Below are 288,358 nucleotides of genomic sequence, written 5' to 3'. Positions count from 1 at the left end.
ACAGATAAGCTGTCCATGCTGTGCCCACTGTTCCTACAGCAGCCCTCTCCCCCGCCCGCATGCTCCAAAGATTTCCCATGGAATGGGTCATGTACCAGTCCCTTGTGATGACTCACCAACCTCTGAGTGGCTCCTTTTCTCAGTTGTCTGTGGCCCCTTCTCTCTCCTGTGTGGTTCTCCGGGAACCCTGTTAGTGGTCTAGCTGACCTGGGGGCCACCAAGGCCCTCTTCTCCCCTGCAGCCTCCAAGCAACTTCATATGAAGGGCACAGCAGCAGCTTTTGCCAGCTCTTGCTCCATGTGCTCACAAGGGCCAGCCTTGAAGTGTTAGCAGCTAGAAACGGTTGGAGTGGTGCTTTCTTTCTCTCATTGTGGCTTCTCCTGCCTTCATGAACTCTGTATATCTCTCCTCCTCTTCTCCTAAGCTCTAGTGGCCCCATCTTGGCAGTCGTTGCTTTTCAATACTTGTTAATTGGTTGATTGTGGGAGAGAGTGATGCTGGGGACTGTCTATCCTGCCATCTTGATTGTAAGTCCTACTTTTCTGATAAATACTTTTTTATAGACTCTATCACAAATATAAACTCTGAGAATTATATAATATGATTTGGCTTGTATTTCATATCTTCAGCAGGTGGGAAATTTTAAAGGAAATATTTGTGAATATATTTTTAACTGTCCGTTGATTTGAGTTGTATGGACTGAGAGAAATACACTGGGTTCAAATTAAAGCAAACCATGTAAAGTGGTGCCTTAAAACTATTCCTTTAGCTTTGATATTTCTAGCAACATAAAATATAGAGAGGAAAGTTAGAAATTTAAAACAAAATCTTGTTATAATTTAATAAGGATAGTTGAGTTGGCATCAAAATTTAATCTAGTTTGGATATGAGGAGCACGTCCTTTATATCAAGATTAAGACATATGATATGACCAAAGGATTGCCTGCTGTGCAGTTATGAGGATACTTCAAAAAGTTCATGGAAAAATAGAATTAAAAGATAATACAAATCTTTCCATGAACTTTTTGGAGTACCCTCGTATGTTCATATATGAAAAAAAAATACAGAAAATGTATTTACTGGTATGTAAATTTCTTCAGAACCTAGATCTATTGTTTCTAGTTGTATAATGTACTGAGTGATACCAATCTATAGGGAAACAATATCAAACAATATCAAACCAAAAAGCAAAAACAAAAGCAATGTACTAATGGATGCTAAAGATTGGGGGTGGTGAGATAGCTTAGGAGCAGTGCACAATTCAGATGTATTTGACTTCCTCCTCAAGTCTCAGTATCTTCATACAAATGTGTGTTCACATATCCAAGCCTAAAGTTATAACTCTATGTAGAACTTGAAGCTTTGTTTTTGATATGTAAAAAGAAAAATTTAAATTTTTGACTGGTTTATTGAGATATTACTCATATTTTATATAACTCAGCCATTTAAAGGGTACAGATCAATGTTTTTTATTGTATTCACAGAGTTATGCTAATGTTAAAGAAAAAAAAATTACTCAGTGACACTTGTTAAAGCATAGATAGGTACAGGGACCACTGCAGTGAGAGAGAGAGATTTGGCCCAACTCAATACAGCATGGGCAAGTAGGAACTTATAGCCAAGAAGAAGGGTGGGGATCAGTGGATGGGAAATTGCTAAGAGGAAACATTAGAGGTAAGAAGAATTCTGGCTAAACCAACCGAAAAGATTCTTGCTGAAGACAGGCCAGAGTGATCAGATAACATCTGGAGTATGGTGAAGGATGAAGATCCTGATAAGATTTTGAGGATGGGGGGTTCTTGCAAAAGTGACTTACCAGGGTTCTTTGCTAAAACTTGATTTGATAAGAAAGTACACAGTTGAGCCTAGCGGAAGGTTCAGGAGCCTGACTAAAGTTTGGTCAGGCAAAGAATCTTTGTCACTACCAGCATCATAGTCAATTTTAGAACATTGTCATTAGCCCACAAAGAAACTCTGTACCAAGTAGCATTCTTTTCCCATCCTCCATCCAACACCCCAGGAGCCCCTTTAACTACTTTCTGTCCATACAGATTTCGAACTTTGGAAATATCATAAATTATATTATGCAATATGTGGTATTTTCTGACTTGCTTCATTCATTTAGCATAATTTTTTAAAGCTCATCAATTTTGGAGCATTTATCAATATTCCATTTATTTTTATTGTGAAATAGTCTAGTGTATAAATGTACCAGATTTTATTTATCCTTTCAGAGGCTGATGAACATTTGAGTCATTTTCAAGTTTTGGCTATTATGCATAATGCCACCATGAACTTTCATGTGCATATGTTTTTGTTTAACTTGAGCATATATCTAGAAATAAAATTTCTGGGTCATACGGTTATTCCAGATTTAACGTTTGATGAACTGCCAGTCTTCTTTCTAAAGAAGCTGCTCACTTTTACGTTCCCATCAGCAATTTATGAAGCTTCCAATTTCTGCATATTCTCACCAATGCTTATTATCTTCTTTTTGGTTGTATCCAATCACGTGTGAAGTATCTCATTTTGTTTTGCAGTTCCCTAGTGGCTAATGATGTTGGGCATCTTTTCATGTCTTATTGGCCAGAGATGGGAGAAAAACTTTTGTTTGATTGCCAGTAAGAAAAACTTTTGTTTGATTGCCACTCCTGCTTTATCAGTGGGATGCTGGTCAGATGAGAGAGCCTCTGGTCATTTTGGTTTGCCTCTCTTAGTGTGGAACTTCCACCTTGTGAGTGAGGCAAGGGGTACTGGGGTCGAGTATTCTCAGAAGAATTTCTGCCCTGTGAATTGAGGGTGGGCTAAAGAAGTTCAAGACTTTTCAGCATTTCTTGCTTGGGTAGATCTAGTTCCTGCAAGATGGAGTTAGGGTTTGAGATATGGTGGCAGCTTGCTCCCCCTGGAGAAGATTTCATAGCCCTGAACTGGGGTCTGGGAGAGAGGAAACCTGTGTTTTCCAGCTGCTTCTTCCAGGAGTACAGCATCTGTCTCACATCTGGGAATGGGGGAAGGGAGTGGATTACTACTCAAATGTCATGACTTTTGCTGTTCTTATCAAGATTTAGTAGGTTTTCTTGAATAATTGTCTTTGCATTTGCTGTATGCCCTTATGACCATTTCAAGAAATGTTAAATGATTAGTTATAAAAAAAAAAATGAAACAGTTATAGTTATTCTACTAGGAAAAGTATCTCAGAACTCCTCATTCTGCCATTCCAAATTTCTACTTTTCAAAGATTTTGAAAATTGAAAGCTCTCTTCTGCCTTGAAAAAGATTGTCTTTCAAAGTGATTTCCTAAAATAAAGGTCCGATTTGGGATACAATCTTATGCAATGAATCCTACTCTCAACTCTACTCATCTTCTTCCTGAAATAATAAGTGAAAATTATATAATAGTAGGGGAAAGCCAAGGATTAAGAGGTGAAAATATCCCCTATGATTAGTAAAGTTTTCTTCATTGTTCTCTCAGAATATAAAATTGTTCTCATAATTTAATCTATTATGTGTGATTATTTTATCCTGAAGTTCCTCCATTATCTTTGTTACACTATTCTGTGGCATCTTCCTTCCCCTAATAATTCCCATTCTGGAGCCCTTTTTCCTCTTGTTCCAGTCTAGACTATTTGATCTCTAAATTTACTATGTAACTATTATCCAAAATATAACTTCCAGGTTTTTAGTTTGGTTCCAATGCTTCCTGGGTCCAATGTCTTTCTTTCTTGATAAATGTCATCTCTTAGCCAGAGAAATTCTTAAGATACTTAATACAAAATTGTGTCTATAGCTTTCCATTATTGAACATGCCTTTATTTTGTCCTTATTTTGATTAATAGAGTAAATAGATTGAAAGCAAATTTTCTCCAGTGTGCTGATAAGTGTATTGCCAGTATAATTTGGCTCTTTTGAATACAACATATTTTTCTCTTCCATCACTGGAATATTTTTGTACATTTTAAAATTGTTTTATATGATTTAGAAACTCTCCTTGCTTATCTCAGGTCTTACTGGAGAGTCTTCACTCTCCACACCATCTTCTCACTTTCTATCCTGTTTATAAATTCCTAGTTACATAAAATATTCCTTTCTAAACTCCTTTTACCCTCTTCTTTAAGCTTATGATCTCTCAATGCTCATCAATTTCTAACTGCTAATTTTGTTTCCTGATATAATTTATTAAACTATTTGTTAATTACTAAGCAATGCTATTAGGAAATAAACCTCATAGGAATCTACTGTTTCTGAAACCTATCCCTATACCTCTACCATACTATTATGGTCACTGAAAGGTGGGGCCTTGAAGAGGTGATTAGATTGTGAGGATCATACCATAGTGAGTTGTTTAATAGTGTTCATGGGCATGGTTCTGAGGGCTTTAAAAGGAGAGCACATGAGGAGCTATCTTTCTTTCTCTGCTCCACTTTTCTGCCCTGTGAGACCACTACATCACTGTCACCATAGACAGATGTGTTCTGTGGACTTTGGACTTCTCAGCCTCTGAAACTGTAAGCAATACATTTCATTTTCTTATAAATTACCCAGTTCTGGGCATTTTGTTATAAGCAGTAGAAATGGAAGAATACAGAAAATTGGAACCAGAGAAGTGGGATGGTATATTAATTAGTACTTGAACATGTGGAAGTAGCTTTGGAACTGGCTGTTGGGCAAAGGTTGAAAGAGTCTGGAGGACTTAGATAAAGACAAGGGAAAGTTTGGAATTTCTTAGAGACTGGTTAAATAGTGGTGACCAGAATGTTCTCAGAAATATGGACTGTAAAGACTATTCTAAGGAGGTCTCAGATAGAAATATGAAGTTTATTGGAAACTGGGGCAAAGATCACCCTTGCTATGAACTGGCAAGAAACTTAGCAGCATTCTGTTCAAGCCCAAAAGTTTTACTGAATGTAGAATTTAAAGGTGCTGAATCAGGATATTTGGAGAAAGAAATTTCTAAACAGCAAAACATTCAAGAAGCTGCATGCTACTTGCAACAGCCTATGTTGATTTTAGGCAAAAAAAGGCATTATATAAAGCCAGAATATGTAATTAAAAGGGAAATAGAGCATCAAGATTTAGAAAATTTGCAGCCTGGCCACGTGGTAGAGAAGCAGAGAGCATTTTCAGGAGAAAAATGCAGTGGTACGGTACAATGACTGTTTGTTAAAGAGATTAGCACAAAAGAAGGGGATTATTAAGAGAAGTAAAAAAAGGCCCTGAAGGCATTACAGAAGCTTCTGGGGTCAGCCCTTCCATTACAGGCCCAGATGTCTAGGGAGAAAGAATAGTCTCAGGGAACAGGCCTGAGGCACCTTCCGCTGGCTCACTGCCCAAAGCCACCTCAGGAAGCTGCTCTCATTACTAGCACACTGCTGGTTTTAAATGTTCCAGCTGTGGCTAAATTGGCCTTACGTGTATCTTTACCCACAGCTTTGGAAAATACAAGCCAGGATAACTTGATAGCATCCACATAGTGTTAGGTCTACAGGTTCACAGAATGTTAGAGGTGTGGAAGCTTGGGAGCTCCCACCGTGATTTCAAAGGATGTATGGAAAAGCCTGGTGGCCCAGGGAAAAATCTGTTGCAGGGGTGGAGTCATCACACAGAACCTTCACTAGAGCAATGCTAAGCAGAAATGTGGAGTCAAAGTTGCAGCAGAAAAACCCACCAAGGCCATGCCTACTCAAGCCATGGGAGTGGGACTGCCATAAAGACCCCAGACTTGTGGACCTACCAACATGCACACCCAGCCTAGGAGAGTTGAACTGTGGCCTGAGACCAGAACAGCCATAGGGGAAGAGGTGCCCAAGGACTTGAGAACTCAACCCCTGCTCCAGAATGCAAATGATGTCAAACATAGAGTCAAGGTACATGATTTGCCAACTTTAAGATTTGATGCCTGCCCTGTTGGGTTTTGGACTTGCTTAGGACCCGTTATCTTTCTTTTGGCCTTTTTCTCTCTTTTGGAATGGGAGTACCTTATGCTTGTCCCACTATTGTAACTTGGAAGTAGACAACTGTTTTTGATTTCACAGATGGGACCTTTGGACTTTGGGCCTTTTGAGTTGAAACAAGTTAAGACTTCGGGGATGGAATGAATGCCTTTACCTGTGAGAAGGACATAACTTTAGGGGCCAGGCACAGAATGACAAGGATTGAATTGTGTCCCCCAAGTTTTACATATTAGAAGCTTGATCTCCACTGTGACTTTTGGGAGGGTGGGAAATCCTATTATGGTAATTGAAGAGGTGATTAGATTGTGAGGACCCTGCCATAGAGAATGGTTTAATGGAGGTCATAGGTGTGGTTCTGAGGGCTTTAAGAGGGGAACACATGAGGAGCTATCTCTCTCTGCTCTGCCATTTCTGGCAGGTGAGACCTCTGTGTCACTGTCTACACTCACAAAGCCTTTACCAGGTGTGTTTCCTGGACTTTTGACTTCCCAGCCTCCAAAATTGTCAGAAATAAATTTCATTTTCTTATAAATTACCCAGTTCCAGGCATTTTGTTATGTGCAACAGGAAGACTAATACAGCCTCGTTTACCTTTTAGCCTGCCTGCTTCCCTGTGTTCAATCCCCAGCAACTGCACAGATCAAGCCATTTAGCCAATTTATGTATACTTAACTTGGCCTTAAACTCTGGGATCAATCAAGATCTTCATAGTTAGCAGTAATCAATAGAACTCACATCAGTAGTTTGGTGGTTCACAATCAGGTTGGTCTTCTAGGTGTCCTTGGAGACTCATTGTGAGCTTGTAACCAAATGTTAGCAAATGAAAACATCCTTTCCATCTTGTTATCAAGCTCTTACTTTATACTACAATTATTCTAACTCTTATTCTCCCACCTTAGCACCCTAATCAGGGCTCCCATAACATTTCCAGTGCTCCCTAGGTGTAAAGAACTAACCTGAAACTTATCCTTTGAAAGAGTTCTCAATATTTATTTCCAAAACTGTCAACACTTTTTTATTTTCAGAAATACTAATGGTCCCTGAAAGACAAACTTACATTTGAATTGACAAGATATGTATATGATCTATGTGAGACAATTAAAGAACAATCAACTTCAAAAGTTGTGTTAACTTGTTTTCTCTCAGTTTAAAGAAGTTCATTTAAAAAAAAAAAGATTTGAACAAGGATTGCTTCATTCATTGTAGGAGCTAGAACTTGAGTTAGATCTAAATAGCTACCATTTATCAAAAACCTACAGTTTTTAGCTTTCTTATTTGTAATTGTGCAACCTTTTTCTAAGATATTAATTTTTCTTATTTTATGGAGCAGAATATCAAGTTTTAGAAATAAGTTACTGTCCAAATTTACCTGGCTGTTATTCACAGTGTTCAATCAGGATGCAAATTCAGGCCTGCATTATTCTAAAGCCAATGGCATTTCACTGGGCTACTGTGCCTTTAAGAAAGAGTGGGCTTTAGACTGTAAGATAAGGCTTAAGTGGAAAAAACAACAAGAACACAAAGCAAAGGAGCATGCATTAACATGCCATGCAGAAGTCAGGTTATGCTAGGCTGGACAGTCTACAGGCTTTGGGCATTACCAAAGAGGCGGTAATGAGAGGGTCTATTCCAGAGTGTTCAAAAGTTCTTAAGACATGGTCTTCTGACAGTGGAATGAAAGCAACAGCAGAAGTGGCGGCAGCAGCAGCAGCACTGTGATAATAGCAATTTATGATCCTATTGTGCATACAGAGGGTGCAACTAAGTGTTATCTCTTCTGAGCTAATCTCACTTCCAGGTGCCCTAAAACTATGAAGGTAAGTTTCTGCTCCTAAAGGCAAGTTTCCGGGTTTCTATAATATCACAGCAGCACTGTATCGATTACCTCTGCTTCATCAAGCCATACACACTTAGCTGATGCATGAAATTCCTAAAGCAGAACACAAAGGCTTTTATTCTATTATTTCAAACACAAATTTAAAATGCATATACTACTATGAGAGATAATTAGTGTAAAATTAATGACAGATGTTTTCCTGTTTTGAAAAAGAATATAGAAGAGAACAGCACTAGGTACTTTAGTAGGGAAAGGGGTTAGCAATAAGAAGCCAGGAATGTTTACCTGAAAGTCAGCCCTACTTTCTATTTGGCCTTATACCAAATTTACATTATTTGTCCTTAGTTAAGTTGTGAAATAACTATGTACCTTTGACCAAGTACCTTGATGCAGGTACCACTCTCTGAAGGTGCATTTTCATTTTTTCTCACCACACCGCACACATATATTTTGCTGCTATAATCGTCATTTGGGTAACTCCAAAGGAATTACGTTAACTTTTTAATTCAACGATGACAGCAAATGACATCATCTAAGAAAAATTGACATATATTATAGAAGGTTAATATATTATAACAATTTATGTATACTTCTGTATACTAAAAACTTTACAAAATATAATCATGGTAAAGTTTAGTTATTAATTTATAATATTTCTTTCCTGAAGGAAATGGTGAAGCACCGAGCCAAGCATTGTTAATGACAATGTGCCTAATTTTAATCTCTTAAATTGCATCATCCACTGTTCCACATGGCCACAAGGATGACGTTTCTGGGGAGCCAGAATATTACTTAATGCTCTGAGCATTTCCTTGTGTTTAGTTTGATGCATTAATTGCAGTGAATCTTCAGTCATTGTATGCATTTGTTAAAAAATTCAGACTTTAAGTAGAGGTTTGATCAATTTTACTGTTTAAATACCTGTGTTATAAAATGTATTACACTGATTTCAATTGTTTGTTAATATATTTGCTCCCCTATTATATTATTGATGGGCAACTTTCCTTTGTGGACTGTTTTTTTTCCCAGCTATTTCTCAGGAATATATTTGCATAGAGAAAATTTGAGGAATGAGGTAACGTTTCACTCTGGAACAAAGGGCAAGTCTGAATATTGCCTGCTATAAAACAGTGGTTCCCTCAAGTTGTGTTCCTCTGCTGTGATATGAACCTTCTATGCACACCATCTGGGCACCTGCACATCACCACCATGGCTTTCATGGGCAGGAGAACTGACACAAATATGAGTCCCATGCTACCTGTTTTGCTGTGAATAATAAAGTCTCTCTGCTTCTGTCTTCTCTCATACCCCATGAAACAGTAATAGACTGACTTATTAGCCTGTAAATAGGGTAAAATCGAATCCTACAGTCTTATACTTATCATCCCTCTAAAGGGATTCATTTCTATTTCTACAGTTCCTTTAAAGTTTCCTGGCATGTAAAGATGTTTAAATACTTTTTTAAAAAATGATGAATGAGTTTTGCTGTTATAGCATTAATAAATAGTTTCTGTAAATTGAGACGTTATTGATCCTTGCAACTTTGAAACTCAAGTTCATTATCTTACAATACCGTGTTGACAAATTTGATATGCTATGGCTCAGCATAATGATTCTCTCTGTCAGTGCAGTGATAAATAAATAAATAAATACCTGTATGTGTATATATGTATATGTGTATCTATATGCATAGTAATGATGACTTCACCTTTGGTGAAAAAAAAAAAAAAGAACTTCCTGGTTATTACTACCTAAGAAAGTCTCCAGTGAATACTTCCGAAGTCTCATTTTCAATCATCTCATGTCTACCATGACCTCTAATGGAAGGGTGGGATAGGGGTATAATTACTTCCCTCTTATACATGATTAAATAAAGACAATTATCCAAAGAAACTTTGTTCTTTTGTGTTTTTGCCCATATGTAACATGATTGAACTTGGGCATTAAAGATGCCTTCCTTTTTTTTGCTCATGTCAAGATAATAAAATGTTGCATCTCCATCTTCGGTTCTCTAACGTTAAGTTATCCTAAACATTGGGTGCCCCATTGTGCCAGCCAGATCCCCCTCAAGACTGAGGCACTCCAGTTGCATGGATTGCTGACTGCTGACAGCTAACAGCTCAGTTTGCCTCCAGAAATTCCACTAACCAAAGGTAACTGCCTCAGCCAAAGTACTTGTCCCCTCCCTGGGACAGCTGACACCTAATAGCTGATTGATTCAAGAGTAAAAGATCTGGCCTCCTTGCCTCAACTCAAAATATTTAAAAATGGCCATCCTAGCTTCAAAGCTTCAAGTGGAATTGGCATTGTAGTCAAACTTCTCACTTTGTCAAATCCTATTTATCTCCTACCTGCAAGTCTCTCTCAGATTCTGTTTCTGTTAAACCTAAATTATGGTATTTGATGCTAGGAGAGTTCCTAAGCATGGTCCCCTAAGTAGATTTTGAGTAGAAGACTGATAGCCCCTGACATAACTATAGCAATATAGTTATTAAAAGTTTTAATAACTCAATGGTAAACTGGATAGAATACCAGTGGAACAGAATTCACTGACTGATGCAGTATTTTTTTTTTTTGGCTTTTGACAGTTTCAAAAAATGCACAAATTATAAGGACACTGGAGTCAGCTGTTATTTCTGGTTGTTATAAAGGCATGGAGAAAAGTCACAGAAAGCCTGGGGTGATTATTCAACAATTTGCGGCAGAATGGAAAAGTCAGTGGGCCTCCTCTATAGTATGTAAAGAGAACTTTAACTCCTGCAAGGTGAGGGCAGTAAAATCAAAGAAACAAGAAGAAACAGTTTTAAGAGCAGCAGAACTTCTTCTTTTTCCTTTTAACATTCATTTGTACATAATCATGGGGTGCAGTGTGTTGTTTCAATGCACAGATATACTGTATACTGATTCACTTAGGGTGGATAGCATAGCTTTGTTCCTGGCCATCCACCATTTCCTGTTATCTGCTTCAACCCCTCCCCCTTCTCCTCTCCTGGCCTTTGGTAACCACTGTTCTACTCTCTAATTCTATGAGAACTGCTTTTCTTTAGCTTCCACATATGAGAGAGATCATGTATATACCACATTTTTATTATACAGTCAGTCATCCATTGATGGACATCTATGTTGATTCCACATCTTGGCTATTGTAAATAGAGCCCTATGAATGTGGGAGTGCAGGTACCCTTCAACATGATGATTTCCATTCCTTTGGGTATATATCCAGCAGTGGGATCGCTGGATCAAATGATAATTCCATCTGTAGTTGTTTGAGAGATCTTCATACTGTTTTCCATAATGGCTGTACTACTTTACAGTCTCACCATTAGTGTAGAAGAGTTCCCTTTTCTGCACATTCTTGCCAGAATTTGTTATTCCCTGTCTTTTTGATTATAGCTAGTCTAACTGGGGTGAGATGATATCTCAATGTGGTTTTGATTTGCATTTCTGTGCTGATGTTGAGTTTGGGTAGTGTGCACATTTTCACATTCATTCTTCCAATCCGTGAACAAGGAATGTCTTTCCATATTTTGGTGTCCTCTTTCTTTCAACAGTGATTTGTAATTCTTTCTGTAGAGATCTTTCACCTCCTTGGCTAAATTTTTTCCAAGGTAGTTTATTTTTTTGGTGGCTATTGTAAATGAGCTTTCTTTCTTTTTCTGCTAGTTCATTATTGAAGTATAAAAACATTACTGATTTTTGCATGTTGATTTTGTATCATGCAACTTTACTGCATTCATTTATCAGCTCTAAGACATTTTTGTAGAGCCTTTAGGTTTTTCTACACATAGGACCATGCTATCTGCAAAAAGGACAGCTTGACTTCTTCATCTTTTCCAATTTGGATGTCCTTTATTTCTTTATCTTGCTTTCTTGCTCTGGCTAGAACTTGCAATACTATGTTCAGTTGAAGTGGTGAGAGTGGGCATCCCTGCCTTGTTCTTGTTCAGGATGATCTTGGTGATGGGTTTGTCATATATGGTTTTTATTCTGTTGGGATAATTTCCTTCTATACCTAATTTGTTCAGAGTCTTTATTGTGAAGAGATGTTGAATTATGCAAACGTATTTTTTGTATCTATTGAGATAACCATATGATTTTGGTCCTTGAGATTGTTGATGTGGGGTATCACATTTATTGATATGCATATGTTGTACCATCCTTGTATCCCTGGGATGAATCCTAGTTGATTATGATGGATAATGTCTGTCATATGCTCTTGTATTCTATATGTTTATATTTTATTAAGGATTTTAGCATCTATATTCATTAAGGATATTGGCCTGTAGTTTGTTGTTGTTGTTGTTGTTGTTATATCTCCAGTGGTGTGGTTGCTAATGGCAGTCATCCTAATAAATATTCTGTATGGAAATATCCTTCTTGGAACCTGTTGCTAGGAAACCAACTTCCTCCTGCTTCACTAGAATTTTACTTCTTCTTACACTATAGGAAAGTTTCCCACTTACCATCATAAAGTCATGGGCAGCCAATTCCAAGATACCACCCAGCACCACTACAGACATCTACTATTTACTGAGCTCTCACCTATTTATTGCCCTCATGTAACTGTTCATAGTATTTTTGCTGTAGATTGGGTGCCTCCCACCCCCAACCTCACTGAAGCTTAATTCCCATAGTAATTATTGAGGGTGGGAAATCCTATTATGGTAGTTGAGAGGTGGAGCTTTGAAGAGATGATTAGATTCTAGGACAGTGCCATAGTGAATTGACTAATAATGGTGGTCAGGGATATGGTTCTGAGGGCTTTAAAAGGAGAGTGAATGAGGAGGTTAGTCTATCTCTGTGCTCCACCATTTTTGCAATGTGGTTCTTTGCCATCACTGTCACCACCACCAAAGCCCTCACCAGATATGTTCCCTGGACCTTGGACTTCCAAGCCTTAGAAACTATAAGCAATACATTTCATTTTCTTATAAATTACTCAGTTCTGTGTATTTTGTTATAAGCAACAGAAATGAACTAATAGAGAAAGTTGGTACCAGAGAAGTGGGGTGTTGCTTATAACAAATACTCAGAAATGTGGAAGCAGTTTTAGAACTGGGTATTGAGGAGAAGCTGGAGGAATTTGAAGGAACAGGCTAGAAAAGACTAGATGCTGGAGAAAGTTTAGACAAAAAACCAGGGAAAGTTTTGAATGTTTTTGAAACTGGTTAAATGGTGGTGACCAGAATGCTTATGAAAATATAGCTTATAAAGACCATTCTAAAGAGATCTCAGGTAGAAATAAGAAGGAGTTTTTAGGAAACTGGAGCAAAGATCAACCTTGCTATGAGCTAGCAAGTAACTTGGCTTCATTGTGTCTATGCCCTAGGACTTTGGGGAAGTTAGAACTTAAGAGTTGTGAACCACAGTATTTGGTGGGAGAAATTTATAAGCAGCAAAGCATTAAGGAAGCTGCATGGCTACTTGCAACAGCCTATGCTGAGTTATGACAGAAATGGCATGATGTAAAGCTAGAATTTAAAAGGAAAATGGCATAAAGTTTTGGGAAGTTTGCAGCCTAGCCATTTGGTAGAGAAGCAGAGAGCATTTTCAGAAGAACAATGCAATGGTGATTAGAAGATTAGTACAAAAGAAAGAGATTATCAAGAGAAGGGGGGAAAGGCCCTGAAGGCATTACAAAAGCCTCTGGGGCCAGTTCTCCCATTAGAAGCCCAAAGGCCTAAGGATATAGAATGGTCTTGGGCAACAGGCCTGAGGCACCCTCCATAGGCTTGCTGCCAGGGCCACCTTGGGAAAGCTGCTCCCCATATGAGCACCCTGGCTGCACTGGCTATTCTAGCTATGGCTAAATTGGCCCTAGGGGTAGCTAGACCCACAGCTTTGGAAAATACAAGCCAGAAGCGTTGGTGGTATCCAAGAGGTGTTAAGTTTGCAGGCCCAAAGAATGCCAGAGCTGTGGAAGCTTGGGACCCTCCACCCAAATTTTAAAGTGTATATGAAAAAGCCTGGGGCCTAGAAAGAGATTTGTCACAGGGGCAGATTCTCTGCATAGAGTCTTCGGTAGAGCAATACCAAGCAGAAATGTGGAGTTGGAGTTGCAGTGGATAAACTCTATCAGTGCCATGCCTAGTGAAGCCATGAGCATGAGACCAGCATGGATACCCCAGACTTGTGGAGCTACCAGCATGCAACCCCAGCCTGGAAGAGCCAAAATGCGGCCTGAGACCAGGGAAGCCATAAGAGTAGAGTTGTCTGAGGACTTGGGAACTGTGGAATATACTATAAAGCATATGTACTTCACAGACCCTGGTTTTCCAAAGCCTTGCAGTTCCAAATATTGAACTTGCAGAGGACTGGAACTTTTCCTCAGGCTATAAAGTCTCTGGTATAAGATAAAGACTTATGACATGGCAAGGCTTCTGGCTCAAAGACAGACTAGTTACTGATTGCTATGTAAAGATACTGAGAAATTGCTGTAAGACAGGAATGTTTGCTAAGATCAAACATTTGTTGGTGGATCACTTAATTGTCTAATGGAATGTCATCTGGCTTGTTTCACTGAAAGTTACCAGCCTATATTGTTAAACTATAACCCCACCTATGTTCTCTTCCTGTAACTTCCTGGTCTGGAAAATAAATGCGGGAAGAAAATCCCAATTCAGGGTTAATTTCCCAAGGAAGGGATGCCTCTTGCTTGAGGGTTCTGGTGGGAGATTAACCACTTCGGGGTATCACACTGCTCAGAAGAGATGGGCATTGAGTAATCCTTTGCATCTCCATCACCCAGAGGAAGTGGGGTGACAAATCTGTGGGGGGTGAAGCAACGAAGCAAAAGGGACCCCAACTCCACACCAGTGTACAGAGGACTTTGAACATGGAGTTCGAACATGATTTGCCAGATTTGAGATTTAATGCCTGCCTTGCTGAATGTCAGACTTGTTTGGGACCTATTACATCTTTCTTTTGGCCTATTGCTTCCTTTTTGAATGGGAATACATACCCTATATTTGTCCCACAATTGTGTCTTGGAAGTAGATAACTTGTTTTGGATTTCACAGATGGGACTTTGAACTTTGGACTTTTGAGTTGTAACAAGTTAAGACTTTGGGGACAAAATGAATGTATTTGTGTGTGAAAAGGACAGGAGTTTGGGGTTCAGGGACAGAATGCTATAGACTAGATGCCCTCCAACCTCATCGAGGCTAATCCCCACTGTAACTGTTGAGGGTGGGAAATCCTATTATGGTAATTGAAAGGTGGGGCCTTGAAGAGGTGATTAGATTTTTGGGACCATGCCATAGTGAATGAATTAATAATGGTTATTAGGGGTGTTTTTCTGAGGGCTTTAAAAGGAGAGTGAATGAGGAGGTTAGTCTCCCTCTGTGCTCCACCATTTTTGCAATGTGGTACTTTGCCGTCACTGTCATACCACCAAGACTCTCACCAGATGTGTTCCCTGGACTATGGACTTTGCAGCCTCAGAGACTGAAAGCAAAAAATTTCATTTCCTTATATGTATATCCCAGTCCTGTGTATTTTGTTACAAGCAGCAGAAACAAACTAATGAGATTTTCTTTCCCTGTAACCTCTTTTTCTCATTCCTGCTTCTTCAGATACCAATTTTACTTCAAGGATGTTTTTTAGTCTTAACTCTGTAATGACTACTTTTGTTATCCAAGCAATGCTTCCTCTCTACACTGTTAAAAATAGTTGTACCATGAATATAACCATTAACATATTCTATTTTGTATCATTTCTGTTGTGTCTACATATTGAGTTGTGGGAGCACTGCTGTGTTGAAGAACTCTGGTGAATATTATGAAAGTGTAAATTACTACTACATAAAAGTAAATAAATCACGTGTGGGATGTAACTTAAAAATAGGTCTTAGAGTCAGAAAGACCAAACTTTGAATTAAAAATCTTCCACTTCTATTGAGCAAATTATTTAACCTCTTCATTCCCAAATTTCCCCCATAATCTGTAAATGCAATACCTTATTTTAGCGCATCATTATAAACATTAACTAAAATAATTTACTGAAAGAGCTTAGCATAGATCCTAGCAGGTGAATTCAGTAAGTGGTGAATGTTTTTATTAACAAAGGTGCTATGGGTCACATGTCCCCCAAAAGTTCATGTTTTAGAAACTTGATCCCCATCGTAACAGTGTTAAAAGAGTGGGAAATTTGATTATTGTATTTGAACGGTGGGGCCTTTGAAATGTGACTAGATTGTGAGGACTCTGTCCTCATGTATAGGTAAATCCATTCATGGATTAATGGTTTAACGATTTGGTGGGCTATCGTAAATGTGAGTGATGACTTCTTAAGGAGAACACATGAAAAACCTCTTGACATACTCACCATATGATTTCCTATGATGCTACGGGACACTGTAGGGAGTTTCCACGCAGAAAACGGCCACAACCTGATGTGCATCCTGGACCATGGACTTCCCAGCCTTCAAAACTGTAAGAAATGAACCTCTTTTCTTTATACATTACCCAGTATTCTGTTCTAAATTACATGAAACGGACAAATACAGAATATTCGGGTATTCTGTTCTAAGCCATGGGAAAATGATAAACACAGAAAATTGGTACCATCATGGGTACCAGTGGGGTGTTGCTAATAATGAACACCTGAGAATGGGGAAGCAGCTTTGGAATTGGGTGATGGGAGGAGCCTGGAAGAATTTGGAAGAGCAGGTTAGATAAAGCCAAGATTTTGGCAAAGGGTTAGAAGACAAGAAGACCAAGGAAAGTTTGGAAGGTCTTAGAGACTGGTTAAGTGGTGATGACCAGACGCTGATAAAAATATGGGTAGTAATGGCCATTCAGGGAGGTCTTAGATGTAAATGAGAAGGAGCTTATTAGAAACTTAGGCAAAGATCACCCTTGTTATGAACTAGCAAAGAACTTAGCTAAATTATGTCCATGCTAGAGGACTTTATGGAATGTGGAACTTCAAAGTGATACACCGACATGTTTGGTGTATCACCAACGCTTCTAAGAAGCAAAGCATTAGGTAGCTGTGTGGATGCTCCTAACAGCCTACAATGAGTTATGGCAGTAAAAGCATGACATAAAGGCAGAATTTATAAATAAATAGGAAGCAGAGCATAAAAAATTGGAAAACCCTCAGCCTGGCCGTGTAAAGAATGAAAAAGTATGTTCAGGAGAGAAAACTAAGGGTATAGCTCAGGAACCATCTTCAAGGAGATGAGGACAGGAGGCAAGAATCATCAAGAGAATAGAGAAAGAGACCTTGAAGGCATTTGAGAGATCTTCACAGCTGCCCCTCCCTTCACAGGCCCAGAGGCCTAGGGAGAGAGAAGGATTTGGGGAATCAGGCCCAAGGCACCCTCCTTGCTTCCCAGAGCCAACTTGGGAAGCTGCTTCTCGCACCAGTACCCAGTTGCCTTAGCTAAATTGGCTCCAGGTGTTTCTGGGCCTGCTGACTTAGAAGACACAAGCCAGAAGCCTTGGAAGCATCCATGTGGTGTTAAGTCATCAGGCCTGAAGAATGCCAGAGCTATGGAGACATGGCTGCTTCCATTCAGGTTTCAAGAGATGTATGGAAAAGACTGATGCCCAGGAAGAGATTTGTCACAGCGGTGTAATCACCTCACAGACACTCCACTAGAGCAATGCTGAGCAGAAATGTTGGGTCAGAGTTGCAGAAGAGAACTCCCACCAAGGCCATGCCTAGTGGAGCCACGGCAGTGGGGCAACCACTAAGAGCCCAGAATTGTAGTGATACCAACATAGAATGCTAACCAGGGAAAACTGAAACATGGGCTGAGCCCTGGAAAGCCACAGGGGTAGGACTTACCAAGGACTCAGAGGTCCAACCATTGGACCAGTGTGCAGAGGATGCTGAACATTGAGTCCAGGGAGATTATACTCCATCTTTAAGATCTGATGCCTGCCCTGCTGGGTTTTGGACATGCTTAGGACTGGTTATCCCTTTCTTTTGGCCTATTTCTCCCTTTTTGAATGGCAATATGTACCCTATGCTTGTCCCACCATTGTATCTTGGAAGTAGATAACTTGTTTGATTTCACAGATGAGACTTTGGACTTTTGAGTTAAAACACATTAAAACTTTGGGATGTGATGAATTTGACCTGTGAGAAGGACACAAACTTTGGGGACTGGAGGTCAAATGTGTCCTGCAAAAGTTCATGTATTGGAAAATTGATCCCCATTGTAACAGTGTTAGGAGGGTGGAAATCCAATTATGGTATTTGAAAGGTGGGATCTTTGAGAGGTGATTGGATTGGAGGACTCTGTCCTCACAAATAGATTAATCCTTCATAGATTAATGGGTTATTGGTTTAGTATGTTATTATGGATGGTGAGTAGTGGCTTTATAAGGAGAGCACACAACAGAGCTCTTGCGATCCTTGTCATGTGACAACCTGCATTGTCATGGGACCCTGTAGATAGTGCCCACCCAGAAGAATGCCCTCACTAGATGCACACCCTAGACTGTGGACTGCTCAGCCTCCAAAACTGTAGGAAATCAACCTCTTTTCTTTATACATTACCCAGTTTCAGGTATTCTGTTATCAGTGACAGAAAACAGACTAATATAGAAGGAATATATTTTATCTCCTTGTGTCCATAAGCATGATCATTGAATAAGGTAGGTGTTCATTGTATGTTTTTGATGTGACTTATAATGAATATTCTCCAATATTTTTCATAAAGAAAACAGAATAGTAATATCAAATTTCTAAAATGAGATCAAATTTTAAAACTTTGAAGAAAAGGTGTGATCTTGGTGTTTTTCATCAGCAACTGCCTTAGAAATGTAAAGTCTGGAAATATAAGGATCTCCACGCTCTGATCATGGAATGATACTTATATTACCTCAATGTAAACTTGCTTCATGTCTGCAGGTGATTTTTAAACTTATATTAAGCCAAACAACTTCTATGAAAAACTGTCCTCTCAACTTTATTTCATTGAAAAACTGCCCCAAAATATGTTATTTTTCTTAAGAAAAAAGAAAGTTCACATGGAAACATGTAATCTTCTTATTATTTCAATATTAGTGTAGTGCTTACAAAGGACCGTGTCTAATTCTGGACAGTGTTAATAAAACACACCATAAATAACTTGGAAAGGTTTCAAGAGGAGAACACAAATTATCTAATACAATTCATGTGGAAAATGGTATATCTTAGAAAACTTTGGAAGTGTGTGCTAATTTAGATAAAAAACCTGCTAATAAGAAACTTTAAGCATATGAAAATTGGAAATAAACCAGGTATTGCTTTTATAATTACAAATATAATGTCATTATGAAACAAATACAGAAATATTTACATTAAATAATAAAAGCCTCTTTTTATTTCTCAATCTTCTCCCCACAAGGGATTGAAAAAAAGTATATATTTTAAATCTTTCCTATACCTTTAATATAGCCATGTTAAATGTATATGATTCATTTTTATATAGGACTTGATAAACATCTTTATTTCTATTGAGAAATAAAGTTTCAAGTGAAAGCATGTAGACAAATGTTTCCTGATTTTGAATTCCTTCCTAGGATCTCAAATTGTTTCAACTAGGGTTTCTAGGAACCTGAGGAAGGAAGGCAGGTGTCTATAAATCAGAACTCTCTTTCCAGCTTAGTTTTCACAGGGTGTTATCATCACTACTTAAGTCTGTCATCTCCTAGTCTTTTTAATTTTGACAGAGTTTTGAGATAAAACGTAAATTTTCCTTTCCAAAAGTTTAAAGATCTATGTTCTTCTTTAGAATTACACAGTTGTAATCTGTATCTTGATTATGGAAAGCACTTCTTATGGGTCTCTCAAAGTTCTTTGCAAATTCTAATGTTGTATAATTCTGTGCTTCTTTAAAAGTAAAAAATGTATATAAAACAGCATCATTAATAACAACAGCAACAAAAACTCTTCTAGTTAGTCCCATTTCTGTTGTCATCCTATTTCTTTCTTAGCCATTGCTGTCAATCAAGCATGATTGTGAAATTGCCTCCTAGATGGATATAAATTGAGACTAGTTTGAAATTCATTTTATCCTTTAGCCCAGTTTGATAACTCAACTCCATGCCATTTCCTGGACATACAATAGATAACAACCCTTTATTTAAAAGACATCTGGTCATCAATCTAATCTGGTCCTCATCTACAGGAGGCTGTGTGTGTGTGAGTGTGTGTGTGTGTGTGTGTTCAGATTAATTTTGAAGACTGAAGCATATAAATGATCATCAGCAAGAACAGTAAGGGAAGTTTAATGAGGAGACTATAATCAGAAAATGCAATAATGGAAAACTTGCTTAATGAGGACACTGGTGCCAAGCTACATTATTCATAGGGCATTCTGATTAGAGACAAATGCAAAATGAGACATACATTCCTTGGTGGAAGTCTTCATTTACATTTCAAATAAATACTATTACTCTAACCTTTGGCTGAGAAAATGAGCTTTCATACTGAATAACTAAAGACTCCCCCAAAGATAATGGTGTAACAAATAGATTGTTAAAGGATAAATTGAAAATTAAAGTATGTTTTCCTGATTTTAAGCTATGTTTCATTTTAGACCAACGGCAAGACACATTTTTCATCCCGATAATAAATCTTCTAAACTCAGGATCTTTGTACCTGGAATAAAACCTGGCTATAAATGGATTTACATATTTCCTCAATATATTATATCTTAATAGCTTCCATTCACCTTTTAAGAGTCAATCAGCTCAACTGATTAAAGCAAAGTGATAATGAGACCTGGATTATGAATCACAGCTTTTCTCACTAGATTTCTTGGCCATGAAATGGAATCTTATCCTTAGCTAGCCATGTCACAAATACTACAAAGTATTTGTAGGTTGGAAATCTTGATTCTCATTTGATGTTTAGAATAGGATTTTTTAGGTAAATACATATTGGGGCAAAAGCCTTGGAGTAGGAGGCAATGGCCTATAGCCAGAGGGCAAAAGCCCATCTAATCAACTCTAATCACTGCTTAGGTATGGGATTGTATACTTTAATGATTTTAGAGCTAACAGGTGGTTGTCATACCGATACTGTTAAGAGATTTTAAGAACTGCCAAGGAAAAGGTGTGAAAAAATATATTTGCTAGGGGCAAGCTGTCTGTGGGAGAAACTTTATAGATAATCGTACTTAGATTTTATCATACAAATATAACTTTTGCTTAAGGAGAGGTTATACTTTAGATAATGAGCTAGTTTGACCAACTTGGCTTTTCACTTATTGGACTTTGGAATGTCACATTGTTAATTTTACTGATGTTACCGGTTTCCATTGCTTAAGCTAGATTTTAGATAACTTTTGTAAAACTGCCCATGTCCTTGTGTCCTTTGTAATGATTTAATCAACTGAATTTTCTTGTGAAACTTCCTTGTCTTTACAACAAAAAAGAGAAGCTAGCTTTGAATGGGGGCCGTTCCCATTTTCTGTGGGATACAGACCCTCTCATCTTCTCTACACATTGATGTTGCTTTGAGTAATCTTTTTGGGTCTCCGTTACACAGAGAGAAGTGTAACACAAAGTGGAGTTGAATCATCTCAGAACCATTATTAATGAGTGTGTGTGTTTGTGTAGGTGCATGTGTATAAAGTGGTAAGCATATCACAATCACCTATGGAAATTTTGTGTGTAACAGAGTCTCCTTTGGAGGTGAAATATGAACTGGGGTTGTTACTGTGGGTTGAGAGCCTTTGGCATGAATTCTTTCAATCCAGAATTTAGAACCACTAGAAAAGTGTCATAGTAAAACTCCAAGCAATAATTATTCTTTTATACAATCTTACCACTAAGAGAATCCATAAAGGGAGGAGATACTTTTTTTTTTGTTTGAATGAAGCATAAACTGATAAATGAACTTTTGAGTGAAGAGTGATTAACTTGCTTTGTGTGGGGTAAAAGTAAGGACCAGAACTCATTCTTTGGATGGGACACAGAAAATGTAACACATAAAATAAATTTTAAAGTTAAAGAAGAAAAAATAGACTCTGTTAATTTAAATTCCTCAGTACTTGATTTTTTTTTTTTTTTTAGCTTAACTGTAACCTTTATAAAACTCTCTCCAGGAGAGAAAAAGATATATTACTTTGAGGGAAAACACCTTAAGGAATTTATAAATAACTACCAATGGTCAGTGATACTGACACTAGTCATTGAGAGAAAAAAAAAAAAAAAAAGTCTTATGGGAATTTGGGCTCGTGGTTTATCCTAAAAGACTAAGTGGTTACATAAGACAAACATATGAGCACATTTTGAAAAACATGTCAATGCCATTCTTGCCCTCTACTTAATTCTTGATCTGTGCAGAGAGAGATTTAGATGTAGGTGAGGTAATGCATAGGTTAGTATCCACACAAATCCCATACCTTACACAGTATTACACTTCACTAAATATGCACACAATCAGGAGGTGCAGATAAACAGCAATATGTATAGAGCACCATACGTGACTCTTTGAGTTCTTCTTTCCTGCAAAGGTCTTGTACTTTCTAAGTGAACATAGATTGGGTTGCTAAAGAAGAATGTAGGATAGTTCATATAGCTGTTGGGATAAATTTAGGTTATAAAATCCTTCATTTCATATCCCATAGATTTGTATAGCTTGCATAATATTACACAGAGTCATGCTTCATAAATTCATAGATCATATATTGGTTTATTGTAGGGAATCCTAAACCAGCATTCCATATATCAGGATTCTCCTAGCCAATATCATTAGTCTATATGCCTGGAAGTCAGTTACCAGCAAGTTTACAAGGATATTAGTCCAGTTATCTGTTTTCTTTCTTCCCACAGGAACACATCCCCAGTAACAAGGAGAGTCATGTTTCACAGGAAAACTAATTCTTTGCTCTGTAATAGGCTAATATTTCAGTGAATTCATTTTGGTTTAAATGATGGAATAAAGGATATATTAGCATTCTCCACCCTACTGTACCATTAAGCCTGTTTTATATTGTGGCATGTTACATACCTTCATACTTTAAAACTCAGAAAGACTCAGATATCACTGGAATATTGTAAGACAGTTGAGATGTTTCCAAAAAGACAACTAATTGATGCCCTTCTGAGTTTGAAGTAGGTAGAAAGGTGCAAATGGTACTTAGATACCTCATAGACACTATAGGCAGCAGAATTAGGTATCTTCTGGCCCTCTTTGATGCTTTCAATTCTGCAGCATATTTTTGGTGGTAAGAGTAAATAAAGCTAAACATAACCTTGGATTGAAGAGTGCAAAATTTGTTTATAGAAATAAATATATCATTTCTTCCTGCCCCACCATCAAAACATACCTGTTTTGTGTCTCACATCCTTATACTCAGGGGCTCCCATAACAACATAATTTGGTTTATTAATATGTTATTGACTGAAGTAGTGCAATGTACATCTCCCAGACAGCAATTTGGATAACTTAAGTAATGTTTGGTTCAGAGAGTTTATATATATATTTTTATCCAATAGTCTATTTTAAGTGACTACAAATAGCATTTATCTGTCAGTAAATAAATATTAAATGTTTTCTTGACAAAACAAGCTATAAAAAAATGAAGCATTTGTCCTCATCTATGCAAATTTAGTTTTTCTTTAAAAAAATCATTTCTTTTCTCAATCATCCAGTCAATGAGAAAGCTGCTTTCTTTTATTACAGCTACATTGAGAATGACGTATGTATTTTACGCAAATTACATTTTAATACTTCAGAGCAAGATATAAATGGAATTGAAATGAACATTTATTCCTCCAGTCATTTTTAAGATGCACAATACCCACAGCCATAACTTGATATGAATAATGGTGATATTAATTATTAGTTCTATTGTTTTAATTGAGTACAGAGTATGATGGCATTTATTCAAATATTCATCAACTGCACATAATAACTGTTTGGCAACATGTTATAATAAGTGACACAATTACTATTACTTACTTTGGTACTAATTGTTAAAATATGAATCATACTAAAATATTATTCCACAGGAATCCTATTGTAATTTGCCAGAGCATTAATTAATACTACTGTGCAAATATGAGCAGACAAGTAACATAGAGAAATGAAGCCAGGAAAGCCATAAATTTTAAGTTCCAAATTATACCATGTTCAATTTTGATGATTATTAGGTTTTATTTATGGGAAATAGCCACCAAATATAGGAGGTGGCCCAATAAATTAAGCCACACCTATGGCAACCATGGGTTACTGAAGAATCTTAAACTTAGGGACACCAAAATTAATGCTAATTTCAGGAAGTTCATCTTGTCAGGAGGTCCTTGTCTCACCAACTTTCACAGGTCTTCTGTGTTTGAAATACCTTAGGGAAATAGCCATCCTTGCAGTTCCCCATCTATAAGGAGGAGACCCTTGAGGACAGGAGTCACTGATATCAAGTGACCGCAATCAACTAGGTATATTGTGAGAACATATAACTAGTATTAAGATATGCAATTATAACTACATAAAGAGGACAATGTCTAGTTCAGGATGTATGCTCTATCGAGTTCAGGAAGGTGTTGCAGAGTTACAAAAGATTTCTGTGGACCTGACTTCCCCATCTGCTGGCTACATGAGGTTAGGCAATTTGTTTAACATTTCTATCACTCATACATACACTATATACAAATGTAATACATACCCGTACATGTCACACTCACACATAGTACACACACACACATACACTCACATACACTATACTCCCCTGCACATACTAAACTCTTTTTTCTGCATCTATCTTTTCTTGGCTTCTGATACTGTCATTTACTCTTACCGCCATTTCCTTCCTAATAATCATCAATTGAAGTTTCAGTCCTTGCCTTTCTGCTTTCTCCCTCCTCAATTAGTCAGAAACTAGGTGGAAAAAGATTATTTATTGAAGTCCCTCAAAAACACAGTGAATAATATGACCTGAGAACACCTATTTGTCACAGAAACTTAGTCACTGCTTTTCCATTCTCATCACTAATGCCCTCATTTGCACTGCCATTTCTTCATGCGTGGAACACTGAAATTATTTCAACACCTCAAGGCCTTTAGTTAGTTCATCTTCTCTCAGTCTTTTTATATTTATTCATTGCTTACATCTTTTCTTTCCTTCTCCCCTTTGCTTTCTGCCTCATTCTCTTCCTCACACAAACCATCGCCCCAAACCTAAAAGTCTAGTGTGTATCCTCCATACTTTTTACCATGATTGTAATTCACATAAAAACACAATTATAAAAAGCTGGCTGGTCAGTTCAGTTGATTAACAACAAGGTCAATGGTTTGGATCCCCAGTTACCAATAATTAATTAATTAATTAATTAATTGGTAGACTGAAATATAATAAAAGTACAGGACTTGAGCACCCCTTTCAACACTGGACAGATTATCTAGGCAAAAAATCAACAGAGAAACACAAGATCTAAACAAAATTTTAGCCCAGTTAGACTTGGCAGACTTCTAAAGAACATTTCATCCAATAACCACAGAATATACATTCTTCTCATCAGCACATGGAACATTATCTAGGACAGACTATATGTTAGGTTACAAATCAAGTCTCAACAAATTAAAATATTTTGAAATTATTTCATGTATTTTTTCAGACCGCAATGAATTAAAAGTACAAATGAATGACAAATGAAATTCTGGAAACTATACAAATACATGGAAATTAAATAACATTTTAATGAAGGACATATAGGTCCAAGAAGAAATTAAACAGCAAATCAAAAAATTTCTTGAAACTAAATAATGACACATCATACCAAAACATGTGGGATACTGCAAAACCAGTAATAAGAGGGGAGATTATTGCAACAAACACATCAGAAGAATAGAAAGATTGTGAATAAACAATCTAATGCTTCACTTCAAAGAACTAGAAAAACAAGAACAATCCAATCCCAATGTCTATAAATGGAAAGAAATAATTGAGATCAGAGCAGAACTAAATGAAAAAGAAACCCATAGAACTATACAGAATATTAATGAAACAAAAAGTTAGTTTTTGAGAAGATAATTGAAATAGGCAAGCCATTAGCTAGGTTATCTAAAAAAGGGAGAGAGGTAAGCCCCAAATAACAAAAAATAGAAACGAAAAAGGAGACATTATAACTGAAATACAAAGAATCATTAGAGGCTATTACAAACAACTATACACCAACAAATTTGAAAACCTGGAGGAAATGGACAAATTTCTGGACACATACAAACTACCAAGACTAAACTAAGAGAACATATAAAACCTGAACAGACCAATAATAATCAAAGAGATTGAAGCTGTGATCAGCAGTCTTCCAACAAAGAAAAGCCCAAGACCAGATGGCTTCACTGCTGAATTCTACCAAACTTTTAAGGAATTAATACCAATTCTCTTCAAACTATTCAAAAAGATTGAACTACAGCCCATTCTCCCAAACTCATTCTATGAGGCAAACATAACCTTGATACTAAAACCAGACTAAGGCACAACAACAACAAAAAAAGAAAACTGAAGGAAAGTATCTTTGATGAATAAAGATGCAAAATTCCTCAATAAAATATTAGGATACAGAAAACAGCAACACATCTGAGAAATCATACACCACAGTCAAGTGGGATTCATCCCAGGGATGCAAGGATGGTTCAACATATGCAAATTAATAAATATGATACACCACATCAACAAAATCAAAGACAAAAACCATGTGATTATCTCAATAGATGCTGAAAATGCATTTGACAAAATTCAACATTCCTTCATGATAAAGACTCTCAAAAAATTAAGTATAGAAGGAAAATATCTGAACACATTAAAATGATATATGACAAACCCACTGCCAATATCATCCTGAATTGGGAAAATTTGAAAGCTTTTTCCTTAAGAGTGGGAACAAGACTAGTATGCCCACTCTTACCACTCATATTCAACATAGTATTGGAAGTTCTAGTTATAGCAATCAGGGAAAAGAAAGAAATAAGGGGCATCCAGATTGGAAAAGATAAAGTCAAATTGTCCATTTGCAGATGACATCGTCCTATATATTGAGAAGCCTAAAGACTCTACACAAAGAACTCTTAGAGTTGATAAATGATTTCAACAAAGGATCAGCATACAAAATCAACATGCAAAAATTAGAAGCATTTTAATACTCCAACAATGAACTAGCAGAAAAAGAAATCAAGAAAGCTAGCACATTTACAATAGTCACCAAGAAAATAAAATATCTAGAAATAAAGTTAACCCAGGATGTGAAAGATCCCTATGATGAGAACTACAAATCACTGTTGAGAGAAATTAAAGAGGACACAAGAAAATGGAAAGATATTCCATGCTCTTGGGTTGGAAAAATTAATATTGTGAAAATGTCCATACTACCTGTATTAGTCTGTTTTGTGTTGCTATAACAGAATACCTAAGACTGGGTAATTTATAAATTACAGAGGTTTATTTGGCTTGTGATTCTGAGACAGCTGCATCCGGCATGGGCCTCAGGCTGCTTCTACTCATGGCAGAAAGCAGCAGGCAGCCAGCAGGTACAAGCAGACCACATGGCAAGAGGAAAAAAGAGAGAGAAGAAGGTGCCAGGGTATTTTAAGCAACCAGCTCTTGTGGGAACTAATAGAGTAAGAACTCGCTCATTACCCCCCACCTAGGGAGATCATTAATCCATTCATGAGGGATCTGTCCTCATGACTCAAACAGCTCCCAACACTGCCATATTCGGAATCAGATTTCCACATGAGGTTTGGGGGGGACAACACAGCCAAACTTTATCACTACCCAAAGTGATCTACAGATTTAATGCAATCCCCATCAAAATACCAATGATATTCTTCACAGAAATGGAAAAAAAACCCCTAATGTTCATATAGAACAACAAAACACCTGTAATAGTCACAGCAATTCTGAGAAAAAAAAAAAAGCCAGAGGCATAACACTATCTGACTTCAAATTATACTACAAAGCTGTAGTAACCAAAACAGCATGGTACTGACATGAAAACAGACACTTGGATCAATGGAACAGAATAGAGATCTCAGAAATTAGTTCATATACCTGCAGACATCTGATCTTCCACAAAAGAACCAAGAACATACACTGGGGAAAAGTCTGCCTCTTCAATAAATGGTGCAGGGAAAATTGGGCATCCATGTATAAAAGAATGAAACTAGACCTGTATTCTCACTATATACCAAAATCAACTCAAAATAGATTAAAGAATTAAATATATTTCCTGAAACTATATAACTCCTAAAAGAAAACATAGGGGAGAAACTTCAGGAAGTAGGATGGGCACAGACTTCATGAATACGACCCAAAAAGAACAGATGACAAAAGGAAAAATAAACAAATGGGATTATATCAAATTTAAAAGCCTTCTGCACAGCAAAATAAACAAATAATAGAGTGAAAAGACAACCAACAGGATGGGAGAAAATATTTGCGAAATATGCCTCTGGAAAAGGTTTCATATCCAGAGTACATAAGGAACTCAAACAAACAACTTAACATTAAAAAAATAAGTCACCCAATTAAAAAATGGTCAAAGGAACTGAATAGACATTTCTCAAAGGAAGATACAAGAATGGCCAACAGACACATGAAAAAACGCAAATCAAATGCAAATCCGGAAATGCAGATGAAAACCACATTCATATATCATCTCACTCCAGTTAGGCCTACTGTTATCAAAAAGACAGAGAACAACAAATGCTGGTGAGAATCTGGAGAAAGAGAAACCCTCTTAGACTATTGGTAGGAGTGTAAAATGGTGCAGCCATTATGGAAAATGGTATGGAGGTCCCTCAGACAACTACAGATAGAACTGACATATGACCCAGCTGTCCCACTTCTTGGGATATAGCCAAAGGAATGGAAATCATCATGTTGAAGGGACACCTGTGCTCTCATGTTTATTACAGCTCTGATTACAATAGCCAAGAATTGGAACCAGTCTAAATGCCCATCATCAAATGAGTGGATAAGGAAAATGTGGTATATTTGTACAATGGAGTAATACTCTGCTATAAAAAAGAATGAAATGCTGCTATTTGTAGCAACATGGAGGAAGTTAGAGAAAATTATGAAAGTGAAATAAGCCAGGCACAGAAAAAGAAATACCGCATGTTCTCACTTATATGTGGTAGCTAATATAAATAAGTAAGTAAATTAATTAATTAATTAATTAATTAACAAAACAAGAAAAGTTACAATAATTTGTTGAACTTTTTAAATAAAGAGAACAGAACCAACATTACAGGCATGGAGGAGAGGGAGGTGGAAAAGGGAAGAATTGAAAAGAGCCGTAAAACTTGATTTATTTGTATAATGATAAATGGAAAAAAAGCAAAGAAGGAAAAATTAAAGATGATGTCATAGAGCATGTCAAAACAAAAATAAATACATAAGTAAAATTTAAAAAGCATAAAGAAAATTCAAATAAACCATAATTCTAAAACCTATAAATAATTACTAACGTTTTGGCTTTGAACTTTTCCTGTGTATATACATGCACACACAAGTATGAGCGTTTTTTAGTAAGACTACTACATTTGCAGTGTTGTAACTTGTTTTTTTCATTATATGTATCACAGCCATTTTCTATGTCAGCAAAATACACTTCTCATAGCTGCAAGTATGCCATTAATCATTAGCTGATTTATTATGAAAGAACATTTGTTTCCAAATTTTCACCTTTTTAATATGAAAAATACCATAAAATAGTCAGACAAAAAAATGTAAAAAATACCTGCAGCACATAAAAATAAGATAATTTCTCTTTTTAAATAAAGAACTTCTATCAATCCATAATACACGGAATACAAAAGAAAAATATTGGGCATCACAGAAAAAATGACTTTTAAATATATGAGAAAAATATTTTAAATATATGGTCAACTTTTCACAATAAAAGGAATGCAACTTAAAAATAAACAAATAACATGCTACTATACAAACACACAGAGAAATTGTGTTTAGGTTTTAAAAATGAGAACATATTATACCATTTTGCATGTTAACGTTTTCATCCAACAATAGGACACGTGAGTATAAGTCACTGTAAGAACTTTGAAAGAGTAATTTTAATGACTATATAATTAACCATGATATGGATGCACCATAGATTATTCAAACCATTCTCCTGACAATGGACATTCAATCTGTTGTCATCTTTTGACCACCATGCACACTTCTACAATGTATTTACTTATAAGAGAATATTTTATTTTTTATTTTTATTTTATTTTTACTTAACAGATAGCCATGGGACTGGAATCACTGAATGAATGATGAATATATATATATGAATTATTTTAATAGATGTATTGTGTAACAATTTACGTTCCTTTCAGTGATGTGTGAGAGTTTCCTAAATTCTTGCTGGCACAAGATGTTATCATATTTTTCCTTTGCCAAGATAATGGTTATAAAGTGATATCTCCTTCTTATTCTAGTTTTTATGACTGTCTACCTAATGAGTTTAAGCAGATATTTATGTAGTTGTTAAATTTGTGGGTCATGAATTAATTATTCCTATCCTTTGCCCATTTTGCATTGAATTGTCTGGCCTTTTCTTATCTATTTTTAGGGGCTTTTTTATTTCTATATAAAGTAATTTTATTTGTCATTGGCTTTTCAATTTATCCTTTATCTGTTAGATTTGCTCTTGGTTGTAGTGCCTATAATCATTAGAAAGTATTATTTATAAATAATTTGTTTCATATTAATTTTTTTCTAGTCTCTTTGATCCTTTGTCAAAAATGGCAGCTAGTTTTTGTCTTTGACACCTCATGATTATTTTCTAGTTTAAATTTTGACATAATAAATTATAATGATACATTTTATAATATTCAAACACTACTGCATTTCTAGAATAAATACCAAATGATCTTGTGTATTTTTACTACTAACATATTAGTAATATGAAATTAATTTATACATATACAAATTAGGTTTGCTAATATTTTGGAGGGTAGTTTTAGCATGGTATTTAAAATTAAGGTTGGCCCATTGTTTATTCCAGAACTCTTTTCACCTTGCATAACTGAAACTCTATACACATCAAAGAACAATTCCCGGGCCAGCCCCATGGCTCACTCGGGAGAATGCGGTGCTGATAGCACCAAGGCCGAGGGTTCGGATCCTACATAAGGATGTCTGGTGTGCTTACTGGCTGAGCGTGGTATGGACCACACTGTGCTAAGGGTTGTGATCCCCTTACCAGTCAAAAAACAAAACAAAACAAAAAGAACAATTCCCTATTTCCCACTCATTCCAACCCTTTTCAGTCACTACTCTACCTTCTTTCTATAAATTTGACAATGATAGGTAAGTCATATAAGTGGAATTAAACAGCTTTTTTAAAAAAATTCTTATTTCATTTAGCATAATATCCTCAAGTTTCTTGTTATAGCATGTGCCAGAATGTCCCTCCTTTTAACGGTTGAGAAATATTCTATTGAATGTTATTCTATGTTTTGTTTATCTGTTCACCTGTAGATAGACATTTGGGTTGCTCCATCTTTGGCTAATTTAAATAATGCTACTGTGCACATGGGTATACAAATGTCTCTTCACGACCCTGCTCTGAATTTTGGGGGTGTACACCCAGAAGTGGATCCTATGATAATTCTATTTTTTAATATTTGGAGAAACTAGTATATTGTTTTCCGTAACAGCTGCTTCATTTTCATTCCCACCTACCATGTATAATAGTTCCAGTTTCTCCATATCCTCACAAACACTTGTTGTTTCTCTTTGTTTATTTTTGATAAAAGCCATCCTAATGCGTGTGAAGTTGTAGTAACTCTTGTGGTTTTGATTTACAGATCACTAACGACTAGTAGTGTTGAACATCTTTTCATGTGCTATTTTTTTAAAAGTTTCCAGTTTCTAACCAGTTTAATTCACTGCAGTAAAGCACCCCATGACAAATCATTCAGAAATTAAACAGAAATTTATTTTTCAACTCCTTATATGTGAAAACACTTAATACAGCTTTGAACAAAATAGTAAAAAATAATCTTTTAAAAACCACTGTGAAACAGTTGCTTAAGAAGTTCCTACATTAGAAAATAGTTCATTTACTGGGATTAATCAACTCATGATTCATCATTTTATTCTTTTTATTTATGTATATTTATGGGGTACAGAGTTGACTATCAGTATTTATGTACAGTATGTGATTATCAAATGAATATTATTAGCATGTTCATAATGACAAATCATAATTACTTATTGTGCTCCTTATCCAAGTACTCCCTAACTTCCCTTCCCCTACCCCCTTCTCTCCTTTAGTAACTATACATCTGTTCTCTCTTTCTGAAAGTTCAACATTTTATTATGTCTTTCATTCTTTCTTTGTTTATTAGCTTCCACTTACAGGTGAGGACATGTAGTATTTCTCATTCTGTATCTGGTTAATTTTACTTAACATAATTTTCTCTAAGCCTATCCACATTGTTGTGAATGACAGAATTTCACTCTTTTTTATGGCTGAGTAGTATTCCATTGCATATATATAACAAATTTTCTTTATCCAGCTGTCTGTTGTTGAAGATTTAGGTTGGTTCCATATTTTAGCTATTGTAAGTAGGGCTGAAATGAACATGGGAGTGCAGGTATCCCTTTGACATGATGATTTCCATTCCTTTTGTATATACCCAGAAGTGGGATTGCTAGATCACATGGTAGTTCTAAATGTAGTTATTTGAGAAACCTGCATACTGTTTTCTGTAATTTACAGTCCCACCAACAGTGTAGGAGAGTTCCCTTTTCTCCACATCCTCTCCAGCATTTGTTATTCTGTCTTTTTGATAATAACTAGAATGAAATGATATCTCAATATGGTTTTGATTTGCATTTCTCTGATGAGTAGTGATGTTGAGCATTTCTTCAAGTACTGGTATTTTTAGGTCTTCCTTTGAAAACTGTCTATTCAGCTCCTTTGCCCATTTTTAATTGGATTATATGGATTTTGTTTTGTTTTGTTCTATTTTGGTTTTTATTGTGAAGTTGTTTGATTTCCTTGTGTATCCTGTATATTAATCCCTTGTCAGATGTATGGTTTGCAAATATATTCTCCCATTCAGTAGGCTGTCTTTTCACTCTATCGATTGTTTCTTTTGCTGTACAGAAGCTTTTTAGTTTGATATAATCCCATGTGTTTATTTTTTCTTTTGTTGCTTGTGCTTTCAGGGTCTTATTCATAAAGTCTTTGCCCAGTCCTACATCCTGAAGTGTTCACCCTGTGCTTTCTTCTAGGAGTTTTACAGTTTGAGGTCTTATACTTAAGCCAAATTCACTAAAGTTGCAGAATATAAAATCAATACAGAAAAATCAGTAGTTTTTTGTATGTTTTTTTTTTTTTTGTGACCGGTAAGGGGATCGCAACCCTTGGCTTGGTGTCTTCCGCACCGCACTCAGCCAGTGAGAACACTGGCCATTCCTATATAGGATCCGAACCCATGTCAGGAGCGCCACTGCGCTCCAAAGCGCTGCACTCTCCCGAGTGCGCCATGGGGCTGGCCCCAAAATCAGTAGTGTTCTTATACACCAACAATGAAGGAGCAGAAAAAGAAATCAAGGGGCTTGTTAGCCCATTTACAGTAGCTACCAAAAGAATAAAATACCTAGGAATAAATTTAACCAAAGAGTGAACTACAAAATTCTGCTGAAAGAAATTAAAAAGAACACCAAAAGATAGAAAGACATTCCTTGTTCATGGATTGGAAGAATTAATGTGGTGAAAATATCCATACTAATGCTACCCAAAGCAATCTACAGATTCAATGCAATCCCCATCAAAATACCTACAACATTCTTCACAGAAATAGAAAAAAATAATCCTAAAATTTATATGGAAAAACAAAAGACCTGAACAGCCAAAGCAATCCTGAAAAAATAAAAATAAAAAAAAAAATAAAACCAGAAGCATCACACTATCTGACTTCAAATTATACTACAAAGCTATACTTACCAAAACAGCCTGGTACTGGCATAAAAACAGAGAAACTGGAGCAGTGGAACACAATAGAGAACCCAGAAATCAACCCAAATACTTACAGCCAACAGATTTTTGACAAAGGCACCAAGAACTTATATTGGGGAACAGACAGCCTCTTCAGTAAATAGTGCTGGAAAAACTGAATTTCCATATGTTGAAGAATGAAACTAGACCCATACCTCTCACCATATACCAAAATCAACTCAAAATGGATTAAAGACTTAAGGTCTTTTCATATGTTTATTGATTATTTGTTTCTCTGGAGAACTGTCTATGCCCTCTGCTCAGTTTTAAAAATTGGGTTGTTTAGGGTTTTTTCTTTTTTTGTTGTTGAATTGTAGGTGTTCTTCTTATAGTCTGAATATTAGCCCTTATTAGATACATGATTTTCAATAATTTTTTCCTATATGTAGGTTGTCTTTTCACTCTGTTGCTTGTGTCCTTTAATGCATGGAAGTATTTGATGTTGACATAGTCTGATTTATCTATTTTTTTTCTTTTGTTACCTGTACCTCCAAAGTCAAGAGGGTTTTCTCCTGTTTTTCTTCTAAACTGTTTTTCATTTCAGCTATTACAACTAGGTCTTTGATCCACTTTGAGTTAATTTTTGTGTATGGTGTTAAGATTTCAACTTCATTCTTTTGCATGTAAATATCCAGTTTCCTAGCACCATTTGCCAAAAACACTGTTCATTCCTCATGGAATGGTCTTGGCACCCTTGTTGAAAATCATTTCACCATATGTATAAGAATTTACTGATGGGCTCTCTATTCTATTCCATTGATTTATATGTTTGTCTTCACACCATTATCACACTATTTGGATTACTGTGGCTTTGTAGTAAGTTTTAAAATTAGAAAGCATAAGTCCTCCAGCTTTGTTCTCCCTTTTTAAGATTGTTTTTTTATTCAGGGTCCTATGAATTCGATGTAAATATTAGGATAAATTTTTCTATTTCCCAAAAAATGCCATTGGGATTTTGGTAGGGATTGTGTTGAGTCTGTAGAGTGTATTGAGTAGTACTGACATCTTAACAATATTCAATTTTTTAAATTGTTGCTTGTTAGTATACAGAAACACAACTAATTTTTGTGTTTTGATTTTATATCCAGCAACCTTTCTGAATTCATTTGTTACTTCTAGTAGTCTTTTGTATGTGTGTGTGAACAGACATAGAGTTTTCTACATATGAGGGTTCTTCAAAAAGTTCGTGAAAAGACTCATTATCATTGAATTCTATTTTTATTTTTATTTTTTATTTTATTTTATCAATATACAATGTGGTTGATTATTGTGGCCCATTACCAAAACCTCCCTCCTTCTTCCCTCTCCCCCCTCCCTCCCAACAACCACATATCTGTTCGCTTGTTATATCAACTTGAATTCTATTTTTTCCACACACTTTTTGAATTACCCTCATATAAGACCATGTCATCTGCAAACAAATGTAATTTTACTTTTTTCTTCCCAATTCAGAGGACTCATTTCTTTTCCTTGCCTAATTTCTTTGGCTAACAGTGCTAGTATCACCTTAAATAGAAGTGGTACAAGTGAGAATCCTTGTTTCATACTTTATCTTGGAGGAAAAACTTTCTGATTTTCCCCAATGAGTTTAATGTTTGGAGTTGATTGTAAACTTATGTTGAATTCAGAAAAAATAATTTTAAAGTTCTCCATTTTTTCAACTATCTGGAATTTTTTTTTTAGAAATGATGCAGAATTCAACTTTGAAATACTCTAGCTGTGGTTACTTTTTCATTGGCAGGTACTTTATTACATTTTCTGTCTTATAATAGTTGGTATACTGGAATTTTTCACTTCATTTTGATTAATTTTGGTATTGTATTAAGCAAGTATGTGTCTGTTTCCACTAGGTTTTCAATTTATTTTTATAGAGTTTATACATTTCCTCATAATTAATTTGATCACATTTTATGTTTGCCTTTGTCTTATATCTCATTCTTAATATCATGTACTTTCGTCATTTACTTTTCTGTAATCATGCTCATATGATGTTCATATATCTAAATATCTTTAACATGTTATTTATCTTTCTTCTAATGTTTGTATCTTAATTTCAGCTTAAAACTGATACATTTTCACTTTTTTCTTTTTTTGGGGGGGGTTTAATTTCTTAACATTAGTTCAAAATTCTTGCTATTGTTCCTCTTCATAGTTAAATCATTTATGGATACAAGTATCTTCTGAGTTTAGCTTCTATAAGCTGTATTGCCATATAAGTTTTGTCTTAAAATGTTCTACTTTGCATTGTTTTCCATATAGCTGATAATGCCAGTATTGCTTTTTTTAAATATATGCTCCAAAGTGTGTAGAAGTGTTTATTTCTAAATAGTTAAGATTTGATGGAAGTAAATCACCATGTTATTACCTATACCTAAATTTATTGGTTTAAGATTAAATATTGATAAGATCACTTATTCTGAGTTTAAGGTTTTCCATGGGACCAAGTATGTAGTCAGTATTTTTTTGTAATGCTCAGGGCTTTTTAAAAGTAATTTATAAAAGGGGTATTAAGTGTAATTTAAGAATCTATATATCAATATACTGTTTGTTGATTGACTTAAATGTTCTACATTTTTTTCTACAAAAGCTATTAGATTTTCAGAGGCATATTGAAATATCCCATTAATATTTTATAATAAATCAGGTTTGTATTTTTTTTCTTTTTTGCAATTCTAATTGCTTAGAGTTTACATTTTTATCAACGACAGGCATGTACAGGTTAATGACTGTAGCAGGATCTTGATCTCACTTGTTTATAATTTCCATGAAAAGCTCTGCTCTTGTCTGTAGCTGATCTAGGAGCATCATTTTTGGCACCCATAGAGTGGAAAGTGTGCTCAACTTTAATTTTTAATCAAAATTGTGTAAACTAAACCAACTGAGATGTCTATGGTGTTGGCTATTGTTTCTGCTGTTAACTGTCAGTCTTCTCAATTAGGGCACAAACAAGACTAATTTTTTCTTTGCAAATTGAAAAGGATTATCTAAAACTGCAAGCTTTATTTTCAATATTGCCTCATCCCTTCTTAAAATAAATCATACATTTGTATACTGCTGATTTTGTTGGGGTATTGTCTCATAAACTTTTTGTAAAGCATCAGTGATCTCACCATTCTTTCACCCAACTTTTATCATAAATTTGATGTTTGTTCTTGAATCAATTTTAACAGAATTCATGTTGCTCTGATAGGAGCTCTTTTCAAACTGATGTCTTATCCTTCTTAGTGCCTCAAATTATACCATGTTCAGAAATATAACAAGTTAATATGAATTTATTCTGGTGCCAAAAATGTTTGCAATCCGTGCATAGTTTTTTCATAACATGCATTTTCATGAACATTTGGAAGACTTCTTGTATTGTTTTAGTGTCTTATAAATGTTTTTCTGCTTTCTATTGTCAAAATAGTGTGTCACAAAAAATCATAGTAATGCAGTGTTTTACAACAATAATTATTTATTTATAGCTCACTAATTGTGTGCAGGATTCAGTGTTCTGGCCTATGGTTAGCTGACCTCAGCTGGATTTGTTTATGTGTCTAGAGTCACTTGCACATGAGTGGGAGTTCTTCAGATTTTGGTCGTTTCTCTTATTTACCTGCTGTCTGTTAGCTGGTAACTATAGAATGGTCTATATCGGTACAACTTGGGGCAACATAATTTGTGTCATGTATCTTGTCCTCTAGCAGACTATCCCAAGCATGTTGCCTTGGCCAAAGCAGAGGAACAATAGCAATTCTGGGGTAGCATGCAATGCCTTTTGAGACCTAGCCTCAGACCTGTGTACGCTGGTACTTCTAAATCAATTTATAGTTTCAAGCAGTGGGAAAGTGACTCTGCCCCTTTAGAAAGAGAAACTGTAGTAATTCAACAAAAAGTATGGATTCAGGATAAATCAAAGAATCTGAATCAATTTTACAATGTACAGCAAATATATAATTTTGCATTTTAACTGAATTTGATAAGCTATTTATTTTAATAAAAAAATAAGTTTTATTTTATTTTTTCAATTTATTTGCAAAATTTGTTTTATTTATTTTCTGATATGCAAACAGTGATATTGTTATTTACTTTCCACTTTATAATTTTTAAATTTTGCTGTGTTTTTCTATTGTGTTAGTTTTACTGTCCCTATAGTGGTGCTCATAATGAATTACTTGTCTTTATATTTTCTGTGAAAATAAAATACTATTTTCCCTACCCAAACATTCTGTTTCCCCAATACTTTCCCATCCCATTCCACTTACACTTCTTGTACCATCTTGCTGCCCACCTTTTCCTTTCTTTTTTATATTAACTGATTTAGTTTACAAATTTCACTTCTGACCCTTAGAATTTTTTTGCATCTTGGTCTTTCAGTTTCAAAACGTGCATTGACACATTCTATTCAGCATATAATTATAGAAAAGAGTATTGGCAAAAGGTGGAGGAGCAACACTGGAAGGATGTTTGAGCTAAGTTTCCTGGCACATTCTTGTTTTCTCTCCTTTTCTGCTTTATCTTATGATCTCTTCTCTGATTCATTTGTTGTCTGATTTGCAAACTTTGGAGAGTTTACTTTTCTTAGTTGTTAATTTATTTTTTATTTCATGCATAGCTGCTTATAATTTCTTTGATTGTTGAATGATATTATTCTTGGCTTGATATCCTCTCTTGGTAATCTATAGATATTATCTCACCACCTTTCAGCCTAAATAGCTGCAGATGGAACATCTATGCTGACCTAACTTTTTCTCAGATTAAGTAATTTTTATTTTAGTTTAGAGCTTGTAAGATTTTTTTTTTCCTGGTTTTGCAGTTCAGGAATTTACTACTAAATGCTTAATAGTGTGTTTTCCCATCAATACCTACGAAACTTACTAAGGCCATTCAGTCTGCAGATTGAGTTCTTTCTTTAGTTTAGGGTGGAGTTTTTCACTGTTTGCTCCTTTAAACTGATACTCCAAGCCACTGACTCGAATCTCAATGATGATCTTCTTCTCTTTCAATTTTCTACTAAAATGTTTAGCGTGAAAATCTCTTTTGGTTCTACAAAATTTTTTTTTTTTTTTCTTGTGAGTGCTACACTTAAATCTCCTTAAATGCTATTACCATTTTTGTTATTTAGATTTGCAAATGCCCCTTCCAACAGGTCTACTTTGGAGGGAACAGTTCTATTTTTTTTTTGGTTCTCCCTCTCTCTGCCTTCTGGGTTCCATTCTTTCCGTTGTTATTTCTCTCTAGTTCAATAAGTCTCAGATCTAGTTACTAGGGAACATTAAATAAAATCTCTTTCAAGGATGGGGGAGCCAGGCCGGCCTACATTATTGTAGGCTGGTGGTATAACAGCAGGTAATCATTAGACCCCTGTTCAGATACCAGAAAGAGGCTTCTGGGTTTTTTTAGACTAAAGGGTAAAAAAGACTAAAATCACCCATTCTGACTCCCCTTAATTCCCTGGGAAGTGAAGAATGAGCACAGGGAGAGTCTCATTAAGATGGTCTATATCAGCCTTTCTTTGGAGTGTTCCATGGTGTCCCTTGGTCAAAGTTTCACCATAATTTATCCCAGGCAGTTTCTTGCCCTTGAGTTCTCTTGCACTGGTTTCCAGAGACTCAGATGTCTCAGAGTAGAGAAAACCTGTAATCACTGTCTCAATTGTACCATTTTTATCCTAGCTGCCTGCCTGTCCCAGTGCCTGTTTGGCTTACAAGGGGAAACTAGCTTACAGCTGAAATAGTGGAAGAGAAAAAAAGATGCCTTTAGGTGTCTCCTTATAATCTCCTTCACTGAAGCCAATTTCCTGCTGTAATAATTCCAAAAATTTTGCATGTCACACAATAAAAATGGAATCTCCCCAGTCTGGCATTCAAGTACTTTGAATTCCTGATTTTCCTTTAACTTTATTCAAATGTATCTATCTATTCCCTTTTCCTATGAGACCAAGTTTCTATAAGACAGAGCTTTGCCTTAAGTTATCATGATATGTTCCAGCCCTGTATAGTATTCCTTTAGTCCTGAAATATTCAATATGTAATTTCGGAAAAAACAAATGAATGAGGTAATAAATAAATACACTACTTTGAGTTCTTGCTTTTTTGCTTGCAGTAGCAATTAAACATATATTGCCCTGTTGGAGACTATAAGTAAGGCATTCACTCTTGCTTTATTTCACCAATTAGATGGATGCTCTTGCATGTCAATCATCATGACTTGGCTATTTTGGTTACCTGCTTCACAACACTAAGAACATATTGCTAATCACTAAATACTTGTCTAATGACTTACCTTATGAAAATAAGCATGAGAGAACATTCGTGATACCTATTGGCAAGAAGTATTTGAAAAGAATCCTGAGAATTCAACTTAGTGGTTCTGCCTGCCTGCTTTCAAATTCTGGTCCTACTCATTTTGAGTTCCACAGTACTTTAGCATAATCCAATAATACATACTCCACAGAAAGGTTGTGAGAATTAATCATGCAAGTAAAATTCTCGCATCAACCCCTGACATGAAATAAGTATTTAAAAAAGTTATTGTCATTATTATTATTATTTTATTGACCCAAAATATTATACCCTAAGAGGTCACTGAATCAACACAAATATTAAACACTATTCTTTCTGTGATTTCTGTACAAAACATGTATATGAACAAAATAAAAGTTATCTAAAGTTCAGCAGTGAATAGAGTTAGGGGGAAAGTATATTCTGCATTCAAGTAGTTATCACAATTATATGACTTTAAAGTCATGTTCATAGTCACCTTAACTAAAAGATAATGGCTATTGTCTGATTTTCCTATAGACAGTAATATACTATAAAAGTGTTATAAGAGCTAAAAACTGTTAAGTGTTGTAGATTACTTGTGAGATGACCACAAGTAAGCATAGTTGGATGTCATCGCTGGTACATTCACACACACACACAAAAACACACCCCACCAATAATGCCCAGAATTGTAATGGGTAGTAGATAGGTAGTAAAACCATTCCCTGAGGTCCAAAGCAACATTAGCAGTGAAATCTTGATTTGAATTTTTTAAGTACAGCCTTAAAATTCTATTAACTTTCATTTCTAATATCAAATTTTTAAGGAAGAAAAGAAAAGAGCAGCTGAGTGTAAAAAAGGTCAAATGAAGAATTATCTTAAAATGACATTTTTATGATTATGGCCATGTTTAATAACTTCAAATGAAGAATTATTCCCCATTTGATGTTTTTAAGACTGAGACCATGTAAAAACGTCATTTTAAAATGACATTTTTACAATCAAAGCAATCTGTAAAAATGTCAGGTGAACAACTCAATGAATTAAATGTTTCTAAGGATATAAAATAAGTTAAAATGTCCAGTGGAGCATTTCATTGACATTTGATTATTTTTTTCAGGAAATATTGATCATAAAAATGCAGTACTTAGTATGTTACTGTCTTTAATTCTTTTTTAGTTGTCTCATCTGTAGAATGATTAATAAGTAGATGTCCTTCAGATTTAACATTAAAATGATAGATGAAAATTGACCAGCATTTAAATATTAAAATGTATGGAATGTTTTAAAATTACTTTTGTAAAACAGAATTAAATGCCAAAAACAAGATATATATGAATATGTCATTTTTCAATTTAAAATATATTTTATCATTTTTATATGCTTTTATATACCCAAGAATAAAGAATGAGGTAGATATTATCACATCTTTCTGACAGAAAATCAAACTTCACAAATTCCCAGTGGAGTGAAAAATTATATACAGAACTTCATCTTTTCTTAAAACTTGAAGGTTTACTGAGTATATGAAAATGGAATAAAACTTTCTGGATGTTGGCCCAATTTCATTTCAAATACCTGTCTATAGCAGTGTTCTTTAGTAAACCTTATGGCAATGATGGAAATTTCTACGTTTGCACTCTCCAGTGTAACTACTAACCTCACGTGGCCACTAAGCATGGGAAATGTGCCTTGTATGACTGAGAAACTAAATTTTAAATTAAATTAAATTAATTCTGATTTACATTTAAATATCCATGTGCAGATTTATAGAGATTAATTTTTAGTCTGTTAGATTATGTTAATTTGAGATATAGTCCAATTCTAAACTCAAACTTTCTGATTATGGAGTCTCTAGAGATGTGCTAGATCAGGGCAAACTCCTACTGTGTGAAAATAGCAAATGTTATTTTCCAAGCAATATACAGCTTGATATAAAATTAGGGCCATTAAAGTAAATTTAATGCCCCAACAATGACTGTCAGGATTAAACCTGTACAACACAGTGCTTTCCAAAATGGTTTTAACACATATTCATCCATTTTTAGTAGATAAAAACGACTCTATGGATTTACTTGCTGTGTCAAGAAAACAAACTTTAAACTTATCATAAATGGCCCTAGCCAGATATTTCAATGGGCAAACATTTGCATACATGCACACACACATACAAGTACATACATACATAATAAAAGTTGCACCTTCTCTATTAGAAAAAATTTTTAACTCTGGGCCGGCCCCGTGGCTCACTTGGGAGAGTGCGGCGCTGGTAGTGCCGAGGCCGTGGTTTCGGATCCTATATAGGGACTGCCAGTGCGCTCGCTAGCTGAGCGTGGTGCAGACAACACCGTGCCATGGGTCGCGATCCCCTTACCGTTCAAAAAAGAAAGAAAAAATAAAAAAATGATCACTCAAGATAGTTCTTTATTTGCTCAATATTTAAGAGATATCCATTAAAATCTTGATGTAACTAGCAATGTTCAATTATATAAAATACTTCAGATTTTAGAAAACATCTCTTTATGCTTCATTGCTTTTGACATTTTGAGAAAATGCAAAGGACAGATTTTACAACTCTATTCTTTTTTTTTTTTTCCACATGAAGACCTCAAGCCTTGAAGAAATTAAGGCATAGATACCAAAGAGAAAAATCACATCTAATGCTCATGCTGTCGCATGAGATTGAGGTCTCGATCACTACTCCCAGGTAAGAGACAGACACACTCTGGCCATAGTCACTTCTACTTGAAGTCACTAGAAGCCAGAACACTTAACGTCCTGCCTGGTGGTGCTTCGAAGAACCGTACAGAGATCATATGGTGATATGCAGTGCTAGAAAATAATAAAACATGTTTTGCTGATTGATAGCAAATGAGTTGCAAAGGATTTCTATAAATCAAATATGACTGAAAGATCAATGCTTTGAAAAGTGGAAGAGATGAGAGGAGTGTCAGTGATAATACAAAATTTAGCACAGGGGAGCACTTACAGAGCATATGAGAATTCTGCCTATGTCATCTGGAACTGTAGTTACGCCAAGTCATGTGTTTTTTTATGTCCTATCACAGCATTGTGACCCTTATTCTGTCCACCTTGTAGCAGCTGGACAATCATAGAAAACTGAGCCATCTTTTGCCTTATGCTGGCATTTTTTGCTTTCTCCTCTCCCCTGTCTGTTCTCTCTTATATCCCTCCTTTATTATTCTTCTCTCACTTTGTAGGCCAGCTGCTATTTTTTTCTTTTGAGTTCTTACTACCCACCAGGCATTGTGTCTCAAGCACTTTATATTCACTATTTAATTTACTCCTTTCAACAATGCTGTAAATAAAATTTTATTACTCACATTATACAGATGAATAAACTAAGGTGAGGAATATAAATGAGATATTTACCCAGAGATAACTAAATAGTGAGTTTTGAAATCAGAAAGCGAACATAGATATGTCTATCTACAAAGTCCCTGCCTATAAGAATTATGTTCTAAGTGGCACGATGTTAAGCTATTGCACCTTGATGCTCCCTTATTTCTTTCCATTTGCTTTATACATCTCTGAGATAGACTCAGTAGAAATCAATCAGATTAATAAAAAATAATAAAGTGTAAATAATTGATAAAAAGCTCTGCTAGTGGCTTGAATATGAGAGTCTAGTCAGGAATTTTCTAACAGGTTGACACATATCCACTGCAGAAGTTTCACTGAAAATAAATAAGCATTAGATAATCATAACCTACATAGAAGAAAATGTCCTTTCCTTCCTACCATTTTCTGCACGTGCTAATTAGAACCTGCTCCCCTACTCATGTGCTTCCCAAAACATGGGAGAGGATCTGCACAGAAAATCCTCTTTAAGTTTACTTTTGATGGAAAAAATTATATTACCACCCAGTTCCATTAAAGCAGATTTTTTTTTTAACTTTTGTGGTGCAAGAAGTCATGATTAATGGTCAGTTACGCTGGAATGGATGACAAGTGCTGTATTCACAGCAACATTTTGACAGATTATACAAAGATTTAGAATTTGTGGAATTTATGAAAGAACAAATGAATTTGAAACTTGGGGTAAAAATCAGTGGGTACTACTAATCGCCACATTTATTTCACTGGGTTAATCAATCAGAATAAGCTTGAGATGTCTTTATTTTTCAGTAATAATTGATATTGTTGAATAAAACAGTTAACATTTATTGAGCAATTAGTGAGCCAAAGAGAGTTCTATGTAATCTATACTCAGGTATGATGTCTTAAGTCTCACATTATTATTAGGTAATTTTTATTAGTGTTCCCATTTAACAGATGAGAGAATTAAGGTTTAGTAACTTTAAAATTTTCCTAAGTCAAAAAGTTTATAAGCGATAAAGCTAGAATTTGTCTCTATCAACTTTGTTCCAAACCAGCATTTTTAAATACTGGAAAATCAGCTGTCTAAATCATGAACTAGACTGGATATTCTAACTGACTTCATGCATAAGATGTGTGGAAGTATCATTTTCTATAAGGATGCAAGAAACAGTGTTCAGTGATAGGTAAATGTTTCTCTCCATTCTTATATTTTCCCTATTCACTAATTAAAAGTTAGTGCCATCTGCTCATATATCACAAGTATATTGGAAAATAGAACAAATAGTTTGCTATTTATTTATTTAAACTCATAAGAATAATTCAAACAGGCAATATTTTAAGTTAAAACGGACACGTTCAGAATGACAGCACAAAAACTTGTGGGATCAATTTTAATTTGCCTAACAAAATATAAAAGAAATACTATATTTTTTTTTTAGAAAAAGAAAAATAAGTTGTTTCTCTAGCACCTTTTGAAACTGCAGTTTTGGGCTCAGACCAGAAGTCAGTACATAAAATAGTGAAATCTGATTGTATTTACAAATTACCTATGGCTGCATTAAAGCCAGATATTTATAGATTAAGAAAGCATTATAAAAATGAAGTTCACAGCAACAGAATAAAAGTCAGCAAAAGTACTATGTTTGAGGTAGTTCTTAATTTGGAAATAACTTCTCAGCCATATAGAAGATTAATAATAAGGTTTCCTCAATGCAAAATATATTGTGGACAAACATTGGGTGGGCATTTGTATGGCATAGTGAAGCAGTAAACTATAAAATGAATTGGTCTCCAAATTTGGAAAAGGGAAGGCAATTGTATAATGGCAACTCATTCTTATATTACTAACATATTCACTTAAATTTATTTTTATCATTTAGAAACTTTAGAGACAAAAAGGACTGGGAATGTAATCTGTACTAACATATTCTTTTTAAAGATTAAATTATTAAAACTTAGAGGGGTCAAATGATAAGGCTTTGCCACATATTCCCATAGTGAGAGTTGAGATTAGAACCTACATCTTCTAGGTACTGGCCCATCATTCTTTCTTCACATGTATTTTGAGATTCGGCTGAAAATTAATTAGAAATATCTAAAGTCAAAATCCAGTATTTGCCATGTTTCAGGCAAAGAGTCTTGAGAGGAAAAATAGAGATGAACAAAAACCCTTATCTAATTCTGCCTAATCTCCACTTCACACTGACAAGAAATACTGCAGCAGTAAAGATCTCCAACTGGTTTGGAAAATAAAATATTGTTTTAATTTTAAAATAGCTTGTTTGTGTTTAATCCCTTAAAAAATCTTTGTTGACTAGCTCCAGAATTTTTTTAAAAATTCACTTTGCACGTTAATGGGTAAGTTGGCCAATCCACAGAAATACTGGTAATCTTTTCATTAGTGAGGCTGGCAGTTTAGGTGATCCCTAGCTTAAATCTACATGAGAAACAATATAATTGATTCAAATTTTGGCAATGAAATGAGTAGATAACTAAGATGTGGTGTTCCTTCTTTCCTTTTCACATACTTTTCCTTCTTCACTTCACCCACCCCCAAAATAAGACTTTACGAGTAGACATTGTGGTTCTCTCTTTCCACCAGGATGGAGTAACAGTGACCAGATTTACCCTTTTACCAAAAACAACTGTAAAAGTAGACACAATACGTGAAAAAAAAAAAAAAAAAAAATTTCAGGACACCAAATATCAGGCAAGAAAAAACAGTATTTGCTGAGAAACAGAAAACAAATGAGGTAAGTTTTATGATTGTCTGAACTTCTAGAGTTAGAAGGATTTACAGTCTCATCACAAAGAGTATGAGCCCAAATAGAGCCCAGCAGACTCCCTTCTTTGAGGCGATGGAGCAGAGTGTCAGGGGAGACCAACAAAACTAAAGTTTATAGGACAGAATACCAGGAAGGAGAAAACTGTGGCACAAGAACCCCTGATATCAGCAGAAGATACCCCCAGTGGATTCAGCAGAGTACATATTAGCACATGCTTATGAGGAAACTATCTGAAATAGGGGAAATAACCAGATGAAAAATTAAGAGATAACAATACCCAGACCTTATACAGGGCTAGGAATATAACCCATTTCCACCAGCCAGGTTGGAAAATCTCATAATTCATGGGCATTGGGTAGGTTATTCAGAAGGTACTTGCCTCAATAGTGGGAAAAAATTATCCCTAGATGAACTGCTGCTCTGTCACAGTTAATAAAAGCAAGACCTGAAGGATCTATGTTTCCTACAACTTAACTGAAGTGTAGAAAAAATTTTTTAAAATAATTACAATACAAAAAATATCCAGCACCCAGTAACGTACAATTCCCAATGTCTGGCATCTGATCTAGATTACCAGCATGCACAGAAGCAAGATAATTTAGGTATTAATCAGGAGAAAAATTAATCAATCAAAATTGACCTGGCTCTGACTCAGTTGTTAAATTAACAGACAAAGGCATTGAACCAGTTACTAGAATTTGGATTTTACAAACTAAAAAAGTTAAAGAGATTTGGATATATAAGAATTGTTATAAATTAATAGATGAAAACTACAATGTTTGAAATGAAATACATACTGAGACAAATAACAGCAGATTAGACAGTAAAAATAAAATAATTAGAAAACTTCAAGACATAGCAGTATTTACTAACAAAATGAAACATACAAACAAGAATAAAAATAAATTAATTAAAAGGGCCATCTGTGAGTGGTGAGACAACTTCGTGTGGTTTAACATATTTATAATGGGAGTTACAAAAAGGGAGGATAGGAAATATCTAAAAATTATTTGAAGAAATTATAACAGAAAAATGCTCAAATTTGGTGAAATCTATAAACACTCAGGTCCAAGAAGGAAAATAAACCTTATGCACAAATAAAATAAAGAAAAGCATACTAAGACACATCACAGTCAAACTGCCTTTTGGTAGGAGTAAATAAAAATCTTAGAGGCATCCAGGGAAAATAGCATTCACAGTACTTAGAAAATAACCAATATTAGGATAACAAAAGATTTCTTGGATAAAACAATACAAACATAAAGAACACCGTCTTTAAAACGCCAAAAAAAAAAAGTCCTAGAATTGTACAATTTGTAAAAATATTCCTCAAAAATGAATGCAAGAGAATACTACCAAAATGGTGGAGTAGAAGTTTTGAAAATCCACTTCTTTATAAAGGCAGAGAACACAGCAAAAAACCACAAAAAATCAACTTGTTTTAAAGTCTGAAAATTAACCATAGGTTTGAACAATCTGAGGAGCATTTATTCAGAAAAGATGGCTCAATCTTGGTAAGAACAGAGAGTTTTGTGGTGTTTTAAATTGCCATATTCTCACAATTCTTTCTACAGCTATGAAGTAGCCTTGAAAACTTGCAGCTCACAACCTCACCACAGTAACTGTGAAGATTATCACAGCAGCCTAGGGGATACTGAAGGAAAACAAAATGGGTTTCAAGGTCACCTAAAAGACTCATTCCCAGAGAAATGTCAGTATTTTAACTGTTGGTGGTTCTTTTGAAATGCCCCATTTACAGACTGTGTCTGTAAACCTGATTCAGCTCTTGCTCAATGAGAAAAGAACTATGGCAGTAATCAATAACTATTGGCCATAATTGTTTAACATTGCAGCTGCCTGAAGGAGGAACATCATTTGGGGCACAAAAGAGGATGGCCAAAAAACTTATATAGAAAATATCTGAAATGGTATGTCTGTAGGAGGATTTGAAAAGGTACAACATATGAAGGTACTTCAAAAAGTTCATGGAAAAATAGAATTAAAAGAGAATACAAATCTTCCATTAACTTTTTGAAGACCCACTCACACTTGTATGTATGGTGATCTAGAAGATTGAAAACATGTAAAAGGCTGTGAGCAAACCCAAAAGAAAGACCTGAGGAGTCTCTAATTGCTCACCTCTGGATGATCTTGAGGTTCCACACAGTAGAAAATGAAGGCTAAGACAGAATTGTAATTGCCACCACATGTACCAAGAATCCCTGGACAAAAGGCAAGAGAATTATTAGCTTAAGGAACCCAAGCAAATTTCCATTGGAACATTCTGTGACCACTGAGACAATTGTATTCAGTAGCTACACGTGAAAAAGAATAAAGACTTAGAATTAGTCCAGTCTAATTCTAATCAGAGTAAAGTATAACCAGTTTAGAAAAGTTAAAACTAAACAAACAAAACAAAAACAAACAGCAGCAACAATCACTATAACAAGAACAAACAACAAGAAATACTGGGGGTGGGGGTGGGGACAGATTTTATTCCCGGAATATGAACATTATACTATATAAATGTTAATTTTAAAGAATAATAACAAGGCATTCAAAGAAATATACAGGTATGATCCATAGACATTAAAAAAGAAGCAGTCAATAAAAACTATCCCTGAGGAAGCCTGGGTGTTGAACTTACTAGATAGTTGTTATTTATTTATTTTTTTTTTAATTTCCCAAATTTGATGCAAAATATTAACATACACATACAAAGAGCTCAATAAATTACAAGTAGAATAACACAGAGCTTCACACCTAGGCACATCGAAATCAAAATATCAAGAGCAACAAAAAAATGACAGAAGAGAAAAGATCCTCAATATTAACAGATGACTTTTCATTAGTATTCAAGGCCAGAAGGCATAAGATAATATATTCCAAGTATTTAAAGGAACGATTGTCAACCAGGATTTCTATATCCAGAAAAGCTATTCTTCCAAAAATAAAGAAAAAAATAAAGTCTTTCTCAGATTAATCAATAAAATTCTGAGAGACTTAATCCTAATAAGGAAGTATTTAAAGAAGTATCAAAGGGAGTTCATCAAATGAAAATAAAGGACACTGCCTAGTAACTCAGATTCACGTGAAGAAGGAAAGAACTTCATTAAAGTTTACCACATAGATAGATTTTAAAAAGACAGTATAAATATTGTTAAAATATTCTTGTAACAGTCTCTTTAAATAATTACAAAAAGGTATCTATATGACTATAATATAGAAAGATTTAACATATATGTCAATAATAACAAATACAGTGGGAGGAGGAAACACAGTTATATTGCAGCAAAATTTTTGTATACTGTTGAAATTAAGTTAATATTAATCCAATTAGTGTATTTTAAGATAAGAAGTTAATTTTATTTTTCATGGCAACCACTATAAAAATAGCTTTAAAATTAGTTAAAGAAAGGGGGGGGAATTTAAAATCAAAAATGGAAGGCTATAAAAATTTTAACACAAAAGAAGGCAATAATTAAGGTATAGGAAAACAAAAAGACATGCCATAAGATAAATAGAAAAACAGGAATATGACAGATGTAAATCCTACTTTACCCACAATACATTAAACACATACAGATTATACACTCCAATCAAAATGCAGAGATTAAAAGAATGAATATGAAAAGACTGATCGAACCACATGGTGTCTACAAGAGACCTATTTTAAATTCAAAGACACAAATTGGTTGAACAGTAACCAAAAGAGAGCTGGACTGGCAATACTATTATCAGAATCTAAAAAACACTTTAAGGAAAATATTGAAATTACAGAAAAATAAGTACATTTTATAATGATGAAAGTGTAAATTAATAAAGCACATATAAAATTATAAATATCGCCCAACTATAGAACTCCAAAATACATGAAGAATAACTGACAGAACTAAAAATAGACAATTCAACAAAAATAGTCAAGGATTTTAATATGTCACCTTTAGTTGTGGACAGAATAATAAATCAGGAGATCAGCAATTATATAGAAGACTTGAACAACACTATAATTTGAAGTCTGCCAAAAAAACATCTATGGAACACTCCACCCATCAGCAGCAGAATACAAGGATACTTCAAAAAGTTTGTGGAAAAATAGAATCAAAAGATAATACAAATCTTTCCATGAACTTTTTGAAGAATGCGTGTACGCATTTTTTCTCAAGTAGACTTGAAAAGTTATCTGGGATAGATCATATGGTATATTTGCTAGAATATAAAAAGGCACAATAAATGTTAGGTTGAAATCATCCACAGTATATTCCTGATTACAGTGGAATTAAATTAGAAAGCAATAACAGAAGAAAATTTGAGAAATTCACAAATATTTGGAAAATAAATAACACTCTACTTTTTGACATATAGGCCAAAGAAGAAATCACAAAAGAAATTACAAAATACTCTCTGATAAATGAAAACAAAACACAACATACTAAAACATACATATGCAATAAAATCATGCTCAGATAGAAATTTATAAATGTAAATGTCTATATTAAAAAAGAAGAAATATCTCAATTCTATAATTTAAAATTCCACCTCAAGAAACTAAATGAAAACAAAAGCTGAACACAGAGGATGCAGAAGGAAGGCAAACATAATAGCGGATATAAATAAGACAGGAGAGGAAAACAATAGAGAATATATTTTTAAAAAATTTATTCTTTGAAGGGATCAACAAAATTATAATTACCTTCAGCTAGACTGAATAAAATCATGAGAGAATATTCAAATTATTTAAATCAAGAATGAAAAAAGAATCATCACTACTGCTTTTACAGAAATGAGATGGATTATAAGAGAATAGAGTAAAAGATTGTATGCCAACAGATGAAATAATCTAGATAAAATTATCAAGGTCCTACAAAGATACAAACCACAGGCACTGACTGACACAAATAGAAGGGGAATCTAAAGAGACTTGTAAGGCTAGAGAGGTTGCATTAGTATTCAATATACTTCCCACCTTGTAAAGCTCAGGCCTCAATCATTTCACTTGTAAATTCTAGAAAAGACTTAAAGAAGAATTAATGGTAAACTTTAATAAACTTTAAAAAACTGAGAGAATGAAACAAACCCAACTCACTATATAAAACCAGTTTAAAGACACAAACTGCCAAAACTTATCCAAAAATATATAAATAAGCTTAATGGATTTATATCTTTTAAATAAATTAAATTTGTAGAAAGAAAAAAGTAACTTCTCACAAAAAATCCTCAGGCCGAGATGGTTTTATTGGTGACTTATACAAGTAATTTCAACGCTACACAAACTCTTCCTGAAAATAAAGAGCAGAAAATACTTCCTGTATTAGCCCATTTCTACCACTTATAACAAAATGTTAGAGATGACTATTTTATAAAGAAAACAAAATTTATTGCTTACAGTTTCAGAGACTGGGAAGTCCAAAGTCCAGGGAACACATTTGGTTTAAGCCTCAGTGGGGGCTTACAGATATGCAGGGGTCTCACATGGTGAGAATGAAGGAGCAGAGAGCAGAGAGACTAACCTCCTCATACAATCTCCTTTTAAAGCCCTCCAAACTACACCCATGACCACCATTTTTTTTTTTTTTGACCAGTAAGGGGATTGCAACCCTTGGCACTGTGTCGTCCGCACCATGCTCAGCCAGTGAGCGCACCGGCCGTCCCTATATAGGATCTGAACCCACAGCCTGGGTGCTACCAGCGCTACACTCTCCTGAGTGAGCCACGAGGCCGACCCACATGACCACCATTTTTAATCCATTCATTGGATTAAGTCTAATCACCTCTTCAAGTCCTCAACTTTTAATTAGTATGATAGAATTTTTCACCCTCAAGAGTTATAGTGGTGATTAAGCCTCAGTGAGGTCGAGGGGCATCCACTCTACAGTACCTTCTAATTCATTCTATGCAAGAACTATCTATTTTATTCCATCACTATAATAATACAAAAAACCTAAAACATTGCAAAGAAAGAAAATTGCAGAGCAATAACCTTCATAAAAAATAGATACAAAACTTTTAACAAAATTTACTAAATTAAAACTAAATATAAAAAGGATAATACATAATGACCAAATGGAATTTATCTCAGGAACTCAAGGTTGGTTTAACATTCAAAAGTCAATTCATGTAATTCACTATATTAAAAAAAAAAACCCAAAACCAACCAAACAAAAAACATGATTATCTTTCTCAATAGATGCAAAAAAACCTTTGTCAAAGTCCAATATTCATTCCACATAAATGCTAAGAGTAGATGGCACTTTCTCAACCTAATCATTGGCATATATGATAAATCTACAGTTAACATTAAAATATTTTATGAGATGCTTCACCAGAAAAGTTAACCAAATGGCAAATAGCTCATGGAAAAATGCTCAACATTATTAGCCATGACAGAAATGTAAAGTACCACAATAAAATACCACCACATATTGATTAGAATGACTAATATTAAAAAGACTGACCACACCAAGTGTTGGAAAGGATGTGAAAGAAATAGAAATCACATATAATTTTGCTCAGACTGTAAAATGGTGCAATCACTTTGGAAAAAATATTTGCCTGTATTTTAAAAATGTAAATGTATCTTTATCATATAATCCAGCCATCTCAATCCTAGGTATATACTCAGAAGAAAAAAAATCATGTGTCCATCACACTAGTAAACACATATTCATAGCAGCTTTATCTGTAATAGATAAAAAGTAGAAACAACACAAATGCCCTACCAATAGGAAATGTAAAAACATGTTGTGGTATATCCATACAATGGAACACTACTGAGCAATAAAATGATCAAACCATTGATACACATAACATGTATTAATCTCAAAATAATTATGTAAATGAAAGAAGCCAGATACAGTAGACATTTTACCATTCCATTTACACTTGACTGCATAGAAAATGTAAACTAATCTATACTGTCAGAAAGCAGAGCAGTGGTTTCTAGGGATACGCTGGAGGATTTCAGGAAAGGGGAAGAGGAAGGGATTATAAAAAGATGTAGAAATTCTGGGGACTATGGGATATATTTTCTGTCTTGATTGTGGTGCTATTACATGGATGAATACATATTTCAAAACATACAAAATTGAACATTGTATATATGTGCAATTTATTATACAAAAATTACATCTCAAGAAAAACATTAAAATCATATGAGGATACTTCAAAAAGTTCATGGGAAAATAAAATTAAAAAATAATATAACTCTTTCCATGAACTTTTTGAAGTATCTTTGTATGTGCTCTGATCTCATTAGAGGCTATTCTTATGGCAATTACGTCAAATCTTTCAGTAGATCAAAATCAATCAAATGCACATAATCATAAAAGTTTTTTTCCTGAGAAAACATGAACCTGAAAGATGCACAGCTTTTGGAGGAGAGGAAAAAATTTCTGTAAGGCTTAACTACCTAAATACAGATTAAAGCTTTGAAAGGATGGGATTTCGAGTTTTTTCCTAACAACAAAAATATTGGTTTTCATGATAACTATCAGTGAATATTTACCTTATGTTTACAAAAGTGAATAAAGTCTGTTGCTTACAAATTCTATTAAAAAATTTTTTAAATAAAGAAAAAGCTACTTAGTTTTTGAATATATTTTTGTCCTCAGAATTCTCTGAAATTTTTTTCTAATCATAATATTGGAGGTATTTGCCATCTGTGGCTATGCATAGAAAAGGTGTGAGTACATTTTGTCTTCCTCTATGTCTCTGGTTCCCTTCCCTCAGAAGACCAGAAGATGTTGCATATTCCAAGGAGACAAATCAAGTCATAAGAGATTGTTTCTAGAAGGGTTCTCCACCAAAGGAAGAATACCTAAAATTGCATCCCTCATTGCAATAGAACTACATTAAACATAAACTCTGATGAGTTAAAACAGCAGGATTGCACTTACATTGTTTAATCGCTACACAAAAGGCCAATTATCACTTTGTTCAAAAGGGATAATGCAGCATAACCTGAGTAGTAGTTTAAGCAATTATCCAGTAGAACAGTTAATCATCACCCTCAGCTCACAGTCTTTTGTTTCTCAGAAATACTCATGTCAGATTGTAATTAAATGCACTCACACTGTTCAGGGCAGAGTGAGCATCCTGGGTTGAAATGTTGGAATCAAACTGAAAAGCACAATGCAGAGAAGTTTAGACACAGCTTTCTGACTGTGTCTTCTTGGTATGGGGTCTTGGTTGACAAATTGGCTTTATAAGGGTGAAATCAAACTGGAGTAAATTATTTATAGAAAAGAATAATTTATGCCCATAGAAAGTTACACTTATAGAGTTTACAAATTTTCTGAACATTGACTTTCTGTATGAATTATCTGCTAAGAATAAACTTTTTAAAATCAGATTTATAGGAAAAGAGAGTTTTAGGTGCACTGGCTTGTTCAAACTGTTTGATGATGAAGGCTTTAGAAATTTAGGAAATGGGGCCGAGCCCGTGGCGCACTTGGTAGAGTGCTGCGCTGGGAGCGTGGCAACGCTCCCGCCGCGGGTTCGGATCCTATATAGGACTGACCAGTGCACTCACTGGCTGAGTGCCGGTCACGAAAAAACGACAAAAAAAAAAAAAAAAAAAAAAAAAAGAAATTTAGGAAATGTATCCGTATCTGTACACCTTCCCTTTCATTTCTAATAAATAATACTATGCGGTTGCCATTTTGCAGTTACAGTAGCAAAACATGCTTTAATATAGTGAGTCATATATTGTGGGGTCAGAAACACAATAAACAAAAAAAAAGATTATACTCATTTTTGTTGAAATTGACTTCTTATAACTTTACAGTTTTTAATAGGCAATTAAGAGTTATAAATATTGAAGGGGCCAGCCTGTGGCTCACTTGGGAGTGTGTGGTGCTGATAACACCAAGGCCATGGGTTTGGATTCCTATATAGGGATGGCCAGTTCGCTCACTTGGGAGAGCGTGGTGCTGACAACAACAAGTCAAGGGTTAAGATCCCCTTACCAGTCATCAAAAAAAAAAAGGTATAAATATTGAAAATAAAAATGTTCAGAATGAAATGCAATCTATCACTGCAATGGAGTAGATGGCCAACTTTTCATTCCTCGAAGACACACAGAATTTCATCGTTACTTAATGGTTTTATTTATAATGTGCTATTGACTTCCATGTCCCTAACTCTGACTCGAACTTTCATACTGAGCTCTGGACCTACACACATAAAAATCTATCAGAGCAGTACCTCCCAAACTTTAATGTGCATACAAATTACCTGAATCTCTTTCTAAATATGCAAATTTTGACAGAAATTCTGGTATGAGGGCCGATAATTTACATTTTTAACAAGCCTGCAAGTGATCCTGATACTGCTGGGTCACACTTTGCTCCAAGACCCTGGGTAAGTCCTACTTATATTTGACAAGTATTTTAAACTCAAAGGACAGAAAAATGAATGAATCTTATTTTTATCAGAAACTATTTTAAATTTATACTATTATAATATAGTAAAATATAGAAAAGTTACTTTTATATAGCTCTATTACCTCTTCTTTTTTCTACTATTGTTGTTGTAAATAGTGCATTTATGTATGTTTCAGACTGTATTAGTCTGTTTTTGTTGCTTATAAAAAAATAATTGGAACTGGGTAATTTATAAAGAAATGAAATATATGGCTTACAGCTTCTGAGACTGGGAAGTACAAAGTCCATCCGGTGGTGGCAACAGTGACTCAAGGGTCTCACATTGCAAGATGGTGGAAGCAGAGAGAGCAGAGAGAGCAAAAAAAAGCACTCTCCTCTTCTTTAAAAGCCCTCAGAGCCATGCAGGTGACCACCATCTTTAATCCATTCACTATGGCATGGTCTTACAGTCCAATCACCTATTTAAGGCTCCACTTTTCAATTACCATAATAGGATCTCCCAGCCTCTTAACAGTCACAGTGGGAGCTAAGATTCTAATACATAAACTTAGGGGACACAATTCAAGCTTCAGTGAGTTTTGGGGGGAAATAATTCAGTCCACACAGACCCAACAATATGATGCTATAATTATTCCTTTAAAAGCCCTACATCCTTTGAAGAAGTTGAGTGAAAAACGGGGAGAAAATTTTTTTTTACAGTTTGACATATTAATCTTATTATTTACCATTACTGGTCATTCTTAATTTTTCATGTGTACCCAACATTACCATCTGGTATCATTTCCTTACTCCCATCATGCTTCCACCCATCAAATATATTATATTTGTCAAATATATTATATCTATATATGCTATAGACACCAAGACACAAGTATATACATACTGTCCTATTCAATTGCTTTTAAAATCTTTTAAGAGAATAGAAAATGTTCATTTATGCTGTCTTTTATAATTACCTTTACTATTTCTTTGTTTTTTCATGTCTTGTGTCACTTTCCATCAGCCCAGAGAAGTTCATTTAGTATTTTCTGTAACTTGGTTCGGCCAGCAATGAATTCTTTCAGTTTTTGTTTATCAGGATAATCCCAATTTACCTCTCTCTCTCTCTCTCTCTTTATGTATGTATGTATGTATGTATGTATGTATGTATGTATGTATGTATGTATGTATGTATGTATGTATGTTTTTTAAAAAATGGCCGGTAAGGGGATCTTAACCCTTGACTTGGTGTTGTCAGCTCCACACTCTACGAAGTGAGCCACGGGCCAGCTCCTGGTCTTTATTTTTGAAAGATAGCTTTGAGAGGTATAAGATTCTTGGTTAATACTCCCCTTCCCTATTTCTGCTCTTTGAATATGACATTACTATGCCTTCTGTCCTCCATTGTTTCACATGAGAAGTCAGATGTTAAACTTTTTAGAATTTGTCTACAATGTGTGATTTTTCTATTGCTGCTTTCAAGATTCATCTTTGTCTCTGTTTTTCAGAATATTTGCTGTGATGTGTATGGGTGTGGATTTCTTTATGTGTGTTTGTCCTTCTTGGATTTTGTTGATCTTTATGGATATGCAGATCAAATGTAGGAAGTTTTCAGTCATTAATTCTTCAAATATTTTTTCCTCCTTTCATTTTCTCCTCCTTTTTTGGTAATGCCATTACACATATTTTGATGTGGTTAATGGTGCTCCATATTTCTTTACAGGGCTGTCCATATTTTTTAACTGTCTTCACCCTGCTCTTCCTTCAGATTGCATAATTTCTGTTGATTTATCTTTCTTTTTCTTCCACCAGATAAAATCTGCTGTGAGCCAGTTTAGTGAGTATTTTCTATCCAGCTGTTTTGTGTCCATTAACCAATCTCTCATTATCCCCACCTCCCTTTCCCAGTCTAGTAACCACAGTTCAAATTCCTTCCTTCCTTCCTTCCTTCCTTCCTTCCTTCCTTCCTTCCTTCCTTCCTTCCTTCCTTCCTTCCTTCCTTCCTTCCTTCCTTCCTTCCTTCCTTCCTTCCTTCCTTCCTTCCATTTCTTTCTTTTCTCCCACTTATGAGAGAGAACATATGGTATTTCACTTTCTAGAACTGACTCATTTCCCTTAACATAATTTTCTCTAAGCTTATCCATGCTGCATGGTGCTGATAATTGCAGAATTTCATTCTTTCGTATGGCTAAGTAGTATTCCATTGTGTATATATAGCTCATTATCTTCGTGAAATCAAATGTCGATGGACATTGGATTGATTCCATATCTTGGCTATTGCGAGTAGAGCTTCAATAAACATGGGAATTCAGGTGTCCCTTTGACATGACGATTTTCATTCCTTTTGGTATATATTTAGTAATGTGATTGCTGGATTATATGATAGTTATTTCTAGGTTTTTTTGAGAGATCTCCATACTGTTTTCTATAGTGGCTGTACTAATTTACAGTCCCATCAGCAGTGCAGAGGGGTTCCACTTTCTCTGCATCCTCACCAGAATTTGTTATTCTCTGTCTTTTTGATAATACACAGTCTAACTGGGATGAGATGATATTTCAATGTAGTTTTGATTTGCATTTCTCTGAAGGTTAGTAACGGTGAGCATTTTCCTATACCTGTTGTCAATTGTATGTCTTTTTCAGAATTGTTTGTTCAGATCCTTTGTCCATTTTCAATCAGATTGTTACTATTATTTCTTTTTACTATTAAGTTGTTTGCATTCCTTGTATATTCTGGATATTAATCTCTTGTTGGATGAATAGTTTGCAAATGCTTTCTCCAATTCTGTAGATTGTCTTTTTGTTCTGTTAACTGTTTCCTTTGCTGTGAAGAACCTTCTTAGTTTGATATGGTCCAGTTTGTTTAATTTTTCTTTTGTTGTCTGTGTTTTTGAGGTCTTATTCATATAGTCTTTGTTCAGTCCTACATTTTGAAGTGTTTTCTCTGTGTTTTCTTCTCAGTTTTATAGTTTCAGTTCTTATATATAAGTTTTAAATCCATTTTGAGTTGATTTTGGTACATGTTGAAAGATAGGGGTCTAGCGTCATTCTTCTGCACATGGATATCAAATTGTCCCAGCACCATTTATTGAAGACACTGTCCTTTCCCCAGTGTATATTCTTGGTACCTTTGTTGAAATCAGTTGGCTATAAAAATGTGGAATAATTTCTGGGTTCTCTATGCCGTTTCATTGGTCCATGTGTCTGATTTTATGCCAGTTCCATGCCATTTTAGTTACTATAGGTTTTAGTATATTTTGAAGTCAGATAATGCAATGCCTTTGGCTTTCTTTTGCTCAGGGTTGCTTTGGCTATTAGGGGTCTTTTGCTGTTCCATATGAATGTTAGGATTGTTTTTTCTATTTCTGTGAAGAATAGCATTTGTATTTTGATGGGGATTGCATCAAATCTGTAGATAACTTTGGATAGTGTGGACATTTTCACAACATTAATTCTTTCAGTCCATAAACATGGAATGTTTCAATTTATTTCTGTGCCCTCTTTAATTTCTGTCATTAGTGTTATGTAGTTTTCATTACAGAGATGTTTCACCTCCTCGTTTAAATTTATTCCAAGGTATTTTTGTGGAAGCTACTGTAAATGGGTTTCTCGATTTCTGTGTCTGCTAGCTATTGTTTGTATAACAATTGTCAGTGTATAGAAACACTACTAATTTTTGTATATTGATTTTGTATCCTGTGACATTACTGAACTTGTTTATAAACTTTAAGAGTTCTTTGATCAAGTCTAGGTTTTCCTATATATAAGATCTAGTCATCTGCAAAAAGGGACATTTTAGCTCCATTTCCAATTTGGATGCCCTTTATTTCTTTCTCTTGCCTGAATGCTCTGACTAGAACTTCTAACTCTATGTTAAACAAGAGTGGTAAAAGTATGCATTCTTGTCTTTTCCCTGTTTGTAAAGGAAAAGTTGAAAGTATTTCTTAACATCAGGATGATGATAGCTGTGAGTGTGTCATATATGACTTTCATTGTGTTGAGGTACTTTCCTTCTATACCTAATTTGTTGAGTCTTTATCATGAAGGGATGTTGAATTTTGCAAATGTGTTTCTGTCTTTTGAGATGATTGAATGGTTTTAGTCTTTCATTTTGTTGATGTGGTGCATCACATTTATTGATTTGCATATGTTGTGAACCATCCTTTCATCCCTCAAATGAATCCCACTTGATCATGATGTATAATCTTTTTGATGTGCTTTTGAATTCTATTTGCTAGTATTTGGCTGAGAATTTCTACATCTATGTTCATCATGGATATTGGCCTGTAGTTTCATTTTTCATTGTGTTTTTATTTGATTTTAGAATCAGGGTGACGCTAACCTCATAGAATAGGATAATATAGTTTAGGATAATGGCCTCTGTTTCAATTTTTAAAAATAGCTTGAAAGTAATTAATTCTTCTGTAAAAGTTTGGTAAAATTTAGCCATGAAGCAATGGGCTTTTCTTTGTTGGTACAGTGCTGATTACTGGTTCAATCTCATTGCTAATTATTCATATGTTGAGGTTTTATATTTCTTCTTGGTTTAGTCTTGGTAGGTCGTATATGTCCAGAAATGCATTCATTTTCTCCAGATCATCAAATTTATTAGCATAGAGTTTTTCATAATAGTCTCAAATTATTCTTTGCATTTCTGTGGTATCTATTGTAATGCCTCCTTTTTCATTTCTGATTTTTGTTATTTGGGTCTTCTCTCTTCTTTTCTCAGTCTAGCTAATCATTGGTCAATTTTATTTATCTTGTCAAAAAAAGCATAGCATTTTGTTTCATTAATCTTTTATATCATATTTTCTCTCTGTTTTATTTATTTCTGCTCTAATCTATTATTTTTTTCCATCTACTAATTTTGGCATTTGATTGCTCTTGTTTTTTCAGTTCCTTGAGATGTAACATTTGGTTGTTTATTTGGAGTCTTTCTATTCTTTTGAGGTAAGCACTTATTGCAATAAACTTCCATTTTATTACTGCCTTTGTAATATTCCATAGGTTTTAGTATGATACACTTTTATTTCCAGTTGTTTAAAAAAATTTTTTTTGATTTCCTGCTTAATTTCTCCTTTGATCTGTAAGTCATTCAGGACCATGTTGTTTACATTCCATGTATTTTTATAGTTTCTGATGTTTTGCTTGTTATTGACTTCTAGTTTTATTCTGTTGTGGTGTGAAGATACTTGAAATGATTTCAATTTTTAAAAATTTACTGAGACTTGATTTGTGGCCTAAAATGCGGTCTATCCTGGAGAATGTTTATGCGCTTATGAGAGGAATGTATATTCTGTAGTTTTAGCTGAAATGTTCTGTAGATTTCTGTCAAGTCCAACTGGTCTAAAGTATAATTTAAATCCAATGTTTGTTTACTCTACAATATTATTGTATTGGAGTCTACCTCTCTTTGTGCAAACAGTAATATTTTCTTTTTATATATGTGCACCATATGTATGATTGCTGTAACCTTTTGCTTTATTGATCTCTTTATCATTATATAATAACCTTGTTTGTCTTTTTCTTATGGTTTTTGGCTTAAAGGTTTTTCTAATCCAATGTAAATATAGTTACTCCTGTTCATTTGTGTTTTACATTTGTGTGATACATCTTCTTCTATTTCTTCATTATTAGTCTCTGTGTGTCTTGACAGGTGAAGTGAATTTTCTGTAGGTAGCATACAGTTGGGTCTAGTTTTTAAATCTCTTTAGGCAGTCTATATCTTTTAAGTGGAGAATTCAATCCATATACATTCAGGGTTCTAATCTAAAGGTATTGCCTCACTCCTGCCATTTTATTGACCTTTTCTTTTTTCTTTTTTCTTTTTTTTTTTTTTTGGTTATTTTATATATCATTTGCTCCCTTCTTTTCTTATATTTTTTGTCTTTGGTGTTTCCTTTTTTTTTCATGCAGTGTTAAGATGTAGTTTCTTTTTCTTTCTCATTTATGAATCTGCTCTACCAGTGGGTGTTATTCTTTCTTGTGATTATCATTCTTTGGATTCCACATGTAAGATTCTCTTGTAGATTCCTTATATGGCCAGTCTTGTGGTGGTAAATTCCCAGTTTTTGTTTGTCAGGGAAGAACACTATTTCTCCTTCATTTCTGAAGGATGGCTATGCTGAGTATAGGATTCTTGGTGAGCAAGTTTTTTCTTTCAGTACTTCAAATATATCATCCCATTTTCCTGGCCTGCTGAGAAATCTGGTGTTAGTCTGGTGGGGATTCCCTTACAGGTGACTTGACACTTTTCTCTTCATGTTTTTAGAATTCTTTCTTTGTCTTTGACTTTTGACAATGCGACTAAGAAGTGTTTCAGAAAAGACTTTTTTGGGCTAAATCTGTTCGGAAATCTTTGAGCCTCTTAAATTTGTGAGACTGTATCTCTCCCAATACTTGGGAATTTTTCAACTATTATTCCATTAAATAGCTTTTCTATTTCTTTTCCTTTCTCCACCCCTTCTGGAACACCCATAATTTGAATGTTTGTATGTATCAGGTTGTTCTACAGATCTCATAGACTTTCTCACTTTTTAAAGCTCTTTTTTTCTTTTATATTTGTCTGCCTTGGTTATTTCAAAACATCTGTATTTGAGTCCAGAAATTCTTTCTGTTGCTTGATCTAGTCTATTGTTTAAGCTCTTGGCTATATTTTTTATTTTGTTGAATGAATTCTTCAGTTCCAACAGTTCTACATGGTTCTTTTTCAGGATAGGTATCTCTTTGTTCAATTTCTCCCTAAGGTCCTGGATTGTTTTTTCTCATTTTGTTGTGTTGTCTATATGAATATTCTTGCATCTTATTGAATTTCTTTAAGATTATTGTTTGGAATTCCTTTCCAGGTGTATCATAGGTTTCCTGTTCTTTGGGATCTGGCACTAGAGAACTATTATATTCCTTTTGTGATGTCATATATTCTTATTTTTTCATATTCTAGTATCCTTATGTTTATGTCTGGGCATCTGGTGGAGCTGTTGCTTCTTATAATACTCTGGAGTAGTTTTTGAGGTGAGAGATTCCCTCCTGTAGATGTACTCTATAGTGACAGTTGTATAGGGTATTTTAAGTTTGGTTCCAGGTAGATGCAGTAGTTTAGTCTCTATTCAATTACTTCTACTGTGTTCAACTTTGGAGTTGTTTGTTAGTGCCTACAAGGCCTAGGTCCTGAAGTGCTTGGCAGTTCCTTGCTGAAGTGAGTGACACTGGGCTGAGTCATTGGGGTTGTGGGCAAGATCTCAAACTTCTAGGAGAAATACTGGGGTGCCCTGTCTTTTCTCAGTTGAGATGGATGACCCTGGGTGGGTTGCTGGCACTCTGGCCAGGATCCCATGATCCTGATAGATCTACTAGGGTGCTGAAAAGCTCCTCACCTTAGTTGGTCAACCCTGGGTGGGGTTTCTGGGGTTGCAGATTAGGACCTTGGACTGTGAGGGAGACAATGAAGTGCTCAGTAGCTCTTCAGCTAGAGTGGTAGACTCAGTAGATTCACTAGGGCTCCGGGCTGGGCCTTGCATCCCCGCAGGAGGCATTGGGGTACTCTGAATCTCCACATCTGGAATGGGAAATAGTGGGTGAGGACACTGGGGCCATGAGTAGGACCGTGTGCCCCCAAGAGAGATACTAGGGTACTTCATAGTTTCACTGTTGAAGTGGGACACTCTGGGTAAGGTCAGTGGGTTTATAGGTGGGGCCTTGCACCTTCAAAAGGGATTGCTATATAGCACCATGACTGGACTGTGCCCCTCTCAGCAAGGTGGGAGCAGTTTTGGGTGGGCCCCTTCACCCCAATAGAGATGCTGGGGCCCTCTGTGGTTGTTCAGCTGGAGTGGCCACTCTGAACAAGGCTGCTGTAGTCATGGTTGGGATTCTGTGCTCTCAAAAGAGACGTTGGGTCTCTCTGCATCTCCTCAGCCAGAGTGGGCCACTATGGGTAAGGCTGAGGTTGCTGGGGTTTTGTTCAGGACTCTGCACCCTAAAGAAAGATGCTCAGTCTGACGTGGGCTACTCTGGCTGAGGCTCTGCAGTTATGAGCAGGCCCATTGACTACAAGGGAGGCACTGGACCATTTTGGAGCTTCTCAGCTGGGGTGGTCTGCCCTGCACAAGGTCACTGGGACTGGGGGTGAGATGCTGTGTCCCCAAAAGAGATGGTGCTTTCCTCTTCCCCCTTGTCGCTGCAGACAGGCCTGGGAGGTCTCACTGGTGCTTCAGGCAGGGGTTTGTGCCTCTGAGATAGTTGTGCAGTGTTCCACTGCCTCCCCACTGGGGTGCACAATCTGTGCCTGTCTGCTGGGGCCATGGAGCAACTCCTTGTGGCTGTGAGAATTGCAAGGGTGTTTCACTAAAGAGACTGGGGCCAAGAGCAGTGACCATAAATCCTAATTAGGTGGCTTTCTGGTCCAGAAAGTGCATGCATTGACCACCACTGTCCTGAGGGTGGCCACCTCACTGCACTGGACCACCTGTTTCCAGGGTGCAGGACACCACATTGAGCTGGGTATAGGCAACCCAACACAATGATGGGACCTAAGGGCTGTGGAACTGCTAGGACTATTGGGCCACAGTGCAAAGTGTGCACGGATGTTGGTTTTGATTCTAAAGTGGGGACCACTGCAATAGCCTGGGACCTGGCAGTGGGGATAGCTCCCCATGAACTCCCTCCCCAGATCAATGCAGTTGCATGGGTTATGAGCAATTCCCCACACTGGGCATGCAGCCACAAGGGCAGCACAATTCCCCTTTGATTTGAGCCACTGGACACATGGTGCCACCCTTACTCACCTCTCTCCTGCAGGCAAAAATTTCTCCTGGGTCCTTGCTGCTCCTGACTGGGGGATGGAAGCCAGGAATTTTCTTACATTCTTTATGTAGCTATCCTGAGATTCTGCCCTCACCAGTGTCTGCTACTTCTCTGATGTGTTCCAGCTCTTTCTTTTAGCTATTTTTGTCCAGGTGTAGTTGTGTATGAGATATATTCTCCCTCTTCGTGGGAGAGATGAGTAGAGCAGTGGATCCTTCCAGTCAGCCACCTTGTTCCACCCCCCTCTCTGAATTCAGTGAATGCTAAATTTTAATTATTGTGCTTTATCAGCTTTTGACATATTTGGTTCTTTTTATCATTTCTAGCTCTTTATTGACATTCTCTATTTCATGAAACTTTGTCATCAGGCCTTCCATTACTTCTTTAAGCATGGTTTCCTTTAGTTCTTTGAACATATTTATAATGACCACTTTGAGGTTTGTGTCAGTTAAATCTGATATCTGGACCCTCTTACAGGCATTTTCTATTTTTGCGTGTAAGTGTGTGTACATACATACATGTATATATCTAGGTGTATATATGTGTGTGTACACATACATGTACCTATACATATATGGTATGAGGGGTCTTCAGAAAGTTCATGGAAAGATTCATGTTATCTTTTTATTTATTTACTTATTTTTGAAGCATAATTGATTGTACATATTTGTGTGGTACAGTGTTGGATATCAATACCTGTGTGCAATATGTGATCCTAAAATCAGCATAATCACTATATTTATCATGACACAATGTAATCATTTTTCGTAGCCCGTTACCAATTTCTGTTGTCTGCTTTTATTCCAGTGTATTGGGTCATATTTTCCTGGGTTTTGTTTGTTTGATTTCTGCATATCTCACAGTTTTTTCAAAAATTGGCATTTTTAGATAACTTATTGTAACAAGTTCAGATACTAATCCCTCCCCCTCCAAGCTAATTTTTGTTGTCATTTTCTTGTTTTTTGTTTGTTTGTTTGTTTATTGACTTGGCTGGGTATTTCAGTGAAGTATAGTTTCTTCATTGTGTGATGACTGATGTCATTCCTCAGATGACACAGCCTTGAACATGCTCACAGTCACTCTGAGATAACATTGACTTTAAGGTTGTCTTTGACTATATTTTTCTCTGAGATCTTTGTTATGCTGTATTTCTCTGTTTTTATTTTATGAAGCTGTTAGGATCCAATAATTGCTTGTTTGTTGTGGTATTACTGTTGTGAATGCCCTGGACACAAATTGCTCCTTCATCTGATCCAATTAAATTTGGGCCTTATTTAAGGGATATTTTTCTTAGGACAGTCTTTGAGGTTATTCTGACCCCAGAAAGATTCTTATTAGATTTCTTTTTCTTCCAGGTTCGCTACGGTAAACTAACAGGCCCACAATTTAGCTTGTTACTCTCATGGAGCTGCCATACTTTTAACTGCTAAGCACTAAAATCCCCATTATTTATGAGAATGCTCTTATGCTTGAATTTCTGTATACTAAATTTCAAATAAGGTCAGTTCCTTTAAAAAGAGCTTCAGAGCTCTCTGTTTTTACAGTCTGCATATCCCCCTGGAAAAACTCTGAGACAGTGCTCCAGAGGTGGGAGTAAGAACAGTGGCCTATGATTCTTGATGTGACATCCATGCTTTATGAGTAGTGTTATGGGAGGGATGGGGACCACTGATTCCCTTGATTTGCTTCTTCTAGTGTGGAACCTCTACCCAATAAACAATTTGGGGTAAGGGCATTCAGTGCCCTTTATATTTTCAACCTGCCATGCTGAAGATAGAACCTCCGCTCTAGCAATGGGTGTTTGGTAGAAGAAGGGAACTCCCAAACTCCTAGTAGCACTCACCTGAAACTTAGCTTCTGCAAAAAGTAGCTTCAAGAGAGAAGATGAGGAATAGTGGTGGCCTGCCACTCCCAGTGAGAGAATACAGTCCTTGGCTGAGAGATGGTGAGAAAGGGAGCCTCATCTCCTTGGACACACACCTGCTTGCAGTGGAGCTTCCATAAATGCTCAGCATAATTCCCATGTATTCTGCAAGAAGCATAGTGCATGCAGGCACTTAATAAGCATTTACTAAATAGATAATTAAAACTCAGGGTAGAAACAAGATAATAAATAAACTGTTTATATATTTATGATAATGTATTATTATCCCATTTTCAAGAATTGTAAAATTTCAAGAATGGAAGTGTCCTCAAATATAAAGCAGGCTATAATCAGTTTAATAAAAATTCCTGCTTAGCAATCGTACTGAGTTTACACAATGAGAAACTTATTTCCACTAACAAGGGGCATTCAAGATTTTGTAATTCTACCTATTCAGAAGTTCTGGTGTTAAATCATTATCTGTCTTTATATGGTTACATTGTATTGATCTTTGTTCCACTTATTGGAACCTTTAGAATATGCATAATCTCTACTTCTAAATTTCAGATGAAGAGTTGCCATGTCTCTCTTTAGTTTCTTCTCTCCAGACAAATATTCCGATTGCATTCATCTGCTCTACATATAACAAAATCTTGCTAAGTTTTTCTGTAATACATGACATACTATTTTTCTAAGGCTGCTGAACAAATAACCATAAACCAGGTGATTTAAAACAACAAAAATTTATTGTCTAAAAGTTTTGGAGGCTTAAAGTCTAAAATCAAGGTGTTGGCAGATCCATCCTGTTCTTTAAAGCTTTAGGGCAGGATTCTTACTTGCTTCCTGTTCTGGTGATTGCTGGAAATCTTGGGTGTTTCTTGGCTTGCAGATGTACCACTCTAATTACAGCCTCCATCTTCACATGGGATTGTCCTCTCTGTATCCATGTTACTGTATGTCTTTACATGGCACTCTGTCTGTGTCTTTGTCCACTTTCCCTCATTTTAAAAGAACACCATTCATTGGATTGGGGCCCACCCTAATTCAATATGACTTCATTTTAACTTGGTTATATCTGCAAAGACTCAATTTCCAAATAAAGTCATCTGCACAGATACCCAGTATTACAATTTGAGCATAACTTTTTGGAAAACACAATTCAAAAAGCAGCCCGTGCCAATCTGAGTTTATATTCCTTAAATTTGAGCATTTCCAGTATAGCTTGGCTCCTGAGGATCACTGGAGAACCATCACTTCTCCCATGAACGCAAGCAAAAATTTCAGAGAGTCTTCATATGCATCCAGAGAGGAAAACACACATACACACACACACACACACACACACACACACACACACACACACACACACACACACACCACACACACACAGTGGTGTTTTTCCCTACACTGCTCTTCAGTGACAGCACAAAAGATTATTGTGACCAAATGTGAGGTATTTCTCCCCACCAGCAAGCAAGCAAACAATGATCCAGTGGAAACCAGTGGGTGCCCTATAATTTAATCCCAACACTATCTCCTTGGAGATAGCATCAGATCCTACAGGTTGAGGATGCCAGTCACAAGCACAGGCCTCTGAAACTTCTCACCAACCAACTATAAATCAGGGTTACCACAACCTATTCCTAGAGTTCAATTAGTTTGCTAGAGCAGCTCACAGAACTCAGAGAAACACTTACGTTTACCAGTTTATAACAAAGGATATTTTAAAGGATACAAAGAAACAGTCAGTTACATAGGGTGAGGTCTGGTAGTGTCCTGAGTGCAGGAGCTTCTGTTCCTGAGAGGTTGGGGTGATCCCGCATGCTGATAAGTTCAGCTTTTATGGTGACTTCATTGGATAGGTATGGTTGAAGTTTGAACAGCCATGTAGAAATGTGATGGAACAAAAAGGGTTGGATCTAACACAGACTGCGTGGGGGAACCCATCAAGGCCTGCCTGTTCAGATTCTTCCTGGACTCTCTGTGCAGCATTCCTTCCTCCTTAGCAAGGGCCAAGACCCCTTCTGGAACTGGAGTCTAATGATGTACAGTCAAACAAGGAAGGTCAGAGAATTTCTTTATGGTCAGCTCCAAAACAGAAAGGGCTTTACAGCTGGCTTTCAGGCTGGTTTCTATAATGTGCCTTGTGGAAGAGAGATTCTACTTTCTATGGCTTTTCCCAGGAACTCAAAGGAGCAGATGAAAGGAGGCAGAAGAAGGTCTGAGAGAAAGATTTGGTTGTCTGACATCTTCTTCTTGGCCTGAAGTGCCCCAATATTATAACAAAAGAACAAGAGTTATTGGAGATGTGAACCAGAAACTGTGGATGAAAACCAATATACACATCATAATATCATACATACATACCAAAATACTTTATGTTTGATTTGGCCCACTCCAGTTTGCCATTCAATTTAGCAACTATACACTTAGCTTATGTCTTCCATAAATTTAACTCACCTATCTTCATTTAACATGTTCACAAAAATTTTTGAGTCAAGGGAAGAGATTATAGAGATTATGAACATAATACTAAAAATTTACTTAAAAATTATTTGTTTAAAAAATATTCTACTACTCTGCTATAAAAAATGATGAAATACTGCCATTTGCAGCAGCATGGATGGACCCAGAGAGAATTATATTGAGTGAAACGAGTCAGGCACAGAAAGAGAAATATCACATGTTCTCACTTATTTGTGGGAGCTAAAAATAAATAAATAAATGTACAAATAAACTGGGGGGGGTGGAGGGAAGAAGACACAACAATTACAATTCCTTGAAGTTGATATGACAAGCGAACAGAAAGGAGATTGTTGGGAGGTAGGGTGGAGAGGAAGGTGGGAGGGAGGTTTTGGTAATGGGCCACAATAAGCAACCACATTGTATATTGACAAAATAAAATTTTTAAAAAAGTATATGTGTGTCTATTTTTTAAAAAGTTTCCTAACCTTTTATATTGAAAGAAATATTACCCTAGAATAGTCTCAAATATACTATATACTATTAGCTTGTAAGTCTATACATTTGAATATAATAAAATAAGTTTTTATTTAACTTTATTTAAAATTATACTTCTTGCCTATTTAAACCAATCCAGAAGTACCTAATATAGTTGAAGTCTTATTATTTATAATTTTGGTGCAAAATTAAAACTAAAAAAATTATAATGTCATAAAATTTTTATAGTATGTGTATAATTTATTGAGATAAGTGGGAAAATAGAATAAATACTTTAGACAGACTAAAATTTAAAAATATGTTGAAATGGAAACTTTCCCATTCTGACCACATTGCATAGAATTTTGAGTTGGAATGACCAATAAAAACCACTTTGATATAGTCAACTGATCGTTGATAAAGGAGCAAAAGAAATGCAATGGTAAAAACTAGTATTTTCAACAAATTGTGTCGGAACATCTGGAGACACACACACACAAATCTAAGTGCAAACTTTACACTCTCCACAAAAATTAACTCAAGATGGATCATAGACCTAAACATAAAATGTGTTATTACAACTGTTATCTAAACTATACAAAGAATTCCTAAAACTTAACAATAAAATGAAGAACTTGATTAAAAAAATGGGCAAAATATCTAAATATACACCTGACCAAAAATGATAAAGAAGATGGCAAATAGCATTTGAAAAGATGATCAAATTCATATGTCATCTGGGAAATACAAATTAAAACAACAATGACCACCACAGGCTTATTAGAATGACTAAAATTCATAACATTGATAACTCCAAATGTTGAAAAGGAATGGAGTGACATAAACTCTCATTTATTGCTGGTTGGAATACAAAATGGTATGGCCACTATAGAAGACAGTTTGGCAGCTCTTACAACATTCACATATTCTTACCACGTGATAACATCAATTGCGCTTTTTGGTATTGACCCAAATGAGTTGAAAACTTAAGTCCACACAAAAACTTGCACATGGATTTTTATAGCAGCTTTATTCATAATTGTCCAACTTGGAAGAACACAAGATGTCCTTCTGTAGGTGAATGGATAGATTAATTGGGGTGTATCCACACAATGGAATATTATTCAGCACTAAAATGATGTGAAAGAACTTTAAATGCATATTACTAAGTGAAAGAATCTAATCTGAAAATGCTACATCCTGCATGATGCCAACTATATAACATTCTGGAAAAGTTAAAACAATAGAGAAAATAAAAACATCCATGCTTCTCAGAGGTTTAAGGAGAGGGAAGGATGAATAGGCAGAGCACAGGGGATTTTTAGAGCAGATAAATTATTCTGTATGATACTATAAGGATGAAAACATGTCATTATAAATTTGTCAAACCCATAAAATGTACAACACTGAGAATGAATCCTAATGTAAACTATTACCTTTATTTGATAATAACGTGTCAATGTTAGTCCATCTATTTTAACAAATGTACCACTGTGGTGCATGATGCTGTGGTGGGGAGGCTGTAGGTTTATGTATAATAAAGTTTATTAAAAAGAAAACCCACTTTGAGGTAAGAAAAGTAATGCATATAGATGGTAGTGATTTTGTTTGTTTTAAAATTGTATGTAACTGACTCAGAGACAGATTCCAGATAAAGAATCAATAACATTTTTATTTTATTTTTTGTTTATTTATTCTCATTTATTGAAACATAATTGATTGTACATATCTGTGGGGTACAGCATTGAATATCAATACCTGTGTGCAATATGAGATGCTCAAATCAGAATAATTAGTACATTGAACATTACATTTTAAGTTTCTTGAGCTTCTCAATACACTTTCACTTTATGTTTGTCATAATTGTCTACTCTAATTTTCTTTAAATTTTGCTACTGTAATATTTATATTGCTCCTGAAATTCTATATCCTTAATGAAGACTTTTTCTAAAAGTAAAAGTGAAATTGTAATTGTAATTTAAAAATTATTGGGTAAAAGTTCTGAAACATATTTTTTAATTTTTATTTTTCTAGGAATGCATAATAAACTAGCATCAAACCAAAAATTTTGTGTATGACGAGTGTACCTAACACCTACTTTCGTCTGTTTAATATATTAACTGATTATAATTTCATATTCTTTAATTTTTGGCTGTTCACAAATAAATTCTTAGATTGTTAGTGCCTCAATGTCTTGCAGTCCAATCTCTTTTTTTGCAGTGCTAAATTTCGATAGCATAAAACAAGATGGGATCACATTTCATTGCTGCTCTACCACCAAACATAAAGTCAGGGCAAATAATGTCACCTTGTTATAACATTTGTTTTCCATCTTTCTCTCTTTTGAGAGGTATTGAGAACTATCACATATCAGAAATGTTTATCCACTATTAATAATTTTAATTTACCTCTTAGCTCAGTGTAGAAGTCTTAGATTAGCCATTGCCATATTTCAATGCATTCCATACCAGTTTTAGAGAAGTTCACACTATCTGCTGGAGCAATCTGGAAAAAAAATAAAACTGAAAAACAGTAGTAATAACAACAAGAACATTCAAAAATATATAGATGTAAACTACAATTTTATAGTGATGAGACTTCTCTATTTAGCTATTTGCAAAATCATTGATTAAACTTTCACTAAAAATAATTTAATGAATTCATTCTTGCAACAGAAACACAACCTCTTCTAAAGATAGAACAAATTATTCTGAAGATAGTGGGTGTTAAATAAGACTTACACAAGAGAGCTGTGAGAGTTGTTAGTGTAATTTATTCAGGTGATAAACAGCAGGCCAGTCTTTATGAAGGTTTCTCTGCCCTTGGAATAGACTTCATATGATGTTAATTCTGAGACAGCTAAGACTACATAGAAAATATACATACATATAGGTATATATGAATATATTTCTCTCTATATAGTATATTGTATATGTATTATATGTATATATGTATTATATGCATATGTGTATTATATGTGTGTATATATTATACATACATATATATTATTTATATACACATATAAAATTTATGCATTTTTGTATATTTTACAAGAGGACCAGAATATACCTCTTTCAAAATATTTGACATATCTGGTGTCCAACGTTACCATGTGTAAAAGACACACAGGCAAATCAAACTTATGCCTTGATGCTCTTGACAATTAAAGAGAAGCACTGATTAGAAATCCAGCACTCCATTATAGAATAGGTTGGAAATGGAAAATAATTTTAACCTGAAAAATTAATTTGGATCTATTGTATATTTTAATGAATATAAGGCACAATATAGTTGAGCACCTTTTTTCCTTAATTATTGTATTTGTCAGTGTTCTCCAGAGAAACAGAACCATTAGAAAGAGAGAGAAAGATTGAGAGATTGATTATAAGGTATCAGCTTGCATGATTACAGAAGCTGGGAAGTCTAAAATCTGCAGGATAAACTAGCAGGCTGGAGACCCAGGCTCCAATGATGCAGATGAAGTCCTAAGACTATCTGCTGGGCAATTTCCTCTTGCTTGGGGAGGTGATCCTTTTGTTCTATTCAGGCCTTCAAATGATCTGATGAGGCTTACTCACATTTCAGAGGGCAATCTGCGTTCCCCAAAGTTCACTGATTTAACTGTTAATCTCAACCATCCCCCAGTTGGCACATAAAATTAACCATCACAATTATATAAATAAAAGGCAAGATTCAGGGTCAATACTCAAGTTTTTCTTTCTTGCCACCATCAAATTAAAGAACAAATCACTCCTGTTTTAGGTAAATCCTATGGGAGATAAACAAACACTTAACAGCCATGCATAAATGACAGAATGTCATGTAGATTTCTACCCTCTGTCCTCAAAACATGGTCATGGTCCTAAGCTGGGGAAAATAGGCATCAAAGAAAACAATCATCATTAGGGGAAAACCACATTTTTAAAGAGCTTGCGTAGAACTATGAATACAATAGTGGGTGTTAGAATAAGACTGACACAAGACAGTTATGAGAGTTGTCAGTGTTTTGTAATTTATTCGGTTGATAAATATTTTCTCCCCAAACCCAAATGAGTAGAGTTCCAAGAGTTAGTCCTAAAGATTAGGGGTGTTTGTAAGATGAAAACACTCACATTTGAGTTTATCCAGTCCTCTTTTCTACCTCCAGCACAACTGAATATGTGAAAAGAAAGTTCTCTGGAGATTGTTCTGGGAGCCTAAAAAATTAACGTGTTTATTTTCACTCCTACTCCTCAAATATGGAGATAAAAGGATGCATATTTAACATTTTTCCTCTAAAATTTGAGGGCATATCTGAATAGAGAATTGAACTTGCCTCTAGTATTTGGGTAGCTGAAGGTAAGGAATCTGCAGAGTAGCTGATCCTGGCAGGACCTGAAGAGACTATGTAGTAGCATACCTGGAACATGATCTGGGTAGCCACCATTTTATTCCACAACTTTGCAGACCTACAAGGTGGCAGAAGAGGACACCAGAGGTTCTAGTGGTTCCACAAGAATGAATGTGTAGGGTAGAAAAGAGGCTGGATACATTGTGCTTGCAGATGGCTTTTGAGTCGAGAGGACTAAGGAAACCTACAAGGGGTGGGGCCATCTACTTCTGGCAGGATCAGGGCAAAGTATGGTGCCTCACTGGAAAGCGTTTCTTATGTGCAGACAGAGCTGAAGTGTGCTGAATACGGCCTAGCAAAAAACCACGTGCATGATTTACCTGGAACTACCAAATTAGCAGAGGCTCACAGCACCAGGGAAAAAAAAAAAAAATAGACTGAACCAGAACAAGACCAACAATGCATCCCCCAGTGGCAAGTGGGCAGCCTGTTTCATCCTTCTTTCATAATCCCTAGGGATAATACACTTAGAAAAAAATTGGGTAGGGGGATATGTCTTAGAGCAAGACCATGACATCTCTAATCCAAGCAACAGTTGTTGAATGTAGAACAATTTTATATTGAGTTTGAAGCTGAAACATTAAAACAAATTATAATTAATTTCAATGAATGGAATGAGATTGCATTAATCATTTAACATTTGTGAAAACTTTGTAGTTACATCCAGACCCAGAGGAAAAGTGAGATCTAATATATTGGAAAATAGAGATTGGAGTCAAGTGGTGAATAAGACTTAAACTGTCTACTGTGTTATGGTGCTTGCAATTTAGTTGATAAGACAGGTGTTATACAAAACAATTACATATAATTTAGGAGGGAGTTAGGTTCTTTACAGAAAACTAATAGGCAGAATAATAAGGAATGTGAATAGGTCCTACCAGGAGATTTTTTATGAGTTGGAATACATAAAACCTAATCAAAAACTCCAGAAACCTAACAAATTCAAGCCACACAATGATTTTAGGATTTCCTTTTGGCTTTTTTTTCAGGAGCAACACCTTAACCTGTCCTATAGGAGTAGAGGAGTGGTTCTCCGTGGCCAGGGGTCAGAGACAGAGGATATGTGGTCCCTAAGGGATGTTTGGTAGTATCTAGAGACATTCATGGTTCACACAACAGGCCTGGGAGGGGGAAGAGTGCTACTGGCATCAAATAAGTAGAGGATCAGGATGCTGCTAAATATCCTACAGTGTGAAAGACAGCCCCCACAACTAAGAATAACCTGATTCAAATGTCAACAGTGCCAAGGTGGATAAACTCTGGATGAAAGCACATAACACACAAACACATAACAGCCAGCATTACAGGGGATGGGCATTCTTTTTTAAAATGTTGCTTAAGACAGGGGTTTCTCTTTCTTAAATTTGCCTATACCATTTCCCACCAGCCCCTCAGCTGGAGGTGGTAAATAATTGGGAATTGCTACACAACTGAAAATTTCCTTCTGTTGGGCCCATTTTTAGGAGCAAACGTTATCTGTGAGCCTCATGGTGCCTATGGGTGGGGGATGAAGATGGCGCCCACGGGAAGTAGGGGTCGCATAACCCAAGATAGCTCCAAAAGGTTTTTATTGGTCCTCCAGTATTTCCGCACTCGTCAACCCTATGTGATCGCTATGCTCAACATGCTAGTACAAAATGCATGCCCGTGAGATCCTTTAATTGATTGGTTAGTTCATGGAAAGCCCCTACTTGCTTGCTTATATAAATTGCAGTGCAACAGCAATAAAATGGAACTGCCCTGACAGAAAAAAAAAAAAAAAAAAAAGAATGTTTACTCAGACCCATGAGAGTGATGCACCAGCAATATAAGAACTGGTGAGCCTTATGAGTTGGGTGCATTGGGGGATGATTCATTTGCCATTCCCAAATAGACATTCCAATTAGAAGAAAGTTGTTGATATGTTCTACTGTGAACCTTAATAATCAATACAAATCTATTGATTTATCTATTTATCTATTTCCAGCAGACACTGACAAAGATCTTTGATGAATTTAATTCACCTAGGTTCATGATAGCCCTGGAGAACCACGGACACCACACACAAACCGCTCTGACCATTTGGACATATGTTTTCTCTTAATTCTTTGTAAATCGATTTTTTAAAGTTTGCACTTTTTAGAAGTACTTATTTAACAATTTTTTTGAAAATCATTTATGCGCTAGGCTTTAAGCAACACATTAAGCTCACAAAAACAAACCCAAAAAATGGTTTCTGTTTTCAAGAAGCTTAGAGATCAGGATTGTCTGAAAAAAATAAACAAGAAAAAACAGTATTACTCTCTGTTTACTTTTAATTTCTTGTTTTTTGGAATACAGAATACATTCCTTAGGTGAAACCAGATTGTAACTATAAGTACCAGATAAAAAATTATTTTAATTTGATTGAGAATATTGGACAATTTTGTAGGAAAGCAGGAACATATGTAAAAAGCCATATATTTACAATAATAATTCTATAACTTCCTTGGAAATAGCATATAATTAAGACAATTCAATCTGTTCTAATTCTAAACATCCTTAATGCATTTATTGTCACTTTTTAATATGAAATATATTATTGTATAATGAAAGTCAGTGATTAAATGATATTAAACTTTGTTTTTCTGAATGCCATTTTCTCCTAATGTACATCATAATTTGGAGAGGTTATCTTTAGAGATCTAAAGATAAAAGAAAAATTGTATAGATTTGGAAACTGAGCATTAAACAGCAAACAAACAAATATGCTAGGTAAAAGTTAACTCAAATCATTTACTTCCAATTATAAGCATATCAAATTTGTCATGAAAGCAATCAAATAATATTCTTTTTTTAAAAAAATTAAAAGTTAAAAATAGCTATAGCAGAAAAACCACCACCAATTTTATTTTCTGTATCTCTTTGTCTATCGTGTGTACACGTATATTGTTATTCTTAAATTTTCAGCACCATTAGTAGTTTACTTACTGTTTTCTGCTATAATTACATATCACAATATCACAATTTCTTCCATGTTAAAAAGAGAATTTTCCCCTCAGTTATTAACAAGACTGTAAAATTTTATGCAAATGTTACAAGAAAAAAATCAGAAACACTATAACACACTTTTGATTATAGTCATATAAACTGAATTTAAAAGTACATAATTTTATATATCTAAATTCACTCTGGGATACAAAAATACTCCCTGCGTAATTTATATTGTGCAATACATGGATGTAGAAGCATGAAACCTATAAACCACATATTTCCAAATAATGTATTTACCCAAATATGCAGCTTCCATTTTATTTATTTTCAATTTATATATTAAGAATTTTAAGTCATTTTGAAAAACTTTAATTACACTCCAATTTTCAAAGTGTGCTTGAGATTTCTGTGGTAATCCATGAGAAAATTTCTTAATTATACAATTATAGAGAAAATTGAGGAAGCCAGGAATGGCCTGCTTGGAAATGTTGTGTCTGCTCTAATGACAAGTGAGGGTTAACAGGAAGATGTAAAATGAATGTACAGGAACCTTTCCTCAGTATCAAGTCTTTATGAATTTTCTATGTACATTGTTTATTTTTTCCAAGCAGGATAAAATATTGTTTTTGTCATCTCTTTCTCTGATGTTTTGGTGTAGATTCACATTCTGTATTTGTTTACAAATGCGTACATAAATGTTTTGCAAAATTAATATTTTAACTCTGTCTATATGCATGTGTTTGTCAAGTTAGACTATAACTGTATGTGTATCTCTAGTTGCATACACATGTATATTTATATATTTAGATACTCTGGAGACTGTATCTCCAAATAGGTAGCACAGGACATTCAGGAAATACAGACTTGCAATACACGTTAACATTAAAAAATATACTTCTTTTATGTATTAAAGTATACCACAGTTGACAACCTTTCAGAGAATTCGATGTTTTTAAAATGTGACGAAAATAAAAAGGGGCATTAGCAGCAATACTATATCTAAGGGTGAAAACAATCAGGAAAAAGCAGTAAAGGCAGTTCAGGTTTACATGGGTCTTTTTAGCAGCTGCATACCAGCAATTAATTTGATCTGCAGTCTAAGAAGCATTTTATAATTAATTTCTCAGCATTTACCACATACCAGCCATCACTTTAAAGTGCTATGTCATTAACGAAATCCCATTTTTTTTCCCATAAAGAATAGACATACTGATCTACATTTTTCCATGCTGCCAAGGCAGAATGGACTCGAGGGATATTATCTTATTCAGAAAGAACCTTTCAAGGTTGAATAAAAGAAACGGTGCAGGGTCCCTGGGAGAGGGAAGTGATCATCGTTTTCACCTTCAACTCCTCTTTGATGTGGCAGAGTCAATTTTTAATCAGCAGCCATCAGACTGGGCTTCATTTCGCCTTACAAAGTCCTATTACTCTGCCACTTTCTGGAGGGAGGTGATAAGGACAATGCGCCTCTTTCTCTCTTCATAGAACCCTGCATATGAGGAGTCCCTTTGGAGAGGTTTGATAAAAATAAATAAATAAATAAATAAATAAAATGAAATAAAATAAAAACAGAGTATGTAGGGATAAAGGTCACCTCTCTGTCAAAATCAACTCTTCAAGACAACAAACTTTGATTTTCCTGTTTGTTTTAAGAACCCTCCTATTGTCTTTGGAGGCAATGGCGGTTATAAGCGGAAGAAAGAGGATAAAACGCACACGTCTTTTGATGAAAATGATATTTAGGCCTTTTAGGCTTCTTTGGGTTAACAGCATAGTGGATATAATGCCAATGAATATTATAGACATTAGTGACATGCAGGAAAAGCACACAATTAAAATCTACTTTCTTTAGAACACCTCAAAGAAATTATTCATCATCAGAGTGTGTGTAAGTGCCATACAGACACAGTAAGTGAAAATCGCTTCTATGCATTCAGCTAAATTGAAAAATGAAAAGAAAAAAAAATCCACACCATTCCCCTCTGGAAGTGTTTTTTATGTTAAGTAAACCTAAATTATTTTTTAAACTATGCACTCATGCAGAAAAACCTCTACAATCTCTTAGTATCATTTATTGTAGTCAGTAGTCTTAATTGCCTCACTGAAACAGATCAGAGTACTGGGAATTACCCAGTAAAATGATGTTACTACTCTCCAGCCCTCATATTCTTTGATATAATCTCATTAAAAATATCAGGCCTCTAGGTGAGGGAATATATATGGATAGTAAATGCATGTTAAGCAGGAGCACCCAAAATGATGACCTAGTTATTACAGAATGGAGCAGCAGACATGAATTTTAATTTTGAAGTACAGCAATTTCTTTCTTGGTTAATACCATAATTATTAACATATTTTTGGAATGAATCTGCTTATTACCCTTGAAAAAGATAATAATATTGAACCAACCAAAATACTGAAATGACATTTTTTGGAATAAAATAAACTCTTATTTTCCAGAGGACCACACACGTGAAAAAACACACGTAGTTTCATTAACTGTAATTACTGAAAGGAGATAGGAAAAGACATGTGCCAAATCACTTTTTGTGTGTGTGTTCTAAAAATGTAGTTAGGTTGAAAAAATATAAATCTCTAGAGGAGATACACGCATCACCCAGCCAAATAAAGGGGGAAGGAGTGGAGGGGAAAGTCATGCTGAGTCCACCATATGAAATAATTAGATTTTTATAGAATTGGATTTCCTGTTGTAAATTGGAAAGTATAGTTCTGCAAAGACTAACCATATAGAGCATTAAAACTATCCTGTGCTGTGCAGTCCAATGCGTTGCCATAATAAACCATTCTCTCTCTGGCAGTGAATAATGTGGCAGAGAGAAATAGCATTGTATAGACAAAGATAGTTTTTGTTTAGTATTTAAAATAAAACTTACATATTTTATTACCAATATTTCATCATTTCAAAAATGCAGAAAGCTCACGTATCCAAGTTGTCAATGGATTTGAATAAAATGGGTTATTTATATACTAAATGTTGCTGGTAGATACAGTTATAAAACGATGTTGCAATGATGTTATAGATATTCTCCTCCAAACTTTGGAAAGATTTTTGGTGTGAAGGCCAAGCTGCTTTTTTCTCTCTCTTTCTTTTTCTCTTTCTCTCTTTCTTTCTTTCTCTTTCTTTCTTTCTCTCTCTCTCTCTCTCTCTCTCTCTCTCTCTCTCTCTCTCTCTCTCTCTCTTTCTCTCTCTCTTTTTATTTTTTTTGATTATATGGGAAACTTGATCCTTATTATTTCTTTTTATTTTCTTGCTTTCTGTGTTCTTACTCCAGGCATTATTTCACTATATTAACGTTTGCCTTGGGGTAAAGTTTAGGAAATAATATGTGGCAATATTCTTAATCTAACAGATTGGTCAAAAATTGATTGCTTAGTAAAAAAAAGTTCAAGAAATTCATCTGGCAATATGCAGGTTATTATGTTCCAATGTAATGCTAATGGGCAAAATTAGAAAACAGTATTATTTGGTTAAAACTTAGTAAAATATAGTGCTTGATTTGTTTATGTCACACCATTTTCTAGAGATGAACAGCAGATATTATAGCCGTGCCAGTCATTTCTGTTTTTGGCAGAGACCGAATTATTTTAAAAGGTAGGATTTATTAAGTAAAAATAAAAGGCCAGCACTGTTTTATGGTCAAAGATATAAAGGTAAGATGGGAGTAGAGAATGTGGGAAGAGAAGATTCCATTAGAACACTTATTTCTGTCAAGCCAGCATTTTAATGCATGCACTTACAAAATATGGGGTCAAATACAACTTACTCCCATCAGAACATGGTGCATCCCTGCCCTGACTTCTACACATCCTTCCTCATTCCTTGAAATTTACCACATAACCATTGTTCAAGCCCTATGTTAAACATAAGTCTCCCAATGTTACCTGTCTTCTTTCCCTCCTTTCCTACACCTAAACCTCTGTCTTCTTGCTCCCAGCATCTACTCATTCTTCCCCTGGTAATCCTACTCTGTTACCCCTCGAGGCTCCACCTTCTGTCATTGCCAATGTGCTTTCCTGGCACATGATGAACGCACAGCTGAAGAACCCAGAAACCTTGAGAACTCTGGGTTTCATGAACATCTACAATAAATTTCTTCTTCACATTCAAATTTTATTTCTTTGATTTATGAACAATTCTAGGATGTAGATTAGAATTTTGTGAGGCCATTTTTTCTCATTCATTGCATCTGTTCTGAAAGGAAGATGCATATTGCCAAGGTTATAAATGTCAAATTAATTTGGCAAACAGGTGAAAACAGAGAGTCCTAATTGTTCCATAATAATTTATTTTAAATATTTTATAGACTAATGATGTTTATCAAGGTGGCAAATTTTGAATGGAGTCAATATATCTAAACAGACCAGTGCTAGAGTATATTGAAGACAAATAAGACTCTAAAAAAAAAATAAAATAAACAGGACAATCAGAAGATCATTTAAATAGTATGTGTGATATAGATATTTGGTAAAGATATTAGAGCTTTTCTTCACTCCTTCTAAATCCTCCCCTTTTATTTTCCCCCAATAAAAGTAAATTGGCAAATAATTTCATCCTCATGTTGCCATAAACTCAACATACACACAGGCGGAGTCACTAATTTGAGACAAATTACCATTCTATATACTAAATGTATGTGTTTATATATTAGTATATAACCTATATACTAAAACTAGGGCCTGTGGTGGTGAAGGAAGAACAGGGATTTTCAGTAGGACCATTTGGCTGAGGTCTCAAGACCAAGCGTTCTTCAAATTTTGTGGGATTTCAGGAGGAAATTCTAAAGGCAGACAGAATAAGGCATTATTATAATGAAAGTTTAACCTAATTGTAATCTAGTGATCCCTAATACTGGGTGCTGTGGGTCAAATGTGTCTCCCAAAAGTTCATGTATTGAAAACTTGATCTGCATTATAGCAATGTTAAGGGGTGGGAAATCCAGTTACGGTATTTGACAGCTAGAGCCTTTAAGAGTTGATTAGATTGTGAGGACTGTGCCCTTGTGAATGGATAGATTCATTCAAGGAACAATGGACATGGTTCTGGTGGCTTTATAAGGAGAGTGAGTGAGAAGATTAACTCAATCTTGCTCAGCCCATTCCCACTATGTGATACCCTGTTCACCACAAGACCCTGTAGATAGTTCCTACCTGGAAGAAGGTCCTCACTAGATGTGTTCCCTGGACTTTGGAATTCCCAGCCTCTGAAACTGTAAAAAATTTCTTTTATCTATTAACCAGTTTTGGGTGTTCTGTTATAAGCAGCGGAAATGGATTAATACACTGGGCAAGTCCGAAGATAGGCTTGATCCAAAAGGTGAACAGGACTGAGGGAGGCTCCTGGGCCCACGTCTGGCTCATTCTCCTCTTTGGCCAGAGTATTACACACCTCACACGTCTCATGTGCTTTACAGCCAGTGTACATTTACATACAACGTTAGTCCTTCCTGGGATGACCTTCTCGCAATTCCTCTACTTGGCAAGCACTTATTCATTTTTTAAGCACAAAATAATATGCTACCTCTCTTGCATTTCCTTCCTGACCCCCATAATTCCTTCTCTCTGCTTTGAACAGATATATATCTCCTTGTTTTGAAAGTGGTGTTCTTCCCTGTTAGATATATTAAAAACTGAATTTTGGTTGTCTCTGAATTGCTATCATGTAGCACAGTTCTCCATAGCAAAGCATTTTGATAACAACTGTGTAACTCATCTTTCTATACTTGTGGATCTTATTTATTCTAATGTTGGTAAAAAGAATAAGAGGGAGAAGGAAGAGAAGGAGGAGAGACAGCAGATGAGAAACAGGAAAGGTACTTGTGGCTGGGGAGAGATTGGTAAGGATGGTAGGATGCTGTCCTAGGGTGCTGCCAGTATGTAACAGCTCAGCTCGCCCACTTCAGTTTTGCTTGAGACCAAGTACCAAATGGTCACCATTAGCATCTCACTGTAATACTTATATTTTGAAAGTGAGTCTGTGATAGGCACCACATAGTCTTATTGCTTATACATAGACTTTTATGTATAACACATTTAGTCCTTCATTCTGTAGTCTCAGATTTAGGAAAATAAAAATTCTCTAAGCTTAATAGCCACTGAATAAAATATAATTTCATTATATGAAGAATTTTGTCCTTTCCTTAGCTGCTTGTTACACAGTAGTCATTCTCATTTGGTTTTGAGAAATGTTTTTACATTAAATTATGTGATTTAGTTGATCAAAATGCATCATTTCTGTATTTATCATACTTCTCCAACTCAATAATTTTAACCTGTTTTTAGTACTCTATTGAATATTAGAGCAAATATTCAAAGAGGTCAATACAATAGATCTTTCTATTTTCTACTCAAGGTTATCTTCTGTTATACTAGCAAATCTTTTCTTTGTAATATTGGTTTTTATCTTCTCTAAGTAAAAACCTGAAAAATAAAGTTAGTTACAGATTTTTTTTTTAATGCAAAGTAAGAACATTTGTGAACTTAGCTTTCTAGCCAATATCCCTCATGCTTTTAGGCTATCACCTAATAAAATACTATACATACACAATGGAATCTTTGTGACTTTGCATAGCCTTTAAACAGTTGTAGAACATAATCTTTAAGATCTTTTGGTTTGATTAAAAGGCACTGTTATATTTTTTAACCACAAAAGTGCACAAGTATATTATAAATATTCAGAGTATTTCAATCACTATGTAAAGTCATATTTAATGTCAATTCAATTGAGGATTATTTCAAGTAATAGTAAAATGATCTTTGAATTGGGAGGAGTGTAATGGTAAATAATCCTTCCTGTGTGAATAGTTCCAGCAGCATTAGTTTTCATGACAAACAGAAAATAGTTTTCTGTATAGTTGGCTATGCAGAGAAATAAAAACTTTTTTGATATAGGTATATTTTTATATCATAGAAGGAGAAAGTCATATTCAATTAAATTATTTACGACTGGGCAAAACTCTCCTAAGAAAAATACACAATTATATGATTTTTTTTTTTTAACCAAAGCATATGCTGTTTTTGGAAAACCAATCTAGGCCTACACTTTTTATATTTATTTTTCAGTATTTTGAGAATTTTCTCTTCTACAACCAATAATTATGAACATTTATTGTACATTTACTATGTGGCAGGTACTTTCCTAAGTAATTTTTCTGCTTTATCTCATTTGTTCCATGCAACTTTGTGAGGTGTCATTTATCCCTGTTATATATCTGAGTGAAATATGGCTTAGAGAAAATAAATGATGCACCCTTATCAAACAATGAATAGATGGGATGATTTTTACTTGGGTAGTCAGACCCTATAGCCTGAACTCTTCCTAACTAACCATGAAATAAGTGCTCAAAAATTTTCTGGGATGAAAGAAAGAAAAAGAAATGAAGGAAGAATGATCAAGTGGGGTGAGAAAATGTTCTTTTTTGTATAATAATTTTCATGAATTAAAATATGAAAGGATTTATCTCTAAATGTTTATATATACTGTATACATTACCTCACTAAGTCTACAAGAAGCATAATTAATTTTCCCATCCATTTTACTCTACATCATTTTATATAAAATATTATTAGTATTCTAAATAAAAATTTTGAATAAATGAAGTGGTCAATTGCATAACTGGCCTCAATTTTTCACTCCTCCCTGCAGCCACACCTTCACTATAGACTTACCATGAGTGCAGTCTACTTCCCTGTCCGTTGATATTCAGTTTGATCGTATAAATTGCTATGGTCAATGACATATGTATGGCATGAATCACATTATTATTATGAATGACATCATGTAAGAGGGTAGTCAACTTCAAGAACAAACTATACATTTTACTCCTAAGTCTATTTACTTGCTATGTAACTTTAGCAAACTCTTTTCACCTTTCAAATCTTTAGTTTTGTTATGGAAAATTAAGAATTCAAAATAGTTGTGTGCGTGTGTGTGTGTGTGTGTGTGTGTGTGTGTGTATCTATATATACACACATATACACAAACATATGTTTTTTATATATATGTTATATATACACACACATGTTATATAGACACATTTTATATATATATATATATATGTATGTGAGTGTGTGTGTATATATACATATATATGTAATCCCATTCATACTTTTTACACTCCATAGGTCTTGGCACAAGTAGATTCTTCTCTCCCTCTCTCCATTTCATAAATATGTATAAAAATAACTATATTTAATAAAGCAGGTGGCAGAACTGATGTATTATGAGCCCTGCAGACAGATCTTTCTTAATTTAGATTATCTTTAGGCAGGACTAATACTCTCCCAATTGATGTTAATTTCCTCTATTACCTATTCAACTTCTGTTGTCCTACGCTATACAGTTATGTTATCTCCCAGGCACTAAATAAATTTGTAATTGCCACTCTTGGATTTAAAATTACTGCTGTCAGTGTCTACTTCACGATTGAAAGTGTATTTTTCTCATTTAATTTTCTTCACCCCATTTTATGGCTTTTTTTTTTCTATAATATTGATAAATTGTTCTTCCAAAAATATTGCTTTATTCATGTAATTCTTTTGCTTAAGTTCCTATGGTGTCTTCATATTCATCTTTTTTACAGCATACATATCATCCAGACTGGTGTTCAAGTTCTTTCATAATCTTTCTCCCTCTCTCTCTCTCTCTCTCTCTCTCTCTCTCTCTCTCTCTCTCTTTGTCACACACACACACACACACACACACACACACACACACACACACACACACACACACACACACACACACACACACACACACAGACTTCTTTCATCATCCAAGACTCTTGTCTTGGAGCACTCTGTCTAGTTCCATTCTCCTTGGAAGAGATAAAGGATAAAGGATTCTTAGGGGATGCTAGCTATCCAAAGGGATTCATTTCTGTAATTCTAGCTGCTCCTTCATCCAGTATTTCTAAAGCAGATTTCCAGTCCCAGGTGAGAATCTCTTTACCTATCTCTCCAATTCTTCACTCTCTATCGCAGATTACAAAACTAAAGCTATGGCCTCTGGAGCAACTTGGGTGTGGTGCAAGTTGCAGTGTTTATTATCTTCTGAAGTGTAATCTCCTCAATACTTCTGAACTATGGTATAGTTTACAAATGGTATTCTTTAGCCTATTAATGCTAAGGACTACTACTTTTGCTAGAGTAAGATTAGAAATGGGTAGGACAGAGGATACTACTTCCTGAATCCCCATAAATCCTTTGAGTTTCAAGATTATCCTACAATTTGCCTGAATCTGCTGCACATCAAACTGAAAAAAAGTAGGCCTTTTTTTGTTTTTTAACTATAAAATGGAGTGAATGTTACATAAAACTCAGCAGTCACTCCACAAGTTTTAGATTTAGCTCAAATAATGTTTACTAGGTTTACTAGATTTGGGGCTTCACAAGTTACTCAACACATAGAAGCCATCCTAGACCTCATCTTTTCCATTTTCTGCCACATTTAAATCTGTGCCAAACCCTATAGATTAGATTTTTCAAAACATATTTTTCCTTTTCTCTTGCACCTGTCACCACCAACACTAGCTTAAATTCAAGAACTGGTCAGATTGACTACTTTAATAATATTTTAATTGTTTTTTTTCTATTTCCATTCCCATTACTCTGTTTCTCTTCATACACTATTAGAGTTAACTTTATTAAAGGCAAATATGATCATGCTTCTTTTGTGCTGAGTCTTATTCTGTTGATTTTTTTTTTGATTCCAGGATAGTGATTAACTTCTGTGGCATAGTCTATAGTGCTGGTATAACCCTGTTCAAAAGCCTTGCCCTTTGCCTTACCTTGCCACCTTCTCCTCCATTTCTTCTCCTATTATTTCTCCTATTATTTTATGATCCAGCAATTTTGAATTTCTCAGAATTTTCTGAATACACTAGGCTGTTACTCACTTTCTGTCTTAGCACACTCTGTCTTCTCTGCTGAGAATACCTTATCGAGTCCCTCTCCCCTTTCTTACCAACACTAATTCATTATCCAATTAAAATAATAAATGTAGATGATTAGCATATACTATATACTCATAGCGATGGGCATAGTGATATGTACACATAGCAATAATGGTAACAATCATTTTATTTTAATATGATACTCCTAAATACATCAAGGTGATCAATGCTTTCATCAAAAGTAAGTAAGGAATTTTATATCATTTTGGTGGTTGTAGACATTTGTCCAGTCGAAGGAAATTTACCCAGCTTACCCTGAACCACTTAATTTATTTAAGAGGACCATTATGGAATGCTTTTGTCTAGATTTGGGAATTGTTAATCTCTGCTTATGCCAAACCTTAAAGATCATGTAAATGATCATTTAGATAGCTCATCCTTGTTACTTCTATTCATGACCTAAAGGTATCTCAACTATCCCAGTTGTAATGTCTCCCAAATTAGCAAGGAATGGTGGCAAAAGTCTAAATCAGTTTCAATACAGTCCTTGGCTATTTTTTATTCCCAGGAGGTTTCCTAATCATATGTGTTCTAGATTCAGCATGCTTTTATAGTGCTCTTATGATTTCCTCTGTAAGCCCTTGTTTTTTCATAGAAAGTAGAGCATCACATGCTCTCTTATTATCATATGCTAAATATCATCTAGTTTATTCCTGTGTACCATGTTTTCTATTTTCCCTTATTCATGATGCATTCACATATATGCATATATGTACTTGGTGTGTGTTTTCATATTTTTCTTAACTCCATTGACTTCTCAAGCAAATTAATTTTCACTGTGTCATTTTATAAGGAATCCTGATTTAAGAAATTTAAAACAAAGATTTTTTGAGACTTAGGTTATTCTCTGAATCTATGCTGCCTTGTAGACTTGAATTTTTTTGCTTGTGTCACATTAACTGACACATCTAAATGTAACTATTGTCATCAAAGTCCTCAAAACGTGTTTCTAAATGAAAAGACGACTATTGTATTTGATTTTGACTTGAGAAATTTACCCCTCTTGGAGTACAATGCTCAAAAGTGCACAGATTTTCTTCATGAAAAATAATTATGAGTTTTCAGATTTCTCTCTTTTGTCATGCAAATGGTATGGAATTCATAATTATTCAAATAATGTTTTATAAGTCGAATTGTACATTTAGCATCAAAACTTTAATGAGAGACAGAGCCATAGGTGTAAGGGTTACTGAGAATTGATCTACTTAATTCTAAATTTGCCAAGACCATAGTCCTAGCTATGTCATAGCTCTTTTTCGGTCTACTCATGAGTCCGATTAAGCCACCTTAAAACCAAAAAAAAAAAAAAAAAGAATAAGAAAAAGTAAGATGAAGAGTGGATATACCAGGCAGTAGTTTTTTTGTGTGTGCTTTGTGCTGTGCTAATTCATATTATAATTTTAAAGCTGATGAGTACTACGTTGAAGCCTAGAAACAAGAAGGTATGCTGAATAAAGCATTCTTGCTTAGAAATCATGTAAAATTTTCAAATATTATGTAAACTACGAAAAGGAGATAGATTACCTATTGCTTTTAAACATCAACTGACACTATAAGAAGCAAGTTGTGTAAGAAATGGCCATTTTTAATCAGTGGAAAGTAATCTAGTAATCTGCTAAATTGATATGCAGGAAAAGAAAATGTTGCAGTATTCTATCGTCAATGTCAATAAAACAATTAAATGCAGTGCCATGACTCATAACCTGAGAATGAATGAATCATGGAAATAGCTTCTTTTTTTTAAGTAAAATGTTGCCATCCTCTCCTCCTGCAAAAATTAGTTAAATATAAATGCATATTTTCATCACACCGAAAGTGAATGCCACAACCTCAAGATGGAGTGTAATAACCTGATTGAAGGCTGCTGCATAAAGTGGTAAGACTTAATCAGTTATGATACCTGGTCATATTAGCTCCCATCCACTAGAATAACGTGTGATTTAAATGTGTGTGTTTGTGTGCGTGTGAGAGAGAGAGAGAGAGTAAAATATTGGTGGTAATGAACTTTACATCACACATACACATACATACACATATAAGATCTCCAGACTGTTTGATTCTGTCTTTTGTGCTTCACAAATTTGGACTAATAGTGTAAAGCTTTAATGCCTAGAAAAAACAATCAAAATTTATGAAACAGACTTACAGAAAGAGAAATTAAAATGTAGATAATACAGGCCTGGTGACGAAGGGGAAGCCAGCGCCATTTGCCGACTGGGCCCTGAAGACAAGGGTGGAACCTGAGCCCCAGCCCCGCCCACCACCACCTCCAAGCAACCAGGCCGACCAAGGAGCCTGAACCTAAAGCCCCTGAATCAAAAGCCTCTGAGACCTGGGCCAGGGGCCTAATCCCCCCCTCTTTTCCCACCTTCTCCCTCCCCCACAACATCATCTTAGCCTGTGCTTATTAGACACAAGTGTTTCTATGGGTTGTGTAACTTATCTGCTCATATCCTTCACCAAGTTTCTGCTTAGATTTTTCTGATTCATTTTTAAGAACTATTTTTTTTATTAAGGATGATAATCGTTGTGTTAAATTTGTTCCTTATCAATTGACATTAAAATTAATTTTAAAAATTAATTTAAAATATTTAGACAATGTATTTTCTAAAGAACCAAATACAAAGTTATCAGCAGCCTTCCACAAAAAAACGCTAGGGGAGTGATTATCAAAAGCAAGTCAACAAGGTGGACAGAAGACAAGATAAGCTTGAAGTCATTTTGTATTAGTTCAGTCTATTCTGTTTGGTGGAGCACAGACCATATTTTTATAACACACTAGACTCAATATGGTACCTTGCTGTACTTACTGAAATTTTACACAGTCTTGAAATAAAATGAAAAAAAGTGTAGAGATTTTTTCAGTAACTATGTTATAATATGCTCACATTTTAAAAACTATAGGTCATTATCAAAAACAATTAAAAATGTTTTTTACAACAAATATCCTTTCATTAGCACAGAAAAGTATATTTCCTATTATAAAACATTTACCGAAGAGTAAGATTAATTACCTAAAATGAAATGAGCTACAAATGCTTAATTAGTTACGACAGTGCTTTGATGGTCTCATATTTCATCATAATTCACCCATTTAAGTAGCACAAAAGGGAAGGTTTGTTTAATGTTGAAAAGTATGTTAATTTGAATTTCTTTGTCCACATGTAAAATTATAATATATGTGTGATTTCTAATTTTTAGTAGACATGTCATGATCTGCAGGCATGATCAACATGAAAGAACACTTAGCCCTTTTTGTTTATGAGAACATAGAATCCTTGGCTATGGGCGACAGCTAATGTCCTCTAGCCTCCTGCCCTGCAGCTATGAAAGCATGCTGATCTTCAAGTATTATTGGAAAAAAATTAGGCATAAACATAAAAAGAACAACTACAACAAAAAGCTATCAATTTTAGGCCAATTAAAGCAAAAGAATTAGAAGTGCACTTCTGCTATTGAAGAAAAAGAGCATAATGGTGGCCTAACCATCTTGTATGAAAAACAGACTGTCGCACACACCCAAAAATGTGTTATAAAGTACAGATGTTCTCTCAGATTAGAAAAATAAAGTTTGCTTTTAGCATATGTAAGCATACCATATGGAATTCATTTTCATCACTTCAATGCTTTTAAAAAATATTTCTTGAACAAATACTTTGGGAGTTTGATATGGAGATGTAAAAACCTTTAATGTGTGTTTTTATTCTTTAGTATTAGAAGAGTTCAAGGCAATAATTTAGGAACTTAATACTGAATAGTACAGTTAGAAGCTAAAATGATGTAATATATAAATTTTCCCCATTTTTTTCAGGGATATATGTCCTTTTATAATTCTTTTTTTTTTTTATGTAAAACCTCACGTGTATATATATTAACTTTCACATTTTAGTTGATACATTCTTTTCCTTGATTATTTTTAGTCCATTCATATAACTTTGAAATCTCCTCAAATCCTCATAGCCCACCATCAGGCTTCTTTCCCATTTCATAAAATTTTCTTTTTTACTTTTTCATTTTATAATCTCAATGGCAGTATTCCCTCAAATATACGTGAAAAAAAAATGTGTAAGCCAAAAAGTGCAATGTAGTAGAGAAATATTAACGTGTTAACATTTGTTCTTATTTTTTCTATCTTTGTTGTATTCTCTATAACAGTATAGTTAGAAAGTATATTGCTACTGTTTTATTTGTTAAAATAATTTTAATTTTTTATACATTAGAAATTTAGTTAAAATCTTTCCATTTATTTCATCAAATTTTATTATTTTTTAAATGCTTTAATTCTTTCACCTAATTACTTTTCCTTTGCCGTATTCCCATGGAAGCCTTCAGTGAGTCATTTCTCCCCATTCTAGGGAGCTTTTCTAGCATTTCACACAATGAAAAAAGATCCACAATAATTGGTGGAAAATATTCTTTATTTTTACATTAACAGAGAAAATAACCTCTTTCTATGCTTTATTTGAAAAATGTCTTCTCTGTGTTAGATATGTGTCAAGCCCTTGAAACTGGATGATTGGCTTAAAGTTTCTCAACTTTTTTTTTTTTAACATAAAAATCATCTGAGTACCTTGTTAAAAATGTTTCGAGATTACTCCTTGAAGATTTTGATTTAATAGAATGGAATGGGACCAATGAGCCTTCATTTTTAAACAGTGCATATGTGATCAAGATAGATGTCCCTTGAGCTGCAGTGTGAGACATGCTGAAGTCGAAAGAAGATTACACTGTTAAACTTACATTTTTTATAGGCAGTGTTCTTTAGACCTGAGTTCTCAAGTGAATTTTCCTCCTTTCCTGGCTTTTCCTCATATGTACCTCAGTAGTTTCATTGAATCATAAGACAATGACCTTAAAAGGTAAGTCAATATATAATTTAATTTATGTTACACCTATGTAGATAATACTGAGATATTTATATACACTGATATGTGTACCTATATAGAAATGACTTATTTCTTCTAATTGTACAGTGATTTTTTTACAGTTACACTCTAGTGTGATGAAAATTTCACTAAAGCTTAAGCCATATAGTTAAGTTTTAGTAATGAATTTGTTTTCATCGAGTATTCCCAATTGAACTATGAAGGAATTACCACCTTTATTCATAAAAATAAATAACTTTAAAATAGTTAACGTTGGAAAAACAAGTTCATATGTGGGGAAGATCAATTGCCCCATCAGCTTTTGCTCTGTTTCCTCAGAAATTTAGCTTCCCTTTAGGGTTTTCTTGATTGGATTATTGTGACCACCGAAGACCAAATCCCCTGGACTCACAGCTTCTTATTCCAAAGAGCTAGCTAAGTAGAGATTTTAGAAAAGGAGAAATATAAAGCAAATAAATATCACAAAATAACCTAGATTACAACCTGGATTATTTCTGATGCAAACAATGCCAACTCTTGTCTGTGGTAGAATATTGATCTCTCTCATAGGTTGAAATCTAAAACACATTTGCCTATAACACTCCTGATTTACACCAGTGTGATTAATAATGGTGTTTCCTTTCATCTCAGTGTCCTTGTTAGGATAATCAATTACATAGTTTGTCTACCTATGCACTCTTCGAACCCATTTCCTCTTTTATATCTCCTAGTAAGTTCTTATCTCGCAGTAGCCCTATGTGCAGAAGGAAAAACTTTATTCCCACAGCTAATAGAATATAGACCCTTATAAAGTTATAGTCCCTTTGAAACCAAGACTAAGAGAACACCTTAGACTCTGTGACAATCCTAATATCTTGTCCATGCTGTTCCAATTTCTCTTATACAATAAAATAATAAACCTGATGATTGCCTTTAGAAAGTGACTTTGTTTGTAAGTTAGCCAGTAGAAAATGAATGCCTTGTTTATACAATAAACAAAATATCTGCATAATATAAGGCCAAAGTGGCTGAAGCATAATGGCCAATAGAAAAAAGAGAAGAGGAGGTTAGAGATGGGGTGGAGCCAGAGCATAGAGGGTCTTTAAGTTTAGTGAGTTGGGTTTTATTGCAATGGAAATCCATTGGAGGAACTGTGGGTTGAATGTCCCCCAAAACACAATGAAACTTAATCTCCACTGTAACTGATAAGAGGGTGGGAAATCCTATTATGGTAATTGAAAGATGGCACCTTAAAGAAGTGATTAGGTTGTAAGAACTGTACCTTCCTGAATGGATTGATTCATTCACAGAATAATGGGTGTGGTTCTGATTGCTTTAAAAGGAGAGCAAGTGAGGAGGTTAATTCCCTCTCTTTTGCTCAGCCATTTCACCACGTGATACCCGGTATTGCTATAGTCACCACCAAGAACAAGAAAGCCATCACCAGATGTGTTCCCTGGACTTTGGACTTCCCAGCCTTCGAAACTGCAAAAAATACATTCTATTTCTTCATAAATTACCCCAGTTCCAGGTATTTCTGTTATAAGCAACAGAGACAGACTAATTCAAGGACTTAGGGGAATAATACGATCTCATTATATTTTATTCAAGAGAATGGATTGTAGAGGAAGAGATTAAATGGAAGCTAGTTGCACTAAATTTATGCCATAGAAAATGGTGGCTTAAACTATTTGGTAATAGTGGAAATAAGGAGACGTTAATGAATTCCTAACATTTTGAATACAGAGTTATTGAGATTTGTAGAGGAGTGAATATAGGAAAAACATGGAAAGAGAAGAATCAAAAGGAGTCTTTGATGGTAGGATGGGATAGAGGAGAAATTAAAAGTTCTGTTTTTATATCATTTGTTTTGATATATGTATTAAAATCATGTGGAGAGAATGTCAAAGATATGGTTGAATATAGTATAGGAATCTGATGTTCTAGAGATAGATTAGAGCTAAGAGAAAAAGACTTGCATGTCATTAGTATATCAATGATTCTTCTCGGGAATCTGTTCCTGCATTGGCCCTGCTATTATTTAGTCATTAAATATTGTGCAGATAGTGTCCATGGTTCTTAAATATTCTTTTCCTACTCTCCATTTCTTCAAACTCAGCTATGTTATGGTCCACTCTCCTGAGGTTCTGTTTTGCTAATAAACTGAATGAAAAGAAACACCATGCCAAGTAATACAGATGTGCATGCTAAATAAGTAGATGGTCTTTTAACTAAGCCTCCTTGTAACAGACTCACCAGATCATCAAGATTTCTCTGCTATGTCTTTGTCATGCTGACTGATGGTCTTGGCATGCTTCATGCTCTTGACACACTGGCTACTTTCTTGTTTGCCCAGGTAACCTAAAACTCAATGCTTACTAAAAGTTGATTGTGTTCATTATATTTCTTATGGAAGTTTTACTATTTATCTGGTTGTATAATTTAATTGTATGATTTCATTAAATGTTCTGATAATATACAAATATGCAAATAGAGTTGAATGCTTGAAGCTTATGTGTACTGATTTGAAATGATTTGAAAAAAATTAGTAACTCAAAAATTATTACTATCAAGTAGATATGGACTAAAATACCAATAAAATAATAAATATTTTATAAAATGCTAAAATTATTCTGCATTCAGAATGTTTTATATATGACTAAATTCCTCTTCCTTTTTAAAGAAACTGATGCTCATAGACAATATATTATTGGTGGTTTATGTAAGAGCAACAGCTCAGAAATGATAATAAGTGGAACTATATTAAAAAGCTGGTCTTATATCAAAGATTGAAAAATCAATAATATTTACATGCTTTAAATTAATACAACCTGTTTAATGTATGTATGTATCATTTTTATGATTTGCTGCTTCAATTTAGTTTTTTTTTTTTTTAACTTACTCGTTGCTGCTCCAATAACATCGGATAACAGAGCTTTTACTGTACTTCAAGAGTTGTTTAGATGGCGCTGCTAATCGCTAAAATTTAAGAGAATTTTAAAAAGCTATAAGGAAAAAAAATGTTTTAAAAGATAGGCCTTCCAAACATCCTAATATATATATATATATTATATTATATTATTTGAGATATATATATATCAAATATCATTATCTATTTAGTACTGAGTGTCTAATCTACCCGTCCTACATTTGGTCACATTTGTCCACATTTGCTGACTCTGTGCCATCCTCTCCCACTCCCTGCCAAACCCACTGGAATCCAGCAGCTATGGGCATTGCTCTTGTCGAGGATACCAACATCGTTCACGTGAGATTGTGGCAATTCTTTTTTTTTAAACACACTCTGTCTTTGATTTCAGTGACGATTCTCACTTCTACGATTTCTCACTTCTACTCCTCTATTCAGCATGGCTACACATTGTGGATTTTCTTCCAACTTCTTAAGGGTAGGTAAACAAGATGTTTTTATAGTAGACCCTCCTGTTTCTGTTCCCTTTCCATTTACCTCACCCTTTTAGTCTCATGGTTTAACTGAACTCTGTATATTGATGTCTCCTACTCTACACAAGGCTGGATTAACTTTCTGAGCAATAGCCTTGACCATCCCACTGCCTAATTAACATGGTATACAGATGTCCTATGGGTACCTGAAATGCAAAGAAAAACAAACAAACAAACAAAAAACTACAGTTAGTGTCCAAAAATGAATATGGCCAAGAATAGCCAAAACACTCCTAAAGAACACAAAATTAAGATGTCATATTTTCTACCTATCATAATGTATTTTAATGATAGAGCAACTAGAAGAGAATGGCATTATTTAAAAGGTAGAGAGATAGGTTAGTGACGCAGAATAGAGTGCAAAAACAGAGACACACACATATGGACATCTGATTTATGAAAAAGGTAACACTCAGAAGATTTTCACAACAGTTTCTTCTGAGCTTATTGAATGTCTGTGTGGAAAAAATAAACTTGATCTCTACATCACAGCAAAGAAAAAGTAACTCCAGGTGCACTTTGGATTTGAAATAAAAAATAAAAATACATAAACATGTAAAATAAAAATTAAAGTTTCCAGAGTAAATAATAGTAGCAAATCTTTGCAACTTTAAGATAAGCAAGGTTGTTATAAGCAGGACACAAAATGTTAACCATAAAGAGTAAAATGGCTGAAAGCCTTTATAAAGGCTCAGTAGTTTTCAATCAACTAGTTTGCAAAATAAAGTTATCTACTGGGAAATGTGATCTAATTGGATCTAATCTAATTCATTTAACAAATATTTATTGAGGACATGTCTCATATCAGGCACTATTCTATGTAATAAGAATAGAGAATAAAACAGACAAAAGTCTCTTTCTGTTCTAATATAACTTAGATCTTATGTGAAAAAACTGAATAAAAAAGATAAAAAATTATAAATGTGATATATACATTGTATTAGTCTTTTAAATTGCTTATGACAAAATATTTGAAACTGGGTTATTTATAAAGAAAGCAAAATATATTGCTCACAGTTTCTGAGGCTGGGAAGTAAAGTCCATCTGGTAGTGGTAACAGTAACCCAGAGGTCTCACATTGCAAGATAGTGGAAACAGACGGAAAAGAGAGACAGACTCCTTTCCTCGTAAAGCACTTAGAACCACACACCCGACCACCATTTTTAATCCATTCACTATTATACGGTCCTACAATCCAATCACCTCTTTGAGGCTCCACATTTCAATTACCATAATAAGATTTCCCACCCCCTTAACAGTCACAGTGGGGGCTAAGTTTCTAATACATAAAACTTAGGGGACACAATTCAAGCTTCAATGAGTTTTAGGGGAACATAATTCAATCCACTACATACATATATCATATTATATGTTATACAATAGCTCTAATATATATAAATGTGTGTGTGTGTGTATATATATGAAAACACACACACACACACTCACACACACACACACACACACATACACATACATACTGTTGAGCTATGAGGCATCCTGGAGAAGAGAGAGAGATGAAATTTCAATAGGGTGCTATTAGGGACTGAACGTTTGTGTCCACTCAACATTCATATGTTGAAACCCTTACCCCCATTGCAATGGTATTTGGAGGTGGTATCTTTGAGAGGTATTTATATTTAGATTAGATTATGAGTGTAGGGCCCCCATGATAGTATGATTGCTCTTATAATAACAGAAATAGAGAGCAGAGATCTCTCTCTTTCTACCATGTGAGGATACATCAAGGAAGTATCCATCTGCAAATCAGAAGAGGGCCTTCACCAAGAACTAAATCTGCCAGCACCTTGATCTTGGACTTCCTGGATCTGTAGGAAGTAAAACTATTCCAGGCAGAGAGGATAGAAAATCCAAAGTTCCTGAGGCTGCTGTTTGATAGACATGTTCAAAAATTTACCAGGAACCCGGGGCAACTAGAGGAAGTGGGCAAAGGTAAAAATAGTGTGATACCAGGTCCCAGAGGTAACTGAGTGGGTAGATCATGTAGAGTCTTATAGGCCCTTGTAAATACATCAAGCACTAGAGGATTCCAATGGGAGGAATGACAATTTTTATAAAAAACTTATTTTAACAGGATTGTTCTGACAGCTGCGTGGAGAATAGGCTAAGGGGTGGCAATCACAAAATCAGGAAGGACAATCAGAAAGCAGTTATAAAACTCCAGGCAGGAGATAATGGTGGTATGGAGCAGAGTGATAGCCATGGAGATGGTTTGAAGTAGTCAGTTTATGAATATATTTTGAAGGTAGATCTCTGGTATTGTTCATGGATAGTATGAAGAGTAGGAGAAAATGAGGGGTTTATCATGATTCTTAAAATTAGGTGCATGAATATTTGGAAGAATGGTGTTTTTCCTGTGATGGGAGAAGGTAAGAAAAGCAAGGTTTTTCATGGGTGGTTAAGAAGAAAACCAAGAGTTCAGTCTTGCGATGTTCAGTTTGAGATGCTTATCTGACATTAAGATAAACAAATATAGAGTTCACACAAGAGATTGGGTCTGAAGATAAAATTTGGAAATTGTATGCCCAAGCAATTTTTAAATTTATGACACTGTGTGAGATCCACAAAAGAATGGATGTGGATAGAAAAATAGAAGAGATCTAAGCATCGAGCCATTGGGCACAACCTGCAGTGGTCAGGATGAGGAAGAAACAGCAAAGGAAAAGAGTGTCCAGATTGGCCAAAGAGTAAAGAAAAAATTTAAAAAGCAAAGCCCAATAAGGAAGTGTGTCAAGAAAGAGTGGGTGACCAACTAGATCAAAAAATGTTAATTAAATAAGGATTGAGAATCTATCATTGGACTAATTGGTGTGGAATTTACTGGTGACCTTGTTAATGACCAGTGGATTGCTGAGGATGAGAGTTTCACTGGAGTGGGCTCAAGAAAATGGAAGAAGAAGCTTCAGAGATAACAATTATTGACAACTTTAAGGATGTTTTCTGTAAAAAACTTTTAATAAAAGAGAGAGAGATGGAGGGGTAGCTGTTAAGACAGGCAAGAAAGAAATAAGAGCAGTAGCAGGATAAGAGGAATAGCAAAATAGAGTGGTAGAGAGGAAAACTTGATGGGTATGAGAATAAATGCTTAGATATTTGGGGGTACAACAGGTTTGAGGTAGGTTTGATGAAGCTAAAATGTTGCTGCTCGTGCAGTCTCATAAATAAGAAGCACGTGCGAACTCACTGAAATTGTTGCTGGGATTTACAATCTTATATTTTAAAAATAATAACTCCAAGCAAAACAGAGGATCAACTCATGTTTGAGGTTTGGGAATATAAATGCATTGACATTGTATATCAACTTTAAGCTTAGTTGTTTAATTTTTGAATAAGTGTGTTTTCTATGATGTTTGAAAACCACATTTGCAATTCTCATCTGTCTCCACACACTATGAATCCCTCCCACATGCAGAGCTTCCATTGACTTCAAAGGAAACATTTCACGTGAAAGCAATAGGACTGGGTTAAGAACTGAAACCAAAGAAAATGCACATACTGCAGATATATTGAGAGGTGGCAGACCATATATTTAGCGGACTTTTGCAAATGTACAGGAAGTCCATTCTGAAAATGTATCCTTTTATAAACAAGTCAAAATTGTTATTGCAAATTTCATAAAAATGCATTCTGCATTTTTTATTTTTACAACAAGCCAATACACCTGTCATTTGATATAAAGCAAAATCAGAATCATACTTTATCCTTACTTACTTGTAGAAACATACTAAGATTTTAACATGTTTAAAGTTTACAAAAATCATTTAAAAAAACAGAAATTAATTTTGCCAGATTTCTGTGTATATGCAACAGTCAGATGTATTACAAATGATTTTCAAATTTAAGCCAGTTTAGTTATTTACAATAATTTTAACTCTTTGACCTATTACATATTCAATTCAACAAATATATTTTCAATTATTTTATTATTACAGAACACAAGGCAATTTACCAGAGACTAGGGAACTTCACCTGTAAACATGACAACAAGTAGGGCAGAAAGGTACTTATAGAGGAGAGTTATGTAGTATTAGAACATGTACATACATGATTATGTGAATACTTGTACATGAAAAACTGTATATAAACAAGTTTGGGAATTGGAAAAAATAAGATACAGCATTTATAATTCCTTTACTAATACTTAAAGTTTTTGCTAGAAAGACGTATTAAAATTTGAGAACTAATAGGAGTTCTCTAGTTCCATCATAAGACTCACAACAAAATATATCACAAACATGGAATTATATCACAAAATAGCAATCCGTTTACTCTTACCACTCATTTTATAGCTTACTGTACAATTTTAATCTATATTTACTACAGGTTCCTTATGTAAAAAACACATACCACTTAGAAGGACAAGTAATAACTTAAAACAATAAACCAGCTAGTTTTCTTGTATTTATTAACGATTTGACTCTCAGATTTAAAAAATAAAATTCAAATGTTCATGTTCTTCATAATTTATTCTTTTCTCTCTCTTTGTCTCTGTCTTTCTCTCTTACCTTAGCTCTGTTAACTTAACTGCCAAGGCAATTAAAAAAAAATTAAACCATAGTACCACGGCTTTATACCAAAATTATATTGCTGGGCATTCGATTGCAATATTCCTCCTGAAAAAACTTTATTTTCACAAAGAATATGTTATGCAAAATTATAGGAAACATACTGCGAATAATGTCTTACACATGAAAACCTTGGTGGTGTTACCGAAACATTGGTTTTGTGTATGAAAATGGAAATAGTGATAAAGAAACAAAAACTTAACAGTTTGTGGATATATCAAATATATTTCAGTTGTGAGCACCTTATCAATTGTTACAGTTAATTTTCCTTAAAAATTTAAGATTGTACTTTTAGTAATATGAGAAAAACTTATGGATTATATTATCCAGAGTCAAAAATATTAAAAGGTGAACTTTAATTAGTACACATGTAATTTTTAGTGTTTACTTCTAAGTAGCATAAAGTTATTTATCTGAAAGTTATGCCAATTTCTTAACGTAATAGCTATGTTACATAATGAATACATAGGAAAAATATCCCTTTCCAGTGTAGAATAGTGACCTATAATATATTATTCATTCACACATATTTTTAAAAAGGATTTCACTCATCTTCATTTACTTTTAATGCATCTACATGACAGAAAAAAAAAAGAACAACCCTCAAATTATTAGACGTTCTTTATTAAATCCTCCGTTAGTTTACTTTGCTTCTCATTTAAAAAAGTCAATTGCTTGCAAATTTATACTACTTTTGGCCAACTGGAAAAAGTAAAAAAAACTATATGCAGTAATACTTTTCGAATTTATATATATCTCTAGTAATATAAATGATGTAAAATTATTTTTAAAATTTTTGTGAGATTAATAGTAATGAGTAATTTTTTTGTCAAGGTCTGGTGTGGGTGGGATGGACAATGTTTAAAAGCCAAGTAAAGAAGAGAGGATTCTTTAAAGATGGTAGAATAGGAAGCCACAGGAAACTCTCTTCCTCTCTGGACATTAATAAGAATTGCAACTTCCAGCAGCTTGGGTGGTAAATTGCTGGTGATTTTAGTTAATTTCAGCTCTCAGCACAATAGCAGGTACTCATCCCCCTCTCAGTCTTGAAGTAGGCAGTTGGGCAGGTGTTCCTGAAGCATACTTAATATAGCTTGTGAGAGCCAGAGTAGGAAGTAGGACCCTGCCCTCCAATTATTGGGGACTGTGTCCTGATTACCGATTGCTGTTTTTATCAGAAAGATGCAGACACAGAGGCAGGTGGCCACTGTTGTTGGACCTCCCCCCTTTGGTGCAGGCCCCTCCCTCTCAGGCTGATGTGACTGCCAGTGAATTTGAACGGTCAGCTACTTTCCCTCTCTGCTTCATTTTTTTCTTTTTCCATTTTTGGGAGCCAGAAATTAAAAATTAGGACACTCAAAACCAACTGCATATATGGAAAAAATTAGAAAGTGGTTTATTATGTTATTAAGTTTTATTTATTGTTTATTATTATTATTATTTGATCTTTGGCATGGTGATGGTCTATAATAGTAGTAGTAGTAGTAGTAGTAGTAGTAGTAGTAGTAATAATAATAATAATAATAATAATAATAATAATAATAATAATAAACAATTAATAAAACTTAATAACATAAATAAACTTCTAAGGAAGGGGGGAATCTGAACTTCAGAGTTACCAAATTATTAAATTCAAATGTCCAGTTTTCAAACCCAAATCACAAGAGATACAAAGAAGCAGGAAAGTATGGCCCATTAAAATAGTAATAATAATAATAATAATTAATCAACAGAAACTGTTTCTGAATAATACCTGATGACATATCTACTAGACAAAGACTTTAAAACAACTTAAACAGCTAAAAGAACTAAAGGAAGATGTGGAGAAAAATAAAAACCAATATACAAACAAAATGTAAATATCAGTAAATATATAGAAACCTAGAAACCTAAAAAGGAACCAAAAAGAAATTCTGGAGCTTAAAAGTACAATAACTAAGACAAGAAAAATCACTAAAGGAATTCAAAGACAGATTTGAACAGACAGAAGAAAGAATCAGTGAAACTGAAGATAGGACAATGAAAATTATTAAGCTTAGGAAACAGAAAAAACATTCACAAAAAGTGAACACAGCGTAAGAAACCAGTGGGACACCATGAAGTGGACTAAAATATGCCTTGTAGAAGTCTCAAAAGAAGAAGAGAGATAAAGGGGAAGAGAGAATATTTGAGGAAATAATAGCTGAAAACTTCCCAAACATGATGAATGTTACAACTATTAATATTCAAGAAGCTCAATGAGCTCCAGGTAAGATAAGCTACGAGAGACCCACACTGAGACACATTATATTCAAACTTTCGAAAGACAAACAAAATTCTGAAAAAAAAATAAGAGAAGCAACTCATCACATATAAGGAATCTTCAATAAGATTATCAGCAGATATCTAAACAGAAACTTTGGAGGTGAGAAGTCAGTGGGCCAATATATTCAAAGTGCTAAAAGAAAAAAAAACACAAAAAACTGTCAGCCAAGAATCCTTTATATGGCAAAATTGTCCTTCAAAAGTGAGGGAGAAATTAAGACATTCACAGATAAACAAAAGCTGTTACCACTAGACCTGTTCTGTAAGATATATTCAAGGGAGTCCTATGGAGTAAAATGAAATGACACTAGGCGGTATCTGGAAGCCATATAAAAAAATAAACACTTCAGTAAGGGTAAAAACATGGGCCATTACAAAAGATCGTATTATTGTAAAAGTGTATATATTTATTTATTTATTTATTTATTCTCATTGGTTGTGAATATTCATGAGATACAAAGCTGATTGTCACCCCTCGTGCCCATGATGGGGGCCAGATTCCTACTGTCTGTATAAAAATTACCACAAGTTGGCATTTGTACCCTGTGTCCCCCACCCAATTATCCCTATCCTACCCCTCTCCCTCCTTCCCTCTGACTCCACTTTGTAGCCCATAGAATGTTTTCTACCACTGCAAGTCCAGTGCACTACTGTGGTCTTTCTTTCCTTCCTTCTTTCTCTCTTAGCTCCCACATGTGAGTGAATACATGTGGTATTTATCCCTATGTGCTTTGCTTATTTCACTCAACATAAGTTTCTCCAGGTTCATCCATGTTGTTGAAAATGGGAATATTTCATTCTTTTTTATGGCAGAGTAGTATTCCGTAGTGTGTATATACCACAGTTTCCTTATCCAATCATCCATCGATGGACATTTAGGTTGTTTCCATGTCTTGGCTATCATAAACAGAGCTTCAGTGAACATGGGAGTGCAGGTATCCCTTCAACATGATGATTTCCATAACTCTGGGTATATACCCAGAAATGGGATTGGGGATCATATGGAAGATCTATCCGTAGTTGTTTGAGAAACCTCCATACTGTTTTCCATAGTGGTTGTACTAATTTACAGTCCCAGCAACAGTTCAAAAGTGTTCCCTTCTCCCCACACCCTCACCAGAATTTGCTATTCACTGTCTTTTTTATTATAGCCAGTATAAAAGGGGTGAGGTGGTATCTCAATGTAGTTTTAATTTGCATTTCCCTGATGACTAGTGACGATGAGCATTTTTTCATGTATCTGTTGCCCATTCGTATGTCTTCCTTTGAAAAATTTCTATTCAGTACCTTTACCCATTTTTTAATTGGGTTATTTGTTTTTTTACTATACAGTTGTTTGAGTTCCTTGTATATTATGGATTTAATCCCTTGTCAGATGCATAGTTAGCAAAAATTTTCTCACACTCTGTAGGTTATTGATTCACTCTGTTGATTGTTTCCTTTGCTGTGCAATAACTTTTTAGTCTGATATAGTCCCATTTCATTTGTTTATTTTTTTCTTTTGCTGCTTGTGCTTTCTGACTCATGTTCAAAAAGCTGTGCTCAGACCTAATTGCTGAACTGTTTCACCTTTATTTTCCCCTAGAAATTTTACAGTTTTGGGACTTACACTTATGTCTTTAATCTATTTTGAGTTGATTTTAGTGTATGATGAGAGATGCGTATGTAGTTTCATTCTTCTGCATATGGATATCCAATTTTCCCAGCACCACTTGTTGAAGAAGCAATCTTTTCCCCAATGTATATTTTTGTTGCCTTTGTCCAATATCAGATGGCTATAAGCCTGATGAGTGATTTCTGGGTTCTCCATTCTACTCCACTTGTCTGAATGTCTATTTTTATACCAGTACCATGCTGTTTTTGTTACAATAGCTTTGTAGTATATTTTGAAGTCAGGTAGTGTTATACCTCCAGCTTTAATTTTTTTTGCTCAGGATTGCTTTGGCTTCAGGGTATTTTTTTGTTCCATATGAAAGGGAAGATTGTTTTTTTTCCATTTCTGTGAAGAATGTCATTGGTATTTTGATGTGGATTGCATTGAATCTGTAAATCACTTTGGGTAGTATAACCATTTTCACAATGTTAATTCTTCCAATCCAGGAGCATGGAATATCTTTCCATCTTTTCATGTCTTCTTTAATTTCTTTCAGAAGTGGTTTGTAGTTCTCATCAGAGGTCTTTGACCTCCTTGTTTAAATTGATTTCTAGGTATTTTATTTTTTTGTGACAGTTGTAAATTGGCTTACTTTCTTTATTTCTCTTTCTGTTAGTTCATTATTTGAGTATTATAAATGCAACTGATTTGGGGGCATTTATTTTGTATCCTGCAACATTGCTGAAGTTATTAACCAGCTGTAGGTAATTTTTGATAGAGTCTTTAGGTTTTTCTATATATAGTATTCTATCACCTGCAAATAGAGACAGTTTGACTTTGTTTTTTACAATGTGGATTCCCTTTATTTCTTTTTCTTGCCTGATTTCTCTGGCTAGTACCTCCATGTTATGTTAAATAGTAGTGGAGAGAGTTTGTATCCTCGTCTTCTTCCTGCTCTTAAGGGAAAAGACCTCAGTTTTTCCCCATTTAGGATGATACTGCTGGTGGGCTTGTCATAATGGCTTTTACTGTGTTGAGTTACTTTTCTTCTATACCTAATTTGCTGAGAGTCTTTATCATAAAGAGATGTTGAATTTTGTCAAATGCTTTTTCAGCATCTATTGAGATAATCATTTGGTCTTTGTCCTTGAGTTTGTTGATGTGATTTATCACATTCATTGACTCTTATATGTTGAACCATCCTTGCATCCCTGGGATGAATTCTACTTGATCATAGTGTATAATTTTTTTAATGTATAGCTACACATTCTGATTGCTAATATTTTTTTGAGGATTTTTTTCATTTATAGTCACCAAGGACATTGGTCTGTAATTTTCTTTTTTTGTTGGGTCTTTATCTGTTCTTGGTTATCAGAGTTATGTTGGCCTCATATAATGAGTCTGGGAGAGCAGTTTCTTATTCAATTGTTTGGAATAGTTTAAGGAGAACTGGAAGTAACTCCTCTTTAAAAGTTTGGTAGAATTCAGCTGTAAAGCTATTCAGACCTGTACTTTTTGTTGGAAGATTGCTAATTAACTCTTCAATCTCCTTGCTTGTTATTGGTCTGTTCAGGTTTTCTGTCTCTTCTTGGTTCAGTTTTGGTAGTTTGCAGGTGTCAAGAAACTCATCTATATCTTCCAGATTTTCATACTTGTTGTCATACAGTTGTTTATAATACTCTCTAATGATTTTTTGTATTTCTGTGGTATAGTTTGTATGTCTCCCTTTCCATTTCTGGCCTGTAGGGTTTCAGTTGAGATGTCTGTTATTTGGGTCTTCTCTTTTCTGTTTTTTTTTTTTTTTTTTTTTGTTAACTTAACTAATGGTTTGTCTATTTTATTTATCTTCTTGGAAAATCAGCTTTTTGTTTTGTTGATGTTTTCTATTGTTTTTTGGGTCTCTATTTCATTAAGTTCTGCTTTGATCTTAATTATTTCTTTCCATCTACTACCTTTAGGTTTGGGTTGTTGTTGTTTTTCAAGCTCTTTGAGGCATAGTGCTAGATCATTTATTTGAAGTCTTTCCATGTTTTGATGTAAGCATTTATTGCAATAAATTTGCCTCTTAGTACTGCTTTTGCAGTATCCCACAGGTTTTGGTTTGATGTATCTTTATTTTCATTAGTTTCTAGAAATTTTTTGATTTCCTGTCTAATTTCTTCTTGGACCCATAGGTCATTCAGGAACCTATTATTTAGTTTCTATGTATTTGTATAGTTTCCAGAGTTTCTGTTATTATTATTTTCCATTTTTAGTCCATTGTGGTCTGAGAAGACACTTGGAATGATTTCAGTTTTTTAAAATTTGCTCAGACTAGTTTTTTGACCTAATATTTGGGCTATCCTGGAGAATGTTCTATGAGCTGATGAGAAGAAAGTATATTCTTCAACTGTTGGCTGAATGTTCTGTATATATCTGCCAGGTCCAGTTGGTTTAAGATGTAGATAAAATCCTGTGTTCTTGGCTGACTTATTGCCTGGAAGATCTGTCCCATACTGAGAGAGGGGTGTTCAGATCACTCACTATTAATGTATTAGGGCCTATTTATTTCTTTAGATCTAAGAGTGTTTGCTTTATATATCTGGGTGCTCCAGTACTGGGTGCATATAAGTTTATAACTGTTATGTCTTCTAGCTGGATAGATCCTTTTAACATTATATAGGGGCCTTCTTTTTCTCTTTTTATGTTTTTTGGTTTAAAGTCTATTTTCTCTGATATAAGAATAGCTACTCCTGCTCACTTTTGGTTTCCATTTGCATGGTATACCTTTTTCCAGCCAGTCACTTTTTGTCTGTGTGTTTCTCTATAGGCGAGGTGGGTATCTTGAACACAGCACATACTTGGGTCTAGCTTTTTATCCAATCAGTCAGCCTGTGTCTTTTGACTAGGGAGTTTAGTCCATTCACATTTATGGTAGTTATTGATGTGTTGCTTAATTCCTGTCATTTAATTGTTTCTTGTTTACATGGTTTAATTATCTTTTGATTATTACTTCTCCTTTTAACTCTCTTCTTTATGTTAGTTGGGGATTTAAGGTGGGATGATTTTGTTTCTTTTTCTTTATTGCTGGCAGTTTTGTTTTAATGGTAGCTTTTGCTCTTTCTTGTATATTTGTGATGGTGGTCTTTATTATTCAGATTCCAGATGAATGACTCCCTTGAGAATTTCTCACAGGGCTGGTCATGTGGTGGTGAACTCCCACAACTTTTGTTTGTCTTGTAAATATGCTATTTCTCCCTCATTTCTAAAGGAGAACTTTGCTGAGTAAAGATTTCTTGGCTGGCAATTTTTTTCTTTTTGTATTTTGAATATATCATTCCACTTTCTTCTGGCCTGTAGGGTTTCAGTTGAGAAGTCTGCTGTTAGTTTGATGTGGGTACCCCTATAAATGACCTGATGCTTTTCTCTTGCTACTTGTAAAATTCTCTCTTTGCCTTTGAGCTTTGCAAATCTAACTATAATGTGTCTTGGGGAGGATCATTTTGGATTGAATCTGTTTAGGGACCTTTGAGCTTCCTGGATCTGAATGACTTTATCTCACCTTACACTTGGGAAGTGTTCTGTTACTATTTCTTTGAATAGATTTTCAACATCTTTTCCTTTGTCCCTCCCTTTCTGGAATACCAACAGTTCGGATGTTGGAGCACTTGAGGTTGTCTGCTCTCTCTCTTAGATTTTCCTCACTCATTAGTTCTTTTGCCCCACCCCACCCCCTTTTTTTTGGTCTGCTTGAGTTATTTCAAAATGACCATCTTCAAGATCTGAAATTCTTTCTTCTGCTTGCTCTATCCTGCTGCTCAAGCTCTCAGTTGTGTTTTTTATTTCATTGAATAAATCTTTCATTTCTAGAATTTCTGCAACACTGTTTTTTAAGGTATTAATCTCTTTGTAGATTTCCTTCTTCATATTCTGGATATTTTTTCTTGTTTCATTGTGTACTCTAATGGAGTCTTCCTTTATTTCTTCAAGTTTTCTTAAGATAATTGCTTGAAATTCTTTTTTAGACATTTCAAGGATTCCCTTTTCCATGGAGTCTGACACTGTAGCATTACTGTTTTCTTTCAGTGGTGTAATTTCTTCCTGTTTATTTGTAGTTGTAGTATTTTTTGTTGATGTTTGGTCACTTGGTAGAGGGTTTACTTCTTCTATTAAACTGAGGTTGGCTGTGGAGTGGCCCTGGCTGATACTGTGGTGGTGAATTGTTTTTGCTTGACAGTAGGTGTGGTGATGGTTATGTTAAACCACTTCAGGTCCTGTTCCAGAATCTGTGGTTGTAGATTGAGCCCCAGCTGGCTCAACTCCACAGGTCAGGTAGTGGGAGCTGACACTTCCCTCTGGGTCCAAGGAGTGGGGAGGTCTCCCCAGTGCTGCGTGGGTCTGCTGGGCTTGCCTCTTGGCAGTTTGGGTGGCAGTCTTGTACATTTTCAAACACCATATGTATAAAATAATTTATTTTTAAAATAACACTAAATTAGGATTAAAAAATTCTTAAATAATAGATATTCCTCCTTCTATTTTGACAAATGTACCTCCGTAAAAACCTGGAGCATCATATTAAATTAAGAACTTCTGGACACCTTGCAGTATCAAGCAGGAATGTGCCTGGGTAGTGAGAGCTATCCTTTGCCCCAGATTTTATGCCTACAGCCCACCTTCTTTTTTCCCTACTCCTTTCTCAGACTTGCACTGTGAGGGACCTCATCCTCCTGCTAATGAATGAGAGAGTCTGCCTGTCTAATTGCTGTTCACACCTCAAATCCAGCCATACCTTGTCTATCACTCAGTCCATGTGTGCACATTCCTGTGTTGGGGTAGGTTATACTTGTGATATGGGATGCCTTCTGGAGGAGAGATCTGGGGAATAGGTCTAAGCCAGATAAGAAACTCCAGATCTAGATATGCAGAACATAGTCTAGAAGAGGTGAGTACACCAGGGACTCTTGAAGAAGTGTGTGACCAGAGGAAGGTCAGACGGGAGCTCTCTCAAATACAGAACCCAGACTAGGTGCCCTATTTGTTCAGACCTGAGTGACAACTTTAATACATAAAAATGCTCATTGAGTTTGAAAAACAGCAAAATGCCTAGTATAGGTGAAACAGAGTAAGTGAGGAGGAGAGTGAGAAAAGCCAAAATTGAACAGCTTGCTAGAAGACTGATCTTGTAGGACCTCAGAAACAGTGGTCAGGAGCTTAGGTTTTATTTTTGGTATAACGAGAAGCCACTGAAACTTTTGAAGAAAGAAGCAGCATGTTTACTTTCTTATGTTCTGAAAGATCATCTTACTGTTCTATGGAGAATATGTAATTGGCCACCAATAAAGGAGGCCTGGAGGCCAGTAAGACTGCTGCCTAACCAGGGATGACATAATGCGGCTTGGACAACTTTGGTTAACCGGTTGCATTTTGGATTTATTTTGAAAGTAGAGCTGATGCAATTTGCAGATGATGTGGACTGGGAGGGAAAAAAAATCAGTGATGGTCATAGGGTTTTTGGCCTTAATAAGTGAGCCAATGATGATGCCATTGGCTAAAATGGAGAAGGGAGGGAAAAGAAAAAACCATGATGTTTCATTTATGTGAAGTTTAAGATTCCTATTAAATATCCAGATAGAAATACTTTGAACAACTCATAGGATATATTTGGCCAAAGCTCAGGGGAGAGGTGGCAAAAACTATGAGAATCACCAAGTGGTGGTAGAAAGGCATAACTAGAGGTAAACTAAAACCCAAGTAAATACAGTGTCCTGAAAGTTAAGCAGAGAAACGTTTTGAGAAAGAAAGTGACCCACCTTCTTATTCTTTTTCTACTGCTGCAGAAGTGAGATGAATACTGAGACTAAAATATTGGAATTGGCAAGATGGAGGTTGTTGTTGGCAAAGATGACAAGAGTGGTTTCAGTGGTTGGGAAGAGAGTGGGAGGTAAAAGAATGAGCATTTCAGCTTAAGCAATACGTTAACCCATATCAACATGAATATTGTGAGAGTGAGTTACCATTTCCTTCCTCCCCCACAGACATTCTGTGCTTTCTGGTATCAAAGCCACATAGCTGTCTCAGAGATAATTATTCCCTCTCTTTTACATTACTCTCTGCACACTGTTGGAGCATGTTGCTGATGCACCAGCAACTGGAGTTCGACAAAATAGATCTTTGGGATATTATTTTTCTCCTTTCCTGTTCTCATTTTTCTTCTCATCTATGCTCCTTCTCCCTACCTTTTTCTTCCATTTTCTTCCTTTTCCTTTTTCTCTTCCTGAGGATAAAGGCATATGTTAAGGACAACTGTATTTAACAGAATCTAATCTGTAATCGGGACACTACTTTTTATTACAAGTATAACTTCATTATTCATTCATACCATCATTCTGTCTTCCTGTAGTAAGTTTTTCTTCCTGGGGGGCTCTGATCACCCATTTTGAATTGACTTGTGCTAGGCCAGTTCCACCAATTCCTTCCCAATGACTGAATCAGCTTGAATAAACACTAGAAGGAGACATTGCTCATCTGTGACTAAAATGTGATTTATTAACTATCCTCAGTCTTAACATTTCATTATCTTTTTGATGTTTATGAGATCAATAGTAATAGCTCCTCCTCCTTTGTATCTGATATTAGTAATTTGGGTCTTGTCCCTCTTTTGTCAGTCAGCCCAGCTAGAGAATCATCAATTTTATTGATCTTTTCAAAGAACCAGATTTTAGTTTTTTCTTTTCCTTTTTTCTTGTTTTCAATTTTATTAATTTCTGCTATAAATTTTATTATTTATTTTCTTCTGTTTGCTTTAGGCTTACATTGCTGTTATTTTTCTAGTTTCCCAAAGTGGAAGGTTAGGTTTTAATTTTAAATCATTTTATCTTTTCTAATATATTCCTGCAATGCTCTAAATTCACCTCTAAGCGCTGATTTTGCTATTCTACAACTTTTATTAAGCTTCATTTTCATTTTCATTTAGTTCAAAATAGTTTTTATTTACTCTTAAGACTTATTCTTTGTTCCATGATTATTTACTTGTGTTGTTTGATTTCTAAATATTTGAGGATTTTATAGCTATCTTTCCTTTATTAATTTGTAGTTTAATTCCATTGTGATCTCAGAACATATTTTATGTGATTTGTATTATTTTAAATTAGTTTAAGTGTGTTTATATCCAATATGAGATCTATATTGGTGACTGTACCATGTGAGCTTGAAAACAATAATATTCTGCTATTGCTAGATTGAGTAGTCTATAAAGGTCATTTAGATCATGTTAATAGCACTGTTCAGGTCAAGTATCCTCACTGATATTCTGCTTGCTTCATCTGTTAATTATTAAATAGGGTGCTAAAGTCTCCAACTAAAGCACTGGATTTTTCTCTTTCTCCTTTCAGTTCTATCAGTTTGTGCATCACACATTCCAACATTGCTATTAGGAACATATACATTTAGGATTGTTGTGTCTTTTTAGAGAATTGATCCCTTTATCATTATGTAAAGCCCCTCTTTATCCCTGGTTATTTTCTTTGTTTTGAAGTCTGCCTTGCCTGAAGTTAAGATAGCTACTCTACTTCTTTTCATTAGTGTTACCATGATCTTTACCCATCTTTAACATCATTTTTACATTATAAGTTGATTTCTTGACATATTGTTGTGTCTTGTTTTTTTAATCTGTCTAGTTGATTTCTTTTTAATTAATTTTCTCTCTTAACCTCTAATTTTTCTCAGTTGATATATTTAGATCATTCACATTTAAAGTGATTATTGATATAGTTGTCTTAATATACACCATGTCTGTAACTGTTTTCTCTTGATTATGTCACTATTATTTTTTTATTTTCCCACTTTTTCTGTTTCCATGTTTTCAATGAGCATTTATGGTTCCTTTTATCTCCTCTCTTAGCATCACAAATTTTTTTTAGATTTTTACCTATAGTTTCAATAAACATTTTTAACTACTATAAGTTCACCTTCAAATAATGATATACTTCTTCATGTATAGTGCAGGAACCTCACTATTCCCAATTACTCCCTTCTATCCTTTATAATGTTGCTGTTTTTCATTTCACATATCCATATACATCGGATGCTTTAAGATCAATTATGAAGAAAACAAACATTTTTTCAGCTTTGTTTTGTCCTTTTCCAGCACTCTCCTTTTCTTTATGTAGTCATGAGTTTCTGACCTCCTTTATTTTCCTTTCCTTTAAGAACTTCTTTTAACATTTCTTGCAAGGCTGGTCTGCTGCCAATGAAGTCTCTATCTTTGTGAGGAAAACATTTTTTTCTTTTACCTTTAAAGAATAACCTTATTGGAAGTAGAAGTCTAGGTTGTTTTTCTTCTTTCAACACTTTCACTATTTCAATCTACTCTATTCCTGTTCTCCTGCCCACTGATAAGAATTATACTGCAATTCCTATCCCTGTTGTTCTACAAGTAAGGTTTTTTTTTTCTCTTCACCCCACAGATTCTTTCAAGATTTCTTCTTTGTTTTTGGTTTTCTGCAGGTTGAATATATATACAACTGTAGTTATACTTGGTGTTTATACTGATTAGTGTCCTTTTACTTTCCTGGATCTGTGGTTTTGTGTCTGTCATTAATTTGGGGAAATTCTAGGGCATTATTACTACAAGTATATCTTCTCCTCTCTTCCTTCTTTCTTGTCTTATGATATTCCAATTATGCATGTGTTACATATTTTGGAATTACCCCCATAGTTGTTGCATGTCCTGTTCTGCTTCTTTTTTGTTGTCTCCTTTGAATTTTAGTTTGGGAAATTTATATTGACCTATTTTTAATGTAACTTATTCTTTCTTCTGCTGTGTCCAGTTTACATATGATTCCACAAGAAGAATTCTTTGTTTCTGTAATAGTATTTTTTATTCCTAGCATGTCCTTTTGATTCTTTCTTAATATTTCCCTCTCTGCTTATATTTCCCATGTGCTTGTGCTTATTGTCTACTTCTTCCATTAGAGTCCTTAACATATTAATCACAGTTATTTTAAATTTCCTGTCCAAAAATTCCAACATATGTGTTATATCTGAATCTGGTTCTGATGCTTGTTTACTCTTCACCTTTTTTTTCCCCCCTTTTAGAATGCCTGTAATTTTTTGTTTAAATCAGGACTTGTTTCAGATATTAGAAATTGAGGTAAATCAGCCTTTAGTGTGGGGATTTATGCTAATCCTGCTAGGAGTGGGCTGTGTTTCATGTCTACTATAGATGTAGATGCCAAAGGCTTTAAATTCCTCTAGTGTCTTTGTTTTTTTCTCCCCTCTTGATCTAGGCTTTGCTGGAATATGACATATATATATACCATAAAGTTACTAACTTATACATATATATATGTATAAGCATATTGCTGGTCTCATAACAAAAAGATGAAACTGGCAGGTGCACAAAATCAGGAGAAAACTCAACCCTAAAGGAGTTGATGCCAAAACAAGTCATGGGAGCTGCAAGACCAGATGTACCTATATCTGGAATTCTAATGTCTAGACAAAGACAGAAGTAGAATCTCTATGCTACAATAATAAGAAAAAGATCTTCTCCTCACATAGAGCTATGTCTTGCAGCTATTTAAGTTGTAGCCTGTATCTTGCATACCAGAGTCCTGTGGGACAGTGGTAGGGTGTGGGGAGGGAGAAAGATCTATAATCTTAAAATTATATTTCAGTATTTTATTGGGCCTGTGTCTCTGGACATTGACATTCACAAATGTTTCTCCATTTCCACAGTCCTTTGGAGAGACAGAAAGCAGGTGAAGCTGGAGTTCGAACAGTGCCCTTCTGCGAGTGAAGATAAGGTGTTGGTATGGTTTTATTCCCCCTTGGACAGCAAGATTTTCTTTTGGAGAATGTTCTGGTTGTATTACATAACGATTAGTCTTTGTTCCAAGCTAGAACCACAAAGAGATTTTTCTTGGATCTTTACTGTAGCAACCTGGTGGGGCTGGTGTAGATAAACCCCACAAAACTGTCTGGATCTCCATTAGACTATAGCCTCCATGAATGTCTCACCATTCTGCTCGTCCACACCCAGCCTCTACCGTGGCATCAATATTACTATTCAAACATTTTTATTAGATTATGACTCCAGTGGCTTCTCCTTCGTGTGTGTAGAGGTCAGTTGTGACTTGCTGGATTCACATGCTTTCTTAGATTTGGGGGAGGCAGTTTTCCCTGCAACCTGAGTTTTCTGAAGGATCCAAGAAAAGCTATTGCTTTTTAGTTTTTCATTTTTATCTTTTTAGAATGGTAGAGATGACATCAGCACTCTTTACTTGGATGTCCCCGCTTAAAGTTTTAAATATTTTAAAATAGCAAAACAAAAGTTATTTTATGAATCTCTGGGATAGATTCCATTCACGATGAATAGCATTGGTTTTACTATTTGTGTATTTTCAGTATTTCCAAGTAAGTTTTATGAAATGTTGTTTATATTTTACTAACTCATTTGCATAAGCTAAATAAATGCAACCATAGCATATCATCTTGAAATTAACATTTTCCAACTCTAACTCATGTAGCTCAACAGGCCACATTCTAAGGCTATAAGCATCAATATGCACAATATTGGACCACTGTAAATAGCAGAGAAGTTCAGGTATTAGGTACTATATAGATAAAATTGTCAAACTAAAAGTAAGTGATGATATACCATTGTCCCAAGAAATCTCACAGAGCTGGAATTTCCTGTCTATTTGTATAGTTTATATAATCCTTTTAAATTGGAAATTTTGGGTTCTAGCTGAATTCTATTACTGTGTATATTTATGACATCCGTTCATCATATTTATAAATGCATAGTCATTGCATAACTCTTTAGGTATGTGCACATAAAATAAATGAAAACAAATGCTTTCATTAACACAGCTGCTCTATGATATTTAGTTCAAATAATTCTATACTTGCTTCTCACAGACAAGAGACTAGGGAAAGAAGGAGAAAGTGAATGTTAAAATACGAAAATATCTCTCCTTTTAGTCAAAAAATCAAAAGTAAGGGAGCTAATACTCGTGCTCTAAGAGTACAAAAAGAGTAGATACTAAAGACACCAATAGCATAAATGTAAGGGCTAAAATTTTCACTGTTACAGTGCTGTCCAAACATGTGCCACAGTCCTTTTGAGAGTTGCAAGGTTCATCAACTAAGGGCATTTTTTTTAAGACTTTGAGCTGTACCTTTGCAAAATATGCTTCAAGTTTGTTTGAAGACATTAAGAAAATTAAGACATTTCATTGCAAAGGAAATCATTTTAGCTCACAAAGAGAAAAAAATTTTAAGAGAGTATTCTTTTATTTCCATCTAAGAAAAGATTAAGCCACATTTATATGTTAAAAGTGCAATGTATCTAGTCCTTTGCCTGTAAGGTAAGACCTTTTTAAAAAAAATTGGGGATGTCCAGCCAGGATACATGATTAATGGACAAGGCAGAGGGTGCTGACAGAAGGTTTGCTTGTAATTCACAATCCAGCATACCAACACATAGATGTCCTGAATAGAGTATGACAATGAAAAAGATAGATATATTGCTGGTCTCAAAACAAAGATGAAACTGGCAGATGCCATAAACTCAAATCTAAAGCAGTGAGAGTGAATTGAAGTTGAAACAACTCATAGAAGATGCATGATCACATATGTTTATATTTGGACTATGAATGTCCAAAGTCAGGAGTAGAAATCAATCTACTGTAGTAGGCACGATCTCTACTCCCAAAATAAAACCAGGAGCCAGAAGAGAACTATCTTTTCTAGACATTTTTGTTTACTGTACTAATTTGGTAGGGCTTCCATAACAAATTACCATAAAGTTACTAACTTGAAACTACAGAAATTTATTATCTCGCAGTTATGGAGGCTAGAAGTCTAAAATCAAGGTGTTAACTCCTTGCTCCTTCCTCTTTCTAGCTTCTGGTGCATCCCAGCAATTCCAGGCATTCCCTTGGCTTGTAGCCACATCATTTCTATCCCTGAATGCATACATCTTACAGGGCTTCCATCTTCATGTGTGTCTCTCTGTGTCCTGTCCACCTCCTTTAAGGCCATTAGTCATTGAATTTAGGGTCCATCCTAAATCTAGCATGATTTTATCTTAAGATCCTTAGCTAATTGCATATGTAAAAACTTTACTTCCAAATAAAATCACATTCTATGTTTCTGGGTTGACATTAATTCTTGAGGGACTCTCTTCAGCCTATAATATTCACTATGCCAAAAATTTGTGTTAAAGTGGGACAGTCACCCTGGTTATGGTTTCAAAGCGAGCTACCAATGAGAAATTGTAAAACCAAGTCTGGCATAAAATCTTCTTCACCTTGTCAGATACAAGGGAGGCTTCCACAAATCATGGCCCATGGAAGATTCTGAACTAATCTAAATTTATTTATTGATGATCACTAAAGCTTTCCAAAGGCTGTATCAATTAGTTTGTCTTTGCATGTTTCATTAGCTTCTTAAATCTTCTCATGTCTTCTTATTTGTGCATAGAAGGCAAAGGATATGAGCAATGGACCAGGAGTGAAATTGTTTTGGCTCTTAACTTAGCTTTGACAATAACCAGGTAATTGACTTCTTAGAACTTCAGTTTCCTCACCAATAAAATGAAGATTACCATAAACCCTCTGCTTATAATACAGATTATTGTGAGGACAACATGAAGCAATGAATTTGAAAGCATTTTGAAAACTGGAAGATGTTATACAGACAAATGCAAGGGATTAAGAGGCTTCCAAAAATATCTATCATGAGTGCAAAATAAGTCTGTATAGCCAAAGTCAAAAGGTTAATAGAGCCAAAAAAATTGAAGTCTAAGTAGAAAAACCCTAAAGGTAGCCAAATAGTTTTTCAAAGTAACAAAGAATTTTAATCAAGTTTTTCTACATAAATTTTGTGATTTCAAATGATGAAAGTAAAATTAGAAAAATAAAGAAATTGAGCATGTTCTCTGTAAGGTGAGCTAACTAGGCTCAACTATTAATAAGCTTCAGACTGTGCTTAAAGATTTATGTCCTGGTTTATCCTTAGCTTTGAGGCTGTCTGCAGTGAATTTCTATGCTGGCTTCCTAGGTAGTTTCACTGGCAATTCCTAGAAGTTACACTTAGCAAAAGACAACATGTATTTTGAGATCCTAGAGAAAAAGAAAAAGACTGCTTGTGAGCTCAGTTCACAGAGTTTATTTGGTGCAACAAAACATTGCCCACTATATCCCGCATGCCAAAATATTGCTAGTAGAATGTTATTTTCTTAGTGGTATTAAAATAAAAAATTAGGAGGCTGCTTCTATGCTGTGCAATCTTGTTTTGCTCTTGATGTTACCTTGAACACAAAAGGCTAAAGAAGTTCAAGAAGTGAAAACAGTAGCTTTCTAATGTAGGAGAAATCCCATGCTTGTTTTATGCACACAATGCAGAGGCAGAAATCAACCATAAATTGACTGAGTTGTACTAACCACCAGGACTGTAGCTCTCAATACCTGGTTTAGACAGCCTACTGAGTCATTCCACTTGACTATTTAATTCCTTAGTCGTTCTCTCCCATCAGGAGTAGATCCAACAGGTCTTCCTGGGAGTGGTTAGAATGATGTGTGTCTTTTGTTACATCTTTCTCACATCTTATCAATGGAGAAAATGATACCACCTTTAGTATATTATCAAAAGTGCATACTGGCCCTCACATTCTTTTTGTCCAGCCCATAAATCATTGAGCAAGATTGCCTTTTCTATTGAACATACTTTAGTGAAAATTGAGTATACCAGGAAAATTCACTTCAGGAAATATCTGTGATGTCAGGTTATTGGAGCTCCTTCTCTGATACAATAAGAAGAGGCAACTTCCCAATGGAAATCATTTGTGGACATATTCCCAGCTTAGGTTCCTTTTGTTAATTTCCACTCTAGACCTCCATTTCTGGCTCTGCTTTCCCCATTTTTTCTTCCCATTGCTTTATATTTCCCATCTGCCAAACTCTTTCAAACAAGGAAATCTGCTAGGCCTTGATGTTGAATCACCCTAAAATCTATCTCTTTTATCTTCCTCCTCTTGTTCATGAATTTTACACTTAAGACTACTTCTGTGCAGCAGACAAGTCTGAGTATCAGGGACACTCGAACTGAGCTGGAATTTCCCACTCCAGACTCTCTTTTGATAAGAAACTTGCTGTATGTCAGGCAGTGTACAAGGCTTAAAGATTAAAATAGTAGAGGGATTATTCCTGCTTGGATAAGTTTTCAGTAATGTGCACTTGATTTCAGTAGAAACATGAGAACGTATAACTCTAATCGTAAGTGGTAGAATGGTGGTGTTTCCTGAGACCTGTGAGAATAGAGATACTGAAAATATTTTGTTTTAGATGAGTGAAACGCTGGATAAATGAGATCACTTTTTCTTTTAGCAGTATGTAGTATGTAGGGGACCCCATGGTGGAAAGGCAATAAGTTCAGATTTAGGTATAGTAAGGAAAAGAATGGCATCATTATATGAGGCAGACAAAAACAGAGAACTAAGATCGGCAGCTGGGCGGTATGGGGATCCGAACCCATGACCTTGGGTTATAAGGCTGTGCTCTAACCAGCCAGCCCCAGAAGATTAAGATATTGTGGGAAAGAGGGAATAATACAATCACTAGTGGGACCTTGAATAGTGTTGCTTTACCACACAATTAGAAAACAGGGACTGTAATTTAAAACCAAATTTGCAATTAAACGTTTTATGTCTTCCCCTATACTATAGCACAGTGGATTTGGAAAGTAATTCTTAAATTTCATAAATTTCTGTGCTACCTTCAAACTGTAATATTTTTTGATTGCCTGTATTGTTGTTTGTTTAGTTTTTAAAATTACATACTTTTCAGGGGAGGGGGGCTAACTTAGCCTAGCTGTAAGCAGTATTAACTGTAAAGTCATGAATTTGATGTGCTATTAAAATAAATATACAAGTACTACAATACAGTAAAAATGTTATGGATAACCCAACTATAAATAATCTTGTATACTTTGGAACTCAAATCACAGTTAGGAAGTTTATGGCCTATAAGTCTACAAAGGCTGAAACTGTCTCAAAATGGACACAAACAAAAGTTCACTCCTACTGAGATTATCATTTTGATCATTTTGACCTTCTATTTAAAGGGTACTGAGAGTTAAGAACTTAAGTTTGAATATTGGACATACTGTTTACCAGTGAGTAGCTTCAGGCAATCTTCTCAGCCTCTGTGAGTCTCTGTTTTCTCCTCCTTAAGTAGGAAACAATACCTACTTCTCAGTTATTCTTAGGGTTAAATGAGACAACGTCCTTTAAGCCTTAGGCACGGTACTTGGAACACTCTAAACAAACCATAAACAATATGATTTTACTATGTTTTCATTATCTAACAAAGTGAGAGAATTATCTCTAGAAAACAGCTATTATATTTCATTTGGATTACCTGGAAAGCATATTCAAACCGTTTTCTATTAATCGATTAGTTTGAAGCAGGATAGAGGGGTGCTTTGGGTAAATGGTAAGTTTATGAAAATTGTGAGGACTAGTAAAAATTCATGACCAAAAACTTCTCTGAGTGGCAGGGAACCACATAAAAGTATGAGAATGCAATAGCAGACTTAGATGATTTCTCACAGTAGCTGTCATTTAGTGAGCTTTTACTAGGTCCCGAATGTGTTAACCCTCTCAATAATTACAAGCTATGTAACTTAATGGGTGAGGAAACTGAGGCTCAGATTGTTTAAGTAACTTTCCAAAATAAAAGATAAAAGGCAGAAGCAGATAATGATCTGATCACAGTGCACGTGGTGGCTGTTGTCCTGCCTTCGAAGGAGATTCAGGACTCACCATGAGAGAAGAGAAGTAAAGGCAAACTTTGTTTCCTGGACAGTTATGTTCAGGGATATTATGGAGTAAAATTTCAAGTAATATATTCTATTAGGAAGGAAGGGAGAGCTGAGGCAATTTGTGAGGAGCAAAAAGCCTATTAGGAAAAACTAATCTCTTTTTCCTTGCACGTATTTTCAAAGCAGTGCTATAGGCATGTCAACTTAAATGGAGTAATTAGTGTAAGAGCTTCAACATTAGATGCAACATGATGGTGAGATTAATCTTGGGTATTTAATGAAATACCATCTCCTCTTTAACCAAAAAACTGACAGCCTCATGACAGTACGTATCTGTTCCACAGGCCATTTAATTAAGAACTAACACTGTAGAAACCTATTCTGGTCACCAAATAAAAAGATTCTTATTGAAATCAAGATGTTTACATGGTAGGCTCTTGAAGTCAAGAATATTGTGTGCTATACTTGAAAACAGTCTTTTCAGATTGGATTATAATTAAGGTACCCCCAATTTCTCATTTAAAACTTCCATGATTATCTTACTTTAATCTTAGGTATTGTTCATTTTGATTCATTTAAAAGGTTTATCTCCACCGATGGAAAAACAAATGTGTTTTTTGCAATATGCAAGCAAATGATACTATTATGGAACATCTAGTGTTTCTGTTTACATTATTCAAATCAGCCATGGTTGTTTTAGTAAAAGTTAAGTAACTGTATATTTTGAATTTTTAATAAGAACACGTGGCACATAGAGTTTTATAATAATGGGAGGAAGATTAGGTTAAAAAGTATTAATTTGTTTGGCATTGGATTTCTTTTCTTTGGAGTCTTTGAGACATGCATGACCCATAATTTCTGAAGCAAGAAAGTTTCCATTTTATGTAATGATGTCTGGTTATTTCCTTTCAAACTACAGTTTTTGGAATCATTTGAGAAAAATTAAAACATTCTATACATATTATAATTTTACTCTGGAAGAAAGCAGAAGGCAAAAAGGAAAAGAGAAAAATGGAAACTCAATATTTATGATATTTACATTATAATCATTTAGCATTAAAGATGTTTAAACATGAAATGCAGTTTAATTACCTCTTTTTCTTATCATCGATGGAGTCCGATTCATATCCAGTCTGTCTATAAGGAACATCAACTTTGCACTGATAATATTTTCAAATTAATAATTTTATTTTCAGTATACTGCAGTCTTTAAATTCTTTAAATTACAGTCTTTAAAACCTTTTCATAGTTGCTATATCATTTTAATCCTCATCTATCCAGTGAAGAAAGCATAAGCACTAATGCATCACTAATTTTCTGAAGTAATAAATGGAACACCAAGAATCTGTGGGACCAGTTAAGGTGCTATGGTGACAGTCTAGCATGACCTCTGGGAGGGGAGAGGCCTTCTTAGGCCTTGAAGCTGCACTGTGCAGTCACCATTTCAAACCCATTTTTAAAAATAGCAACTAATCCTCAAATAATATATTTGATTTGTCATAGAAATGTATATATATGAAGTTTTTATTTGCAAAACATTTTATTCTAAGCAAATAAATCAACTTAGAATCCTTATAGATATTTCTTAAGAAGCCTGAAAAATGACTTCCTCATAAAGAATAATGCAGTGAAGTATATATAATGTTCCCATTTCATAGGTAGCAAACTGATGACCTAAAATGTCAAAAAAGCGGTTGCAGAATCTAAAATGACTTTGCATTTTGTTTTCAGCTCTCTTAAAATTCTCCTTTCAGAATTTTTAAATTTTTTAAGTTATTAATATCTGATATTAAAAATACGTTATTCTCTATTTATTTCCAACATTTTGAATATCCTTTTCTCTATATATCATATAGTTAAATTGAAAACCTTTTAGCTCTAGGAACATATTTTAATGCTGAAGTGTATGTTTTTGTGTCCAAATCTTGTAAAGCTGGACTTGTACATCATATTCATGTAGAAATAATTATCTTTTTTTAAAATGAGTAGGCTTTCTACTGTGTGCTTCCCACCACAGTTTTAACAAGCATATAGACACTTTAAGAGATCATACTTTTTCACTGACTTTTTGAAACCAAACCACATAATTTCTCAATAGTAGCCAATCCAGCAATAGTAGTCTGGTTTAGCAGGTAAGATGAAGAATAATATCCAATCCATTCCCAGTGTGTAAATGGTGAATTCAATGATTACAACTTTCTCATTAAGAATATGTTCAATTATGCCACAGATAGAACACCATTTGGTTTAATGAGGAATTAAAATGAATGGAATTAGATTTGAACTAAAATCCCATGAGCGTTTATAGAGTGATTAAAATGGGTGCAGGATTTTTTTTTTTATTATTTATTTCTACTTTCAGTCAAGAAGCTTCATTCTTAGGAAATCTTAGGAAAAATTAAATCATATAGACTTTTTAAAAACTGAAGTCGCTAGTTGCATCAACTTCTTTCTCCTCTTTGACTGACAAAATAATATGTTTAACTAAAATATTTAGAGTAATATTACATTTAACTCACTGTTAAAATATTACATTGCTCATTGTTTAATGTTCTAATTTTAAAAACCCTCAAACATATTGTAAATGTTTATTGGATGCTTATTTTGATCTAGATAATAAGTTATATGCTTTCATATATTACCTCTCAGGAACTTTCACAACCATCCTATAAAATAAGAATTCCCATTATACTTACAGAGAAATCAGCTTTGACAAGTTAAATGGCTTGCACAGACTTATAGAGTGTGACAGGCAGAATTTTAATATGACCTCCAAGATCCCCATCTCTTGGTATATATACCCTGTGTAATCACTGGATCTGTGAATATGACAGATTTCACTCTTGAGAGTGGGTTATTTAAAACAGTTGATTTTAATAAGTATAGATTATCTTTAGCAGAATTGACCTAATCAAGCGAGCCCTTAAAAGAAACTGGAATTTTCTGAAGCCAAAGATTTAAAGTCAGAAATTAACCTCATTCGATAAGAGAAAAGATTCTTCTTTGTTTATTTTGACGATGGAGGCTGTCATGTGGCAAGAATGGTCGAGTGGCCTCTATGAACATAGCAGAAAGCCCACAAATGAATGGTGATCTCAGTCCTACAACTATAAGAAACCAAATTTGCTAATAACCTGAAAAAAAAAAAAAAAACAGAAGTGGATTCTTCCTAAAAGCCTCCCAGAAAAAACAAACAAACAACAACAACAACAAAAAACTAAAAACAACAAAAAACTGAGACAAGCTAGCACCTTGATATTATGCTTGAAAACTAAGCAGAGAATGTGGTCACTATGTGCCTAGACTTCTGACTTACAGAACTTAAGCTAATTGATGAATGTTATTTTAAGCCAATATATTTGTGGTAATTTGCTACACAACATAGAAAAGTAGTACATAGAATAAGTCAGAATTTACATGGATAAAGTCTGATTATATTATCTCTGTCTCTCCACCCTACTCTTCCAAGCAGTCTGGACACTGTTTCATGGAAATACATATGTATTTATTACTCTTGGTTGAGCATGTCTTTCCATAATCCTATGTGAGTCCACATAACTTAATGGACAGAGAACTGGATTTGGAGTCAATAATCTTTATCTCATAAATATAAATCATGCTTTAATTTATTCATTCATTTATTTATTAAAAAAAAACATTTTGGAAACAACCTGGCATATACTATGTGTTCAATAATTTAGTTTTCCATCTTTCTTATAATTGGTACCCAAATGATAAGACATGAAATTTGCCAAAATTATACTAGTCATACGTAAAAAGTTGGTTTCATTTGTGATACTTCCCCTGGCTTAACATAGTCCTCTATGAAGATAAAATTCCTTGCCACTATTCAAAATTTACTACACTTTTGAGTACTTTCCTGATCTTCCAGACAGAAGAGAAAAGGTTTTTAGTGGATTCTGATTTTACTTTATACTCTATACATACACAAATAGACTGTTATTTTTCATAAGTTTGATGTCATGTATATTACAAGCTCATAGCACAGGAGTATGTATATAATATACGCAATAAATATTGGCCAAATAAAAAGAAGTGAACTGAGGAAGATGGGCAACTTAGAAGAAATGCTCTTCTCAAAATCTATTCAGATAAGTTATAAGCTTTCTACTGAGGAAGGTTTATCTTTGGTAAATCTTTTCATAGAGACCTTAGAATAAACATTTTTAGTATCAAATGCATTCTTTAATATTTCCCTCACTGGTCGAACAAGAATAAATATCTCTTTTATTCAACAGAGTGAAGCACTGGTTTATAGATAGAATGAGCAAGGATTTTTTTTTTTTTTTTTTTATAGAATTTATTTTAGGGAAGCCATGAAGAAAGTGCAGATTGGAAGATGCGTTTTCCAAATAAAACCTACTCGAGCCCTGTGATGTGTGAGTTTCTGTCTTAATTCAAACCTAAGTTTACAGTTTATTTTCATTTTGGAAGATACACCATCCTGTTTCTAAGAAAAAAAAAATATCTGGAAAAGCTTCGATACTTATTGTACATAAAATCGTTCCTATGAAAGATCAGCTTTGATGAGACTAGTGAGTTGAATTATAGGAAGATAGACATACCCATTTCATTTTATTAGGATTGCCATGAAAATTACATATGTATACATTACAAGTCCATCAATACCATTCTATACTTATTGCTTTGAGCAGTTGTTTTTTTTAATCTGGTTGGAGAAGAAAAGAGTTATGAACAAAAAATACATTTAGGCTGGCTGGTTAGTTCAGCTGGTGAGAGCATGGTGCTGATAACACCAGGGTCCAGGGTTTGATCCCTGCACCAGCCAGCCACCAAAAAATTAAAACAAAATAAAGCAAAACAAAAATTTTTATACACAGAATATAGACCAGAAGAGGTAAGTGCACCAGGGACTCCTGTCTTTGGCATTTGCCAATTTAAGTGTGTTAAGGCTAGGGTTGATATCCTTGTATCTTTTTCTACTTTGGGTTTGTTGAGTTTAAGGGATGTGTAGATTAAGGTTTTTCTTCAAATTTGGGGATTTTGGGGACATTATATGTTAAATATAGTCAACTCTCCATATCCATGGGTTCTATAAGTGTGAATTCAACCAAACATGGATCGAAAATATTCAGAAAAAAAAAAAAATTCCACAGAGTTCCAGAAAGCAAAACTTGAATTTGCTGCATGCTGAGTACTATGTTGTATCCACTAGAATGAAGTGATATGAAGCATTGTATTAGGTATTATAATACAGAGGTGATTTTAAGTGTATAGGAGGATGTGCATGGGTTATATGTAAAAATTACACCATTTGTGATGTGAGCATCCTTGGATTTTGGAATCAATCCCCCACAGACACGGAGGGATGACTTATCCTTCCTGCCTTTTTTCCTCTCCTCCTTCAGACACTCCTATTATTTGAATGTTGGTGTGAAGCTTTTTTCGTTTTTCCTTATTTTTTTTTTCCTGTTCTTCAGACTGGATAATCTCGGTTGACTTACCTTGAAGTTTGTTTATTCTTTCTTTTACTAAATCAAATCAGCTTTTGAGATCTTCAGGTAATTTTTAAATTTCAGTTATTATATTTGCAACTATATTTCTGTTTGGCTCTTGTATAAAATGTCTATCCTTGTACTGATATTCTTGATTTAGTGAGACATCATTACTATACTTTTCATTAATTCTTTGGGGATGGTTTTCTTTAAGTCTTTGAGTTTATTTTTAATAGATGATATAAATTCTTTGTCTAGTAAGTCCAACATCTATGCCGTCAGGATCAGTTTCTATTGACAATAACGTGGCAACTCTGGAAATCATATATTCTCCATCCTCGGGGTTTATTGGTATTGGTATTTTTTTTCAAGGACTTTGCTGAACTAACCAGGCAATTTCTGTAAACTGGTATAACATGCTAGAAATTGGAGGCATTGTCTGCAGGATATTTGATTATTAACTCCCCTAACTTGTCAACTCATTCAAAAGTAAACTTTCAAAAGAATAACAGATAAAAAATAATACTTTATTTATATATAAAAAAGCAGTAGTGTAATTATAAAATTTAATCTGCATAAAAGGGTGATTAAAGGTCATTTCTATAAATACAGTCACTTTGAGTAATTACAATGAAGCATTTACAAAGAAAGCCTCAACTTAATAAAGTTGTTATTATAAACTCTCTGACCAGTCTGACTGATTTCTTCTGCAATTTTATATTTATATAAGGCAGATAAATGAATCTTAGTTTATCATAATCTGTATATTTAACTGGATATCATGCACAGAATTTTGAAAAATCTTGTGAAGAAGAAACACAAAAATAAGACACAGATGCTATTTTGAAAGCATTTAGAAAAAAACATATAATACGCTCTTAAGAGATATTTGACTTAATGGGATAGGATCTGGGTGTTTACATTCTTAAATTTTAGTGCTAATAACTAGTAAACATGATCAAAAATGTCAGACAAACTTAAAATGATAGTCGTAATTCAGAAGAGACACAGCAAATATTCTGAGTGACATATCTGGAAAAAAAAAAACTGGCAGGAATTTTTCATGTGGAGCCCATGCATGTACCTTAATGACTCAATAAATTTCAATGAAACCTTGAAATGCATGCAAAATGTAGTGTGTAGTTGCTTTTTTTTTTCTAGTATGAAACCAGTGGCTTTATATTCTCACAGAGAGCAGTAAGCTAGACAGTTCTTTTCATTTGGATTAAAGAGGTGAACTTTTAACTTACTTTCTTTCCTAAGATCCATGCCACGTTGCACATTAGAATGCCCCCGTGACCATCCCAGAACATAAGAGATCTTTCTCTTCATTTCTCTCTCTCTGTTTATATTTTGTCTCATAAGATCATATGCACTTAGAGAATAACAACCCTTTCTCTACTGTAGGGTCTGAATATTTGTCCCCTTTAAAGTTCATGTGGAAGCTCGATCCCCACTATGGCAGTGTTGAGACGGAACGTTTGGGAGGTGATTGAACCATCAAGGCTATGTCCACATGAATGGATTAACAGATTAATGGTTCAGAGATGAATAGGTTACCATGAGAGGGTCACTGGTGGCTTTATAAGGAGAGCAAGTGTGGACACTTTCACTTTTGTTCCCCTCACCATGTGATAGATAACCTGTACTGCCTCAGGATTCTGCAAAGTTCCAACCAGAAAGACAGCCCTCATCAGATGTGACCCCTGATAGAACACAAGGAAACATTTCTCTCATCTTTATAGTAAGAACCTAGCAGGGCTCTTGGAGAAAATTCAGGAAAATGTGGCAGTCTCCCTAAGACTAGGCCCCCTCAGAGTTTTTAACTCTCATTTCATCCACACTGAGTGGTTCCTAAAGATAACCACTCTAGCAGTGGGATTCTGCTACTGGAAAACAGCGATTCTCTCTGTGTGCCTATCTGTCTCTCCCGTTTATGTGGCAGAAGCTTGCTCTGTGACCTCAAGTCTCTGACGAATCTAGCAAGAGCTGCAGATTTTCAGTTGAAGTGTTTTTGTAAGGATAGTAGTGGCAACTTTCAACCTCTTTACCTGTGGGACGGCAAACCGGAAATCTAGAAGCTCATCTGAAACTGCTAAAAAGCTTATAAATTACAAATTCACATCTGTATTTTAGGATTATGGAGCTGATGCATAGAGAGATTAATTCATCCAATCACCTTTCCATAGTGAAGATGACAGAGCTGGGATTAGGTTCCAGATGCTCTTCAACATCATCCTGTTCTACCTCTCCTTGCTGTGATTAGTAAGATTGCAAAAAATACAGTTTCACATATTTTAAATGAAAATAAAGTTTAAGGATGGGGAGACTATATTGTTCACCTACACAGAATCTGGGTTAATGATCCATTGTGACTGTCTAACTGCATCTGGTATAAGCAGACAGAAGCTCAGAAGCAAAAGCAGGCTCCTATAATTAAGAATAAAATTTTGGACATAAATCTCTGTAACTAGCACATTCTTAATTGGAAGCGGGAGAAAAAACCTCATTTGTCCACAGTCCTAAACCGTCTTCTCTTCTGCCCTACAGGTAGAGTGGTGTAATTTGAAAGCTCTACCATCTATTCTGGCCTTAAATTCTTATTATTTCAACTGTGAAATATGTCATTTCAAAGCTGGTTTGAAGTTCTTAGCTTTTCAGATTTTTATGAGTATCTTGTCAAACCACCTTGCATTTCCTCCAAAATCCATCATTTTCCCCATAAATTCAGGGAAAGAGCACAAGTTTTGCCCCCAAATTATATCTACTAACCCTTTAAAAAGTCTCTTTATTTCTTTAATTTTCTAATTTATAGACTGTTTCCACTAGTACAACATATCTTAATAAAAAGAACAAGGCTCTATATTTTCAGTGTTTTAACTAAACAGCAGTGAACGTCTGCATTTGGGGAAATATTCATAAAATTTTCTCTCTAGAGTTAATCAAGTTGAATTTTCCAATTTTACCCTGTTGTTTAGTGTGAGTTTGCAACAAACCAGATCCTAACAAAAATCTTAAAATGGAAAAAGCAATATTAAAGAGGATATAAAAATAGGTAACATAATATGTTTTGCAGTACAGTAAATAAGAGACTTCAGGAAATGATTCACAAGAAGTTTCAGCATTAATTATGTATTGTTTAGTTGATAGACCATAACAACTTTCTCTGGAAAATTTGTGTCTGATGTAAGTTCTGTTAAAAACATTTTTGTTGCAAAAAATATCTCAAAAGTCCTTTTTGGTACTGTATTGGCAGCAGTCTATGGAAAACAACATCCCATTATATTTCTTACTATAACTGTTTCTGGCCTGTCTCATTATTCCTATAGCCTAATTTTACACTATATTTAGTAACATGCTTTGCTGATATACCTCAAGTGAAGTTAACAAGTACACTTTTGTAACATTTAGTATGCCATCGACTGTGCAATTAATAAAATAATCAAAAGAGGCACTTCTCTCTTTTTTATTAACAAATATAATTCATTTTTGTATGTTATTCAATACTATCTCCCTAAAAGCATTACTTAAAAAGTGAAGTAGATTTACTCTGTGAGTTATAAATTCAGGAAGTTCACTTGACATAGTGTATCAGGTGCTTCCCAGGTAAACGGGTAGTGAACAATGTCTACCGATGATGATTCACATTTTTGAGGACTTATTTGTTCATCTCAGAAACACTAAACAATAGATATGATCATTTTCTCATTATCTCTATTTTACAGAGAAGGGAATTGAAGCACAGATAAAGTAATTTCCCCCTATCACATGGCTAATAACTGTTGGGGGTCAAGATTCCAACACAGATATTTGAACTCTAAGAACCCAAGCTCCTTACTACTCCGATAATGGAAGGAAAATGGAGGGTGTGGCAATTTCTCCTTAATGAGACTTAAACCACTAAATAATTTTGGATTAAATTTGAATCCTAAGCACAATGGGATTTCAGGCAGTTTCCCTACTTCAGCAGAGTGACATCATTTTTTTTTCTTTTTTCTTTTCCATTAGCTACTTATACTATTAAACACTCCCTGAAGTCATTGTGTTTCAAATCACCACGCAATTCTAAGAGATTTGGGGAAATACCACTAGGTTTCTAGAAGAACTTTCCTCTTCTGTTCTCCCTCTGTCACCACCAACAGCAATGAGATTATGAGCAGGAAGCCACTTGCCAAAGCCTGATCCATGCCCTGCAGCAACTCTCCACTGGTTACACCATTTTTTTTTTTTTTCAGGGTAATAGCTAATCATTTATTCTCGTAATCATATATCACATCTACAGCTCTACCTCCTTGTCTTTAATGTCTTCTTTGACAAAGAGTACATTGCCCACAGATTATGTTCGTAGTAGCCTTGAATCCTGTCAGGGCTAAACTGATGTTAAATTGTGTTTAATATAATTTGCGTGTAGTTGTATTTCTCTTTGCCACACTAGCTAGTCATTTTCTATCATTACCCCACTTAGTTCTGAAAATACAGTCATCCCTCAGTATCCTTGGGGGATTGCTTTCAGGACTCCCACCCCCATACCAAAGTCTGGGGATGCTCAAGCTCCCTATATAAAATGGCTTAATATTTGCATATAATCCATACACATTCTCTTGTATACTTTAAATCATCTCTAGATTACTTATAATACCAAATGCAATGCAAGTAGCTATAATAATATGTTGTTTTAAATTTGTATTATTTTTTATTGTTGATTGTTATTTTTGTTGTTTTTTTCTGGATATTTTCCATTTGTGGTTGGTTGAATCTGCTGGTGCAGAACCCCTGGATACAGAGGGCTGACTGTAGTTGTTTTAAAACATTAAGTCATTCTGCTATTCAATGAAATTCAGTATTCTATATTAAGTTTCTATTTTATTCTTAGTAAAAAGTAATTCTTTGACCTCAATAATTATTAATCCATGTCAATGGTATTGTAAATATTATTGACTTTTTTTCAGGTTTTAACATGCATATTTTACTATTGCAATTTTATTCCCAGTTATGACTATTTTTAATATAATTATCAGAAAATATAAAAATATATTTCTTTATTATTTAGTATAAAACGTTAGCAAATAAGTTGTTGGAATTACCTTTAAATTTATACTTGATTACTGGACTCATTATTTCAAACATCAATATCAGTAATGATTCATTCTTTTGATTAAGAAGTGACTCTGTCTGTAGATGTCAGATAATTACCAAGATGACCTATAATGAGAACATTTCACAACTCTCTGACTTAAGTTTCTTATTCCCTCAACAGCATAATGACTTCCTCCTAGATCTTTTTATAGTGTCTCTATGCTCCTGGGGTTTCTTTTCATGATCAGTCACTATCAACGGTTGCTCCTATCGTCTGCTTTTAGACAAAGAAATGTTGTGGTTCTATACAATAAAAACTGTGTTTTGTCTAGATATTTTAGAATTCTGGCATATTTCCTCATTTTTTCTTTTTAAAGAAAAGTTTGCCCTACACATCTGTATATAAATTGCATATAACCACAATAGTAAAAGATGATACAAGATACCTTTTATTAGTCTGTTAAGTGCTCTAAGGGGAATTAATGTAGTTTCTTTTCTATAAAATATTAAGATTAGAAATGCAAGATGTTCTTATGAACCTGCCCCTTAGGAATATGGTATTTAAAAGTAAGTAAGGAAAAATGATCACATGTTGATGACATTCAGTATGAATCTTAAAATGCATAGCAATACCAATATACAAAGAGCACTTTGTAGATGAGATCATAAATTTGTTCTTAAATCACTTGATTCTTTCTTAAGCAATTTCTAGGGAATAGAATATTGCACCAACATTGTAATCCTCCTTTAGGATTCATAACATATTTAAAAAATTTAGAAACAGTCACTAATGTTAAAAATTTCTTACATGTTAGGAAAACACGTGGCCTTTAAACTGATAGATTTTCCGTAGCTGTCAGCTTTGTGGTTTAGTTCTTCCCTAGTTAATGTCTGGTGAAAACAAAGAAAGTGACCTTGTTTCAATTCTCTGTCTTTGTTAAAGCAACATAGATGGAAGTCTAATGCTTATATATGTTAAGCATATCTGAGATTGTTTTTGTCTCTTAAAAAACAGTTTTATTTTCTAAGACAAACTTTGATGAGGAATGTAGTCCCTATTGACCAGTACGTTCTCTCCTAAGTACTGAAACCTCAAACTGGTTAATTGGAAGCCTTTATTGTTCCTATAATATTTGCATATATGTTAAGTTCAGAAGTTGCTTAAGGAATTAGAAATTTAGAAATGGCGATGACTTAGATAACATGGCCATACTTATTTTCCAGAACCTACAAAGCAAAGAAGATAATGTTTCCCTTGTTTAATAATACTATGATGTTGTGGGGGAAAGTGCGATACTAAAACAAAAACAAACAAAACATCACAAAATGATACAGGCACATTTTCATTAAAACATCTCATTTTTTTCTAATTTGTAAATAATATTCCTCTTAATCTCAAATCTTACATTAAAATTATATTCCTAAATACTAACAAATAAAATTCAGACAACTTGAGAGGTTTGCATCTTCTGGATATAAAAATTAATCAAAACAGTAATGTGTAATATAAACAGAATGAGAATCATGGTGATACATAAATATAACTGAGTGCCTCCTTTATGCTCAACACTAGAATTATTTATGAGATGAGAATTCAAAACTATATATTGCCCCAAAAGAGTACGACTAGTTTTTTTGTGTGTGTTTCTAATTCCTTCTTCGTCATTCCTCCAGTAGATGGCAAGGCAGTGCACCATGGGAAACCCAAACTTTATCTCTGCAGCTGATTTGGTAACTATTAGTTTTCTAGGGTTGCCATAACAAATTATCACAAACTGAATATCTTAAAACAACAGAAATTTATATTCGCAGAGTTCTGGAGGCTAGAAATTTGAAATCGTGTGTCAGTAGTGTCAGCTCCTTCTGGAGTCTCTGAGCAAGATTCTGTTTCATGCATCTCTCATTTCTTCTGGTGGCTGCTGAAAATTCTGAGTGTTTCATAACTTGTGTGCTCCTCACTGGAATCTCCACTTCCATCTTCACGTGGTGCTCTCTCCTGTGTGTGTGTGTGTGTGTGTGTGTGTGTGTGTGTGTGTGTGTGTGTGTGTATGTTTCTCATATGGACACCACTGGTATTGAATCAGAGCCTACCCTAATTCAGAATAACCATATTTTAACTTGATCACCTTTACAAAGACCCTGTTTTCAGATAAGGTTATATTCACAAGTACCAGAAATTAGAATTTCAACATATCTTTCTTGGAAGATGCAATTTGACCCTCAACAGTAACCAGTCCAACTCTGAGCCCTAGTTGCCTCATCAATTAACAATGGAATCAGAAAAGTATCTACATTTCAAGAATAAATGAGAGAATATTTATAAAAATATTTAAAAACTTTATTATGAAAACATTAATAAAGAACATGGTGTCTGGAACAAGAAAATATGTAGTCAGATAAGAGAAAACAATAATACAGAGTGTGGAGGCTACAACTTTATTTTTTGATGACCAATTTCAAAGCTCTTTAAGGATGTTTTATAAATTAGAGAATATATAAAATTTATAGACATTTATGGTGCACCTCCTTACTTTACCATGAAGGAAAGTGACTTCAAAGTTGCATACATCTCTATAATTGGTAGTCAAGTTGTGATGAAAATCCAAATGTCATTATTTCTAGGCCTGCTCTGTCAAATATATTCCCCACAGCTCACAATTCGCTTTTTAGACCTGCTTATGACTTTGCAATCTATCTTCCTCCCCTATCCGAAGTCTGTGATCACACCTTTCACACATACAAAGGCAGGAAGTTTATCCAAGAATTTGGTAGGAAAATGAGGAAGTAGAGTCATAATTATTTTGATGTTTAATTACTTAAGAAATTATTTGGAATCATATGATAAAGTGGCCGGTTAGACAAACTCACCTTTTTCATGCTTATCATAGGCAAATACTTCATGCTAGACAACTCGGATGACACTGCAATCTGTCTGTTGTGGGGTCTTAATTTAGAGTCCATTTCCATGAAATCATAGAGTTGAAGGAAAGCTGAGAATTTTGAATTTATATTTCCATGTACAAGTTTGCTTTTTTATGTTAAAAACTTGTATAGAGGAGATGTCAAGGCGGTTTCAGTAGTTTATTCTATTTAAATATTAAAATCATAGTTTCCATTCCTCTGGACATTTTGATCTACTCTGGTCAATTTTGCTGTTGCTCTACCATGCACTGCACAAAGGTGACCTCATGAGTACAAGTGTAAGGTGGCCGAATAAAGGTAGCACAGGAGAGTTAACGCTCTCGCCTGGGAGTTAGTTTAGTTCACGGGGGGTGGGGTGGGGAAAGAAAGGCTCCTTTTGCAATGTCTAGAAGGGGATGAAATCATGTTCCCACTTGCTCAAGGGCTTTTGGCTGGTGAGTGCTGTGATCAAATAGGGGACTTGAGGGATTTTTGCCTACTCATGTGCACCTACTGAGAAATGGTTTCTCTCTCAGGGACCACGCTCCAGACTTAGGTTCTCCCTCTGCTGGCACCTCAGCTTCTCAAGGTTAGCTGTCCCCCTGTGGAACTCCAAACCAAAACCTCAATTTCTTCTTGGTGGAATGTAATTATTAATGGAAAATGTAAAATTTGTTCCTCAAAAGTTGAATTGCCATATTTCATTTATAAATATAGGACAAATACCCAACCCCCAGAATGGAAAGAAGGAAAGAACAGAGAAAGAACACAGTGGGAAGACAGAAACGAGAGAGGAATAGGAGGCGAGCCCCTGCAAGTATCTTTTCATGCAAAGTCAAGGAAGAAAAGGAGTCACAACGAGTTGAATGTTCTTATTAAAACAAACAAACAAACAAACAAAAACTTCCTATCTATTACTTAATACTGGTGATAAAAATTCTTTAGGCTTTTCTTTGTTTTGCAACCATTAAAATGGAGAAGATATTAGCCATTGACCTAAAATGAACTATTTATAGAGTTATGAAGTTACTCCTCATTTTCCTCATCTCTGATTAATAAACATCTACTCTCCTAATTTTTCCCCATAGATATTCTTTGCAATATTGTAATAATTTTTAAATTTGAATCTGATGATTTGAGTACTTTTCAAATTTTTATTTCCTTTCTGTGAAAGTAAAATTTGAATAGTTATCCACTGCTGTGTGTCTATGTGAAACAGATAGGAAGAGAGAAGCAAGAGAGGGAGAGAGAAGAAAGAGAGAAAAAAATAAACAAAGAAACAGAGGAAAAAAGGGAAATTAGTAATGCTCATAAAAAAGCATAGTTGCATATTTGGGCTGCTTTTATCTCTTATCAGACTTCATTTTTATTTTATTTATTTATTTATTTATTTATTTATTTTTTAGTGTAAAGATGGAACTTAATGTTTTGATCTTTCTTTCTTTTGCAACTTCACTACTCCATGTGGACCTCCAAACAAAAACCTCAATTTCTTATTGGTCAACTATTATTATTATTAATGAATTCACGCATTAATGATATCACATACACACATACGCTTTTCTCTCTCTCTCTCTCTCTCTCTCTCTCTCTTCAATTTAGATTGTGTATTAGTCCATTTTTGTGTTGCTATAACACAATACCTGAGACTGGGTAATAAAGAACAGAGGTTTATTTGGCTCATGATTCTGGGACTGCTGCATCTGGTGTGGGCCTCAGGCTGCTTCTACTCATGAAGGAAAACAGCAGGCAGCTGGAGGGTACAAGCAGATCACACAGCCAGATTAAGTGAGAAAGAGAAAGAGGCGGGGGAGGTGCCAGGGTCCTATAAAAGATCAGCTGTCACAGGAACGAATAAAGCAAGAACTCACTCATTCTTACTCATTACCCCCAACCCCAGGGAGAGCATTAATCCGTTTATGAGGGATCCAACCCCATCAATCAAACAGCTCCCAACACTGCCACATTGGGGATCAGATTTCCACATGAGTTTTGGGGGGATGATAACATTCAAACTATCAGATTGTAAAGTCTGAGAGGAAAGAGACCAGATATACAAATGCATACAAACCTTTCTATAAAGCTCCAAGTAATGTATCATGTGACATTAGTCGCATAAAATTGAAATTGAGAAATACGTGTTTTTGGTTTTTAAAGATAGAAGTATTAGTTTATATTACTTAAATAAATTTTGTTTTACTTATGGTCCTAACATGCTTTGCTGTTTTGTTCTTATGTCAGTCTCAGTCAAATTTTGACTAAGAAAATAGGAGAGCTAAATGCCAATATATTAAAATAAAGGGCTGTGTTATTCCATTTCATTTCATGCTTCCAACTGTGACAGACTCAAGAGAGGGCTCTAGGAAGCCAGGAGTTCTATCACGCATACTACGTCCTCCAGCAGACTTCCAGCACCAGTGTTGGAAAGATAAGCTGGCATACGAAAGAAACCTGCATGGGAGCTTTTGCTCCTAAGGGATCATGGGGACCCACTGATCCCCTTTAATAACCTTGCATTCAGTACAGCCATTTTGGGAACAAAAGAGGCAACACTTGCCTGTTTTCCATCCAAATGTTTGGACTTTAATAAGAACTTTATTGTTTTCTATGGGAAACTATAAAATCTGAAGTATTCCTCAAAACTTCACACGTGGGTAACTCTACTGCCTCTCATCAAGAGTTCTATGGTCTCTTAGGGCATATTTCTATTTCACTAGGCTTAGCACACTTTTAGGATACGGCCCAACAATGAGCAAAAGAAAAATATATTTCCTCCATGCTAGACTAATTGTTGCTTGTCTTCTTTTCATTTTTTTTGTTTAGTCTCCATATAATTCTCCAGTTGCTCATTCAAAAAAAGTGTTATGGGAAATTTGCTATGCTGTATGGTAAGGGGTCAGATATTACTAACTAACTAGTTATGTAGTCATCGTGGGTGGTCAAGAATATTGTGGGCTGGGAAAATTTCTTTCAAAACCTCCTGGTATTAAAAACACCTGTATTGAATCCATGTTACTCTTCATTAGTATTTCTAGGTCAGAAATATTTCACACATTAACATAAAATTTTGAAATTAAATGATGTTGTTGTGTTCCAGTGGATACATAGGCTTAGTTAAAATGTTATCAGGTAAGCATGTTAATTTTTACACAATGACAAAGGAAGCATCCTCCCTGAAGCATGTATATGTGTACCCTGAAAACTTTGGGTGAGTATTTAAACTCTTTCTTACTGTAGAATATTCTTAGCCTTGTTTTTACACAGAAAAACTCATAACTTTTACACAAAGGAAGTAAACAATGCCAAAGCATTTTCATCTTTCATTATGTACCAACACAGCTAAGCTTACTTAATTTGAGAATTATGTTCATAAAATGATTCAGAATACCCATTTTTTGTTTCACAGGTAAGTGTGCTTTATTACTTACTTAAATAAACAGAAAGGAAAATACTTGCATTTTGCCATTTAGAGGTGAATATTTTTGAACCATATTAAATAGCAATGATTCCTTTTAACATTGCTGCTGCTTTTGTTTGGGGAGATATATTGTTTATAAGTATTTTAAAATTTTTCCATTATTTTACTTTCTTTAGGAATAAATGTGATAATTTTAATGAATGTGACAGTTGTTAGGTGGTGTGTGTGTGTGTGTGTGTGTGTGTGTGTGTGTTCATACAGCTTACTGTCATTATTTGTGGATTCTGTATTTGCAAATATGCTTACTTGTTAAACTTCATTTCTGATCCCCAAATCAAACAAAAATCAATACAGAATCAATACACGGTGCTTCCATGGTCATGCAAGGCAAAAAATTTGAATTGCTCTACGCACACATTTCCAGCTGAGGTCAATCAAGTAGGTGCTCTGTCTTCTTGTCTCAACTCTTTTATTATAAACAAGTGTTTTTTTCATGGTCTGTTTAGTGCCACATTTTTTGCATTTTTGTGCTTTTTGTCTCTGATTTCACTGTTTAAAATGGTCCCTAGCATAGTGCTGAAGTGCTATCTGGTGTCTCTAAGCACAGGAAAGCTGTGATGTGCCTTATGGATCAAATACATTTGTTAGATCTATGTTTTGCTCGGTCATGAGTTATATTGCTGTTGGTCGTGGTGTCAATGTTGATGAATCAACAATATGTATTGCATAAGATGTCTTGCACAGCAACATATATATAAAACTATTGATCAGTTGATGAAAATGTTGTGACCAGAGATGCTTGCAAGAACCTAACCCTGTTTTTATCTTAGGATCAATGATTCATTAATGCAGTGTTCGTGGTGATATTGTAAAACACAACTGTTGCAAATAACAAGAATCAACTATATATTTGTTAATTTTTAAAAAATTAAAATCATTAATCTCATGCAAATATAAACTGAACTTGAGTAAAATATTTATTGAACAAATTAGTTAATGAAAAAATCAGGAAAATATTTTTTAAAAAATCAAATAATAAAGATTTTAATAGTTGGTCAGTCATATGAATACTGAGAAGAATTTACTAATAGATACAAGACTTGTCGATTTCTTACAAGGCAATAAACCATAATATTTGGAGTTATCTTTTCTATCAGAGAAATTGTTTCAATTTCTTCACAACAAAAATCTGCAAGTTATTACGTAAATCTAAGATCTTTAATCAATGCTGACTCAATGTTTTATACTATATAAAATCATATTTAAAAACCCATCTTTTTGTGCAATATGACAATGCTTTAGCCTGAAAAAAAATTTTTTTTACTTAGATACATCTTGTTTTTTGAATGAAGTCTATAGTTTTATAATGTATGCAACTTAACAATATCATCCAAAGCTATCTCATCTTTCTTTCTCACAAATATATGCATAACTTATTGATAAATCCAAAATTTAGGATAATGTCTATAGCAGGGAAAATACTACATTTTTCATGCGTGTGGTTCTATTTGCATATTCTACTTTGAAGCAAATCATTTGCCTTAGTCAAAACTAATAAATTTTTAAATATAAATAGGTGAGAGTGAAAGGGGACCAGGATAAATTTTTTAACTAGTAAGTGCTTAGAAATAAACACAGTGGTGTTTCTTTCCACTTTAGATTAAACCTAATAGGGATGGTGGTAAAATATCCCCAAATATGGGGGTCCTAGATGCAGCCTAGAAGAATCATACACAATTTAAAGAACTCTCTGTGTGTCCAGCATGGAGTCTTTGCTGAAGAGCAGAAATGACTGAGGGAGGTGCCCAGGCACATGGCCTTAGTCAGAGCCTACTATTTCTCATGTCTACTTCACAAACATAGGAAATCCACAGCACTGAATTCTGCAGTGGCAAGTACCTTAAAGAGTTGATGGTACTGGCTCACTGTGGGGAAGACCACAAGGAAAGGAAAAACAACAACAACAACAGTACAAACCAGAAAACCCAAGGACTAGATGTTGCAGCCAACCTCAAAGACTAGCAGGGCTAGGGAGAGCCAAATTGAATGCTGGTTGAGTGATGAGGATCCAACTGACCAGGACAAGCATACAGGTCACTGGAAGACCAGGTAATGACTGAGGGATAGCATGACTACAACAGCAGTCCACCTACACCTGGAGCATGTGCATGCATTCCCTGCATGCAGACGCCACCTTGACAGGTAGAAGCAGAAGTGGAAAACCATTGAGTAATCACCTGAAAGAGACTATTTTTAAGTTTGACAACAATGGAGACAGATTTCACCAAGAATTGTAATATTTTTACCTGAAAAACAGTTGATCATATTTACAGAAAAGTATACAATATTTTACAGAAACTGATAGAGGGTGCATGTGGTCCTAAGTCAATTAGAAATATTTACTTCTGGAAAAATTTAGTATTGACTGTGATTAGGTAATAAAAAAAATGAACATTTTTTTCCCATTTATTATTGCTCATTATTTGGGGCCTAGCCCAATATACCATTCACTCTAATCATAGTGAAACCACTGAATTATATTGTGATTGAAACTATATTTTAAAGAGATTTACAGTGCAACCCAAAGCCGAAGGGGAATATCTGTGTAACAAATTGACAAGCATATGAGCTGAAGAAGTAGCAATAGTTAGTGGTATGTTGCAAGAGAATGAAGCCTTTTCACTAATGGAATTCTGTGCAGGTTAATACTCTTCTGTTACACGTGAAACCAAACCACATTAATGAAAAATTCCAAAAAAGTTTGGTATCATAGCAATAAAATAGTATGACATTGACTAATTCATCCCTCCCCCCAACAGCAGCACCAAGGCACATTTTTCAAGTAAACAATTGGAGTAATATAAATAGCTTCTGTGTTGTATTCCACCAAGATTTCAAAGATTTTTCTTTCTCCAGTTCTTAACATCATACTTTTCATGGTGCTCCTCAGTTCCTTTGGCATCTCCACCTGAACTCTATACAGCGCTTTCTGCAGGAGTAAAATATAGGATTTGTAAATGAACAACTCATGAAAGAAAACAGAGTTAATACGGATCCTTTATTCCAAATTTTTATATTATTGGGCTATATATGAGTATTTCAACACATCTTAACTAAACCACTGAAGTATCATAATGCCTTAAATGAGGGAGGATAACAAAATTCGTTTAAATAATAAATTATAGATTGTATGCAACTTATAAATTTTATGCAAAAGTGTATTAAATTTTCCACTGATGTGGCACTAACTAATTTTAAAAGTTAATATGAAATTATGCTAAGTTTGCAGAAGTTTTGCATTGGATAAGTCTTCTTTTAATTTTTGTCTTCAGAATTAAGAGTGCATTGGCAGGTTGTCATTCTAAGTGCATGGAGTAAAACAGGATCTTCCTCTTTTTTTATTTTTGAGTTGGAAAACCGTAAAGAAGCACTAGTCCACAGCAATAGCCACGTCTGCTGTGTCTTTTGGTTAAGAGAAATCCACACATACTACCCTGAGACTATCATCGATAATAAACTTACTTTTCTCTAGACAATCTCTCCTTCTAATCACCACAGAGCTTGCTGCAGGAATTGTGTGTACACTTCTTTTTTTTCTTTTTATTTTTATTGGTTATGAATACTCAGGAGATACAAAGCTGATTGTCACCCCTTGTGTCCATGATGTGAGGGCCAGATTCATAATGGAAGCATACCCATTGCAGCAAATTGCATTTGTACCGCATGTCCCCCACCCAATTATCCACATCCTCCCTCTCCCTCCCCCTTTCCCCCCGCCCACTCCTCTTTGTAGCCCAAGGAATGTTCTCTCCCTCTGCAAGTCCAATGCATTTCTGTGGCCTTTCTTTCCTTCCTTCTTTCTCTCTTAGTTCCCACATATGAGTGAGTACATACAGTATTTATCTGTGCTTTGCTTATTTCATTCAACATAAGTTTCTCCAGGCTGATTCTCCATCTCTCATTGACAAATGAACTTACTTCAATGTTCTTCGGTGACCATTGTACTGAAGATGTTCTCCCTAAAGTTACCTGTGAGCTTGCAATATCCAAACCCACTGCCTACCTCTCAGTTCTCATCTTACCCCATCTCCCCATCATCTGGCATGATTCTCATGACACATGATCTCTAAACACATGAGATACAATCACAAACTTCAATGAAATTTTTTTTAATGAAAACTTATGTTTCAAGATTGCCTTGGATTGACTGTCTCCCCAAAACTTAATCCCCACTGTAACTGTTGAGGGTGGAATCATATTATGGTAATTGAAAGGTGGTACCTTGAAGAGGTGATTAGATTGAAGGGCCATGATGTAGGGAATGGATTAAAAATCGTGGTCATGGGCATGGTTTGAAGGGCTTTAAAAAGAGAGTGAATGAGGAAGTTAGTCAGTCTCTCTCTGTGCTCCTCCATTTCACAATGTGGTACCTTGCCATCACCATTGCCACCTCAAAGCCCCTCACCAGATGTGTTCCCTGGACTTTGGACTTCCCAGTTCTAGAAACGGTAAGCAATAAATTTTGTCTTCCTTGTAAATTACCCAGTTCCATTTATTTTGTTATAGGCAACAGAAACGTACTAATACAAAGATTTCGGACCAAGACTGCTCCATACGTCAGCTTCTGGATATGCCACATTCTTATGTTACCCATTCAGAGATAACTTGTTTGGACTTAGGAAGAGAGATACTGCTTTTAACTCTTGGCTGAGAGAGATTTAAGCACAGATGAAATTGCAAATCAACTGTGTGACCTTTGATAAATTACTTGGCATCTATTAATCTATTTTTTCTATTGAAAAATAAGGATATTAATAACAAAAATACCTAAAATTTATTGGGAGCTGTTTCTGTCTTAGGCAGCATGAGCTAAGTGCTTCACTCTATTCTCTCTTTTAATTCTCTAAACAAATGTATAAGAAATATATCATTATAATCTTCCTCTCCATATTTAATAGTAATGTTTAATAGTTATTAAGGACTTGCCACAGGTCACAGAGATAGTAGGTGGAGCAACTGAGATTCCAGCCCTTGTCTACTTACCTCCAGCCTCACAATGAAAATGATATTTTTATTGTCATGCTATGAAATTATCTAGTATTACACCCAGCACATGGTCATTACTCATTAAGTAATACCTGCAACAGTGATAATGTTGAATAATATTTTAAAATTTAATTATTCCTGAATACAGTACTTTAATTTGCAAGAACATTGGCAAAAATATGCACTAACCAAGAGTGAAAATTAAGAACAAACTTTTTAAAAAAGTGTATCTAGCACAAAGAGAATATGAGAATATCCACAAATGGATTAAAATGCTCAGATAAAGAACCAAAAGTAAAATGAAAGAAAAATGGCATCCAGGAAGCCAAGAAAACTCAAAGAATCTCCCAGTGTGAATCAGTCTAAAATAGCTTCAAAAGTTTCAGATGCTCGAATACACAGGCCAGCTAAAGGTGAGCGGTTGCTCTGGAATAATTATTTCCACTCCTAGTTTTTTAATACATAAACCAAAATAGTGACAGGATATCTCTGTCTTTATGAGATGAATGTCAATATTTCTTAGTCCTCTTACATTTTTACAGACATTGCATTTTAAAAAGTAAGCTTATTTGTAAAACAATAAAAAAAAACAAAGGAAATAATATTCCTTTATAGTAAAATTACTGCAGCATTAAATGTGCATTGTTTGATTAGAAAATACTTTCAGATAAGCACAGTGCATTTTCCAGTTCATAGTTTATTTACTGTTCTTAAATCTTCCCACACAGTCCTAGAGATTTTACTTCACAAAGCACAGGATAAATAAAATAGCTTAATTTACTGTTAGATTCCATGAATATGTGAAAGAATGCTGTTTTCCAAGATGGGCTAATTGAACTGAACACATTTGAGATCATGATAATGAATTGAAAACATGCTAAATGATGTTATTAGTTACTATATGAAAAAGAATTGAAATTTTAAACGGAATCTATATGAGCTTTGGTGTCTTTATTATTAGATAAATCTTGTGAGATAGTAGCTGTTGTTGAAAATATGTGCTCAGAAGCTAGTGTTTCTTGTTTGTTGTCAACTTCTGAATTCTGGTTTTATCTGTTGAGCCGCTTTTACACCCTAAAATTTGGACTCAGAGTTTTTCGCGGATGGATTTATCCATTTGTTTCTGGTCTTCCTACAATTTTGGAAGAGAAGGTTTACTCGCTTTTGCTGAAGCAGGGATGGCTGCTTAGCTCACTTGGTAAGAGCATGATGTTGATAACACCAGGGTCAAGGGTTCAGATCTCTGTATTGACCAAGTGCCAAAAACAAACAAACAAACAAACTAACTAATCTTTTGCTGAGGCAAAAATCATAATTCATATTATCTCACAGCCTTACATACCAATACAGAAATAAAAAAAATAAGGAGACCTATAGCGAAAAGAAAAGTAAATTAAAAAGTGAAAATTAAAATCAGGGGTATCACAACTTAAATCAAGAAAACAAGTCTACGTATATACAAGATTAGGAATAAAAAAGATAATATAACTATAGATGAACTGAAAATCTTAAACTGGGAAATAAAAATAATCTGTGAGCAAGTCTGAGGAAATTAGTGATTTTCTAGCCAAATGTAAATCTCAAAATTGTTCCAAGAAAAGTGAAATCTTCACAATTATATAACGTTACAAGGAAAGAAGACAAATTATCAGAAAATGATCAACAAAATTTAAAAAGCCTGAAGGTTTCAATGTATTTGTTCTTTCAAAACCTAAGACATGATTCTCATGTTATAGAAATTTTTGAAGAACACTGTAAAATGGAAAGTTAAATTCCTTTAATGAAGCCAGCATACCATTAATAAACGTTCTTGGCAAAGTAGCAAAATAAAGAAACCTATAGACTCTTTCTATTTGGGACCTCTGGAAAGCAAACTCCAATAAGTGCAAGATATTAACTGGGGAAATATCTGTGAAAGATTGGGAAGAGGAAGCAGGAAGAGGCAGGGAAACATTTCAGCCAGTATTATACATGTGGAAGGAAAAGGGGAGAGAGAATTGAAGTGAAAGATTCCTAGAGCAGTGCAGGTCTGAGAAAGGCTCGTCCAGCTCAGTGAAAAGCTCCAACATGAAGAATGCCTACAGAAGAGTCTGAAATCGGGTAGATATGACAAGGCCCTGTTAATCTTACGATCTTTAGTCACTGGTGAAACTGCCCAGGAAGAACGTGCTCTAGGCTTGAAGGCTACAGAGCAAAACAAAGGCACTGCAGCTGAACGCTTGGCAGCTGACTGTATTCCTTACATATAAATTCTCTCTTAGGACAGCTGCCACATACACCGTGTGTCATGTAACTACCCCGTAGATTTACATTGCTAATGAATATAAATGACAAAATTCTAAATGTAACACCAGAAAATGTTAGCAGTATTGCAATAAAAGAATCATGTATCATGGCCACATAGAATTAATTTTAAAAATACAAAAATATTTTAATATGTAAACATTTATTCTAAATTAAGTATGTATCTGTTTTTTATTACCATTCATTCAAAATTGTATATGAATATGTTTGCTGAATTTGCAGGTATGATTGGGACTGCTTAAGTTAAAAAAAAATAAGCAATAGGAAATATTCCAAATCAATTAGGATGCCTAGGGGCGTCTCACAGAAAAAGGCTGTTAACTGACCTACAAGGGGTCTTCAAAAAATTCATGGAAAGATTTATATTATCTTTCAATTCTTTTTGAAGTACTCTCATACATATAGAGGGCCATGTGACTGGCCTTGGTATAGGTATTATGATTTCATGGACAGTGTAAATGGTGATGTGATCTATTGAAATTTAGTTGAGAGTTGTAAGGCAAACATTTCAAATTGAAGGACCTAATTTCTTTTATTTTTAATTTTAGTTTTTGACAAATTATATATAATCATGGCTCACACAGTGATGTTGTGATATATGCATACAGTGTGGAATGAATAAATGAAGTTACTTAACATATCCATCACCTTAAGTACTAATCATTTATTCTAACTGCTATTTTGTAATGGGATACTATTCAGCCTTAAAAAAGAAGGGAATTCTGTCATTTATGACAAAATGAATGAAACCTGGAGGGCATTAATCTAAGTGAAAAAAGCAAGGCACAGAAAGATGAATATTGAATGTTCTTACTTATATGTGGTGTCTAAAACAATCAAACTTGTAGAAGCAGAGTAGAATAGTGGTAATTACAGGTTGGGGGTTGGGTGTAAAGGCGAGATGCTGGTCAAAGGTACAAAGTAGAACCCGCTTTCTTAAGCTTCTTATTTGGGCAATGCTGCATGATATGCTTCAAAGTATTAGCAGGTTTCCTTTTTTTCTTTTAGTTTGATGATGTTTAATAATTTTTATCAGCAATATCAAGTGAACCAATATTTTACAATCTCATAGTTGATTTTACAAGTCACTATCCTCAAAGGCATTTGGAAGTATTCAGTATCTGTTCTATGATTTCAGTTGGTAAAATGAATATAGAATACATTATCAGCATTACACAGTATTATTTCAATAAACATCTAACATCATATTTACTACTAAAATATTAGAGTATTTCTTTATTTTTTTTTTCCAGACAGTCAGGCAGGATATATTGTAAATGGTATGCTATTGACACATGGCAATGCCAGTTTATGGTAAACAGTACCCAAACTGTATATCTTTGGTCAGGATTGCTCTTGAATTGTGTGGATTTTATTTTATTTTATTTTTTAATTTTTTACTTTTTTAATTTTTTTTTCACTCATTCAATAAATTTTTATTTTTATTTATCTTTATTTTATTTTATTTTATTTTATTTTATTTTATTTTTTATTTTGTCGATATACATTGTGGCTGATTATTGCTCCCCATCACCAAAACCTCCCTCCCTCCTCCCTCCTCCCTCCCCGCCAACAATGTCTTTTCTGTTTGCTTGTCGTATCAACTTCAAGTAATTGTGGTTGTTATATCTTCTCCCCCCCCCAGTTTTTTTTTTGAATGTGTGTGTGTGTGTGTGTGTGTGTGTGTGTGTGTGTGTGTGTGTGTGAATTTATACATTAATTTTTAGCTCCCACCAATAAGTGAGAACATGTGGTATTTCTCTTTCTGTGCCTGACTAGTATCACTCCATATAATTCTCTCAAGGTCCATCCATGTTGTTGCAAATGGCAGTATTTCATTCGTTTTTATAGCTGAGTAGTATTCCATTGTGTAGATGTACCACATTTTCCGTATCCACTCATCTGATGATGGACATTTGGGCTGGTTCCAACTCTTGGCTATTGTAAAGAGTGCTGCGATGAACATTGGGGAACAGGTATACCTTCGACTTGATGATTTCCATTCCTCTGGGTATATTCCCAGCAGTGGGATAGCTGGGTTGTATGGTAGATCTATCTGCAATTGTTTGAGGAACCTCCATACCATTTTCCATAGAGGCTGCACCATTTTGCAGTCCCACCAACAATGTATGAGAGTCCCTTTTTCACCGCAACCTCACCGGCATTTATTGTTCAGGGTCTTCTGGATTTTAGCCATCCTAACTGGGGTTAGATGGTATCTCAGTGTGGTTTTGATTTGCATTTCCCGGATGCTGAGTGATGTTGAACATTTTTTCATATGTCTGTTGGCCATTTGTATATCTTCCTTAGAGAAATGCCTACTTAGCTCTTTTGCCCATTTGTTAACTGGGTTGCTTGTTTTCTTCTTGTACAGTTGTTTGAGTTCCTTATATATTCTGGATATTAATCCTTTGTCAGATATATATTTTGCAAATATTTTCTCCCACTCTGTTGGTTGTCTTTTAACTCTTTTAATTGCTTTTTTGCTGTGCAGAAGCTTTTTAGTTTGATATAATCCCATTTGTTTATTTTTCCTTGGGTTGCCCGTGCTTTTGGGGTCGTATTCATGAAGTCTGTGTCCAGTCCTATTTCCAGAAGTGTTTCTCCTATGTTTTCTTTAAGAAGTTTTACTGTTTCAGGGTGTATATTTAAATGCTTAATCCATTTTGAGTTGATTTTAGTATACGGTGAGAGGTATGGATCTAGTTTCATTCTCCTGCATATGGATATCCAGTTATCCCATCACCATTTGCTGAAGACGCAGTCCTTTCCCCAGTGAATAGGCTTGGTGCCTTTGTCAAAGATCAGATGGCAGTAAGTGTGTGGGTTGATTTCTGGATTCTCTATTCTATTCCATTGGTCAGTGTGTCTGTTTTTATGCCAGTACCATACTGTTTTGGTTATTATAGCTTTGTAGTATAGCTTAAAGTCAGGTAGTGTTATGCCTCCAGCTTTATTTTTTTTGCTCAGCATTGCTTTGGCTATGTGTGGTCTTTTATTGTTCCATATAAATGTCTGGATAGTTTTTTTCCATTTCTGAGAAAAATGTCTTTGGAATTTTGATGGGGATTGCATTGAATTTGTATATCACTTTGGGTAGTATGGACATTTTGACTATGTTGATTCTTCCAATCCAAGAGCATGGGATATCTTTCCATCTTCTTGTTTCCTCTGTAATTTCTCTCAGCAGTGGTTTGGAGTTCTCATTATAGAGATTTTTCACCTCCTTGGTTAACTCAATTCCTAAGTATTTTATTTTTTTGGTGGCTATTGTAAATGGGCATGCTTTCTTGATTTCTTGTTCTGCATGTTCACTATTGGAGAAAAGAAATGCTACTGATTTTGTGTGTTGATTTTGTATCCTGCTACAGTGCCAAAGTCATTTATCAATTCAAAGAGTTTTTTTGTAGAGGTTTTAGGCTGTTCAATATATAGGATCATGTTATCTGCAAACAGGGACCGTTTGACTTTATCTTTTCCAATCTGGATGCCCTTTATTTCCTTCTCTTCTCTGATTGCTCTGGCTAGTACTTCCAACACTATGTTGAATAGGAGTGGTGAGAGTGGGCATCCTTGTCTAGTTCCTGTTCTTAAAGGAAAACCTTTCAGCTTTTGCCCATTCAGGATGATATTGGCAGTGGGTTTGTCATATACGGCTTTAATTATATTGAGATACTTTCCCTCTATACCTAACTTATAGAGGGTCTTTGTCATGAATGAGTGCTGAACTTTACCAAATGTTTTTCAGCAATTATAGAGATGATCATATGGTCCTTGTGTTTGACTTTATTAATATGGTATATCACATTTATTGATTTGCGTATGTTGAACCAACCTTGCATCCCTGGGATGAATCCCACTTGATCGTGATGAATAATTTTACGTATATGTTGCTGTATTCTGTTTGCTAGTATTTTAGTGAGGATTTTTGCATCTATATTCATCAAGGATATCGGCCTGTAGTTTTCTTTTTTGGTTATATCTTTACCTGGTTTTGGTATCAGGATGATGTTTGGTTCATAGAATGAGTTTGGGAGATTTGCGTCTGTTTCAATCTTTTGGAATAGTTTGTAAAGAATCGGTGTCAATTCCTCTTTGAATGTTTGGTAAAATTCTGCTGTGAATCCATCTGATCCTGGGCTTTTCTTTGTGGTGAGCCTTCTGATAACAGCTTCAATCTCCTTTATTGTTATTTATCTGTTCAAATTTTCTACATCTTCATGGTTCAGTTTTGGGAGCTTGTGTGTCCAGAAATTTATCCATTTCCTCCAGATTTTCAAATTTGTTTATATAGTTGTTTATAGTAGTCTCGAATGATTCCTTGTATTTCAGATGAATCAGTTGTAAGATCGCCTTTTTCATTTCTAATTTTTGTTATTTGACCCCTCTCTCTTCTTTTTTTTGTTAGCCATGCTAATGGTTTGTCAATTTTATTTATCTTTTCAAAAAACCAACTTTTTGATTCATTGATCTTTTGAATTGTTTTTTGGTTTTCAATTTCATTCAGTTCTGCTATGATCTTAATGATTTCTTTCCGTCTGCTAAGTTTAGGTTTGGATTGTTCTTGTTTTTCTACTTCTTTAAGGTGAAGTGTTAGGTTGTTCACTTGCCATCTTTCCATTCTTCTGAAGTGAGCATTTAATGCAATAAATTTCCCCCTTAATACTGCTTTTGCAGTATCCCACAGGTTTTGGTATGATGTATCATTGTTTTCATTAGTTTCAATAAATTTTTTTATTTCCTGCTTGATTTCTTCTTGGACCCATATGTCATTAAGTAGAATGCTGTTTAATTTCCATGTGTTTGTATAGTTTCCAGAGTTTCGTTTGTTATTAATTTCTAGTTTTAATCCATTGTGGTCTGAGAAAATACATGAGATAATTCCAATTTTTTTGAATTTATTGAGACTTGATTTGTGACCTAATATGTGATCTATCCTGGAGAATGATCCATGTGCTGATGAGCAGAATGAATATTCTGAGGTTGTGGATGGAATGTTCTGTAGATATCTGCCAATTCCAATTGGTCTAGAGTCTTGTTTAGATCTTGTGTTTCTCTGCTGATTCTTTGCCTAGATGATCTGTCTAATATTGACAGTGGGGTGTTCAGGTCCCCTGCTATTATGGTATTAGTGTCTATTTCCTTCTTTAGGTCTAATAGAGTTTGTTTTATAAATCTGGCTGCTCCAACATTGGGTGCGTACATATTTATGATTGTTATGTCTTCTTGATGGATCAGTCCTTTTATCATTAAGTAGTGTCCCTCATTGTCTCTTTTTATGGTTTTTAGTTTAAAGTCTATTTTGTCAGATATAAGAATAGCTACTCCAGCTCGTTTTTCTTTTCTGTTTGCATGGTAAATCTTTTTCCATCCTTTCACCCTAAGTCTGTGTGAATCTTTATGGGTGAGGTGGGTCTCTTGTAGGCAGCATATAGTTGGGTCCTCCTTTTTGATCCAGTCAGCCAGTCTGTGTCTTTTGATTGGGGAATTTAAGCCTTTTACATTAAGAGTTGTTATTGAAAGGTGTTGATTTATTCCTAGCATTTTATTGGTTGTTTGGTTGTCTTAGGTGTCTTTTGTTCCTTGCTTTCTGATTTACTGTTTGGTTTCTGTGTTTGTTGGTTCCTTAGGTTATAGATAGCGTTTTTGTTTGTTTGTTTTCTCTTCATGAATTCCATTTTTATTATACGAGTGGGTTTTGATTTTTCTTGGGTTTTTATGGCAGTGGTAGTTATTTTTCAGGAACCAAACCCAGTACTCCCTTGAGGATTTCTTGTAAGGGTGGTCGTGTGGTAGTGAACTCCCGCAGTTTTTGTTTGTCTGAGAAATATACTATTTGCCCTTCATTTCGGAAGGATAGCCTTGCAGGGTAGAGTATTCTTGGCTGGCAATCTTTGTCTTTGGGATATATCATCCCATTCCTTTCTAGCTCTTAGGGTTTGTGATGAAAAGTCTGATGTTAGCCTGATTGGGGCTCCCTTATAGGTGATTTGATGCTTCTCTCTTGCAGCTTTTAAGATTCTCTCTTTGTCTCTGAGTTTTGCCAATTTGACTATAACATGTCTTGGAGAAGGCCTTTTTGGGTTGAATACGTTTGGAGATCGTTGAGCTTCCTGGATCTGAAGATCTGTGACTTTTCCTATACCTGGGAAGTTTTCTGCCACTATTTTTTTGAATATGTTTTCAATGGAATCTCCATTTTCCTCCCCTTCTGGAATACCCATGACTCGGATATTTGAGCACTTAAGGTTGTCTGATATCTCTCTCAGATTTCCTTCCATGTCCTTGATTCTTTTTTCTTTCTTTTTGTCTCCTTGTGTTATTTCAAACAGCCCATCTTCAAGTTCAGAGGTTCTCTCTTCAACTTCGACAAGCCTGCTGGTTAAACTCTCCGTTGTATTTTTTATTTTGCTGAATAACTTCTTCAGTTCAGCAAGTTCTGCTACATTTTTTTTCAGGACATTGATTTCCTTATACAATGTATACTTTTCCTCATTTCATCATGATGTCTAGCTGAGTTTTCTTGTATCTCATTCAGTTTCCTTAGAATTATCACTCGAAATTCCTTGTCAGTCATTTCAAGGGCTTCTTGTTCTATAGGATCTAGAGTTTGAGATTTTCTAACTTTTGGTGGTGTACTTTCTTGATTTTTTGTATTTTTGGCATCTTTTTTTTGATGTTTATTCATTGTGGCAGGGGGTTTCACAGTCCACCAGTTTGAGACTATTGACTAACTAGGATGTTGCTGTGGTTGCCAATTTCGTATGGATACCTCCGTGACTGCTCCGTTGGCCTCTAGTGCCTTGTGTGTATGGTTGCCTCGGGTCTTGGGCCTCTCCGGGGAGCCACCTTACTGGTCATCTTGGACTCTGCTGGGCTGGTGGATCACGTACCACAGGATGTGAGATCTCTGTTGAGCTTTCACTTCCTGTGCAGGACTTCTCCCTGTTCCGTGTGCTCTGGCCCAGGCTGTTGGATCGTGCAGTGGCGACTCCACTGGGTGTGTGGTTTCTGTCAAGTCTCCGCGTCCCTGGCCGCACGTCTCCCCACTCTGTGGGCTGGGACGTGTCTTCTGCAACCCTTGTCTATCAGCTGGGCCTTCAAGACCCTGCTCAGCACCACCTCGCCCAGGAAGTCTACCAGGTTTCTGGTAGGCACAGACGACTGGTCGCTCTGGGTGCCTTTGTAGCACTGTGTAGATCTTTCTCGGGACTTGTTCACCTTTGTATCCCCCCAGTATGTACCGAGACTAGCGCCCGCCTGCAGCCAGCTCTCCAGCAGGTTCAAGCATACTTGGGAACTCTCCTACCACACTGTTCCCAACCAGAAATTGGTTAGGCATTTTTCCAAACAGGTGGCCGCAGAGATGGTATCTGCCTCCCAGTAACAGGAAGTTTACCGGGGCCAGAGTCCAGGGTGTGGTGGAGTGACAGTCGGCCCCGTCCATACTTCCTCGCCCTCCCAACACTGGCCGGGGATGCCCCATGCCACCAGCCCCACAAGAGAACCGCAGAGGGAGTGGGAGCGGGAGCCGGCCTGCAGGCCCCGGGAAGCCCCGCACTGGGGCAAGCAAGTGGGAAGGCTCAGTGAGGGGCCAAGCCAAGCTGGGCCAGGGCTGCCAGCACCTGGGAAAATGGAGGCAGCCCCGGGGCGGTGAGTGAACCGGTGATGCAGGCGGAAGCCAGGTGGGCATCAGCCCCCCGAGCAGGGCTGGGCCAGGGGTCACTCACAGGGCTGTGCCAGGTCGGGTGCTCACTCTCTGCCTCTGGTTTGTCGCCTTCCCCGTTCTCGGCCGCTGCTGCCTCGGGCTGTTCAGTCGGTCCCACGGCGTGGCTCAGGCGTTCCCAGGAATCTTCTTTAATGCTGGCCTGAAACCTCAAATCCTGAATAGGGCAGCTGACCGCCTTCAGCACGCCCCGGCCTCCGGGATCCTGTCTGCATCCACAGCAGCCCTGGCGCCATGTTCCCTGTTTAGAGACTCGCTTTTGCAGCTAAGAAACAGTTCTTTTCCTGCTCCAGTCTTCAAAGCTGTTGCCTGTAAATGAGGCAGCCTCTCCTGCCAGGGGCAAAGTGGTGGTCACCTGCCACGACTGGCCGCCATCAGCGGTCCTCCCTTAAGAGATGGCAAGAGGAAGGTCCACAAGTTTCCCGGGTGCCTGAGGCCCAGTGGCCGCTTTTTCCACCTCAGCTACCTTGCGCTAGCTGCCGCAGCCGCCGCCATCTTGAAAACCTTTGGTGCCCTGGAGTTAGGTACCAGAGCAAATCCCTCAACAAAGGCGTTCAAAGATGTGACACAGAGGCCGATGACTGTTTCATCATGACGGATGTCACAAGTGTTAACTGAACTGAAGTTTAGTTCTTAAATTAGATGGGTGACAGTCGTGATGACCGTCATCAAGTTGTCTGGTATAAGAGCAATAGATGTGTTCACTGAGACCCTGAGGGCACAACTGACATCAAATGGGAAGAGATTAATGGGCAGCACATCCCACGCCAAGGTCAGAGAAAAGTTTCTATCAGGGAGAGTGAGTTAGGGTGGGATGGGGGTCAAACATTAGAGTATTTCTCATTAAGGTCATAGAAAAGATAATGCTACTCATTATTATTATTATTATTTAACACAATTTATTAAATAACAGAAATTGCAACATATGATGTCAAAACAGCACTGTCATTACGTTCAGGTGATTTGACTCTTATTATAGAAAACCTAAGAGAATCAGACAAGAATTGAAGATAACCATAAACTTTCTTGAAGGGAAGGAAAAATGAACAAAAGAAAAGAGTGACCTTGTTACTTGGTGGGAAGACTAAATGTTATAATGGGGCCAGTTCTCTTCAGATAATTTACAAATAATAATTTAAAGTGGACTTTGGTAACTTTGATGAAAATTATCCTAAAATTTACTTAAAATAGTAACCATGAAATAATAGCCAAGAAAATGTAGAAAAGCATGTTATGCCTTGTAAAAATACTACCCCCAAAATTATATTGCTACTAATATTAGTAAGAGTTACAAATTAGAAAATAAATTTATATTATTTTGTACTATGAAGTTTATATTGTAATATTGCTATATATTTTTATATTATAGATAGCAATTATATCTCATTACTAATCAGGTTTTATATTGCAAATCTGTATCTATATTTTATATTTTTGTATATTACATTATAATTACATAAATTACACATAAATATATGGATTTATATATTATTTAAATTTTTACACATATGAAATACAAATAAATCAGGAGAATATAATTAAATTGTATTTTGATAGTTGGTTAATTGTTTTAAAAAATATAACACAAATACAAATCTTATACCTACCAAAATTAATTAAGTCCACCTATATCGAAAGTGAAATGTAAAAAAAATAATAATAATTTAAAGAAAGTATAGTCACTTCTTGGCCTTTTGGCCAAGATCAAGTGTAAAAGAAAGTATAGACCAATGTCTAATATCAATGTAAGGACTGTGTTCCTGAATAAAAACAATACCATAAATGTAAGTACTGATAAATTTGACACTTAAAAGTATAAATTTTCATTACTTCATGAAATACCAAAAGAATTGACAAACTCAAATAAACTTGGTAAATATGCTGGAAAAGTGGTGAATAGCCATACTATATGAGTATCTCTTATCAATTAATAAAATTATACAAACATCTCAACTAAAAATAGTAAGCATTAACAAGCAAGCCAGAAAAGGAAAATCATATAGATTACGAATAAACACATTATACAAATATAATTAAGGGTAAATATCACTTTATTTATCAAGATGCCAAATTTTTTTTTAAAGAGTTAAATCCTTGATGTTGAGTCTTCAGATAAGCACGTACAACATACACTGGTGAGAATATATATATTTAGAGCTTTTCTAGATTGAAAGTTTACAATATATGTACCAAGGGAATATATTTATGCCCTTTGCCAGAATGATCTTTTTAAAAAGAAAATTGAAAATATTTAAAGATACATAGAAAAGCACATAAGGTATATAAAATAATATTAATTGATATGCTCTTTTTTAGAAAGTCTAAGAACAACTTGGTCTCTCAGCACTTGAAAATCAGTTAAACACATTTATGAATTATTATAATTGATTACAATTAATTACTATGCAAGCATAAAATATGTTATAAGAAAATGTTTAATGAAGTGGATAATTATTACAACGTATGCCTGTCTAAAAAAGTTTTAAAATGCATGTTACAGAAGAATAGTTCTAAGCAAAACTAAAAGCAAAATATCAAATATAGAATTAATTGTAACATGAACAGGAATAGAATTTCACAAACACACAACAGAAAATAACAGTTTGATGCCAGGAATAATAAACATATATGTCTGAAAATTTTCCAAAAATGTACTAATATAGTAGCATAAAAAATGAATATCAATAATGCTTTGATCTTATCAATTTTCTGTTATAAATAAAAACACAAACTTTGTTTTTCCTAGCCTGTCTTATGGGAAAAATGGCTCCAAAAGCTTTTATTATGTGAATCACAAACTAAAGTTCCATGGTAGAAGAAGAAAGACAAGATTTATAAGGAGAAAAAATAAAATTGAAGCTTGAGAATTGTAAATCATTAATTGAATGCTATGTGGTGGCTAACAGTCCTGATGAAGAGGGAATTGAAGAATAGATGAGTTCTAGTAATAAGGAGAGAATTCTTGAGCCAAATATATTAGGCATCCCCTCACTTTCTGGAGAAATCAGTGGGATCTAGGTACTTCTACTTGGGCTCAGTTTATAGTTTTCAGGTAGCCTAGGAGAGATGAAGCTAGAGAAAAGGGAAAGAAGGAGGGAGCTGCAAGAAAGACAAGTGGCTACCGAGGATGCAATCTTATCATCAATGATATAGGAAATGACGTAAAAAACAGAGATGCATGGTTGGTCCTTAACACTGATCATTGCGTATGTTTCCTATCATCACATTGAAATTCCATCACTTGCATTTTCTTTCTAGCTCTTTCACTTCGTAAAGTAGATTTAGGTGATTGAATGCTGTCAATTCACCTGCCAAATATTCTCCACACCATTTCAATTTTATCAGGACAAATATCATTTTTCAATCAAGCTATATAGAAAGCCATTGTATTTAAGTTTGTTTCTTTTTTCTTGCCTGTTTAGATTTACCTAGAAATACATCTTTTCCTTATCTTCCTTAATAATTTTCTGTACATGCAATTGTTACCAAATATAAAATGCTGTTTGTCTTGTATCCCAACGTTCTCTTTTTCTGCTTTTAGGAGTCTCTTTTAGACTATTCATGACATGTGAAAGGGCAATAAACTCAGTGGATATACACACAGAAAAATAATTTTCAAATACTTATTTCTCATTAACCTTTGTCTTTACAAAGATTTTTTATAGTGTCACAATAGAGTCAGTTTTTCCTAGAGAAGGAAATCAAATCAGGAACCCTCTGTTAATGTTAAGAAGATGCCTATATATGGATAACCCAGACAGAGATCATGCCAAAGGGTGGATCTGCAGCCTGGGTCTTCCTTTTCGGTTCAGAGTAAAATCGATGAGAGGCTAACCCCAGGAGGGCGAGAAGGCAGAAAACTGGCAGAAAAGGCATGGGCAATCTCAGGACTCCTTCTCATTTGTGCATGGAATTGGGTGACACATGACATCCTCATGAGTCTTTCTGGGGAATTGGAGGTGTAAAAAATAATGAATATGGCCCTCCTTACATGTAGCCTTTTAGTGTAACACTATAGAGGGTTCATGGAATTCCCATTTATTGTATTCTCAGTCTATTGATAATAGTTATATTTTTACAAACCCCTGGGGCAAAAGCAGCAAAACTGACAGAGTCATCCAGATCTTTGAGCTAGTAAATATCATATTTCAGATGAATGCTATCATATTTTTTAAAAGGTCGTTCAGTGTTAGGATTGTTCTGGCTATGAAGCACACAATGAATGAGCCTGAGATTTTTTTCTTTCCTCTCCTGTTCCTTTCCTTTTTTTTGCCCCTCAACTCTTTTTCTACCCTACCCTCAAAGTACCTTGGCATCTATAATTCAGAATACATTTGGTTCTTTAAGAAATAACCATGAAACAGTGAAATAATCAAATTTGGTCAGAAAAAAAATCCTCTGACTTCCATTTAACAAAAAACTATAAAAGCCCTAAAAATGTAATTTGGGGGCACTTGCAAAGGCTTTTTCAGTAAGAATTCTAGACAGTATTTACATTAAATCTAGCCTTCTATATTAGAATTATATATAGCTATCGTTACATTAATCAAAACAGTGGGTGAACAAGCTGTCCAGAGCTAGCAGTTAACATGTCATATTCAAAAAAAAAACCCAGCTTGAATGTATATGTAACAAATATGGCTCACAAAAGAGGTAACCACAAATCTCTTCAAAATACAAAGAAATCCCACATATACTAACACATCAGGGGAACAGTCCTTATTTGGCTTTCAAAGTAATCAGTTTTATCCCCAGAAAATAGGTCCAATTTACTGACAGCTATAAACTGAATAGTAAATTGACTCTTTATAATATCATCTCTCCTAGTATTACACCATGGGCCTGGTTCAAGAATCATTGTCCAGCTGCTCCATGAAAGCCTACATAAAGATACATGGACCCTGAAAGTAATCTATTTCCCAGTTCTTTGTGGTCCTAGAAAGGCACAGAATTTATGAGAAGTTGTTATAGAAGCCAGGATAATAAAAACAGAAAGATACCCGAGTGTTCTTGGCAGTGCATTGAGCCTATAGATGTAAAAATGTCTAAGCCTCTCTGTCCAAGATGATATTCTTGCCATCTAGTGAATGAAATTGTAGGAAAAACTAGCCAATAATGTTCAACAATGCATTCTATTTATTGTGGCTGGTAACAATTAAATCTGTCCAATGAAAAATGGCATTTTGTTTAAAACAAGTCCTATTCCCTTATTGTAGTTTTCTTTTGCTCTAAAAATGTAATTATTTTCTCTATAACAGTGACAGTTATAAAGGTTCTCATAGGAACAGAGTTGATAAGTATGGCATAGAAGGATTGATAGAACATTAGTCATAAAAGCATGTCTTTCTCCTTTATTTCTTAAACCATTTGTGATACTCTTTTCTAGAGCCAAATATTCCAGTAAACAAGGGAAAAATTGATATAAAGAAGTAATTACTTATTATGGCTGTGAGAATTAGAGATAATGAAAAATATCGGATGTGTTCATGTTTTTAATGAACAAAATTTGAAAAAGAATAATATGGATACTGAAAGACATGGCTGTTATGATTCCCTTTATACCTATTATTTCTGCCTGCATATTGAAAACAGTGTATTTTTGGAGGAGATAAGTGAAGTGAAGTGTCGAAAGTAGTGGATCTGAGGAAAACCTTATGTTCATGAAAAATGGTATAATCTGCCTATATATAAATATTTTCACAAAGAGTCTTCTTTATATTTACCAAGGTAGAATGAAAAGAGAAAAGAAAGGTAACACTGACCGAACCAGAGAAATATAGGGAGTAACGTTAAATAATTATTGTGTTTTTCTAGAACTATCCTATCTGACACAGTAACCACGGACACACACGTCTATTTACATTTAATTTAAATTAATTTAAGATATAAAATGTTAAAAATGCTATTTCTCAGTTTGACTAGTCACATTTCAAGAACTCAATAGCCACATGTGGCTAATGAGTACAGAATGGGACAAAACAGCTTATACAACATTCCCATCATCACAGAAATTGATTTGGGCAGTGTTGTTCTAGAGAATACTTATTACATCTCTACAGTCCTTTCATGCGCATGGAGCTTTTCCTATAGCCAATGGAAAGTAGCAAAGCAATAAAAGGAGAAAGCCAAAACATAGTTTTATAAAAATTATTGTAATTATTTTGACTCTAAGAAATTAAAAAGGCTTTTATTTACAAAAACATATAAAAACAAATAGATTCTCAATATTGTTGCAATAGCTAGTGTTCAAGCATTTTTTTTGCCCTAATACTCGACAGTTATTCAGTGGCTGTTATTATGCACAAGTCACTGTTCTGGATACCTGGAATATGAGTGACAGAAAAGAATTTCCGGCATGCAAGGATCCAGCATTCAGATTTTGCTTCAGTACATTTATATAATTAAATGAGACCAACCTGAAATGTTAGAGAATATTAAGTTTCCTACAACACTTTCTGGATACTATTGCACTCAGTAAAACTAGGTATGCACAATTAAATGGAAGACTTAAATGATATCTAGGTTTTAGTAGAATATTTTTCTCAATATGCATTTCCTAGATTTATATTTTTACTATTATAATTGTCTACTTTTGTTAATTTCTTTTTAGTTTACTATGTAGGTGGGCTCTTTGATAGGCAAGAGATATAACTAATAAGCCAGACCTTAAATAAAAATATATTTTTATGGTAAATAATGAATAATACAAACCTGAAAAACCTGACAAAAATAAATAAAAAAGCTGGTGTTTGTCTTTGGTAACATTTCTAAGAATTCTAAATTGGTCAAATTATTGTCTAAAATCTTCACTTAGCTTTTTGGTTTATGTCAATTAATAAACATACAACCTTGATTTTCAAAAAAGACCTACTGCTAATTTTTCTTTATTTTTATCTAACCTTATTTGATCACTAATTTCATTTCCATGACATGGCCTTTACATTTATTACTTTATTCTTCACTAGAAGGAAATTTGAACAAGAAAACATATTTTGGTAGAAAAAATATCACCAAAAGCTGTTAGCCATAAATATTCTTAAGGTGTTATACCTCGTATTGAAATCATAGAACCTGAATTGCGTGTGCAACTGTATAGTAGATACAATTTCTTCCCATGTACACGTATATACACACACCCAAGCACAAAGTTTAAATGGTTTTTAAATGTGGGCTTAAATTACCATAAGTCTGGCTATTCAAAGTTAATAGCAAGATTCTGTTTTTAGTCTATCCACTAAATTTAACAGCAGAATGTGAAAACCCACCCACCCACTGTGCAAAGACCAGAAGTAAAGTAGATGGAATTTACTGATGGATTTTTACTATGGATATGTTCAAATGGATTTCAAACATTGAGCAAATAGGGACTTAAATTTTAAGCTGTTAAAACAAAATGTGGAAACCATAGACTTTTCTCTTCCAGGATGTCACTAATTTTGAGTGTGCGATTTTACTTTCAGGAAAGGGTGATGAGCAGGTGTTCAAGTGAGTGTTAATGCCACTTTCAGATGAAATCCAGAATATAAGTCAAAGCACTGGTTCCATAAAGATTTAGTGAATGCTCACTTGTATCAGGCACTACACCAAGCAGCGGCACAGGAGACATAAATAAGACACTCATCCTCACAATCTAACTAATTAGAAAAAGATATACAAAGAACTTACTATAATGCAGAGTGATAGTTCCCACAAAAGAAATATTCATGAACTTGAGATGGGGCCCAGAAGAGTCAGTGATTTATTGAAAGTTTTTTCATATGCATTTCAGGCTAATAATTACACCAATGTAGAATAATATTTAATAAACACAGTTGCAAACAATCCATACTAGATATTTAAATCATGCATTAAAACTTTAATTATCAATTTTCATGTCCAACATATCTTTTTTTCTGAAATTTTAATTTTATTTAATTTTAATTTATTTGTTTACATACAGATTATGTAATTATTACCTTGTTACTTTGCGGGTTTTTTTGTTTTTCATTTGACTATGACTGATTACAGTAAAAAGGTTGTCAGAAATACAGGGAAACATACAAATGTTTACTATCTTTAATGCACAGTTTTTTTATTGGTTATAAATATTCATGAGATACAAAGCTGATTTTCACCCCTTGTGCCCATGATGTGAGGTCCAGTTTCATACTGGCAACATACCCATTACCACAATCTTAAGCTAAGTGCTGTCAAATCAAGCCTTGAATAAGAAAAATTTTACAGTTTTTACAGAAAATAGAACCATACACACCTGAGACATTGTGCTTTGGAGATGTTTTGAGACACATGGAAAAACATATATTTCAGCAAAAGTTTAAGCCTAGGGCAAATATTTTTCAGCACAGTTTACAGGTATGAAACTATGAGAATAATGTTTAATGCTAATATGTTACTTTTGTAACATATGTCTGATATGTTAAAATAATGACTGATCTGTTTAAAAAAAATGTTTAATTTAGGTGACAGGAACTTACCTGTAGGAGGGTTATTGTTTTACCTTTAATTCTAGCACAAGGCCATACATATGAGAGGTAACTTCAATCTTTTTGAAACACAGAAATGAAGGAATAAATACATTTAGGTAGGTAGATGTTTGTTTTGTGACTATGACTCTTTTCCTGATCATCCATCTGCTTTGATGCTCTAGGACTAGAAATCTGGACAGAAATGGTCTGTACGAGAGCTTATTTCATGTGCAGTTGGATTCAGTCCTAAGAGCACTTGAGAAACTTTCTGGATAATGGAGAGATTTCTACATCTTAGGTGTTCTGGGAAAGAAAAGTCATTATAATTCAGTTTGACATTGCTTCTGGACTCTTTTTCCAGTCCCCAAACCAGCAGAATGAACATTTCTTTAAGGTAATCCCTTTCTAGCATCACATAGTAGGAAATCAGTCATACTCCAAGGGCACAGCAAATGTAAGACCAGGTGGACTACCTCATAACAATCACGTATGAAGGAGTAAGGTATCTTTTTTTTTTAAATCATGAAACCAATGACCCAGAGAGGAAATAAAATCACCATACTGAATTAAACAATCCCTCCTCTGTGAAACACTTCTTTGGCTTCTGGGACAAAATCAGTTGTTTATTTGTCTACACATTCAATGTTCCAACCATACCTTAACTGACGGTCTAAGAGAATGAGTTACCAACATAATCCCAAAATTGAGCTGCTTGATTTGTACTTGAATTCTGTCTCATTCCTATCCTAAAGTCTAAAAACTTTCTTGGCACAGTTAATGCTGAAAAAAAATTTAAATAAATAAATATAAAATAGGTAGGTAGGTAGGTAGATGCATATAGACATACGTATATATGTACATGTCATACAAATTCATCTGAAGATTAATTGCTAGGTAAGAGACTGTTCCAGCCATAAAACTGACTCATTTATATAAATAATAAAGTATGTATTCATGTTATATTTCTTGTAATTACTAATTACTACAATAGTTTGAAAATATATTCAAATGCTACATGATGTGTCCCCCTTTAGAAACACATACTACAGGCCAGATGAAATTAATCAACAGCCTCAATGTGGTCCAAGGGTCTAAATTCCTCACTTATTACTGGAGTTGGTGGTTTGTGGAATAGAGTGTGCGTGTATGTGAATGTATGTATGTCTTACTGAGACCCTAATTTTCTAACCACAAACTCATTCACCCAGAATCAAAGAGTGAGATTTCAAAAACAGTAATTTATTTTACATAGGCCATTAATTACATTAGTTTTCTGCATATATCCAGATGTGCACATAAACACTCATTGGAGAATATACAGTGTTTCTGCTCTAAATAGTTCACAGTACAGTAAATACAGGCATCCATTTTCCCTGGGGATAGGTCGTCTAACATCAATTTAAATAGATGTGGGCTGAGAATTTAGGTTTGGTTTTAAAACTTGAGCTTTCACAGTCTTAGCCTTACACTGGACCTTAGTTCATTCTTCCTGGGGAGTTTTTAATGGCATCCCAATTTCCTAAACCGTGTGCAGTACATTCTGCTTTTCACATTACTGTTCTTAATGTGTCCTTGAAATACCTAGGGCACTGTGGATTGTTCAGCCACAGTGCAAAAGTCTTGTATTATGGAGCTGGAAGAATACTTAGAAGCACTGGTAATAAATGACAATATATAGTTTTTACAATTTATTTAAAAATTTAAAAAATACTTGAAATGTTCTGACATCAGTATTCAAATGCCTATATCCCACAAAAAGTTGTATTTCAAATATTTGAAGATTCTCCTTGACTTGTCGTTTCATCCAATCTGAGAGATATAGGAACAAATCCTGTTCAGCACAAGCAATTACGACTTTTAGAAGGTGTTATCCTTTGAGTCTCGATTTTCTCTCACTTTGTGTTAGACTCATTATTGGTGGCTGCCTTTCAGCTCTCACGAATGATAACAGACAAAGGTTCTCATAAGTCTAGCATCTGCTCTTTAATTTGTCTTTGTAGAGATATAATATTTTCTCTATGGAGATGTCACACTTCTTACATGGAGGAACATAATTATTAAATACAAAAATCTGTTAAACTTATTCATAAGAACTGATTTTAAAACAGCAAAAGCTACAGTCTGGCCCCTTGGTCTTTAGCTTAACACTATTAGCTTTACTATTACTACACACAAATAAATACATGAGAAAATTTTGACTATGAATTCATTTAAAATTCATAGATTTTAGGTTTCAACTTTTTGGGGTTCCCATTTGGCTAACTAATGCCAAAACACAGTTTCTTAGAATAGGGAGGAAAGGGGGACTCATTAAAAAGATGCTCACAAACTTTCTTGGACAAAAGATGACGTTTATGAAAAACATTATGACAAGTTAAGTGCAAATGAATCAGAACATATGGATTAAATTTCCCTTGAACTGTACATGGTTTTGTAAATTACGAGAAAAAAGGGAATGGGAAAATGCAGTTTTAACTTTGCCAAACCCAGGACATTTGAACAATTGTTCAAGATAGTATGCCAAACCCATATTTTCCTTCTTTAAGGCCATCTAATATTAGAATAAACATTTGGAACTTACATTGGCAGCTCCTTCTCAGTAACTCAAATTTCTATCAGAATTTCTGCATTTCTTCTTTATAGTAGTCTTGCAAATTGTACTAGTCACAGTTCTCCAGAGAGACAGAATCAATAGGACATGTTATAAATATACGAGAAGGGATTTATGAGGGGAATTTTTATTTTTTAATTAATTATTTATTTTTGAGTATATATTTATGGGGTACAGAGTTGACTATCAGTATTTGTGTACAGTACGCTATGATCAAATCAATGTTATTAGCATGTTCATCATTATAAATCTTAATTATTCTTTCTGTCTCTTACCCAGTTACTCCCTAACCCCCATCCCCCTACTCCTTTCCCACCTTTGGTAACAATAGGTCTGTTCTCTCCTTCTGAAAGTTCAGTGTTTTATTGTGGTCTTTCTTTTTCTTTTCTTCCTTCTTTCCTTCATAGCTCCCACTTATGAGTGAGGCCGGGTGGTATTTCTCTTTCTGTGTCTGACTTATTTCACTTAACATAATTTTCTCCAAGCTCATCCATGTTGCTGTGAATGTCCAAATTTCATTCTTTTTTATGACTGAATAGTATTCCATTGTGTATATAAAACACATTTTCCTTATCTAGTCATCCATTGATGGACACTTACATTTGTTCCATATCTTGGCTATTGTAAATGGAGCTGTGATGAACATGGGAGTGCAGGTATCCCTTCCACATGATGCTTCCAGTTCCTTTGGGTATATACCCAGTAGTGGGATTGCTGGATCATATGGTAGTTCTAGCTGTAGTTGTTTGAGAAACCTCCATACTGTTTTCCATAATGGCTCTACTAATTTACAGTCCCACCAAATGTAGAAGAGTTCTCTTTTCCCCACATTCTCTCCAGCATTTGTTATTCACAGTCTTTTTGATAATAGCTAGTCTAACAGAGGTGAAATTATATCTCAATGTGGTTTGATTTTCATTTCCCTGATGATTAGTGATGTTGAGCATTTTTTTTGTGTACCTGATGGCCATTTGTATGTCTCCTTTGAAAAATGTCTATTCAGCTCCTTTGCCTATTTTTAACTGGGTTATTTATTTTTTACTCTGAAGTTGTTTGAGTTCCTTGTATATTCTGGATATTAACCCCTTGTCAGATGTATAGTTTGCAAATATTTTCTCACATTCTGTAGGTTGTCTTTTCACTTTGTTCATTGCTTACTTTGCTGTGTATTAGGAGAATTAGTTCACATGATTATGAAGAGAGGTCCCACAATTGGCCATCTGCAAACTGCATGCTGGTAATGTGGCTCCATCCAAGTCCAAAGGTCTCAAAACCAAGGAAGCTGGCAGTGCTGTTTGTATAACTCCTGGAACCCAAAAGCTGAAGATCTCAAGCTCTGATCTCTGCGGACAGGAGAGCAGACAGAGACAGTGATTTGCCTTTTTTCTCTGTTTTTCATGCTCTTAGGGCACCCAGCGGATTGGATGGTTCCTGCCCATATTAAGGGCAGATCTTTCCCATGCAGTCCATTCAAGCTCTCATGCTACTCTCTTCTGCACCCTCATGGACACACATAAAAAGATTATCATTTTTCTTGGCATTCCTTAATCTAATCAAGTTGACACCTAGAATTAACCTTTTCACAAACAAATTTTAGATATATCATTGCTGTTTTTTTCCTATAGATGTGTGAGTATGGGAAAAGCTGAAAACTTACATGCTTTGTAAGCAAGGAAGAGCTAAGTGGTAGAACTTAAATTAATTGGAAGCCAATGAATTCCTCTTTTCACCAAACTGTACTTTATAAAAATATTACCTTCAGCAACATCATAAGAAATAAATTTCATGGATTGACAATATAGGTTGATTACAGAATGTCCTAACTCTTCCAAAGGCAAGATCATGTTTCATTGATATAATATTACACTTAATATCTAAAAGAAATTTTTTATTCATCTGCAGATTTATTTTTATTATAATTTTAGTGTACAAGGAACATGTGTTCATTAAAAAAATCAGAGAATCTAGATAACCTATAAGGAAAAAAAACTGGAAATAACATCTACTGCTAGCAATTTGGGGTATGTCCTTTCACTTTTCCTTTAATATAACTGCAAAAATGTTATTGAAAATATGTGTACCATAATATATGTATAGTATACTAATTATTCTAATTAATTTTGTACATGTAAAGAGTGTACATATATTTTACACTTTTTTTATAATTGCTTTTAAAATTTGACCATACTATGTACATTATTTTCTAATCTGAAATTTCCCCTTATTATAATTCCTTTTTTAATATATCTATACATCTAGAACATATATAGATTACACAATATCATCTCATCCACACTGATTATACACATTTATAGGTTCAATGTTTCCCATATTATTAAAAATGAGTATAGGCAAATTTTGAAATTCCAAGCCTGTAGAGCTTGTCAACTGTAAAATGACCACACTGTTCCCTGCTACACATATTTCAGTTCAGTATTCCCATTGACCTACAAGGGGTAGGGATCTTACCTCTTTGATTCACTGCTAGACTCCCTTTACTTGGCATAGTGTGGTACATAATAAGGACTCAATGTACACATGCATGAATGAATAAATATTTCTGTCCTAAACACTCTTCTCTCTCCAAATATCACTCTGCTCTCCTGGCTACTTCTAGTCTCTGTCAGCATGGGGCAGAATGCTACTCCTTTATTTATTTCAATCTATATATTACACCTACTGAAAATGTCCTTGGTTTACTTAGTGGTCAATTTACTTGATCTGGTTTCTATCATGAGCATGCATTTTTCATTATAGAATTCAAACTAAAAATGGAAACTTTGTTTGATGTATGAAATAGAAAGATTTCTATTAACTTGGAAACTATAGACACAAATTTGCTGAAGCCAGTAAAAGACACAGAGAAGAGACATGTCCAAAAGGTAAAGTATGGATTCCTTTACATCTACCACTACACTCCTGAAATATGTATCAATATATATCAATATATAGATATATATTTTTTCAGTCTCTCCCCAGCCCTACCATCTCTGGCATCATTTTCACTGGGTGATTCTAATATTTGAGATTTTGTACTCTATCTTTTTTCTCAGCAGAAACAGCCAAATTTCTCTTCATCTAATTACTTTTCTACTCATCCAATGACTTTTTTTTACTGCTTTATTGAACCTCTGTATGAAGCAACAATATCAAATGTTTCTCTCCCTCTCTCTCTCTTTTTTTTTTTTTTTTTTTGCTAATAGATTTTAAATAAGCACAGCTTTAGGTGTACAGGCACTACAATTATAGATGCTAAATTTACTTAAAGCAAAATCAGAAAGTTCAATCAATGTAATTACCATAAGCAATTGCCATGTGCCCAGCACTGTGGGTTCTACTAATATATTCCACAAATTATAATTAACTGTCTTCCATGTACTAGGTATCATGCTGAATTTAGACCCATGTCAGATACAGCCAGTGGTGCCAGGTTTGTTGCATCCAGTAACAGAGAAATAAACAAACAAACAAGTAAAAACCAAAACAAGAAACTATATGATAGGTGATATGACAAAGAAAACAGGAATTTCTGGGAGCAAACACGAAAACGTATAACTACATTTGGACAGAAGAGCAAGGAAAAATGCATAACAGGGCTAAAGTTAGGAATTGTGCTAGAAAGAAGGGAACTAATTTTACAAATATTTAGAAAAAAATCAATAGTATTTGTTGAGCAATTTGTTGCTGGTAGGGATGGAAGTAGGATCCTTGCATTTCTTTGTGGTTTCTGGCTTGGGATATAAAGCAGACATCAGAAAACAAATGGATGTGCAATTGCATTGGAGAGCCTGGTGTAGACAGAAATTTAGTGAGATATGGTTTAGAGGGAGTGGAAAGTACAGGCTGGGATTTTGGCATAGGCCAGATCCTGAAGGACACTGAATGTCCTAGAAAGCTGTTTGGACTATAAAGAAGGGCATGCAAAGCCTTTAAAGATATTTCAGTGATCTCTAAATTTTTACCATGAATGTGAAATATGTATCCTCTAAATTTGAAATAATGCAAAAGAAATACTTTTTTCAAAAGTGTTGACTATGAAAGTATTATGAGTGAAGTATGTAGCTAAATGGAAAGTTAGATGAACTGGATTACATATATAAAAATACATATATATATGTGTGTTTCACAGTTTACATATCTTATATGTATACGTGGAAGTTCATTTTAAAAAAGAATCATGCTCTGTATACAATTTTGTGGTCTGCTTTTTTGTTGTTGTTAACATATTACGAACCTATTTTCACCTCAGTGCATATAGATCTGTCACAGTGTACCCAGCACTCATAGAAGTCCATCATGTGAAAATGAAACGATGTCAATAAGACAATGGACAAACAAGCACTAAGTGCCTTCTTTAAAGACTTATAAACAACAAAGTACATGATCACAATTTTGTATTAGAAAGATTTCTCTAGCAGGACATTTTGAAGGAGCTACACTAAGAGAAAAGAAAATTATTTAGAAAGCTACTAAAATATTTTGTGTAAGAGGTTATTAAGTTCTGAACGGAAAACAGTGCAACTGGTAAACAACAAATTATTTCATAGAAAAGGTCAATTATGAGTAGGGCCTGGAAGTATCAAATGTATAGAATGAAGGGATTTTATTTAAAGATATTTAGTATGCAAAATTAGAAAGATTTGATAACTAATAACATATTTGTGGAGGGATGGGTAGGAAAGCAGTGACAAGCATGGTACTGAGGATTCTGGCTTGATGGCAAAGAATGGAATGATGCCATTTTTACCCTGATGGAGTACACAAAAGGAGGCCTACCTGAGGGAGGTGAGAGTCAGATGCAGAGCTTACTCTCTGATTTTGCATTTGAGGAATGTATGGGAAATTCTGTAGGATGTGCCTATAGTCAGTTAGAAGGAATTGGGTGGGCAGCAAGGAGGGGGCCAGTGAAAGACTGAAAACACAGAAAAGAAAAAATAAACAAGGAAATAAGGCGTAGGATTCAGAGGTCTGGTGGAAAGATTATCCCTTGAAAGAATACATTCTTCTGTTATGATGGGAAGGAATGAGAAACTATGTACTTGAATGAGGGAAGTGACAAATAGAAGTTTATGGTTGTTGGATTTTATAGGTGACAAGTAAATAATTGTAATAGAATAAAGTATTGAAAAGGGGAAATATCAAATGCAGTGGAGTTAGTTTGGAAGGACCTCAATTTATTTCTGGAATCTTGGTTTGTCCTGTCCCACATTCATGAAAATATGTGAAAACAGTTAGGAAATGGAGATTTAAAGGAGGTTGTGTTGATAATAAAGCCTACCAGGGAATTGTGAAGGAGAGGGCAGCTCAATATCACAAGAGTTTTGCCTTCACTTTAGCAAATGGACATCTCTACAGCTGCCAGTTTACCCTTAACTCAAGTCTTGAGAACTAATTACCACGCACGCTTTATAAAACTAATCCCTCCATCAAGCCTTGCACTCTTCTTCAGGACCTTACACTGATGATTATGTTTGTCTCCTTATAATTTTTTTTTAAATTTCCTGTGTTAAATAGATCTTCTTGACTCTATTTTCTCAAGTTTTCAGCTTCCTCTTGCTTTCCAAACTCTTGAACTCTAAGATTTACACTTAGTTACTGAACTTCTTTAATCTGCATCTCTCTTTATACCAGCAATCTCACCCTGTCCCCATACCTACACAAGACTGTTTTTTTTTCTCTATTTTGTTCTCCATCAATTCTCTGAAACATTTAAACCTCTGGATGTCCCTTAATACCCTATGTACAAGCATAGCTTTTAACCTCTTTTTTTCTGTAAGATAAGTTTAAAATTCTTAATGTCATTATCTGGGTTCTCCAATGGCCACATTTTCTGATCAAAATTATGAACTGATTAGGGGATTTTGAAAATTATAGTGATTTATTTATATATATGTATATATGAAATGTTTAAAGGTATAACATTAATAATGTGGTTAAATTATACACTAAAAGATGCAGCTAACTAATTTATTTTTCTGAAGGATATGGCCCTTTACCATTCTTCCCTTTCCTCCCTCCTTCTGCTGCTTTCTCACCCCCCGTCAACATCTTGTATGTTCTGGCAGCACCAGAGGCTCAGCCTAAGAACCCAGAGGGAAGGGAAGCTCCCACAGTCCAGCAGGTACCAAGGTGAGCCAAGACCCATGTGGTACTAGGAGCCCAGTCTAAGGCCCTGAAAAGAAAGGAGGCACCCACAGACCCAGAAGGCACCATTGTGAGCCAAGATCTGTGAAGAACTAGGGGCTGAGTTAACGCACTGGAGGGAAGGGAAGCTTGCACTGGCCACCAGCTGCCCTAATGGGAATGGATTAAACTCCATGTTCAAAAGATACAGACTGATTGACTGGATTAAAAAGCTAGACCCAAGTATATGTGGCCTTAAAGAGACACACCTCACCAGTAGAGACACACACAGGCTTAAAGTGAAGAGATAGAGAAAGATACACCATGCAAATGGAAACCAAAAATGAGTGGAAGTAGATATTGTTATTTCAGATAAAATAGACTTTAAGGCTGAGCCCATGGCGCACTCGGGAGAGTGCGGCACTGGGAGCACGGCGACACTCCTGCCGTGGGTTCGGATCCTATATAGGAATGGCCGGTGCACTCACTGGCTGAGTGCCAGTCATGAAAAAGACAAAAAAAAAAAAAAAAAAAAAAAAAGACTTTAAACCAAAAGCCATAAAAACAGACAGAGAAGGCTACTATATAATGATAAAGGCATCTATCCAGCTAGAAGACATAACAATCAAAAATATGTACGCACCCAATACCAGAGCATCCAGATATATAAAGTAAACACTCTTAGACATAAAGAAAGAAAGAGGCCCTAATACTTTAATAGTGGGTGACCTGAACACCCCTCTCTTAGTATGGGACAGATCTTCCAGCCAACAAATCAACAAAGAAACAAAGGATTTAAACCACACCTTAGACCAGCTGAACCTAGCAGATATATACAGAACATTTCATCCCACAGCTAAAGAATATACTTTCTTCTCATCAGCACATGGAACAGTCCCCAGGATAGACCACATATTAGGTCAAAAATCTACTCTCAGCAAATTTTAAAAAGCTGAAATCATCCCAAGTATCTTTTCAGACCACAATAGACTAAAAGTGGAAATTAATAACAAAACCCTGGAAACTATACAAATACATGAAAACTAAACAATCGGCTCCTGAATGACCTATGGGTACAAGAAGAAATTAAACAGGAAATCAAAAAGTTTCTTGAAACTAATGAAAATAAAGATACATCTACCGAAACCTGTGGGATACTGCAAAAGCAGTACTAAGAGGCAAATTTATTGCAATAAACACATCAAAAGAATGGAAAGACTTCAAATAAACAACTTAATACTATGCATCAAAGAACTAGAAGAACAAAAACAATCCAATCCTAAAGGTAGTAGACAAAGAGAGATAATTAAGATCAGAGTAGAACTTAATGAAATAGAGACCCCAAAAATGTTACAAACGATCAACAAAACAAAAAGTTGGTTTTTTGAGAAGATAAATAAAATAGACAAACCATTATCTAGGTGAACAAGAAAAAGAAAAGAAAATAACAAAACTCAGAAATGAAAAGGGAGACATTACAACTGATATCACAGAAATATGAAGAATCATTAGGGACTATTTTAAACAACTATATAACAACAACTATGAAAACCTGGAAGATTTAGATAAGTTTATGGACACATACCAACTACCCAGACTGAACCAAGAAGAGATAGAAAACCTGAAGAGACCAATAACAAGCAACAAGATTGAAGTGGTAATAAGCAATCTTCCAACTAAGAAAAGCTTAAGTCCAGATGGCTTTACAGCTGAATTCTGTCAAACTCTTAAAGAAGAATTAATACCAATTCTCCTCAAACTACTCCAAAAAATTGAAACAGAAGCCATTCTTCCAAACTCATTCTATGAGGCCAACATAACTCTGATACCAAGAGCAGATAAAGACACAATACAAAAAGAAAATTCAGGCCAATATCCTTGATGAATATAGATACAAAAATCCTCAACAAAATATTAGCAATCACAATACAGCAACACATCAAAAAAATATACACAACATGATCAAGTAGGATTCATCCCAGGGATGCAAAGATGGTCCAACCTACAAAAGTCAATAAATGTGATACATCACAACAACAAAACCAAGGACAAAAACCAAATGATTATCTCAATAGATGCTGAAAAAGCATTTGACAAAATTCATCATTCCTTCATGATAAAGACTCTCAACAAATTAGGTATAGAAGGAAAGTATCTCAACACAATAAAAGCCATTTGTGACAAGCCCACCACCAGTATCATTCTGAATGGGGAAAAACTGAAGGCTTTTCCCTTTAGAAGAGGAACAAGACAAGGATGCCTACTCCCACCACTTCTATTTAACATAGTAATGGTGGTATTAGCCAGAGCAATCAGGCAAGAGAAAGAAATAAAGGGCATCTGGATTGGAAAAGATTAAGTCACACCGTCCCTATTTGCAGATGACATGATATTATATAGAGAAAGACCTAAAGACTCTATCAGAAAACTCCTAAAGCTGGTTAATAATTTCAGTAATGTTGCAGGATACAAAATAAATGCCCCCAAATCGGTTGCATTTATATTCTCCAATAATGAGCTAACAGAAAGAGAAATCAAGAAAGTAAGCCCATTTGCAATAGTCACCTAAATGAATGAATAAATAAATAAATAAATAAATAAATAAACAACCTAGGAATTAATTTAACCAAGGAGGAGAAATATCTCCACAATGAGAGCTAAAAATGACTACTGAAAGAAATTAAAGAAGACACAAGAAGATGGAAAGATATTTCATTCTCTTGGGTTGGAAGAATTAACATTGTGAAAATGTCTATACTACCCAAAGCAATCTATAAGTTCAATGCAATCTCTATCAAAATACCTATGACATTCTTCACAGAAATGGAAAAAAACAATCCTAACATTCATATGGAACAAAAAAAGACTGCAAATACCCAAAGCAATCCTGAGCAAACAAATAAAGATGGAGGCAAAACTCTACCTTACTTCAAATTATACTACAAAACTATTGTAACCAAAACAGCATGGTACTAGCATAAAAATAGACACTCAGACCAGTAGAGCAGAATAGAGAACCCAGAAATTGCCCCTCAGGCTTACAGCCATCTGATTTTGGACAAAGGGAACAAAAACTTACATTGGGGAAAAGACTGCTTCTTCAGTAGTGGTACTGGGAAAACTGGATATCCATCTGCTGAAGAATGAAACTAGACATGCACCTCTCACCATATACTAAAATCAACTCAAGATGGATTAAGACTTAAGTATAAGACCTGAAACTGTAAAATTACTAAGGGAAAATGTAGTTATGTAGGTGAAACAGTTCAGGAAGTAGGTCTGAGCATAGACTTTATGAACATGAGCCTGAGAGCACAAGCAGCAAAAGAAAAAATAAACAAATGAGACTATATCAAGCTAAAAATCTTCTGCACAGCAAAGGAAATAATCAATACAGTGAAATGACAACCTACGAATGGGAGAAAATTTTTGCTAACTATGCATCTGACAAAGGATTAATATCCATAATATACAAGAATTCAAGCAATTACATAGTAAAAAACCAAATAACCCAATTAGAAAATGGGCAAAGGAGCTTAATAGACATTATTCAAAGTAAGACATACAAATGGCCAACAGATACATGAAAAAATGCTCAACACCGCTAGTCATCAGGGAAATGCAAATTTAAACTACATTGAGATATCACCTCACCCGTTAGACTGACTATAATCAAAAAGATGGTGAATAACAGATGCTGGCAAGGGTGTGGAGAGAAGGGAACACTCCTACACTGTTGGTGGGATTGTAAATTAGTTCAACCACTGTGGAAAACAGTATGGAGTTTTCTCAGACAACTCCAGATAGATCTTGCATACGATCCAGCAATCCTACTTCTGGGTATATAACCAAAGGAATGGAAGTCATCATTTCAAAGGGATACCTGCACTCCCATGTTCATCTCAGATCTGTTCACAAAAACCTAAATGTCCATCGATGGATGACCGGATAAGGAAAATGTGGTATATATACACCATGGAATACTACTCTGCCATAAAAAGGAATGAAATTCTCCCATTTGCAACAACATGGATGAATCTGGAGAAACTTATGTTGAGTGAAATAAGCAAAGCACAAAGGAATAAATATCACATGTACTCACTCATAAGTAGGAGCTAAGGGAGAAAGAAGGAAGGAAAGTAAGACCACAGTGGTGCATTGGGCTTGCAGAGGGTAGAGAACACACCTAGAGATACAAAGTTGAGTTGGGGAAAGTGGGATGGGGAGGGAGGTCAGGCATAATTTTGTGGAGGACACGGTATAATCACAATTTATGGTATTAGGCATGCTGCCAGTATGGATCTGGCCATCACAACTTGGGCACAAGCGGTGACAATCATCTTTGTACCCCATGAATATTCATAACCAATAAAATAAAGAAATAAATAAATAAAGTAAAATCGCATAGAAAAAAATAAAATAAAAAATACAAAAAACCCACTCATTTAAAAAAAATCATATATGTTCTTTTAACAAGTTGTAGGAATTTTTGTGATTGCTTTGATTGTTGTGTCTTTTTTTCCTATTTATTTGTTTGTTTATTTATTTATTTTTACTAGTTCCCATATATAAGTGAGAACATGCACTATAAGAATAATTTTTTAAAGTCCCATAAATATTTATTTTTTCCTCTTGGAAGTGTCTGTTTTTCTGCTTTAATGACCAACACTTCTTACTCTCTAAGCATGCATCATTTGCATTCCTGCCAGGCATAGTCATAAGTGCTAGGCAATGGAGGTCAACAAAAAGTCAGAGTCTCTGCTTCTGTACAGCTTTTTGTCTGATGGCGGAGATAGTTGTTAGTTAAATTATTACACAAATAAAGATAACCTTACCACTGAAGTAAGGTTCCAGAAAAGAAGTTCATGGCTCTGAGGTTTGAAGATGAGAAGACATTTCTCTGTGGAAGTGATGTATGAACTGAGATCTGGAAGAGACTAGAACAGGAGGTAGAGGTGGACTGTGGGATGGGAAGACAGGGCACGGTTATTACAGTAAGTAATAACACTATGCACAGGTTACATGGCAGGAGGAAGCAGCATATGCATAAAGAAAGGAAAGTCTATTTGAAATTGACCTAGTAAGGGACTATTGAGTGAGGTGAGGGTGCTGGAGAAGTAATAGGAAAATCTGATTCCGCAGGCCATTCTAAAGCATTAGAACTATTCCAAGCAAAAAGAAGATGCTCAATAAATGTTTGAGGAGAGAATAAATAGATGCTACTTTAAAAATGTTACAAACATACCACTTTGGGGATTAAGCATGAGAATAAACAGCTCCCCATTATTTCCAACAGGATTGGCATTTGTGAGATATTTGAGCTTGCAGTGGAAACAACTGCACATTTAAACTAAGAAAAACTGCTACACATTTAAACTAAGGCATGCCGATAACAGAGGTGCTTTACCACTGTGCAGAATCAAAGAACCAAGAAACAGAAGACAAAATTTACTCCCTCTAAATTCACACACACACACACTCTGAAGGAACATTCGTGATAGCAATGATGCCAGTTCATGATGGCAATGTTGCACATTTTAGGATTCAATATTGATTTAACTCTGTAGTGTTTATTACTGGTTAGTAATGCAAGCAAATACTGTATTCCTGATTAAACATTTTAAAGTCAGTATTCATAAGGGTTTTACCTTCAACTTTACAAATTACTTTTTTTTTAGATGCCTTCTACATTACTACATGGCAGAAGTTTTATAATATACTTGTTTTTCTAAAACTGATACTTATGTCTGAAAATCAACTCTTAGGAATGTTCAGGGCTGGCCCGTGGCTCACTCGGGAGAGTGTGGTGCTGATAACACCAAGGCCACGGGTTCAGATCCCATATAGGGATGGCCGGTTAGCTCACTGGGTGAGCGTGGTGCTGACAACAACAAGTCAAGGGTTAAGATCCCCTTACCGGTCATCTTTAAAAAAAAAAAAAAAAAAAAAGGAATGTTTAAAAGTTCTAGTACTTACATGAGTGTCTTATGTGAAACTTTTTTGGAAGTATAGGACAAGAACTTTGGTATCAACAGCTATTGACTGCAAACTTCATTTGCTCACATTAGTCAGTAATCAGAATCATTTTCTGTATCTTTTTTTCTTAAATTAAGAAAAGAAAAATAACCATGTCCTACCTAATTTACAAATAATATTTCAAGTTGGGAGTTATAAAAAAAGTGACATGAAAACTAATAATGTCTTTGAACATTATTTTAATTAAATAAGTGGGTTTTTTTCTAAATATTTTAATTCTCAATGCAAAACTAAAATCTCATTTGGCTTTGCAATTCTGTTTCAAGCATGCCATTTCTCTTCATTTCTTCTCTAAATCTGTCTTTATTATTTTCTAAGTTGCTTTTTATATTCATGGTTTGATGATCATATAAAAAACTTTTGGTATTTTATTAAACATTTATTTATTTTATATTCAATTTCATGAATTAGAGTAATGTCCAATCTAGTGATTTCGAACATTTTGGTATTTTTGACACCTCTATTTTTATGTGTCTAATTTTTGACATGCCATCTTCACATGATACACATAAGAAAATAAATAATATTCTAACCAAAATTCATTTACAAAGATATATCTGGAAATTTTACAAGCCCTGACATATTGGATACCCAAAAGGCTGTAATAAAGTCAGTTAAGAAATAATTCTATAGATTCATCCACCTTTTGTATATGGAAGAATTTCCTTTTTGAGACTGAATAATATTCTATTTTAGGTATACACTACATTTTCTTTATCTATTCCTCCATTGATGGACACTTAGGTTGATTCCATATCTTGACTATTGTGAATAATGCTACAATGAACATGGGAGTGCAGATACTGCTTTGAGAACCTGATTTCAATTATATTAGGAGGACATTATGTTAAGTGAAATAAGCTAGTCACAAAAGAAATAGTACTGCATGATCCCACTTACATGAGGTATCTAAAACAGTCAAATTTACAAGAACAGAGAGTAGAATGATGGTTACAGGGAGGAGAAAACAGGGAGCTGCTGTGCAGTGCTACAAAGTTTCAGTTATGCAAGATGAATAAGTTCTAGAGATCTGCAGTACAACTTTGCGCTTATAGTTAAGTATATTGTAATGTTCACTTAAAAATTTAAGAGGGTAAATCTCATGTTAAGTGTTCTTACCATAAGTAAAATCAAAAACAAAAACTACAAATGGATGCTTTTGTGAATAATATACAAATACATTTAAAAGAAGTACCTAATATGCAATAGTGTTATAGAGATAATGGAGATGTAAAACCAACACATAATCCTGCCTTTTCCTCATTTATTAAATAAAAACCATTGTAAGCCCAGAGTAGGCTAGAAGTATTAAATGAGAGAGAGAGAAAAGGAGAGAAAAGAAATAATGCTGCATATGCATTACATCTTTGTGTTACACAATAGAAGAGCATATGATTTATAATTTCATTTCCATTTGTACTGCAAATATGTGCCCTTTTACAAATGAGTAGTGTTCTTGAAAATTGGTGTGTATTAATTACTCATATATTAATAATTATTATTATAATAAAAAGTATTAAATAATAGTTGTTCTTTTGTCATCCCTTATACTAGCTTATAAGACTCATGAAGTCTAAGGTCTTACTTGTATTGATTCATCTGTGTAATTGTGGCATCGAATGAAGGATGTAAGGCTGAAGAATTTAGGTAGACAAGAGGTATGTTGGGTGTGCAGGGTAGGAGTGGCAAGCAATAGTTTTACAGTCTTAGGTAAACAACAGAAAACACTTGCTTCTGTATGTTTTTTTCATTAAAAAATTGAGCATTTTAATTCATATACAAATTGTAAGCTCCGGAAATAATTAAACTAGTCAGTCTAGTCATGCCCATCTTTTCCCATACTATTAGGTAAGAATACACAGACATATGAATATTATACGCACACACACACGCACACATAACCTGTTTAAATTGAAATTCAGAAAACTAGAAAATTGTTTCTGGTGACCATTTACTAAAAACATATAAGATATGTCAAAAGAAAAATTATCTTCTACAGGAAGTACAACAATTGAATGACAAAGAATATAAAACTTCAATTTTTAAAAAGGTTTTTACTTACACTTCCCATTTTATGATCCAACTATTATTAAGATCCTAAAAAATATGATTGCCCTTCCAAATGTCACCTTTTAATTTAGGATAGTCAAGTCTCTAGTTTTACACCAGTTAGGATAGTCCTTTTTTTCTGAAAGATTAAGGCTAGAAGGAAAGAGAATGGAAATCTATAAAGATCTCAAAGATGTGAACAATGTATGGATCCACTTATTAGAGCCCAGAAAATGAGAAGCGTTTTAATTTGTGATAAAAGATATAAAAAGAATAAAAACAACTAATTCTTAGCAAATATAGTAATTTTTAAATCTTTATCCGCAATTCTAAAATAAAGCTTTGGAAATCTAAGAAATTAATAAGTTTGGAGGCAATTCATTTGGGAGCAAAAACTTGACTTTACCTAACTTTTTCTTATCCCACTTAGTGTAAATATACGTTTACTGTAAAAATACTGATGTGTTTGATCAGAAGTTGCTGCCCCAGACTGTGCTACAGATTTTAAAATCTGAAAAACTCTGAATTCCAAAAAACCTGTTCCCAAGGGTTGTAGATAAGATACTGTGGGCTTCTATAATAACATAACAATGGATTTGGTTCTCTGAGACCTCTTTTTCCATATTTTTGAACTTCCACCAAATCTATCCCTCCTTTTTTCTTAAAGTTTACCGTTCAATCTAATGCGTATGTTTGAGGGATGGGGCCAGGAGTTTGGGAACATATTTGATACAAAAATGTTTCATTTATTTTGCTCAAATGTATTTTAGATCTTGTAATCAGCAATATGTGTTCTTTTTTATCTGAGTAATGAGATTTATTCCCTTGAGTAACACTGTTTATATATAGGATTCTCTGAAATAAGTGCTTAAAAAGGCATTGTGTCAAACCTAGTATTTTTACTAACACATTCTTCCAAATCAATGAGACATCTAGGAAATCATTACAATGGTGAATAAAAAACTTGACTGAGATAACCTTTCAATGTGGTGGCTTCACTGGTATACCTATAGGATTCTAAGTTTTGAAGTATACCGTAGGATTTGTTTAAGTACAGCAACATCTTAAAATGCCAGCTATCTTAGCAACTAGAAAACTATTTCACAGCACCTATAGTATATATGCACTGTAATTTCTTAGATGCGTCAAAATGGAAGAAGTCTTAAAGATGTTATGGTCTGACTTCTGTATGCTTTCATATGCTTAGAAAACTAAGATGCAAGGAGTTAATCTCAGCATTCTCTCTTTAGTCTCTCAAATTCAATATTTGGATTACAGTTCTTGTTTCTAGTTGTATTATCTCAGGTACTTTTCTTAATTTCTGGGCCTCAGTGTCCTCATTTTTAATATGGATATAAAAATAGTACCTACTATTAGGATTTTAGAAAGATTGAAGCTCTTAAAAGAGAGTCAGGCATGCCATAAGCACTCAATAAACACTATCATTTATTATGGTATAGTTGTAGATTTTATTACTTCATTTCCTAGAAGAAAAGATGGTCCGTGGGTGGTGTGTATGAATGCATCCAAATAGGAGGTGAAGAGAAAGGTAAAATTGGTAGTTGTAGACAGTATGCTTAATTCTTGGAGTAATCACCTCTTATGAGGCTTACAAACCAAAGGATAAGACAGATATAATGTAATAACAATGATATAGGATGAATGCTTTGATGGTAAACAATATACCTAAGAAATATACACTGATTTTAATTTTATTTAAGTAAAGGTAATAAGAATACAGATAGATAGATAGATGTGAAGTTATTTTTTAGCTATATCATATATAGTTTTTCAGATATAAATAAAAGTATATTTGATAAGTTAATAAAGATATATGTGTGCATCAAAATTGATAAGCAATAAACTCCATCTGCTATAATTACAATTCTTACTGTCAATATGCAGGGATTACCAACAACCTTATATTGTACCTGCTGCAAGTTCTCAATATTAGACAAAATGAATAGAAGCCAATACATTTCTTTTAAAAGTTAACTGCATTCAACATTGCCAAACACTGCAAAGCACCAGACTTACGTGGGTAACATTCAAGTTGATTAATACAATATTTTCTCTCACAAGTGGAATCGTGTCACCATAACTCAAGGATTCTGATGAAGAAGTAATGGCTAAAGTGAATTTTTTGACAACTGGCAATATAGCCGTATCATATAGATCATTTCTGCTATGTTTTGTCAAAGAATCTTAAATTTTTTCCTATCTAAACTTTCACAAACACAAGTAATAGATCTCTTTCCATATTCTCTGCAATAACATTTGCAGTAAATTTAATTTATAATACTGTACCAAGTATCCAGTGCTATACTGTCATTGAGATTATTGAAATGATAGTTCTACTAGATAATCTATCAATCCAAACGGCAGAACTTGGACCAATCTCGTCTATATTAAAATTACCTTCCCTGTAAGAAACCTATAATTCTTTTCCTTTATTTCACAACTTTGCCTCTGTTTTGAGTTTTATGAATAATTGCTTTTCTACTGATCAAAAACAAATTCTAGTGTACTAGATACACTGTCATTGATCACTATAAGCACTAATGTATGAATAAAAATATGTTTATGTTTCAAACTAAAACTGACATCTCTGTAATAACAACTCATATACAACCAAACACAATACTATCCTTCTATCAGGAGAGGGAGACAATTTGGGCCTTATAAGAGTCTAGACTTGGTCTAATAAAACACTGATGAGTTGCATGCCTGTCATTCTTTCAGTGTCCTCCCTGGCCACTCTGATTTGTTAATATAATACACTGTAAGCATTGCTATCTATTAGTGCAGTTCCACAGAGTGAAAAATCAGGACAAAAATCCTTTAGCTGGATATTTTGTTGTTCACAGTCTTAAACAATATTGCAGGTACAGTTTGTCTAAGATGGTTAAGGATGAAATAATATAGAATGCTGTACATTATGATTTAAAATGATAGCACGTTTGGACTCTGGAAACTAGATTCACACAGTTTTTAAATTTTCTACAGGGGCATCAGTTGTGTTGATTTTTTACAGATTCTTAGTAAGCAAGAGAAAATCCGTATGTAAAAATCTCCAAACTGGAATTTATTTTTAGGATACTTTGGAATGCCAGAAGACCAAACCCTAAAATGAAAATATAGCTGCAGCAGTTAAGCAACTGATTTTGTCAACTAAATTATTTATATTAACTAAATTAATTCTTTATTTGGTGTAACACAATCCTAGGAATTGGAAATCCTAGTTCAAGTCTCTAATGTCACTGTCCTTTGACTTCACTGAATTTTAAAAGATGGGGAGTTTTTCTTCCAAATAGAGAGAGAGCTTGCTCCTTCAGAAGGCTTTGGAAGCAAAAAACAAAAGATGATTGAAAATGGAAATCAACAGGTTCTTTCAAACAATATCTTGGTTGAAAAAAATCAATCAGTTGAAATACAAAATTACAGCTAGATAGAAAAAATAAGTTTTAGTGGTCTACAGAAGTGCTAGGCATCTATAATTAACAATAATTTATTGTATTTTATCAAATGGCTAGAAGAAAGGAGTTCAAATGCTCTCATCACAAAGAAATGATAAATATGCTAACTACCCTGACTTGATCACCGTATGTTGGATACACGTATTGAAATATAACTCTGTACGTCATAAATATGTACAAGTAATACATGTCAATTAAATAATTTTTAAAAATTTGCATCTTAAAAATTAAAGTAGCCAATAGCAGTATACATTTATTGGTAGCAGTGTGAAAGTATATAGGGAAACTTAAACTTAGGGGTCTGGGTTCTGATGTAAGCTCATCTAATTTTCAAAGAATATACCAAAAGATGAATACCAACAGGAATTAATAGGTTCTTTCAAATGTGTTTCACACTTGTACAGTTTAGACAAGACTAAAACAATCAAATAGGTCAAGTGAGCAGAAAAATGATTATTTATTTCCCATTGACTAGCTAAAGCAGCTAGCTTAACTACTATCATTTGATTCAGTAACCCATTGATATCACGTAATACAAAATTCAATCTAACTTAAAGAACAGTAAACAGAAGTTCTGTTAGAGAAAATGCAAAAACATATGAGTGTTAGTATTTTAACAAATAAATTGATAGCTTTTTTTGCTCCTAGTTTTATTTTAAAGCAGCTTATTCAGTCATAAGAAGAATCATTTCTAGAAGAAAGATCTGTGAAATCCTTTAAGGTCAGGGGCTCTATCTCCAGCTATTCATAGGGTAGAAAGGAAAACTATGCTCAAGAAATGAATCCAATGGACTTTGTATACACCTACCTGTTATTGCTCCTACTTAATTTAGAAGTATTAAGCAAAAAATTTACTATCTCTATGGGGACAAGGGATAAAATCAAACTAGAATCTGATTTTTTTAAATAGTTTAATTGGCGGGAAACTTGTGGACCTTCCTCTGGCCATCTCTTAAGGGAGGAATGCTGCTGCTGGCCGGTCGTGGGGGCTCAACACCACTTTGCCCCCGGCAGGAGAGGCTGCCTCATTTACAGGCAACAGCTTTGAAGTGTGGAGCAGGAAAAGAACTGATTCTTAGCTGCAAAAGCGAGTCTTGAAACAGGGAACACGGCGCCAGGGCTGCTGTGGATGCAGCCAGGATCCCGGAGGCTGGGGCCGCACTGAAGGCGGCCAGCTGCCCTATTCAGGATTCGAGGTTTCAGGCCGGCATTAAAGAAGATTCCTGGGAGCGCCCGAGCGGCGCCGCGACTGAACAGCCCGAGGCGGCAGCGCCGAGAACACGGAAGGCAACAAACCAGAGACAGAGCGAGCGCCCGACCTGGCACAGCACTGTGAGTGATCCCTGGCCCACGCGGCTCCCGCCTGCACCACCAGGCCACTCACTGCCCCGGTGCTGCCTCCATTTTCCCAGGTGCGGGCAGCTCCGCCCTGCTCGGCCATCACTGAGCCCATTTGCTTGGCCTGGCGCGGGGCTTTCCGGACCCTGCGGGCCGGCCTCCTCTCCCACTCCCTCCGCGGTTCTCTGGCGGGGCTGGGGGTGTGGGGCGTCCCGACCAGTGTTGGGAGGGCTAGAAAGTACGGGCGGGCCGACTGTCACTCCACCACACCCTGGACTCCGGCCCCGGTAAACTTCCTGTTACTGGGAGGCAGATAACATCTCTGCGACCACCAGTTTGGAAAAAAGCCTAACGAATTTCTGGTTGGGAATAGTGTGGTAGGAGAGTTCCCAGGTCCGCTTGAACCTGCCGGAGAGCAGGCTGCAGGCAGGCACTAGACTCGGTTTATACCGGGGGGATACAAAGGTGAACAAGACCCGAGAAAGATCTACACAGTGCTACAAAGGCACCCAGAGAGACCGGTTGTCTGTGCCTAGCAGAAACCTGATAGACTTCCTGGGCGAGGCGGTGCTGAGCAGGGTCTTGAAGGCCCAGCTGATAGACGAGGGGTGCAGAAGACACGCCCCAGCCCAGCACAGTGTGCACAGAGGGGGGAGACTCGACAGAAACCACACACCCGGTGGGGTCGCCACTGCACGATCTAACAGCCTGGGCCAGAGCACACGGAACGGGGAGAAGTCCTGTACAGAAAGTGAAAGCTCAACAGAGATCACACACCCTGTGGTACGTGATCCACCAGCCCAGCAGAGTACAAGCTGACCAGAAAGGTGGATCCCCGGAGAAGCCCAAGACCCGAGGCAACCACACACACAAGACACTAGAGGCCAACTGAGCAGTCACGGCGGGAGCCATACCAAATTAGCAACCACAGCAACATCCTAGTTAGTCATTAGTCTCAAACCGGTGGACTGTGAAACCCCCTGCCACAATGAATAAACACCAAAAAAAAGACACCAGAAATACAAAAAATCAAGAAAGTACACCACCAAAAGTTAATAAATCTCATACTCTAGATCCTAAAGAACAAGAAGCCCTTGAAATAACTGACAAGGAATTTCGAGTGATAATTCTAAGGAAACTGAATGAGATACAAGAAAACTCAGCTAGACATCATGATGAAATGAGGAAAAGTATACAGGATCTGAAAGAGGAAATATACAAGGAAATCAATGTCCTGAAAAAAAATGTAGCAGAACTTGCTGAACTGAAGAAATTATTCAGCGAAATAAAAAACACAACGGAGAGTTTAACCAGCAGGCTTGTCGAAGTTGAAGAGAGAACCTCTGAACTTGAAGATGGGCTGTTTGAAATAACACAAGCAGACAAAAAGAAAGAAAAAAGAATCAAGGACATGGAAGAAAATCTGAGAGAGATATCAGACAACCTCAAGCGCTCAAATATCCGAGTCATGGGTATTCCAGAAGGGGAGGAAAATGGAGATTCCATTGAAAACATATTCAACAAAATAGTGGCAGAAAACTTCCCAGGTATAGGAAAAATCACAAATCTTCAGATCCAGGAAGCTCAACGATCTCCAAACGTATTCAACCCAAAAAGGCCTTCTCCAAGACATGTCATAGTCAAATTGGCAAAACTCAGAGACAAAGAGAGAATCTTAAAAGCTGCAAGAGAGAAGCGTCAAATCACCTATAAGGGAGCCCCAATCAGGTTAACATCAGACTTCTCATCACAAACCCTAAAAGCTAGAAAGGAATGGGATGATATTTTCAAAATACTAAAAGACAAAGATTGCCAGCCAAGAATACTCTACCCTGCAAGGCTATCCTTCCGAAATGAGGGGCAAATAGTATATTTCTCAGACAAACAAAAACTGTGGGAGTTCACTACCACAAGACCACCCTTACAAGAAATCCTCAAGGGAGTACTGGGTTTGGTTCCCGAAAAATAACTACCACTGCCATAAAAACCTAAGAAAAATCTAAACCCGCTAGTACAATAAAAATGGCATTCATGAAGAGAAAACAAGCTAACAAAAACACTATCTACAACCTAAGGAACCAACAAACAAAGAAACCAAACAGTAAATCAGAAAGCAAGGAACAAAAGACACCTAAGACAACCAAACAACCAATAAAATGCTAGGAATAAATCAACACCTTTCAATAACAACTCTTAATGTTAAAGGCTTAAATTCCCCAATTAAAAGACACAGACTGGCTGACTGGATCAAAAAGCAGGACCCAACTATATGCTGCCTACAAGAGACCCACCTCACCCATAAAGATTCACACAGACTAAGAGTGAAAGGATGGAAAAAGATTTACCATGCAAACAGAAAAGAAAAACGAGCAGGAGTGGCTATTCTTATATCTGACAAAATAGACTTTAAACTAAAAACCATAAAAAGAGACAATGAGGGACACTACTTAATGATAAAAGGACTGATCCATCAAGAAGACATAACAATCATAAATATGTACGCACCCAATGTTGGAGCAGCCAGATTTATAAAACAAACTCTATTAGACCTAAAGAAGGAAATAGACACTAATACCATAATAGCAGGGGACCTGAACACTCCACTGTCAATATTAGACAGATCATCTAGGCAAAGAATCAGTAGAGAAACACAAGATCTAAACAAGACTCTAGACCAATTGGAATTGGCAGATATCTACAGAACATTCCACCCAACAACCTCAGAATATTCATTCTTCTCATCAGCACATGGATCATTCTCCAGGATAGATCACATATTAGGTCACAAATCAAGTCTCAATAAATTCAAAAAAATTGGAATTATCCCATGTATCTTCTCAGACCACAATGGATTAAAACTAGAAATTAATAACAATCAAAACTCTGGAAACTATGCAAACACATGGAAATTAAACAGCATTCTACTTAATGACATATGGGTCCAAGAAGAAATCAAGCAGGAAATCAAAAAGTTTATTGAAACTAATGAAAACAATGATACATCATACCAAAACCTGTGGGATACTGCAAAAGCAGTATTGAGGGGAAAATTTATTGCATTAAATGCTCACTTCAGAAGAATAGAAAGATGGCAAGTGAACAACCTAACACTTCACCTTAAAGAACTAGAAAAACAAGAACAATCCAATCCTAAAGTTAGCAGACGGAAAGAAATCATTAAGATCAGAGCAGAACTGAATGAAATTGAAAACCAAAAAACAATTCAAAAGATCAACGAATCAAAAAGTTGGTTTTTTGAAAAGATAAATAAAATTGACAAACCATTAGCATGGCTAACAAAAAAAAGAAGAGAGAAGACTCAAATAACAAAAATTAGAAATGAAAAAGGCGATATTACAACTGATTCATCTGAAATACAAGGAATCATTCGAGACTACTATAAACAACTATACGCCAACAAATTTGAAAATCTGGAGGAAATGGATAAATTTCTGGACACACACAAGCTCCCAAAACTGAACCGTGAAGACGTAGAAAATTTGAACAGACCAATAACAATAAAGGAGATTGAAGCTGTTATCAGAAGGCTCCCAACAAAGAAAAGCCCAGGACCAGATGGATTCACAGCAGAATTTTACCAAACATTCAAAGAGGAATTGACACCGATTCTTTACAAACTATTCCAAAAGATTGAAACGGACGCAAATCTCCCAAACTCATTCTATGAAGCAAACATCATCCTGATACCAAAACCAGGTAAAGATATAACCAAAAAAGAAAACTACAGGCTGATATCCTTGATGAATATAGATGCAAAAATCCTCACTAAAATACTAGCAAACAGAATACAGCAACACATACGAAAAATTATTCATCATGATCAAGTGGGATTCATCCCAGGGATGCAAGGTTGGTTCAACATACGCAAATCAATAAATGTGATACACCATATTAATAAACTCAAACACCAGGACCATATGATCATCTCTATAGATGCTGAAAAAGCATTTGATAAAGTTCAGCACTCATTCTTGACAAAGACCCTCTATAAGTTAGGTATAGAGGGAAAGTATCTCAACATAATTAAAGCCATATATGACAAACCCACTGCCAATATCATCCTGAATGGGGAAAAGCTGAAAGCTTTTCCTTTAAGAACAGGCACTAGACAAGGATGCCCACTCTCACCACTCCTATTCAACATAGTGTTGGAAGTACTAGCCAGAGCAATCAGAGAAGAGAAGGAAATAAAGGGCATCCAGATTGGAAAAGATGAAGTCAAACTGTCCCTGTTTGCAGATGACATGATCCTATATATCGAACAGCCTAAAACCTCTACAAAAAAACTGTTGGAATTGATAAATGATTTCAGCACAGTAGCAGGATACAAAATCAACACACAAAAATCAGTAGCATTTCTTTTCTCCAATAGTGAACATGCAGAAGGAGAAATCAAGAAAGCCTGCCCATTTACAATAGCCACCAAAAAAATAAAATACTTAGGAATTGAGTTAACCAAGGAGGTGAAAAATCTCTATAATGAGAACTACAAACCACTGCTGAGAGAAATTAGAGAGGATACAAGAAGATGGAAAGATATTCCATGCTCTTGGATTGGAAGAATCAACATAGTGAAAATGTCCATACTACCCAAAGTGATATACAAATTCAATGCAATCCCCATCAAAATTCCAAAGACATTTTTCTCAGAAATGGAAAAAACTATTCAGACATTTATATGGAACAATAAAAGACCACGAATAGCCAAAGCAATGCTCAGCAAAAAAAATAAAGCTGGAGGCATAACACTACCTGACTTTAAGCTATACTACAAAGCTATAATAACCAAAACAGTATGGTACTGGCATAAAAACAGACACACTGACCAATGGAATAGAATAGAGAATCCAGAAATCAACCCACACACTTACTGCCATCTGATCTTTGACAAAGACACCAAGCCTATTCACTGGGGAAGGGACTGCCTCTTCAGCAAGTGGTGTTGGGATAACTGGATATCGATATGCAGGAGAATGAAACTAGATCCATACCTCTCACCGTATACTAAAATCAACTCAAAATGGATTAAGGATTTAAATATACACCCTGAGACAATAAAACTTCTTAAAGAAAACATAGGAGAAACACTTCAGGAAATAGGACTGGGCACAGACTTCATGAATACGACCCCAAAAGCACGGGCAAACAAAGGAAAAATAAACAAATGGGATTATATCAAACTAAAAAGCTTCTGCACAGCAAAAGAAACAATTAAAAGAGTTAAAAGACAACCAACAGAGTGGGAGAAAATATTTGCAAAATATACATCTGACAAAGGATTAATATCCAGAATATATAAGGAACTCAAACAACTTTACAAGAAGAAAACAAGCAACCCAATTAAAAAATGGGCAAAAGAGCTAAGTAGGCATTTCTCTAAGGAAGATATCCAAATGGCCAACAGACATATGAAAAAATGCTCAACATCACTCAGCATCCGGGAAATGCAAATCAAAACCACATTGAGATACCATCTAACCCCAGTTAGGATGGCTAAAATCCAAAAGACTATGAACGATAAATGCTGGCGAGGCTGCGGAGAAAAAGGAACTCTCATACATTGTTGGTGGGACTGCAAAATGGTGCAGCCTCTATGGAAAATGGTATGGAGGTTCCTTAAACAATTGCAAATAGATCTACCATACGACCCAGCCATCCCACTGTTGGGAATATATCCAGAGGAATGGAAATCATCAAGTCGAAGGTATACCTGTTCCCCAATGTTCATCGCAGCACTCTTTACAATAGCCAAGAGTTGGAACCAGCCCAAATGCCCATCATCAGATGAGTGGATACGGAAAATGTGGTACATCTACACAATGGAATACTACTCAGCTATAAAAACGAATGAAATACTGCCATTTGCAACAACATGGATGGACCTTGAGAGAATTATATTAAGTGAAACAAGTCAGGCACAGAAAGAGAAATACCACATGTTCTCACTTATTGGAGGGAGCTAAACATTAATATATAAATTCACACACACACATACACACACACACACACAAATCGGGGGGGGAGGGAAGAAGATATAACAACCACAATTACTTGAAGTTGATACAACAAGCAAACAGAAAGGACATTGTTGGGGGGGAGGGGGGGAGGGAGAAGGGAGGGAGGTTTTGGTGATGGGGAGCATTAATCAGCTACAATGTATATCGACAAAATAAAATTTAAAAAAATAATAATAAAAAAAATAAAAAATAAAAAAAAAAAAAAAAAAAAATAGTTTAATTGTATTTTTCAAATACATAGCATAAAATCAAAACAACAATGAAAGACAGCATTAAGAAGTTTCATCCTTATCCAAACCATTTCCACCTACCAAGGCCTAGCACTTTAATTAGTTTCTGGAATAGCCTCCAGGTTTTTCTGTATAAAGAATATATAGCATATAATTAGGGCCTGGCTAGTTAGATCACTCAGTAGAGTGTGGTGCTGATAACACCATGGCCAAGGATTCAGATCCCCATACTGGCCAACCATCAAAAAAAAAAAAAAAAAAATCTAGATACAGAAAATATATATTCTTATTTTTAAGTGAATAAACAGTAAAATTTACTTTTTTTTAAGGTAAAGTTCTATGAGTTTGAAAAGATTATGGGGGAACAGGACCCAGGAAAAGCTCCAACAGCCATTCCACAGCCCAAACACATGGCAAGAGCATGGCACAAACATTATTTTCTGCAGGTGGTCTACCATAGCTAGTGACTTGGCAAGGATGGCTCACCACCACAGTAGCCGCAAGGACCACCTTCCAGGCAGCACACCGTACACTCAACTGCACTGACACAAGGAGTGACCAGCAAAGCCTGCAAATAGAGGAGGAAATCTTTCTCCTCAAAGTTCACTCCAGAGTACTTGAAGAAATAACTGCTCTACCTGATGACAAGACATCAATGTAGAGATACTAAAAATACAAATAAATAAGAAAATGTGACACCACCAAAGGAATATGATAATTCTCAAGGACCAGACCCCACAGAGCAGGAAACCCTTCAAATGACTGAAAAGGAATTTCAAGCAACCATCTTTAAAAAACTCAGAGAAAACAGAAGCCTCAATTAGAGAACACAATGAAAAGATTAAAAACTATCCAGGATATAAGGAAGGGAGTTTACCAAAAGATTAGTACCTTAAAAAATAAAAAAGTAGCAGAATTCCTGACACTGAATGATACATTCAAAGAAATAAAAAAATAAACTTTTTTTAAAAAACTAAGAGCTTAAGCATCAGGATAGAGCAAACAGAAGAAAGAATTTCAGATATTGAAGGTCTTTTCAAAATAATGCAGGTGGAAGAAAAATGAAGAAAATCTAAGAGAGGTAGCAGTCAATCTTAAGTGCCCAAACATCTAAATCATGGGTATTCCAGAAGGGGAGGAGAAAGAAAAATGCATTGAAAACCTATTCAATGAAATTATAATGGAAAACTTCCCAGGAATAAGGAGAGACATGGACCTTCAGATCCAAGAAGCTTAAAGATCCTCAAACAGATTAAATCCAAAAAGATCCTTTCTGAGACACATTATAGTCAAACTGGCAGAGCTCAAAGACAAACATAGAATTCTAAAAGCAGCGAGAGAAAAGCATCAAGTTACCTATAATGGACCCCCATTAGAATTCTCAACTGAAACTCCACAGTCCAGAAGAAAATGGTATGATATATTCAGAAAACTAAAAAAAAAAAAAAAATTTAAAACTTCCAGCTTAGAATACAATACCCAGCAAGGCTCTCCTTCAGAAATGAGGGAGAAATAGTGTATTTCCCAGACAAATAAAAACTGTAGGGGTTCACCACCACACACTCAGCCCTGCAAGAAATTCTCAAGGGAATCCCACATCTGGAATCAAAAAAATAATAATCACTATCAAGAAAGAAAAAAACTCACCAATAAAACAAAAATGCAAGTGATAAAAGGATGAAACTAAATCTTACCAATTCAAAACACCAATAAACATTGAAGACAAATAATGAAAGGAGAAGAAAGGGAAAAAAAGATATTTAAAACATCTAAAGGAAAAGCAATAAAATGTCAGGAGCAAGACAGTACCTGTCAAAAAAAAAAAAAAAAAAACCTTAAATGTAAATGGATTAATCTCTACATTAAAAAGACACAGATTGGATTAAAAAGCTAGATACGACTAAATGCTGTCTTCAAGAGACTCACCTCATCTGTAAAGATGCACAAAGACTAAAAGAGGAAGGATGGAAAAAGATATACCATGCAAATAGAAACCAAAAACAAGCAGGAGTAACTATTCTTATATTAAGAATCTTTAATCCAAAACCCATAAAAAGAGACATAAAAGGCTACTATATAATGATAAAGGAATCTATCTAGCAAGAAGACATAACAATCATAAATATGTGTGCCCCCAACAGTGGAGCACACAGATATATAAAGGAAACACTATTTGACCTAAAGAAAGAGAAAGACCCTTATACAATAAAAGTGGGAGACCTGAACACACTGCTCTCAGTATTGGATAGATCACTAAGGCAACAAAGCAACAGAGCAACATAGGATATAAACTACATCTTAGAACAACTGGATCTGGGAGATATCTATAGAATGTTCATCCAACAACTACAGGCTATGCATTCTCATCAGCACATAGAAAATTGTCCAGAATAGACCACATTTTAGGTCACAAATCAAGTCTCAACAAATGTTTAAAAACTGAAATCATTTCAAGTATCTTTTCTGATCTCAATGAATTAAAACTAGAAATCAATAACAAATAAAACTCAGAACACTGTACAGATACATGGAAATTAGACAACAGGCTCCTGAATGACCTATGAGTTCAAGAAGAAGTTAAACAGGAAATCCAAAAATTTCTTGAAACAATGAAAATGAAGACACATCATATCAAAACCAGTGGGAAAATGCAAAAGAAGCACTAACAGGGAATTTTATTATAATAAACACTTAAATCAAAAGAATAGAAAGACATAAAATAAATGACCTCAAAGAACTAGAAAAACAAGTATAATCCACTCCCAAAATTAGTAGATGGAAAGAAATAATTCAGATCAGGGCAGAACTAAATGAAATGGAGACCCCCAAAATGATAGAAAATATCAATGAAACAAAAAGTTGTTTTTTTGAGAAGATAAATAAAACAGACAAACTATTAGCTAGGTAAATAGAAAAAGAAGAGAGAAGACCCAAATAACAACAATTAGACATGACAAATGTGACATTACAACCAAAACCACAGAAAGGTAAAGAATCATTAGAGGCTATTATAAACAACTATATACCAGCAAATATGAAAACCTGGAGGAAATGGATAACTTTCTGTACACATACAAACTACCTGGACTGAACCTAGGAGAAATTGAAACCCTGAACAGACCAAAGTAAGAAATGAGATCAAGGCAATAATCAGCAGTCTTCCAACAAAGAAAGCCCAAGACTGAATGGCATTACTGTTGAATTTTACCAGACCTTTAAAGATGCATTAGTGCAAGTTCTTTTTAAACTGTTCCAAAATAATTGAAACAGAGCACTCCCCCAAACTCACTCTATGAGGCCAGAATCATCCTGATTTCAAAACCAGACAAAGATACAATAAAAAAGAATACTACAGAGCAATATCTCTGATAAACAAAGATGTAAAAATCCTCAACAAAATATTAGCAATCAGAATACAGCAGCCCATCAAAAAAATTACTCAACATGACCAAATGGGAATTATCCCAGGGATGCAAGGAAGATTCAACATATGCAAGACAATAAATGTGATACACCACTTCAACAAAATCAAAGACAAAAACCATATGAATATCTCAATAAATGCAGAAAAAGCATTTGACAAAATTCAACAGTCCTTCATGATAAAGGCTCTTGCAAATCAGGTATAGAAGGGAAGTATCTCAATATAATAAAAGCCATACCTGACAAACCAATCAATGTCCTCCTGAAGAATGGCTTCAAGACAAGGATGCCCAATCTCACCATTGCTATTTAACATAGTATTGAAAGTACTAGCCAGAGCAATCAGGCAACAGGAAGAAATAAACGGCAACTAGATTGAAAAAGATGAAGTCAAATGTTCTCTGTTTTCAGATGACATAATCCTATATACAGAAAAACCTAAAGACTCTATAAAAAAAACTCGAAGAGCCCATAACCAATTCCAGTAAAGTAAATATAAAATCAACACCCAAAAATCAGTAGTATTTTTACACTCCAATAATGATCTAGCAGAAAAAGAAATCAAGGAATCAAGCCTATTTATAATAGTCTCCAAAAAAAATTAACATGCTCAGGAATCAATTTAACCAACGAGGTGAAAGATCGCTACAACAAAAACTACAGAACACTGATACATGAAATCAGAGAGGACAGAAAAAAGGTGCATGTCTATTCCATGCTCTTGGATTGGAAAAACTGACATTGTGAAAATGTCTATACTACCAAAAGTGATCTACAGATTCATGCAATCCCCATCAAAATACCAATAACATTCTTCAAAGAAATAGAAAAAACAAATCTAACATTCATATGGAATGACAAAAAAACTGAATAGCCAAAGCAATCCTGAGCAAAAAATAAATAAATAAATAAAATAATAATAATAGAAAGGCATAAAACTACCTGCAAAAAAAATCCTAATATTCATTTAGAACAACAAAATACCCTTAATAATCACAGCAATACTGAGCTAATAATAATAATAATAATAATAATAAAGTCAGAGGCATAACACTACCTAACTTCAATTATACTACAAACCTATAGTAACCAAACCAGCATAGTACTAGCATGAAAACAGACACTCAGACCAATAGAATAAAATAGAGAACCCAGAAATCAACTCACATACTTACAACCAACTGACCTTTAACAAAGGCAACAAGAATGCGCATTGGAGAAGAAACTGCCTCTTCAGTAAAGAAGCAATTAAATGACAAGAATTAAGCAACACTGGTCAATAACTACCCTAAATGTGAATGTACTAAACTCCCTATTCAAAAGAGGGAAAATAGGATATCCATATGTAGAAGAATGAAGCAAGATTCATACCTCTCACCATATACCAAAATCAACTCGAAATGGATAAAGACTTAAATATAAGATCTGAAACTATAAAACTCCCAAAAGAAACCATAGGGTGAACACTTCAGGATGTCAGATTGGGCAAAGACTCTATGAACAAAACCCCAAAAGCACAGACAAGAAAAGGAAAAAATAAAGAAATGGTATTATATCAAACTTAAAAGCTTCTACAAAGGAAAAGAAGCAATTAACAGAGTGAAAAGACATTCTAAAGAATCAGAGAAAATGTTTGCAAACTATGCATCTGAAAAGGGATTACTAACCAGAATATACAAAGAACCAAAATAACTCAATAGTAAAAAAAAAAAAAAGTAACCCAATTTCAAATGAACATAGAAGCTGAATAGACATTTATCAAAGGAAGATATACAAATGGCTTAGAGACACATTAAAAAAATGCTCAACATCGCTCAGCATCAGGGAAATCCAAATGAAAAACACACTGAGACATCATCTCTCCCCAGGTAGACTGGCTATTATCAAAAAGACTGAGATTAACAAATGCTACTGAGGATGCAGAGAAGAGGGAACCCTCCTAAACTGTTAGTGGAACTGTAAATTAGTGCAGCTATTATGGAAAACGGTATGGAGTTTCATCATATAACTATAGATAAAAGTACCATACAATCCAGTAATCCAATCCTGGGTACTTACCCAAAGGAATGGAAATTATCATGTTGAATGGATATCTGCAATCCCATGTTTACTGTGGCTTTATTTACAGTAGCCAAGAGTTGGAGCCAACCTAAATGTCCATTGACAATTCATTGGATAAGGAAAAAAATGTTATATATACTCAATGGAATACTACTCTGCCATAAAAAAAGTTTGAAATTTTTCCATTCACAGCAGCTTGGATGAAATTAGAGAAAATTATGTCAAGTGCAGCAGAACCTCATGGCTAGAGGTGGCCCCTCCCTACTCTTTGGACCTAGTTGGGAGCTCCAGCCTGCAGGGTCTGACCCAACTAGGTGAGCCCAGCAGAACCACGTGGTTCTAGGGGCTCTTCTATGACCACAGATTCTAGAACAGGACCGAAGGTGGTTTAACATAACCACCACCACACCTACTGTCAAGCAAAGATAATTCACCACCACAGTAGCAACCAGGGCCACTCCAAAGCCAAGCTCTGTGTAATAGAAGGAGCAAATCCTCTACCAAATGACCAAACATCAACAAAAAAATACTAGAAGTACAAACAAATAAGAAGAAATGGCACCACCAAAAGAATACATTAATGTTCTAAAGTCAGACTCCATGGAACAGGGAATCCTTGAAATGTCTGAAAAAGATTTCAGTGCAATGATCTTAAGAAAAGTTAAAGAAATAAAGGAAGACTCAATTAGAGAACAGAATGAAACAAGAAAAAAATATCCATAATATGAAGGAGGAAATCTGAAAAGAGTTTAATACCTTAAAAAAGAGTATAGCAGAACTTCTAGAAGTGAAAGATTCACTCAATGAAATAAAAAATGCCACTGTGAGCTTGAGTAGCAGGGTAGAGCAAGCAGAAGAAAGAATGTCAGAGCTTGAAGATGGTCTTTTAAAAATAATTCAGGCAGAAAAAAAAAGGAAAAAAGAATTTAAAATAATGAAGAAAATTTAAGAGAGATAGCAGATAACCTCAAGAGCTCTAACATCTGAACCATGGGTATTCCTGAAGGGGTGGAGAAAGGAAAAGGTATTGAAAACCCATTCAAGGAAAGAGTAACAGAAAACTTCCCAGGTATAGGGCAAGATACAGACCTTCAGATCCAGGAAGCTCAAAGGTCCCCAAACAGATTCAATCCAAAAATATCCTCCCCAAGACAAATTATAGTTAAATTTGCAAAGCTCAAAGACAAAGAGAGAATTCTACAAGCAGCAAGAGAAAAGCGTCAGGTCACTTATAGGGGAATCCCCATCAAACAAACAGCAGACTTCTCAACCAAAACCCTACAGGGCAGAAGAAAATGGAATGATACATTCAAAATACTAAAAGAAAAAAATTGCCAACCAAGATTTCATTACCCAGCAAAGCTCTCCTTCAGAAATGAGGAAGAAATAGTGTACTTCCCAGACAAACAAAAGTTGTGGGAGTTCACCTCCACAAAACCAGCTCTACGAGAAATTCTCAAAGGAGTCATTCATTTGGAAAATGAATAATGGTGATCACCATCACAAATACACAGGAAAGAGCAAAACTCACCATTAAAACAAAAATGCCAGCAAAAAAGAGAAAGAAGCTAAATTTTCCCACCTTAAATTCCTAACTAACATTGTAGAAGAGAAATAAAAGGGGAAATAATGATCAAAACATATTTAAACCATCTAAACAAGAAGCAATTAAATGACAAGAATTAAGCAACACTGGTCAATAGCTACCCTAACTGTGAATGGACTAAACTCCCCATTCAAAAGACACAGACTGACTGACTGGATTAAAAAGCTAGACCGAAGTACATGCTGTCTTCAAGAGACCCACTTCACCTGTAGAAACTCACATAACTAAAAGTGAAGGGATGGAAAAAGATATACCATGCAAAAGAAAACCAAAAATGAGCAAGAGTAGCTATTCTTATATTGGACAAAATAAACTAAAAAAAAAAAAAAAAAAAAAAAAAAAAACATAAAAAAAGACAAAGAAGGCCACTATGTAATGATAAAGGGATCTATCCATCTAGAAGACATAACAATCATAAACATGTATGCACCCAGTACTGGAGCACCCAGATATGTAAAGCAATCACTCTTAGACCTAAAGAAAGAAATAGGCCCTAATATATTACTAGTGGGTGATCTGAACACCCCTCTCTTAGTATGGGACAGATCTTCCAGGCAACAAGTCAACAAAGAGACACAGGATTTAATCTAAACCTTAGACCAACTGGACTTGGCAGATATATATATATAGAACATTTCACCCAACAACTAAAGAATACACTTTCTTCTAATCAGCTCATGGTACATTCTCCAGGATAGACCACATATTAGGTCACAAATCTCATCTCAGCAAATATATAAAAAAATTGAAACCATTTGAACTATATTTTCAGACCACAATGAACTGAAATTGGAAATAACCAATAAGCAAAACTCTGGAAGCTATACAAATACATGGAAATGATATAATAGGGTTCTGAATGACCTATGAGTACAAGAAGAAACTAAACAGGAGATCAAAACATTTCTAGATACTAATGAAAATAAAGATACATCATACCAAAACCTGTGGGATACTGCAAAAGTGGTAATAAGAAGCAAATTCTTAAAGCAAAAGAATGGAAAGACTTCCAATAAATGACATAACATTACACCTCAAAGAATGTAAAAAACAACAACAATCCAAACCTAAAGGTAATAGATGGAAAGAAATTAAGATCAGAGCAAAACTAAATGAAATAGAGACCCCAAAAACAACAGAAAAGATCAGCAAAACAAAAAGTTAATTTTTGAGGAGATAAATAAAATAGACAAGCAATAAGCTAGGTTAACATTAAAAAGAAGAGAGAAGACCCAAATAACAAAAATCAGACATGAAAAGGGACACATTATAAGCAGTACCACAGAAATACAAAGAATCATTAGAGATTATTATAAACAACTCTATGACAACAAATATGAAAATCTGGAAGGCATGGATAAGTTTCTAGACACATATAAACTACCAAGAATGAACCAGGAAGAAATAGAAAACATGAACAGACCAATAAAAAGCAAGGAGATTGAAGTGGAAATTTGCAATCTTCCAACAAAGAAAAGTCCGGGTTCAAATGGTTTTACACATGAATTCTATCAAACTTTTAAACAGAAGTTAATATCAATTCTCCTCAAACTATTCCAAACAATTGAAATAGACAATACTCTCCCAAATTCATTCTACAAGGCCAACATAACTTGATATCAAAACCAGATATAGACACAACAAAAAAAGAAAATTACAGGCCAATATCCTTGATGAACCTAGATGCGAAATCCTAAACAAAATATTAGAAATCAGAATACAGCAGCATATTAAAAAATACATACACTATGATCAAGTGGGATTAATCCCAGGGATGCATGGATGGTTCAACATATGAAAGTCAATAAATGTAATACATCACATCAACAAACTAAAAAGTGTAGAACATATGGCTATTTCAATAGATACTGAAAAAGCATTTGGCAAAATTCAACATCACTTCATGATAAAGAATCTCAACAAATTAGGTATAGAAGGAATATATCTCAACACAATAAAAGCCATTTATGACAAGCACACCACCAGTATCATTCTGAGTGGGGAAAAACTGAAGGCCTTTCCTTTAAGAAAAGGAACAAGACAAGGAACCCTTCTCTCATCACTTCTCTTTAACATAGTACTAGAGGTACTAGCCGGAACAATCAGAAAAGAGAAAGAAATAAAGGGAATCCAGATTAGAAAAGATGAAGTCAAACTGTCTCTATTTGCAAATGACAGGATACTATATATAGAAAAACCTAAAGACTCTATCGAAAAACTCCTAGAGCTGGCTAATAACTTCAGTAACGTTGAAGAATACAAAATAAATGCCCCCAAATCAGTAGCATTTATATACTTAAATAATGAATTAACAGAAAGAGAAATAAAGAAAGTAAGCCCATTTACAATTTTCACAGAAAAAATAAGACACCTAGGGATCGATTTAACCAAGAAGATGAAAGACTTTTACAATGAGAACTACAAACCACTTCTGAAAGAATTTAAAGAAGACACAAAAAGATGGAAAGATATTCCATGCTCTCATATTGGAAAAATTAACGTTGTAAAAATGTTTGTACTACCTAAAGCAATCTACAGATTCAATGCAATCCGCATCAAAATACCAATGACATTCTTCATAGTCATGGAAAAAACAATCTTACCTTTCATATGGAAAAATGAAAGACCCCAAGCTAAAGCAATCCTGAGCAAAAAAATAAAGCCAGAGGCATAGCACTACCTAACTTCATATTATACTACAAAGTTATTGTAATCACAACAGCATGGTACTGGTAAAAAATAGACATTCAGACCAGTGGAGTAGAATTGAGAACCCAGAAATCACCCATCAGGCTTATAGACATCTGATAATGGACAAAGGCAACAAAAATCTACATTGAGGAAAAGACTGTCTCTTCAACAATTGGTCCTGGGAAAACTGGATATCCATATGCAGAAGAATGAAACTAGATATGCATCTCTCACCAAACACTAAAGTCAATTCAAAAATGGATTAAAGACTTAAGTATAAGACCTGAAACTGTAAAATTACTATGGGGAAATATAGGCCAAATGGTTCAGCAATTAGGTCTGGGTACAGGCTTTATGAACATGAGTCAGAAAGCATAAGCAGCAAAAGAAAAAAATAAACAAATGGGACTATATCAAACAAAAAAGTTCTGCACAGCAAAGAAAACAATCAACAGAGTGAATTGACAGCCTACAGAGTAGGAGAAAAATTTTGCTAACTCTGTATTTAACAAAGGATTAATATCCAGAAAATACATAGAACTCAAGCAATTATACAGTAAAAAACAAATAACCCAGTTAAAAAATGGGCAAAAGAGCTGAATAGACATTTTTCAAAGGAAGACATACAAATGGCCAACGGATACATGAAAAAATGCTCAACATCACTAGTCATCAGGGAAGTGGAAATTTAAACTACATTGAGATACCACCTCACCCCTGTTAGACTGGCTGTAATCAAAAAGAGGGGGAATAACAAATGCTGGCAAGGGTGTGGAGAGAAGGGAGCACTACTGCACTGTTGGTGGGACTGTAAATTAGTACAACTACTATGGAAAATAGTATGGAGGTTTCTCAAACAACTGCAGATAGATCTTCCATATGATCCAGCCATCTGTCTTCTGGGTATATACCCAGAGAAATGGAAATCATCATGTCAAAGAGATACCTGAACTTTCATGTTCATCACAGCTTTGTTTACAATAGCCAAGATATGGAACCAACCTAAATGTCCATCAATGGAATGATTGGATAAGGAAACTGTGGTATATACACACCATGGAATACTACTCTGCCATAAAAAAGAATGAAATACTACCAGTTGCGTCAACATGGGTGATCCTGGAGGAACTTATGTTGAATGAAATGAGGAAAGCACAGAGGGATAAAGACTGCATGTGCTCTCTCATATATGGGAGCTAAGAGAGAAGGAAGGAAGGAAAGAAAGACCACTGTAGTGTGTTGGTCTTACAGAGGGAGGGAACATTCCTAGGGCTAAAAAGTGGACTGTGGGGGAAAAGTGGCTGGGAAGGGACGTTGGGGGATAATTTGGTGGAGGACATGGGGTACAAAAGTAATTTCTGGTAATTGGTATGCTGCCAGAAGGAATCTGGCCCTCACATCATGGGCATGAAGTGTGACAACGAGCTTTGTATCTCATGACTACTCATAATAAAAAATAATAATAAAAAATAAATTTAAAAAACTTAAGTTTAAATTTTTTTTAAAAAAAGAAAATTACGTCAAGTGAAATAAATGAAATAAGCCAGGTAGAGAAAGAGAAATACTACATGTCTTCACTCATAAGTGGGAGGAAGGAAGGAAGGAAGGAAGGAAGGAAGGAAGGAAGGAAGGAAGGAAGGAAGGAAGGAAGGAAGGAAGGAAGGAAGGAAAGAAGAAAGAAAAGGAAGGAGGGAAGGAAGGAAGGAAGGAAGGAAGGAAGTTAGGAAGGAAAGAAAGAAGAAAGAAAAGGAAGAAGGGAAGGAAGGAAGGAAGTTAGGAAGGAAAGAAAGAAGAAAGAAAAGGAAGGAAGGAAGAAATGAATGAGTCACAATAATACATTGAACTTCCAAAAAAAGAGAACAGAACTGTAGTGATTAGAGGTAGGAGTTGGGGAAAGGAATGGGGGATAACAAGAAATTAGTTACAGGTCACAGAGATTGACTACATCTTGTAAATATGAGTATGCTAATTATCCTGATTTGATCACCACATATTGTACACATGTGTGGATATTCAAGTCAGTACCCCTCAAATATATATAATTAATTATGCTCAATAAAAAAAAACTGTAAGGAAAAAAAAAAAAGAAGAAGAAATGAGACAGACTCAAGGAAATAAAAAAAGATACTGAATGGGAAAAAAGGTTTAGGAATGCCTTAATCAATTTATTTAATGTATATTTTCTGATGTATGCATGTATAAAATTTTCAAGAGTGATTACAATGACTAAAATAATCTATGTTTAACTAAGTCTATAAAAGCTCTTCTGGTGATTATAAAATAGAAGTTTGAAAATATAAAAAATAACAGAGTATAGACTTGAGGAATTACCTCCAAATTCAGAATAGAGATGAATTTCATCACCCCCCAAAATTCCCCCTTGTACACTGTGTAGTCACATTCACTTGCCATCCCTAATTTCTAGCCATCACTGATCTCATTATAATTGTATATTTTTAAGAATATCATATAAATGGAATCATATATATGTAACTTTTTGTTATTGGCGTCTTTCACTCATAGTAAAACATTGAGATCCATCCAAATTACTGCATTTCTTCAGCAACATATGGGACTGCCTGTTTCTCCAAAGCCTCACTAATACAGTATTTTGTCAAACCTGACTTTTTTTCTTTCTAGTTGTTTGAAGATATCTGTAAATCATTAAGGAAACAAACATTCTGGGTAAACACAATTCCTCACCTTTCATTCAAATTCTATAAAAAATACATACATATGCATATATATATGGCTTCTAAAGAAAAAGTGTTAGGAAGGTGGCAAAAACTCTGGTGCTTAATCACTGAAGTTGGACCACTGTGTCTGAAACATTGCTTTAGAAAGGCCAAAAAATACTCTTCACAGTAACTTTAATAAGGTTTATAAAGTGAGTTTGGTCTGTTTTTTTATGAATTTAACACTTTCACCTGTTCTATTTTATTGAAGACTCTTGTTAAGCACAAAAACGAAAACATTTTTTCCTAAATATTACGGATGTTTCAACATGATTATATTTGCTTACTTGCTTGCATTTCATTGAGCTACCTTGCTAATTGTTTCAATTTTTCATTTTACTTTGCCTAACTTCAGCATAATTTCCAGAGGAAATTTAAAGTCAGACATTTCTTCCCAACACAGAGACTTCTAAACCTGGGTGTTGATTTAAGTATTGAAATTCATGATTGTTGCAACAAACACACCAAATGTTTAAGGTTTATTTTTTTCTTAATAACCTTGAATGTTACTAGTAAGTCATTATTTACACCCTCTTATTGATATTAATCATAAGGATTTTGTCATTGTTGCTGTTCTATTTTAATACGTTATTTATGAAAAGAGCAATTTCAATTTGCCTTTAAGCATTAACTTCGTATTTTTCAGGATTTTCTTTTCTTTTAACTCTTTGTTCTATAGCTAAAATGACTCCTTAAGAACCACTATTCTATTTTATAAATATACATTTTTGGACTTTTGGAAACAAATCTTATAAATGTGTATTTTGGGGCATTATATGAGAGTTAGAGAAAACTGTGTTTTTGACATAGGGAAATATTATACTTTGAAAATGAAATGAGAATAACATACTCAATAATGGAAAAAATGTTTAAGAAGGCTAACTCCAATTATTGTATTAAAACATAATTACCATAATAACTCTAATTATAAAAATTCTTTTTAAAAGTCATAAATCAGACCAATTTTCATGTGAGATTTTATTACTTTGAAGTTAAACTTCTTGAATCATGTAAGTTACTAAGTAGTCAAATAAAATTATTTTTTATTTGCCCAGTATCACTAATTTTAAACTTTGGCACAACTTAAAGTTTATAGCAAAAATGTATATACTAAAAAAAAAAAAAACTGTCTGAATTTGCTGTCAATTGCATAGTTCACTATGTTTCCTGGTGGTTTTAATTTTGTTACAAATTTTTTTTATGGTATTCCAATATAGGCTTGTCCTGGCTTTATGTAGATGAAATTACTTCTGATTAGATTATTTTAAACCAAAGAACATGTACCAGGTAAAATCATTTCTTCTAGAGATACTTACATGGGTTATACTATACATAGTGCTTCATATATTCTGTGTCAATGCCATGTTTTACGTGAGACTTTGACAAATTTAAATTTATCCTGAGAAGAGAGATCCTAATGTAGTAAATTGTCTAAAAACAGTTTTATTTGTTATGGTTTATTCATTTCACACATTTATATTCTAGTAGCCAACTATGTGCCATATTGTTCCAGGTGCCAGTGATATATCTGTGAACAAGTCTATATGAATCCATACTGAAATAGCAGGGGAAGTTTCACCTGCAAGCAGAGATAACACTTTCCAAACTTATAACAGTTCAAAAATCTGAAGCAATATGTGAAACAAATATTTACTGAGCATCTACTATGTTGCTATTACTGTTCTTGTTGCTGAAGATGCAGAGACAACATTCATGGTCCCTAACCCCCCCCCAAAATATTACAGTATGGTGAAATCACAGGGGCAAAACAAGAAGCCATATTTGACTCAATATAAAGTATTTATTAACTATTATATCATTTTATTACAAGGTAGCCACCAAAAATAAATGGGCTGACTTATATTGTCATGAGCTCCTTGTCACTCAAAAGCTGAATTACTACTCTTCAAACAATCCTATAGAAGGCAGGCAGCACAGTGCAAGGAATATTGCATTTGGAATAGAAGTGGTTTCTATTTCTCACGTGGCCACTTTGGGAAGATATTAGAGGGCAAAAGTGACTCATTGAATATGTTTTGTCATTACCCTGTAAAAGGATAATGGGACATGCTTTTTGTTCTATTGTATGAATGGTCTGAGATAATACATGTTAAAGATCTCTAAATGTATACATAAATATAAGAGTTTAATGTTTGAGCAAAAGTACTAAAGCACTGTTTTGGATGTTAAAATTTAGATGACATCTAAATTTCTTTCTAAAAATACTACCACACTTCTAGAGCTAAAATATCTTTAAAAAATTTTATCACACTTTCATTTTGTAAATATTGAAACTGCAGATATATGAAAGTATAGAAACAATAGATATCAAACTATATATACTAACTAATGACAAAGAAGACCCTAGTAATATTTTCTATCTTCTTTGTCTTTTCCCTAAAAATAATTTAATTTCTGAAAATGTGTTTACTAAAAGTATTTTAACATTTTTTTTCTATGTTGTTCTTCTGGACTCCTTGTAAACAGAACAAATACGATGTAGTAATATAATAATTCTGAAAGTTTGCACTCATTAAAATGGCACTTTACAATTACTGTTTTGAGCTTTCTTCATTTTAATAGAATTTTGAAAGATAACTGGTAAAAAGACACTATACAGTGCTGAAGTATTTGTCATATGTGTCATAATTGTCATGTATTACTAAAGCAGTATTTGTTATATGCATAAAAATGTATTTTTATGCCTACCAAATGCAAATAATAATCATATATTTCTCTAGTATTTTAGAGTTTTCAAAGAACTTTTACATAACTATAAATAATGACATACAATGTCACTGATTTGTTCAAAATAAAGTATCAAATTACAAATATTAAATTTAATATAAGATAAATCTCAGAGAAGTCAGAATATATAAGCTGATAATTTTGTAAAATTGTGAACCAACATAAATTTCATGACTCTGAAAAGCCAAAGGAAAGTAGTTTCTTATAAAAATATTTTTTTTGCTACTACTTTTAAATTTTTTTTTGGACATTTTACTAGTTTCAGGTGCAGGGGGGACTGTTAAAAGTTATGTAACTTGACAAATAATAATTTTAATAAATAATTAATTTCAAGGAAACTAACTTTATATGAGAACTTTAATAAGCCAAAAACATTATGACAAATTTAAATATAACCTGATATATTTAACTGAGCTAAGAGTGAACAGAATTGCAATTTTAGTATAATTATTAATAGTTCTTAAAGGCTACAAAGGCAATATGATTAATGACCTAAGAGCTAAACTGTTTTCAGTGCACATTGACGCAATTAGTTTATGCAAGTTTTTTAGAAATAAAAGAAAATCTTAGAATACTCACTGTCTTTAGGGCAAATATTTGGAGTGGTTTTGACAATAAGACTGATTACCTGGGTTCATAATCTCTTGACTGGCCCTGTGTTGTTTTGAGGACAGGTTTTAGAGCAATTTACCATAGACTTGAGTCCTTCAGTACCCTAGAACGACTGCTAGATAAAAACCAAGTTGGCTGATTTATGCAACTGATGGTTTTGTATTATTAACAAATGTCCTTAACCAAGAAGCATAAGCAGGTTTTAGTTACTTGCTTGTATGTTTGTTTAAAAGTATTTAGTCTTGGCAAAATACTCACTATGAATACCTAGTAAGGTTTAGTTTAATTAAAATGTCTCTTTTCTTCATCTTTGGTTATGTGTGGAGACACACTCCAAAGGGAGGAGAGAATTTAATTATCTATAGAGGTCTGGGTAACAAGATGTTTTCATCCAAAACTTTCAGGGTACTAAGGAAAATAGTATTTTTGGAAATTGTCCAGACATTATAGGATTGGTGGCTGTGTTCTAAAATTAACTGGGTGACTGCCACAATTTTCCAATTCATTTTTAATTTGTATAGAAAATCTAAATAGTCATTTAAGTTTTATTAAAAAGAAATAGCTGCAATGCAAAATTTTCTGTATAAGAACAAAAAGTATGTTAAAGTTATTTTATTAATATGTTTTAATGGGAAACAAATGGGAATGGTTTTATTAGTTTCTGAATTGCATTTTCTTTTCTTAACTACATTATATTACAAAAGCAGTAAAAACAAGCAGACTACATGTTAAACACACACTTTAAAAAAATATAGTCTTATGTTTACTTTAGTCACTTTTCATTTCACAACCAAATGAAACATGCATATAGTTTTAGAGTCACATAACAGAAAAAGAAATCAAAATCATGCTCAGATATATCCAAAATAATCATCACTGTGGAAAGCATGTCCAACTTATTTTAAAGGTGTATTATTGCCTGATTTAATGGCCGACAGGGCTGTGGGGCCACATTCCATGACAGAGAGCCTCTTGAGACATCTTTGATCATTCTTTGTGATGCATAAAATATGTCACAGTTGTACTATAAAAGATATCAGCCATCAGGTAAGACTGTCATTTGCTCTTGTAGTATTACATTGGAAAAATACAGCTTTGCTCTCTATTACTTACTTGTATGGGATTACTGCTCATGAAAACATAGCCTATTTAGTCTGTGTGTGACCATTATCATACTCCTGGTTTCTTTCAAAAGAGAGTAGTTGTAATAAACATGCTAAAGAGAATAGATCTGGATGATATTTTGTTTCAACATTCACCCATTTCATAAGTTGTTATAAGCTGTGAATATGCTAAGTGCTGGTCTACATTAAAGCTGAGTTCGACAAAAGGATTTCACATTTCTCCAGAGACTAGTTGCTTTCATTTGATTTCCGTTATGCGCACATCTTATTTTATTTTGAAATCTGAATGTATGTCACAAATAATACTTATAACAAAAGAACAATAGCAGTAAACTATTCCAAAATGTTGTATTCTTATTTCTCGGCTCCTCACATATTTTTAAAATTATACATATGTACACATGTGTATGTGAGAATTGGGTTTACTAACATACTTAAGATAAAACAAACTACAATTATTTTTGGTGTGTTATGATTTGTCTCTCAAGTATTAACATACGTAAGACATTTTTGCCTTATATCTGAATTAGAGTTTCTTTGTATATTGTTTAAATGGCAATGAGACTGACTTAAATATTTATTTGGGAAAAACTGTTCTAAAATTTGTGAAGAAAACATGAAAATATTTTAATGTAAAATCAAATGAAAAAGTGATATTTACCTTCGAAAACTCTAATTACTGAAGTCTTTATCAACTTTAATGATTTAATTGGTTTCTTGAATATTGGCAGTATTTCCTGGAGATTCTAATACGATAACACTCTTGTCTGAAAGCACTTGGCTCCTAAACCAACAACACCACCAAGAAAACAACAAATAAGATCAGACAGACTATGTTGAATGTGTGTTAAATCTGAACAGCTGACAAAAAATTTGCTAAAACAATATAAATATAGGTATCAGAAAATTTTTATTTTTAAAAATTTGTCAACTTTAAAAAAAAAAGATTCTCAATTTATTATTTCTGTGTTGCAAAATTGTACTTTTGCTTGCAATTAAAAATTTAGCAATTTATTTAATTTCTAAATTGGGAAGGAGGAACTCCTTTTAATGGAGAAATAACATACGGTATAACAGCCAGAATCGATTAAAGACCTCCATCTGGTGCAAGTCTAGAAAAGTTGCTGCCATATGTTTGAACAGCAAAGCAAAACTAACTGTTTTATACTGTCACCACCTCCAGATCTGTTTTATAAATTGCATTTCGTTTTAATATATATGCATATATATACATATATATGAAAAACATGAGGTATAGCTTCATCTATGGCTGTTTGTTTAATTGGAAAGCAGACACTATATAAAAATTTTAAAAGGCCCTTGGTCTTCATGGTTCAGTGTGAAAGGCAGTTGACAGGTTTAAATAACAGAAAGAGAGAGAGAGAGAGGCACAGACTGTGCTGTAAACTGATTACTAGGTAATCTTTAAATCTTAAATGATTCTAAATTATTCTACAATGATAGCTTATATTTGAGGATTATTTTAAAAAGAATAATAATAAATACATATTAAGGGAGAAAATTTTATAAAATTTATGTGACTATTAAAGACTGGTAATATCAAAAATGTATTCAGTAGTCCTGTTGTTCTTAAAGGTAAAATTTCATAAAGATAGATTTAAAAATCAGAATATATATGTTGCTGTTGGAAAAATAACATATCAAGTTCAAATGAAATTTAGGAATGTTAATCTCTTTTGCAGCTGCTATTTTTGTTTTATGGTATTTTTACAGCTGTTTTTAATTTCTTTTAAGAAATACTAAACCTTTAGGAGAATTCCCATGTGAATAACCCCAGTACAGATAATTGGTTTCATTGCAATTCAGATTATGAACATCATTTTTCAGTTGTTACCTTCAAACTATGTACATAGCTAAATCTGTAAGCCATTTTCTTTATTCAGCTACTATCAAAAGGGAAGAAATCAGTTTAAAGCATCACAAAGCCTTACTCTTTATCTGATCGGTTAAAAATATTTACCTTCCTCAATAGAACACTAATATATACTATATCGTACATGAAGTTGTAAGCTATAATTTTTATTTAGAAAAGCAGAACAACATAAATTATCAAAATTATTTTAGCACTATGATTGCATTAATAAATTTCAGAATCGGCATTATCCTGTGATTCCTATTTCTATTCCTAAGATCCTCTCCTTTAATTATTATCACAAACTGTGTATCTTCATTTAGAAGCATCCTTGATTAGCAGCCACACCTATACCATGCAGTTTTTAATAGAAGCCACCCTTCCTATGCAAGCCAGAGGGGAAAGTAATTAAATTTAATAGAAGCCGTCTTTGTTTTATAGCCACCCTCAATTTAAAGCCACAGGGGTAAGTAATTAAATTTAATAGAAGCCATAGCTTCTAAACAAAGATATACAGTATCAGCTAGGTATGCAGAGGTATAGAAATAAGACATACTCTACCTTGAGAGTTGTGAAGAGTGTGGGTTTACATGAAGCAATGTTAGAAAATATAAAAGCTCACCTAATACTGTCTGTAAGTGATTTAAAATGGGTGGGAAGCTACAGTTGTCACCCTGTATTTTTTAAAGGGCAATAAGAGAGGTGGGGCTGCTAGATATCCTTGCTAAACCACAATAGCCTGGACAATTTCCTGCTATGAGCACTGGATGCATCTTGTCCTGTAATATTAGTTGGACCAGTCCAACATACAGTGCCCTAGATGAGCTAGCAGCAATTCATGGGAACGTAAGAAATTTGATGTTCGTGTTCATTTATTCTAGATCTGAGCTAAATGTTTTGTTCTGTTGCCTTTCTTTTTGTTTATTTTTTAAATCATAGTGATGATAAGCCCTCAGTTAGTTTACCCTGTCTTTGGCCAGTGACTTGTGAACCTGGATCAAGGCTAGAAGCACCATTTGAGTGGTTAATTTTAGCTTCATTTTAAGGAATGTTTTGGCAGGCTGTCTCACTACAGCATCAAGGCTTTGATGGGCATACAAATAGGCTTATGAGGAAGTACTCTAGGTTTCACATTGACCATAGACAATTTTGGAAGATTTTCCCTAAAGTAGTATATGCCATTTAACCAGTTTTGATTCTTAAATTTTATACTGAGCTTTAATACTGCTTTTAAAGTTCCAAATTTTTAATTCAGTAGAAACATTTCTGATCTATGCTATGTCATAAACAGTGCTTTTAAAATGCATTAGCCTCACATAAAGAAAAAGTCTCAAGTGGAAACTAAACAGCTGGTAGCATATCCAGTGATATTCTAAGTTCATTGCCTTTAAAAGATAGTTCATGTTTACTTAAAAAGAGAGGAGAGGAGAGAATTTGAGATTCAGCAGCCAGATGGCAAAAGACAATAAGAGCTGCCTATAGGCATACAGTGCACAGAGAATGTACCAAGTGTGTGTTAATAGGAAATTAAAACTTGTGTTTTAAGTAGCATGTGAGTACAACATGGGTCATGAGTAGGAGAGATGAAAGTGAGGCCCTAAAAGTCTATATGTAGAAGAAAGATAAACACGGGAGATTTATAACATGCAAATTTAATGTTTGGATATCTGTATATACTTGTAAGTTGTTGATTGTTGTGTTTTCCTGTTCTCAACACATGTACAAACTTACACATATATGTAGTGATTTATCAGTAGAAAATAAATTTTTGTAACTAATAACTATCATTTACTTCAAAGAATGCAAATTCAATGTGAGTGTGTAATAATAAATTCATTGCAATGAATTAGTTTGCCTGTGACTCTGTCTAGTAGTAACTAATGCAGAATCTTTTCAGTTGGGAGGAATTAAAACTGTCTTCAAATACAACCACAACTCTCTTTTAATTAAAGAAATTTAAAGTATCAATGAGATATTTATTTCCAAGTTTGTAACTATCTAATTTAAATACTTGTAGGTTATTTTTTCAAGATTCCAAATATTTAGTGTTAAATGTGTGTGACCATTCAGACTCTTTTATCATTATCCCAACTTATTTATTTATTTATTTATTTTGTGTGACTGGTAAGGGGATTGCAACCCTTGGCTTGGTGTTGCTCGCACCGCGCTCAGCCAGTGAGCACACCGGCCATCCCTGTATAGGATCCAAACCCGCGGCGGGAGCGTTGCTGCGCTCCCAGCGCTGCACTCTCCCGAGTGAGCCATGGGGTCGGCCCTCATTATCCCAACTTAATCAAGAAATTGTTTCATATTTGTATTCCTCTTTCCCTTTTTATCATTTTTAAAAATCAGACTCATGATTGAGTCTTCCTACTTTTTTATCAATTTCTTTCAATCAGGAATTTTCTTCTGTTTGAATTATTGAAACAGAATGCTCTCACAGTTTTTCCTATTCTCCTGTCTTTGAGACAAACCAGTAACCATTTTCTGGTTTTCTAACTGGATTCTAATGTTATCAGAACAGGAAAAAAATTATAATGTCTCAGTTCTCTGCCATTGTTGTCAGGAAGCCTATTTTTTTTCCAGCTTGACTTTGCTATGTGTAACTCAGGTAAATTACTGCTACACACAAATGAACTTATTTAGATGGTGTAATTACAGTATTTGGAATTGCTTATATTGAATCACATAACCCACCTACTGGAAAATATAAAGCCAACTGCTATATTTTTACATTCTTAGGGAGCTAGAACTAATAGAATTCCTATTTTTTTCCATAGCCATACATATGGAATGTTCTGGAAGTTTATGGTGAATGTAGTGAGAGGAAGGGTTTTTAAGGTCACTCCAAACCCACCCTGAGTATGACAAATTATGAGGAAAATGGAGTGAGTATAGTCAAGCCCCTTGCCTCATATCTGGCTGGGTACAATTCAACACATCCATTGTAAACAAGTTATAGGGGTGACTGTGCATGTGTGCCCCTATACTCCTTGGCTTGTTGCCATTGTTGGGTACTTTTCAGTATAAAAGGTAGCAGCTCTGAATTGCTGGCTGGCAGAGCTCACTTCAGAATAAAGCATGTCTATCCTATTATTGGCCACCAGAATCTTTTTTCAACTACCTGACTCATGACCTGCACAAGACAGGGCAGAAGGGTCTGTGATCCAGCTTGACAGTTGGCGTGATTGGTGGCAGAATTCCGAGCAAGTGAGGGAGCAACTAGCCCCTTGGCAGGGAGAGGATATGCATCTAACCTTGAGCATGTGGTACCCAGCAGCCATTTTCCTGTTGACTGGGGTCTTGCTGTTGCTCACTGTACTACGAGTCAACATGGACTAGGTAATTCATGAAGCAGCACAGCTTTGAGATTTGCAGCAGAAGGCAGACATTTTGGAAGCTTGGATATTCTGGAGGCTGAGGAACAGCAACAGGTTATTCCTGCTTTCAACAATGGAAACAATGACAAACCCAATGGTGAACTGTGGGAGACTGTGCATCCCCTGGCGCGACTTGTTGTGTATCAGTAACTGAAGCAAGAATAGCCCATGGGACCGGGTGGACAACTGGTAGACAACCTGCAATGACCCAATTTACTACTTATGTCCCCTACACTCAAGCTGAGTTGGTTGACATGAGGAAACAGTTTTGGCAGAAACAGTGTGAAACTCTAGCTACTTGGCTCCTGTGGCTGTGGGACCTAGGGGTGGATAGTGTGATGTACTCTGGTGATGAGATGGAAAAGTTAGCCTCTATCACCATACCTGTCCCTGTGTAAGAGGCTACAGAATAGCTGCAGATATTCACCAGGCCAGGATAAACACTCCTTAATGGAATGGGTGAATGCACCCATCAAGGCCATAGAGATGAATGCCAGAGAACTGCCCAAAACTATGGGTAGAGGGCAAATGTATACCAACCTGGTTCAAATAATTCAGGAGCTGGGGATGCGGTAGTCCATGTTTAATGTGAACACTTGTGGCCCAGACAATGAACGTTTTACTGGCAGCATGAGAGACATAGTGATGCAAAATGCTCCATCAGCATCCTTTGGGTCACTGATGGCCATACTGGCCCCATACGTTGGTCATCCTGTTCATGAACTAATGACCATGATGGTCAGTCTGAGTGAAGCAGAGGGGAGGAGACAAACAAAGAGGGTCCAGAAAGTGACTAAGACCAAACCCCCAACAAGTGCTTGGGATATTATCCTGAAGGGACTGAGCAAGACCAGCCATATGCAGATGAGGCTTGACTTGCTCACAGCAGGAGTTGATAGAGAAAAAATTGACCAGCAACCAAATGCAATACTGTTTGCCTTGTGGCAACAACTGTGCCCCAAACAGAGTTATACAAAACTTCCAAAAGAGACAAATGATAAGGTATGCCCAGTGAATCTGAAAGATTTCATAGCTACTTCTGCAGAGGTGGATGGACTGTTCCCTTTTGGCTAGGGAGCAGGCCAAGGTGCTCACCTTTTGGGGACAGATGAGGACCAGAGGCTTCATGTTGGACTGGCAATACATTGGCTGAGACAGATGTACAGCAAGTGTTACCACTGGTGGATACTGGCACAGAATGTAGCCTGATACATGGCAACCCAAATAAGTTCCTGGGGACCACAGTGAATGTTGATGGCTGTGGAGGACATTCTATTAAAGTAAATGCTGTGTCTTTGCCACAGGGCATAAGATAATTGCCCACCTTATATACATACTGTGTATGTATCCCCAGTAGCTGTATACATCTTGGGTATACATGTACTTTATGGGTTATACCTGCAAACAACAGTTAGAGAATTCCAGTTCCAGATACAGACAGTGAAGCCTGTGTTACGGGGACATGCTAAACATGACATAGAGGTATTACCCAAGCCAAGAAATGTAGTGAACGTGAAACAGTAACTCCTGCCAGGAAGACATGTAGAGATTGGTGCCACTATATTGGAGTTAGAAAAAGTTGGCATCATTCATCCCACACATAGTTCCTTTAACACCCTGTTACAGCCAGTGAAAAAACCTGATGTTACCTGGAGGATGACCTTGGATTATCGAGAACTGAACAAAGTAGTGCCTCCTTTGTAAGTGACTGTGCCTGTGGTTCACAACTTGATGGATCAGCTGATGATTCAGCTAGGAACTTATGTACTGGACCTTGCAAATGCTTTTTTCTCTACTCTGATTTTGGCCGATAGCCAAGATCAATTTGCCTTCACCTGGGAAGGAAGACAATGGACTCTCCAAGTGTTGCCCCAGGGCTATCTGCATAGCCCAAACATCTGTCATGACTTAGTGGCTAGGGACTTGGCCAAGTGGACTATGCCCATCATGGTTACAATGTTTCATTATGTTGATGATGTGTTACTAACCTCTGATTCTCTTGCAGACTTAACCAAGGTGGCTGCAACACTGCTAGGCCATTTGGAACAATGTGAGTGGGCCATATATAAGGGTCTTACCCTTTGGATATCTACTTGGACATATCAACAGTGAATGGTAGGCCACTGACCCCTATGGGGACAAACCATGTAGCAAGAGTTATGATAATTAGGACATGAAAAGGAAGTAACTTTTTTCCACGTCACAGGACACTTCCTGGCATGGTCCATGCCATGGCTGGATCCTAAAGGAATCAGCTTGGGCTGCCCTCTCCAAGTTGGCAAGGCCGCCGGAGGGAGAGATGTTGGCAAGGCCACAGCTACAAGCACTTGCTACAACCATAAGGGCTACTGCCTCAGCTTCTTGGTACTGCTTTTGCTTTCTCTTTCGATATTTGGTTAGCGTCGCAGTTCTCTAAATTCCCAAAAGATTATAAAAATAACACAAATGATTTTTGCGGTCATTGAACTAAACATTCCCACAGAGGATCCGAGTAAATTGGACAATTTAAAATTATCTCCTTATGATAAATTGACCACACCAACATATGTTCCAAAAGCACCACTCATGACTAAATATGAGCTGCAGCCTAAACACATGAAGTTATTTCAAAAAGGAAATTTCCATCCTCTCCCGACCATCTGGGTAAATGGATATATGGGATAAAAAATGGGGAAAGGAAAAATTTGGTATCCCCCTAGGGGATGTCCAAAATATGAGTAAGTTGGCAAACATCATTTACTGGAGATTATATTAATGGCAGGAGAATAGTTGGCATTAATGAGAAATTATATGATTGGGACAAATTAAGTATATGGGAATGAAACCGTAGAACCCCCTTTACTTGGTGGTGTCCAGTTTTAATAAATCATTAAAAATCAGGTATTAGGGTAAAAATATATTCTGTAAAGTTATTAAACCTGCAAAATTAGATCTTAGAAGAATAAGAGAGTACACCTAGTTTTGTGAGGGACGGTTCTGTGCACAAGGACACTTTAACATTTAGATCAAGATTACAGGGCCACAGCCAATGCATAACCTCAAAATGTGCATGATAATGCTGCTCAAATACCCACTGTTCCTTTTCATTCCATTAGAACATAAGATCATTAGACCCCCATTAGAATTTAAATGTTAGCATTGTTCCTTTTAGCAAATTTGTCCTTACATTTAATAATAGTCATAGGTCATTTGATAGTATTGTTTATCATTTTATAACCACCACCTTGTTAATAGGGTAGATATTAACCACAGCTTGCCAACAGGAAAAAGTCACAGGTTAACTTCAGGACAATGAGAAGATGGTCCCAATCTGATAATCTGATACCAAATGGAGGAAGCATGAGCTAATCACCTGAGACATGCTGATGAAGGGAAAAAACGCTTCCCCCGTCCTTTTTGAATTATTGACTCAAGCTTGCTGATGTAATAAAAATAGTACCCAAAGCCCCCCTACAGAGCTGTAAAATTAAATAAAAGGCATTGTTTCATGCTCCACTGGGCTCCAGCTGCAACATGCTGACAGCTCGCAGAGAGAGAACGTGCATATTGATGCACTGAGGTCTCTGTCTGTGTTTATTATTTTCGCCGACTCCTCATCCCTTTTTCAAGGGCCCCCAACTCGACTGGAGCTGGTCTCCGGCAAATTCCCCTTAGCCAGACCAGGCAATGATGAAGCCAATGCATTGGCCAAGGTAAGATAGCTAGAGAGAGCCCTAGCCGCTGATGTGGCCCAATTGTTACATAAATGAACGCAGCATGCTGGCTGCAAAACCATGTGGTCGATGACTCAACAGTGGAACCTACCCATTAAATCAGAAAATGTAGTGAATACCTGTTGCATCTGTCAGGTGTGTGCTCAAGAGAGTCTGTATCCCCAATGGTTGCCACATACCAATGGGCAGATAACCCATGGAAGGGTGCCTCTGACTTGATGGCAAGTGGATTTTGTGGGACCACTGCCCAGGTCAGAGAATTTCAGGTTTATCTTCACAGACATTGATACAGCTACAGGTCATCTGTTTGTATGGCCCTGCAAGGCCCCAGACCAGGTAAGCACTATTAAGGCATTGAAAGCCTTATGGTCATGAATGGTCAGCCCCTGGTTACAGAAAGTGATAATGGAACCCACTTTACTGGACATGAAGTACAGAAGTGGGCTTCTCAGTTGTCCATTCAGTGGAAGTTACAAATGCTGTATCATCCCCAGGCAGTGGGAATGATTGAACAGTACGATGGTCTTCTGAAAAGGGACTAAGGCTATCTGTCCAACCTTCATCCTTAAAGGTGTGGACATGGTGATTATTGCCAACAGTCAGAAACTTAAATAAGAGACCCTGGAAGAAGGGGCCCTCTCTAGTGGAGGCTCTTTTGCACAGAGCTAAGACACTTGTTCCTGCAACCATTCTTTCCAGTATGGTAAGCTGGCATGTATTCTGCCAGAAGGACAAGAACTCCCTCTATTGCTGTGAACAACTGTTTTGTCTTTTCCCCCATAGTCTGTGGTTGCCAACACCATAGTTGACTGAGCACAAACATATACAATGAGCTTCCTACTTGTGTGGCTGCAGGATTCTGGTGGGAGATCATCCCGATGATGACTGCTAACTGGACCTGCCTGATCAGAATGTTGTGTGTATATCCCTGACTATCATGATAATGTCACTCAGGCTTTGCAGAAATCAACCAGTGAAGTTCATGCTGTCCAAAAATGACTGGTAACCCTCTCCAGGAATGGAGGGCCAATATGTTTTCCTCCTGGAGGTTGATGTAGCTGTACTGGGAGGAAGAACCTGTGCTTTAGTCACATGTTGCTGCAGCCTATACTGCTGCTGTGGCCTATGGGTGCAAGGGTTAGCCATCCTCACTAAAGGAATATCTCAGAAGATCTCAGATGCATAGATTGTGTGGCAAGGAATCCTGGAGTGGTGAGGTTTGAGGAAAATGGAGTCAGTATAGTCAGGCTGCCTCACTTCATATCCAGCTGGGTATGATTCACCATATCTGTTGTAAACAAGTTATATAAGAGTGGGGTGACTGCGTATGCACACCCATATACTCCTTGGCTTGTTGCTTTTATTGTGTACTTTTCTGTATAAAAGGCAGTGGCTCTGAACTGCTGGCCGGCAGACCTCATGTCAGAATAAGGCATGTCTATCCTGTTATTGGCCGCCAGAATCTTTTCAACTACCTGACTCATGACCTGCAAAGGATAGGGCAGGGGGATCTGTAATCCAGACTGACACAAATGGTCACTACTTCTGAAAAAAGCATTGTTTGATATGTTTGTGCCAAAATTTCCAATTCTTACTAAAAGTACATTGATTGTTATGTCTCTTTACTATTTAAAATTTAAAGAAATAAGTTCTGAATAAAAAACACTTTGACTTTCATTGACAGCATTATCAGTTAATTACAAATACAAAATAAAATGAGCAGGATGTTTAGGAATTTGAGAGTAGCATGTTCCATATTATCAAGACATATAAGAGGGTACTTTAAAAAATTTAGAGGTGCTGGCCATTTAGCTCAATTGGTTAGAGTTCAGCCTTATAACACAAAGGTGACAGGTGCAGATCCTTCTACTGGCCAGCCACCAACAAAACAAAAAGTTCATAGAAAGATTTGTATTGTCTTCTATTTTTCCATGAACTTTTTGAAATACCCTTGTGTAGGAAAAATCACACACAATCATCACAAAAGACCAACTTCTGTGACCAACTGTATGGGAATTTCTCCCCACTGGCAAGCTCGCCAGCAATTCTGCAGCAGACACCAGCTGGGTGTCCTCCAATTCAATTCTGACACTGTTTACCTGGAGATAGAATCAGATCCTACAGGTTGAGGGCTAAGTCTCCAAGACTGCCCCCTACTTCAGATGCAAGTCACAAGCCCAGACCTCTAGAACTTTTGAATAACCAGCTATAAATTGGGGTTCCCCAAATCCCCTCCTTGGGTTTGTTTGCTAGAGTGGATCAAAGAACTCAGGGAAACATGTACTTACATTTACTGGTTTGTTATAAAGGATATCACAAAGGACACTGGTGAAGAAATGCCCAGGGTGAGGTATGGGGATCGGGGTGCGGAAACTCCACGCCTTCCTGAGTGCACCACCCTCCAGGAACCTCCATGTATTCCACTCTTTGGAGGCTCTCCTAGTCCTGTGCTGTTTGATTTTTATTGAATTTTCATTATGTAGGCATAATTGAAGCATGGACAACTGTGTACAAATGTGATTGAACAAAAAGAGTATGATCTAACAATAACAGACTGGGTGGGGAAACCCAACAAGGCCTGTTTATTCAGATTCTTTTTGGCCTCTCTGTGCAACATTACTTTCTCCCAGGTATGGAACAGGACTTCTGGGATGGAGGTCTTATGACCTACAATCAGATAACGTTGGTCAGAGGATTTCTTGACGGCCAGCTCCACGACACAAAGGCGGAGGAAGCTTAGAACAAGCCTCTCCTCTAGACTCCCTTGTCATTCATTTCCCAATCTCTTTCTTTTTAATACCATGAACAACTAACGTGTTATCAGCTGACTATGAATTAATATAGATTTTTAAATGTGCTTAAAAATCACATAACATGAGAACTATCCTCAACAAATTTTAAGTGAACGTACAGTATTGTTAACTAGAAGCAGATCTCTAGAAATTTTTCATATTGAATAACTGAAATTTTACACACATTGAACAGCAACTCATTTCCCCCTCCTACAAGCCCCTGGCAACCACCATTCTACTTTCTGTTTCCATGAGTTTGATTATTTTAATACCTCATATAAATGGAAGCATGCAGTATCTGTCTTTCTTCTCATACTTCATTAAGCTTAATGTCCTCAAGTTTCATCCATGATGTAGCATATGATGGGATTTCCTTCTTGAAGTCTGAATAATATTCCGTTGTTATATATACATCACATTTTCTTCATCCATTCTGTTAATGAACATTTAGGTGGTTTCCACTTCTTGGCTATTGTGAATAGTGCTGCAATGAACATGGAGGTACAAATATTTCTTTGATATCCTGATTTCAATTATTTCGGATAAATACCAAGAAGTAGAATTACTGGATTATATGGGAATTCTATTTTTAAGTTTTAAGTTTTTGAGTAATCTCCACACTGTTTCTATAATGGGTGTACCATTTTGCATGCTTTCCCATCAGTAGCGTAAGTGTTTCAATTTCTCCACATCCTCCTGAACATTATTATATTATTGTCTGCTTTTTTTTGTTTTGTTGTATTCTTAATAGTGATCTTCATAACATGTGAGAGAAGTTATTTAGTTTAATTGTGGTTTTGATTTTTATGTTCCTGATGATATCTTGGGTATCTTTTCACATACTTTTGGCTATTTGCATTCTTCCTGGAGAAATATCTATTCAAGTCATGTGACCATTTTTTAATCAGATGATTAATTCTTTTGTTATCAGTTGTAGAAGTTCCTTGTATATTTTGACTATAACACCTTTATCAGATATTTAGTTTACAAATATTTTGGCCCATTACATAGCTTGTCTCTTGATTGTTGTTTCATTTGCTATGCAGAAACTTTCTAATTTGATATAGTCTCATTTGTCTATTTTCTTTTTTGTGGTCTGTGCTTTTGGTCTCATAGCCAACAAATCATTGCTAACACCAATGTCACAAAGCTTTCCTTCTATCTGTACTTGTAGGAATTTTACAGTTTCAGGTCTTGTGTCCAAGTTTTTAATCTTTTTTGAATTGATTTTTGTATATGACAAAAGGGTTCAATATTATTATTTTGCATGTGGATACCCAGTTTTCCCAATAACATTTTCTGAAGAGACTATCTTTTCCCCATTGTATATTCTTGGCACCCTTGCCAAAGATTGTTGATTGTATATACATGTGTTTATTTCTAGGTTTCCTATTTTGTTCCAATTATATATATATATATATATATATATATATATATGTCTGTCTTTATGGCAGTACCATACTGTTTACATCGCTGTAGCTTTGTAATATTTTGAGGTTAGGAAGTATGAAGCCTCCAACTTTGTTCTTCTTTCTCAATATTGTTTTGGATATACAGGGTCATTCATGGTTCCATACGAATTTCAGGATTGTTTCCTGTAGTTCAGTAAAAAATGCCGTTAGAGTTTTGATAGCAATTGCATTGAAACTGTAGATCACATTGGGTAGTATGGACATTTTGACAATATTAATTCTTTCAATCTATGAACATGGGATGGCTTCCCATTTATTTGTGTTTTTTTTTTAAATTTCTTAAATATTTTGTAGTTTTCAGTGTACAAAACTGAAAACTTTCCCATCCTTGGTTTATTACAAAATATCTTTTTTTCTTTGATCATATTGTACATGGAATTCTTAATTTCCTTTGTAGATTGCTTGTTGTTAGTATATAAAAACACAACTGAATTTTCTATGTGGATTTTGTATCCTCTACCTCTAGTAAATTTGTTAGTTCTAATGGTTTTTTTTTTTTTTTGGTAGAATATTTAGGGTTTTCTACATAAAAGATCAGAGTGTATGCAAACATTTACAGTTTTATTTCTTTCTTTCTGGTTTAGATACTTTTTATTTATTTTCCTGCCTAATTCTTCTGGCTAGGACTTCTAGTACTATGTTAAATAGAAATGTCAAGTAGACATCCTTTCCTTGTTCCTGATCTTAGAGGAAAACCTTTCAATTTTTCACCGTCGAGTATGATTTTAGCTGTGGGCTTCTCACATCTGTCCTATATTATATTGAAGCAGTTTTCTTCTTTACCTGCTTTGTTCAATCATGAAAGGGTATTAGATTCTGTCAAATGCTTTTTCTGCTTCTATTTAGATAATCAAGTGGTTTTTATTCTTCATTTTGTTAGTGTAGTTTATTACATTTATTGATTTTTGTGTGGTATACCATCCTTGCATATTAGGGATAAATCACATGTTGTCATGGTTTATGATTTTTTTAATGTGCTGTTGAATTTGTTCTGCTAGTATTTTATGGAGGATTTTTGCATCTATATTCATCAAGAAAATTGGCTTGTAGTTTTCTTTTCTTGTTGTGTCTTTGTCTGGCTTGTCATTAGGGTAATGCTGACCTCATAAAATGAGTTTGTAAGAGTTCTCCTATTTTCTGGAAGAATTTGAGAAGGATTGGCATTAATTCTTTAAATACTTGGTAGAATTCACTGAGGAAGCCCTCTGCTTCTGGGATTTTCCTTGTAGAAAGGTTTTTAATTGCTTTTTCAGCTTTGTAACTAGTTATTTATTGGTTTGTTCAGATTTTCTATTTCCTCATGATTCAGTCTTGGCAGGGTGTATGTTACTAGAAATTTATCCATTTCTTATAGGCTTAATTTGTTGGCATAGAATTGTTCATAGTGGTCTCTTTTATTCCTTTTTATTTTTGTTGTATCACTTATAACGTTTCCTTTTTCATTTCTGATTTTGTTTATTTGAACATTCTCTTTTTTTCTTAGTCTAGCTAATGGTTTGTCAGTTTAGCTGATATTTTCAAAAAATAACTCTTAGTTTTGTTGATTTTTTTTGTTTGTCTATACTCTCATTTTTTCTGCTGTGATCTTTGTTATTTCCTCCAATCTGCTAATTTTGTGATTAGTTTTTCTTTTTCTAGTTCATTTTGATAGGCTGCTTATTTAAGATCTTTCTTTTTTCTTTATGTAGGCATTTATCACTATAATCTGTTAGGTGGAATGTTTGTTGTATGGCTATGAAGTATATTTGGACTATAATTTTGTTCAAATCCTGTCTTGCCTATTGATCTTTTGTCTTGATTTTCTATTCACTATTGCAAGTTGACTATTGATCTCCTAACGTGATTGGGTGTCTATCTATTTCTCCCTTTTTGTTCTGTCAATATTTGTCTTATATGTTTGGATGCATATATATTTATAGTTGTTAGATCTTCCTCATGAACTGAACCTTCTATCATTTTATAATATCCTTTGTCTCTTGTGACAGTTTCTGTTTGTCTTGTTTTCTATTGTGATAGTTTTTGACTTGAAGTCTATTTTGTCTGATATAAATATGGCAACCCCTCTTTTCTTTTTATTACAATTTTTATGAAATAATCTTGTTATCCTTTTACTTTCAGCCTATGTGTGTTCTTAAAACTAAAGTGAGTCTCTTATAGATAGCATATAGTTGTATCTTTTTAAATGTCCATTCAGACACTCTATGTCTTTTGATTGGGAAGTCTAATCCATTTATATTTAAAATAATTATCGAGGAAGAACTTAGTATTGCCATTTTGTTAAATTTTCTGCCTTTCTTATAGCTCTTTTACCTCTCTTTTCCTCTCTTGTTTTCTTTTTTAGTCTTCTATTGATTTTTTGAAGTGTCACACTTTGATTCCTCTCTTATTTCTTATATATGCGTTTTATTTGGGTTTACCATGGGTGTTTTCCTTATGATTACATAAGATAAAATTTCATATAGTCATAATAATCATAAGCTGATAGCAACGTAAGTTCAGTCTCATAAAAAAAATTCTAGACTTTGACTTCTCCCCCCTTTATACTTTCTGTTATTTATGTCACAAATTACATATTTTTATGTGGTACTATCTATTAACATATTTACACTGTAGTTATTTTTAGCATTATTTTCTTTTGACTTCTATACCAGAATTAAAAATAATTCATACTCCTCATTCCAGTACTACAGTATTCCGAATTTGTGTATTTATTTACTTTTACCAGTCAGCTTTATGCTTTAATATACTTTTGTGGTGCTGTAACAGTTTTTCATCTTGAAGGACACTCTTCAGTAGTTCTTGAAAGGCAAGTCTAATGGTGATGAACTCCCTTAGCTTTAGTTTATTTGGAAAAGTCTTTATCTCTTCTTCACTTTTGAAGGGTAGTTTTGCTTAACATAGTTGGCAGCTTTTTTCTTTCAGCACATGAATGTGTCTTCTCACTCTCTCTAGACTTTAAGGTTTCTCTGGAAAAATGTGCTGATATTCTCATAGAGGTTCCCTCACATATAATAAGTCGCTTTTCTTTTGCTGCTTCCAAAAATTCTTTTTGTCTTTGACTTTTGACAGTTTGGTTATAATGTGTCTCAGTGTGGACGTTTTTGGTTCATCCTATTTGAGATTCATTGGGCTTCTTGAATCTGGATGTCCATTTTCTTCCCCAGAATTTTGAGGGTTTCATCCTTTATTTCTCTAAATAATCTCCTCCCCTCACCCTTTCTGTTTCTCTTATCAATCTTTTTAATTATTTTTTTCTTTTGTACTTGTGACTGGATAATTTCAAATGACTGGTATTTGGGTTCACTGATTAATTTTTCTTCTTGATTAAATCTGCTGTTCAATACTTCTAACAAATTTTTCGATCCAGATGTTTCAATTTTAAGCTCCAAAATTTCTGTTTGGTTCTTTTTATATTTCCCATCACTTTCTCAAAATTCTCATTTTGTTCATATGTTATTTTCTTAGCTTGTTAAACATCTTTATGATGGTTATTTTGAATTCTTTGTTGGGTAATTTATATAACTCCATTTCTTTAAAGTTATTTTCTGAAGACTTATTTTGTTACTTTGATTAGACATTTCCTGCTGTTTCTTCATGTTCTTTTTACCTGTGTTGGTATTCACACACTTGAAAAAACAACTATTTTCTATGGATTGGCTTCATATAGGGAAAGACCTTTACAAGTCAGCTCAGCTAGAGATTAAGGGAATCTTTCAAACCTTTTATGTGAATGTGTTCTCTCTGGGGTTGTGTGTGTTTATTCTATATGAGTATTAGAGGGATTCACTGGTTTTGTTTTTTCAGGATCTGATAATTTCCTGTTCTATGGTGCCTGTGGTCTACACCATGGGTTCTCTGGTGCAGCAGAACTCTGCCATGCTCTTATTTGTTTTCTGTAACCCCTAGGTATTTACAGTATACTGGGTCCCATCAGTGCTCTGAAACAAGCAAGACAAAAACCAGTCTCTTGTGCAGAACTCTAAAAAGCCAGAATATTAATTCAGTGCTTCACTCTTCTTTTCCCCCAGAGGGAGAAGTTGCCAACCTGTATTGGCCCTTGCCTGCTGTACCATGGATCCTTTGGAGCAACAGCATGCTGCTTGTCTCTTTTATTCTCAGCAGCCTCAAGGCATCTAGAGTATGCTAGGTCCTATCAGCACTCCTAGATGGACAAGACACAAACCAGTTTCTCAGGTAGGCCCCACACCCCCAAAAAGTCAGAATATTGGATACATAGTCTAGGATTCTTGTTCCCTCTACAGTGAAAAGCCAGGAACTGGGAGATTCTCCTGATCATGTGGTGCTGTGCTAGTGAAAGGGACTCTGGCAGAGACTGCCACATTTTTTCCTACTGACTCTGATACAGCTTGCCTGGAAGAGCAGAGGCATCTGTTCTGGATTTTTCATAAAGGGAGTTGGTCCATGTGTTGTTGTTAAATCAGTATTTCTGTGGGAGAAAGGATGTTCTATTTCACCTCTTGCCCTCTTATTAATCATCTTAATATTAGAATACCATAATTTCTATTTGATAAAACTTAGAAAACTTGAATTGAAAAAAACATATTATTAAGAATAAATAGTAATTTGGAAGAATTATGCATGTTTTAATGTGTTTTCCCTTTACTTTCAATAAAGTGATTGTGGTCTTTTGTTTATATCAAGTCAAGAAATGTGAGTCATTTCATTTATAACATATGTATATTGTACTATGTGTGTGAATGTATGCAAATACAGTTTTAAATATTATAGTATAACTAAAAAATCTAGCAATAGAAAATTAGCCATCTGACTAAGTAACTTACACTTTTACAAAAGCTTTAACTAATATTGATTTGCATTTTGTAAATTAATTTTGTTGTTTATAGTCATTAAAAAAGAATGTTCAACATAATGGGCATATGAAATGTAACAATGTTAACTATGAAACATAAACTTTGAATTTTTATACGAAATTTTCTTTTAAAATTTTAAACTCTGTTATATAACTTTAAATAGAAGTCTTAGCTATAATACTCTAAACAAGGGAGGATCAAAAGATACTAGTAAATGTAAAAAAAAAAAAAAGTCCTAGGAAAATGTATGTACTTTTCTGATTATGTGAACCATTAACTGTAAAACCATTGAGACCTTAAAGCTATAAAAATTGGGAGGGAACAGTATGAAAAAATATTAAAAACCAAAAATATTCCTAAGTGAAATATAAATTTAAGTTACTGCAAAGAAAACTGTCTCAAGCTGATGAGCAAAAAATCAAGGGGAAATTCTTGCCTCTCTAGTTGTGTCGCATTACCTTAAGATTTATGTAGTCTGAGTTACCATTGCTTATAAAGACAATAGCAAGGGATTGTTTCCTTATGATTCCTTGGACATGAAAAATCTGCACAGGTCATGTGTTGATCCTATAATATCTAATGACAGAAGTGTAGCTTCATAAATTTCCTTCTATTGCTATATTTTTGCTAAGGATGTAACTAAAATGATAGAACAGACTATGCTAAAAATATATGATATAGGTCATCAATGACCTTATGTGTATTTAGTGTCCCTCAAACTTATTTATATCCATTTAATAAGATGTTTACTGGAGGGGGTAGAAATTTACCATCTATTACTGTAAAATTCAAACAAATTATTCATTAGGAAAGGATTTTGGTAATAAGTTATCAGAGTAGAAGTGTATGGCAACAAAAGCTGGCATGATTAATCTCTACCAGGACACAGAAATATCAATAGCAGCAGTATTTTAGTTATGAATTCTGATGAGAAGGAAAGAGAAAACAATGCTGCATTTAAATATGCAAACATCATCAAGTCGAAGGTATACCTCTTCCCCAATGTTTATCGCAGCACTCTTTACAATAGCCAAGAGTTGGAACCAGCCCAAATGCCCATCATCAGATGAGTGGATACGGAAAATGTGGTACATCTACACAATGGAATACTACTCAGCTATAAAAACGAATGAAATACTGCCATTTGCAACAACATGGATGGACCTTGAGAGAATTATATTAAGTGAAACAAGTCAGGCACAGAAAGAGAAATACCACATGTTCTCACTTATTGGTGGGAGCTAAAAATTAATATATAAATTCACACACACACACACACACACACACACACACACACACACAAACCGGGGGGGGGGGAGAAGATATAACAACCACAATTATTTGAAGTTGATACGACAAGCAAACAGAAAGGACATTGTTGGGGGGAGGGGGGAGGGAGAAGGGAGGGAGGGTTTGGTGATGGAGAGCAATAATCAGCTACAATGTATATCGACAAAATAAAATTTAAAAAATAAAAAATAAATAAATAAATAAATAAATAAATAAATATGCAAACAGAGAGTGTGTTCCAAAGTCATTCTATAATTTAAATAAAAGACAAAAACCGTGGCATAGGTAGAAAAAACATAACATGGTATTATTTGCTTCCATTATCTAGATAATTTAGGGAAAGGTAGACAATTTTGATCTAAACATCCTAGACTATGCTTTTAGTTTTCCATTTTGCCTTTTACTGTTTAAAATGTTTTATGCACTAAATATAATATTAGAAGTTGGAATGAGAGACACCAGTACTGAGTCAAGAGGACATAGTGAACTTTTGAATGCAGCAATCTATAGGGAATTTCAGACATTTAGAAAATAATTTCTCCCATGACTATCTGATCAAATTATTTTAGGTTATGGTGTAGCAAACAGTAGATTTTTATCGGCTGGACTTTCTATTTCTCTCTACCAACAAGAACTAACATGTCTGGACATTAAATGTAGGGCAGATTTAAGTACCAATTTAGTTTTATATAATTCCTTGAAAAACTGCTATAGCTTCATCAGAGATAAACAAAGACAGATTTACTTTCTGGCATATTACACTATTCTTAGGACCTTACAGCATTTAAAGATGAAAATATTAATGAGAAAGATGTATGATTTTTATAAACATTTTATCTTATTCTAGGAGATTAGCTATGGAAAACACAGAGATTTTTAATCATGAAAATGTCTTCCTTATTTTACTAAGCTAGACATGCTTAATTTAGCCATAATGGAAGCTACACAGGTTACAAATAGATAAGAGGTAAACCTCGAGTGAGAGTTATACATTTTATTCAAGTGAAAACTGGAAAATTATTACAAATCTGACAGCAAGATGGTGGAAGGCCAATGGTGAGAATGAAATAATATAAACAACAGCAGCAAAAAAAAGGATGTGTACCGTCCTCCCTCAGCATCCTTTGGGGGGCTCATTCCAGGACTCCCGTGAATACCAAACTCCATGGATGCTCAAATTCCTTATATAAATTGGTGTAGTATTTGCATATAACCTGCACACCTCATCCCATGTACTTAAATCATCTCTAGATGACTTGTAACATCTAATACAATGTAATGCTATATAAGTAGTTATCACACTGTATTGTTTAGGGAATAATGCCCCCCAAAATTTCTACATGTTCAATACAAATGCAGTTTTCTTTTCAAATATTTCAATCTCCTCTTGAATCCACAGATATGGAACCCACAAGTATGGAGGGCAACTGAATATTATGCAATGATAGTAGAGACATGAGACACTGACAATAATTTAGGCTGAGGTTTTTGTATAAAATCTCTAAATTTCATAAGCAAAGAGGGCAGAAAATTTTGAAGTGATGATGGTATTTCCAAAGAAGAAAATAACAGTTAGTTAAATCTGACCAAAAATTCTATGACTGAATCTATCCAGCTAAATGCAGCTATAGAAAAACATAAAAGCATGTTGACTGGTCTTAATTTAGGTTTATATCTTTATTTAAAATTAATGGCTATATTAGTTGCTATATCTCTAGAATTATAAGTGGGCTTTCCAAAATATTTCTTGAATGATTTTTGGATAAAAATTTCAATATTCTCCCCCATTCTGACCCCCTGAAATGAATGAATTTATTCAGCAGGTAGGTGGCAGACATATACACATCTGCTTAAAAGAAAACAACTACTGAAACATAGGCTTCATAAAATCAGATGATGTGTACTGTTCAGATGAATATCAATAGTAGTGAAGTTTAACAACATTTTGGGGGGGTTTCATATTCATCTAGAAAGACTGGGGATGTGTCTAAATAAAAATATAGACTATAATTAAATAAGCTACTTGAGATAAAATTTATGAAGTTATTCTTGGTAGTAGCAGCTATTACATAAAATATTATTTAAAATATATCAATGTAAAAAGACAAAGTTATCTAAAATGCAAAAACAAATCCCAAATAGCGTAAACTCTAAACATTCCAAAACGATCTGATGGGGCAGTATGATTAAATAAAATTTGCTTACATGCTTTAGGAAATATAATTCATACTCTTTGTAAGTAAATGTTAAATACAAAGTTGTACTAGGTATCAAAAAAGCATTCAGTATTGAACTAGACTTACTGAACCAAAACAAAATAAACTTTACCTTAAGCAAAATATACATTAGTAAAAATATGTGCATAAATAACCTTTTGCTTAATGATTTTTTCTTCTTACTACTGTAATATGATTTGTGAAATGCTGCCAAATTCTTTTTTCAGTTTCTGATACCAGCATTTTGTGTGTGTTACTTCAGTCTCAGAAAACATACAGGACAATGTCTACTGAGCTACTTTTGAAAGTAAAGGATTGTTCTTTAATTTACAGTTTATTTGTTTGCAATTTTTAATCCTTCAGTTTTCCAGGAAAAAAAAATGTATATGTGTTCTTCCTAGGTATGCTACTTTTGCAATTCACAGATGTACAGTGAACCCTATCTAAATACAACAAAGTAAAATAGATTTTATAGAATTAGCTTTACAAGGGCTTAAAGTTAATAAGAGCAGAATATGGATACCAATTAGATATTTATTTAAATAACTAGCAAATAACTATTAAATGTAAATTCCTGAAAGATATTTGACTTGTGCCTCAAAGTAGTAGCGATCACTAGGCATTTATTATTGTGCTTCATGCCATGACCCTTGATTGAGCAACTTGTGGAAGGAGATGGAATCATTTCTGTTTACAAACGCAAGCGCACCCACTGAGCACAATGTATACTCTGTGAGAATCTCTGTGTGAGTAGAAGGATAAACATAAATGAAAAATTCAATATGAAACCATGATAAATGCCAAGTACCCTCTACTAACGGTTTCTCTTTCAAAAACTAGAAATGTCTTTTTATTATTATTATTATACATACATGTGGGGTACAACATTGATTTTCAATAATTGTGTACAATATGTGATGGTTAGATCAGTATAGTTAGCTTATTCATCATATGCAATCATTCTTTGTGTCCATTTACCCTCCACCTTTTTTTTTTTTTTTTTTTTTTTTTTTTTGTCTTTTTTCGTGACCGGCACTCAGCCAGTGCACCGGCCATTCCTATATAGGATCCGAACCAGCGGTGGGAGCGTCGCTGCGCTCCCAGCACCGCACTCTCCCGAGTGCGCCACGCAGTCGGCCTGACCCTCCACCTTTACACCTTTACTTTTCTAAAAGTTCAAAAAATTACTGTGATTGTTGTTTCTTTCTTTCCTCAGTCTCTCTTTATTGTTCATTTATTTGTTAATTCAGCCCCCAGTTATGAATGAGAACATGAGGTATTTCTTTTTCTGTACTTGGGTTCTTTAATTTAGAATAATTTTCTCCAGGTTCATCCACATTGCTGCAAATGGTAGAATTTCATTATTTTTTTTATGGCTGAGTAGTATTCCATTGTGTATATATACCACAATTTCCTTATCTAGTCATCCATCAGTGGATAATTAGGTTGATTCTATTGCCTAGCTATTATAAATAGAGCTGCAATAAACATGGGAGTGCAGGTATGCTTTTGACCTGGTGTTTTCCAATCCTCTGGATATATCCCCAGTAGTGGGATTACTGGATTATATGGAAGTTCTATCTGTAGTTGCTTAAGGAACCTCCATACTGTTCTTTGTAATGGCTGCATTAATTTAAAGTCCCACCAGCAATGCAGGAGGGTTCTTCTCTCTCCACATCCTTGCCAGCATTTGTTATCCTTTGTCTTTTTTACAATAGCCAGTCTAATTTGAGTGAGGTGATATCTCAAAGTGGTTTTGATTTGCATTTCTCTGATCATTAGTGATATTGAGCGCTTTTTCATATACCTGTGGGCCATTTGTTTGTCTTCCTTTGAGAAATGTCTATTCAGTTCCTTTGCCCATTTTTTAATTGGATTATTTGGTTTTTTGCTGTAAAGTTGCCTGAGCTCTTTGTATATTCTGGATATTAATCCCTTGTCAGATGCATATTTTGCAAATATTTTCTCCCATTCTGTAGGATATCTTTTCACTCTATTGATTGTTTCCTTTCGTGTGCAGAAGCTCCTTAGTTTGATATAATCCCATTTGTTTATTTCTTCTTTTGTTGCCTGTACTTTTGGGGTATTATTCATAAAATCATTGCCCAGTTCTAAATTATGGAACATTTCCCCTACATTTTCTTCTAGGAGTTTTAAAGTTTCAGGCCTTATGTTTATGTCCCTAATCCATTTTGAGTTGATTTTGGTATATGGTGAAAGGTATGGCTCAAGTTTCATTCATCTACAAATGGATATCCAGTTTTCCAAGCACCATTTACTGAAGAGGCAGTCTTTTCCCCAATGTATGTTCTTGGTGCCTTTGCCAAAGATCAGTTGGCTGTAAATATGTGGGTTGGTTTCTGAGTTCTCTATTCTGTTTCATTGATCCACATGTCTGTTTTTATAGCAGTACCATGCTGTTTTTGTTTCTACAGATTTGTAATATAGTTTGAAGTCAGGAAGTGTAATGCCTCCAGCTTTACTTTTTTTGCTTAGGATTGCTTTGGCTATTTGGGGTCTTTTGTTGCTCCATCTGAATTTTAGAATTGCTTTTTCTATTTCTGTGATGAATGTCATTGGTATTTTGATGGGAATCTCATTGAATCTCTAGGTGGCTTTGGGTAGTATGGACATTTTTACTACATTGATTCTTCCAATCCATGAACAAGGAATATCTTTCCATCTCTTACCGTCTTTAATTTCTTTCAGAAGTGATTTGTAGTTCTCATTGTAGAGATCTTTCACCTCTTCAGTTAGATTTATTCCTGGGTATTTTATTTGGGGGGTTACTATTGTAAATGGGCTTACTTTCTTGATCTCATTTTCTTCTAGTTTGTTGTTGGAGTATGAAATGCTACTGATTTTTGTATGTTGATTTTGTATGCTGCAAACTTACTGAATTCATTTATCATCTCTAAGAGTTTTTTGGTATAGTTTCTTGGGTTTTCTATATATAGTATCATGTCATCTGTGAACAGGGACAATTTGTTTTCCTCTTTACCTATCTGGATGCCCTTTATTCTTTCTCTTGTCTAATTGCTCTGGCAAGAACTTCCAATACTATGTTAGATAGAAGTGGAGAGAGCAGGCATCCTTGTCTTGTTCCTGATCTTAAGGAGAAAGCTTTCAACTTTTCCCCATTCGGGATGATATTGGCACTGGCTTATCATATATGGCTTTTATTGTGTTGAGATATCTTCCCTCTATTACTAATTTGTTGATAGTCTTTATCATGAAGGACTTTTGAATTTTGTCAAATGCTTTTTCTGCATCTATTTAGATGATCATATGGTGTTTGTTCATAACATCGTTGATGTGGTGTATCACATTTATTGACTTGCATATGTTGAGCCATCCTTGCATTCCTGGGATGAATCCCACCTAATTATGATGTATAATGTTTTTGATGTGTTGCTATATTCTGTTTGCTAGTATTCTGTTGAGGACTTTAGCATCTGAATTCATCAAGGGTATTGGCCTGGTAGTTTTCTTTTTTTGTTGTATCTTTATCTGGTTTTGATATCAGGGTGATGCTGGCTTTGTAGAATGAATTTGGGAGAATGGTTTCTGTTTCAATTTTTTGGAATAGTTTGAAAAGAACTGGTATTAATTCCTGTAGAGAGTACTAACATTTATAAAGCAAATGTATTTCACAGAGCCTATTTTCCAAATCTCTGTAGTCTCAGGTTTAGCCTAATCTTTTGGAATTACATATAGAAATGTTAATCTTGCAAAAGACAGGAAACTTTCCTCAGGCTAAAGCTTTTGTAACACATCAAAGTTGCTGGCTCAAGGACAGACAATTTACTTGATTGATATGTAAAATACTGGGGAAATTGCTGTAGGGAAAAATAGTGTTTGCGAAGATCAAGCTTTTGTTGGTGGATCGACTTAACCTTTTGCAAATTGCATTATGGAATGTCATTTTTCTTGTTTCACTGATGTTACCAGCCTCTATTGATAAACCCCACCTATTCTCTTTTCCTGTAGCTTCCTGGTCTGGGGAATAAATATGGGGAATGAACTCCAGTTTGTGGTTAATTTCCCAAGGAAGGAATGCCTCTCTCTTGAGGGTTCTGGGAGATTAACCCCTTTGGGGTCTCTCCATGCTTGGAAGAAATGGGCTTTGAGTAATCCTTTTGCACCTCAGTCACCCAGGGGAAGAGAGGTAATAAATCCATATGAGGCAAAGCAACAAATTCCTCTTTTAAAGTTTGGTAGAATTCAGCAGTGAAGCCATCTGGTCCTGGGCTTTTCTTTTTTGGAAAGTTTCTGATTACTGCTTCAATCTCTTTGCTTGTTATTGGTCTGTTCAGTTTTTCTATGTCTTCTTGGTTAAAACTTGATAGTTTATATGTGCCTAGAAATTTATCCATTTCCTCCAGAATTTCAAATTTGTTCACGTGTAGTTGTTCATAGCAATGTCTAATGTTTCTTTGTATTTCTGCAGTATCAGTTGTGATATCCCCTTTTCGTTTCTGATTTTTGTTGTTATTTTAGTAAATCTGGCTCGTGGTTTCTCTAGTGGCTTTTTTCTCAAAAAACCAACTTTTTGTTTCATTAATGTTTTGCATCATACTTTTGATCTCTATTTCATTTAGCTCTTCTCTGTTTTTAATTATTTCTAACCTAACTTTACACCTCAAGGAACTAGAAAAACAAGAACAATCAAATCCAAAAGTTAGAAATGTCTTTGACCCATTTAAGTTTCTGCCCTATTTGTGTGAAATCAATCAGTTCCATCTTGTCTTTTATTTGTGAATTTGTCTGTGAGTGGTTGTAGTGGAGGCATGAATGTTAAAGTGAGCAGAATGGTTTAAGAAGAACAATATATTTGTTAGTGGCTTGTGATAACTAAGGAAGAGGAAAATAAATTTTACCTGCCTTTATCAATGTTTATTTAAAATTTTATATTGAATTTATTTTGGACTTAATGAAAATTGAAACACTAGTTCAGAGTATTCCCAAATGTCCTTTCCCCAGATTCCCAATGTTAACATTTTACCATTTTTGCTTTCTCTTTCTCTCTCTCTCCACTCCTCATCCTACCTAGATACTTTGTTTTTCTGAACTGTTTTAGAGTAAGCCACATATATGATGACCTTTTATTCCTAAGTACATCAATGTGTATTTATATAAACTATGGTATTCTTTTGTAAAACCACATTATAATTATTAAAATGCAGGAAATTGACAGTAATATAATACTATTGTCTAAGCTACACACTTAATTCAAATGTCATCTTTTCTCTCACTACAAAAATTTTTTTTTTGCCCCTCATCCATTCTTCCATCAAGGGTCACTTGATACCTTTAGTTGTCATGTTTCTTTAATATTTTCTAACCTGGATGAGTTTCTCATGTTTTTTTGTTTGTTTGTTTTTGTTTTGTTTTGTTTTGTTTACTAATTTGTATTTATCTTTTATGACCTTGACATTATGAAGAGTACTGGCCATATGTTTGTGGAATGTTCCTCAATTTGGGTTTGTATTATGTTTTCTCATTATTAGATTAGAGTCACAAATTTTTGGCAGAAAAACCACAAAAGTGATATTGGGTTCCTTTCAGTGAACCATACTAGAAGCACATGACAGTCATCAACAGGTGCTGAGCAAGACTTCATAAAGCTCTCTGCAAAATATAACTTTTTTCTTTATCTCAAAAGCATATTTATTCATTTTCACTTAAGAGAACAGGTATTGATAGAGTCCCAACTATGTGTCAGTCATCATGTATGTAATAAGTTGTAAAAGTTACAGAATAGATGGTCCAATATTAGTGTAATTGAGAAACACTCTACAGAAGCTATGGAAATTTAACAAGACCCCAAGTTATAGAAGGGTGAAGAGCAGAATGATGAACTATATTCCTGACAAGGACACATAAGATGACGGAATTCATCCCTTTGCAAAGTTTAACTGAGTCTGGTCCATTCTGGCACCTTATGAACTGGCTGTGGGTCATGTAAAATCAGTTTTTCATTGCTCATACTATAAACCACAATTAATAAAACCATTCTCATCAGGGATTAATTTTCAGAAATCCAGGATGTCTTTTGATGTTCACAATGGTACACTAAGTCTAGAGAATATAATTTTTAATAGTCCATCTATTCAAAACAGACCAGAGTTTCAATGTTTTGTTTTGCTTCCATGTCCTTAAGTATGATTTACTATATTTAGTTTCTGGGCATTGTTGCTGTTCTTGTGGTTTACTTATTTGTTTCTTACTCAGTTGAAGTTCATCAACTCTGAATTATCTGCCAAATGAGTTTATCTGTTCCTTCTTATATCTGATGTAAGACACCAGTCTTTAATCTTAAGTAGTCCTTATGTGAATCAAAACACACACAAAGAGCAAATAACTACTTTAACATCTCATTAATTTAAGTACTCAAGGACTTGAAAGTATAGATCTGGCTAAGAAGCAAATTGTATGTTCAAAATCTGATAATATCGGTAACAGAGAATGCTTCCTTTTTTCTTAATTTTTTTGAGAGTATCTCCATTTTTATGGTGTATTTATTTTTCTTATTAGTCCTGAAGCTTGAAATAAAAGAATAACACAATCCTGCAATTATGGTACAATTGTACCTGAAGTCACAGAACTTTAAAGTCAGTGCACTGCAACTTGGGACTTATAGCTACCAGAATGGGTATTTGGTTAATTTATAGCACATTATTCTATTCCTTAATAAATATGAGAGCTGCAACTGATGTGCACAGTTCAGTAACTATGGTTAAACTTAAAAGAAAAGAAAATAAATTAACTCTCTTCTAAGGCATAAGTTAAAAAGTCACAAAGCTAAAAAGATTTTGAGGTGTATAATTCCTTTTTTGACTTGAAAAGAAAGAATAGGAAATAGAACAAATACTAGACACATTTTATTAATGAAATAGTCCTAGTCAATGAATTACATATACTAGAATGTAAAATGTCAGATTCAATTAAATGAATACTTGTAAAATAAACCATTTCACCACCTGAGCATATTTAAATCATAACCCAGTTAGGCAAATGCACTAAACAGTCAAATAAGCATGTGTAGCTACTTGACTCTAATTATTGAAATAGAGACACTGATTTTCACGTGGTATGATGCAAACAGACCATTTATTCTTATATATATTCATTTCTGTCTTTTAATTTGTAATAAACTTTTTAAAAGTGGTCATACATAGAATGAGTAGCATGATTTCTTCTTATACTCTCAACACTGCAGAGTTTCAGATTCCTCAATTGGTGGGGGAAGTTGAATCAGTAGTAGCACACATTCAAAAACAAATAATCTGATTTAAAAATGGGATAAGGAACTGAATAGACATTTTTCAAAGGAAGACATACATATGGCCAACAGGTACATGAAAAAATACTCAGCAACACTAATCATCAGGTAAATGCAAATCAAAACCAAACTGAGATATCATGTTAACCCAGTTAGACTGGCTATTATCAAAAAGACAGACAATAGCAAATGCTGACAAGGATGCAGAGAAAAGGGAACCCTTCTACACTGTTGATGGGACTGTAAATTAGTGCAGTCATTATAGAAAACAATATAGACATTTCTCAAACAACTACAGATAGAACTACCATAGCATCCAGTAATCCCACTACTGGGTATATACCCAAAGGAGTGGAAATCATCATGTCAAAGGGATACCTGTACTCCCATGTTTATTGCAGCTCTATTTACAATAGCTGAGTTATAGAACCAACCTAAAAATCCATTGATGGATGACTGGATAAGGGAAATGTGGTATATATAACCAATGGAATACTACTCATCCATAAAAAAAGAATGAAATTCTGCCATGTGCAGCAACATGGATGAGCTTGGAGAAAACTTTAAGTGAAATGTCAGTCAGAGAAAGCAAAATACACATCATCAATCATAAGTGGGAGCAAAGAAAGAAATGAAGGAAGGAAGAAAAAAGAGAGAAGGAGAAAGAAACAATTATGATAATACACTGAACTTTCAGGAGAGAACAAATCTGTGGTTAATAGAGGTGGGAAAGGAACAGGGGGCGGGGTTTAGTGAGAGACTGGTTAATGAACACAAAGAATGATTATGTTTTATAATGATAAAAATGCAAATTATCCTGATTTGATCGTCACATATACAAGTATTGATAGTCAACTCTGTAACCCACAAATATGTAAATCTATTATGTTTCAATAATAGAGAAAAAGAAAAACAATAAGATATGCTCCCTTATTTAAGGAAATTAGAAATTAACTCTTTAGCTCAAGATTGGGCATGTGTCATGAAGGCCTTCAGATGCACTTTTATTGTAAATTCATACATATACATCATATGTAGTCTGTAAAGAATTAACTCTTTGTTATAAATAATAGTGCTAGGCAAAATGTAACAAGACTTTTCTAAACAGTTCTAATCCTTCCCCCAAATCCTGTATGGTCGACATTACTGTTTCTATTTTACAGGTGAAGGATCTTTCTCAGACAGGCTAAATAACTAACCTGATACTGTTTAACTACAAGTATGGTTCAATAGAGGTTTTGGATTAAATACGTTGAATTTCATGGTCACTGTAAGATATTCTAGTACTAAATATAGTAAGAATCAGTCATTTAAGTGACATTGTTGCACGGATATTGTCTTTGCATATCTATGGCCTAAATTTTATTGTGTTTATACTATAAGATGATTTTCATTGTAAGGTAGTACCTTTATTTACATTTTAAAATATTTATTCTGATGATAAAATAAAAATATACTTCCATAAGAAAAGATTTAAACAAGATTAAAAATAAAACAAAAAATTTCCACAATCCTGTAACCAAGATATAAATACTGATAAAAACATTTTTGGATATTTTATGCCACTCAGTCAGAGGTTATCTAAGTATATGTAACATACAATTGCATACACACATTAATTTAACAATTCAAATATTCATTGGCTGTCTACCAGGTACCACTGACTAAGGATAAAGAAATACGTCGAATAGAAAAATGCTTGATTTCTTATTGCATATACATACACAAATACATTTTTATATATTCTAAGTTATTATCAAATGAAAAACTTTATTCTTTTTTTACTTGATATTACATAATATCAATAAACAATTGTTCAAGTCTAATAATTATCAGATATAATATTTAGCAGATGTCATAAGGTGGTTGTGGATAGATAATGATTTTAAAATATGGGTTCAGATTTCAACTTTGCCACATTATATGTTCCCTTGAGCTAGTGACCTAACCACTAGTATCTGTCTTCAAATTTAAAATGAAGTAAAAAGTTAGTATGTGTCAACAGGACTCCGTGAGAATTAATTTTTTTACTTCATGTGGTAAAATTGCTTTAAATTTATAGTTTTGTTATTATCATCTCATTTTATTATATCATAGTCAGCTGATATGTTTCATATAATTCTTGAGAGCCATCTGCCCATAGTAGGATCAAATCTAGTTATTTTGTTCTGAAAGTCTTCACACACTTCTGGTAAAATATCGAAGAATGAGTGGGCTTATTTAGTGCAAAGGCTTAGGACCTGTTCTGAAGCACTACAAGGGGGAAAAAAAAAGAGTCTGATTAGACATCTAGCATTGCTGCTGAGAACCAGCCAGCACAAGCCTATATGGTTGCTGCCCCAAAGCCCTGGTATTACATTTCCCCACACAAACTGGAGGGATGTTCCCCACCCAGGGTCCCATCCTTCAGTCCACATCCACACACACAGCTGTTATTCCCAGCACACCCTCCCCTTACTCAGAGGATGTTGCAAACCTCAGTTACACACAGAGCTGAAGTCAGTATTCCCCAATACCATTTAACCCTTGGATTTTTACTGAAGTCACCAAAAGAGTCCTTTTTCTTTCATGGTGAGTTCTTAATTAAAGTTCTCATTTAAAGATAGTGTAGCTCATCTTAAACTATCATAGATGTTCTTAAAATACGGACCTGTGCCAGCAAAGGATTCAGCTCTTTTGATTCTCCACTTAGACTGCTGCTTGGTTTCAGGGCAAGTATGAAGAGAACTGAAACATCATCTGCTTGCTATCCCTAGATGAAAATTTCCTCTCTCCCTCCTTACTTTACGTTTTTTATTTTTCTTCTCTCTCCTCCCACTCAAGTGATGCAGCATAAAATTCTCAATAAAAGTGGCTTTTAACAGAGAGGAATAGAGATTGTTTTGAAGCAGCTTTGGCTTATTGTTTTCCTTGAGGCAAAGGAAAACGAAAGTCTGGCTTCTACTCTGTTGATTTGTTGCCTAGATAATCTGTCCAATGCTGAGAGATGTGTGGTCAGGTTCCCCACTATTATCACAGAGTAGATGCTTCTTCTATCACTATGGAATGGGCTTTGGGCAGAGACATATATTCTTCTTTTCTTTTGTCTTTGCTGGTGACTCTCCTTGTATCAATACACTCAAGTGGCTGGAGGGCCATCTGCATGGTGGTTGTGGCATCTCACTGCTTTTGCGGCCGCTGTGGCTATTGTGGTGGCTGTGGTGGGCCACCCACATGGAAGTGGTGTTTTTGGCATGCTCCTTACCTGGTTGCAGTAGGAGGGGTGGTCTCTGGCTCCAAGCCTCAGGACTCTGGGTGGGCCCAATGGCAGCAGTGGCATGCCTGGTTATAGGAGGAGGGGTTGGTCCCCAGCTCCAACTGTTTTTACATTCTGAGATGTTGGTTGTGGAGCAGTTGGGTGGGAGGGGTAGAGGGGAAGGGGGAAGGAAATAGGGTGGGGAAGGAAGGGGGATGTGGTTGGGGCCCATGGCACCCCTCTCATTCTTGTAGGGGAGACCAAGGGGTTTCCAGGGTGGCTTGGTCATTCCTGGGCTGAATACAGATGTCAGGGGAGTATGGCCAAAGCCCTCAGCCCCCCACTGCCCAGGGTCAGGAGCTTGGGGTATTTCCTGCAGCAGCTTGATGGTCGTCTCTAGGCTGGATGTGGGTGTCAGGGGGCATGGCTGAGGCCCCTGGCCCACCCCACTCCCTGGCTTGTGGGCCCAGGGGGCTTCCAGTCCTTCTAGGTGTTACAGGTGTTCTTTGGTGAAGTGAGACCTTTACTAGTTAATATTAAACTTTGTCTCTGTTCTGTGGGTACTTTGTTTTTTTCCTTCAGTTCTGTGTTTGATTATTTGCTGTTCCCACCACTTAAACTCTGCACTGGAACTAATTTGTTGTCCTTTGCTTACTTCTACAATGGGGGAACTTCCTGTGGGGACCAGTACTTGAGGCCTGTGGTTGAGCCAAGTTGCTGCTTTGGTGCTGATTCCCTGGGGAAGCCTTTTTATGCAGCTCCAGTTTTAATGGTTGACTGTGTAGGTACTTTTGAGTCTCATGAGATTCAGTACATCTGGGTTGTGTGGATCTGAGTCTTTTTAGCAAATTGCTTCCCCTGCAGTTCTATGTTCCTGACCAGTCCACACAGTATGGGCCTGTGCTGATTGGGGGGCAGATCAGCTGTCCCTCCTCTGTTCCAGTGTTCCCCTGGTGGGCCCATTTCCCCCACCGCACACACTCCAAACACTCCACAGGACAGGCCACGCACCAGTCCCTTGCAACATCTCACCAGCCTCTTAGTGGCTCCTTTTTTCAGTTGTCTGTGGCCCCTCACTCCTGTATGGGTTCATGGGAACCCTGTTAGTGGTCTTACTGGCCTGGGGGCCGACTAGGGCCTCTTCTCCCCTCCAGCCTCCAAGTAACTTCATCCAAAGGGCACAGCTGTGGCTTTTGCCAGCTCTTGCACCATGTGCTCACCAGCTTCAGTCCTGAAGCAGCCAGGATTCAAAATGGTAGGAACAATCTTTTCTTTCTCTCATGGTGGCTTCTCCTGCCGTCATGCACTCTGTAGATCTCTCCTCCTCTTCCACTGAGCTCTAGTGGCCCCAGCTTTGCTGTTGTTGCTTTTTAATAGTTGTAAATTGGTTGATTTGTGGGACGGAGTGACACCGGGGACTGTCTATTCTGCCACCTTAGTAATTACATTTAAATTGAACAAATACTCTGTGGAAGTGCAGTATTTAGCTGTCTCTGCAAGGAATCTCTTTCATGACCAACCTCATGTAATTTCCCCTGGGTTAATGCCAGCATTACTTCAGTCTAAGGGTGTGGAGAAGTCGGTCCCTTTCTTCTAGCATAAAGACCATCAGCTATTCAAAATGTGATTCTGTGCCTGGCTGTGAAGGGCAGCCGGATGCATGGCTCCCATTTCCTCCTGGGGGCCTTCTGCTTCAGTGATGGTTGGCATCACCTTGCACATTATCTTGCTCACTGGCAGAAGCAGGTGGTTGCTCACTCAGGGCAAGCTGGGGGGACTGACGAAGGCAGCCTACGCCCAGCCTCCGTCTGCCTGCTCATCCCACACAGTGGCCCTGGGCCTGCACCCCAGTCACTAAGGCCAGGCCACGGCTGGACACTGGCAGAGCGGAGGATGAGTGGGGCATATGAAACTTCTAATGTCATTTTGAAAAAAAAAAAATGCAGGGAAAGGACATCTCTTAGAGTTTGTATTGCCTATGAAGAGGTTAGTCTAATTAAGTATAATTAACAAGCAAAATTTCAATCTTAAAATGAAAATAATTAAGTGTTCTAAGTAAGTTAATTTCTGTTTGAGGGGAAAACAGCATGCTTTTGTTGGAAAAGCATATTAAGTCCAGTACTACTGGTATTTACAGAACTGTATTTGATAATATACTTGCATTATTCTGTGCAGTATAATGACATGATACTTTTACAGTGTTTTTAATAGATGTCTGCTCGTTTTGATGTATGAATTTAAAAATTTAGCTTATGTTCAACTATTGAGTTTTCTGAGATTTTATATGTGTATTGCTGTTGTTATGCTGATTCAAGCAAACATGAAAAGTATACACCACTTTGTAAAAAAGCTTATTATACACACACTAATACAAAAGAAGAAAAAGTATGTACTTATTTTCATATATGATTTATGACTTTGTTTTTCAATATTGCTGAATAAGCATTTAGCAAATGTCTGCTATATACTAAGTATATTTCATAGATATGTAAATAAATTAGTTAATAAGTACAAAAAATAAAGGCTAAGAAAAAAATCTAAAGGCCTCCTTGTTTATTAAAAAGTTGTTTTTGAAATATTTCCACATAGTTACTGTATGTAACAAAAACTAAAATTAACTACCAAGAAAAATTGGGCATCCCATAAAGCAAGTTGAAGAAAACTATTTATAGTCAATTTCATAAAGGTACTTATGAATTTTCCAACTTTTTAATTTGAAATTATATGGACAGCAAGTACAAAAATACAATTTTATGTTAAAATTTCTACTTATTTCAAAAGCAGCTATTTTGAATGTTTCAAATAGGACTAGTTAGATAGATAGACAGACCGACAGATATAGATATACTTCAGTTTTGATATTGATATATTGATAAAGAAAAATCTCTCTCTCTCAAGAGCATGGATAAATACCTGGTATATCTTACTGTTATTTTTAGTAAGTGTAATAACACTAGCAATATTTGTTGACTGTGAGTTACATGCTTATGGATATAGCAATGGTATCATAATTTGAATTCAATCCTTATAATAAAATATATATAATTATTTGGAAATAAGGAGTGAGTATTTGACAATAATAACTTCTAGGTTTTAGAAAAAAATTATGCTGTATAATTGATTAACTCATAATATTATAATAAATTTTTAAATTATTTTTTCTACAAAAAATTAAAATGTAAATTAGCTGAGAAAATTATATATTACTACTTTTATATTAAAAACTTGCCAAAAACAAATATGAGAAATCTGTAGATTTTGTATTAAAATTTTAAAAATAAATTCTATCATTCCATTTTAGCATCTGGATCAGTTTAATTCAAGATTAAGCAGAAAGTGTAAAGGAAACCATTCAAAAAATAAGTTAATCTTTGCAAATTTCTGATAGGGTGAATCACAATGATCTTGTTAATGAGCAAACCACACACACACACACACACACACACACACACACACACACACACACACACACACACACAGAAATTAGATGCTGAGCCTGAAAAAAATCACAATAATTTTTCTATAAGTCCTGATTTCAATGTAGTATTCACAAAACCTTTTCATCATTCTCATTGCTGGTTCATTTGTTAATAAATAAATGTTATAAGGTCACTATATAGGTTTACAGACAAATGAGTCCAGGAGCACCATCATAAGCATTCATCAGTGCTTTGTGCAATATTCCATTTGTAAAGAAAAAAGCATCCCTCTGCTAAAAAATTAAAGTTTGAAGATAGCTATCACATATTTCAGATTCAAAGCAATCATCGTGTTCTATCATGATTAGAGGCAAAAACTACGATTTTGCTTTCTGAGCATTATTTCATGCACTATTAAAAGCAAGTCAATAATATCATATCTTATTCTATTAAAAGGTTTCTTTAAGGTTTTATATTTTCTCTGACTAAAATCTAGGATATATCCTTGGTATTATATTATTTTAGAAACCTTTTAATAATTGTATATGAGTATGTGCATGTTGAAAACAATTCTAAATGGAATATGGTATAAACAACAAATAATCTTACTATCTTTCATTGTAATTTTCCAGGAAAGGTTACTAGCAACTCTATCTACTGTCTGAAAACTTGACAGTGCTATGGCCATAGCTCATTAAGCCTCAGAATCCAGGAAATTTGTTAGACTTAAAAAACAAAAAGAACTGCATAATTTTTATTTCTTAAATAAAATAAAGTCTGATTTAGAATACAGATGTTTCTGTCTTTGATGTTTGAATGTTCTGGATAAACATATTAATGAAACTCAGCTGTCTTAGTTCAGCTCAGGTAGATTGCAGTTTTATGATCTGGTGAAGTTAAAAGAATAATTGTATCTTTGTTATACTGCCTTTTGTGTCTCATCCTAAAACAAAACAAAGTTAAGGCACAGGATTTCTTACTTCATATGGCATGCTCTTTTGAATAGCAGTTTTAAGAATATTGACAATATTTAATGCAAATGAGGATTTTCTTGTTGAAGAGGAGTTTGGTAGCAACACTTGAGTGACTCAGAAAATTTTAAACAAGTAGAATAGTGAACATATTTTCCATGGTTGGCCATTTTCCAAGCAATGGGGTGTGTTTTTAAAAACACATTCTTGGCCTTTATCGAAAAACCACAGATAGCTGTAATTTGGGTAACTTTTACAGGTAATTTATGACTTTTACACTCAACTTAATAGCCCATAAAAAACTCAAAACAGCAGTGTTAGGACATTGCTTTAGTAGTCAAAAGGCTTCTGGAGACTAAGTATTTTCAAAAGGGAATTTCATTTCAAATGGAAATTTTGAATTGTGCTTAGAAATTTTTTGCTTGATACAAACATTGTCTGTTTCAAAGTTACACCCTGGCTACTCTGATTCTTGCCAGTATATCTGAAAATTATTAGTGTGTTTTAGGTTACTTTCCCTTTTTAATGCGCTAATATTGAATAATGCAAATTATTGTTAGAAAATGAATGCAGTCCTGTTTGCGACAATTTACTGCATCTACAGCGAGTGTGTATACTTCAGGTATGAAAACTGATGCCTCTGATTATTTTTCCTCCATGGCTTTTAAACAGTTAACATCACCTGCTGCTGTTTGTGATGAAACCCCACAGGAAATGAATGCCAAAGGTACAAGATGAAAGAGAAAGTAATTTTCTGGGAGGGGAGTAAGAATAATTTTGCACTGTGAGGTGAAAGGGTGAGAAACCAAAAGACGTGTGAGGAATTACTTATGAAACTGGAAATGAGGGTTCGAGTTGGAGGCAAAGGGAGCAAATATAGGAAAGAGAGAAACAGGGAAAAACCAGGAGTCATAGAGAAAAATAAAGGGACAATAGATTGAAATATACACCTAGAAGGTGCTACTGAGAAAACAAGTTATATATGTATATATATATATATACACACACACACATTATATGTATCACACAATGTAAATATACATCACGAACCTAATTATTACATATATCTCAATATATTTGGTGGGTAAAGAAATTAACAAACAAATATTCTTAAGTCTTTCCTTTTTCACACTCCACCATTATGAATAATTTTATCACTGCTTTTTCTTTTTCTGGTCTTTCTTAAGGAGAATCAAGGGGACGTTCAGTGAGAAAAAGCAGCAGATGCAAGGAAGTATAAAGTTATTATTTGAAAATAGAGAAAATTACATGGAGGAGATAATAGACTATATGTATATACACACACACGTATAATAAGAAAGAGAAGACTACAAAACTCATTGTAGGCTGAGTTTAGGAGGGGGAGGAGAGAAACGATTACTGAATAGTTGACAGGCAAGGAAAAAGACGAAACTATTGCTATATATTGTCAACTGAGAAACATCAGGGGATATTTTAATATGTTTCCAAAATCTGGTGGTTGCAGAAACTGTGTTTACTTAAATGTAGCGCTCTTTTAAGTGTGGGCCACTAGGTGGTTTCGTCCTGTATGGTAGGTATGTGAAAATGTACACCAAGAAAATATTAGAGTGATTCTTCTCTATTAAACTCATTATTAACAAACATTTATTGCTGATTGTGCTATCAGTGTGATCTATGTAAGTCAGCATCTCTACTATCTTCTTCTGGGCATTAACCAAAAATCAAGAAAGAATAATGGGAGGCATCCCTGATAATTCCAATTAGCACTAATTTAGGACAGAGATATTATGCTATAATAACAGTCCAAGTCAGTCAAAATTAGCAGAGATGAGAAAAAGGCTGCAAAGATGAAGTAAAGAAATGAGGGCACATAGTGGCCACATGGCTCAATAGTGGCAGTTTTCAGAGCATGACAGCAATATTAGAGTTCCTAAGCCAAAAGACAACCCAGGAAGTGTAAAAGTTATGTATGCTAATTAATAATGGAGCTATTCATGGAGTGAAAATGCAGCGAAAGTAGGTTTTCTGAATTCATTTTGTTCATAAAGGATTCAAGACTACACAAGGGATGACGGAGTCGCACCACATTGTAGGGAGTGGTTAGTTTCTGTGTGGGCACAAAAAGAAGAAAGATCTCCAGGAACAGAACAAGAAAGCACATTCAATAATGAATGAGATAGGAGGATGAAATGTACTGTTTGTATTAGTTTTCTATTGCTGTATAACAAATTTCCACTAACTAGGTAGCTCAAAACAACACAAGTCGATTATCTCACAGTTGCAGTGGATCAGGAGTATGAGCATGGGTTAGCTAGATCTCACCAGTCTGCCAGATGTGGACCAGGGCTGCAATCTCATCTGAAGCTCAGGTACTTTACCAAGACCATTCAGGTTTTGACAAAATTTATGCCATTGCAGCTGTAGTCCTCGGTTCCCCATTATCTTGCTGGCTGTAGGGTGGAAGTTGCTCTCAGCTCCAGAAGGCTGAACTGAGTTCCTAGGCACATGACACTCTTACAACCTCACAACATACTCCTTCAAAGCCAGCAGGAGAACAGCTCTCTCCAAGAGCCCAGTCCACCTGTAGAAAAAGACTTAGCTGATTAGATCAGGTCAGTCAAGGATAATCTCCCTTTTGATTAACTCAAAATTAACTTACTAGAAACTTTAATTATATCTGTAAAAGTCCTTCACTTCTGCCATATATAATTTGTTAAAGGTAAGACAGAGCTTCCATTCGCATGCAAGAGAAGGAACTTTACAAGCACATGGTCATCAGGGGCTCTTTTGGAATTCTGCCTTCCACACCATTTATGTAAAGATAGCATCATAAAGAGTGGGAAAAAGCAGTAAGATATAAAACTATAAAAATTTTATGAGAAAAAATTTTATCCTGAAGCAGATCAAAATTACAAAAAAAAAAATTTGCCTTGAATTTTTAAAAAATCTTAATGCTTAATGCAGCAATCATTTCCATGAATAAAGTTTGTGAAGAGATAAAAAATGAAACATGAGCTGTCAAACCTCAGAGCCAGAATTAGAAAATAATAAAAATAAAAACCTTTACCAGATAAAAATATAGAAAAGAAAGAGCCCATGAGAAAATAGATACTGTGGAAAGCAAGGTAATATAGCAGATAGAAATGAGAAAAGCATATGAATTGAAAACAGAATGATAAAAAGTGAAAAAATAAAACGAAAGAGAAAAATGATGAATAAAAGAAGCAAATAAGGTTCAATATCTCATGTCATGGCTCTCCCCCACTCCCCGAGAAAAACAAAAACCTAAATAAAGGAAGAGAATACACATTTGAAGATATAATTATTTTATTTCATTTTAAAATAAAGACTTATTGAAATAAGTCTTATACATATTGAAAGTGGATACAATGTGTCAGAGCAAATCCACTCAGAATATGTCATACTATGTTATATCCTAATAAAGTTTTTAAAGTTTGAAGATTAAACAGAGTTCTCTGTGTAGTCCAATAAAAAGATGATTAGATCACATTTTGGGGGAAAACTATCTGGATCATCTCATATTCTCCACTGAAAATTTTAGTATCAGAGGACAATGGAGGATCCTCTACAGGAACCTAAAAATGGCAAGTGTGACCCAAGGAGTTTATGTTCAGTCAACCGTCCCTCAAGTATAAAGGCTAAAATATGCTTTCGACATGAGAGAATGCAAGGCATTTCCATTAGCCTTTCCTGAAAAACAATTACAAATATATTGGGACCATTAAGAAGAGAATAAATGAGCAAATTAGTAACCAAAAACTGGCCAAGAGAGTTGTTTACATTCAACAAAAGAAAGAAAAAAAGAAAGAAAGAAAGAGAAGGAAGGAAAGAAGAAAGGAAAATGAATTGCTATAAACAGAACAAAACAAAAACAACTAGTAATTTTTGCTTTATTTAGATGTAAGTTCCTTGTAAAAATAAATATATATACATATATATAAAATAAGAAAAGCAGATAAAAGCAAACAAAAATTCTGATTTAAAAAAAGTCAAGAATTGTAACAAATATTTTGTTCATCTCTTACAAGCTACGTGTTAAAATCTGAATGACAGGGGCAAATTCCTAGGAGAATATAATTTACAGATCTGTGTGAATACAGAGATTTCCATATAAAATATTTTAAAAGTTATTATGTAACTTGACCCCAAAAGATAATGATCATACATTTTCAAAGAATTACTTTTCAGGCATTAAGTAAAAAGTCATTGTAATGCTATTAAAATAATTTAAGAACACAAAATGTATGGAAAATTTTAAGTTTTTTCTATGAAGTGACATATGTACGAACTCCCCAAAGATATTGGGGTGTAAAAATTATATGACCTTCACTCGAGCTGTTAAACAAGTTGACACAATTCAACAACCATACTTGAAAAAACTTACTTAATAAAACAATAATAAATTAATCTTTTCTGAGCATGATAAAATATAAGTTTATCAGATCCAAATCCAGCATCAAACTTAGTGGTGTTACACTAAAGGCATCCCCACTAATATCATAAAAATATAAGAATATTTACTATTACCACCATTAAAAATTTTTTAAACAAAATCCAGACATTATACATGATTACACAAACTTTGAAATCGTGTGCACAGTTTAAAAATGATTCATTAATTAAAATAACATAAGCAAACTCAAAAAAGCAGTTGACAAATTTAAAGAAAACATTGTAACTCACATAACAAATAAATTTCCATAATCTATAAAGGGATCCTAAAAACTAACATAAAAGACAATCAAAGAGAAAAATATAGATAAATAATATAACAAAGAGTTCACAAAAAAGGCAACATAAACAGACTTTCAAGTTATAAAATAAGATCAAATGCAAATTAAAACTATATGGAGGAAGTGGGTTTTATCCAACAGATTGGCAAAAGGTCAAAGATTCAATAACACTCTGATGCTGTATTGAGATGCCAGGCATACTCAACCTATTGTTGGTTAGAATGTTATTCGGTACAATACCTAAGGAGAATAATTTGTCAATGTTTACCAAAATTATAATCTTATATAATTTGTGATGCAACAAATGTACTTCTAGGTATATATTGTGCACACATAAAATTATGCATATACAAAGTTATTAATTAAAACATTTTATAACAGCAAATATTAGAAGCAACCTAAATGTCAATCAATATGGGACTGACTATATAAATTATAATAAACCCATAAAATAAATGAGGAAGCTGTATATGGAAATATATGATAAAATATGAAAGACCTTTTCTTTCTTTCTTTATTTATTTAAGTTTAATGTTACTTTTTTTTTTTTTTTACATTCTATCATATTGTTGCAGAGCAGTTGTGGGGAGGGGAAAGGGAAAAGAAATAAGGTGGGAGGAGGAAGAAAGGGGAGGGGGGAGGGACATGGTTGAAGCCTGTGGCACCCCCTCATTCCTGCATGGGAGACCAGGGGGCTTCCACTGGCGGCTTGGTCATTGTCTGGCTGGGTGCAGATGTCAGAGGGGTTTGACTGAAGCCCTCACCCCCCGCTGCCCTATCTCAGAAACCCAGGAAATTCCTGTAGCAGCTCAGTGGTCTTCATTGGGCTGGTTGCAGGTGTCAGGGGCTGAGGCCCCTGGCCCTTCCCTTTCCCTGGCTTAGCAGCCCAGGGGACTTCCAGTCCTTCTAGGTTTTATACGTGTTCTTTGGTTGAGAGAAACCTTTAGTAGCTGATATCAAGGTTTGTCTTTGGTCTGTTGTATTTTGTTTTTTCTTTCAGTTCAGTGTTGGATTATTTGCTGTTCCTACCACTCATACTCTGCACTGGAACTAATTTGTTCTCCTTTGCTTATTTCCTGTGGCCACCAATACTTGAGCTCTGGGGTTGAGCTAAATTGTTTCTTTGCTGCTGATTCCCTAGGGAAGCCTTTTTGTGCAGCTCAGGTTTTAATGGTTGACTTTATATGTGCTTCCTGGACTTGTGAGATCTGGTGTACCTGGGTTGGATATAAACTCTGGTCTGGGCCTGAGTCTTCTTAGCAAATGGCATCCCCTCCAGTTCTGTATTCCTGACCAGTCTCCACTCAGTCACTATGCTGATTGAGGGGCTGTCCTGGCTATGCTTCAATGTTCTCTAAGTGGGCCAGTCTCCCCTACCTCCCATGCTCCAAACACTTCCCATGGGATGGGCTGTATGCCAGTCCCTTGTGGTGACTCACTGGCCTCTGAGAAGCTCCTTCTTTTCAGTTGTTATGGCTCCTCGCTCCTATGTGGGTCCACGGAACCCTATTAGTAGTCTTTCTGGCCTGGAGGCCACCAAGGCCCTCTTCTACCCTTCAGCCTCCAAACAACTCTATCTGAAGGGCATGGCTGTGGCTTTTGACAGCTCCTGCTCCATGTACTCACCAGCTCCAGCCTTAAAGTGGCTGGGATTTGAAATGATCTGAGTGGTCCTTTCTCTCCCTCATCATGGCTTCTCCCACCTTCATGTGCTCTGTAGGTCTCTCCTCCTCTTCCTCTGTTCTCTAGTGGCCTCAGCTTGGCTGTTGTTGCTTTTCAATAGTTGTAAATTGGTTGATTTGTAGGAGAGAGTGACACTGGTGAATGTCTATTCTGCCAACTTGACCAGAAACCTCTTTGAAAGATGTTTTAAATACAAAAAGTAAGAAACAAAATTATGAATAATATACTTCTATCATTTGTTAGAGAAATGCAGGGCTGGTACATTCAGAAACTATTCACATTTTCATATGTATGCTTAAAGGCTAATGACCTTTGTGTCAGAATGTGGTTAGGATTAGGACAAAAATGGAAGAAGACCTTTTAATATAATTAAAGACTTCATTTTTCTAGAGCAGATTTAGGTTCAAAGCAAAATTGAGAGGAAGGTCCGAGATATCTCCTATGCCCCTGCCCCCACACATGCGTAGAGTCCTCCATCAGCAGAACGGTGCGTTTGTTACGATTGAACCTACGCTAAACATAATTATCACCTGAAGTCTATAGTTTACATTACGGTTCACACTTGGTGTTGTACACTCTATGGGTTTGGACAAATTGATAATGGCATGTATCCACCACTGTAAAATCATGCAGAGTAGTTTCACTGCCCTAAAAATCCTCTGCACTCTGTCCCTCCTTCCCTCCTCCTTTTAACCCCTGGACATCACTGACCTTTGTACTGTCTTCTCAATTTTGCCTTTTCTGGAATGTCATACAGTTAGAATCATACAAGGTTACCTTACAAAACTCATGAGCAATAGAATTAAAACATTATGTGAATCTTTCCATAGACTTTTGAAGTATCTGCATATGTCTGTAGCCTTTTCAGATTGGTTTCTTTCACTTAGTCATATGCATTTAAGTTTCCTCCATGTCTTTTCATGGCTTGATAGCTCATTTCCTTTTAGCACTGAGTAATATTTTGTTGTCTGGATGTACTAAAATTTATCTGTCCATTCACTAGCTGAAGAATATCTTGGTTGCTTCCAAGTTTTGGTAGCTGCAAATAAAGCTATTATAAACATTAGTGTGCGGTTTTTGTGTGAACATAAGTTTTCAGATCCTTTGGGTAAACACCAAGTAGGGTCATTGCTGGATCACATGGTAAGGGTATGTTTAGTTTTGTAAGAAACCATCAAATTGTGGATGTACCATTTTGCATTCCCACTAGCAATAACTTCTTTTAAGTGTGAGTGACAGTGTGTACACGTGAATTGGAGAGAGATGAAATGAACAAAATGCACACTAGCATGCTCTATCTCTCCCCACCCCTCCTGACACATGTTGTTGTTTCCTCATAATGAGATTTGGTTGCTTTTTGTTTCTTTCTTGAAACATTCCTCTATTTCAAACTTTTCTATATTGAGCATACATGATTAAGTAATTAATACATTCTCTAAATTGAAGTTCTCTAATTTTTAGTAAAGGATGACACACCCATTTTAAATCCCCCTTATGGAAGATGAAGAAATCAGGTTATTACCTATTCTAATTCATTCCTTCTCTATTTGTTTGTGAATTAAATCTTTGAGTATTAACCCCCAAATCTGTCTCTTTTCTCTCTCTCTAACACTTTTACCTATAAACTCATTTCTTTTATATCCAATTTATAATGCCATTAAATAAGATTTTAAATGTTTTTTTCCACTCAACTAGTTGTTTCCAATATGTACAACCAAACCTTTGTAAGTCCAAGTTTCTCATTTTCTGCTCTTCGTCTTTGTTTGTACCTTTTATTGGATGAATTATATACATTATAACTTGTTTTCGTTTTGTTTCTTATTTTCCTCCTTGGTTTCATTGTAGATACTTCCTTTATAATTGATTTTCTGAAGTTTGAATATGATGTGCCTAGGTGTAGTGATTTTTATTGTTTTTTGTTTGTTTGTTTTGTTTTTTAATAGTTATCCTGCCTGGTATTCTCTGAGCTTCCTGGATCTGTGGTTTGGTGGCTAATATTAATTTGGGAAAATTCTCAGTTATTATTGCTTCAAATATTGCTTCTGTTTCATTCTCTCTCCTTTTGGTATTCCATTACACATATGTTATACCTTTTGTAGTTGTCTCAGTTTTTAGCTCTTCTGTTATGTTTTGTTCAGTCTTTTCTCTTTGCTTTTCATTTTTGAAAGTTTGTTTTGACATATCCTCAAGCTCAGACGTTCTTTCCTCAGCTGTGTCCTATCTACTAATAAGCCCATAAAAGTCATTCTTCATTTCTCTTACAGTCTTTTGATCCCTGGCATTTATTTTTGATTTTCTTAGAATTATCATTTCTCTGCTTATATTATGCATCTGTTCTAACTTATTTTCTACTTTTTCCACTAAAGTTCTTAGCACATTATTTATAGTTTTTTGTTCCATTTTTAATTCCTGGCCTCATAATTCCAACATCTCTGCCATATCTCACTCTGGTTTTGATGCTTATCAAGTCATTTCAAACTGGTTTTCCACACTTTTTGTATGCCTTGTAATTGTTTTTGAAAGTAGACACGATGTATTGGGTAAAAGGAACTGCAGAACAGTCATTTAGCAATGTAGTGGTAAGATGTGGGGAGAGGGATAGTGTTCTATAGTCCTATGGCTAGGTCTCAGTATTTTGGTGTGTCTGTGCGCCTGGACTGTGGACTTCTCTTGGGCTTCTCAGTCTCCCCCACCTTTGCTGGAAGAAGATGGCTAGATTTGAGTACCTCTCAGGTCAGTTAAACTCTGTTAAACCCCCTGCAGGTTAGACTTTGGTAAGATGGTTTCTCCCGAGAGCAAGCCTTGTGAAGTTAGAACAGAATGTGCTGGTGTATTTCAAAATAGTTACTTTTCTCCTTCTACTACTAGAAGCAAAAATATTACTCTGATATTCACTGTGGGAACTTGGTGGAACTCCTGGAGGTCAAACTCATAAAAGTGTAGGGCCCCCTGAAAATTAGGTCCCCTTGGAATTTTTAACTCATAGACTTATCCACAGTAAGCCTCCAGCAATGTGACATTTACAGTCCAAGTTTTCCTATTCCAGCACTTGTTCTCATGAATGTTTCTGCTCATAGGTTTATGATCTGGTAAGTTGTGATTCTCCGTGTCTGTCTGTCTCTTCAATTTTGAGGGAAGCAGTTTATCCTCTTACTTCACTTCTCTAATGGATCTAAGAAGAGTTGCTGATTTTTCACTTTATTCAGCTTTTTACATGTTGTTAGAGTGGAGTGGCAACTTCTTTCTTTTTTTTAAGGTTGCTTATTATTATTTTTTAATTCATTTTTTGAACTGAAACATAATTGATTATACATATTTATAGGGTACAGAGTTACCTATCAGTATTTGTGCATAGTGTGTGATGATCAAAATCAATATTATTAGCTTGTTCATCATTACAAATAGTAAGTATTCTTTGTGTCCCCAACCCAATTACTCCCTAACCCCCCTCCCTCTCTCCCTTTTCCACCTCTAGTAACTATAGGTCTGTTCTTGGAGTGGCAATTCTAAGTTCTTTGCATGAAGCACTGGAAACCAGAATTCTATTCTATTTTGCTTGTAAATTTCTTTGTATCTTTGGAATTTTTTCCTTATTTGGAAAAATTAAGAATATAATTTTTATTTCTTGAAAATACACACAAAATAAATACAAGTATATCTTAAAGTCAAATTTTTCCCTATTTATAAGCCTTCTTGATATTAAAAAGTAGCATTTTTTTCAAATATTTAGTTTTTAAAATTTTCTGTCAAGTTTTTAGAAATGCACAGTGATTGCATTAGTCTATTTCTGCCGCTTTTTACAAAATACCTGGAACTGGGTAATTTGTAAGCTAATAAAATTTATCACTTACAGTTTTGGAGACTGAGAAGTCCAAAGTCTAGGGAACACATCCGGTGAGGGTGTTCTCGGGTGCTGACATAGGGTATCACATTGCAAGAAAGGCAGGAACAGAGAGAGAGCCTAACCTCCTCATTCATTATCCTCTAAAGGCCTCAGATCCACACCCCTGGCCACAATTATTAATCCATCCACTGTGGCCTGGTTCTAAAATCCAGTCAGCCCTTCAAGGCCTCACCTTTCAATTACTATAATAGGATTTCCCACCCTGAACAGTTACAATGGGAATCAAGCTTCTAATAAAACTTGTTGGACACAATTCAGTCTATATCAGTCATCAAGACTCTTTTTTATTATTGATAGTTGGGATGTATAAAAAGTGCAATATCACATAAAAATACATTCATAATTTGTAGCATTGCTATAGGTTTAAAGCCTTGAAATAGAAAATTTGAAAATTTCTTTTATGAAGTGATTGCATCAATAAATAAAATGTCTGATGTATGGATACTTGCATATGTTACTTATTCACTTATATTATTGACAGGACATTACTTCCATATTGATTGGGTTTGTATGAAAACCAAATCTTCCACTTAAAATATTATGTTTGATGAGTAGAAATTTCTCCAGACTAACTTCTGCAAGAACATTTCAAACTTTGTTTCTCCACCACTAGCAATATGTTATTAGCATGAGACCCAAAAAAACACATTCATGTTGCCATCTGGCTTCTTTCCTTGCATATTTGGGCCATGACTCAAGTGGGTAGGAAAGTATTTCTATACTGGGACAAGTATTGATAACTAACTAGTAGAAGTAAACGCAAACCATATACATATATCCCACTAAACCAGAACAAAATATGTCCAGAAATAAAATTAGCTGTATCTCAGAATTGATACTCCAATGGCCATCTAAGTTCACTTGACAGGAAGAAATGTATAATGAAGAATAATTTGCATGTGAGGGGTCTAAAGCTTATGCTCTGTTGTGAATCAGCCTCTCAACAGGGATATGCTTTAACACCCCTCAATTGGCCTAGATTCTCCAGAAAGACTTCTATGATGATTGACCTCCAGGAATCTGATAATATATTGTATTCTGTCAAATAAAAAAGACATTAACAAACTCCTGTGACGAAGACACTCTGAACTAGGAATGTAAAGATTTAGCTTTCCTAGAAGATAAAGAGTGGAAGTCCTTGGAAGTGAAGATAAATGTATATTTCCTTTATTTCAAAAGTTTCCTATAGAATAAGAGAACAATAAATATATTAATACATCATCCTGCAAAGTTACAATTATCACTTTATAGATTAAAAAGAAATGTCTGAAGCTCTGACACTTGAGCGGTTGTGTAAAACTACCATGAGGTGCAGTGCTTTTGTTCAGTACATCTCACTGCCATCTCCATCTCTCTGTTTTTTAAAAGCTGGTGTGTGCAAGAGTTTTTGTTTTGTTTTGTTTTGTTTAATATAAGAAAACTTGTTCTGGAACCTGGAAATACATCTGCCCTTTAGTCGTATTCAGAAATACATTCCACTATTTATATTAGGCTAAACTATATGAAATTGCAACACTGGTGGACCAAAAATTGTTGACTATTGTCATTCTCACATAGTTCAACTAACAGTCGCTACATGAGATTTTTGAATTGTGTGGCATGTTCTCCTGTTTTCTATAAACTTGAGCCTCCTGCCTCTTAACTCTACTCAGGAAAATTTCTGAACATTTTCATCCATTAGGTTACCAAATCGTTGTTTTTATGTGTCAGAAATGATTAAATATAGGCAATTTCATATTATTCAAATTAACATTTTAAATGTCTAGGATAGTACAGCATGCTTTCCCCTTTATTATAAATTTGAGATTTCAGAATTTGAACATTCATGACTTGTCTATGAAGATTCTAAACAGCAACTTAAAAATATTAAGTTAGTATTAGTTAACTCAAATAAAAAAAACACAAAAAATCCAAAACAATATTTTAATTTTTTATTTTTCCTTATTTGGAAATGTTTCACTTGGAGCAACACTAGCAATTTATCTGCCTTTAATGACTTTTCTACATCTATCTAGCTTATATTTTGATTTTAGTATATTTGAATTGTCCAGAATATTCATTTCTAAGGAACAATCCCTAGTATATTATTAAATCTATTTGAAAATTCATTTTTGGTATGTTATAATATCTATTTACCAAACTAATAAATACATCATGGTTACTCTTTTGTAAAAGCAGAAATCAGTGTTTCTTTTTCTTTAAATAGCAAACCTTCCATACTTACAGGTAGACTGATATGCAACTACTTTTGATCCACAAAAGTACAATTTCATATGGTTTCAACTAATATGCATTTTTTGAAATTAATTGCCCTAATAATATAGTATATTATACTTAATATACTTATAATATACCACATTTTCATATGGCATGTATCTTTTTTGTATTTTATAAATGTAATGGAGAAGTCTATATAGTTTGAAGATATGCAGTATATATTTCACCCAGATAAGGTGGCCAAATTTTCTCTGCCTTCTTATTTTACTTATTAATATCTTTGCTATCATTACTATGAAGGATGAACCACAATGGGTTAAAATCTTCACAGACAGCACACTGCATTGGTCTATATGATAGCTAAACATGTCACATCAGGCAATTTTTCGCAACAACATACTTATAACACATTCAGTTAAACGTAAGATTTAATTTAAATCACATATTTTACCTAATACATAAGCCCTATTAAACTAATACTTTGGCAACTATAACCATCTGGTTTATAAACCTGACAAACTCTGCTTAACGGTGATGGGATTAGTGACATGTAGGAGCTATTCCTCCCAGGTGTCACACTTTATTTAGGGGTGTTTAACTAGCAGGCTTGTCGAAGTTGAAGAGAGAACCTCTGAACTTGAAGATGGGCTGTTTGAAATAACACAAGCAGACAAAAAGAAAGAAAAAAGAATCAAGGACATTGAAGAAAATCGGAGAGAGATATCAGACAACCTTAAGCGATCAAATATCCGAGTCATGGGTATTCCAGAAGGGGAGGAAAATGGAGATTCCTTTGAAAACATATTCAACAAAATAGTGGCAGAAAACTTCCCAGCTATAGGAAAAATCACAGATCTTCAGATCCAGGAAGCTCAATGATCTCCAAATGTATTCAACCCAAAAAGACCTTCTCCAAGACATGTCATAGTCAAATTGGCAAAACTCAGAGACAAAGAGAGAATCTTAAAAGCTGCAAGAGAGAAGCATCAAATCACCTATAAGGGAGCCCCAATCAGGTTAACATCAGACCTTTCATCACAAACCCTAAAAGCTAGAAAGGAATGGGATGATACTTTCAAAATACTAAAAGACAAAGATTGCCAGCCAAGAATACTCTACCCTGCAAGGCTATCCTTCTGAAATGAGGGGCAAATAGTATATTTCTCAGACAAACAAAAACTGCGGGAGTTCACTACCACACGACCACCCTTACAAGAAATCCACAAGGGAGTACTGGGTTTGGTTCCTGAAAAATAACTACCACTGCCATAAAAACCCAAGAAAAATCTAAACCCACTAGTATAATAAAAATGGCATTCATGAAAAGAAAACAAGCAAACAAAAACACTATCTACAACCTAAGGAACCAACAAACACAGAAACCAAACAGTAAATCAGAAAGCAAGGAACAAAAAACACCTAAGACAACCAAACAACCAATAAAATGCTAGGAATAAATCAACACCTTTCAATAACAACTCTTAATGTAAAAGGCTTAAATTCCCCAATTGAAAGACACAGACTGGCTGACTGGATCAAAAAGCAGGACCCAACTATATGCTGCCTACAAGAGACCCACCTCACCCATAAAGATTCACACAGACTAAGAGTGAAAGGATGGAAAAAGATTTACCATGCAAACAGAAAAGAAAAACGAGCTGGAGTAGCTATTCTTATATCTGACAAAATAGACTTTAAACTAAAAACCATAAAAAGAGACAATGAGGGACACTACTTAATGATAAAAGGACTGATCCATCAAGAAGACATAACAATCATAAATATGTACGCACCCAATGTTGGAGCAGCCAGATTTATAAAACAAACTCTATTAGACCTAAAGAAGGAAATAGACACTAATACCATAATAGCAGGGGACCTGAACACCCCACTGTCAATATTAGACAGATCATCTAGGCAAAGAATCAGCAGAGAAACACAAGATCTCAACAAGACTCTAGACCAATTGGATTTGGCAGATATCTACAGAACATTCCACCGAACAACCTCAGAATATTCATTCTTCTCATCAGCACATGGATCATTCTCCAGGATAGATCACATATTAGGTCACAAATCAAGTCTCAATAAATTCAAAAAAATTGGAATTATCCCATGTATCTTCTCAGACCACAATGGATTAAAACTAGAAATTAATAACAAATGAAACTCTGGAAACTATACAAACACATGGAAATTAAACAGCATTCTACTTAATGATATATGGGTCCAAGAAGAAATCAAGCAGGAAATCAAAAAATTTATTGAAACTAATGAAAACGATGATACATCATACCAAAACCTGTGGGATACTGCAAAAGCAGTATTGAGGGGAAAATTTATTGCATTAAACACTCACTTCAGAAGAATAGAAAGATGGCAAGTGAACAACCTAACACTTCACCTTAAAGAACTCGAAAAACAAGAACAATCCAAACCTAAAGTTAGCAGACGGAAAGAAATCATTAAGATCAGAGCAGAACTGAATGAAATTGAAAACCAAAAAACAATTCAAAAGATCAACGAATCAAAAAGTTGGTTTTTTGAAAAGATAAATAAAATTGACAAACCATTAGCATGGCTAACAAAAAAAAAGAAGAGAGAAGACTCAAATAACAAAAATTAGAAATGAAAAAGGCGATATTACAACTGATTCATCTGAAATACAAGGAATCATCCGATACTACTATAAACAACTATACGCCAAGAAATTTGAAAATCTGGAGGAAATGGATAAATTTCTGGACACACACAAGCTCCCAAAACTGAACCATGAAGACGTAGAAAATTTGAACAGACCAATAACAATAAAGGAGATTAAAGCTGTTATCAGAAGGCTCCCAACAAAGAAAAGCCCAGGACCAGATGGACTCACAGCAGAATTTTACCAAACATTCAAAGAGGAATTGACACCGATTCTTTACAAACTATTCCAAAAGATTGAAACGGACGCAAATCTCCCAAACTCATTCTATGAAGCAAACATCATTCTGATACCAAAACCAGGTAAAGATATAACCAAAAAAGAAAACTACAGGCCGATGTCCTTGATGGATATAGATGCAAAAATCCTCAATAAAATACTAGCAAACAGAATACAGCAACACATACGTAAAATTATTCATCACGATCAAGTGGGATTCATCCCAGGGATGCAAGGTTGGTTCAACATACGCAAATCAATAAATGTGATACACCATATTAATAAAGTCAAACACAAGGACCATATGATCATCTCTATAGATGCTGAAAAAGCATTTGATAAAGTTCAGCACTCATTCATGACAAAGACCCTCTATAAGTTAGGTATAGAGGGAAAGTACCACAGCCAATATCATCCTGAATGGGGAAAAGCTGAAAGCTTTTCCTTTAAGAACAGGAACGAGACAAGGATGCCCACTCTTACCGCTCCTATTCAACATAGTGTTGGAAGTACTAGCCAGAGCAATCAGAGAAGAGAAGGAAATAAAGGCCATCCAGATTGGAAAAGATGAAGTCAAACTGTCCCTGTTTGCAGATGACATGATCCTATATATCAAAGAGCCTAAAACTTCTACAAAAAAACTGTTGGAATTGATAAATGATTTCAGCACAGTAGCAGGATACAAAATCAACACACAAAAATCAGTAGCATTTCTTTTCTCCAATAGTGACCATGCAGAAGGAGAAATCAAGAAAGCCTGCCCATTTACAATAGCCACCAAAAAAATAAAATACTTAGGAATTGAGTTAACCAAGGAGGTGAAAAATCTCTATAATGAGAACTACAAGCCACTGCTGAGAGAAATTAGAGAGGATACAAGAAGATGGAAAGATATTCCATGCTCTTGGATTGGAAGAATCAACATAGTCAAAATGTCCATACTACCCAAAGTGATATACAAATTCAATGCAATCCCCATCAAAATTCCAAAGACATTTTTCTCAGAAATGGAAAAAACTATTCAGACATTTATATGGAACAATAAAAGACCACGCATAGCCAAAGCAATGCTGAGCAAAAAAAATAAAGCTGGAGGCATAACACTACCTGACTTTAAGCTATACTACAAAGCTATAATAACCAAAACAGTATGGTACTGGCATAAAAACAGACACACTGACCAATGGAATAGAATAGAGAATCCAGAAATCAACCCGCACACTTACTGCCATCTGATCTTTGACAAAGGCACCAAGCCTATTCACTGGCGAAGGGACTGCCTCTTCAGCAAATGGTGCTGGGATAACTGGATATCCATATGCAGGAGAATGAAACTAGATCCATACCTCTCACCGTATACTAAAATCAACTCAAAATGGATTAAAGATTTAAATATACACCCTGAAACAATAAAACTTCTTAAAGAAAACATAGGAGAAACACTTCAGGAAATAGGACTGGGCACAGACTTCATGAATATGACCCCAAAATCACGGGCAACCAAAGGAAAAATAAACAAATGGGATTATATCAAACTAAAAAGCTTCTGCACAGCAAAAGAAACAATTAAAAGAATTAAAAGACAACCAACAGAGTGGGAGAAAATATTTGCAAAATATATATCTGACAAAGGATTAATATCCAGAATATAGAAGGAACTCAAACAACTTTACAAGAAGAAAACAAGCAACATAATTAAAAAATGGGCAAAAGAGCTAAGTAGGCATTTCTCTAAGGAAGATATCCAAATGGCCAACAGACATATGAAAAAATGCTCAACATCACTCAGCCTCCGGGAAATGCAAATGAAAAGCACATTGAGATACCATCTAACCCGAGTTAGGATGGCTAAAATCCAAAAGACTATGAACGATAAATGCTGGCGAGGCTGCAGAGAAAAAGGAACTCTCATACATTGTTGGTGGGACTGCATAATGCTGCATCCTCTATGGAAAATGGTATGGAGGTTCCTCAAACAATTGCAGATAGATCTACCATACGACCCAGCTATCCCACTGTTGGGAATATACCCAGAGGAATGGAAATCATCAAGTCGAAGGTATACCTGTTTCCCAATGTTCATCGCAGCACTCTTTACAATAACCAAGAGTTGGAACCAGCCCAAATGTCCATCATCAGATGAGTGGCTACGGAAAATGTGGTACATCTACACAATGGAATACTACTCAGCTATAAAAACCAATGAAATACTGCCATTTGCAACAACATGGATGGACCTTGAGAGAATTACATTAAGTGAAACAAGTCAGGCACAGAAAGAGAAATACCACATGTTCTCACTTATTGGAGGGAACTAAAAATTAATATATAAATTCACACACACACACACACACACACACACACACACACACACACACACACACACACACAAACTGGGGTGGGGGAAGAAGACATAACAACCACAATTATTTGAAGTTGATACGAGAAGCAAACAGAAAGGACATTGTTGGGGGGGAGGGGGGGAGGGAGAAGGGAGGGAGGTTTTGGTGAGGGGAGCAATAATCAGCCACAATGTATATCGACAAAATAAAATTTTTTAAAAAAAGTATTCTCCATAACTATTTATTTAATTATTTTAATTATTATTTATTAAAGTATTTATTTGATTATTTTCTTTTTGATATAATTTGAAGAAATGTTCAAACTAATCACATTTCAGAAGCATTCTGAGGACTCTTGAAGATAACATGAATTAGTGTGTTAGAAAAAGAGTGGAGAAAATCTGCGAAGAAAGAAATAGCCCATTAGAATGTGTTGTGTAAATAGTCTAGAGTCAAAGAAAAGGGGGATAGTAAGGAAAAATGATTTCATATACATTTCCTTGCTTTTACACATTCAGAAGCTGTGACCTTTAATCAAAGTGTATGCAAGGGAATAATTTTCCACTGTAAAATTTTACTTTTTACAGTAAATGGTATGTGAATATCTGCATATTTACAGTATTAAGGTGAGCAGGTAATTTGTTAAATGCATCTGAAGACGCTACAGCTCACAGGCAGCTGCCCTCTAGCAGCTCATCTGACCCTGCTAATCAACTCCTCAGCTTCAAGAGGCTAAAGCAACATTGCCACACACTCCATAGAAGCAGCAGTTCCAGGCATCAAGGTGGTATAATGATCACAGACACAAGAGAAAGATTTCAATTAAGGGTAGCATAGCAGCATGCTACTAAAGGCACAGAGCATCATGCTAATTAAAGTGCAATAAGCCAACAAAAGCCATCGAACATTATACTACCAGAGGCAAAATAGAAAGCTGATGAACCAAAGCAATTGTTTTGTTTTTGAAATCAAAGTGCCTATATACTACTGACTATGAAAAAAGGATGTATATAGGTCTCTCAAAAATGGAATGTTATCAAATATTGAAAATGTAATCTTTTATTTGTTGAGAAGTGGAATTGTGAACCCCTGAATATGCCCCCAAATGGTGATAGATTAATATAAATATACACTTTTATTACTTTAAAATTAAGAACCAATATCTTCATTGAAAATCTAAAGTGTGAGAAAAACAATGAGTTATCTAAATTATTGTGCATTCTTATTCTTAGTGAAATCGTGTCCTTGAAATTAAAACATGTTTATGCTCTAACATCGTTTTTTTTTGTGCATAAAGCAACATTGTCTCCACAGGAAATGTAGCATTTCATCAGTGGCTGTTAGAGTGAAAGCAATGGGGGAGTCACATAAGTAACTATAACAGCACAGAACTGTGAAAGTCAATTAAACAAGTCAATCTAATGTATAGGAGTATACTTTTCTCTGAAATTGAAAACAAATTTTTTTAGCAAAAACCATATTCACTGAATAGACATAAGTGAAGGAATTATTTTATAGATACAACAATCAAAACCATTTTAACTTTGCGGTGATGTAATTTGGGTTTGTAGTCTGTGGTTTCAGGGCATCATGCACATCAAAACATGTAAGACAGGTCCACAACATTTTGAAGACATATAAAGAGCATAATTAAAAATACCATGATGGGTGCTCAAAGGAATTCTTTGAAAGATCCTGAATAAACAGGACATTAATGAGAATGTTGCAATAAAGCTGTGGACTGGGCTATGATTCTCAGTAGTATAATGTGAATTACAACATATAATTATAGCATTTACAATCCAAGTTATGAAATCAGCTAGTATTTATGGCCAATGTCCACACATGCTGTTGTTAATGGCTAGTGGTTATACACAGTAATCAGTGTAGTATAATTGAGCTCCAATTCTCATCTCTTATCTTTGAAATTTTGCATTTAGCTAATGCTTTCACCAAATGTTTATAGAAGCAAACTTGGGCATTTCAACAATATTTTTAAATGAAAAGGAGAGAGAGAGAAATACTGTCTTGTGGGAAACTAGAATAATATGCCATACCAAAATATGAAGGATTGTTGAGCTGAAGAAAATTAAGGGCTGACCCCGTGGCGCACTCAGGAGAGTGTGGTGCACTCAGGAGAGTGTGGTGCTGGGAGCGCAGCAGCGCTTCTGCCACAGGTTCGGATCCTATATAAGGATGGCTGGTGCGCTCGCTGAGCGCAGTGCGGCTGGTCACAAAAAAAAAAAGAAAATTAAGAAGAAGCAGGTATAGAAGCTCTCTGTTGTTCCTCTATTTGACTCAAACCAAGGCATGGATTTACAAAGACAAAAGGTATCCTCCGCCCAGCCCCCTTCAACCAGGGAGAACAAAGGTTGACCACTGAAGGCAACTTTGGACCCTTATGGGTCTGGAAGGATCTACCAGAGGAATCTGCATTAACACACTTTCCTAACTAGGCTTTTTTTTTTTTAATATACTTATTACTATTATTATTATCATTTTACATTCTAAGATGTTGTTGTGGAGCAGTTAGGAGGGAGGGGTGAAGGGATAGGTTGGGCAGAGGAGGAAGGAGGGAGGGAGGTATGGTCAAGGCCCATGGCACCCCCCTCATTCCAGCAGAGGAGCTCAGGGAGCTTCTGGTGGCAGCTCAGTGATGGCTGAGCTGGATACAGACTTCGGGGGGCCATGGCTGGGGCCCCTAGCCCCCCACCACCTTGTCCTGGGAGCCCAGGGTACTTCTGTTGGTAGCCTGGTGGTCATCACTCAGCTGGATGCAGAGGTAGGGGGTGTGTGGCTGAGGCCCTCACCCCGCACCCACCCCGTCCCCAGCTTGGAGGCCCAGGGTGCTTCTGGCAGTGGCCGGTTGGTTGTCACTGGGCTGGATGTGGATGTTGGATGGGGGAGTGGCTGAGGCCCTTGCCCCCTCCCCCCCAACACCTGGCTTGGGTGCCTGCAGGGGCTTCTGGTCCTTCAATATTTTACAGGTGTTCTTTGGTGGTGTTAGACCTTTACCAGTTGATATCAGAACTTTGCCTCTGCTCTGTGTGTTTTTTGGTTTTTTCGTTCAGTTCTGTGTTAAATTATTACCTACCCCCACCACTTAAACTCTGCACTGGAACTAATTTGTTGTCCTTTGCTTACTTCTAAAATGGGGAAACTTCCTGTAGGGACCAGCACTTGAGCCCTGTGGTTGAGCTAAATTACTGCTTTGCTGCTGATTACCTGGGGAAGCCTTTTTGTGCAGCTCAGGTTTTAATCGTTGACCTCATTAGTACTCCTGGGTCTTGGTAGGTCCCGTACACCCGGGGTGTGTGGAAACTCTGGTATGGGCCTGAGACTTTTCAGCAAACTGCACCCCCTGCAGTTCTGTACTCCTGACCAGTCACCACTGAATGGTCCTGTGCTGATTAGGAGGCAGATCAGCTGTCCATGCAGTGCCCCAATGTTCCTCCATTGGGCCCATATCCCCCACCCCCCACACTCTAAACACTTCCCATAGGACTGGCCATGTGCTGGTCCCTTGTGATCACTCATCAGCCTCTGAGTGGCTCCTTTTCTCAGTTGTCTGTGGCCCTTCACTCCTGCGTGGGTCCATGGAAACCCTGTTAGTGGTCTCACTGTCATGGGGGTCACCGAGGACCTCTTCTCCCTTGCAGCCTCTAAGCAACTTCACATGAAGTGGCATTTGCCAGCTCTTGCTGTGTGCTCATCAGGGTCAGCCTTGAAGTGGTTGGGGCTTTAAATAGTTGGAGAGGTCTGTCCTTTCTCTCATTGCAACTTCTCCTGACTTCATGAACTCTGTAGATCTCTCCTTCTTCCCTTGGGTGCTAGCGGCCCCAGCTTGGCATTCATTGCTTTGTAATAGTTGTAAATTATTGGATTGAGGGAGAGAGTGATGCTGGGAACTGTCTATTCTACCATCTTGATCAGAATTCTACTAACTAGCCTTTATCTGCAAGTTACTTGCCTTCCAACAAGTTTCCCCCTATAGATTCTTCCTTTTTCTTGCCACATCTCTAAAAATTTTCTGTTTTGTCCTTTCTTTTGTCTTTTCACTTCTCTAAAAATTTACTGTTCTTTGTTGAACATGCAACATAAACTGAAATTCTAAGCCACCTCTTTGAGAACTACTAATTCTGTGGGGGTATCCACATGCATATGAAATAGACATTAATAAATGCCTGTTTGTTTTTCTCTTGTTAATTTGTCTTTCATTGCAGAGTTCAATTCTAACTAAGAACCTATGTTAATGGAAAAAAAATTATATTCTTCCCATACAGTCTCAATAAGGGATCTCTAAGCAATTAAGTTAATGCATGATAACTCTTTCACTATAGAGTAATTAAACGTGATTTTTCCCAATCCTATCAAACACCAAAAGTTGTAAATTGTTTCATCAAGTATTGAGAGATACATATTCACAGGTCATAGGCATATCTTAGATTTACTGATTCTTTTGTGTATTGGAAAGCAGTACAGATTTTACAAAACAAAAAAAAAACAAAAAGGGATTTTCTATCAATATTTTTATCTACAAGTATATATTACCTTTAATTAGCTGAAACTTCCTCATCAAATACTAGAAAGAAAAAATAAAGTGCTATACCAAAAAATGGGTTTTACATCTGTATGTTTGCCTTAAAAAAATAGAGCTTGAAAGGCAGGATTCAAAGGAAGCTGCTATTCTGCACGTGTACAAAGGAAGTGGTTTCCTTAGCAACAGGAAATAGGTGAAAGCTCTCAGGAGTGATCCTTCCACCCATGTTCCTTTTGAGTTTGGTAATGCTTCCAAGCTCATGTAGGAAAGATAAAGTGAATCTATCATGAAGACATAATACTGCTAGTTAGGGAGCTTTCACAGAATTTATGAGTTGCCAAATGCCTTGTTGTTTGCTGTTGTTGGCGTAACCGTAGTAGTTATCCTAGAGACGAGGCTTCTTTTTATTCTCCCTTCTGTATATTTCTCAGATGTATAAGGCCTTAAAACTATGTTGTGAATTCTTAATAACCTGTGAAGCACATTGTGATAAAATAACTACACATAGAAACAAAATTGCGGGTTTTCGTGTAAGTCATCTACATGTTCCATAAATGTTTTAACTCACCTACAAGTGTGTTCCCTTCTGCCTCCTTTTATCTTTTACAGGGAAATGGTAGCACTTATTACATGTACATAGAATATATTTTTACATACTTATGGAGGAACATTATATTAGTTAGTTAATGCAGTAGACCCTTAGATGTTAAGGATAAAACTGAGCCATATAGAGTTTTGGTTTTCTTTCTTTAACTTATATTTCACCTTTAACTTTTGGCACAATCAAGACATTGGAGCAATGTTTTTGGAATGAGCAAACTTTGCCTTTGACATTTTTTTTTAATCATCAAACCTTATTTTGCTGTAAGGAATGATAGAAATGAGAAATTTCTTGACTGATTCTATTTAAATAATTTATCATTCACAATACCAGAGTCTGGGAATACACAGATGAATAATGAACTGCCCTGGCCCCAAAAAAGCCTGCAATCATTTTCACTATGTAACTTCAAGAATTTGAAATAACTTAGTAATTAGGTTCATTTCTTCTCTAACAGTTTATAAATTATATAGTATGTAAATGAGTAAATATATAATTTATAAATAATACTCTTCTATAAGGTATGGATTTCATAATCATCATGTTTAGAAATAATAAAGAATAGAAGAGTATAGTGGTCCTGTTGAATTTGCATATTTAAGACAAAAGTTTTCAGTAGAAATTTGATGGATTTAGATGTTTTGAAAATAAGTCTTACTGAATACCTAATGAAGCGAAGGAGCCTGGTATAAATAAGTTTCATATAGAGAAGCCTTAAATTTCTAGAGTAGTGGTGATGGTTGAAGAGCAAGTCTTGATTCAAGTGAAATAGCATAATTACGCAGTAATCATAAGGAAATCTCACCAAATGTAGTCATTTTTCTCAAAACTAGGATAGCTTTACTTCTGATTATAAAAATAATCCATATGTATCTACACAAAGCAGAATAGCTGATAAAAATACTTAGAAGGCAATAGTAATCCCTTCACCTGCCAAATCTTGTTCTATAAGATAAATACAAATAATTCTATTAGTGAATATTTGTTAAGCTTCTACTCTGTGTGATCCCTTGTGTAATATGGTTTACGTGCATTGAGTTCATCTTGTTTAATACACTTAACAACCATGGAAAATAGGCAATATTAATTTCCTGAATTTAGAAGTAATGAAACTATGGCAATATAGAAACTAATAACAGGCCCACTATCAAGCAGCTAGAAAAAAAAAAACAAATAGTGATGTCTATAAAATTGTGTAGATATCTTGTTATTTTTCTTGCTCTCTCTTTCCTTTAAAAGAAAGTGGTGTCATACAAGTTATGGTATTCTATTCTGAGATCTTATAATTACACATTTACTACAAATGCAAAATGTAGGATTAAAGATACATCTGTAAGTTGTATTACCAAATAGTGTAGTTTAGCTTACCTGTTTTGCAGTAACTAAGGAGGTTTAAAAGGAGAAAAAGATTACAATAAGAAAACAATGACCATTTCCTAAAATATCAACATGTTCTGTCTCAATTGCTGTGCAAACCCATGTTTACATATTTCTTTCAACCTTCCAGATGGTTGCAAATTGGATGGAAGACATTGGCTTCAGCACCATGACTAGATTTATTCAGGCATTCATTCAAAAATATTTATTGAACTTCGTGCCAGTATTTTTTTTTTAATTTAATAGATTCTGCAGATACACCTATGAGTAAAATAAATTAATTATACTTGTGGAGCATACATTGTAGATGGTCCTTAAAATGTTAGAAAAATGAAACAGTCATGGTGCTTGATGAATGCAGAGAGCACAGGAAGCAAAGGAAATGTTTTGCAACCTCTGGCAAATATTTGTTAATGAAAATTCAAGTTTTCTTAGCTTTTACCTCCTTTGTTTTCTCTTACACAGGAACATCGGTGGTTGTCTTTCTCTTCTTCTTTCTTCCTTTTTTTGTTTCCTGAAGAATTTCTTACCTTTGTTTAAATTTTCTTCCGTATTGTGAAGTTTAATCAGTTTCAAAGCTGCACAGGTTGCTATTTATAGGTAGATTTAAGAACCTTACATATTTGCATTTTGCATCTTTGTGCACATTTACAGAGTTAGAGCTTTGTTTTTTATTTTATTTCTATTTACTCTATTTTATTCTATTCGTTTTTATTTTATTCTAATGTTTTTATATTAACACCATAATTCCTTGCTTTTACATATATTTTCATTTATTTAATAATACTGTTATCCTTCATATTGCTATTCATAACATCTTTTGAGATAAAGAAATACTTAATAATAATAAAAATGCAACATAATTGAGGCATTAAAGAGCCTAATGCTTCCAAGTAAGAAGTTAAGGCTGATAAAGCAGAAAAAGTAGCTTGAGTTTTTTACATTCAATCTCTACTTACCACTTAGGAGTCTCTTTGGTTGGGTGCTGATAAACAAATTTACTACAAACAAGGATGTATCCATTTATTCAAGAGACAGATTAGTAAGGCTGAAAACCAATGTTTAATTGGTCATACTAAACATACTTAAAGAAAACATCAAACTTGCTCACAAGCATTTCTTTTTATATAGCTGATTTCAAGATTTTTTCCCCTAAAACACAGAGTTGCTTGGTAAATGAGAATTGAGAAATTTTATGAGGGTACATTTATGAACTACGGTAGGATAATGAGTATATACCACAAATTTGGGGACACTCTGATTACTTAGAATTAGACTATAATCGTCCTGGGGACTGTGCAAGGGAAATACTAATATGTTATTCTTCCTCAACTTCTGCTTTTCCCCCCCAAGGCTCTTTGATGATCATCATGTTGAGTTTGCACCTGTTATTATATTATTCTTTCTCATTTTAACATACTCCCTTTTCATATTAAAATTTTAAAATTTCCATCTTCATTTACATTTACTAATGACTTCTGGGAGGCACCTTAATCATATCAGTAATGAGTTGTTAGCTTCAATTAAAGAAGATGGCCTTTCTCTAACCTGGTTGTCCTTTTCCTGATCTTTATCTACCAGATTTTATAGGTTAACGTTCAAAGCCTGGCTGTCCACTGAATGTAAGAACCAGTTTTTCACAGCCTTATAACTATGCCATTGACTCTTTCCTGTCTCTTCCTGGGATGGTAAATAAAATTAAAATAAATATATGATGTGTGTTGTGGAGATGTATAACTACAGCATATTGAAAGCTAATGTAGTACATAAAAAACAACCAATGACTCCTGACACAAGAAACAAGTAGCTTTCCTGTGGCAGTTATTCTTGTAAAATGTAGGTATTGACCATTAACGTGAGAAAGGTAAAGAAGAATCCTCATCTCATTTTCAGTTAGACCTTTAAGGCTTGATGAATACATGTGGTGTCAGGATGACCTCAAAGAATAGAAAGCAAGGTAGCCAGAAAATGAAAGGGGAGGGAAAAGTGATATGTGATACGTTCTCAAAAAGGCATGTGAGTTGGCAGAAGATTTGAAAACAGTCACATTCTGTACCTTGTTATACTATTAATCTTAAATGACCTTGGAAGTGGTAGACATTGATAAAACCCTCTCTACAGAATGCTGAATAACAAATGTCTGCCTTAAGATTTTGACAATGTAAATCTATGAAGCTGCATGATAGATCTATTGCTATTGAAGTGAGTGATGGGAATCATTTACCCACAGTATATCAAAACCTGCTATTAGCTAATAGGACACTTATGAAAACATAAGTAAACGGATAATTCAAATTAAGTTAAGTATATCCATTTTCTACATAACACACTCATTCTGCATTTTTAACATTCCCAACATCCTACACAGTGCTGAACTGTCTGATAGAGCAATCTACCTTCTTTTCTTAAAAGGAGTCTATCTGGGCAAAGTGTTTGCAAATGGTCTGAGTCCAGCCAACTACTACAGTAATCCAAGCGTTGGAGGAAACTTCACCTGTCCAGCTCACATTATATTCAAAATAACATATCTACAGGAAGATGTAACCACAGTAGTTGGAAAAATAACTTTTTTTTAAAAAAATGGTGGAGAAATTCTAGTTATCCCTTGCGGTATAGAAAGATACGAAGGAGATAAACTGAATAAAATAAGGCAGCAATGAAAAATGTTGATAAATTTGACAATTTGGAGAAACAATTGTGAAAAAATATATATTACATAAGATGGATGTTTTAGTCCGTTTTGTGTTGCTATAACAGAAGTACCTGAGACTGGGTAATTTATAAAGAAGACAGGTTTATTTGGCTTATGATTCTGGGACAGCTGCATCTGGCACGGGCCTCAGGTTGTTTCTACTCATGGCAGAAAAGTAGCAGGCAGCTGGCGGGTACAAGCAGATCACATGGTGATAGGAAGCAAGAGAGAGAGAGAGAAGGTGCCAGGGTCTTTTTAAGCAATGAGCTGTCGCGGGAACTAATCGAACGAAAACTCACTCATTAATCCCCCCTCCCCCAGGGAGAGCATTAATCCATTCATGAGGGATCCGCCCCTGTGACTCAATCAGTTTCCAACACTGCCACATTGGGGATCAAATTTCCACATGAGTTTTGGAGGGGACAACACATCCAAACTCCATCAATAGATAATGAGAACTTAAGCCAATTAAAAAAAATCAAAATATTAAATGAAATAATGATCACAAAAGGAATAGATAATTGAATGTGAAAGACAAAATCAGTGAAATACATAAAAAATTATACAGAAAACAAAATAAAGTAGCTATCATTGAATGTTTTCTTAATAGTTACAGAGTTAGAAATCTCATTATCAATATGAAAGAACAAGGTATTGAAAGGCATTGCAAATCAATTCCTATAGTGTAAATTAGCAAGTGGAAAGAAGTATTTTTGCCCTGATTAAGAAACATAAGATGTTTAAACTACCCCACCTCTCTCATTTTTCTTGCTCTTAGATTTTATTTTTATTTTACTGTTCAAGAAAAGGAAAATAATGGTTTTTGTGCTTTAAGGTTTGGTGTAGGTGATAAAACTTAAGGAATTAAGATAGAGTAAGCAATTGAGGATAATTTCTATAATTTTTCAAGCACAGCTTCAACTGAGCTTTCTTCTTCCACTAAAACAAATATATAATTGCTTTGAGTGACAATTACTTAAAAAAGATAGCACAGAATGGTGAACATAGATTAGCAAGTAGCATTTTAGAAAATTAAACTCTTTCTGACTCATTGACCCATTTTGTTATTGTAAATACTTTATGAAATGTGTATTAAAATATTTTTTTAACCTAACTCAAAAAAATGAAGAAAAATGTAGTGAGAAAGATGAACCAGTCTCATAAAGACCATTAATCAAGCTTTCGTAAGATAAAATAATTATATTGCAGCATGCCATTTTAAGTCATGGGACTTGGCCATGATATTATTTCACCTGAGTAACTGAGCAATTAATGTGGACAACCTGCATATGGAGAGATTGGGCAGATTGATCATTACTAGCTCTGCTGTGTAGCACATGCATTTATTTCTAACACTTTCACATGGGACTGATTCAACTTAAGTCAAAGGAATTTATTAAACCCTTGCTAAATAGATAGCATGAGGAAGCTGAAAGAAAAATTAAAAACAAAGATAATGCCTGTTCTCTATCATTGTGGTACATAGAAGCAGTAGTAGAGGGAAGGGAAAGTCCACGAAAGGTAAGCAAGGGGAAAAACATTGCCAGCAAGGAAGTAGAAAGTACTGCTAGAAATTACTGGTAAGCAGCCAAACCAGGCCAAACAGCAGGACTAAATTCTAGCTCAGTTGACAGTGACTAAATATATGACGACTGATGAGCAAGGAGCATACAGAACTCAATCTAAGTAAAACAGAAGCCTAGAAGAGTAAAGAAAGATCCTCCAAAGAAAGAAAAAGACAGCTGTCAAATGATTATTCAGTGAAATGTTTATAGATCATTTCTTTTTTAGTAAAGGGTTTAAGAACCTCTCAATCTCATTCTTCTTACAGATGTGTCAGTGCTAAAAGTCTTCCTAAAACAGGTACTTGCCCTCTAGCATTCTAAAATGTTTGTTTCACCAATTACTTGAAAGTTTGAAGAATTTCATTAAGCAGCATTTACTATCCACTTTTGCTTCTTTCTAAATTTCTGTCATATAATTTTGTCACAGCTTTAAAAAATGAATATTCCTTAATGTGAAATTTAAGGAAAATGGCTTTGTGTATGCATTTCATAGAAAGTGAGTATGTGAGTTTACTGTTGGATTGATTTTCAAGTGGGAATCATGAGACATACAGATCATTTGAATAATTCTTATAGGTTTCCTGGACACCACTTTGTCTAGGAAACTAAAGAATTATTGTGTGAATAAGACATGATATTCTGAAATGCCAGTCAACCTGATTTTTTTTTTCTCACATTATACCTTTCTGATCTGACAGAGAAAGAGAGATGGGGGTGGGGAAAAAGAAAAATTTTAAATTAATATAACTACTTACAGATGGTTAGAGTACAGTGTTTGCAACACCAAGGTCAAGGGTTTGTATCCATGTACCAGCCTACTGCCAAATAAACAAATAAGCAAATAAAAATAAAATAAAATAAAATAAATATAACTACTTCAATGTAGTTAGGTTGAAGCACAGCATCAGAAAGAAAGTCTCAATATGCCTCCAAAGTACTGAGGTTCATAAGTTATCTTCGGATCCAAAATTCAATTTTTGTACCTTAAAATTATGCTTCATATCTGATGAAAAAGTGCTGTATCATTTTATGCATAGTCCTTACTCTTAATCCTCTGGCAATTTTCCAAAAGTTAAATTCATATTCAGTGGATAAATATCTGCTACAATATATACTAACTGCTCAAGCTCCACTGGAGACCAGTTTGGGAATTTGTTGAAAGAAATGCTTGGCTAGCCATAGGAATCAGGTGGTTCATTCTTTCTTATGACAATGAACTATCAATAGCATAACATCGCAGTCACGTTTCCCATATGCTATACTTTGAGCACCAGCCTCTAAGTAATAGTGATTAATGCTTAGGCTTCCAATAGATTCTAGTTGGTTTTCATTTACAGATTTTTCTACAGAAAAAAAAAAAAATAGTTGTTCTTCCTTTCACTAAAGTCATCTTTAAAATCTAGAAAAAAATTAATGTAGTTGTATATACTCAGTTTATGTTAAACACCAATTTTCTTGGCTTCAGAATACCTGGTTAATTTCTAAAATTTTGATAATGCACATATTGGCATTTTTGTTGTTTGGTCATAATATTATACTTTTGGTTCACATTGAGTTATCACATGTATTTTTAGAAATTAAATATGAAACAATGGAATAATTTATAATCCACTCTATAATTTCAGTTAAAAAATCTTTAATGGTTTTATAAATGGGATTTATCACATACCAGTTATTACCAAACTCCATTTCCTGTAATGATATAGGGACCTGATATTAATTTTACAGTACAAACCTTGGTATTAAATGTGAATGTTTAGCTAAGTGCATAGCCTTACAGGATTCTTCATCAACCAAGTAGTTATTGGTTTTGCAAAGCCTAGAAAAAGAGAGTGTTTTCTTTTCTTGCACCATCTATTATAGTATGCAGTCAGCCAATTGCAAATATGGAAAGCTGACTATTTTTTTGTGGCCGTAGAAGTTGTTTGGGGTTATCTTTCATTTTTCATGTGAATTGCTGACGTCATCACAGTGCTGATATACAAGCAGCTAACCTAATTTCAAGCTCCATTAGCAACATGGGAAATATTATATTGGTTATATTTATAGAACTGAAGAAATACAGACCTTCTAACAATATAAAACAAAATAAAGAATAACACTGCTCAGCTCATGAAATATAAGGTCTGTATATATAAAGTAATTTACTTTTTCATTGTTTTATTTACAGTCCTACAAATTAACTAAATGTTTCCAATAAAACTACTTTTTGAATATTTTTCAGCGATCATCATATTTAGGATTCTAGTTTATTTAGTAATAATTTTGTGTTTTAGTACCTAACCATTATTTGAAAATAAAAATTCACTTTGGAGTTCAAAAACCCATTATTTATGCAGATGTGTCTAAGTCTGGATAGTATATTCTACAGTAAGAAGATGCTTAGAACAAAATTGTAAAAGTTATGATTCTTTTAAAAATATTTTCTAAGAAAGTAAATTCCTTCTTGAGCTGACAGCTTCCAAATTTGCATCTTTAACCTTACAACCCTAACATCTCACCTAAAGACCAGATTTTAATATACAACTGGCAATGTCATCACTACACTTGAGGGTACTTCAAAAAGTTCATGGAAAAAGTGGAACTAAAAGATAATATGAACCTTTCCATAAACATTTTGAAGACCCTTTGTGTATCTCTGATAGGTATTTCAAATTCAGTGTGTCTAAACAAAACTCTCGATGTCTCTATTCCCCTCATTTCAAATGTCACACATTGTTCATTTGAAAAATGCAGGAGTCAACTTAGAACCTCTTGCTCAGTAGTACTTTCACCTTTACTTCCAAATATCCAGCGACTCCTTGCTATCTCCACTATTGCTTACCTAAGTCTAAACCAACATAATTTCTCAGCTGCACTTGTGCAATGATTCTTAAGTGTTTCCACTTTTGTGTCACTCACTCCCAAAGGCAACTGCCAGGTCTCTTTTCTATAGAGCAGCCAAGGGAAACTCCTCAAAGCGGAATATTTCTCCTTTCTGCTTAAAACTCTGCAATAATGTCCCATGCAGTAAGAGTAAAATTGGAACTACTCATTATAGCTTAGCTTTGGGAGACTTCAAATGGTAGAATGGTTACTTTCCTGATGTCCTATCATGTGATTTCCTTTTTATTCACTACATTCTGACCACCTTGACATTTTTTCTATCCCTTTAACACTCTGAGTAAATCTTGCCATAGTATTTTGGCATTTACCTCTTTCCTTGCTTGGAATTTCTTTTCCCCAAGTGATTTTATGATTCGTTCCTTCTCAGTTAGTAACTCACAGATCACATCCTCAGAGAGGTTTTTCTTGACTATATAAACAGTGACTCCAAGCCACCTCTCTCCATTCCTTCAGCTTGTTTTGGTTCCTTCATAATCATTACCAGTTAAAACTGTGTTCTTTTTCCATGGTCATTGTCCATCTGTCACTCACTTCTATACCCACAAAACCAACTACAATGGAATATGAGTTCCAAGTGGGCAAGAAAGGGGATTTGTCTGCCTTTTTCACTTCTGAGTCCGTAGTACCTAGTGCAAAGCAAACCATGTACTAGGTTCTGAATCAGAATTCTCAATTAATAAATTATAATTAATATTGTTTCTTCTTCCATGAGGTTCAACCTACCACACTCATGGGATACTTATTTGATTCAAAAGATTGACCTTACCTCTTCAAAGTGGGTAAAATGCAAAGAATATTCTGATTAATGAGGAATACTGTCCCCTTTGACTGTTGTTGAAATTGGCTCATAGTTTTGCTGCTGAGAATAGGTGTTTTGGCTGCTCTGGCATGCTCTTTTCTCATTGCTTGATAATTTTCAATGATAGCAATGTAGTGCTACTGAGCCATAGAGACCTGAAATCTATGTGCTATACCTGACATTGAGACCACTTCTGTGATCAAAGCACAGTGCTTGCATTGGTTCTGCCTTAATTGTTCAGACCTCAGAATGGGGAGATAAACGGAATAAACAAATCTTTCCATCAGTGTTGTTATTAGCTTTGATCAGTCCACATTCCATAGTCCTAAGTTTCCAGCGTTATGGCTCAGAGCTCTTATCAGCTCAAAAGTTTCTCTCTGAGGGCAAGATAATATGTGATTAAAAGTAGCGTGAGCAGTGAATAACATTTACCCTCTCCCATGGCAAGAACACAACAGGTTCAGTTATTAAACGATGCCTTCAAGCCTTCAAGAAGTTGAGGCTCATTCCATGACCTGCTCTTCATTCTCAGAAGGGGTGTCTGCTTCTTTGGCTTGTCCCAAATACATTGCTGGAAAATGGTCATGATAGTTTCAGATATATGTAAACAAATGCACATGTGGGTACACATGAGGACATTTACTTCCTGTATGTCTTTTTATTAGGAAGGATACCTAAGAAATTCCCCAACAAACTTTCTTTTTTAATTGAATCGGATCACATGTTCATGCTTAATTGCAATGATGAGATAATGAGTTTCTGGTATCTTTATTCTTTATAGTGAAGATGGCTTCTAGCCTTAAGGAAGAAGACACAACTATGTTTGCCTCAGAACTCTTTTATTTACCGTATACACAAAACCATTTTCCAAAAGTCATGGCTAGGTACCAGAATAAATCAGCAAGAGAAATTTTCTGTTTTGAACACAAGGTGGTCCCTAGACTGATTCCTTCCATGGCCTCTTTGTCTATATTTCTGAGGGAGTGGATATCTCCAAATTTCTGATCCCACTCTATGTCCATCCTCTGAAATATTGATTCATCTCTTAGTAGAAAGTTCCATATAAATATAGTTGAAATAGAGATAAGACAAACACATAGGAAAAATATTACGTGTGCCACCTGCTACCAGTCTGGAGGGATTGGGGAATAATACACCGATGAAGGGTATGTGAAGGGAAAACCAGAGATTTCTAGCCATTTTAGTCAGAAAGAACAGAATATGCAAACACACAGAGGAGTTTTTTCATAAATATACAACAGATTGTTTTTGCGTAAAATTCATGAATACTAGGATTGAGAATTTGGTGTAACCATGGATGTAGAAACAGTTCTTTAGTATTTAGATATAAAGTGTTTTAACACTCTGAAAAATAGTAGTGAGATAGGTAAGAGGCAGACCAAGGAGTGCTTTCTCTGACAATTAAATAGCTTAGAATAGATCATGTAGAAGATGCAAAACAAAACGTGAAAAGGTGACCATAGAAGTTATATGATTATATCCATATTAATTTAATTCTTTATTAAACCTCATTAACTCTTGCCTGAACTCCTAAGGTTCCTGTGACTAGTCTCTCTTCCAACATTTCCCCCTATTGATCTTACTAAGTAAAATTCCACCATGAAATAGCCCAGAATCCTCTGTATTTCCCTGATATAGATCATTCTTACTCCTTGTGGAAGTTCTCTGGCTGTACCATCCTTCATTCTGGAAGATCTGTGACTTCCTTCAACGTAAAAACTCGCTTTGAAAAAAATAGCAATGTCACTTCTTTGAGAGAATGAAGTAAATGCAAAATATATTAAAGATATACAACTAACAAGAGTTTTCATGCTACTTGATGTTAAGCATAATTAATATGGAGAAGTCATGAAATCACTGATGTATCAAGGTTTCCGTATTGGAAAATGCTAATGTCATTAAACATTATTGGGGAGCACTGAAATAGTAGTTTAAGGAAAAAATACAGAAGCCAGATGTAAATTATTAAGAATTTAGTAAGAAATTGAGTTAATGATTATAAGCTACTCACCATAGAACAGTTTAATAATAGAAAGAAGGGAAATAAGAGGGTACATCTGAATATTTAAAGAAGATAATTGATCTTAGAAAATATATTTATAGAACAAATAGAGAAAAAATATTTTTGACGAATCAATCTTTGAAATCTGGGAAAATATTTCTCTTGCTGAAGATGCTTGCTACGTGAGCAAGAAAAAGATTGAGGGAGCTTGACTTGGAAAAATTGTATGAATATAGAGCAATTTAATCTAAGGTGGATGTTCATGGAAGAGTTTTACAACTTTTCCAACTGAGCAATGATTAGCATCCCGGAGGAGAAACAGGAGAACCTTATGCCAGATTTGAGATTGGCAAGGCAGGAATTGTGGAAGAACACAGGGAAATAGGACCCAAAATGTCAATTACATCATTATTAAAAGGGTTGAAATTGGAGTCCAGGAAAGGTACATGAGGTCAGAGGGAATTGGTAATTAGAGAGAAAAATAGAAGTAGGTATATTAGGGATGAGAAGTTTGGAAAGATATAAAGACAGTAGCTTGTGTTTAGAGATTATATATTTATACTGCAAAGTCTTATGTAGAGAGTTCTTATAAGGAATAAAAAAAATGGTCATGTCAAAGACGGATGAAGTCAAATGGAAAGGAAACTTGCAAGAACGAAAATGTCACGGAATTGGAAGTTTGACGTGTACCTCTCTAGTTACTAGCTGCTTACCACACATTTTCTCTTTTTTTTTTTTTTTTTTTTGAAAGAGTAACCAACTTTCCTTAAGGAAATATTCCTCCTGTATTCTAAGTGCATGTGTTGAGTTTGCTGTCTATCCTCCAACCCCACAAGTGGTTGTGAAACCAGTATGGCCAATCAAAGCTACATATGAACGTGGTTGCAATAGTTAGTTTAGAACTGGATGCCTATATGATACAAACCAGTGTGATTCCAGGACTTCTAAAAATGTATATGTGATCACTGCGGTTTGAAATGTAAGCCTAAAGTTTCTCTTAGGCATAATGATACCTCAAGAAGATCATCTGCCTTAGAATGGAGCCAGATTCAGGGAAAAGCATTAGAAGAGATGGAGAAAGTAAATGCAAGACTTAATGGTAACAGTCCCTTGATGCAATCATGCCTCAAACTGGAGTCCATAGTCTCTCCAGATAAATTCTACTTTAACTCCTTTATTCAACTGTTATCTATTTAAATTTGGCTCCTGTCATTTGCAAGTATAATTAGAAAAGTTTCCAATTATAATTAACTACCATCAGGTTTTGCATTTCTTGCAGAACAAGAGTACAGAGAAAAATATGATAACAGAAGCTCAGCAGTAAACTATTCCTGATTTCTCATGTTGCTTATTATTCTTTTTTAGCTCTATTTATTTCACACAAATATTAACTGTTTTAATCAGGACATTAAATTAATTAGATATAAAAAACAAAAACAAAAACAAAACAAACAGAAATATTAATTAATTATAGTCACATTCAATGTAATTTTTTTGCTTTTCAGCTTATATGCCTAAATTTAAAATAAAAACAGGGACAGCAGTCTTCTAGGTCCTTAATACGAAATATGAAAGCAGTGATAAATAAGGATAACTTCTGATCTGTACCATTTTCACTGTCTGTTGTAAAAATGTGTGTTATTTAGAAAATAGCTCTCTATTGCATAGGGTCACCCCTGAAAAAGGTTGGGAGTACTATCATCTAAGTAAATAATATAATAAGTACAACTGGAAATAAATTAATATTTAGTGCAGAAATGGATGTTTTATTTCAATGACTTGGGTAGAAAAGCTACAATTATGGAGCTTTCAAAGATGATAGCATAATGATACTGTTCTTTATCTGATTTGCAGAGAATGCTGCCATTTGAAACAAAGGAAAAAGTAACTAGGACAGAACAAGCTCAAATTAAATGACCACGATGCTCAGAATTTTTTTTTTAATTTTTATTTTTCTTTCCTCTTAGATGAGAAGGTTCCATTTGGCTGAAAGAATGAAGAAAAAATAGGTGGACTGTATGGCTTAGGTGACTACAAATGGAATCCTTTCACCTATAATTGACAGACTGAAATGGAGGCAGTCTCCATAGAGACTGAAATTTCTCCATGAGAGACAGCAGTTCAGCAGGGAGACGGCATATGGAGGCTGTGTCCTCATTTCTGAGAGATAAGAAGTATGACATTAGGACTACATTCCCTGGTTTTCATAGCTGACCTTAGTTGTTATCAACTCTCCGTATTTTAGAATATAATGCTTTTGAAAAATATTCAGATTTAAAGAACCATAACTTGTTTATGGTAGTATGTTGAGGCATGGGGAGATTTTGAATCAATATAGTTCTTCAACGACTGCTCAAACTCTTAAGCTTTATGTTGTATCCATCAGGAGGTATCGGGTTTTGCTTCTTCTGTATGACTGCGCTCGGAAATCCTGTGATTATATTGTCACAGATAAATGTTATGATTGAAGGATTCATGCATTCTGACTCTCAGACGTACATTAAATTTTAATAATAAAATAAAACATTTTAATAATAATATAAAACAGAAAAGGAGGCCTTCTTAAACACCCCATGCTCTTCTGGTTTTTCATCTACCTTACCTGCTACTTCTCCAGCTTGTAACATTTCTTCTCTTGCTCTGTATAATGTCTAAGTGTTGGGCTTTTTCAGAACTATGTCCAGACTATCATCACCTCTGCCATGAAAGGTCTCATAACCTACCCTCTCCTTTTTCCTCAGACCCTCATTCACAGACTTTCCAAGCTTTGACTCAGAGAGGGGGGATCTTTTCTTTTAAACATAAACAGGATGATGTTACTTCTCTGCTTAAATCCCTTTAATATCTTTCTGTTGAAGAAAGAATAAAACTCAAAACTCTTTTCAAGGCTGTGCATTAAATGCTCCTTATTCTATATAATTGCATGCCTCTTTTCATTTAATATACCCATCATGTTTTTTCTCAATTCCTTGAAAATACTAAATCTGTTGCCTCTAATTACACCATTCTTCCTACAACTCTTCAGATCACTGCCTCCCGCTCTTCTTTTCACCTCATTTTAAAGTCAATTTCTTCCAATTTTTCCTGATAATCTGTTTAAAATAAGTCCCCAAATATTATTCTCAATATTAACCATTAGTATGCCTTCTTCAAACACATACTATAATCTGTACTTATTTTCTTGATTGGCCTATTTGCTTATATTTTCTCATTCTTCGTCACTAGAATGTAAACTCCACGAAGGTAATCTCCCAAGACTGGAAACTGCCCTATATATTTGGAGTCCTTTCTATATTGGAATAAAGTGCAGGTGACAAATGTAATGCATTATGTATAATGGGACAAATTTTATCAATTTTTATTTTGGTACATGACAAAGAAGAGATTCCAAATCTAGAATCTATAAGATGTGTATCAGCTCTCACCCTGTGATCATTCTCACCCTCCTGGAGCCACTTGAACTTTTATCTCTTTCTCTTGTTCAAATCTGACTTTACGTTCCTCTTTTATACTCTTGGATATTCTTTACATCATTGTTGGGCAAGGCATTGACTTTCTTCTCCATTACCAGCCGTGCTTACCTTCTTCTGCATCTTAGGCAAATATATTACTTTCCTGGAATTTTTCCTCACAGTATAGATTCTTGATTCCCTTTTAGGAACACTCTTCAATGGCTTTAGTAAATTTAGCTTTATATCTGCTGAAGTCATTTTTCTCCCTGGTACGTGACAGCAAATAATCATTTATTCCTCAGACTCACTTGGTACTTTACATGAAGACGTTACTCTCTTAACTTTATATAATGGATAACTGGTGAAAACTTGTCAAAAACAAGTTTTTCAGAGACCTGTACCCAGGAGAGCAAGGTATTGATTCACTTCAGAACCCAGCGAGGGTTCATGTTATTTACAGTGTACATGTGGCCTAAGCAGAGTTTAGCTTACCATGGCTAAACTCAGCCATAGTTATTGGAATATTGCAAATAGCCTTCTACCGGTTTCAATGACTACATTTTTGTTCCACTCAAAACAATTGTTCATACTCTCAGCAGTGATCTTCCTAGTAAACGATTAAACTTATGTCACTCCTTCACTCAACATCTTAATGGGCCTCTCCTCTTTTCTCCAAGATCTCTCATCACTGCCCTCGGAATACATGTTAAATCCATATTATAGTATACAAAGCCCATGGTTTCTTACAGTTCATATCCCTATCCTTGCCAATTTCCCAAACAAAAGATGCTCTTTTAAGCCCTAAACCTCATGTTGCTTCCACCTGAAACCCTTTTTGCCACATCTTCCACCCGCAACCACACATGTACACTGGCTATCCCAGTCTTTTCTGACTGGCTTACACCTGCTGATAATTTAAGTTACAGCTTAGCCAGACCTTCCATGGTTCTGATGAATTTCTTTATGCACTGCATAGCTTCACTTTATTATAAGATATATCTCTTTCTCAGTAATTATAAGCTCTTGGAAGTTTATGAAAATAATAACTTTTTTCTTTACAGTATCTCCAGTGTCTATTTCAGTACATAGCACATAGTAGGCACTCAAAACATCATTGAGAGGTAAGAAGAGACGGGCCATCTATCTGTGATGGCTCTAGGAGACATTGGCCTTGTTTAGGTGCATATTTAAGCTCACCAATGTTTTTCTTGAGAGCTTTAAGAATATTCCTAGGCTTCAAATTAGCTAATATAAAGGTTTTATCAGAATGGTATTATTTTAGCACTCCCTTTTATGTTCTGCCTTCTCAGATGATATTTTGAGCAATCTGTTGGCAATACATTTTATTTGGAACAGTATGAAATACTTAAAAAACAATAATATTGACAGAGATAAAAATTTTCCGTTGTATGATTTTCCATTGCTCGCTGGTGAAAGCTGCATCTTGAAAGAGCCATGACATATATCACAACAGCAAGCTCTTAACATCAACTACCCAACATTATTTACAACAGTAATAAATATTTATATTATTTTTCAAATTATAAAAATTTATTTTACAAATTTCCTCAGTATTAATTAGTTGTTGTTTTTGAATTATGTCACATAATTTGTTCCAACTCAATGAGGTAGGTATTCATATTATCACTGTTTTACATTTGGAGCTGATAACCATAGATGTTTATTCACCATACAACTAGTAAGTGTTTTATCCTTGAAACTGGGATCTGTGTTTGTTCTTCTTTAGATGGTGATCACTTGAATCAATGTCATGTGCCTGGTAATTGCTCAGTAAATATTGTATCAAAGATTAGAACTGGGGCTCAGAATTTCCATCTGAAAAGGTCTACATTTTGTTCATTTTACTTTATCAATCTGTATCGAACTCATAATTTTGAAGAAAATATGAGGATTTATATAACTTTGGCCAGAGGTCTCATCAACAGATATTATGAAAGATACCTTTGTGTATTACTAAAACAAATCACTGTACTCAACTCCAACTTTGTCCTTACACAAAAAATATCTTTTGCAAATACTGGCACCTCACTAAGTGCCTCTCCCTAGACCTACCAGCTAAGAACAGGGTCTATGGGAAACAGATTCCGAGATAGTGATTTTCATAAAGAAAAATTATTGAATGTTCTTGATGAATTGGCATGTGTAAAGGAGCGAAGGAAGCAAGATTGGGCAGAGGGAAAGGTGAACTGCAATGCAATTGCATCAAACACCTCACCAATCCAAAGAGACCTCTGGAACTGGGACATACCCTCAGAGTTGTCCCAATTGAGGCAAGGGGGTTGAGCCATTGAACTCATACTTCCACAAGTCACTGTTTCCAAGCTGCACTTGGGGAGGGACCCTAATCTTGAACAAGGCAGCTCTGTTCTTCTGAAGGCGATTTCCTGAAATAGGATGAGGATGTGAGCCAACAGCAACCAGGCAGCTGGGGAATAAGCTCCTCCATCATTAAGAAGAGATCTGAGTGGTAGACTTCAGTATCTACTTTACCTTCATATTTAATGGAAATTAAATATAATATAATTTAAAGATTTTACATTTTAAAAATAACAACGGTAATTTCATGTCAGGATATATTTGTTGTATTCGTTATTCCTTAGTTTAACTTGAAATTCTTAATTTACATTTTCTATTGGTTTACTTATTTATATTCTGCCTTCCTTACTAAAATATAGGCACCAAAGACAGGATCTGAGATACTGATTTTCATGAAGAAAATTTATTGAATGTTCTCTGTGAATTGACATGTGTAAGGGAGTGAAGAAAGCAAGGTTGGGCAGAGGTACATTTTCAGCACCTAGAAAACTATCTGGCTAACAGTAGGCATTCAATAAAATTTGGTGCATACATGGATAAATTAAAGAGTGAGAGACATTTTTGGAATCTGCACAACATCTCAAATTTCTAAACAGAGTTTATGTACTAGTTTCCATAGCACTAACAAGGATTTTTTTTACATCTGAACTGACTCTTTTAAATTTTTATACATATGCATACTTTTCCTTAGTGCTATTTATAAGAATGCATGAGCTTTCTTCTGTAAAGTTGTATGAGTGACTCTAATGTCTTGCTTCTACTCAAAAACCCCTGTCTGTCTCTTCATGTCTCGTACTATTAACCTCACCTCCAAATTATTATGTGTTATGCATTAACATTGCTAGCATTCAGATATTTTCCTTCTCATTTGAATTGATAAAAAGTGATTTGAATTTTTGTTGTATATTATTCCTGTTTTCTTCTAGATGAGCGTTGTTTGTTTGTTTTTATTTGTTTTTTTGTCTTATTCGTGACCGGCACTCAGCCAGTGAGTGCACCGGCCATTCCTATATAGGACCCGAACCCGCGGCGGGAGCGTCGCCGCACTCCCAGTGCCGCACTCTCCCGAGTGCGCCACAGGCTCGGCCCTAGATGAGCGTTATTTACATAGGCTCGTGATAGCCCACTGAGTCCAAAGTATAGGTTTTCCCCTTGTTTTTCAAGACCCCAGGTTTCCATTTTCGCTGATTCTTCTCTCAAAGGCTCCTCTCTCTTATTTTCATTCTCCACCCATGTTCAGTGATTTCTCAACTTGATGCTCTCTCAACTCTCTTCCAAAAGCAATCTCATCAAGTATCAAGATCATCTTGAAGGTGACCATGAATAAAGAACTTTATTTTTCTAGGTTGAACCAAATGGAACTTTATATTTTGCAAGTCAAATATAGTTGAATAGGAGCAATATTTCATATTTTCATGCTTATAAAAGCTGAGGTCTAAAGTGTCTAAATAACTTGCCCAAAAGGTCAATACTTGGGTAAGCTGGGAGTCTTGACTGGAAACCAGATATTCATGGTTCCATATATTCACTATTACCTTCCATCTGGCTGCTCTAAACATTTGTGTTACTGCCTTCACTCCTGAAGTCACTGACTTGAGGACTCCAGGTAGGTGGTTACCGACTCCATCCACTCAAACTACTTATCCTTGTTCATGCTGTAGAGATGCAAAACAGACTGCTTACCGGTTTAGTACTTCAAATACAGTAAAAGTACCTATGAGTATATGCCTCTTAGTCCCAGTGAACAATGCAGCGATGAGATGTTACTTTCTAGTACCTCCCCCTTCAAATATCATCTTCAAGAGGTAAATTTCAAAAATGTTGACTCTTGACAGCCACCTTCGTATCTCCCACAGTATTGTGTTTCACAAAGTTTTTTTGAACTGTATATAATGGAAGTGAGTGAAATGTGAAACCCCTAGTTCCTATGGATTTTTGTCAAACAAATGTTCCCTGGTTGTGTTTCTCTGTTCTCAGGGTCTCAGGTTTCCATCTTTACTGTTCTTCCATGTTTTTCACTGATGCAACAAATTTAGTGCTAAAACTATTTTTGGTTCATAAGGCCACTGCTTAAAATTAAAATAAAAAATATATATTGGAAGTTGCCTATTTTATAAAGTTCTTTCTTTTTATAATAAAAAAAAAATAAAGTCAAACTACATGCTACAGAAATTAATTTTATCCCTGACTAGACATTTAAAAATCCTATTCTATGATTATAAGAAGGGTCATTAAATATCTGTTGACTTGCCTCATTCAAATCAATTATATCCAGTGAATTCAAATAAAGTCACTGAAATAAACCATCAACTTAAATATGCAAGACTAAACTACTATCAGTTAATAACCGGAATTCCCGAAATCAATTTCTGCATATGTTAAGAAGCAATCATTTTTGTAAGTTAATTAATATTGAATAATTCTGTAATGTTCTCACTAAAAAATTTAGTATTAGGTATTTTCCCCTTTATTCCTAAGTTTTATGTGTTTCTTTTAACAAGTTTGTTTTGTATTTAAAAGACACTCGTATGTCAAAATATAAAATATTTGCACTTTATCTTTCAAAATTTCTCAAATAAGATCCACTAAAAGATCAATATATTTAAGGGTTGTTTTTAGCTTTTTCATCGCAATTGAAAGTGTTTTCATACATACTAATGTCTATTATAACTGTGCATGTGAAACCTATTCAATATGTTCTGTGTACTAGATAATTAGGACAGTTCCCTCAAAGCAATGACATTAACTAAGATTGTCAGAAACTAATGAGATAGGAAAAATGAATATGTAGGAGAAAAGCTTTCAATGTAAAGACCATCAGTAGAGATATAGAGCATAACTACTTGACGTAACCTAAAACAGGTCAAAGGAAAAAAATTACAAACCTCTTTCTAATTATAGGCAATACTGGTTGAAGGCATACATGAAAATGATTATCAATTAAACTCAGATATGTGGTAAACAACCAGTTGAAAATATTCAAGTCTACAAATTGAAAACTGCAACCATCTATGACACCCCCAAGTATTTTTTTCCTTCAGCACTTTCAGTAAATTTAGTGACACAGTGAAACCTTATGGCAGTCATAAAAATACAGATCTTAAGGATAAACTTTGAATATTTTGCATTCCTTTTAGGATGTGTCAAACATTGCACAGACAGACAAAGACATACTTGATGGAATGCATCCATCAATTGATAACAGTTTGCATTTTGGTGGTGGTATTTTTATTTATTCAACTTTCCCCTTTCTTTGCTTTTACCTGTTTTTTTTCTTTTTCGAACAGGGTCAAACACTGTCCTTCTGATCTGCTACAATCAGGTGCTTTCTGTAGAGCTCGCCCTTCTTCTTCAGGAGGGGATACATTCACCACACTCATGCATGGCTTTTGATGATCTGAAAAATGTGGGTGTTCCTCAAGGGCTACTGATCTAGAGGCTTCGTTGCTAGAAATAGATCAAGAGAGGCTTTCTCCAAAAATCTAGAGTCATATCACAAAGAAAACCAAGAAGATTAAAAGTTTTACTGTTAAATTACATTCTTACCACTAAGCAAAACCTGTACATCCTTTAATGTTTTGGTAGAATTACCAGTGAAAGTAGCTATAATAACATACTATCTTCAACAGCTCATTCTTCTGAAAATGGGTAAATGATCACAGTTTGTTAAGTCAAATAATGAAGCTTATGTCTACCAGAATCAGCAATACATTTTAGAATTAACTATCTACAAGGTACTTCAAAAAGTTCATGGGAAGATTTGCATTATCTTTCGTTCTATTTTTCCATGAACTTTTTAAAGTATCCCCACAAATTGCTGGGAGTTACTGAAAAATTTGAGTCTGATGAGGTATCAAGGTTTCAGAAAAAAATTTAAAATACTTGTCTGTTTGCATTGTGATTTCATCAACTTTGAAAGGGATAAAGAATTGAATTGATAAGTAAATGTAAGGGAATTGTGCAAATATGAATTTTAAGGCTAAATGCTGCAAATTTATTATAAATTGACTTGGGCAAAATTGTGCACTGTACAGTTCATAGAAACAGTATTGATAAGTGTAACAACTTGATACCTTTCTTTATTGTGATAATGATTGTGATGGCAAAACATAAAATTACCAATGCACCAACACTGTAAATTAATGCCACTTCCAAAAAAGGGAGATGGGAAGTTTAACTGTAATAGCTTAATTTTTACAAAACGTCTTTACCCCTAGTCTAGCCTAAAGAAGAATGTGTTCTACCACAGCACATGAACTGAATGGCTATTTGATTCTTAAAGCCCATTCTCACTTTCTCTGATATCCAGTTACTTATTTTTGCCATATGCACAACCGAGATAAAATTACCCAACATTTTACCTAGGGGGCAAAAGTCACACACCCCTCTCTTTGTCCTTCTGAGCACTGCAACTGACATTCAACTCCTATACTGACATCCCATTAGCTGTAAAATGAAGAGAATCAAATATGTATAATAAAAAATAAAATCAGAGGATTGTGAAAATGTATGATACTGTTTTAAAGACTTGATAATGTTGGAAGAAAAACAAAGATATATACAAATTACGATTATTAATGACAAAAAATTCTGTATGGTGTTTGCAGAATTGAGAATTATTTGGTGGATTATGGATCAAGTCACCTGCCAGATGTAGAAGCTGTTGCAAATTAACTGAAGGGGAGCCTGGAGCTGAAGAGGAGACAGAAATATCACAAAGAGCTTTTACTTACAGCTTAATATTTATAGTTTTTTAAGGCAGGGTGAGATTAGTCAAACTTGTCTAAATTGGATGCAAAGTAATACCATGTGGCTTGGATTCTAGATTGACAAAGCTTTACCACTGCTATACTGAAGTACTTGTCTTTAAAGTAAGCAACATATTACTTTTTTATGTGCTGTTGAAATTTATACAATGTGAAGGTAATTTTTGAAAGAGTAAAAATAAAGGTGAAATTAAAACTCCTAAAAATCAATTAACTGATCAAATTGCATATCTTTTTTTAATATTTCACTCTAATAATTATCCGTTACTGACAGAGAAATCCAAGGAAGCAAAGATTTTGAATATAAATTTTCATAAATCTTTGAGTCTGATCTTTGACTATAATGATCAAACTGTCATATCCTCTGCAATTAACTGTGTTGTAAATTCAGTCTCTTCTCATGGTTTTTAACACTCAAATTTAGAACATAGTCATAGTAATTCCAGCAGTAAAATTGAAAACAGTGAAAATATGTGTTAAATAATGTGTTATTTAAAAGGTACTTCTAAAAGTTTATTATTTTGTATATTGTAAATACATATATATATGCATATATAATATTAAGATCACTTATAATCCCAAATTCAAGTGAGCACTATTTTTAAAAATATAGTGTTCAAATGTTGTTTTGCTTAAATAATATCAATTTATGTCTGTTTTATGGTTATAATCAGGCTGTGTTACTCTAAACCAACTTGGCTAACAGAGTAAACAGAGTAGCAAATGAAATATTTTTTAACAAATAAGAAGCAAAACACAACATGTACGTGATATGAAAAAATAAAAGTTCTTCAGCAAGTGAGAATACATTAGTTTATTTTAACCTGAAGTATTTTGTTATCCCTAAAAATCAGGTAAACTTCATGGAGGATTATTAGGACCCACTTAGATGTTTCACATACTTGCCTCGAGTGTCCTTTTTAGTATCAGAACTGGATGGTCTGTATTATGTTGGATATTTTACACTCACAAGAGGTAAAAAAAAAAAAAAAAAAAAAAAAAACAACTATTCAGCAGTAGACTGTTTGTTAACTAATAGTTAAGTGACTCTTGATCAGAATGGAGCATCACTAAGAGGCTCGCAAATGGGGGAGATTATTACCCTTTATCTCTAGTAGGGCCTGGCTGCATAGCTATTTCACAGTCTGTTTAGTGAAGGAGATCTCTAACAAAAACTAAGGTATGAATATAATAAATGCCCCATGCATCTGGCCAGTTTATTGAAACGTTGAAGTATAAAGCTTTAAAATCCAGTTAAAATCCTTGGAAGGTATATCTTGCAAAAGAATCATTTTTCTTTAAGAATATTCAAATTCTATGTTACTAGAATATTCTACAATGATTCACAATCAGTCATGGAATGGGATGTTATGAAGATATGAAAAGGAGGATTGAAAGTCATGGTCGTCTTAAATCCAGAAGGCTGAATCAAAATTGCATTTCATTAGAGTCCAACTTAGTACATAAAATAGTAACCAAAATGTTAGGTTATGATATGAAATATGATAAATTTTTACTTTCTCCTCATATTGCTTTTTCTTAGAATACTTTAATATTTCACTGTATTCTTTCTGTTACACTCTGTTGCATTTTTTTCCTCTCTCAGATCTTTGCAAATATTATTTCTTCTTTCAAGAATGTGTTTACTTTCTATGTTTATGTCAGTGGTTCTCAAAGTGAGCTACACAGAGTTACCTGAGGACCTTAAAAACCTCTTCTTTGTGGGCCTCAGACTTTAGCTTGTTATTTCATTGCTTAGGGATAGGACTTAGGAAATCTTTCTTTTAAGTTCAATAATTGACTCTAATGTTTAGTCAGAGTTATGAACTACTAAGAAACCCACACTACACATTCTTGGAGATATGAGGGTACTTCAAAAAGTTTGTGGGAAAATAGAATTAAGAGATAATAGCAATCTTTCCTTGGACTTTTTAAAGATCTGTTGTACAGGACAAATGACACCTCTAGGTTATGTTGCATTCCACAATCACACCATCAGAAGAAAAACCTTTCCTTTTTCGTCCAACCATTAGCACTTATGTTCTATCCTACTTGTACTGTTCTCATTTCAAACTATTCTAGACTTTAGCTATTTGTAAGCATTTTATATTATCCTATTTTTTGCTTTCTCTAAAATGTGGTCAATGATTACGTTTTATACATCTTTGGTTGGTGCTGTGCCTTGTATACTTTAGATGATAAGAAAAGTTTTGTTATGTTAGTATAAATTAACTAATGCATTATCCACAATATCTAAATATCTTTCAGATCCTGTGAAAGGGAATATACTTGTTCTACAATCTTTAAACATGATTCATCATACATTGTTAATCAAATAAGGGGTACACCCTTAAATACATATGCATAAGTGAGTATTTAGAGATGTGTGTATAAATCTGAAATAAAGACTAACAAGAAGAAAAAAGTTTTTTAAAAAATAAAAGAAAAAACAACTCCAAGGTGATACATCTTTATCAAACAAACAAAATGAAACAAAATGAAAAAGGTACACCATATGCTAATCTTCCTAAGAGTATATAAATGTTTTTCTTTTTTCTTTTTTTTTTCATGCTTTGAATAGTCAAAATATAATCAAAATAGTCAGTTTAGGGGTCAAAATAGACACTTGATAACATGTTATGGATTTAAAAAATTAAGCAATCTCTTTTTATATCTCTTTTTATATCTTC

The sequence above is a fragment of the Cynocephalus volans genome, chromosome 15, assembly GCF_027409185.1.
Source record: "Cynocephalus volans isolate mCynVol1 chromosome 15, mCynVol1.pri, whole genome shotgun sequence".
In the NCBI taxonomy this organism is placed as follows: Eukaryota; Metazoa; Chordata; class Mammalia; order Dermoptera; family Cynocephalidae; genus Cynocephalus; species Cynocephalus volans.
The sequence above is the reverse complement of the archived record's forward strand: the minus strand, read 5'-3'. Positions refer to the sequence as shown.